The 286,682-nt window shown below is 45.7% G+C and overlaps 7 protein-coding genes and 1 long non-coding RNA gene across 11 annotated transcripts; 6 read left to right on the plus strand and 2 right to left on the minus strand.

The window, feature by feature from the left end:
* Positions 1-5,822: 5,822 nt before the first annotated feature.
* On the minus strand, positions 5,823-53,891 carry DZANK1 (double zinc ribbon and ankyrin repeat domains 1). Its single transcript, XM_052650911.1, has 21 exons — positions 53,831-53,891; positions 53,034-53,150; positions 49,750-49,903; positions 42,731-42,845; positions 41,219-41,315; positions 40,001-40,119; positions 39,081-39,166; positions 35,826-35,943; positions 33,009-33,122; positions 31,060-31,155; positions 28,712-28,876; positions 26,697-26,904; positions 24,338-24,441; positions 22,195-22,269; positions 20,452-20,548; positions 19,459-19,559; positions 17,335-17,415; positions 16,538-16,665; positions 7,716-7,766; positions 7,055-7,129; positions 5,823-6,631 (listed from the first exon to the last, which is right to left on the minus strand). The coding sequence occupies exons 1-21, from the start codon at positions 53,889-53,891 to the stop codon at positions 6,508-6,510; spliced, it is 2,286 nt and encodes a 761-aa protein (XP_052506871.1). The 3' UTR covers positions 5,823-6,507.
* A 1,886-nt stretch (positions 53,892-55,777) lies between these two features.
* POLR3F (RNA polymerase III subunit F) lies at positions 55,778-68,256 on the plus strand. Of its 2 annotated transcripts, XM_052650806.1 has the most exons (10): positions 55,778-55,928; positions 57,228-57,345; positions 62,367-62,434; positions 62,785-62,805; positions 62,933-63,000; positions 64,316-64,428; positions 64,805-64,948; positions 65,159-65,266; positions 66,149-66,340; positions 67,482-68,256. In XM_052650806.1, the coding sequence occupies exons 1-10, from the start codon at positions 55,867-55,869 to the stop codon at positions 67,557-67,559; spliced, it is 972 nt and encodes a 323-aa protein (XP_052506766.1). In that variant the 5' UTR covers positions 55,778-55,866; the 3' UTR covers positions 67,560-68,256. The 2 variants fall into 2 exon arrangements, with proteins under 2 accessions (XP_052506766.1, XP_052506767.1); XM_052650807.1 differs by lacking the exon at positions 62,785-62,805.
* A 3,211-nt stretch (positions 68,257-71,467) lies between these two features.
* Positions 71,468-76,358, minus strand: RBBP9 (RB binding protein 9, serine hydrolase). The gene is made up of 5 exons (XM_052651220.1): positions 76,260-76,358; positions 74,951-74,993; positions 74,104-74,209; positions 72,178-72,263; positions 71,468-71,817 (listed from the first exon to the last, which is right to left on the minus strand). Exons 1-5 carry the CDS (start codon positions 76,356-76,358, stop codon positions 71,591-71,593), a joined length of 561 nt encoding a protein of 186 aa, XP_052507180.1. The 3' UTR covers positions 71,468-71,590.
* A 5,322-nt stretch (positions 76,359-81,680) lies between these two features.
* SEC23B (SEC23 homolog B, COPII coat complex component) lies at positions 81,681-115,623 on the plus strand. Of its 3 annotated transcripts, none has more exons than XM_052650559.1 (20): positions 81,681-81,741; positions 83,561-83,796; positions 85,027-85,084; positions 90,385-90,471; positions 91,149-91,385; positions 91,512-91,597; positions 92,613-92,757; positions 93,191-93,349; positions 93,674-93,789; positions 95,731-95,854; positions 96,634-96,714; positions 101,380-101,469; positions 102,449-102,555; positions 104,441-104,594; positions 106,963-107,040; positions 108,114-108,275; positions 109,115-109,201; positions 110,426-110,581; positions 110,956-111,021; positions 115,367-115,623. In XM_052650559.1, exons 2-20 carry the CDS (start codon positions 83,576-83,578, stop codon positions 115,454-115,456), a joined length of 2,304 nt encoding a protein of 767 aa, XP_052506519.1. In that variant the 5' UTR covers positions 81,681-81,741; positions 83,561-83,575; the 3' UTR covers positions 115,457-115,623. The 3 variants fall into 3 exon arrangements, with proteins under 3 accessions (XP_052506519.1, XP_052506518.1, XP_052506520.1); XM_052650558.1 differs by having other exon boundaries at positions 81,699-81,741; positions 83,573-83,796; XM_052650560.1 differs by having other exon boundaries at positions 81,712-81,759; positions 83,573-83,796.
* A 1,709-nt stretch (positions 115,624-117,332) lies between these two features.
* SMIM26 (small integral membrane protein 26) lies at positions 117,333-118,925 on the plus strand. The gene is made up of 2 exons (XM_052651207.1): positions 117,333-117,494; positions 118,607-118,925. The coding sequence occupies exons 1-2, from the start codon at positions 117,377-117,379 to the stop codon at positions 118,771-118,773; spliced, it is 285 nt and encodes a 94-aa protein (XP_052507167.1). The 5' UTR covers positions 117,333-117,376; the 3' UTR covers positions 118,774-118,925.
* A 4,230-nt stretch (positions 118,926-123,155) lies between these two features.
* DTD1 (D-aminoacyl-tRNA deacylase 1) lies at positions 123,156-198,751 on the plus strand. The gene is made up of 6 exons (XM_052650999.1): positions 123,156-123,250; positions 127,769-127,859; positions 129,731-129,966; positions 137,039-137,145; positions 187,964-188,131; positions 198,205-198,751. Exons 1-5 carry the CDS (start codon positions 123,208-123,210, stop codon positions 188,114-188,116), a joined length of 630 nt encoding a protein of 209 aa, XP_052506959.1. The 5' UTR covers positions 123,156-123,207; the 3' UTR covers positions 188,117-188,131; positions 198,205-198,751.
* A 26,023-nt stretch (positions 198,752-224,774) lies between these two features.
* On the plus strand, positions 224,775-225,245 carry SCP2D1 (SCP2 sterol binding domain containing 1). The gene has a single exon (XM_052651369.1). The coding sequence runs from the start codon at positions 224,775-224,777 to the stop codon at positions 225,243-225,245; it is 471 nt and encodes a 156-aa protein (XP_052507329.1).
* A 25,806-nt stretch (positions 225,246-251,051) lies between these two features.
* On the plus strand, positions 251,052-252,279 carry LOC128058013 (uncharacterized). Its single transcript, XR_008200385.1, has 3 exons — positions 251,052-251,147; positions 251,811-251,939; positions 252,130-252,279. It is a non-coding gene; the product is annotated as an uncharacterized LOC128058013 (long non-coding RNA).
* Positions 252,280-286,682: the final 34,403 nt, after the last annotated feature.

Raw genomic sequence — 286,682 nt, forward strand, 5'->3', positions numbered from 1 at the left:
GACTCTCCTAAATCATTCTGTGAGACCAGTATTACCCTACTAGCAAAACCTGACAGAGACAACACAAGAAAACTACAGACCCTAACCCCTATGGATATAGAGGGAGAAACCGTCGACACAGTATTAGCAGCCAAATCCAGCAGCATATGAAAAGGATTTTCACACTGTGACTGAGTGGTTTCCTGCCTCAACATAGCAAAATAGCAAAAAAAATCAATACATCATGTTAATAGAATAAAAGGGGGGGGGGGAAGCAAACACATTCCATTTATATGAAATACCCAGGATAAGCCACAGCAAAGAGACAGAAGGCACGATAGTGGCTGCCAGAGACTAAGAGAAGAGGAAATGGGGATGACTGTTCCCCATTAACAATAAAGGACTGCCCTTGTGGGTAATAAAAATGTTGTGGAACTCGATGGTAATGATGGCTGCAGAACATTGGCAATGTTAAAAACCTTTGAACTGTATACTTTAAAAATGGTCAAAATGGTAAAGTTTATATTACCTGAATCTTACCTCAGTTAAAACTTTTAAATCTTACCCACTCAAATCTTGTCACTGGACGAAAAATAAAAGCCTGGGGCCACAGAAATATCTGGGACTTAAGAATTGCTGACATAAGATAAGACACAAGACACACTCAGTAAAACCCTAAACTGGCAGCGACAGCATTTCAATTGTTAAAAAAAATTAAGTTTTCCAACGCAAATTCTTTGTCATACTTGGAAGCAACTCAAATGAATGAGAGAAATGGTTCTGAGAAACCAGAGGCTTTGCTCTATTTTTAGATCAGAGCCTATTGTTTGGGATTGCTAAATCCTCTGAGTGTCTATTTATTAATCTGTTAAGTGTGGAAGCAAACATTTCAGAAGCAGGTGTAGCTACCCTGCTGGCCAGCCAGACTGAGTGCCCGGCTCTATAATGTCAGTTTGGGGAGAAGAAAGAAAGGAAAATGTAGTATTCTGATCTCTGCTCTCGAGCTGCGTACAGTATTATAGAGAAGAACTCAGTCCTTATGGAATACCAGGACAGTCCACAGTGAAAGGCCGTGTCTGTGCCCCTGTGACTCAGTGCTCCCGATCAGCCAGAGGGGCTTTGCACAGAGGAGAGGTGTAGCCGGGGATGTTCTCATCAAAGATGGGGAACTGCCTGTAGGATCAAGGAATGATGACAAGGACCTAGAAAGTCAGAGGAGAGAAAGCCGAACCCAGGAAAAATCGGAGGGAGAATTTTTAGGTATGAAAACAACAGCTATAGATTCCACAGAAGAGAGACTCCTGTGGCTGGACTTTAGGAGGTGTATTAGGGAAGTAAGATAAATTGTTACAAATGGTCAGGTCAAATCCTCAGTTCAGTTCAGTCGCTCAGTCGTGTCTGACTCTTTACAACCCCATGAATCGCAGCATGCCAGGCCTCCCTGTCCATCACCAACTCCCGGAGTTCACTCAAATTCACGTCGATTGAGTCAGTGATGCCATCCAGCCATCTCATCCTCTGTCGTCACCTTCTCCTCCTGCCCCCAATCCCTCCCAGCATCAGAGTCTTTTCCAATGAGTCAACTGTTCGCATGAGGTGGAGTTTCAGCTTTAGCATCATTCCTTCCAAAGAAATGCCAGGGCTGATCTCCTTTAGAATGGACTGGTTGGATCTCCTTGAAGTCCAAGGGACTCTCAAGAGTCTTCTCCAACACCACAGTTAAAAAGCATCAGTTCTTCGGTGCTCAGCCTTCTTCACAGTCCAACTCTCACATCCATACATGACCACAGGAAAAAGCATAGCCTTGACTAGACGGACGTTAGTTGGCAAAGTAATGTCTCTGCTTTTCAATATGCTATCTAGGTTGGTCATAACTTTTCTTCCAAGGAGTAAGCATCTTTTAATTTCATGGCTGCAGTCACCATCTGCAGTGATTTTGGAGCCCCAGAAAATAAAGTCTGACACTGTTTGCACTGTTTCCCCATCTATTTCCCATGAAGTGATGGGACCAGATGCCATGATCTTAGTTTTCTGAATGTTGAGCTTTAAGCCAACTTTTTCATCTCCTCTTTCACTTTCATCAAGAGGCTTTTTAGTTCCTCTTCACTTTCTGCCATATGGGTGGTGTCATCTGCATAGCTAGGTTATTGATATTTCTTCTGGCAATCTTGATTCCAGCTTGTGTTTCTTCCAGTCCAGCGTTTCTCATGATGTACTCTGCATATACGTTAAATCAGCAGGGTGACAATATACAGCCTTGACATACTCCTTTTCCTATTTGGAACCAGTCTGTTGTTCCATGTCCAGTTCTAACTGTTGCTTCCTGACCTGCAGACAGATTTCTCAAGAGGCAGGTCAGGTGGTCTGCTATTCCCATCTCTTTCAGAATTTTCCACAGATGTAGACAGACGTAGCTGACTCCAAGACCCTGGAAAACAGTTCGGGCCAACGGTTTGTCTAGATTCCGAGCCACTTGGAGGAAAAGCAGATCTTAAAACAACCTTGATTAGTGCTGGCAGGTGAGGTCGATTTGACTCATCACCCATGGTATCACTGCCCCATGCCAGGGACTGGAAGGAGGTACCAGAATCTCATGCCTGCAGATGTTTGGTCTCTGGGGAGATGGGCATGTGACTGGGGAGAACTGGCTGGACAGGTCATCTCTGTAGAGGGAGGGGCAGACGGGCTGGGGTTGGAGCCTACCAACCTGGAGCTGAGGAGTCAGGCAACGCTCTGGGGCCCTGGTGGGATCTCAGAGCAGAACCAGAGAAGAGGCTGTGGTGATGGCTAAGGCCACTGGTCCAGGAGACCCGGGGAACTCAGGAAGGGCATTTGGGTTTCTCTCGAGGACAGTTGTGGGTGCCAGAGTTGTGGGGGAGGCCAGGCCTGAGCAAGAGCAGGGCCAGGAGTTGGGTAGCAGGGTTGGGACCACAGGGCAGGCATCATGCCAGCCGGTGGGTGTGGGTGACCTGGGCACAGAGGGAGTGGGGGGCCCACGGGGTATGTACTGGGGTTGCCCTGGCGAACGGTGACAGAGAGCCAAGCAAAGTGACTTGGAAGCCCATCAGTGCTGAAGCCAAAGACCCCAGAAAAGGGATAAGACAGGAGTGAAAAGAGCAGATTCAAGGACTGGTCCTCAGCGCCCCCAGAGACCGAGCACGGGTATCTGCACAGAGCAGCAAGGGAGGCCACCCTGGTCACAGGACTGCGGCCTGAGGGCACCCTGACAGAGATAGGGACTCCTGGGGCCTCCCTGCAGCTGGGGGTGGCTGGAGAGGCTGCAGGGAGGAGACCCCAGCCCTGCTGGGCCACTGGCAACCCTCAGGCAGGAGGAACCTTGTCTCCAGGCCCGTTGGGTGGGAGGGCCCGAGGGGAGACAGGCCCCCTACAGCCCCTGCCCTCCCTGGCTTGTGGGCGACAGCATGTGCTGGGCCCTAGGCTCTGTGCTTGGAGTCGTGGGCCTCACCTTTCAGAACTGGAACCAAGTGCTTATTGACAGAAGTCACTGGCCAAGTTCAGTTCCCAACAGTGCAGCCTTCAGCTCCAGGAGGCCACCATCAGCCCCACCACGTGCAGTTTGCTTCTTCAAAACCACAGGAGACTCAGCTGTTTCAGGTCTCTGCCCTTGAAACACTGTTTTAAAGGGCTCCACTGATTAGGTTAGACCCACCTGGGACAACCTCTTTTGATTAAGTCAATTAATTGCTCTTGTTATTTTTAAATGACATCACAGGCTCTTGTCACCTCTGCCACATAAGATAGTCCAGTCTCAGGAGCAACACCCCTTGGTATTCCCAAACACGTGACTCACTGGGCATCACCTTGGCCCAGCCTGTCTCGCCTGGTCCCTGGCATGTTGTACCCCCATTTGAGAAAGAAAAAGAGTGAAAACGGGGCTGAATATCAAAGAAAAAGGACAGTGGACTAAAGCAGTGCATGAGCCAAGAGTTCTCCAGAGAAACAGAGCCGATGGGATAGACGTACACTATAATAGGGAGAGATTTATTACAGGAACTGGCTAGCGCTCCTCGTGAAGGCTGAGAATCCTCACCTCCTGATGTCTGCAGCTGGGACTCAGGAAAGCTGGCCACCTGGTTCCAGTTTGAGTGCAGAGGCCAGAGAACCAGGAGCATGGGTGGTGTCGGCCTAGTCTGAGGGCAGGATAAGGGGTCCCAGCTCAGGAGCCAGGCAGGGGGCGTGAGTGCTTCCCTCCTCCACCTGGTTGTCCAACCCCTACCCCGTCCACCTGTGTGATGTCATCACGGCAGGAGCAGGGACAGGTGGGCGCACCTAGGAGGCTAGGGAGGCGGGGAGGGCGTAGGGCTTGGAAAGAAGCCTGGGGTCCCCTGTCCTGTGATGAGGAAGTTGTCCAAGGCCTGAGAGCACTGGGGGACGAGCGGGTAGTAAATTTAATTTCTTCAACATGAGCCAAATCCGGATCTGTTTGTTGTATAAATGTCCACTTAAAATAGCTAAGAAAATGGCCAGGGAAAGAGCTAACAGCTAACTCTGAATACTTCGCTGACATGCTTTCTATATTAATCTATACAGTAAGTATCCGTTTTAGGCAACCTTGGTGGAAAAGGAAGGAAAGTGTTTTTTCGAGCTTGCTGAGGACAGAGCCTCCTTCAGACCACCTCCCACTGACTCACCTGGATTCATTCTGTGTACTTACTCCCCACATGGCCCCTCAAAGTCCTTACCTCTTTCTTCTTTTAAATTAATTTATTTTAATTGGAGGCTAATTACAACAGTGTAGTGGTTTTTGCCATACATTGACATGAATCAGCCATGGGTGTACATGTGTCTGCCATCCTGAACCAACCTCCCACCTCTCCTGATGGTCCTGCCTCTCACACCCTGGGGAGCTGAGCACAGCGGGAGCCATGGGAACGGAGGTGGGTGCTCCTGGGGCAGGGGATCCAATCAACAGCTGAGCCTGGCTTCACCCTCAGGGACCTTCCCTTGAGGGGACGCGTCGGCTGCCCGCCTTGTGGGGAAGTCACTAGAGCAGCCCGGGAGGTGGCGGCTGGGGGCAGTGGGGTGGGGGTGTGGGTAGGTGGGTGTGTGTGCATGGCCACCGGGGTGCCCCTTTCCCCGCCCCACCTCGTCCTCTCACAGGGGTTGGTCCCCAGTGAACACCCACCCTCCTCTGCCCCAAAGTGTCTCAGTACCCACTTCTAGAGGGCCTCGCCCTGAACAGGCTCCACTGTGAGGGGCCCCGGCTGTCCTGAAAGATGTGAGGGGAAGGGAGACGGGTCGGGGGTTCACTTGACTCCCCTGTCCGCTGCGCCCTTTATGTGGCCACTGGGCCTCTGACCTCGGAGCCAGGGTCGCTGCCGTTCAAGCCTACAACCCCACTGGGGCTCCTGTCTGACTCTTCACCCGTCCCCTGTGGACAGGTGTCCACCCTGGGAAATGAAGTGCAGGCGGCAATGCCAGCAGCCACCCTGACAGGGTCTATACCTTATGGTCATGAATTAATTATTCTAAGTTAACGAATATCCTATTTTCAGAGGTTCACAGAAACAATTCTGAGACTCCGTGATGGCACGTTAGCACATTAGCACGAAGACTGAGACGATAATCTGAAAAAAGGAATGAATCAAAGTTTCACATCCCTGTAACTGGTTTATTTGAAGCTGACCTGTCAAACAGAGAACAAGCCATAACAATGTGAATATCGATGAGTTCAGCTTCATAGGGAAAGACTCTAATAAGCTCAATCTTTATGCACTAATTGGAACCAATTTACTAGATATATTAAGCAAATAACATGCAGAGCAGTATGTGGTTTCCCGCTATTTGTCTTAGAAGAAGGGACAGAATATAGGTGTGTTACTTTCACTTAACGTTTGCATGTACTCTACACGAACACATACATATATGACATACACTTGCTTATATAATCCTATGCTACTTTTGGAAACACACAACTGACACGGAGGTCACTGGTGGTCTGAGGAGGGATGTGAGTGGTCTTGGGGCAGGGATGAGAGGGAGACTTCACTACACGATTTTACACTTCTTTGCTTAGAACCATATGCAATTATTGGGAAAGACTGAAGGCAAAAGGAGAAGGGGGTGGCAGAGGATGAGATGGTGAGATAGCATCACCGACTCAAGGGACGCGAATCTGAGTAAACTCCGGGAGAGAGTGAAGGACGGAGGAACCTGGCATGCTACAGTCCACTGGGTCACAAAGAGTTGGACACGACTTGAAGACTGAACAACAGCAGTATGCAATTACTGTGTACTGAGAAATAAATTAAGATTCAAGAGCAAATTCAAAGACAAGCAGCAACACACCACTAGTGTATACTACGTTCATCAGGATCCAGGGCGTTTGGGGAAATACTCAGGGAGTGTGGGCATGGGTGGTTTACACTGTCACATAATTTTTTAAAATGTTATGAGTGGCTCTCAAGCTCAATTTCCAAACCTCGAATATGCATTTGGAAGGAAGCGAACACAGCCACAGCCAGAGCTGGGTGGCTTCTCTGAAAGATGCCCATGGGGCCCTCGGGCTTAGCGTTCATCCAGGCCAAGCTTAGCAGCAAAGAGCGAGGTGACAGGCTCATCCCCAGTTTCCAGGGCCAGGTCGTACGCTGTCTGGCCTCTCGCGTTCTTCTTCTGGACACTGGCGTTGCATCTGTGAAGGAAAATGGGGGTGAGCTGATGGATTCCAGTCCCTGAGCCTCAGGGCCTGACTTCTCCCTGCTGCTGAGGCTCCTGGGCCCCCATCTCAAACTTCCCCCGAGAGGCCACCATGACCCAGCCCTCAAGGGCGGCTCTACCCTGAGCACTTCTGACGGGCTCTGTGATCTCACACATCCAATGCCAGTCCCGACAGAGGGTTCCCACAGCCTCCACAACCCACAACCAGGTGGATTTAAGGGGGGAAGCATTTTCATTGTGTTTTGAAAAGCTCTTAGTGCCTTGGGAGCCGTGGTGGGATGGTGGCCCCCATTCACTGGGTCAGCTGTTTGGGCACCAGAACCCCCTGAAATCCTCATAGACCAACAGGGGAATCACCGTGGCAGTTGGAGTGTCCCCCAGAGGCCAAGGAACGTACCCCAGTAAGGCAGCGATGCACTCCCTTCCTGCCCGGCCAAGCAGAGTTGCTTCATGAAGAGCTGTATTTTGGAGCCTGTTTGGGTGGGAAAAAATCCCTGGCTAAATCCTTGGTTAGCATCCTCAAGAGACTGGAGGGGGGCAGGCACAACGGGGCCTTGGTTTCACCCATGACCTACTTAACTAACCCAGGAAAATCTCTTGACTCTCCCCTTTCTGCTCCTTTCCTTGGAAGATTAGCAGGATAAGCTTTGATATCAGAGAGAAAGTTTTCTAGTGAGAAATCCCACAAGGATCTGGTTTGTAGTCAATTTATACTAATAAACACTATGTTGGTATATTTTCTGCAAGAGTTCATGGAATGTGTGGGACATGGTCTCACCCTTGGCTTGAATCCTGGCGACTGTCTTATGACAATACCTTTCAGGGCTGAGGCTCCTATTCTTGTGTGGGGACAATGACCTTGGCTTCAGTGAGTGTGGCTTGTGTGATATGAAAACAAACACCAGCCTTAGAGCCCTGAGGGCAGGCCTGAGAGGTCAGACAGCATATTTTGCCATGTGCCAGACTCTCTCTCCACGTTGCCTGGTCAGCGTGGCCCAGTGAGGGAGCAGTGGCTGTCACAGTGGAGGAAGGGGTGGTACCTGCATTCCAGAACTCACGAAAGGCTCCTGATCAGAGGTGGCAGGAGTGATGGAAGGTGGGAGTCATGGCTGGAGACAGAAATGAGATGAGCAGCTGAAGGTCTGCATTCTCCTGGCCCCTGGTCCTTCCCTCGACACCACCACCCCGTCCCCTGCACGTGCAGATGTATCTGCAGCCATAAATGTATCCCAGTGGAGAAAAAGTGTGGTGGCCTCATTTCTGAAGACGATACATGAAGCCTCTGGTGAGAACCAGGTCAGCAACTCCCATGCCCAGAGGGAAGCCTTCCACTTGTCCCAGCCTGAAAGTAGCTTCACAGACTCGCTAAGCCCCCCGTCATTTGATAAGCTCCTGCTATATACACAGAATTCCCACCCACCTAGCCCATTTCCCATTCGCAAACCTGAATGGATGATAAAGGATTGTGCACATCTGAGAAAAACTGGCAGCATCAAAGAGAAAAAAGCCGAGACACAGAAACATGAGAAATTTAAAATGACTGAAGACGACATAAGACAAAACAGAGGCTGTGAAGAAGCAGCAATCAGAACCAAAAGGCACTCTTAGAAAGTAAACTTCCAGATGTTCAAGTTGGATTTAGAAAAGGCAGTGGAACCAGAGATCAAACTGCCAACACCCACTGGGTCATAGGAAAAAGCAAGAGAGTTCCAAAAAAACATCTACTTCTGCTCTATTGACTATGCCAAAGCCTTTCACTGTGTGGATCACAACAAACTGTGGAAAATTCTTAAAGAGATGGGAATACCAGACCACCTTACCTGCCTCCTGAGAAATCTGTATGCAGGTCAAGAGGCAACAGTTAGAACTGGACATGGAACAACAGCTGCTGCTGCTGCTAAGTCACTTCAGTCGTGTCTGACTCTGTGCAACCCCACAGACAGCAGCCCACCAGGCTCCCCCGCCCCTGGGATTCTCCAGGCAAGAACACTGGGGTGGGTTGCCATTTCCTTCTTCAATGCATGAAATGAAAAGTGAAAGTGAAGTCGCGCAGTCGTGTCCAACTCTCAGTGGACTGCAGCCCACCAGGCTCCTCCGTCCATGGGATTTTCCAGGCAAGAGTACTGCAGTGGGTTGCCATTGCCTTCTCCTGGAACAACAGACTGGTTCCAAATAGGGAAAGGAGTATCTCAGGGTTGTACACTGTCACCCTGCTTATTAAACTGATATGCAGAGTATATCATGCGAAATGCTGGGCTGGATGAAGCACAAGCTGGAATCAAGATTGCTGGGAGAAATATCAATAACCTCAGATATGCAGATGACACCACCCTTATGCAGAAAACAAAGAAGAACTAAAGAGCCTCCTGATCAAAGTGAAAGAGGAGAGTAAAAATGATAAAAAGTGAAAATATTAAAACTCAACATTCAGAAAATGAAGATCACGGCATCTGGTCCAATCACTTCATGGCAAATAGATGGGAAACAATGGAAACACTGACAGACTTTATTTTCCTGGGCTCCAAAATCACTGCAGACAGTGACTGCAGCCATGAAATTAAAAGACGCTTACTCCTTGGAAGAAAAGCTATGACCCACCTAGATAGCATATTAAAAAGCAGAGACATTACTTTGCCAACATAAGTTCATCCAGTCAAAGTTATGGTTTTTCCAGTAGTCATGTATGGATGTAAGAGTTGGACCATAAAGAAAGCTGACCACCAAAGAATTAATTCTTTTGAACTATGGTGTTGGAGAAGACTCTTGAGAGTCCCTTGGACTGCATGGAGAGCCACCCAATCAATCCTAAAGGAAATAAGTCCTGAATATTCATGAGAAGAACTGATGCTGAAGCTGAAATCCAATACTTTGGTCACCTGATATGAAGAACTGACTTATTAGAAAAGACTGTGATGCTGAGAAAGATTGAAGGCAGGAGAAGACAGGGATGCCAGAGGATGAGATGATTGGATGGCATCACTGACTGGACGGACATGAGTTTGAGCAAACTCTGAGAGTTGGTTATGGACTGGGAAGCCTGGCATGCTACAGTCCATGGGGTCACAAAGAATTGGACACAACTGAGTGACTGAACTGAACTGAACTGAGAAAGTAAAGAAGCTAACTGTTGAAATAAAGAGTAGTTAGCAAGAGAGCCAAGAAAAGCTCTTTAAACAGAGAGAAAAGGGGAGATGAAAAATATGGGGAAAGAAATTTAAAAAGACAGATAGAGGGGGTCAATTCAAGAGGCCCACCATTAACTCATAAGAATTTGAGAGAGACATTAGAAAAAATAGAAGAAACTTCCCCTGAAAAGACACATGATTTTTCAGACTGAAAGGGCCACCTGGATCAGTGAACAACAGTACATCAAAAAAAATACTCATGTGAAATCTCAGAACAACAGTGACAAATGCTTCCAGGAGGAACCAAGAGCTCACAAATAAGGAAGAATTGGCTGTAGCATTTGCATGGGCTATGCTGGATGCTAGAAATCATCAGAACAAGGCTTACTAAGACGTGAGGAAAAGTCATTTTGAAGACAGAAATTAATATCAAAATACCAATTAATATCAAGATATTAGTCAAGAGTGAAGACAAAAGAAAGTCATTCTTGACATTCAAGGACTCAAAAGCTTTTTCTACATACCCTTTCTGAAGAGGTTACCTAAGCCCACACTCCAGACTGACAAGGGTCAAAACCAAGAAATAAGAAAGAGTGAAGAGTAACTCCAGGTGGATTCCAGTGGAAGGAAATGCCATGGTGACCACCGTGCCGCAGGGCCAGAGAGCTGTCGGGCCAAACCGGACTAATGAGTCTGTATACTCTAAGAAGACAGCCTCTTAAGAGGAAAAGCACTGAACAAGTAAGGAACCAGGTAAGACGACAGATGTGGTGAATGTGTGTTCTCTTTCAAATCAGGAAAAAAGCAAAGGCAACCAGAAAGTCCAGGGGAATCAAAGATACACAAAACATGAACAACTTAGTCATGGATTGCGGAAAAAAACAAGAAAGAAATGTGGCCTGATTTTGAATAATTTATGGTGTGTAAGAAGAATCCATTTGACATTTCTGGTAAGAAAATTTTACTTTCACTGGCCTAAGTGGTGGTGTTTTCTTGAACCAACAAACAATAAAATTAATCAGAATATAGCAATGAATGATACTTATGGAGCTATTATAATGCAATTACTCTTCATACTTTTCAACCATTGGAATCACTCTATGGATGAAGAATGGACATCTTAGTTATGTTAACACAAGTAAACATAACTGTGATTCGTGTTGTAAAGAAGTAATCATTGACTACCAGAAGTTGTGGGATGGAAGGGGAAGGAAAGACAGAGGTGAAGGTATAGAGCACTTATACATACTTGTACACACTTCTCAGTACACACAGGTCAGTCAAGTGATATCACTGAAAGATGATAATCAATGTAGAGGAGTTCAGGAATATCATTGTTATTTTCACAGTAATTAGTAAAGAACCAAAAACAGTAACAGAATGATCAAAACGTGATGGTGGGGTCAGCAAGTGTAATCACCATTTATCACAGCAGGAATCAACAGATGCTATCTGAGCGTGCTAGATCAGGAATGACCCGTTTAAGTGTACTGTTTAGTGACAGAGATATAGCTGACTCCCAGGAGAACTTTAAAATATTTACACTAGTTGTCCTTGAAGACAGAACTGCGGATGAAGAGGTGAAGGTAGCGGAGGCCTGCCAAGTTCTTTCACAGGATGTGGTTTTCTTCAGGAATGTCCACATCTTATTCTGATACAATTGAAAAGTTACTTGGTGTGTATGGATTGTTTTCAGCCATCATACACAGTTTAAGAAATCTTTCTGCCAGCCCAGTCATAAATAAGACAATGTCACTAGGACGGGTCCAGAAATGATGAAACTGGTAAACAAACCTCCCACGCCGCTCTGTACCTGAAGCAAGCCTGTCCCAGACTAACTGTGGCAGCCTCTGCTCTGGCCCTGGGGGATGGTGCGGGGGCCTCTCCTGACCACACCACGCTCGACTCTCTTACCTGGCTTTATTTTCCTTTCAGCACTTAGCATTCTCTGCAATGACTCATTCATCTGCTTACTTGTTTATTGTCCGTCTCCTCCACTACACTCTGAGCTCTATGAGAGAGGGGTCTGTCTCCATCACTGCTGTATGTCCACTGCCTAGAATGCTGACCAGCACACAGTAGGTGCTCAGAACCCACTAGTGAAATGAATACACCAATGGAGAGAATGAACAGACAAACTTGGGGAAGGACTGTTGCCTCCTAGACCCACATGACTGGCAAGAATTGCAGGTAAACATGTCTATGAACCTCTGCCTCCAACAGTGGGTACGGGGAAGCCCCTGCCTGATTCTGGCTCCAGAGTTGGAACTGTCCAGGTGATAAGACTTTCCATTTTCCAGAAAGTGAGAAACTTAGCACTTTCAACTGGTTTTTGCTGCAGCAGAACTCTCAGCACCAAGCCACCCCAGTGGTTTCAGGTCTCATCTAATTTTAGATCTTAGCATTCATGTGTGTTCCATTCCGCCAGCTTACCTGGCCAAGGACCCTGGTCCAGGGAAATCGGTGCTGTGATTGGCTAGTTCCTCCTCATCTTTCTCCAGAGGCAGGAAGTGAGAATGGTTGTGTGCCTTACACCTGAATTCCCATGGCTTTCCAAAGATCTGCCTTTGGTTTGAGGCATACAGTAGCTCCTGGCAACTAAGATTTGGGGATCAGCCTTCATATCGCTGGTGGTGGTGGTGGTGATATTATTATTCATTTGAGCAGATCAACATCACTGACCTGTGAGGCATGGGGAAAATCCCATGTCAAACAGCGCTGTGAGGCCATCTCCTTACTGAGGGCCACGCTGGGCCATCTCTTAACATCTCGGTGTTTGTAAGAATGGGCTTTGATCCCTGCTACTCAGATGGTGGCACCTGGACCATTGGCCTCTGCTGAGAGCTTGTTAGAGATGCAGGATCTCACCCCCGGCCACACCCAGATCCACTGAATGTGCATTTTAACAAGGTTCTTGGGTGATTCATACACGTTACAATATAAGAAGCACTTCTGAAGTTCATCTTCTTAGAGCTTGGGGCATTAAAAAAATATACCTGCCCTTTCCTTAATGTGAAAATGTGGAGCTGGGAGGGCTTGGCGACATCTCTTAACAGCAACAGAAGAATTCAGAACTGAGACCCAGTCCTAATACCTCTCTGGCCTATTCTCCCTGGACCCTCTCATCCCCATCTCATGCTCTGTCCATCACTGAGCAGTTGACACTTTCCGCTCAAATCCTGACAACCCACCTTGTCATTACCACAGCGTCGTGACTGCTACCGCTAGACGCCAATCACTGGGCTCCTCTCGGGCACCTCAAAACACTCCTTTCATCCTCCACTAACTCTATGACGTGAGCACAATCACCCCCATTTGACAGGTGAGGAGAATACGCTCACTTTCTCCACATTTTGCTCTCTCCTGCCTCCAAACAGTTCCGTCACCACAGAAGGCTCCCTCTTCCCCTTCCCCCCACCGTTAGCAAAATCCCCAGGGGTCACCTTCACAGTGTGTTTCTCATGAGGTCTTTCAGGTCACATCGCCTGGGCTCTAAGACACTTGAATTCTTTGTCTGCTCCGCACACGTGTGGGTGCCTCCTGGTGCCCTTAAAGGTGCCAGGGCCAGCAGGTCACGTGTGACACAGTCCTCGCTCCTCTCTCGGGGGGCTGAGGCCACCCAGTCACACATTCAGGGTGAGGGGTGTACAGCATGCCGGGGGCCTGACCACGGAGGTCTCGGTCACACCGGCCTCCTCCTCGTCCTTCATCCTCCCGCCTCCCTGGTGGTAGAAGGCTTATCTGTCACTTCACACCCTTGGGTTCTGGGGGGCTTCATCACACATTTCCCATTTGAACTTATTTAGTCACAGGGTCAGAGCATCTCCCAAGTAGACTCCTGACCTCCTGCCTTCAGAGCTCTCCCCAGACTGAGAGCAGAGGGTGTTCAGTTTACTGAATGAAGGTGGTGTGGGGGTGAGGGGGGCTGGGTTGCTGATGGGTACATCTTCCAGGTTAGTAATTGATATTTCCTGTGTAAGCACAGTTCATTTGGGAAAATGATAAATCTTCATTGTATACTCTGCTCCTCAGACTGACTCCAACACAGCGAGGGCATAAGATGGAACACACCCTCGTGTCAGAACATCAAGTTGTGAGTTTGTTCCTCTGAGTAGCCTGTCATCGTCTTATCAGACCTTCCAGAACACGGTTGTGCACAGCAAGTACACCACGGTACTCTGTGAATTTGTATCATAAAGACACTTTTCTACCAATGCAGAGCAATGCAAACTGTTTACCCCGATCTAGGTGTCTCGGTGAATGAAGGTACACTCTCTGTGCGTAAACCCTGAATTATCTAACAATACATCTCCACGGTGAACCTCTAAGTACACTGATAGCTGCATTTGCCTCACCTGTCTCCTGGGGCAGAGCTCAGAGGCACGAAGTTTGAAACTGTTCACAGTTTGAAATTGTGAAGAAGCCCAGCTCCTGCCCCAAAGCAAACCACTTCTCCATGTCCCTCTCCTCGCGAGGCCTTCCATCTGTGCTTCTGAAGTTTGCTTGCTAAGAGGTATCAGCTTTAGTGGAGGATGTGTATTACTCCTTGGCCATCCACTTTCTCTCCAGGAAATGGTGAAGGACAGGGAAGCCTGGTGTGCTGCAGTCCATGGAGTCGCAAAAAGTTGGACACGACTGAGCGACTGAACAAGATCCCCATTCTGCTGAGTATGAGTTTATTCTGATAAGAAAGACACAAACTGGGGAGCCAGAAATCCTAGGGAGGGGCTTTCTACTGCCTGCCAGGGTGCTTAACAGAGGTTACTTCTGTAGAGACCACCTGGGTGACCTCTCTCCATCAGCTCCCCAGCTCGGGGTGGGAAAGAGCATGTGAGTCCTTGTTTTCAAAGGGCCCCTTCTATAAGAAAGTCTGATCTCCGAGGGGCTTATGCTTAAGATCTCAGCAGAGCCTTGAGCTCATGTCCTGGATCCAGCTGAGAGATGGAGGGCAGGAGGACTCAGGCCCAAACATTTTGAACTAGCAAATACTAACCAGTCTTAGCAGAATTGGCTCTCAGTGGAAAAATCTGCTTTCCGAACCCCATCCTACATGACCCATAAACTGTTAACAGTAACCAAGACAACACAGGGGGAAGTGTAAAAGGGCTGTTACACACACTCAGCCAGACCATACAGCCCCATGCTAGACTTAGTAGAAACACAAGGAGGTCACCCATGGGTGAGATGTCAGTTTACAGAATGACAATAAAGCAAGAATTGGAACTGAGGACACCAAACAGAAACAGGTCATCTGTTCCATGTCCAGAGTAGTTTTATCCTCTTAGTTGGACTCTTCATAAAGCCAGGACTCATCACACTTAAGCATCGATTCAAAACATGCTTGAGAGATTTTTGTAAATCTCTCAAAACACAAACATTATTCTTAGATGCAATTTAAAAATCCTTGTCTTGGACAACTGTAGTGGTACAGTGGATAAGAATCTGCCTGCCAATGTAGGGGACACAGGCTGGAGAAGATCCCACATGCCGCGGGGCAACTAAGCCGTGTGCCACAACTACTGAGCTCCCGTGCCTAGAGCCTGTGCTCCCCAACAAGAGAGCCCGCCACATGAGGAGCCCACGCACCGCAACGAAGAGTAACTCCCACTCGCCACAACTACAGAAAGCCTGCACAGCAACAAAGACTCACTGCAACCCCCAGAAAAAGTCCTTGTCAGAATTATACAAATATAAAGTACACCTTAACACAAAACAAGGTGGCATTATTTCTATTAATAATGATAATGTAAGTTAGGTAAATGACAAAACTTACAAGGTATGATGCATGAGAGCAATAAGAAAACCTGAGAAGGTAAATTCCAGGCATCAAATGCATTCACCCACATCCCAAACATTCTGCTATAAAGTGAAACTAAAAAGGGGTCCTGTCTACTGACATGGGGTCCTACTGGGCAGAAACCTTTGAAAACATACATAGAAAAATTGAGGGATTTTGAATAAAAATGCTAGAGGACATTTTGAAACAGAGGAAGACAGAAGTGAAGCTATTGAATTTTCATCCTCTGTGCTCCTTGCCATCCTCAGAGGCACAGTTCATAGACGGACCCCACCTGGTCTCAGCAACAGCGAGGGAGGCCGAGTGGCTGACCTGCGATCAGGGCAGTGGGATATGAGCTGTTAACAGCGAGGCCCTGGACTCAAAACACCATCCACCCCAGTTTCCAAAGTGATTCGCAAGTGAACAGAGTCACTAGGCCGGGCGGCTCGAGAGGCAGGTAAGTAACCATTCCATGTCTCCGAGTGTCTCTGTGTCCTGCTTCTTGGCTGGGGACACCGAGGCACCAGGAGATGAGGTGGTCAACTCAGCTTCCTCCCAGTGTTGTTAGTATCTGGAGATGCCAGGACAAGGTTTTCTTTCTGCAGTAACTTCACGGGTACATTTCCACACGGAACACTCTTACCATTTCAGATCATGACAAAAACAGGGCTTAGCACCCAAGGACTAAGGATTTGTGGCCCCACAGATATAAATAAATTCATGAGCTAACAAACTGGATCATCATGTATAAAAGCCACTGAAAGATGATCCAATGATCTGTTTAAAAACCTTTGTTTTCCCCAGATTGGGAAAGCAGACAACAGTCAAGTCTCTCATTCAGGCCAGAATGGGTTGAAATGGTCCTTAAGTGATTCAGGTTGAATGGGGTGGGCGTGTAGACTGACAGTGGAGCCCCGCCAGGCCCTGGCTGGCTGCGACCTCACCCAGCGCTCTCCCCTCCTCGCGTCTCACTTACGGGCCCCACTGCTGGTCCACGTCCGCGCCTCTCTGCACGAGGACCGGGATGGCTTCGTGGTGTTGGTTCATGGCCGCCAGGCTCAGGACAGGCCGGTCTTGGCTGTCACTGCAGTTGGGGTCGGCTCCCTGCCGCGTGGGGAAAGGGACAATCTCGCACAAGAGCCTGCGTTCCGTGGCACCCCCTCGCCCTCCTAGTAGCAAGTCCCTGGTGGAAGTAAACTGCTTGACTCAGGAGAGAGGAGAAGCAGGCAGCCCAGGACCAGCTCTGAAGACAGAGCTGTCAGGTCACATGGGTGATGGACTCGAGTTCCTGTCTCCCCCGCCCCCCACCCAGCAGGAGCCCCCAGAGGGACCACTCTGCTTCTTCAGGAGACAGGAAGCTCGCACAGGGTCACAGACCATGGGTTCTCTTCCCAGGCCTGCAAGTTATTTGGGTTCCTGTGAACTCTTCGGCCTATTTTTTTTGCTGTAAAAATTAGCAACAGGTAACACTGTGAAGTGTGTGTTCTTTTTAAATGTGGATAATTTTTTTAAAGACTTTATTGAATTCATTACAATATTACTCTTGTTTTACATTTTGGATTTTGGGTCACAGGCATGTGGGATCTTAGCTCCTCCAGCAGGGATGGAACCTGCACCCCCTGCACTGGAACACAAAGTCTTAACCACTGGACCACCCGGGAAGTCCCTACTGTGCAGGTTTTGACTAGCCACTGGGCCCACTGCCTGGACAGTTTCTGATTAATCGGCTCTGTGAGTGTGCCCGAGATGGGGCGGAAGACTGGCTGTCCTCACCTCATCCAGCAGCTGCTCCATCACAGATGCTCTTCCCTCCCCTGCAGGTCCGACCTCCTTCAGCAGAAGTCTGTCTTCAGGCTGCAGGAGCACAGAAGCTGGTCATTTGTGCGGCCGCAGAGTATTTTTACTGGCAAGTCCCACTGGCCCTGCTCAACCCTCAGGTCAAATGTCTCCTCTTTGGGTTACATTCTGGGCCCCAAAGACAGGTAAGCGTGAGCATGTGTGTGTGCGTGCGTGTTTGTGATGCGTATGTGTAGGGGTGTGTATGTGTATGCGTGCATATGCAGGCGTGAGTGGTGTGTATGTGGTGTGTAGGAGGCGTGCATGTGTGGTATGTATGATCCCCAACGGCCAGCAGCAGAAGTAAACACACCTAAAGTAAGCCTGGCTGGTCTCTGATGTCTTGCCTGGGGGAAGGACTCCACACAGACACTCATTTGTGCTACTAAGGACAGGGAGGCAATGAGAAACCTCACAGAAAAACCCCAGAAACCCCACATTGGTTTTATTATCAGTGTTCCTAGGAAAAGCAACCAGGTGAACCCTGAAGTTGACTCTGCATGGTTTATGTAGTGTCCGTTGCTCAGTTGGGTCTGACTCTTTGCTACTCCTTGGACTGTGGCCTGCCAGGCTCCTCTGTCCGTGGGATTCCCCAGGTAAGAATACTGGAGTGGGTTGCCATTTCCTTCTCCAGGGGAACTCCCAGGGATCAAACCCGGGTCTCCTACATTGCAGGCTGACTCTTTACCATGTGAGCTTATGCTTTATAAGGTGTTTGAAATCAGCCTGAATGTGAGCTCCTGCCTGCAGAGAACCCTGGGTGCTGAAGCGTGAGCTGGAGGGGTCCGAGGCTTGAAGTGACTAAGGATGGAGGAAGAACCGACACTGTCCATATCCACCTGCATCTTAGGCGGGGACCCTGACTCTGGGCTCGTGGCTAAGCACCTCTGTCCCCCTAGCCACAGCCAGAGACGTCCAGCCAAAGGGCAGGATGGTGGGTGAGCAAGGGCACCCATGTCTCTTTCTCTCTCCACAGCTCCCCTTTAAACTATTCAGGGCCTGTATTTGTGAAAAACTATACTCGAACAGCTGTGGGAAACCTGGAAAAGGTACTGTCCGTGGATCAGAAATGGTAAGGAATTCCAGAGGGAGAAAATAGATGGAATCAGATGGATCAGGAATCGAAGCCAAGAAGAAAAGCAAGTGTGGACCCCACTTGTGTAAGTGGGTTCTCCCCAGGGAGCCCAGAGGGAGGGCGGGCACTGGGTGTGGCTGAATCCACAGTCCATTAATAAAGGGCTTCAGTGTGAATGTGGGGATGGCTAGCGCCCCCGTCTTCAGAGCAGAAGGGTATCGTAGGGTGGAGGTTTCTGCTGCTGCTTAAACCCGATGCTCTTTTCCAGATGGTTCCTGATTTGCCTAACAGAGGCTTCTACTGGGAACATGGGGTCCAAGAAAGTGAAGGGTAGAGCCCAGGCCTCTATGATGGACACAGGAAGGGGTTAGAGGGCCAGGAAGGAATGGAAAACACCACAGCACTCACACCACCACACTGCCCACCAGGGGAGAAACCTTCCCAGGCCAGCCACTTCAGGAACCCTCTGCCGACAGGGACCTTGGGCCCACACCTAGCCAGGCACCCAGGCTGGGCTCCTGTGCTGATCAAACCAGCCCTTCATTTGTCAACATGACCTGACAACTAAGGGTCAGCATGTGTTTAAGACAAACCAAAAAAAGAGAGAGAGAGAAAGATAAGCACATGGAATTGACTCTAGAGAAAAAAGAGAGGTGGTTCAGGAAACTGGAGAGAACTGTAAAATAATTTCAGTGAATAATCTTGAGCGGTTTCATAGGGTTTTACCCCCATAAGGTGGAAACATAGTGTAAAAAAAAAAGCAAACCGAAAATGAAAAAGTATTCTTCCATTAAAAAAAATCTCAAAATGGGGTGGGAGGAGGTAGGGAGGTGACGTGTATACCTATGGCTGATTCATGTTGATGTATGGCAGAAACCACCACAACGCTGGAAAGCAACTATCCTCCCATTAAAAATGAATAAATCTGTAAAAATCTCAAAACGAAACACTAGACGTACAGGCTGAAGCATCAAGAGCACACGTACCGAAAGCTGCTGCTTCTTCTCTTGAAAGGGTTTGGTCTTGAAATTCTTGGTCCTGGTGACTTTCTCCTCGGTGTCAGGAGCACCCTGGCTGTAGTCACTCACTGGAATGACAGGAGTCCAGGACCGAGTGACGCCCCCTTGCCACTCTCTTGTGTAAGAGCCACTCTCCCTCCCCGCGTGCCCCCTTGGAAGTCAGGAGGAGGAAAAGGCTTTTATAGAAATTTCTATTTGATGAAACCTGGCAGAAAGGACTCTTGGGGCTGGCCCTCTCAGTCGAGAACTAGAGGATGGATGAGAAGGAGGGGAAAAAAAGCTACAGTTTTCAGACCCCAAACTGTACCCCCTGCCCCAATCTATCTGCAAAGGTCTCACACTTGACTTCCGGGAGGCCAGACGAGGTAACACGACCTGAAGGTGAAAGTGCTGGCCAGGTATGGCTGGCCAGGTAATGGTTAGCACTTCTCTGCCATCCTTGTGGAGTCACTGTGTGGTTTTTGGTCCACCGTCCTTTTTCATTTTTATTAAAAATGTTTTTTTGATGGGCACCATTTTTAAAGTCTTTGTTGAATTTGTTACTACACTGTGGCTTCTGTTCTATGCTTTGGTTTTCTGGCTTCAAGGCACATAGGATCTTAGCTTCTCAACCAGGGATCAAACCCGTACCTCCTGCACTGGAAAAAGTCGTAACTACCGGGACCACCAGGGAAGTCTCCTGGTTTTTCTTTTTTTTATTATTATTTTTCTTCCAGTTTTGTTGAGATGTAATTGACATAGAGCACTGCCTAACTTTCAGGTGTGCAGCATGAAGACTTATGCCACAAAATAGTGATCACAAGAAGCTTGGTGAACAATGTCATCTCATACAGAAACAAAACTAAAGAGGTAGGAAAAAATACAGTTCCTCGTGATGAGAACTCATAGCATTTGTTCTCTTAACAATGTCCATATTTAATGGGGCAACGTTTTAAAGTTCCCAGAGAGGAGACAACTCACCCAAGCTGGACCCGCTGCCGAATAGCCCGTTCCCACCCTCAGTGATGCTGCTCAGGAAGTGGTCGCTGAAATTCATCGCCTTGTTCAGGTAAAAGTTCTGGCCAATGGAAAAAAATCATGCACAGTGAACAGCGCCACGTCCCAGCAGAAAGAACGGTCTCCCTGCTTACCTGCCCTTCTCTCTGTTAATGACGGATGGTCAAGCCTGAAGCCTGGCCATCCTGGACATCTCTCTGACCTCACCGTGATGCTTTGTCCATTCTGCCTCTTAAACGACGCCTTGGTCTGGCCCCTGCTCTCTCACCAGGAACATGGCAACAGCCTCCAAATGGGTTCCTGCCAGCCCACCGTCCCGCAGCTGCCCCAGCCCCTCTATACAATGTGTATGTAACTGTGCCCCCCCAAGTCTTGGAATTAGGTGGGCCTGATGGGCAGGCTCAGGCTGCAGAGCTTGAATCCTGGTGCTGTCACTTACTACCTTAGGAACCCTGAGCCTCAGTGTCCTCATCTATCAAGTGGAAATATGACCAGAAGGTAAAATGAGGTTACGTGGATGTCTATAAAACCAGGATGGGCGGGACAAAGGCCAGATCTGGAATTCCAATCCACCTGACCACTCACACAGCATGGCATCCTGCCCACCCCACCATGGGCCACCCACTACTTTCTGAGCACAGAACAACAGGCTAAGAAGAAACATACTGTGAACCTGGGGACACTTTTCCCACTTCTACATGATGGACAACACATTGTAGATATGCTTGGTGGCTGCCCAGTTCCCCTAAACCAGTCAGCTACCATCCCAGCTGCTACGTTGGCTGCTAACAACTCATGGCTGATCCCTGTCCCCAGCTGCCCTCAGTAGGTGGGTGCTGACTTGCCCTAGTGGTTATGCTCCTCCCCCCACCTCAACTGGGGACAAAGGTGGTGTGATTCACATGCCAGGGGTCCTGGTGGATTAGGCTAGAGCCCTTGTCATTCAGCCTTCCACCACCCCGAGCCGCCCAAGCCTACCTCCTGCATCCCTCAGTCCCATTCTCCTGAAGCACATCCCAGCCTAAGTTCTGGTGCAGCCACACAACAGAAATCACAGCATTTAGCACTTTCCTTGGTTTCAGAGCATGTTCACATGCATTTTCCCATGGGATCCTGCTCCCAGCCTCCCTGTGACTTAGGCATGGCCTAGGCATCTATCCTGCCAGGTCACACCCATGGGCAAGTTCCCCCTTCTTTTCCTTGCCTTCTTCACTCACCTTCTCAATCCATTCATTGTTCTTTTTGTATACTGTAACTTCTTGTCAAATGAAACTAAAGCTGCCGCATCCGTCAATTAGTGTTGGTCACACACAGGCTCTGTGACAATGTTCCAGTTACCACATAAGAGGGCAGGGCAAGGGATATATGGCCACAAAGTTTGGCTTATTTTTATAGGCAAAGAGGTCAAAGTACATATAGCAAACACGTGTCAGCCTTTCACCTAGACTTCAGTGAGTGTAAATAACCAGAGAACTAAAGGACCAATAGGGTGATAATTCCTGTTCTCATGACATTTTTATGTGCCTGAAAGCTGGATTCTCTGAGGTTTAGCTCAGTTACTTATCTAATTCTATGAAATTGCTAGGCTACAGTTATTGGAAACTGTTCCTTTCTGTGGATTATGTAGAAGCATTTCAATAAGTTATAAGCTACCCTTTTCTAGGTCAGTCAGTTCTCAAATGAATAACTTTTGACAGTTTTACTCACCTTGTTGGAGACTTGAATATAATTCAGCCTAATGCTGACTTCATAGCCATCCTCATGAACAGTAGCAGAGATGAGCTTGTAAAAAAAGTAAGAGAGAGAATTCACAACCAGGAGTGTGGGACTCAAGGCCCTGAGGCCAAAAAACTCTGAGATACCAAACTGTACATGTAATCAATTATTTCATTAATGAAAAAGAAAGCAGGAATAGAGAAACAAAACACCCAATGAAACAGAACACAAAGAGCAAATGGCAGACACAAATGCATACTCACCTATAATTCCATTAATCATACACCAACTAAATAAGCCAAAGAGTCAAGCCTGCCAGATTTGGTTAAGAAAGCAAGACTCAAATTTATACTCTCTGCAGGAGACAAACTTTAATTAAGTCACATGGCTGCAAGTCATCAACTAGGAAAAGGTAACCTGGGGTGGGGGTGGGGTGGGGCAGGTCCTTGGCAATCAAGGACCAGATATTCAGGTGAGCTGCTGTCTCTGTAAGTGCCAGAAGGAATTTAGATCAGTGGGGCTCAGCAAATGCTTTAAAGATCAGACACTGAATATTTTAGGTTTTGTGGGCCACAGGGTCCTTGCCATTGTAGCACAAAAGCAGCTACAGACAATAAGTAAATGAATGAGTGAGTGCAGCTGTGATCCAATAAAACATGATTTACAAAACTGGTAACAGGCCAGATTCACCCCACGGGTCATAGCCCACAGACCCCTAGACTGAGCCAAAGAATTCACAAACCACCAGAATGGATTATAAAAAAAAAATTAGCAATACTTGACAATGACACAGTTTCAATGTTGGCCTAACCTGGTGGCAGAGGAGTAGGCTGGACTAACTTTTAAAGGTTCTTCTGACCCTCATGACGGAGGAAAAGGTCTTCTCATAGATGTGTCTTTATAATAGCAGTACCCTTGAGATCGGACAGACCTGCTTCAAATCCTGATCCCCTGAGACTCAGAGTGTAGTCCCGGGAAGATTACCAAGCTCCCTGAGCCAGTTTTCCTGGATGTCAAATAAGGCTTGTTCTGATTAGCTACTGCAGCATAAAATCCCCTAAATTTAGTGGCATTCAATAACCACCATTTTATCATGTTCATGGATTCCAAAGGACATGGCATGGACAGCTTGCCTTGCTCCATGCCTAGGGCCTTAGCTGGAAGGACTGGAGTGGCAAGAGGTGGCTCCATGCTCAGGGGCTGGGATGCCCAGGGTCTCGTCAGTCATCTGCCTGGCTCCATACAAGGCAGGACCACGCGAGGACTTGCTTCTGCTGGGACTGCAGACGGAGCCCCCGTGTGTGGCCACTCGGCGTGGGTTGGGCTTCTCACAGTGGGGTGGCCAGGCTCCATGGGAGAGTGCTGGCGGTTAGCGTGCCATTACCCAAGCAGGGGAAGGCTTGCATGACCACGCCTTGGGAGGCCCAGGCATCACTTCCGCCATAGTCTGTTAGACAATCACAAGCCCACCCAGATTCAAGGTGAGGGGACGCAGACTCCATCCTCTGAAGGGCAGACTCTCAAAGAATCTGTGGGCACGTTTTCAGAACTGCCACCAGGTGAGGCTACCCACTGTAGGTACGTTGAGAGGACTAGGGGTGGAGGACCTGATGCAGGCACTGAGCGCAGATTTCCTGGTAACTCTTATGACCACAAGGGCAAGTGGAAAGGGATGGGATTTAGCGCCAATGTGGCTATACTACACTATTCTTTCATTACAGTCTAACCCTCCATTCCCTTCTTTAGGGGATCTTCCCGACCCAGGGATCGAACCCAGGTCTCCTGCACTGTGCGCAGATTCTTTACCATCTAAGCTACAAGGGAAGTCCCACACACAACCCTACAGTCAGGTGTAATGGTTCTGACTCAGAATCCCACAGCCTGCGGTATCTAGAAGCATGAGACGCTCACAATGTCCCATCTTCAGTCAGGTGCCCGGACCCTGGGACAAGACTCAGGCAGCAAGTGATTGAGGGAGGCAGAGCTGTGGGGAGGACAGTGAGGAGGCGTGGAAAGCAGGGAAGGAGAAGGAAAAGGAGCAAGCCAAGTGCAGTTTCAGGACAGTCATTGGGGGCAGCCTCAGCACGATTCCACGGGACGGTCGGTGTGGAAGTTCGGCTCAGAGTCCACCCACCTTTCCCATCCTGGGTTCTGCAATCAAGGCTCGGAATTCAGGGTTGTTCTGAGCATAAGACCGGAGGTGCGCAGAGATGTGGTCCACCTGCTTTCTCCAGTATCCTGAGGAGGAGAGAAGACCGAGCACACGGATGATTCCTCCAAGGTGAAAGCAGAGAAGGACCAGCACGCCATGCGTTTTCAGAGAGCTGGCTTCACTTGGCCGAACTCTGTGATGGTTTTTACTTACTGAACCTCGACTATGTACTGGAGTAAGTTCCGTTTTTTTGTTCCTGGTTAATTTTTTTTTTTTTTTTGCACATGATTAATCATAGAATGGGCTTCCCTGGTGGTTTAGGCAGTAAAAGAATTCGCCTGCAATGCAGGAGAACTAGGTTTGATCCCTGGGTCAAGAAGATACCCTGGAGAAAGGACTGGCTACCCATTCCAGTATTCTTGCTTGGAGAATCCCATGGACAGGGAAGCCTGGCGGGCTACAGTCCATGGGGTTGCAAAGAGTCGGACACGATAGGCAACTAAGAACAATCATAGAATACTATAGAATTCCAGTGGAACATTTTGATTGCCATATCTGGGGTCTTTTTATTTTATTTATTTTTTTGGCTGTGCCGGGAGGCATGGGGAACCTTAGTTTCCCGACCAGGAATCAAACCTGTGGCCTGCATTGAGAGTGTGGAGTCTTAGCCACTGGACCACCAGGGAAATCCTAAGGGAGTCTTTTACTCTTTTAAAATTAAGCATATTGAGAAACAACTTATTATTAAAAATACACCTATTTAAAAGGTTCAGTCTGAGTCTTGGCAAGTATATACGCCCCGTCAATATGCAAAGTATTTCTGAAAAGCTTCCTTTTGCCTCTTTCCAGTCGGCACAGGGTTTACAATAATTCTAACTCATTGTCACCGCTTAAGACTTGAGAGATCTCACATGTGTCTGTTCTCTTGTCCCCAGGTGGGTGACACATGGCAGCTCTAGGCCTGCCCTTCTGCATCAGCTCAGCTGCCTAGGCCCAAGGGGCAGCTGCTGCTCTGGATGGGGCAGGGCCTTCCAGCTGGCCACAGCTCCCACAGGAGGGGATGTTAAGGCCTAAGGATAACAGTGAATGATGTGGTAGAAAGCAAGTAAGAGGAGCCTAGAGACAGGAGTTAAACCACAGGCTGGCCATCTTACCAAAGAGAAGCACAGAAATAAACAGCTAACCAAGACAAGCTCTCTTGAAGTCTGAAAAAATCTCACACACTGACCTCAAAAACTATCCATGTTAAAAAAAAAACCCTCACATTTAGCTGGATCAATCTGTAGAGCAGTTTGCACCCCTAGAGCATTGTGGAAGTAATAAAGCAATCAGCCAGCAGTATGTGGAACTTCAAGGCTGGAGGTGGTCAGGGAAAGAGACCTCGCCAAAGCCACACAACTCAAATGTCCACTATTGATGAACAAACACAACAGACTATCACTCAGCTTAAAAAGGGGATGAAGTATTGAAACATGCTGCATGGACAAACTTGGAAACATTATAGGAAGTGAAAGACTGATGCTGAAGCTCTAATACTGTGGCCACCTGATGCCAAGAGCCAACTCATTAGAAAAGACCCTGATGCTGGGAAAGACTGAAGGCAGGAGGAGAAGGGGGCGACAAAGGATGAGACAGTTGGATGGCATCACCGACTCAATGGACATGAGTTAGAGCAAGCTTGGGGAGATGGTGAAGGACAGGGAAGCCTGGCATGCTGCAGTCCATGGGGTTGCAGAGTCGGACACGACTGAGCGACCGAACAACAAAAGTGAAAGAAGCTGGTCACAAAAGACATCATATGCTTCCGTTCATACATCCAGAGCAAGCCGATCCATAAAGACAGAAACAGACGAGCGGTGACTACGCCCTTGCGGGTGGTGGTGTAGAGGGTGGTGCTTACAGGATACGCGGTTTACCTCTGAGGAGATGAAAATGTTCTGGAAAAGGAGAGGAAGAGCGGCGATGGTCGTACAGTACTGCTCAAGTACTAAAAACTGCCGAATTGGACCCTCTAAAATGGGGAGGATGGGGACAGTCATGTCAGGTGAACTTTACCACACTAAAAAGAGCTGATGGCAGACAGCAACAGCGATGCAGACTCCCAACATTTGTATCTTAGTATACAAAGTCTTATGCGCTTTCATTTACAAACTAGATAATGGGGTTAGGGGTCAAAACACGCTAAATGTTTAAGGAAGTGTTATCACTCATTCAGACCAAAATTACTTGGAAACAGAAAAATAAAGGCACTTCCTGTGTATAAAAAATAAATCCCAAGGAAGAAAAGGAAATTCTCTTTCGTTGAGAGTGTGGGTGCCCTGCAGAGAAGTGTTTGTCTCACCTCTCCCCGGGCTGACAGCTGTGAGGAGAGGCTTGTGGTCACTTGTCTTCTCCTGTCTCTGCTTCTGGGAAGCCACCTCCAGCTCCTTTTTCGCCAGGAGGGTCCCCGATGGGTAGAACAGGCCGGTGGTCTGTGTGCCCACATCCCTCTTAGGTCCAGCGTCAGGCCTGGGCAGAGGAACATTTAGGGGCTGCCAGACAGGTCGAGGCTATGTGAGCAAGACAGGAAACGTTAAAAAAATTATAACATAAATTAATTCATTTTCCATTTTACTCACAGAAAACAGTCCTAATCAGAAGCAAGAGTAACTCCAAAACACTACTTTGAACTAAAAAATAGTTTCCAGGTCTTGCCTCATCTTCCCTGCTTGTTTTGCCCAGCAATGCCCAGCCTGATCTGTGAAGCCAGCCCCACCCCTGGTCACTGACTGTCCCGCTGCCTGAGGCCTGGAAGAAATCCATCCTCTCAACTCTAAATCCAGTGGACCACCGACACTCAGCTACTGGGCACCAGCATTTTCTCTGAGATACTCTCCGTCCTCTGGGCCTGGGGCACTGAGAGGACCCTCATGTAATGTTGTATATGTTGCACACTGCACAAGAGCACTGCATCTAAAGGGGTGATATTCACGTGGTGGATGCTGTATGTTTGCATATTAGGACAATTTTTCTGGTAGATGGAAGAAAATGTCCAACAAAACTAGTAAATTACAATCAATTTCCAACAGGTGGCAGTCAAGTGCCTTAAGGAAAAAACGTGTCTCATTTGCACAAACATGCCACCCGGGTTATTGGCAGTCGTGGTATCTGTGTTTTAATCTGGGTTAAGAAGGCATGGTGGCTCAGACAGTAAAAGAATCTGCCTGCAATGCAGGAGACATAACAGAACTCGGGTTCAGTCCCTGGGTCAGAAAGATCTCCTGGAGAAGGGCATGACCACCCACTCCAGTATTCTTGCTTGGCAAAGTCCATGGACAGAGAAGCCTGGTGGGCTACAATGGGGTCGCAAAGAGTTGGACATGACTGAAACGACTGACAACTTAGGACTCAGACTTAAAAAGGCATGAACTCCCTAAAAATGGATGCAAAGTTGCTGAGTGCATGTGTATTCTCTCTACAAATGACCGATCTTCACAAATTCTTCTGATGAAAGGAAGAATCTAAAGAGGAGAACAGACTTGAAAAGTCTTTCTGTAGTTTAGACAAATCCATAAATGGCTAACATGAAGCTGGTTAGAGATTAAATCCTTCTGAAAATAGTCTTGGGAGATTTTCCTCAAATATGCCCAGTTATTATAAGTGGCAAAAACAATTTTATGCACCCCAGTGTAAGTTTTCCAGAATACAAAAGAGCAGGGGGAAATTTCTTGGTGTGCTACATAAGAAATTCAAGAGAAAAAAATACATTTTATCCCATGTATTTTAAATCTCCCTAATGACATCTATTAGGGCTTCCCAAGTGGTGCTAGTGGTAAAGAACCCGCCTGCTAATGCAGGAGACGTGAGAGATGTGGGTTCAGTCCATGGGTCGGGAAGATCCCCTGGAGGAGGGCATGGCAACCCATTTCTTTATTCTTGCCTGGAGAATCCCATGGACAGAGGAGCCTGGAGGGCTACAGTCCACAGGGTCGCCAAGAGCTGGACATGAATGAAGCAACTGAGCATGCGTGCAATGACATCTATTGCCTTGCATATGTGGTTAGGCCTCAACTTGGTGTAGATAAATGCATATCTATGAATATCTGCCTGATATGAATATCTCTTACTAGGATATCTATGAATACCACATCTATTCATATAGATATGAATATATATAAATGCATATCTTTGAATCCCAAAGCAATCTGTGTTGAAAACATAAACTGGTTGAACTTATTTGTACACCTAGTTAAAGTCCACGAGAAGGGTCTAAGTGTTTTGGCTCTCGTCCCCTGGGCTGGCTCACAGGGTCGGGTACACAAATTCAGAGTTAAAACCCCGTCCCGGGACCAGGTCTTACTAGCGTGGAGGCCTCACCTCAGCAAACAGGCCAAGTTCTCCAGCAGCTGGAGCCAGGCTGCTCTCCATGTAGGGTCGTGCCAAGGACCTCACATAAAGGCCACAGGAGCCACAGAAGCGAGCAGATGGGTGATTGCTGGCCCCACATTTAAAGCAAACTGAGTAGCAAGTCGGAACGCTAGGCTAGAGGACAGAAAATACTTTCAAATTTTCAAGAATATTAGAGACACAGTCTTCCCATACAGCTTATACCCATCCCATACAACTGCAGCCATCAAAAGAAGAAAGGCTGATACTCTCTTGACTCTGCAGTTCTACCTTCTAGAATTTATCCTGCAGATGAACAAATACATTAAGAAGTATATTCAAGACCATTCCCTGCAGGATTGTGGATTCAGAGGAAGTAACTGGAAACGGCTTAAATGTCCAGCACCAGGGGATGGCCTGAACCTAGCACAGTACACAGAGACAGTGTAATGTTATGAAGTCATGGAGAAAATGAGAAGGTTACTAACAGGATAAATTGCCAGGTGCAAGGCACCGGGTCAGTGTTCATATTAAACTACAGTTAATTAGTCATGCCTCCGATGGCTGAAAGCAGACCTCAGAAGCTGAGTGCCAGTGGTGACTTCTCGGGTAGGAGCCAAGGGACCAGGATGAGGAGAGACTAGCCCTTCACACGAAACCTCCTACACTATTTACACGAGACACTCCCACAAATAATTGAGTGTTTTATTAAAAAGGTAAGCAGATAATTCATAGAAAAACACCAAGAGTCAATACATGAGTGAAAAGGTTTAACCTCAAAGAAATGCAAATGAAATAGCAATGAGAGACCGTTGAGAGAACTAATGGTCTCTGTCTCCAGATTCTTAAGCAAGCAGGCTGTTGTTGTTGAGTTGCTAAGTCGTGCTGACTCTTTTGAGACCCTATAGACTGTAGCCTCCCAGGCTTCTCTGTCCATGGGACTTCCCAGGCAAGAATACTGGAGTGGGTCATCATTTCCTTCTCCAGGGGATCTTCCTGACCCAGGGATCAAACCCATATCTCCTGCTTGACAGGCAGATTCTTTACCACTGAGCCACCAGGGAAGCCCAACTAACCGGGGGCTGAGACCCAAGTCCTAAGAAGTGATTTCTGGCTGGGTATGGAGGAGGAGGCACCTGGCCTGGAGTGGCTGTGAGGCACAAAGAAGCTGTTTTAAACACCCCCACAATGGCTCCACACCAATCACCAGGCAAGCGTCCTCTGCCCACTCGTGGACAGGTGGACATGGACCCACACAGGCAGGTCTACACAGTGTCCTCCCAAATCCAGAAGGGAAGAGAGCCCTGAACCACTGCAAACCCTGGAAATAAGGTATTTCTGCTCAAGTAAAACTACGATAGCCTCGCCAATGAATAAATTAGAACAAAGAGCACACACACATTCCTTTACGGAAAGTCAATGAGATGAGAACAACCCCCCGAAACAGTCAGAGAGCTGTATTTTACAACAGCCTCAAGGAAGCAGGAATTTTCTTCTAAATTGGCTGGAAAATGCTGACTTCTCTGTGGGATTATTAGGCCAGGGCGAGTCACTTGGAAGTCATCATTTCATACACATGAAATAGATCATCTACACAGAACCTAATCACTGGACTTGAATTGTACCTCAATTCCTTCATTTTAAACACTCAAGATAAGCTGGCGGGAAACCCAAGCAATGGTGCCCACCACTTGCTAAACTTCAAAAAAGAGCAGGCACACAGTGGAACTGAGTCTTTTTTGGATTAAAGCCTCACTTCACTGAAGTGCTGAAAATGCACTTATTTTTGCTTAAAATAACACAGTCGTTTTCAGCACTTGTGCTTTTCAGCTTGCTTTCCTAGGACAAGAAATTTGGAATTTGGCAACGTGGTACAAAATCAGTACGTATACATTTTGCTTACTGATAGGCTATAATCGAAGGGAACCTGAAGTGTTTTACTGAAATAAAGCTTAAAATTTTTCTTAAAGAAATTAATTTTAAACAAAAACCAAAACAGACATGCCTGCCTGTGAGTGACACATGAATGACTCCTGGCCGTTGGGGCCCCACCGGCAGCGCCAGCTTCCACACAAAGCCACTACATGAAATTCTAAGAAACTGCCGACTTGACGGAATCCTCCTGGAGACGGTGAAGACAGTTGTGTGTTGGTGAGCGTGCAGTGTCCTCTCCACACACAGAAATGCTGCTTTCAGTGTACCGTAAGTCACTTGTGGTCTCTCCCCTCTCCTCCCCAACAAACTTCCTCCCCCCATCTCTGCAGACTATATTTCTCATCATCAACAATGAACGTTTATCAACCTCTGAGATACAGGACAGGTGTGTGCGGTCAACCCACCTCTTGTGGCGAGGACGGCAGGGTCCCCTCGCAGGAGACGCAGTATCTCAGCTGAGCCGGGTTCCCGGTGCCGCAGTCACGGCAGATCACTCTCTCCTTGAAAACAGGGAAAGAGACCTGTGTGTTTCCACGGTGCTTCTCTAATCTCTTCAGAGAAACACGTTCATTCTTCCTCCCATTCATCTGAGTAGTGTAGTAATGCCAGGACAAAAAGGGTGTTAATAACGTGGAGTAATATGAGAGGCATCTACCACCGTGAAGCAGTCAGATATCCTGATGATTTCAACTTCTAAAACTTATCTTTTGAATTAACTTACATGGAACACAAGTTTGAATACACACAGACACACCATGCAAAAAAGGAAGCCATATGCTGTGTTAATTTAAAGTGGCATCTGTAGGTTGGTTCAAGTTTTAGGTTATATTTCAAGGCATGACACTTTGAAAGCCAGGATTGAGAAGTTTCATATCTACTTAATCATGCTTTTTTAAAAAATCCCTTTCTCTTATTCAGTACTTTAAGTCCAATAAATCAAAGTACTTCCCCCTGCCACAAGAAAAGAAATAAGTGTTGCTATGAGAAAACAGCTGTGCAAAGAAATCACCAAGCAATCTTTCCAGTCCATTAGCCTGGAGACCCTATACTAACACCAGACCCTGAAACTGGATTGGTTTAGAAATTATTACAACAGAAACAGTGCCCGGCAAATGAACAGTTTTAAAAGAAGCAGACCCTGAAATGAAAAACAAAAAAATCTGAAAAAGAGTATTCATCTGGACTTAGGAAGGCAAACTGACTTTTTCACATTGCTTCTGTGTGAGTGGTTTTGTTTTTTTTCCAGTGTTGAAACTGTACTCCTGGGTAGGCTCTCCATCTCTGGCTTCAACAGGAAGACCCAAGACAACAGGAAGACCCAAGACAAGCAAAAGATTGTATGTTTACAAGTAATCTAGTTCTATATGAATTTGGATTTGCTCTGTAGTTTCTCACTTAGAATTCGAAAAGTGAAAAGACTGTCTTAGAAAATGAATGGTAAGTTCAATCTTCTGAGTCAGAAAGCTGGAGATAAGTTGTAATACACACACACACACAAACAAACACGAAAACAGAAAAGATGGTTAACATAGCCTAGGTAGTGCGGCCATGACCCACAGCAAGTGGTGTCTTAGTTCTCTGACCAGGGAGTGAACCTGTGCCCCCTGCAATGGAAGCTCAGAGTCTTAACAGCTGGACCACCAGGGAAGTCCCTGAGGTGTTACAGTTCTCACTGTACATTAAGGGCACTTAATAAGGGCACTTCCCTTATTGCTGAAGTTTTTTGTTCTTTTATCCCCAAAATTATCTATATTAAACCTATTTCATCCTGTAGTGAACTTTACTTGAGGTCAAATAAAAACGAGGTGAGTGGGACTGTAAATTCAAAAATGGAGAAAAGATATGGTTGTAGGTTCAGTGATTCTACCCCTAAAATGTTCCTGGCATGATGCCATTTGTCTAACAAGATGTTTTTGAAGTTCGACATGATACTTCACTTTTTTACCCTTGTGACAGCTTGTAATCCTCCTTTTCTAGGTGATAGAGACCCATAACCAAACAAAGCAAACACAAACACCAAGTGACTTTAAGGACAAGATTATAAGTCAACATGAATGACAATGTTCAATTTAAAAATATACGGAGTAAAAACCTGTGTGAGCTGCAGTGCAATTTCTCCTCCAAACCCATGTCTGGGGAAACACATTTCTATGGATCTTTCCTGATGTTTAGATCCTGTTGGCAAGTTCAACTCTTGGGCGGATGCCCTTCCAAAAACAAGAGTGGGTTTTGTTCATGGGTATTAGCTCATCAACTGTTTGCCAATGTCATTAGCTGAAGAAAGACGTTTAACTGCTCAAACACTGATTTATATGGATTTCACTCACACTGTCACAGATTCACGTTTAATTACCTTCAGGCGGAAGCTGGCCTGTGGCTGCAGCTGTGGTGCCAGGGGAGCCTCACAGACCACACAGATGGGTGTGTTCAGGGGCACCACGTTCTCACACTCTGTGCACAAGCCCATCTGCATGAAGAAGGAGGCCAGGTTGGTCTTCAGATGCAAAACGTGAAGGCACAAATTGATCTTAGAACGTAAGGTTTAATTTACTTTTGTAAAAAATTTCTTTTAAATAATTGGCATTTTTACTCATTTCTTATTAAGGTAAAAAGATATCTATTGTAGAAAAGAGAGGTGTAAAGAAAAGAAAAATAAATAAATAGCTTACAGTGGAGTAAGGAAATTGACAAATCTTTTCTATAATACATTAAAAGGCAATTATAAAGTTGGATAAAACTGTTAAAAAAAAATAACCATTTCAGATTCTGAAAGCCAACCAAAGACAGAGGATGAACTGAAAAGCAATGAACCTTGGGTGAGGACCCCACACGTCTGCTGGGTCTTGCCTGGGCTGTTCCTTGTCCTCCTCCAGCTCCGTCAGAGCAGGGTGGGCTGTGAACACCAGCAGCTTTGTGGCTGCTGGTGGCCAGGGCTCACAGGATCTGGAGCTCAGTCAAGATGACGCGCTCAGTGGCCAGCCAACAGGGAGGACCATGGCTGCACCAACCTGAGATCACGGTCCTGTTTTGAGCGACTGATGAACCAGCAAGTAATCAGGGACTTAACAGGGAGTTCTAGAAGGAGGGAAATTTCTGTGTATTGCTAGATTTAAGTTAAACTGTTCTGAAACAGACTGTGAGAAGTTAAGGAGTCTGCTGTATTCCCTAGAGCTCTATTTAGTAAGTGTTAGTTGCTCAGTCGTGCCCGACTCTTTGTGACCCCATGGACTGCAGCCCACCAGGCTCTATTAGAAAATAACTTAAAAAACTCAACTTTTAAAAATAGCAAAAAAAAAAAAAAATCAACACAGGAAACATAGGAATTAAAAAGGTGGTGGTGAATCCTGAGAAGAGTCTCCCTTCAAGGCCACTGCCCCAGGTGAGGTATTATATACTTCAAGGAAAGGAGGGCCAGCCTCCTCAGGAGGGCCAGCTTCTCCACCAGCACGAAGCTCAGAGAAATGCAGGGAATCAAGGTCATGCATTTCAATCTGGGTCCAAGCCAGCACCTCCATTCCGAGTCTCAGGATCCTTTCTGTCCCACTGCAATCCCCAACTTTCACAAAGAAATGTGTTGATAAGGTGAACTCAGTTGATGCTGTAACTCATCAACAAATACAACTCAATTCTGTGTATGCTTTCAGCAGGACGATGCAGGGTGGCTCTGGAGCTGAGAGGAACCCCTCTGCACGTCTCTAACGAGACCCTGAGCGTCTTAGGTCAGGGACCCTAGGAGCAGAGTCCACCCCTTTAAGTCCCTGAAGCCCAGCTGAGAGCAGGACATGGTAAGAACTCAATACTTCAGATTATGAAGCTGTTTATACATTAGGGCATGTTAATAAATGTCATTTACAGGCAGTATAGATGTTCCAAAGCTCATCATTTTGAATATTTATAATCCCTGATAACCTTTTCTCCCTGTAACAACAGAGAAAGTTTTGAAAAATTTGTTTTCAGACCAGTAAAAAAACAACTTTGACACTGCACCAACAAATATGTAAGCAGGGAAAATTCAAACCAATGAGACCTGTTCATATTTTATTTGCTATACCACCTTCTTTAAGGAGTTCAAAATATATCATGGGAGTAGAGTAAATTAAATTAACTTCTACAGCATCTCCCTTTAGTACCTAGCCTCTTGCTTGAAGGCGTAACTCAATTCTAAAACTCTGGACTTTGAATTCATTGAATAATGACTTTTTCCTAGTGACTATCTTTTTATTTTTGGTGAATACTACCAAATGCTTAAATTTATTTTTAACTGTAGGATAATGGCTTTACAATATTGTATTGGTTTCTGCCATACATCAACATGAACTGGTCACAGGTATACTTATGCCCCCTCCATCCTGAACCTCCTTCCCACCTCCCACCCTGTCACTATCCTTTTTAAATGGTCATTTTTCAGTAAACTTCCCACATCCTTCTGCATCATTTTGTAAACCTGAATCCAAAAGAACCCCAAAGTATCAAGTGCATAAGAGATGAACACATTTAGGTAAAGGTTTTGATTTTTAGTAAGTCAAGTATGTTTCCTAACTAACTACAAACCCTTATGGTTTTTTTTTCGGCTGAGCTGTGCAGCTTGCAGGATCTTAGTTTCCCGACCAGGCCTCAAATCTGGGCCATGGAGGTAAAAGCACCCGGCCCAACCACTGGACTTCCAGGGAATTCCGTAACTTACTGCACACTTAGTGGTAGGATAATATCAGTTATTATCTACGGTCAGCTAAAACTTTCAAATGTAGACATACTGATCGATCTATAGCTGATATAAACAGCTTCTTTGGACAGAATGGTGTATTTTACAGATATACAGACCTGTAATTAGTACTTGTGGTCATTTATTTGTAGAATATATTTCCATATTGTCCCCTGGTTATGAACAGAAATATCATATGAGTAGGAAACATGTATTTATCCATAAGTAAACCACTGAAATCAAAAGATGTCAGTCTTTTTCTGAGCCTATGCTTCTTCGAGGCCACACAAAAGGAATGGCACTGCAAACGTGTTTCTGATTCCTAAATAGGAGTCTGGATAGAACAAGAATCATTTGCCAATAATTTTTTCAACAACTATCTGTGGTTCCTGTGTGCCAGGTGCTATGCTGCTGCAAATACAGACCAGATCGACCAGTGGAAGAAGCTTCAAGGATTCTGCTACTCACCTGAGCTCCTTCTGGGGGCGGCAGACGGCAGCCGAAGATGGGAGGCACAGAGGAGCCACATTCCAGACAGTAACGAGCAAAGGGGTCCGACGGGCGGGCCACCAGGCAGCGGGCACACCTACGACACAAGAGGCCCCTGAGCGGCCCTGTGCTGAGCAGCGCACGACATCGACAAGCATTTGAACATTCTTAAAAAACAAAACAGGAAGCAGAAGGCTCTCAAAGGCAGTGGAACAAGTTTAAGACGGGAGGTGCTTCTCTAAGCATTTTTATCACAAAGTCCCACAAGGCTGGGACCACGGTGCCCTTCACCTGGAGGCCAGGCGCCTCTTGCTTCCGGGCACAGCACCAGTTTGATCAGCAGCCTCGACCCCACTTCCGAGTGGGGCCCTGGCTCCTCCTGGCACCTGGGCTTTGACATGTGTGAGGGTGAGCCCTGCGAATTCCAGTAATGTCCATGGTGCACTTTTCTGACTCTGACCTGGCCCTGGAGAGTCCTGTCAGGTAAGCCCTGCCTGCACCTTCACTCACCTGCGTGGAGTCCGAGGTTCTGCCCCAACACCGTCTGCCCACTCCAAGGTGGCTGCGTCGTCCTTCAGCCCTCACCCGCCTACCTGGCTGTGAAAGGATTCCTGGACCTGGTTCCCTTGTCAGTCACCCTGTTGCCGCCAAGCATTTCCAGGCAGGTCGGGCCCGACCCTGTGACCTAGCTGAACCGCGCAGCATCTACGATATCTGCATACTGTGCACTGGGTTGCTCGGTTGCCTGCACCAGTCTCTACCGGGGCCTCTCAACAGTCAGCAGCCTTTGTAGCTGTGTTCACTTGGGGAAAGGATGGTCTTTTCAGCAATGGCGCTGGGCAAACCGGGTTCCATTTGGGATGATGAATAAGTTCTGGAAATGGGATGGCGCTGACGGTGGCCCAACACTGTGAATGTCCTTAATGTCATTGAATTGTACACTTAGAAATTGTTAAAATGGTAAATTTTACTGTATTTTTACCACAGTATAAGTATAAAGGACTATAAAAAATTGATATTGAATAAAAGTAATAATGTATTATGAGGTTCATAATACTTGTAGGAGTAAAATAAATGATCATGCTAGCACAAGGCTGCAATTATCCAGTTACTGGAAGTTCTTAGACTATATATGAAGTGGTCTAACATCACTTGAAGACAGACTGTGATAAGCTAAAAATATGGAGGATAAACCCTAAGGCAACCACTAAAAGAAAACTTATAGCTAATACGCCAACAAAGGATACAAAATAAAATGAAATCATAAAACATACCCAATTAATCCAAAAGCAAGCCAAAAAAGGGGGGGCAACAAAGAATAGGTAAGACAAACAGAAAACAAATAGCATGACAGCTGACTGAAATTCAAACATATGAATTATCAGAACAAATATAAATACGCTCAGCACCACATGCAGAGATTGTTCTATTTTCTAAATGCAAGACCTAACTACATGCTGTTTAAAAGAAACCTTCTTTAACTGGAGAAACACAAATAGGTTAAAAAGAAAAGGATGAAAATAAGATGCACCATGCAAATACTAATCAAAAGAAAGCAGTAATGCTGATTTAATACCAGACAAATATGATTTCTATGCAAAGACTATTATCAGGGTTAATAAAAGGTTATTTCACAGGAGGAGGGATACACTGGGAGATTGAGATTGATGTATATGCACTACTATATTCAAAAGTAGATAACTAATAAGAACCTATTGGACAGCACAGGGAACTCTACTCAATACTCTGTAATGACCTATATGGGAACAGAATCTGAAAAAGCGTGGATACATGTATGTGTATAGCTGATTCACCTTGCTGTACACCTGAAAGTAACACAATGCTGTAAATCAACCATACTCCAATAAAATTTTTTTTAAAAAGCTTATTTTGTAAGGATAAAGGGGTCAATTCAGCAATAGAACACAGGAATCCAAAAGGCTTATATATTGAACAACAGAGCTTCAAAGTACATGAAACAAAGAACTGAAAGCAATACAAGGACAAGTAGACAAACTCATAATTATAGTCATAGATTTCAGTATAATTTCCTCAATAACTGATAAAACCACAGACAAAACCAATAAAGACAGAGGAGACACTATAGCACCGTATTAGTTTCAAGTGTACAACATAACAATCAATAATTGTGGATACTGCAAAATGATCACCACAGTGTTAGCACCGGTCACCACACAGTTACAGAATCTTTTTCCTTATGTTGAGAACTTCTTACATTTACTCTCTTAGCAACTTTCAGTACGCAGTATGGTGTCATTAACTATCTTCACCACTTACATCCCCAGGACTTATTCATTTTACGAGTGAAAGTTTATATCTTTTGATCACCTTTATCCAGGTCACACACTCTACCAATCCCAAGGGAAATGCAAATTAAAACCACTACCCCCACCTTACCAGAATGGCCAAAAATAAAAATAACAATGTTGGTGAAGATGTAGGGAAACTGGAGCTCCCATCCATCATATACTACTGGTGGGAGTGCAAAATGGTACAGCCTCTTAGGAAAACATATGGACAGTTTTCTTAAAAAGTTAAACATATGCCTACCATATGAGCCAGCCACCCCACTCCTAGTTAGTTAGCTAAGGGGAATTAAAGTATATATGCACAGGATGACATGTATACAAATGTTCATAGCAGCTTTTTCTGTGACAGCCAAAACCTAAAAGCAATCTGGATGTACATCCAATAGGAAACAGGATAAACAAACTGTGATGTATCCATACGATGGAACACTACTTGGCATTGAAAAGAAACGTCCAATGCATGCATACAAAATGGGTGAGCCTCCAAGTCATCAAGTGGAGTGAAAGAAGCCTGGCCAAGGAGAAAATACTGAATTGTTCCATATATATATATGGGATCAAATGCAAGCTAAGCTACAATGACAACAAGCAGACCAACAATGGGGCAGGTCACAGGGGAGGGTTTTAAAAAGGTGCAAAGCAGGAAACTCTTGGAGGTGGTGGATTTTTTCATTTTCTCGATTGGGGTGATAGTCTTGAGATTATATGTATATATATGTATATATAATTGTACTCTTTAAGTGCCATTTATTGTATGTCATTTGCGCCTTTAAATTTTGTAAAAATTTAATTAAAAAAACAAAAAAGTTGGGGAAAATACCATTGCTATGACCCATCTTCAAATTATTTTTGACCATGTTGTGTCTCAGCAGTACTTAGACAGTAGAGAGAAAGCAATACATACTTGAGAAAGTCCGTCTCCCTGTGAATCCTCATGATCTCTGTGCTTGTCAAGCTCTTCTGGCCAGTTATGTGTGCAAACCCAGGGAACTAAAATGAAGAACATATATAAAATCATGGCAAAATTCTAACCAGTTATATGTGCAAACCCAGCGAACTAAAATGAAGAACATATATAAAATCACGGTAAAAGCTCTGGTAAGGTAAATTACATAGAGTTCATCTCAGTGCTTTGTCCCACCATATGCAGCAGGCATCGTTTTTCCCACCATGCTCTAGCCACACCAGCCTCCTGGTGATCCTCACTGAGCTGAACTTGAGGTTACTCGACCAAGATCTTTGCAGGGCTGGTTTCTGTTCATCTTGAAGGTTCAATTAAAATGTCACCTTTTTGAGGGGGCCTTCTCTTATCTCCCTGAATTAGGAGACTGTTCTTCCTACCTGGTCATTCTCTATCCCAGGGGTTCTCAAGTTTGGGTGTTTATCAGAAGAAAGGCCAATTAGAACAGATGATGGGGCCCACCCTAAAGACCCTGAGGCCGCAGGTCTGGGGGGGTGCAGTGGGGGTGGGTGGGTGTCTGCGTTTCTGATGAGCTCCCAGGTGACGCTGATGCTCCTGGTTTGGGGACCACAATTGGTAAACCATGGCTCTATCCCATTACCCAGGTCTATCTTTTTCATGACAAATCACTATTCTCAACTATTTTTTCCAGTATTCACACGTTTATATCTGCCTGCCCCCATCCCCAACAAAACGTGAGCACCATGAGTACAGGGGCCTTTTTTGTCCAACTAGGTATCTCGGCTCTGGGACAGTGCCTGACCCAGGGTGAAAAGGCAGGGACATTTTCTTAAAGTATGTTGCAGGAAGCATTAGAAACACAGTTGATCTTTAGCACCCAAAAGAGTTTCCTTAGCAGTTACCTGGGGCTGCTGGGGGGCTGGTCTAGAGCCCAATTCATCACGGAAAGTTGGGGCTTCCCGCGGACTCTCTGAGAAGCGAAGGTCTTTCAATGTTTTAGGGTCACTTCTTTCACCCATGTCTACAATTACATCAAAAGCATCATTCTGTGAATATCTGAAATCATATGTGCTTTCATGCAAATGTGTCTTCATAGTTAGAAACCTTTTAATAAGGGGCCACTGTTGTCACATTCTCTAATGTAGTAACTACGCAGAGAAGCTCCCACTCAGTTGAATTCATGGCAATAAAGAAAAAAGTAGGCCCAGACTGAGAAAATGAAAATCTGCCCTGCCACATTCCCCAGCATTCTGCATCAGGCTGGGAGAATGGATAAATCCAGTTGAAAGGTCAGCAGGAAATATTGTGTGCCCCAAGGATACACTGCAGCTGTCACACATCCTAACAGTTCCCACTCTGAGTGACCACTGCTTCTTACTGACCAAGAAACCCTGCTCTCTAAATTCAGATTATCAGAAAACTTTGCTGTTTGAAATCGTATCAGTAAGAATGAAACATCCAACTCTTGCCTGGAAGACCCAGGTCACTGTGACATAGGGTTGTTGTTCACTTGCTCAGTCATGCCTGGCTCTTTGTGACCCCACGGACGGCAGCACACCAGGCTCTCCTGTCCTTCACTGTCTCCTAAAGTTTTCTCAGACTCGTGTCTATTGAGTTGGTGATGCTATCCAACCACAGAGAAGCAGCCTCAATGTCCAACCCGGTGCAGAGCTTCAGAGAAAGGTCTCTGGGCACTACCTTCCACATGTATCTTTGTTGTTTCCAAGGAAACAGAACCCTGGTCCCCTTCTCAGGTCCATATCTCATGGCGACCATTTCCCACTGATCTCTGCTTTGCTTACCTATCAGAACTCTTCTTTCATTTAAATTTTATCCAAACCCCACCTTCCCCCAGCAACTGTTGTCTGTACTTTAGTTGATGAGATCGCCATGGTTCCTCTACCACGTGGTCTCCCGTGTTGCAATGAATAGATAAATCTGACTCTGCCGGATAGCTTGACTCTCCCTCATGTAGCCAGGATGGCATTAAAAGTCAAATGAGATCTTACTGTACTGTCCTGGTGTTTCTTAGTCAACCCCTCGGAAGACAAGAACACAAGCCCTGAACCTGTCTGGTGGTTCAGTATACTAACTCGTATCTTCATCCTGTCACTTCATACCTGGAAACTTTCCAAGGTTAACATTCCAACCCAGTTTACTTTCAGGATTCTTATATTTCTTCCTTCCTTTTGATTCAACAAATCCATTTTTCAGTTCCTAGGAGGGAAGAGACTATGTATCAGTCACTTGACTCTGCCTGTTTAGATATGAAAATTAAAAGTTCCATAGTAGAGATGGCGACACAGCCTGCACTTCTTTACTAGAAAGGGGTCACAGTCGTTTTCACCAAGTGACCTTTGTCTCGCTGTCTCTGGACGCACACACAGCTTTGACTCTGGGCTGCCTGCCTGGCAGCACGCCTGCTTGGGATGCCCCTTCCATGTCAAGTGGCCAAGACTGGAGGCAGGTGACAGCTCACACAGGTAGGACGTCACACTCGAGGGAGACACAGTGACAACGGAGGGACCACCAGACTCCAGGGGCAAAGGCAGGGTGGGGTCAGACCCAGACAGATCTGCTGTCCACTGTCCTCCCACACTTGGCCCCGAAACACAGACATGCTTCTGTTCTCAGGGTCAGTCCCTCATGCTTGGCTGAAGCCTGAACACCTGCTGGTACATGTTGGCTCAACCCCTGCTGGCTGCCCCCCGGTCAGTGTAGACCCCTGGTCACAAGTGGGCCCCATGCCATGCCTGCATCCACCGCTCTGGTCCCACGGCCTCTTTGCTGCCCTCTGGTTGATTGTTAGGCTGAAGGGACTCCCCCCCAAAACTTCCCATCACCCCAACGAGAGTCTGAGACTTTCTGTTTAATTGCCTCACCGTGGGCTGGCCCACCCTCTGACCCTGGGATCCATCCCACTGATACCCAGAACCCAAGGTCTAGAGTTTCGAATGTCCTTTCTAGACGGGTGTAGTTCATTCTCTAAAGAGGTGAGGCTTTGTATCTGGAGATGAAGCTTTCAACATAACTGAAGGCCACGCCCACTGAGGGCTCCTACTAGCCCGATACTTCTTTTCAGCAAATGCCTCCACCCTCTCCTACCTGTCCCCATGCAGGACATGGAGTATGGCAGAATTGCTCTCTGCTGCCTGGGAGCTTACAGTACATGGGGGAGACAGACAAGGAGCACAGTAATCACGTGGTCAAAGCACTTGATGAAAGAAGGCCTAGGAGCTAGGGGAGCAGAGACAGAACCCAGCATGCACAGAGTTTGAGCTGGAACGTAAACACGGGAGTCACAAAGCAGGAAAGGATGACTGAGGACAGACACTGGCTCTGAGAGGCCAGGCTGAGGGTTTCTGCTTTCTTCCACAGGGTAAGAGGAGAAGACACAGGAGCCTAGATAGAGATGCCAGTGAGGAGTCTCCAACGGGCAGGGTGGAGGACTGGCCAAAAGGTGGGAAACCAGCAAAGATGCTGTGCAGTGGTTGAGAGTGACCCCAACGGTAAGGACCTGAAAATGGGTTACAGACTGACTCTGGGGGTAAATGAAGGGGAAGATGTCACCACTGAGGAAAGGGACCAGGGATGTGGTGACGATCCAAATGCATCACAGTGTCAGTACTTGCCTGCTTCGGAGGGTCCTTGAGAGCATTTTCCACAGTGTCTTCTGGAGAGACTGGATCTGGTGGAACAGAGTCCACCTGAAACACCTTTGTGACAATGGCGCTCTCTCTGCAGTCTCTGAAAATTGTTCCAGACAGGGGAAGTTTGCGTGTCACACAGAGGTTCAAAGACAGGGTGTCCGGCAACTAAGATGACTCTAGAATGAATTTACTATATTGCTATTTTAAACTGGAGACCAATATATTACCATTTCTATGGTCTTAACCTTGAGCCTGGTGGGCTGCTGTCTATGGGGTGGCACAGAGTCGGACACGACTGAAGCGACTTAGCAGCAGCAGCAGCAGCAGCAACCTTACTCTTATTCAGTTATCTCTTGCTATGTAACAAGCCACTGCAAAACATTATGTCTTAGAACACAAAGGTGTGGGTTTGCCAGCTCGTGTAGCTGCAGTCAGGTGTCAGCTTGGGCCGGAGTCAAGTGAAAGTACAACTCAGTCAGATGTCCAAAATGGTTTCTCCCCTCAGGTTCTAAGTCTGGCCTGGGACAGCTGGGGACTTGCCAGTCATCTCTCTCCTTCCCTTTCTATCTCCCTTTCCAGGTGGTGAACTTGGGGTTCCTCATAGTAGTAGATCTCAGGTAGGTCAGAGACTTCCTACAAGGTGGCTGGCTTCTCCCAGCATTTATGTTCCAACAGACCAGAGCAGATACTGCAAGGCTTCTTGTGGTCTGGCCTTAGCGTCATGTCTGGAGCATTTTCTTGGTCAAAGTTAAGTTGTAGGGCCAGCCCAGATTCAGAAGGAGGGGATACTGTTGGAGGCATGGCTCACTGGGGGGCCATTTGGAGGACCATCTACCACATTCACCATAAAGATGTCATACCTTAATCCTGAAACTATTCTGAAGCAAAGAATGAGGTTACCTGTATATCATTCATTCCACCGAAGTTATGGGAATTTTCCTTATCCCAACTGTGGGTAGCATAATATATACTTCCCTGGGAGATTTTAACTGTTATTCCTCAAATACTAGTCAGTTTTCAATTTATTCATAGTATTTCACAATTAATCTTGTTCCTCCATGATGCAATAGAAGTCCCATGAGAAACCAACTGAGAGGCGGCCAGAAGTAAATTCTGGAGGCGATTTCCCCTCAGCACCAGCAGCTCATCTATACTCTTTATTTTTCTAAACAGTTTTACTGAGATATAATGTACATGACATAAAATGCACTTGCTCTAGGAATATAATTTGATGATACTCCATACATTTACACAACTGTGCAACCACCACCACAGTCCAATGTTACAACAACCTGTTTCTAGTTACTCCTCACTTCCACCTCCTACACCAGGCAACCACTGATCTGCTTCCTGTCTTCACAGTTTTGCCTTTTCTGTGCTGTGTGCTTAGTTGCTCAGTCGTGTCCGACTCTTTGCGACCCCATGGACTGTAGCCCTCCAGGCTCCTCTATCCACGGGATTCTCCAGGCAAGAGTACTGGAGTGGGTTGCCATGCTGATAAATGTAATCCTACAAATACAGTCTCACATGTCTGGCTGCCTTTACTTGTCTTTTTCTTTTTTTTTTTCTGAGGTTCACCCAGGTAGTTGCATGTGTCAGCAATTCATTCATCTTTATTCTTGAGTAGCATTCCATTTCACGATGTACCACAGTTTGTTTATCCATTCCCCAGTGGATAGTCATTTGGATTTTGCTAGTTTGGAGGTTACAATACTTAATACTGTTATGAGTATTCACGTATGAGTCTTTATAGTATGAGCCCCTGAGGTTGGGTTTTCTCTTGTTTGTAATGAGGCATCTGACTTAGGCTTTGCTGAGACATCCACTTCAAAGATGGTGCTCTTCAGTAAACACTTCACCCGCCACAGGACCAGATGAAGATCCAGCCACTGTGCCCCCATGGAAGCCCGTTTATTTTAGAGATCTTGGTTGGTTTCTATGACTGACCAATTGGGCAATTTTTTCTCTTCCCACTGTAAGTTCTTGCTCATACATTTAAAATTCACCAATGAAGACTGAGCCCATGGAACTCCTCAGCCCCCCGCCCTCAGCCCTAATAAAAGCAGACCCTTGGCCTGTGATTTGTCCCTTCTTCTCTCCCCATGCCCCCATCTCTTTGTACTTGTGACCTCACTGGGTGCCACATAATCCCCAGGACTTGTAGGTAATAAACTTCTTCTCTTTCCAAGTTCCCTGATGATTACTGCTGAGGGCCTCTTGGAATTGTAATAAGAACAAGGGCTGGTCCAGCCATATATGTGGACAGATACACTGGAGCAGAACCACTGGGTCAGATGGTCAGTGAGTTTAACTTTTTAGAAACTGTGACCTGTGGTTGTTCCATTTACATCCCCACTGGCATCATTTGAGGGTTCCAGTTTCTCCACACACTCACTGATGCTTGACACTGTTGGCCTGTTTTGATCACCTGTACTCTTGAATATGTTCTCTGTAGGTATTTGCTTGAGGTGTGTCCCTGGTGTATTGGGATACAGGCTTGATTGTTGTAATGCAGAATCAAAACAACAGTGGCTTAAACAGAGTCATTTCAGTTCAGTCGTTCAGTCGTGTCCGACTATTTGCAACCCCATGAATCGCAGCACGCCAGGCCTCCCTGTCCATCACCATCTCCTGGAGTTCACTCAAACTCACGTCCATTGAGTCGGTGATGCCATCCAGCCATCTCATCCTCTATCATCCCCTTCTCTTCCTGCCCCCAATCCCTCCCAGCATCAGAGTCTTTTCCAATGGGTCAACTCTTCACATGAGGTGGCCAAAGTACTGGAGTTTCAGCTTTAGCATCAGTCCTTCCAAAGAACACCCAGGACTGATCTCTTTTAGAATGGACTGGTTGGATCTCCTTGCAGTCCAAGGGACTCTCAAGAGTCTCCTCCAACATTACAGTTCAAAAGCATCAATTCTTCGGTGCTCAGCTTTCTTCACAGTCCAACTCTCACCTCTGTACATAACCACTGGAAAAACCATAGCAATGGGCTATAACCCACCCACAGCTGTGCAGGAGAGCCATGGTGCCCGGGGCCTAGGGTTGACTTTCTACCCTGTTGCCCCATCATATCTAGGACATGACACGTCCTTGTGACCCAATGTTGCTGACCACCACAGTCACATTCCAGCTGGCAGGAACCACGGCCTGCCTCCTCCCACAGGGCACAATCTAGAAACTGGCACGTCACTTTCACGTGCATTCACTGGCCACACCCCATGCATTCACGGGCCTCTTGCTAGCTTCAAGGAGGACTGAAAACACATGCGTGTCCTGCTAAAAATCCCAGGCTCTAGTTTTAAAAAAAATAAACTTTACTTATTTTTAAAATAATTTTGTTTTGTTTTCATTGTGCTGAGTCTTCGCTGCTTCCCAGGCTGCCTCTGGTTGTGGTGAGCGGGGGCTACTCTCTAGTTGCAGTGAGCGGGCTTCTCATTTCGGTGGCTTCTCTTGTTGTGTGTGGGCTTCAGTAGTTGTGGTTCCCGGGCTCTAGATCACAGGCTCAATAGTTGTGGCGCATGGGGTTAGTTGCTCCCCAGCATGTGGAACCTTCCTGGACCAGGGATCGAAACCATGTCTCCTACACTGGTAGGTGGATTCTTTACTACTGAGCCACCAGGGAAGCTTCTGTGGTTCTTGAAGAAGGCAACACAGATTTTGGGAGCAGCCTGCAGCCTCTGCCACATCCTTGTGACCACACTTTGGTGTATTTGTCTGGTATGTTTAACTCTCACTCTCACTAATTTGCACTGAAACCTCACAGCTAGAACATAAGGGATTCTGCTTGATCTGCCCAGGAACTTAATACTCTTCTATCTCAAGTTGGTGTCTGCCTTCAGTGCCCTTTATCTGCTTCGCTCATTGATTTTCCTATTGGCCTTTGATGTGTTTTTATCTGTTTTATTATTTCTTTTGCAATTTCTCAGATTTCTTACATGTTGATTTTTTTACATTTCTTAAAATTCTTGAAACTTTAAGCATCCCCAAACACTTGAAATTCTTTGGTTAAGTAAACATTCAGAAATGAATAGACATCAGTTCCAAAACAGTTGAGAAATGTTTGCTGTGCTGTGCTCAGTTGCTTAGTCGTTTCTGACTCTTTGTGACCCCATGGACTGTAGCCCACCAGGCTCCTCTGTCCATGGGATTCTCTAGGCAAGAATACTGGAGTGGGTCACCATGCCCTCCTCCAGGGTATCTTCCCAACCCAGAGATCGAACACACGGCTGCTGCATTGCAGGCAGATTCTTTCCTGTCTGAGCCACCAGGGAAGCCCTAAGAAATGTTTACCATTAAGCCATGTCAAAGTCTTAAGCCACACTTTTAGAAGGAGAAAACAATTCTCAGAAATATACAACTGGTCTAAACAGCCAGTACCTATCAGTGAGTGACAGTATTTAAGAAATAACATGATCAGTGCATGTTCACTGGCTGGAGAGACTTATGGGCGGCTAACCTTTGGAGAAGCATGTGTTTTGCTGTTCTTAATAACAAACCAAATTTACAGATACAGGGATCTGGATGCAGATATAGAAAGTCTTCTAGATGAACTGCTTGTTTAACTCAGTCACCTCAGCATCCATCTCATCTGGATGCTCATCATCATTGGCTCATGGCCTGTTATCCGAGATACAGTGTCCTCCGAACAAGATAACTTCCTCCCATCACAAACATCTCCATCCAGGGACCATTTGAATCCTGAAGAATGGTCAGGTTTATGGCCTGGCTGGCTCTGAGCAGAAGCCTGGTTCCCAGTCACTTGCGGATCACTGCCCTTTTCTATCTCTGTGTATTTTGCAAAATTATTTACTTATTCATTTTGGCTATGCAGGGTCTTTGTTGCTGTGTGCAGGGTTTCTCTCGGAGAAGGCGATGGCACCCCGCTCCAGTACTCTTGCCTGGAAAATCCCATGGACGGAGGAGCCTGGTAGGCTGCAGTCCATGGGGTCGCAAAGAGTCGGACACGACTGAGCGACCTCCCTCTCACGTTTCACTTTCATGCATTGGAGAAGGAAATGGCGACCCACTCCAGTGTTCTTGCCTGGAGAATCCCGGGACAGGGGAGCCTGGTGGGCTGCCGTCTATGGGGCTGCACAGAGTCGAACACGACTGAAGCGCCTTAGCAGCAGCAGCAGCAGCAGGGTTTCTCTAGTTGTAGCAAGCGGGAGCTACTTTTCATTGTGGTGCATGGGCTTCTTATTGCAGTGGCTTCTCTTATTGTAGAGCACAGGCTTAGTTACTCTGCAGCATCTCTGAAGGTTCTTCTTGGACCAGGGATCAAACCTGTGTCCCCTGCATTGGCAGGAGGATTCTTAACCCCTGGATTACCAGGGAAGTCCTCTGGGTATTTTTGCAAGTTTCACAATACTAGTGTGCCATCTTACATCCTAATTTTTTTCACTGACTATATCACAAATATTTTCTTAAATCATTCAAAACTTCATGACCACAGGTTTTCCTCTTAATATGTTAAAGACCTTACATTGTTAACAGTCTTATCTAAAGCCCTTTTTCTCCTTATTACGAAACTAATGGCCTGAAAAACCTAGAGACAGAGACTTGAACAAAGTTGCATGATTTCCATAAAGAACTATTTTATCACAATTAGATACAAGCACTAACTTTCAAAATTTTTTTGTATAGGTACTTTTCCTAAGCTGAGCACATCTGAAATACTAACAGCATTTCAGAGCAGAGTGGGCACAGAACAAGATGGTGAGATGCATAAACAATGTCCTTATTCTTCGGACTCTGATGGAAGCTCTGTTAGCTCCTTTGAACTACAAAGTCATTGATCTTGACTTCATTTTACTGTCACCTTGCAGCATGATGCACCAGAGTAATCAGCTTAGTAGTTTTCAATAACTGGGATGACTTGTTTCAGTAGAAATGGGTTGGCAAGTAGGAAAAGCCACAGATCCCAATTTTTAATAAAGAATAATCATGTGTCAGGGAGTTGTTCTGTTTTCATTTTGTTATTTTAAAAAATTGTTTTTTAATGCCAAGCAATCATCTTCACTGTAGAATTTGTAGCTTAAAAGGCCATGCAGTAGTTTAGCCAGCAGGGGGAGTCTGGAGTCTGATTTAAATTACCTGGGCCAGCCCCAGTATTAGTCTTCCAGAAATGTGGCCAAACCTGTTTTGTGGCACAAAATAATTCCTCTATCACAGACTAATCTGCAACGCATTTGAGGATCTTTTTTCTCTACAACCCACGGTGAAGTTTACCAAATTAAGTGGTATTTCTATACATGAAACTGAAAAAAATTGTTGACTAGGAAAGAAAGGACAAAGAAAGAATGAATTAGCTAACGCCTAACAAATCAAAATGATGGTAGCTTTGAAGGGCAATAAAGTCAGTACAAAATCAGATGGAGAACCATGGTGGTCATAGGCCACATCCTGGGGAATAAAAGAACCATCCACTTAAAGTAGCATTTTCCTCAAGACGAATCTCTTCGGAGGTCCCAAACCCTGAAAAGGCTCTTCCTTCGGAGAAGGAAATGGCAACCCACTCCAGTACTCTTGCCTGGAAAATCCCATAGATGGAGGAGCCTGGCAGGCTACAGTCCATGGGGCAGCAAACAAAGAGTCGGACATGACTGAGCGATTTCACTTTCACTTTCCCAAAATCCCAGTGTGGATTTCAGACTAAAAACAGTATTAATATACACAGCACTTCACTGAACTATACCTTTTTACCCATATGATCATCTCTATGTCCATCCATGTGGCTGCAAATCAAGAATCTGTTTTAAACAAATAATTGTTTATATGTTCTATCCATAAAACTTTTCCTCATGTTAATCAGTATGTAAATATGTGTATTTTACAGTATAACTCAGTAAAAGACAAACACAAAGGTTACAGACATATGCTGAAATTAAGATAACTTTTTCTTTAGTGTCTTTATAATCCAGCACCGATTCTCATTGAAATGAGTAAAGTTAAAACATAATAAATATAAATCATCCCAGTCATTATGCTCTTGACTTACTTAGTGACTGCGATAGCTTTAACTTGTATTTTTCCATCAGGCAGGGTAATAGGCTTCGTATACTTAAAGGTAGTGTTTTCACCATAACCAATTTTCTTTTGGAATTCAGGTTTGCTGCCATCCAGGGTATAATATATGTTGACTTCCGGGGTGTCTGAAAAACCCAAAACAGGATATCTAGAATTAATACTAAAGTAGCAACTCCCTGAAGAATGCCTAGGGATCAGTTATTTAATGAGATTTTAAAAATATGTATACTGTAGAAGTGAATAACAATAACTAACAAGTTTTTTTTTGTGCCAGGCACTGTGAATTAACTAATTTTATCAGTACAACCTTATGAGATAGGTCCTATTTTATACCCACATTATAGATGAGGGAACTGAGTCCCAGAGAGGTTAAGAAATCTGGTAAATAACAGCAGAATTTTGATCTGACTTCTGGGAAGTTGGATCTGTTGACCAGGCTCATTTCTTTTTAAAACAGGAGGGATTAAAAAAATTTTTTTTTAATTTATTCATTTGACTGTGGTGGGTCTTAGTTGCTCACAGGCCATGCTCTTGAACCACGATGGCATTTTACCTCTCTGACAGAGCACTGATACAAACCAAGCAGGGGTGAATTTTAAAACCAGAGTGTCTACTTAGAAAGCAGAAGCTAATTTTTCATTTTTGAGCACTGCTTAAAATGGTTTTGTTATATTTTATTTGGACTTGGTAAATGATTCGTGCACTTCTTGGGAAAATTAATAAAGGTACTAAGGTAATAAAGGTAAAGATAATAAATTCAGATAATCCAAGATCCAAAAGGTCAAACAAGGATATACAATGAAAACTTTTCCTCCAAGCTCCCTGCCCTCATCAGCTGCCCAAAGGCAACCAATAATATCAACTGTCCTTCCAATGTATGTATGTAGTTTACATCCATACAAGCATATACGTACATATTTTTTAATCTCCCCCTCTCTGTACATACAAATGGCATATCATGCCCTGTTTCACACTCTTTTTCTCTTCATTTAACATTGTATCTTGTATATTGTCCTATATCGCTCCTTTAAAAAGCACCCCATTCTTCTTTATAGCTGCACTGCATTCTATTCCAATGGATGAATCACTGGCCAACAGCCAATCCCTACAGATGAACATATAAACTGTCTTCTTTTCCTTTTCTTTCTTTTTTACTTTTGCTATTGCAAACACTGTAATGAATAACCCTGCAAAGAGTTTCTTTCATATCTGCAAAATATGTAGAACTAGTACTGTTGTTGAGTCAAAAGCTATGCGAATTTGTAATTTTGGTTAATGTTGCCAAACTTCCCTCCACGGACATTGAAACAATTCACCCTGCTACCAGCAGGGAATAGAAATGCATGTTAACCCACCATCTCAGCCACACCGTGTGTGATCATTTTTTTCTTTTATTTTGCTGATATTTCATTTCTATTTCCCAGGTTTAAGAAAAAGCATCTCATAGCTTTAACTCACATTTCTTATATTTTGAGTAAGATTCACCCACTCATTCAACAAGTATTTACCAAATGCCTATTACATGCCAGACACTGTTTCAGACACTGGGAATACATCAGTGACCAAAGTCCCTCCTCTCATAGAGCTTCCATTTAAAAAAAAACACACACACAAACAGGAAACGACTACATAGAATTTGTTAAGTGGTGATTAAGTGCAAGGGAGTAAATAAAGCAGAGGATAAGCTCTGCCTAGCAACCAAGTGAAGGGTGAATAGGAGCATATTCTCATACGTTTAAAACACACATATTTCCTTTCCTATAAAATGTCTTTTCACATCCTTTGTCCATTTTTCCTATTGGGATATTATTACTTTTGGCAATGAATTGCAGAATCTTTCATTTATTAGACATTTCAGATATTATAGAAGTTGGATACCCTGTCATCATTTGTCAATCATCACCCTACTTCTGAGGGTTACGAGCACATATATTAAGACTTGAATTTTGGTTTGAGGAATTTTAAAAATAATCTTAGCTTTTAAGATAAAGGAAGACACAGTATAATATGTATATTCTTAGTTGGACCTCTCAGTCTAGGAAGCCCAGGTGTCACGTCATCGGTACATATAGTTTGTATGCACATTAGTTATTCAAATATGTAACTGGAGTCTCAGAGTCTATTTTTTAATTGAGTCTAATTTTTCAATTAAAAAAAATTGAAATCTATTTTTTTATAATGTTGTACTATTTTCAAGTGTACAACAAAGTGATTCAGCTATACATATGTATATAGTTTTTTCTTTTTCAGATTCTTTTCCATTATAGGCTATTACAGCATATTGAATATAATTTCCTGTGTTATATAACAGGTTCTTGTTGTTTATCTATTTTATATATAGTACTGTGTACCTGTTTATCCCAAACTCTGAATTTATCTCCTCCTACTCTCTTTGGTAACCATAAGTTTGTTTTCTATGTCTGTGAATCTATTTCTGTTTTGTAAGTAAGATCATTTGTACCATTTTTTATAGATTCAAAATATATGTGATATCATATGATATTTGTCCTTTTCTGACTTACTTCACTTAATATAATCATCTCTTAGGTCCATCCATGTGGGGCAAATCAAGAGTCTGTTTTAAACAAGTAATAGAACAAGATACGTTATATCTATAAAACTTTTCCTTCTCTTTGTTTATTACATATGTAAATGAGCGTGTGTGTGTTTCTGGCATGAAAAAGAAACACATTCACTGCGTTATTTCAGCAGAAATAGCTATATTTTGGCATCACCATGTGCCAGAACCTGTGTGTCTCACATCACATATCATTAATCCTCATGATGACTCTAATCTATAGATAATATTATCACTCTCTCACAGTCTAGAGGCTGAGACTAAGAAAGGCTGAGGAATGTACTGAAGATCACTAGATGTTTTCAAAGCCAGGATTCTTCACTCTCCAACCTGTCTGACTGGGAAGCCTGTGTTAGCAGGTCAAACTGATATCCCAGAAAAACACTGAGAATGCTGGGAAAGTCTGGGGAAGCAATGGGACATCCTAACCTGGCTAAAGTAAGTCACGGCGTTGCTGAAAATTTTTCCAACACAAATGGAAGGTTGGCAAGAGCCAGCTGTTGTAACCTATATAAATACCACTCTAGAAACCAACATTGTTTCATATTTTCAAAGTTTTACAGTCATCCCAAGATCCTGATTATAGAAAGGATGCAAAGAGGGTAAATCAACAACTAGATGAATATAGAGAACATGGCAGGGTTATTTGAAACACTTTCAGTACATTTGATTCTTACCTGATTTCATTTCCAAAAGCGTATTGTTATCAATTTCATGGTTGGCTTTTCCGGGCTGAGGCACCCGCAGGGGTATGATTTGAGGGACACACACTGAACCAGCTGTCATTTTCCCTCCTTACATTAAAAAAAAAAAGTGGATGAAAATAAATTCCAAGGGACACCTATATGTGAACAGACACTGAAGAGAAGTATCTCATTCAAATATAGTAAGACTAGTAAAAACTAAAGAGAATGTTGTTCCTCTACCATCTACAAATATCATTTTTCTTTTTTGGGAGACTCCTTTCAGTTCTTTTGTCTTTTTTAAAATTGAAGTATAGTTGATTTACACCGTCATGTGTAATATAAATATAATTAAAAATTTTTTTTTGATGTGGACCGTTTTTAAAAGTCTTTATTGAATTTGTAACAACATTGCTTCTATTTTATGTTTTTTGGCTGTAAGGCATGTGGGATCTTAGCTCCCCGACCAGGGAATGAGCCGGCACCCTCTGCACTGGAAGGCAAAGTCTTAACCAATGGACCACCAGGGAAGTCCCCAAATACCATTTTTAATGGAAATAATTATTGTCTCTGCTGTATTCTTGCTGTTGAGATCCTGTGTGGGCTTTTGATTACCTGAGTATTTACCTCACTTTGGGGGGGGGGAAAGCAGGAGTGTATGGGATGAGGGAATAAAATTTAAAGTGAGCACAATTAAATGCACATGTCAGAGCAGAGATCATCACTGATGACCAGACCTAAGCAACCCCTGGATCATTAGCAGTCTGTCCTGGCTCTGTTTAGTGTACCACCTCTCTTGGCTTCAGGGAAGACAGCACACAAGAGGAACAGAGGTAACTTTGTATGTAGCATGAAATGTTCATTTAGAGCCAGCTTCCTTGGGAAAGCTCCATGTTCAAAGTCCTGCAGTTGTCATCAATGGTTCGTGCCTGTGAAAGCTGCAAAAGAAACTTTAGAAAATGACAGAGGGTCACGCCTCAGCCAGAAGAAAGCTGGCATGGATATAAACAGTGAGGAACGAACACAGAAGTCTCTCACTCCATCTACTGTATTTATAAGTGATTAAGTACAAGTATAGAAGTCTTAGTGATCTTTTTCTTGGGGATGGGAGGATTCATAATTATTAATACACCAAGGATTGGGGGGGGCAGGAACCCACACCTTAAAACAGTCTCCCATTCCATCTACTGTATTTATAAGTAATTAAGTACAAGCATGGAGGTCTTAGTGATTTTTTCCTTGGGTGTGGGAGTGTTCATAAAGGATTTAGGGGGGGAAATCCGACGCCTTAAAACCCATTTACATCTTGGATGGTCTGTTCAAATTTCAATGATAATGGATGCATAGGTTTTACTCAGTTAAAAATCTACATTGAAACTCAATTTTTACAGAGTACTTCTTGTACCCTCCCCTATTATTTACAATTTTCCAAATACTTACATAATCTTATTTATCAATTTGCGATTGGGCATTTATTATTTTCTTTTCAGTTTTGGATTTTATTCTAAACAATGCTGCCTTGGAAATCCCCTGACGGTGCAGTGGTTAGGATTTGATGCTTTCACTGCAGGGGCTCTAGTTCAGTCTCTGGTGGGGGTATCAAGTTACTGCAAGCCACGCATGACATGACGCCAAAAAAATTTTTTAATAAATAAATAAATAATAAATAAATAAAACTGCCCAGAATGTCTCTGTGGTTTGAGGTTTGTCACAGACTATAACCCAAAGGTGGGATGGCTAAATTTAAGGGGTGAATTTAATGCCTGGTTGGATAGTTCCAGGTCGGAGGCTAAGAATTTAAATTGCAGATACATATACGGATAGAGCGACAGCCCCTGCAAAAGGGCTCTGGAGCGTGCCCATCCTCACATTTTCATTTACGTGAGAGGCAGTTAAAATTTAAAAGTGGTTAAAAATTAGTTCAAAATAAAAACGTCTGGGGGGTGGGGGGTGGGGGGAATAATTCCTGCGGCGACTAGGCGATGTCCTTGAAAGGCTGACAGTGCGTAGGAAACTGGGCCCCGAGCGAAGGGGATCCATCCGCAGACCGATCCGCTAGGCCCGACTGCGTCAACAGCATCCCCCACCCCGCCATCCCTCCATCCAGACTGCCCCTCACCGCCCGGTTCCGGAACCCCGTCTGGTCCCCGTCTCCGTCCTTCAGGTGCAGCCAAGGACACCGCCACGACTCGGCTGAACGAAGGATGCCCTTCTCTTCCGCTCCCTCCCCCAGCCACCAGGACCCGATCGGGACCCCTTGGGTACCTCCGCAGCCCCCACCGAGGCAGCCCACCGCTCACCGCCCTTGGTCCTCTCCTTCACTGCGGCGGTACGGGTTACCAAGACGCTGCGAGCCGCGCCCCGCCCACCGGGAGCTGGGCAGGTGATTGGCAGGAACCCGCTTCCTAGCAACTAGCTCCGCCCCTGCGGTTGGCCCGGAGACAGGCGGCCGCAGAGCGCTCCTTTCTTCAGGCCTAAGCGTAGGCGTCCGAGAACTTGCCTTCACAGAGGTTGGAAAGCGCTACAAGGTGGCCTCCCAACTCAAAATGAGAACCAGGCTCGTTCGTACAACAGTCGATGATTTTCTGGAAATACCAGAACGAAATACCAGAATGAAAATGTCAGAACGGCGCGCGCGAGCGTGAAGCGGCGCAGGCGCCTCTTGGCCACCTCTAGGCGACCGGCAAGGAAGGACCGCCTGCGACCTGAGGAAGAAAGTCCCTTGCGCCGGCCGAACGCTGTCTTCACCCGTGTCCGGCTTCTCTCGGCTCGCAGTCCGGCCGCCGGGAGGGGTCTCTTCCCCCAAGGTCCCGGCACCTGCGCCCTCATGGCCGAGGTGAAGGTGAAGGTGCAGCCGCCTGACGCGGATCCGGTGGAAATCGAAAACAGGTAAATCGGGGAGTGAGGCTTGTTCCCCGCCTCTGGAGGCCCCCTTTCTCCCGGACCCTTCTCCCGTCTCCGGAAGACTGCACTCTTAAGAAGTTCAGAGCGAGTCGGACAGTTGACGAGATTGTGTGGCCGGCCTTTCCCTGGGTCTGTCAGGGAAGCTGTCTACTCAGCTTTCCTTAAAGTGGTCCACGCCCAGAGTGAAGACTTGGCGTTTCCCCCCGGAAAAGTGTTAGTCGCTTGGTCGTGTCAGACTCCTTGCGACTCGATGGGGTACTGGTGCAAACACGTTCTGATCCAGGATCGTCCTTGTTACCAAGGAACTCCCGTGACGGAAGGTTTAACCAGACTTAGGGTGCAGTTTTCGATTATGAAGTAACAGACACCAAACAGTTTGAACGCGATATTTAAGTGAAGGTTTTAGGGCACCCAACGCATCTTACGCTTACCCAAAGCATCTCCCAAAGCATCTCCAATACTTTGGCGACCTGATGCGAAGAACTGACTCTTTTGAAAAGATCCTGAAGCTGGGAAAGACTGAGGGCGTGAGGAGAAGGGGACGACGAGGATGAGTTGGTTGGATGGCGTCACCGACTTAATGAACGTGAATTAGAGTAAACTCCGGGAGTTGGTGATGGACAGGGAGCTCTGGCGTGCTGCAGTCCATGGGGTCGCGAAGACTCGGACACGACTGAGCGGCTGAACGAACTGAACTGAAGCATCTTAAAATTTTATATTCTCTACCGTGCACTGCAGTGTTTAGGTTACCGCAGAATTTATAAAGACCCCAGCTTTCTTAAACTGTTACTAGTAACACACATGATGATCCTGTGACAAGGTGAAACTTGAGGTTTATTTTTGTTTGTTAGGGATAATTCCAAAAACAGGTCCCAGTTGTGGTGAATTGTCCTAAAAACACTTTGACTTCCCTCCAGAAGTGTTTGATCTGCCTCCTGCTTACAGACTTATGGCTACCCAAGGCACTGTCTCTTCACTTTGTTATACTTGTTGCATCTGAGAGAATTGAAGCCTCAGCTTTAATGTGTTTTTCTGTTTTCATTTGACTTTTGTCCTAATTTAAAGTTCATATGAATAATCTTAAATACAATAAAAATGCAAACGTGTACTTCAAAAGCATCTTCCTCATTTTTAACGTGCTTTCATTCAGAACCATTGTAGAAACCCAGATTATCTGTCAAATGTGAAAAAAGGCACACTTCTAGACTGTTCTGCCTGTATTTTTCCCCTACTGCCTCTTGAACTAGGTAAAAACATGAATATCATTAATTCTTTTGTTCCTAGGATTATAGAATTATGTCACCAGTTCCCTCATGGAATCACAGACCAAGTAATTCAGAATGAAATGCCGCATATAGAAGCCCAACAGCGGGCAGTGGCCATCAATAGACTGTTGTCCATGGTAAGGTGAATCCAACTAGTTCACGTAATTATTTATATGTTGTGATTGTCATTACTTTATGTTATGTAGAATGAAACCATTCTCAAAAGTGTGGTAGGTTGTGACTGATAAGACTTCAAACCAGGAAACAGCTCAGACTGCCTAAACTAAGGAAAGAAGTAATATGCATTTTTACAAGACAAATAATTGTGTTTTAACTCATATTTAGTAATTTGTCACTAAGGTACATACTGGCACACGTACATGTAGGCATAATCTGTTCCCACCTTGTTTGCTTCTTGCTGCTAGTAAAGGCAAATATATAGTAAAGGCTTTGGATCAAATACATAAACTAGTATGAAGATTAAAAGTCACAAATGGAAAAATCAACTATAACTACAATAAACATGTAAACTTAGGGATAAACATGTGATGATCGGGAAGAAATAGACAATTTCTGCAGACCAGATTGTAATTGTCTGATTACTAATTCAATTTTCGTAGTAAAATTAAATTATTAATCAAAGCCTCCCAGCAAAGAAAAGTCCAAGACTGGATAGCTTCAAAGGGTAGTTCTACCAAACATATAAAGAAGAGCAAACACCTATCCTTATGAAACCATTCCAGAAATTTGAAAAGGAGGAAACACTCCCAAATTCATTCTACAAGGCCATGATTACTCTGATACCAAAATCAGACAAAGGTATTAGTAAAAAGAGAAAATCAGAAGCCAGTGTCTCTGATGCATATACATGTAGAAATCTTTAACAAAATATTAGCGAACCACATTCAACGATATACAAAAAGAATCATATACCATGATCAAATGGAATTTATTATAAGAATGCAAAAATGGTTCAGTATGCACAAATCAATCAGTATAATACACCACATTAAAAGGAAGCTTAAAAGTCACATGATCATCTCAACAGATGCAGAAAAGACATTTGACAAAATTCAACATCCATTCATGATAAAAACTTATCAGAGCTGGTATAGAGAGAACATACTTCAACATAATAAAGACTGTTTCTGGCAAACCCACAGAGAAAATCATCTTCAGTGGCAAAAAGATGAAAACCTGTCCTCTAAAATCTGGAAGACTGGAATTCCCTGGTAGTTCAGTAGTCAGGACTTGGCACTTTCACTGCCAGGAGCCAGGTTCAGTCTCTGGTTGGAGAACTAAGAGCCCACAAGCTGTGAGGCATGGCCAAAGGGAAAGAAAAAATTGAAATCAGGAGGAAGATTAAGAGGCCCACTCTCACCACTTCTATTTAGCATAGTATTGGAAGTCCTAGCCACTGCAGTCAGATATGAAAAAGAAAGCATACAAACGGGAAGAAGTGAAACTATCCTTACTTGCAGATGGCTGATACTATATAAAGAAAATGCTAAAGTCTCAATCAAAAAAGCTATTAGAACTGATAAGTGAATGCAGTAAAGTTGCAGGATCAAGGTTAATATATAGAAATCTGTTGCTTTCCTATACACTAATAACGAACTATCAAGAAGAGGAAGCTAGAAAACAGTCTCTTTTAAAAGTAACATAAAAGGAGTAAAACAGCTAGGGACAAACTGGTGAAAGACCTAACTTTGAAAATTATAAAACACTGATGAAGGAAATTGAAAATACTACAAAGTAATAGAAAGATACCCAATGGTCATGGACTGAAGGATTTAATATTGTTAAAATGTCCATATGACCCAAAGCAATCTACAGATCTAATGCAATCCCTATAAAAATGCCCAGGACACTTTTTACTGAACTAGAACAAATAATACAAAAATGCCTGTGAAACAGAAAAGAGTCCAGATAGCCACAACAATCTTAAGAAAAAGAAAAAAGCTGGAGGTATCATGCTCCCTAACTTCAGACCATACTACAGTATGGTTCTGGCATAAAAAGAGACATATAGATCAGTGGAGCAGAACAGAAAGCCCAGATATAAACCCATCCACTTATGGTCAGTTAATCTAAGACAAAGGAGGAAACAATGCACAATGGGGAAAAGAGTCTCTTCAACAAGTAGTGCTGGGCAAAATGGATAACCACATGTAAAAAAATGAAACTAGGACATTTTCTCACACCATATCAAACTCCAAGATGGATTAAAGGCCTAACAGTGAGATCAGAAACTGTAAAACTAGAAGAAAACATAGGCAGAACACGCTCTGACAGAAACTGTAGCAGTATTTTTAGAGAAATGCAAATCAAAACAATAAGGTCGACACCTGTCAGAGTGGCTATCATGAAAAAGACCACAGACAACAAATATTGGTGGCAATGTGGAGTAAAGGGAATCCTTGTACACTGTAGGTGGTGAGATGTAAATTGGTACCACCACTATGGAAAGCAGTATGGAGGTTCCTCAAAAATACTAAAAATAGAACTACCATACAATCCAGCAGTTCTACTCCTGGCTATATATATCAAAGAAAACAAAAAGACTAATTCAGAAAGGTCTATGCACCCAAATGTTCCCTGGTGGCACAGTGGGTAAAGCGTCTATCTGCCGTGTGGGAGACCCTGGTTGGATACCTGGGTCGGGAAGTTGCCCTGGAGAAGGAAGTGGCAACCCACTCCAGTACTCTTGCCTGGAAAATTTCATGGACAGAGGAGCCTGGTAGGCTACAGTCCATGGGATTGCAAAGAGTTGCACACGACTGAGCAACTTCACTTCTCAAATGTTCATGGAAACATTATTTACAATAACCAAACGTGGAAGCAACCTAACTGTCCCATCAACAGATGAGTGGATAAAGAAGATGTGGCATACATATACAGTCAAGAGATATACACACACACATATACATACAATGAAATACTGCTGCTGCTGCTAAGTCGCTTCAGTCGTGTCCGACTCTGTGCGATCCCTTAGATGGCAGCCCACCAGGCTCCCCCATCCCTGGGATTCTCCAGGCAAGAACACTGGAGTGGGTTGCCATTTCCTTCTCCACAATGAAATACTACTCAACTGTAAAAAAAAAGAATGAAATTTGCCATTTGCAATAGCATTGATGGACCTGGAGGAGGGTATTAGTGAAATAAGTCAGAAAGACAAATAGTATATGTTATCATTTATGTGTGGAATCTAAAAAATAAACGAATATGTTAATAACAAAACAGCCTCACAGATACAGAGAACAAATTAGTGGTTACCAGTTGGGAGAGGGAAGTGGGGAGGGACATGAGGTGAAACAAGATGTGTTGTGCAACACAGGGAATATAGCCAACATGTTATAATAACTTTAAGTGGAGTACAGTTTATAAAAACTGGAGATCACTATGTTGTACACCCAAAACTAATATAACATTACTTCAATTAAAAAAAAAAAGCAGTGCACCAGATTGCTGAACGCTGTTGTAACCGAAAGTGAAAGAGTGTTGTGATTTCTAGTTGCTTCACCGTGGTGAAGGTCTTCAGCTTCTGGAAGCATAGAGCAAGTGTGGTGATAAATGTTTTTGTCCTCAGATTCCACTTTCAGCCTTTTTCTGTCTGGAAATTAGCCTCATCAGTCACCTGTTGCCAGTCCTGCAGTGGGCAGTGGTAAAGCTACTCAAGAATTTTAAGCAAGGGAGTAACTGTTAATAAATCACTAGTGTTGCTGATTTTAGCTCTTAAAGTGAAAGTGAAAGTGAAGTCACTCAGTCGTGTCCGACTCTTTGCGACCCCGTGGACTGTAGCCCACCAGGCTCCTCCGTCCATGGGATTCTCCAGGCAAGAGTACTGGAGTGGGTTGCCTTAAACTATCCTCACATTCATTCCCGTTTTCACTCTTCCTACCCCTGCATGTGTTCAGGCTCTTGGCTTCTACTTGAACTGTTGGGTGCATCTTAATGGCCTTCCTCGCTGTGTGTGCCTCAGAGCAACCTGCTCTGTCTTAAAGGCAGTTCTCACCAAGTTACTCTCCCACCAGAAGCCCTTCTCTCAGCTCTGGAGATTGAAGTCCAGACTCCAGGGTTTACCACTCTGAGCCCCTGCCTTCCCCACCGACCTCATCTCCCTGCACCACCTGCCTCACTAGTTTTCACAGGGAACAGCTTGTTTCTCAGTTCCCTGGCACGTCACGCTGTTTTGTGTCTCAGGCCTTTGCTCATGCTGTCTTCCCTGCTTAGAAGGCCCTTCCTCCTTTCCCCATACACTGACTCCTCATCCTAAGACTCAACTCCAGGCAGCACCCCTGAACCCACAGGCTGGGCCAAAGCAGATTTCCTGGGAGCCCATCCCCCCCTTCACTTGGCTCTGTCCTCACGCCACCCCGATGGTATTGAAATCAGCTGTGGAGTTCTCTGTTGGAATTCATGTCTGTCCTCCCCACTCCAAACATGTTCCCAGGACAGGTGTTCATTAAACGTTGACAAACTAAATTAAACAACTAAATGAAACTTCCAAATTGGGCTTTGTGATTCAATTTTTTCCAGTTAGGGGGCTGGGGGAGGGAGGGAAAGGACTGCTGTTCACCCATATACCAACCTGATTCCAAGTTACGGGTCTGCCCAGCCTTGACTCATGGGAACCTCTCTCAGTGATGCTTCCCTGAACTGCCAGGAGCCCAGTGGTACAGCCATCGGTATTCTCACAAGTTTAGACTCAAGGAAATGCAAGAGCATGGAATCATTGTGTCAAAATATTTTTGCATGAATAGCCTTTATCTGAACTTTTTAAAGATGTTGTATTTTATTATGTTTATATTTACTCAGTTTACTTGAATATGAATTTTTATTATTCTAAAGCTGCTTGTTTAAAATTCTTATGCATTGATCTTATAACCAGGCTAGGATCTAACATGTAGGAAATTGTTGCATATTAATATTTGAGGAAATGGTGATATAAAGAGCTAAGTTTAAAAAATATACATATCACATGTGATATGTAGGGAAAATCTTAAGTACTCAAGGGAGGAACTGACAATTATACAAGGTAGGATATTTTAGTCTGTGTAAAATATTGAAGAGTGTATTAATGCTTCCCATTGGATTTGATATGTCTCCAAAATAGTTCACTGCTATTTTCTTTCTTTAAAAAAAAACAAAACTTTAGGGTCAATTGGATCTCTTAAGGAGCAATACAGGACTTCTGTATAGAATAAAGGATTCTCAGAATGCTGGGTAAGCACCTGATTTTTTATTTTTAATATTGTAAAAGTAATACATGGTTGAGTGGGAAAGGCCAGTACAGAATTGCATCATGTAAACCTGGTCCTGCAAATCATCTCACCTCCCACAGGAGTTCCATTTCCCAGAGATAGTGACTCTAAATAATTTGGTATATATCCTTCCTTATAGGTATATATAAATATATATAGATGATTATATATTTATATACCATATATTTATATATAATCTCTTTTCTTTCTTTTTTTTTTAAACAAATTTGGATCATGCTATCCATACTGTTTTGCAACTTGTTTTTTTTCACTTACTGTATCTTGGACATCTTTTCATTCTGGTACATACAGCCCTGTCTCATTCTTTTTAAGGTAAGCCCTTCTTTTGGTAAATAAGTCAATGTGATGACTTGTCTACTCATTCCTTTAAGTGATCGTGTAGATTATTAGATTAGCCTGTACTTCTTTGCCTTTTTAATTCTTCTTTATTCCCCTGCAGTAAAATGAAAGGATCAGATAACCAAGAAAAACTAGTGTATCAGATTATAGAGGATGCAGGAAATAAAGGTAAGTTTTAGAGGAACAAGCAGAAAAAACATTGTCTCTCGGACCAGATATTAGGGATGGAGACCCTGGCTTCCCAGGGTGTAGAGCAGTCAGTTCAGTGTGCTGCCCTTTGTGTTCAGAGGAGAAGAAAATATAACACACATACCCACACACACATATATATATATATTTATAATGTACATATGTTTGAAGGATACCCAAGAGTGAGGCTGTTGTTGCCTCAAGGGAGGCAGGAACTAGATGGCCATGGGCAGAGATGGAAAGAAACTTCTGAATTCTGAACCATGTACATGTATTATCTGAAGCAAATAAATTAAAACTGAAGGTTTTTTTTTTTATCCTCACTTTCTAAATTTTGGAAGCCTTCGTTTCTTCCTCTTATCTATAAATTGTGGATTGTGACATCTCTTTGGTTTTTGTGGGAAACCATGGGACACCTAGTGCCCCATGGCAGTGTCTGATGTAGCTCCTTCCACAGCTGTTTAGTTCCTCTCCTGTCGCCCTCAAAGAGCGGGATCTTAATTGCTGTTATTACAATTTAAGACCTGTTTGAGTCATTGATATTAGCTTCAGCAATTATGATGTAACCTAAAATTGTACAATTTTTATATGTGTTAGGAAGTTAAATTACATTTAAAAAATAAATATGAAGACAGCATTCTCTATTTAAAACAAAATCTTCCTATCTTATGCCTTTTTGTTGGGAAGAAAATACAGCAAAATATTTTTACATAAATTCCCTTTATACATATAATACTTATTTCCTTCTTTGAAAGAAAAATTGTAGCTTTCTGCACAGGTTCTTAGTGACTGTAAGAACTATAATCTTTCTGTTTTCCAAGTATAGTGAACATACATACACATAGATGCTCTCATAAAGGTTTTTTTTTTTTAAATTGCTCTCCATTGAGGATGGCAACTGACCCTGACCCAAACTTAAGTTTGTTTTTCACAGTATACGATCTAAAGTGAAATTTATAGAAAAAAGAGGCTGGAATGTAGGAGGGCACGGAAAGGCCAATGTATGTTAATTCAATGACATCAAGATTTTTCTTCCTTTAGAAAAATGTCCTTTATCATATGATTTTTAAAAGATGCCATGCTAGCATTCCAAGAAATTTCCAGTTAGAAAATGGAACATACAGCTTTTTTGCATATTTTGGTTACTTTATCTGAGATTCTTACCTGTGCATAATTTTTCCTATAGCAGTGCTCCAGGATTATATACATATTCTGCTAGATTTACAATGAGATATAAGCAATGGGAAAAGAAACACAGATCCTATAGTGTTAAACTTACTTTACTTTCTTACAGGAATATGGAGCAGAGATATCCGATACAAAAGCAACTTGCCATTAACAGAAATTAACAAAATTCTAAAGAATTTGGAAAGTAAAAAGCTTATCAAAGCCGTTAAGTCTGTGGCAGTGAGTAACAGTCTGTTTTCTTCTCGTGAATGTTCACTGTACGTATATTGCTCCAAGGATATTTCAGGTGTTTATCATTCTTTCGGCTATGTCATGATTTAAAACAAGTGATTAAAAAGACATTTTTAAAATTGTAGCTCATATTGGACCATTTGGAGATGCTGCTTTAGTCCATTAGCCGTAACTGATGTTCTCTGATAATGTCAGGTGTTAATAGGCGAAGCCAACATAAGGCGACTTGGTATGCTGTCCTGTAGTCACAGTAAATCCCACACTGGTGTGAAATACAAAGCTTTGGGGTTTTTGAGTCTTAGTTTTGGAAGACTGCTTTGTTACCTTTTAACCATCTGCTGTGTGTGTGGTTTTTTCCCCCTAGGCCTCAAAAAAGAAGGTGTATATGCTCTATAACCTGCAGCCAGACCGCTCTGTGACAGGTGGGGCCTGGTACAGTGACCAGGATTTTGAATCTGAATTTGTGGAGGTGCTTAACCAACAGTGTTTTAAATTCCTACAAACCAAGGTGAGCCATAACTGAGGAAACATCCCTCCCAGTGGTTTTTTTTTAAGTTTTTTCATAAGGAATGTTTAATAATACATATTGTATCTTATAGGAATTGAAAATAGTGAAATTGGTCCTTTTTCCGAAACAAAATAGGTCCTGTTGTTGATTATCCTCTATAGAAATTGTGTTCAGAAGGTATTCATGAAATTTGTATTTCTACCCTTATAGGCAGAAACCGCACGAGAAAGCAAACAGAATCCAATGATACAAAGAAATAGTTCATTTGCTTCATCACATGAAGTGTGGAAGTATATCTGCGAATTGGGAATCAGTAAGGTCAGAGCCCAGTCTCTAATTTTCATCTTATTTTTAAAAACTTTTGCTTCATCGCAGGGATATGGTTTACACTGTATGCTAAACACATCTGGCCCAGACCCTCTTCTCAGGTGATACCTGTGTACATTCTACACAACCTGCAAAATGTAGAACCCACTGTCCTAAGCCAGGCAGGCAAAGGCAGTCCTTGCCATCAGGCACTTTTTGAATTGAATGTTCTTGAGCATGGGCTCCAGGGTGGAAACCTGGCCATGCATTTCACTACCAGATGCAAAAGTCTGTTCTGACAAGTTCTTGACTCTCCTGGGGACATTTCAACATATGTGCCAAACATCCATTATTAGTATCGGTTGTCATTTATTGGTAGTTTTCTACTTATGAGATGTAAATGGCACTGTCGGCACATTCTTTCGAAGATCTGTACATATGGACACTGTGCTTACTTGCCCCTCACCATCAGAGAAGATGCTGAAGTGGCTGCATGGACAAGTCATTTTCATTTCTGCTCTCCAGTTCTCTCTTTTATTTAAAAAAAAAAAAAACACAGGAATTTGGACAATTTGCTGTCTAAAGTACCTTTTTGCTTAAGCATTTTTATAAATCTCCATCAGATCTTGCTAAAGAAATGTGACAAGTCTAGATCCTCCTTAGGAGGGTGAAGACATCAGCAGGTGTCAAGCTCAGCAGTGAGCTCAGAGCTCTATCCCTGGGATCTGAGTGGTCTACTCTCACTCTGGCTGTTGTTCAACTTATTTGTGCTTTCAGTTACTGTAGCATAATCCTTCCCCACTTCATCAAGAATTGTGACCTTTTACTGTTATCAACACCCTCCAGAAGGATGACTCCTTGTTTTGAGTCCTTTCTAACATACTGCTTTTGTAGGTGGAGCTGTCCATGGAGGACATAGAGACCATCTTGAACACACTCATTTATGATGGGAAAGTAGAGATGACAATCATTGCTGCCAAAGAGGGCACTGTTGGCAGTGTGGACGGACACATGAAACTCTACCGGGCGGTCAGTCCCATCATCCCACCCACAGGCTTGGTCCGGGCGCCCTGCGGACTCTGCCCAGTGAGTTAAAACGGCTTCTCTTTCTACTTAACTGCCTGCGACTGCAGATGCCACGTAACTTAACGTACCAGCAAGAGCTGCTGAAACCACCATGTAACCTTGATGACAGACCTTTAATGAGCATGTCATCACCTTATATTCTTCTCTATAATAACCACCTTAAGGAAATTGGTTTTCTGCTCTTGATCCCAAAATGCCCAATTCTTTTCTTAACCTTTTATTTTTTACTGGGGTATAGCCGATTAACCATGTGATAGTTTTAGATGCACAGCAGAGTGATTCAGCCATACTTATACATGTATCTATTCTCCCCCAAACTCCCCTCCCATCCAGGCTGCCACATACATTGAGCATACATTGAGAGTTCCCTGCAAAATGCAGTTTTTGCTGACGGCTAACCATTTCACCTAAGTAGGGAGGGTAATGGGGTTTGGTGAGAACCTGCTGTGGGCCAGACATGTTTTTGAAAATGTCTGTGGTCTCATAATCCTCCTGCACCCTTGGAGCTACTGGTATTAGTTAGTGTGAGGGGACTTAGGGCAAGGAAGACTGAGAGCATTGAGCTGAGACTTGACCACCAGGCCTCACTCCCGGAGGTGACCTGTTCTCCCTTGCAGCACGCCACGCTCGTCATTTGTTCATTCCCACTTGTGCTGCAGGCTCTGTCCGGGCTCTCGTGGTGCGTATATTCTCGGATTGCCTGTCTGCTTTCTGTTGTCTACAGCTCATGCCCTGGTTTCAACTCCCAGAAAAAAGGCTACTCTGTTGGGAATTCTATTTAGCACTTTCACAAGAAGGAAGGTGACTAAATATGAAACACTTGATTAGTCAAGATTAAGTCATTCATGTGTACAGATCTCTGATCCTGGACCGTTGCCTGCCTTCTGCCCAGTGGACAGGTAGACTAGTCAGCTTAATGCTGTGGCAAACAGTATCCGTCTCACTCCATGATCAGAGCAGGTCCTCTTCAGGACCTAACCTTTCACTTCGAAAGTTTTGTTTTTAATATTGCTTTAAATAAATGCTTGAAATATTGGATATTTTGTTAGTATTTTTAGTTGTAGTTGATATTTAAGACATTACCTATAATATACTAATTTTAAAACTTGAGTTTTAATGTAACCTTTTTTCTTTCCTAAAGGTTTTCGATGACTGCCATGAAGGTGGTGAGATTTCACCATCTAACTGTATTTACATGACAGAATGGCTCGAATTTTAATAGAAAGCCATGAATTTTGCTGACGTTTTGCAAATGAAGTTACTTCGGAAGTAAATAATTTAATTCATGATGGAACATCACACTCCCTTGAAAGCATTCAAGGTACAGACTTGCTGCTACAGAAAAATATTTTTTTTAATCTATGAAGACTAAATTTATATTGAAAGTGTAGTCAGCAGGGTATGAAACAGATAATAAGGTTAGTGGAGAAATCCATTCTTCAGTAAGTAAAATACTCAGAACCTCTTGGAAGACCACCTGTTGGAACTTTCGAGATTTCTGATGATTCACAAGAAAAGAAGCCAGCAAGTCAGTATTCGTCAAGGACTGTGATAATGGCCAGAACTTTAAAATGCCTGTTTTAAAGGTGTTTATCACGGTCTTCTTTGGGAATTTTTTACATATGGCTCAGTGTCACCATTTCTGTTTTCTCCATGGTTTCATTGAGGACGCAGACTTGGAGCATGAGGTGGGAGACAGTAGAGCATCCCTTTCCACACACTACTGATGCCTTTTTATGTCAGAAATATTCTTTCCGAGGATGACATTGGTGTACTTACCTCAAACCCAAATGGTGACGGTTGTCAAGGTCATGTTTTCAGTGCATAAATGTTCATTGTTCTCATCCTAAAGGGAATATCTTCCCTGGCTCTTCGTTGTTAAAGTCTGTGGCTCAATTGTATTATTTGCTAGAATTTTCCCCTAGATTCTTATTTAACTAAAATTAAAACTAAAAATAATCCATTGCCTTCCATTCCTTTTGTCGGGGAGGGAGTATCATTCTTCTTTCCTTATCCTATCTTCAATTTGTTTCCATATTGTCTTAAATATCATGGTATAACAGGTCTAAACTAAGCAAGAAGTTGTTATAACTGTCCTCAGTTTCAGTAGCACTTTCAGTCCCAATCCTCAGCTGAATAGAAAACAATGGGTCACCTGATGTTTTGTTGCACAGAATTCAGCTATAGGGCTTTTTAGAATCTCAGCTGTCATACTTTCACTTTGTAGCGCCACTTAAAGGTTTCTGTGTCCAGGTCAAAAGCCAGGGGCCAAGGGAAAGGAAAGTTACTACTGGGGCCTGGTTTCAAACCCCAGTTTGGAGAACCATCACAAGGATTATTTTGAGATAAATAGTAAAATAAAACTCAGTAACCAATTTGTAAGAACCATGTAAATTCTATGGTGAGCTCTATAGAATTAGCATTTGATGACACTGGTGTTTGAAACAAAGATCATTTCAGTTATTGGGTATGTGTAAGATTCAGAAGGGTCTGAGAGCCCAAAACTACAGAGGGCTTCTGTTCCCCCGAGAGTGGACTGGTAAGATGAGTATCTGCCTTCCTGGGACCTGGCCTGTCAGAGTCAGAAGTGGAAAGAAAACCAGTTTGTGTTTTAAATACTGATTTTTTTTTTTCTTTTTAAATACAGATTTTGTACTATTATCTTGAGGGCCAGAGATTGTTTAAAGTTGACAGTCTGTGGCTAAACCAGAAGTATTCCTTGCCTACCAGACTAAAGAGTCCCTTTAAACTTTTTCCCCTTATCCTGTTTTTCATTCTATATTAAGAAGGAAAGAGGTGATTTAAAAATACAGCACCTCTGATGTTGGTTACATGGATATTTACAGGAATAAGTTCTGACCAGAACAAACTGTGGGGCTCTAGGCTCACAACGACACCACAAAGTCCAACCGGACGTGAAGTCCTACTCCTCACAGCTGATCTCTGTTTAGTGTATGACATTTTGCTCACCTGAAAACAGATGTTCCCTGGAGTCTGTCAAGGCCCGTCTCTGGTTTATACTGATCTGTACATACAGAGTCAAACAGAGAATCATGAAAGGCCACGATCTGATAGTTTTAATGAATACTTCATGTGGGATTCTGTCATGTGACTTCTCTGATCTCAGTTTGGTGATAAGTAAGTTTTATGGGGCAGTAATTTTTATCGTGATTAACTAAGCAAACCAATCAAAAGTAACTCAGTGGAGTCACTTCGACTGTGGTGGTGGGTGAGGGAAGAATGTATCACGTGCTCTAGCATAGTGCTGTCCAGGAGAACCTTCTCTCAGGATGGAGATGCTCTGTATCTTTGTCCAGCAAGGCAGCCGCTGGTCACCCATGATGGCAGAGCACCTGCACTGTGGCGTCCATGAATGAAGAACTGCACCTTGTCCTGCTGGCTCCCCGTGGCTACTGGCTGCCATGCTGAGTGGCACAACTGGACTGCCACATGGCTCTAAACTCAAGTTACTTTTACAGGAATGAAGAATAGCGAAGTTAATGATTTCTCAATTGTATGTATTTGTTTTTTTCTACAGAGAAAGAGTACAACATAGTACTATGGACTGTTATTTGTATAAGTTTTTACTTTTAAGAAAGGACTGCAGAAAACAAGAAATAGCATACATAGAACAATTACTACTGCCAAATAATTCAAACAGAGTCAAACTTTGATTACAGGCTTGGCCATATCAGTGCTAAACAACCTCTCTCAAGAGAATTATTCAACTGATTTATCTACTTTGCTTTTCACTAACTCATCATTTATTTTTACTTATAAAAGACACATTCAGCGCAGCAAACTCAGAACTTCCCTGGCTGTAGGAAGTAAACAAGAGATGTACACCATACCATACCTACCAATTTTCCCAGCCCCCCAAGGTTGTTACTGCTGAAAGCTTAGATTTGTCTCCTGACTTTTTAAAAGCACATTTAGAAATCAAGACTCTTCAGCTTCAAATGACACCTCTGAATCTTCAGGAGGTATAAATAGTGGGAATTCACATTACTGAAGCAAATGTCTGGTGTGAATTTACTGGAAAGTGTTTGAGGCAAATCTTAGGGATCATCATAGCCAAAAAACATTGGAAAATGAGAAAGGGTTTTTTGAGGGAGTGTGATTAGAAGGAAAATTATGGAATGATGCTAAAAGAGATCTCAAGGCCCATGGAGACTGAAAGGTGGAGCACTCTACAGAGCAAAACTTGAGGCATGGAAAGATCATTTTTTAAAATATTTAACAGAATCCAAATTGTTCCCATGACTTTGTCCTTTAACATGATGTCTGTTTCTCAGGCTTTACAGAGAAAAATTTACAGCACCTGGCTAAGTGAATACCTAAGGCAGAGGTCACACAGGGATGGCCTGGACTTCATGTCTCACAGTGTTTGTAAATTTATTTACACTGTAGTTGCCAACTAACATAACCCGTATGTCTGTGGACTGAACATAATTCATGTACATATGGATTATATATATACACACACACAATAGTCCCTAAATTTAAAACCCACTATATAAATTTGTTTTTCTTGAAAAATCAGAAAGATTGGCAATATCTTGGCAAATTCCCACATGGCGACCCACAGGGCCCAGGAGTTCTCCCTGCTCGTTGCCCGGGTGCCCTCAGAGGTCTGGCCTGATCCTCGCCGATCCAGTTGACCTTTCTCATGTTTACCACCTGCCCCTGCACGCCCCGGCCTCCACCTCCTTGTGTGTCCCTCTTGACATGTTTGAGGATGAGGGGTCAGGTGTCAAAGGGGAAGGACTTGGTCTGGGTTAACATCTGGGGTCAGCTCCCAACTGAAGAGCGTTCAGAGCTCTTCACCAACACTCTGGACCTTTAGTCATGTTTTCTTTCCCCGAAAATCGCAAAGTTCTATGTCAGAGAGCAGTGTAGCTTCTTCAACGTAACATGAAACCTGTTTTAATCTGAACTGGGGGGTCAGGAAACCTACGTTCTGTTTCTGCCTTACTCACTTTGGACAGGTAAGGGTGGTTAAGTTGTCCCCTGTCCGTTACCAAGTGGGAAAAGGAATATTTTAGGTCATAGCAATTTGAGGAGATGTAGATTCTGTTGAGAACGAAAATGCTGTTTAAAAATTGAAACTTGTTTTTTTAGGCATTTGGGGCCTTAATTGGATCTGTTTTATGTGTCAGTATTCATGTGATAACAGAGATCATTGACTATTAATAATCTGATAGTTGCCCTCCTCTCATGTTGTTACGCAGATAGCAGGAACCATCCTGTCTACGCTGGTACTTTCAGCATGGACCGGACTACACTAACCAGTTCATGAAACTCTGTGTTCTGGAAATGGCCGCGGTCAGTGAATTTGTACAATTTGGCTTCCAGCCTGTTGGCCACTTCTTGTTGTTCCTTCCAAGGAAGGAAAGGGTCATCGGTGGAGCCAAACTGCACAACGTGAGGGCAGTTGGCTTTGATCTTCTCCCACTGCCAGGGCCGGCTGAAGTAGCCTGTGAGAAAAGCACCGAGCCTCTCAGCGCCGTGGACCATTTCCACCCTAGCTGCTCTAGTGAGGAATACAGCAGGGACCTGAAGAATCCGAACCCCACTGTGAGTCTGCTGATCTGTAGGGCTTGATACCGTGGCTACTGGTGAAGAGGGAGGGTGTGGTTCGGGGGCTCAGTTCTAGATTGTGGATCACAAGCTGGTCCACCGCTCTAAGTGCCTACCTTATATCTAAAGATGGGTGGTGGGTATTTCTCATGTGTGATTAGATGTCTTGTTAGCCTGTCAGAAGACAGTGCTGTTTTATCATGGAGCCCCTTGACTACAGGAGGGGCTCTCCCCAGGGTCTCTGCCTTCAGACTTACCGCTGGCACGCTCGTTCGCATCCCCCAGGTCAGATGTGTACGCAGCCACTAACACGATAGCATACACCTGGTGTGTCTCGGCGTACCTGGAGAGACAGGAATGACGTAGCTTAAGTCTAGTGTTAAATGTAATTCCCAGAAAGGCAGTAAGCCACCCACAGTCACTTGACTCAGCTTACAGAAAGCACGTGGTGCAGGCTGCTGAGCTTGGTATGAAAAAGAGCAAACTGCAGAAGAACTAGGAGCCCAGCAGGCAATTGCCTCACCTGGGCTACCTGAGCTTCTACTCAGTTCTCAAAGTAGTGCAGGCCTCGCCTGGAATAAGCATAACAAGTGTAATCGTTCATCTCGATGTGTGGGTGCATCCACCTTCAGCCCGAACTGGCTTTACCTGGTTGGTTAACACACACAGATTCCGTGGCTCGGCCCCAGAGCATCTGATTCAGAGGACTGAGAGCGAGGCCCAGGAATCAGCACTCTAAGGCATGACAACCTCCCCAGCCCAGGTGATGGGTGTGGGTGGTCTGTGTCCTACTGCAGAACCTTGCCTCTTGCACGATGCTCCACTCTGTGCTGTTAACCGTTTGCATTGTGTCACAGCTGTCCCCACCCCCCCACCCCCCGAGCAGGTCTGGGCCTTCTTGCTGTTTCTGGCCCTGTTCCCTCAAACAGTGCCCGGCAAGCAGACACTCAGCTGACTGTGTAGACAGTTCCCTCACTGGGCAGAGACTGGGCTCAGGAAGGGGCTCCTGCCTTTAAAAGAAGGCACGTGGTTATGAGCAGTGGCCTGAGAAAAATTCAGCTGGCCTTGAGTTGGTACAAATTTTGGCGTAAAGTGATTTCTTTATTTTCCAGACAACCCCTTGCAGCTTGTGAACACTATGACTGTACCATGATTCTGCAGGTCCACATCAGAAAGCATTCTCGTAGCTTCAACAGGTGTGGCTCACAGGTTATGGAACCTGGCAAGATTTCTCTGACAAACAATTCATGTGACATCCTGAGAGACTGAGTGGGACAAGAGGCCACACAAAACAATAATCCTTTGTCATCCAGCCTCACAAATAAGGAGGAAACCCAACCCTAACAGGCTATTCAGCCAGCTCTGTCCTTACCCTAGGCCTTAGAAGCCAGCAGGGATGTGCCCGTGAACCCCGAGGGCTGGGGGTGGGGGTGGTTAACAGCCTCCACCCTTCCACAGGGATTTATTGAGCACCTACCATATGCCAGATATTCCTCCAGGCACTGGGGTTTCAGTGTCAGAATAACAAAGTCCCACCTAATGAAGTTTACATTTGAGTGGCAGGAGACAGACAAGAAATGAATAGGATGTCAGATGATAAAAAAGTGCTATAGATAATAAGGGGCATCACAGATATAAAGTGGGTAAGATTCAGTGAGGTGAGGTTGCTGTTTCACAGGGAGTGATTCCAGAAGGCCTCACTGGAAGGTGACGTGGAGCAGAGACTTAGGAGAGGAGAAGGCCACGCAGGTTGTCTTGGGACTAAGTCCAGGTAGGACGGTGGCCAGCACGGGCCTAAGGAAGGCGCGTGCTCAGAGTGTTCAAGGACTGCGGTGAGGTCTATAAGCCAGGCTGGGGGCAGCTAGGGGGAGATGGCAGAGATGACATGGGTGGTGGTGGTGTTGAAGGCCAAGACGTTCTGGGAGGGTCGGGAGCTGCTGGGGTTTGGAGGCACTCATGTTTTAAAAGGATCACTGTATCTGTGTCTGAGTGGATTAAATTTCTTTTTAATCCACTAACCAAACCAGGAAGGAATTAGGACAGATCATGTTACCACTTCTGGGGGCAGCACTGTTTCCTCTGCAGTGGAAACTTAAGACATGCACCAGCTATTTCCCAGGCAAGCATGGCTGGAGTCCATGGCAGGGGCAGGGGAAGGGGTTGACATTCAACAAGGACCGAACCTCATGGCCGCGATGGCCCCGGAGCTGTGGCCAATGATGATGGTCTCCTCGTTACAGTGCAGCTCCGTCTCCATGAAAGGCAGCCAGATGCTCTCTCGTGCTGTGACTGAGGTTCAGGGGAAAGGAAGAGTCTGTCACTCAACAGGGGCAGTCTTAGTTCAATCCTGCCCACCCTTCTAACACAGGGTTGCTCCGTAAACTGCAGGACCCCAAGAGGGGATGAGGCTGTTTTCACGGAGTCAAAGTTTTCCGTGTTGCTGTTGGAAAGACTCAAATCTGTAGTTTGGGTAAATAATTTTGTTTTTATTTTTTTTTTTTACCATGTTCTTGTAAGGAAATACTAAAGAAAAAATACACCTCTGAAGTTTTAATGTAAACTTTCCAACTAAAAAACAGAAATCCTCTTGACAATATTGTCTCTTAAGTTGACGTCCACATATACTCTTTCTTTCCAAGAAGGAAATTCCCGAGACAAGTCACAGACATGCTCAGAACAAAAGTGGCAAGGTTACATTTTCTAATATTAGGATCTCATAGAGATGCTATAACTTTTGTCACATCTCTGCCTCAAATGAAAAACCCATGAATTCTGCCTGAAAATATTTGACTTATAGAAGGGAAAATCAAGTTGCTTACAAAGTTGAAAATTAAAGTTTACTAACCCTGGGTGCTCTTCTTGCTCCTCCTAGAACTTTCTATCACATCTTTTGGTTTGTAGCCTCCTCCCCCCAAATACTTGCCATCATTCATCCTGAGGTATGTATTCCCTTCAGCTTCTCTACCAGAAAATGGCAAGATCAAAACCCAACAAGAGGAGGCTTTTTAAAGATAGATTTAAAAAACTTACTTGGGTCAGGCATATTTTTAGACAAACACTGGAAACCAGGTATCTACAATATGAGGGGGAAAGAAAAACTATTATAAGGAGCTTAATTACAACTAGTAATGGCTAATAAGAAATGAGACACCTGATATGAGCTTTATCAGTTCAATAAGTATTTGCTTCTATTATGAAATGAAGTGGGTTAAGTGCTATAGGATTAAATATGAACAAACAGTCCCTCCTCATGAACTGCCACCTGTCAGTAGTTCTCCATCCAGCCAGCTCTGCAGCTGTCTATATGTGCATCTACAGATCTCCATTTATCACCACCGGTGTATATGTAGACAGAGGGCTCCGGACAAACTCACCTGAAGCCAATATGACTATGCTCCAGGGAATAGGTAAGATGTGGCCCACAAAGCTGGTACAGAGAGTGGGAGATCCCATCCTCCTGGACAGCTTTTCTAGCTCCATCGTGGCTCTCAGCCATAAGCCTGAGATTTTATTCTAGACCTGCTCTAGGGGCTGGCAACTCAGGAAACAGTCATTGCCTAATTACGGAAGAGGGTTTTAAAAAAAATTCAGCCTTCAGAAGACAACACACAGATGCCATTGTTATAAAACTCACAAGCCAAATTTACCAAGGTATTGTTTAAAGCATACATATGGAGGTTGAAAAGCACATTTTTTTCCGAGTGGAGTAAATTTAAAAACAGGCTTCCCTGGTGGCCCAGACGGTAAAGCGTCAGCCTACAATGTCGGAGACCTGGGTTCTATCCCTGGGTGGGGAAGATCCCCTGGAGAAGGAAATGGCAACCCACTCCAGCACGCTTGCCTGGAATATTCCATGGATGGAGGAATGGACTAAAGTCCGTGGGATCGCAAAGAGTCGGATACGACTGAACAACTTCACTGGTTCACTGGTTCAGAGGGCAGGGAAATGGGATGGAGGGACATACAGATGGCTCTGAAGGTATTGGGAAGGCTCTAGATTTCAGCTTGGTGACAGGACTCTCCGGTATTGATTACATCGTGCTTCAGGATGAACACACGTGTTACGTACATCCTTTGTATATATCAACATTATGAATTAAAATATTTAAAAGTCTGAAGCAGAGAGCAGAGGAGACGGGGAGCTGGCGTTCTCTAGTTTCTAGAGGTGAACCTAGGACTCTAGCCTCAGAGAAGCCCTCCAGCCTGCTTCACCAGCCAAATTTCCAGCCCTCCTTGCAGAATCTAAGACAGGGTGGCAGGGCTTTGCACGAAGGGGTGGGAGCGGGGCGCCCTGCGACGCCAGGCCGACCCTCCCAGCGCAGCTCGGGGCGGCTCCTACCTGCTCCAGCTCCCTCTTCACCCAGCCGTACCACCCGTGGGTGGCCACATCCTCGCCCCCATTCCCCGGAATGATCACCGCCTTGCAGGGAGCAGCCATGTGTGCAGCAGACCTGTGGTGCTCAGGGGAGCCTGATCAACCGGGAAGCCTGATCAACCGGGGAGCCTGATCAACCGGGGAGCCTGATCAACCGGGGAGCCTGCCCCGTGGGATTCTGGGAATTGTAGTTCCGCGGTGGCAAGCGCATATCCCTGTGAGCCGCTGGTCCACTTGCTCCACTGGAAGCGCCGCAAATCTTGTGGGGATCCAGCAGATGTAAACCACTAGCGCTCCCATCCCCCCAACCCCCCTTATTTGGAACAGAGTGTGGTATCCCGAGAATGTGTTATCTCTTACCTAAAATTACTAATATTTCTATAAAAAATGTGTTTTAATTTCCTAAAAGCAGAAGGCAACCCGTTTTATTAGTTGAGGATTCCTGATTTCAAAATGGTTCTTAGTAGAATAGTCAGTATCAGCCAATAACAGTCAATAGCAGCAGGGGAATGGGCGGAGGGGGGGGGGGTGGGCAGAATTAGGACTCAAAGCCTAGTTATTAAAAAAAAATGCTTTGCTGAAACCCTTTGGGGAGTTCTGGGTTTTCGAGGGGGGGAGGGCATGAGCCACTCATTACCTTGTATGGCCTTCAATAAAACTTTCTCTACTCTGGGCTCTGATGTTTAGATATTGTCTGGCCTAAGTGTGTTTCAAGCACATTAACTTGTGTTCACTAGCCTGTCTAGGGGCCTGTCTATCCAAAACACTTAATGTTTCATCCTGGGTTTTGTACTGAATTCTTCTCAGGGTGTATTGTAGATCAGAGGCTGCAGTGGCTCATGACTGATCCCTGTAGAAATGGATAGCAGACAACATTCTTTGTTTTACATTCTGTTCATGTCTGTGTCTTCATGGCTGTAACCAAGAAAGGTCTGGGGACACCCTTGGTGTTTCAGTGGATAAGAACCCACCTGACAATGCACAGGACATGGGCTCAATCCCTGGCTCAAGAAGATTCCATGTGGCGCGGAGCAATGAGCCAATGCACCAAAACTACTGAGCCTGTGCTCTGGAATCCGCCAGCCGCAACTACTGAAGCCCATGCGCTTAGAGCCTGTGCTCTGCAACGAGAAGCCACTGCAACTGAGAAGCCTGTGCCCCACAACTAGAGAACAGCCCACATTCACTGCAACTAGAGAAAGCCCAGGCACAGCATGAAGACCCAGGCACAGCATGAAGACCCAGTGCACCCGAAAATGAAAGAAAGAAATAAATATTTTGAAAAAGAAAGGTCTTCAACTTTTGTTGTGAGTGAAATGGTTTACTAACTTTAGAGACAAATCAGCCTACTACATTTCTTCAAGGAGCTTTGTTCTCATTGGCTTACATAGGGGAATAGAATTTGCCTCCCTCAAATATGTCTCTTGGTGTATTAATTATTTTAAGCTGGTTATTTTCTAAGAAACAGCAGACTTGGAAAAAACTATTAGCCAGTAGGAATTATCCTCTTGTAAGAAACATTTATATTTGTAAGAAGCATCTCCATTTGTAGGTTGTCTCCCTCCTTGTACTAGGAAGAGGATGACCACATCTCTAGAAAGTTATGAATGAAGAAGGCAGTGAGTTTAATCTGCCCAACCACATTGCCCTTATTTACTGTGTGACGTCTGATAACTCACTCCACACTCTCAATATCCTCTTTAGTCTTTAGTTGAGAGTTCCAGAAAAACATCTATTTCTGCTTTCTTGACTATGCCAAAGCCTTTGACTGTGTGGATCACAATAAACTGTGGAAAATTCTGAAAGAGATGGGAATACCAGACCACCTAACCTGCCTCTTGAGAAACTTGTATGTAGGTCAGGAAGCAACAGTTAGCACTGGACATGGAACAACAGACTGGTTCCAAATAGGAAAAGGAGTACATCAAGAATGTATATTATCACCCTGCTTATTTAACTTATATGCAGAGTACATCATGAAAAATGCTGAGCTGGAGGAAGCACAGCTGGAATCAAGATTGCCAGGAGAAATATCAATAACCTCAGATATGCAGATGACACCACTCTTATGGCAGAAAGTGAGGAAGAACTAAAGAGCCTCTTGATGAAAGTGAAAGAGTAGAGTGGAAAAGTTGGCTTAAAACTCAACATTCAGAAAACTAAGATCATGGCATTTGGTTCCATCATTTCATGGCAAATAGATGGGGAAACAGTGGAAACAGTGTCAGACTTTATATTTTTGGGCTCCAAAATCACTGCAGATGGTGACTGCAGCCGGGAAATTACAGGACGCTTACTCCTTGCAAGGAAAGTTATGACCAACACAGATAGCAATTAAAAAGCAGAGACATTACTCTGTCAACAAAGGTCCATCTAGTCAAGGCTATGGTTTTTCCAGTGGTCATATATGGATGTGAGAGTTGGACTGTAAAGAAAGCTGAGCGCTGAAGAATTGATGCTTTTGAACTGTGGTGTTGGAGAAGACTCTTGAGAGTCCCTTGGACTGCAAGGAGATCCAACCAGTCCATCCTGGGGGAGATCAGTCCTGGGTGTTCATTGGTAGGACTGATATTGAAGCTGAAACTCCAATACTTTGGCCACCTGATGTGAAGAGCTGACTCATTTGAAAAGACCTTGATGCTGGGAAAGATTGAGGGCAGGAGAAGGGGACGACAGAGGATGAGATGGCTGCATGGCATCACCAACTCAATGGCCATGGGTTTGGGTGGACTCTGGGAGTTGGTAATGGACAGGGAGGCCTGGCGTGCTGCGGTTCATGGGGTCGCAAAGAGTCAGACATGACTGAGCGACTGAAAAGAACTGAACTGAGGATGGTTTTTAAGGTGAGGGTTTCAAACATTTTGATAAGTTACTTAGTTAACCTGGTCTTTCCCCTGTGTATATGTTATTAAATTTTTGTTTCATTTTCTCCTGCTAATGTCTCATGTTGATTTAATTTTTCAGCCAGCCAGAAGAACCTAGAAGAACAGAGGAAATTTTCTTCCTTCCCACACTTATCAAGATAACTACACCATCACATAAATCAACTATTCCTAAAATTCACTATTCCTAAAGTAAGGAAATTCCTAAAATAAATAAATTTCTAATACTTAAAATATGATAGATTGAAAAAAAATCCTTCTTACAGAAATTTCTAGTACTAGGAATCCAGGTTCAAATAACTCAAGAAAATTTTTGGCAAATGATAGTCTTCCAATGTTTGGTTGAAAAAAAAAACAGCTGTGTCTTTCTGTAAAAGAGAAGAATAAACCTGACTCAATACTGGATTTGTTTCTTTTACTTTAAACTTTGTATTCTACTGCTTTTGCTTCAAGTTAATCACTAAAGGGATTTCGTCTATAAGCTTAAAGTGTCCATAATGATCCAGTTTAGGAACTCTGCCTCCCATGCTTGTGTGTTAAGCTAAAATACCTTTCTTTAGTTCACAGGAAACATCCTGACCAGACCCACCTGTGAATGGGTGCAGGAAAGAAGAAATCAACACATCCCCTCCTCAATCTGGTGGGAACCAGTCTTCTTGCTCTGCTGGCTCTCAGATTAAAGTTGCTATTCTTTGCCCCAACAAAGTAGTCTCCTGATTTATTAGCCTGTTGTGTGGGCAAGCAGCATGAGCTTGGACATGGTAAAATTTTTGCACTGTGAAATATAACACAAATGTGTATTACCTTAATTGTGTCTCCTTACTCAGAGAATAATTGATTTGAACATCCTAAAGTTACACCAGTTTAATTACTTAAAAAAAAAAACCCTAACATTACTCTTACATAATGGTTTAGAAACATGAAAATTGTAAATTTGTTCAATAAAACTGAACCATTATTCAACTTTTTTTTTCCTGCAAGTAACTTTAGAGAGTTCTGACAAATTAGATTACTACATCTCTTAAAGGAGCTTTGTTCTCATTGGCTTACCTAGGGGAATAGAATTTGCGTTATCTTGTGGGAGCTAAGTTCCCCAACCAGCGACTGAATCCAGGCCCTCTGCAGTGAGCTCATGGGAGTCCTAACCATTAGATGGTGAGGGAATTCCTGAAAATTTTTCATATTAACAGTAACTTCACAGTACATCAACTTGAAACTTATTTCTATGATCTGTTGGTCATTTCTTTGTGCTAATATTAACTTGGTGTTGGAGAAGATTGTTGAGAGTCCCTTGGACTGCAAGGATATCCAACCAGTCCACCCTAAAGGAGATCGGTCCTGCGTGTTCACTGGAAGGACTATGTTGAAGCTGAAACTCCCAATACTTTGGCCACCTGATGCAAAGAACTGACTCATTTGAAAAGACCCTGATGCTGGGAAAGATTGAAGGCGGGAGGAGAAGGGGACGACAGAGGATGAGATGGTTGGATGGCATCACTAACTCAATGGACATTAGTTTGGGTAAACTCTGGGAGTTCGTGATGGACAGGAAGCCTGGCGTGCTGCAGTCCATGGGGTCGCAAAGAGTCGGACACGACTGAGCGACTGAAACGAACTGAACTGAACTAACTTGAGCTAATTAACTCTTGGACGCCTTGCTATGATCTAAGAATAGTTTTAAAGTTATATAATTTTGCTTATTCTTATATGCTACACAGAGGCGGTATCTCTGAATTAGATTAACAAACGCGCTCCGTTTTGCCACTTAGAGGGGGTAAAACGGTAGTAGTGGTTGTAGAAAGTTGCGTCCTAACCGTTAGGAGTTTCGTTAATCTCTTAAAATGCTTGACTACGACAGCTCCCAATTATTCACCTTCTCGTGGAAGGATAACAGGGATAGACAAGAACTGTTTACTAATGCCAGGCCCCGCAGAGAGCCTCAATGCACCTGCGCAAACCAGAACAGGAACACCCACAAGACAAAGAACACCCGTAATTATACATCTGTTCAACGACTGGACTGCGCGCACGCACCCCACGCTCCCTTAGCTCCGCCCCCTCATGCGTGCCGACACCTCCTTCCGTCCAACTTCGGTTTCCTCTGCGAGGAGCCCCGCCCTCTTCCGGGACCAGACGTCATCATTCTCGCTTCCCGGTAACTAAGGTGATGAGGGGGACTTCCCACTGAAGGGAGCGGGCGTCTTATTGGACGGCGGCGAGCTCCTGAGGCGCCCCAGTTGCGCCTAGAAAACAGTTCTGTAGGCGCCTGTGTTCCGTGCGGTAGAAGGGTTTAGAGTTGAACGTGGAAAAACGTGTATTCTGAGGAACTGTGATTTTGAGGCGTGAAGCGCATCTGGCTTGCCCTGTTTCAATATGGCGGCGTAGCCTGTCTGAATGTCTTCCTTCCTCTCTCCCGCCCCCAGGCTTTGTTTGATTGGCTAGCGGACGGCGCCGTAGAGTGACGCACAAGGGTGCTGACCAATCGGCTTAGAGCTGAGGTGGACTTGGTGGTTGGAGCCGGAGCCCGGCTTTTAGCAGCTGTGGTTGCGGAAGGCTGCGGCCAGGTGAGCTCCCTGGGCCAGGTGAGCGGGCAGGACAGGTGATGGGAGGCCTAGAGCTGGGATAAGAGTCTCTGCTGAGGGCGGGTGGGTTACTCCTGGGGCGAGGCCTTTTCCCAGCAGGCGGAGGAACTGAGGGGATCGGTGACCCAAGGGTTTGTTGAGAGTGGCGCGGTCCCCGCCAGCTGGGGCGGTGTGCCTGCTTTTGGCGCAGAATCCCTCGGACTCGAGGGAGGGGGCCCAGAAGGATCCAACGTCCATTTTAAAGTTGAGAAACTCGAGAATTAGTTTAAATGATTTACGCTTCGTAACGGAGTCGGAGCTAAGAACCCAGGTCTTCGGACTCCTTGCTTAGGATGAATGGTACAGATTTTTTTTTTTTACAGATACATATACAGGATCTTAATGCACTGTTGGCTCATGCACACAGTTTTGCATGTAGTTTCAAAGGATTTATTGACCTTGTGAAGTTCCTTGTTGGCTGTGAGCCCAGAGTTAACAATCCATGCTGTTGAGTGAGGGGAAGAGAGGCAGTAGGAAATGGACAGTGCAGGTTTTAATATGTAGATGCCTGGGGACATAGGACGGAGATATAGTACCTATTAGTAAGGAAATGTTTTGAGAAGGAAAATGGTCACTAAATGAAAGCTGCTGAGGTGCTTGCTGAGAGTGCTTTCATTCCCACCTAAATTACCTTTTGCTGCCCAGGAAGCTGTGGAAGTGTTTCTGTGTATATAGTGCCTCAGTTTCCCACTTTCGCCAGACATAACATATGCCTCAGGGGTTTAATTGGAACAGACATTTGGAATTTCTATGATCAATGTTGTGTGTAGCAGAGTAATCGGTTCATTCACATTTATAAGCTGTATATTGTTTTCTTTGTCCGAGTTATTAACAGTATGGTACATCTTAAAATAATTGGAGACAGTCATTATTTAGCATTGCATAAGTGAGCACTAGAGGCCACTTATGTAATAGATACCTTAATTTGCCTTTTTTCCCATTTGTTGAGTTTTTTGTTCCCTTGAATCCTACCTAATAGCTGAACTGTACGTTAGCCTAGATTTTAGTTATGTAAACAGGATGTATAGAGCACTCAGGGGAATTGGCATTATCTGGGTTTGGAAAATGTACTTAATCTGAATGGCTGTTAAAGTTGGAATCTTTCAAGGCATGAGCATAAGTGACTGTGGTGAGAGGATAGGTGCTGGTGAGGTGTGTATGTAGTGTAGTAGTCCACTGGCCTTTAATTCCGGTGATCCCAAGAAGTACTTTGGGTAAGCACTGGGGGCTGTTCACTCCATGAATAGCATTTGAGCATCAGTATCTAGGTCTTTTCTTTGTAGTTAATAATGGAAAGAGGGAAAAGGGCACAAAACCAAGATCGCTTGGAATGTAAATTTTAATACAAGTTTTACTGAAATAGAATCAGGAGGAAAGGGGGTCAGGGAGGAAGGTAGCCAGCTTCTGAAACAGGGCTTGAACACGGGGTTGAAATCTGCTTGGCTGAAGTGATAATGTGCTGTTTGAGGAGATTTAAATGACTCTTACTCAACTGCATGCAGCTTAGAGATGAACAAGTGATTTTAAACCTCCCGCCCCTTTTATTTTTTTTAAGTGCTAGAAACGGGGATTTGAGAAAGGAAAAGGAAAGTAGCCATAAAGTTAACTGACCCTTGGGGGTCAGAGAGAAGTGAGACGTTGACATCCTCCAGTGACAAGTTCTTCTAGACTTAAGTGTTTAAAGAATGTTGCGTTAGGTCATCATCTTTTTTTTTTGAAGTTCAGTTGGGAATTTCACATACAATTAAGGGTTTATCTGTAGTTTTTTTTTTAGACAATGGCCACATACCTGGAGTTCATTCAGCAGAATGAAGAACGTGATGGTGTGCGTTTTAGTTGGAATGTGTGGCCTTCCAGCAGACTCGAGGCTACAAGAATGGTTGTTCCCCTTGCTTGTCTTCTCACTCCTTTAAAAGAACGTCCAGACCTGCCTCCCGTACAGTATGAACCAGTGCTCTGCAGCAGGCCAACTTGCAAAGCCATTCTCAATCCACTTTGGTATGAACTCTTTTAAAAACCAGTAAAAACGATAACTGCAATAAATTCCGACATTTACATGATTCTCATAAAAGTGATTCATTTGGGCAAGATGTCAGATCTGAGATGAGTAGCGAATAGTGAGATACTTAGGTAATGAGTGCTTTTGGGAATCCCTCTGGCCTGATAACTCCAAATAGAATTAGAACTTACAGGGTGACGTGGAAGGAAAGGATTGGTTGTTGTTTTTCCCTTCTGGTTTGCAGTTTATTTTTGGTTTAACCGTTCATTTTATTGGTGTCTTTAAAGCTTTTTCCAGAAAAATCCAAATGCTTTAGACAGTTCTGTCACACCTACCTGGTATGGTGATCCCATATGGCAGGAAGAAATAACAGACAGAAGAAATTTGAGCTCTTAAAAGATATTATTGTTAAGTGTAACTTTTTTTTGCACCTGGAATAGTGACCTGTGATCACTCTTGTAAATGTGGGCACTCTTTGAAAGAATTTGTAAACAAATGAAGAGTGTCATAAATACTCTTTAAAGGATAAAATTTTTATATAAGGGAACTTTTTTTTACTTCATTCTCCTTGCTTTTACTTGATGTGCCCATGTTTAAGATGCTGCTGCTCTTTTAAAATAATAGCCCCTGATATTAATTTTCTAAACTTAGAAAGCAGGGGGCAAGCAACAAATTTTAGCAAGTGTATCAACCCAGAAGCATTCCTATCCAACTTCTTCAAGTGAACTAAGTGTGGTTCAAATCTGAGGAGTGTTTCCTGTGTGACATGTACTTTTTAGTACTAAAATTTAGTAGTTTCACATATCTGAAAAGTAAAAATGTTAGGAAAATCATAAAGACTGTCTAGATAACGGGGCCATAGAAAGTAGTGAATAAATTTTATAGCTCATGAACTTCTAAATATTATCTAGGAAGTCAGAAAAGAGAAAAAAGGGTTTAGTAGCCATTCACTGTTGCTCCTTGAAGGAGCCTTTTTGTGTCCTTAGCCAGAACTCGAGCTGCAGAGAAGGTGTTGAGTGCCTTCATCCACTGATGCACCCACATAGGAACACACATCTCAGAGATTAACTGAACTTGAAGTTTACATGTAAATGTCTTCTAGCTTAAAACACGTTATTGACCAGAGACGTATTAATGCCAGAGGTGTTTGTTTCTACAAAAATCCCCCGCTCAGTACTGTGTTAAAAATGAAAATAATACCTGGATGTAATATTTTATCTTTCTCACAGTCAGGTTGATTATCGAGCAAAGCTTTGGGCCTGTAATTTCTGTTTCCAGAGAAATCAGGTATGTGAATATAATTATTTTAAAAGTATTCCCTGTGTTTCAGTTTGTTGTCCTACAGTGAAAAAATTGAGGTGAATTTGGGTCTCCCCTGGTAATATTGAACATTGAACATCCGTGATTTTTCTTTTAAATGGTCTTTCCGTTTCTTTATTTGAGTCTTTGTCGTTTGCTGTGGAGAGGACATAGAATTCCCTTCTCTTTTTTTCTAAGTACGCTCTCTGTAAGCATTTGTTACCTTGGAAAACAGATGAGGTGTTTATATTACATTTGACTTCAATTTATTTTAATTGGATACTGGATTTTCATTTTCTGACCCTTCTAACTTTTAGGGTAAAATATCAGTATTTATCTTATTTTGATTTAAGCATTTTTAAGCTGTTGAGCTAAGAGCTCCCAAATGATGAGAGAGAATTCTCTTTGACACGAACTGTGCCTATGAAGAAAATACTCTAAAAGTGGATTATGATAAGTATTGCACAGTTCTGTGTGCATTTACTAAAAATCACTGAATTGTGCATTTAAAATGAGTGAATTTTATGGTATATAAACCATACCTTGGTAAAGCAGTTAGCAAATAATTGATTATGCTCATCATAATATGTACTGTTCTAGTAGATTTTAAGATACTAATAATTTACTTATTCTTAAATTGATCATAATCGTGAGTCTCATGCTCAGTGCACACTGAGTCCAGTGATAAAGGACCAGCCTGCAGTTGATAACTGAGTATAAGCTTGAGAATTAGAAGCAGGTACCATTCAGTAATTTTTTAAAAAAATTCATTTATTTTGGCCATGCCGGGTCTTAGCTGAGGCACATGAGAGCTTCATTGCAACATTCAGAATCTTTAATTGCAGCATGTGGGATCTAGTTCCCTGACCAGGGATCAAACCCAGGCCTCCTGCGTTGGAAGCATGGAGTCTTAGCCACTGGATCACCAGGGAAGTCCCACCATTCAGGGTTCCATGGGCGATTCAGAAGTTTATGCAAGTCTTAAAAACATTCCTACACCCTATTACACTCAGAATTGATGTCCGTTTAATTTTATTAATTGTGAAAATTCTTCTGGATCAAAAAGACAGTCTCAAGAGAGTAAAAGCCAGCTCATACAGTGGGTGAAAGTATTTGCAAATCGTATGTCTAACGGATTAATGTGTAGAATATTTAAGAACTCGTAATAGTCAACAACAGGGAAGCCCAATTCAGAAATGTCCAAAGGACTTGAAGAGATAATTTCTCCAAAGATGATAGATGGATGGCCAATAAGCACATAAAAAGGTGCTCATGGTCACTAATCATTAGTGATGTTTACCAAATGATGAAGCATTCCCACCTCTGGATATATATCCAAAAGAATGGAAAACAGGGTCTTGTAGATACACGCTCCTGTTCAGTTCTGTTTAGTTCAGTTCAGTCGCTCAGTCGTGTCTGACTCTTTGCGACCCCGTGAATCGCAGCACGCCAGGCCTCCCTGCCCATCACCAACTCCTGGAGTTCACTCAAACTCACGGCCATCGAGTCGGTGATGCCATGCAGCCATCTCATCCTCTGTCGTCCCCTTCTCCTCCTGCCCCCAACCCCTCCCAGATCAGAGTCTTTTCCAATCAGTCAACTCTTTGCATGAGGTGGCCAAAGTATTGGAGTTTCAGCTTTAGCATCATTCCTTCCAAAGAAATCCCCAGGCTGGTCTCCTTCAGAATGGACTGGTTGGATCTCCTTGCAGTCCAAGGGACTCTCAAGAGTCTTCTCCAACACCACAGTTCAAAAGCATCAATTCTTCGGCTCTCAACCTTCTTCACAGTCCAACTCTCACATCCATACATGACCACTGGAAAAACCATAGCCTTGACTAGACGGACCTTAGTTGGCAAAGTAATGTCTCTACTTTTGAATATGCTATCTAGGTTGGTCATAACTTTTCTTCCAAGGAGTAAGCGTCTTTTAATTTCATGGCTGCAGTCACCATCTGCAGTGATTTTGGAGCCCAAAAAATAAAGTCTGACACTGTTTCCACTGTTTCCCCATCTATTTCCCGTGAAGTGATGGGACTGGATGACATGATCTTTGTTTTCTGAATGTTGAGCTTTAAGCCAACTTTTTCACTCCTCTTTCACTTTCATCAATAGGCTTTTTAGTTCCTCTTCGCTTTCTGCCTTAAGAGTAGTATCATCTGCATATCTGAGGTTATTGATATTTCTCCTGGCAATCTTGATTCCAGCTTGTGTTTCTTCCAGTCCAGCGTTTCTCATGATGTACTCTGCATATAAGTTAAATAAGCAGGGTGACAATATACAGCCTTGACATACTCCTTTTCCTATTTGGAACCAGTCTGTTGTTCCATGTCCAGTTCTAACTGTTGCTTGCTGACCTGCATACAGATTTCTCAAGAGGCAGGTCAGGTGGTCTGGTATTCCTATCTCTTTCAGAATTTTCCACAGTTTATTGTGATCCACACAGTCAAAGGGTTTGGCATAGTCAAGAAAGCAGAAATAGATGTTTTTCTGGAACTCTTGCTTTTTCCATGATCCAGCGGATGTTGGCAATTTGATCTCTGGTTCCTCTGCCTTTTCTAAAACCAGCTTGAACATCTGGAAGTTCATGGTTCACGTATTGCTGAAGCCTGGCTTGGAGAATTTTGAGCATTACTTTACTAGCATGTGAGATGAGTGCAATTGTGCGGTAGTTTGAGCATTCTTTGGCATTGCCTTTCTTTGGGATTGGAATGAAAACTGACCTTTTCCAGTCCTGTGGCCACTGCTGAGTTTTCGAAATTTGCTGGCATATTGAGTGCAGCACTTTGACAGCATCATCTTTCAGGATTTGAAACAGCTCAACTGGAATTCTATCACCTCCACTAGCTTTGTTCCTAGCGATGCTTTCCAAGGCCCACTTGACTTCACATTCCAGGATGTCTGGCTGGATGAGTGATCACACCATTGTGATTATCTGGGTTGTGAAGCCGTTTTTTGTACAGTTCTTCTGTGTATTCTTGCCACCTCTTAATATCTTCTGCTTCTGTTAGGTCCAGACCATTTCTGTCCTTTATCGAGCCCATCTTTGCATGAAATGTTCCCTTGGTATCTCTAATTTTCTTGAAGAGATCTCTAGTCTTTCCCATTCTGTTGTTTTCCTCTATTTCTTTGCATTGATCACTGAAGAAGGCTTTCTTATCTCTTCTTGCTATTCTTTGGAACCCTGCATTCAGATGCTTATATCTTTCCTTTTCTCCTTGGCTTTTTGCGTCTCTTCTTTTCACAGCTATTTGTAAGGCCTCCCCAGACAGCCATTTTGCTTTTATTGCATTTCTTTTCCATGGGGATGGTCTTGATCCCTGTCTCCTGTACAGTGTCCCGAACCTCATTCCATAGTATCAGGCACTCTGTCTATCAGATCTAGTCCCTTAAATCTATTTCTCACTTCCAGTGTATAATCATAAGGGATTTGATTTAGGTCATACCTGAATGGTCAAGTGGTTTTCCCTACTTTCTTCAATTTAAGTCTGAATTTGGTAATAAGGAGTTCATGATCTGAGCCACAGTCAGCTCCTGGTCTTGTTTTTATTGACTGTATAGAGCTTCTCCATCTTTGGCTACAAAGAATATAAGCAATCTGATTTTGGTGTTGACCATCTGGTGATGTCCATGTGTAGAGTCTGCTCTTGTGTTGTTGAAAGAAGGTGTTTGCTATGACCAGTGCATTTTCTTGGCAAAACTTGATTAGTCTTTGCCCTGCTTCATTCGGCATTGCAAGGCCAAATTTGCCTGTTACTCGAGGTATTTCTTGACTTACTACTTTTGCACTCCAATCCCCTATAATGAAAAGGACATCTTTTTTGAGTCATAGCAGTATTATTCACAGTAGCCAAACGTTTCACCTGACGTCGGTATCTGCTGCCAGATGAATGGGTGAGCAAGTGTCCTGTATTCAGTGAAATAGTAATCAGCCTTAAGATGCAAGGATGTCTGACTTAACGCTACAATGTAGTTGAGCTTTACTGATATTACTGAGTGAAATAAGCCAGTCCTAAAAAGCCAAACCCTGGGATTTCTTTGGAAGGAATGATGCTAAAGCTGAAGCTTCAGTACTTTGGCCACCTCATGTGAAGAGTTGACTCATTGGAAAAGACTCTGATGCTGGGAGGGATTGGGGGCAGAAGGAGAAGGGGACGACAGAGGATGAGATGGCTGGATGGCATCACTGACTCGATGGACGTGAGTCTGAGTGAACTCCGTGAGATGGTGATGGACAGGGAGGCCTGGCGTGCTGCGATTCATGGGGTTGCAAAGAATCGGACACGACTGAGCCACTGAACTGAACTGAAAAAGACAAACATATATGATCCCCCTTAAATGAGGTACTTGAAATAATGGAGAGGTGGGTGCCAGCGGCTGGATGGGGATGAAGTGGAGATTGTTTAACAGGTTCAGAGTTTCAGTTTTACAAGATGAGAAAAGTTCTGGGGATCGATGTTGGAGGTGGTTGCACAATGTTATAAGTGTATTTAAGACCTCTGAACCGGACACTCAAAAAGATGGTAAAATTGGTATGTACGGCATCATACCTCAATTTTTAACTTGGGGGGAAAGGAAAAGCAACATATAAGCTACGAATCTAAAATGTTTTCAGAGAAAAAAGAAGACACCTATAACATTATGTCACCAAAAGGCAGGTGGCAAAATTGTGCATACAAGATGATCTCAGCTGTGCTTAAGAACAAGTGTGGAAGCCGAGATGTTGACAGAGGCTGCCTCCAAGTGGTGGGAGTGTGTGTGGGTTTGTGTGTGATGGGGGAGTTGTTTCTTTTTTCTTATATTTTTCTTGTTCAGTCGCTCAGTCATGTACAGCTTTTGCAACCCTGTGGGCTGTAGCCTGCCAGGCTCCTCTGTCCATGAAATTTCTTGTACTTGCCAGGTTTTCTACAGTGAACATGTATTACTTTATTGATCACAGCTAGAAGAATAAATCTAAATAAAAGCTTTAGATTCCACATAGATAATTGATAAGACAGCTAAAATCTCAGCCCTTCATTTATAGGCAACAATTAGGAAACGGTTTTTAGTAGTGTGTGTTTTAATCATTTAGAAGTTATAACATATCCGAAAACTGCATTTAAAATAAAGTTCCTGTGTGATGTAGGGCAGTGTTAATAGATTTTTGTATTTTAGTAACATGTTCTAGGTTTTACACTTTCAGAATAAATACGTGGTCATCAAACTGTTACTATTTTTATGAATGGAAGATAAGAGACATAGTGTAACTGTCTGCCCTCATGAAACATTGCTCTGTCTTGTTCTCTCCAGTTTCCTCCAGCTTACGCAGGCATATCTGAGGTGAACCAGCCTGCTGAATTGATGCCCCAGTTTTCTACAATTGAGTACGTGATACAGGTAATTGTCACGTATTTAGGGAGCAGTGTTAAGTATTGAGTTTCTTCTGAAATACTCTCTCTTCTGTGTCTCTTGCCCATATGGACGATTTACAGCTGCAAGGCCCGCGGGATCCGTGACTGCTCAGTCTGTGGGCACAGACGTGTCCCTGGCCCTTGGTTCTGGCTTTTCCTCTGGCTGGAGCTCTCTCCCTGTATCTGCATTGCTCCCTCCCTCCCGTCCAGCTTTTTGCTCACATGTTATTTCTTTGTTTTTTTCTTTTGAAATCCAAAATGTTACTTTCTTAATAAGACTGCCCTAGCCTCCCAGTTACCGTTGGAGCTCCATCCCCACCCCGCCCCACCTGCACAATCCCGCCCCTCTTCTCAGTTCTCGAGAGTTAGCTCCTCAGGCAGATAGGGATCTCTGGCCTTTTGGTCTGCTGATGTATGGCAGGACCTAGAGCAAGGCCTGGCATTCAAAACGGGGGATAAATTGTTGGATACTAATAGTCTGCATCCAGTTGGTTTTGATAAAACCTGCCTTTTAATGAGGTAAGTAGAAGTTTGTTTTGATGTTGTTATCCCTGACAAGTGTAAATAAAGAGTTGTTATTTAATACATACCTGTTTTGTTTTAAAAAGAGCAGGTCACATCTGTCTGTACACTAACTGTTATGCCATTTTTCTCCACATCCAGCGAGGTGCCCCATCCCCTCTGATCTTCCTGTATGTGGTAGACACGTGTCTGGAGGATGATGACCTCCAAGCACTCAAGGAGTCCCTGCAGATGTCCCTGAGCCTACTCCCTCCGGACGCGCTGGTGGGTTTGATCACGTTTGGGAGGATGGTACAGGTTCATGAACTCAGCTGCGAGGGCATCTCCAAGAGTTACGTCTTCCGGGGTACGAAGGACCTTACTGCCAAGCAGATCCAGGTCAGTGTGCAGCTTGTCCTCAGGCAGGAGCAGGGATAGTTCTTAAAGTTTCATTAAGGAAAAGGAAAAAAATAGGAGCCATTCTCTTGTCGTGTTACGAGAAATGCATCTTTTTGGTTTGTGTAGGACATGCTGGGCCTGACCAAGCCTACGATGCCCGTGCAGCCAGTGCGCCCGGCTCAGCCGCAGGAGCGCCCGTCTGTGTCCACCAGGTGAGCCTGGCCCCTTGGGTGGGGAGTGAGGGGGGTGCGGCGAGAGGGCTTTGTATTTTATTTTTAAAGAGGAAAAAAGATTAAGCCTAATCAATATTTAATGTTTAATAATAAGCTAAATACATCAGTGTATGTTTAAAATTTATAATCTATATAAATATATACATACACGTATATGCTGGGGCAGTTTTGCTCAGGATGCTTTTCCTTTTAGAGTTGTATCACCATAGAGGTTTTGAGAGCACTGGGCACAGTCTTTCCCCTCTCCTTAGACACATGGCTGTTGTCCTTTTTTTCTTTTTTTTAATTTTGGCAGCACTGCAGCTTTCGGGACTTTGGTTCCCCAACCAGGAATTGAACCTGGGCCGCAACAGTGAAAGCCCATAATCCTAACCACTAGGCCACTAGGGAACTCCCCCCATTTTGTAAAGCTGGGGACACTGGAAAGGCTTCTGTTGAGTGTCCTGAGACAAACCTGAGTCTGGGCACTTAATTCACGTGGCCTGCTGCACTCCTAGAATGGCCAAGGGCTGGGTTAACAGTCGGTCAACATAAGGTGATGGTTACAGCCTCTTCTCTAAGAAACTGGTGTTTCCCTGATGACTCCAAGTGTTTAAGAGAAACATTGAGAGAGTCTTCAGAACGATCAATGAAGGTTGTCCCTGCTTGTGAACGTTACGTGAACTGAGTTCCTGTTAGGCATGTCTTTAGGATTGTTGTTTTTTTTTTGGCCACTTAAACTTTAATTAAACTGATTTGCTCCTGTTTTAAATTGATTTTCTTTCCACACTACATGTGCAAATTGTTACATGTTAGGCTTTAAGAGATTGTCCTGTATAAAATTGCTTTGAGTTTTTTGTGTTTGTAGTTAGAGACAACTTTGAAGAAAAAAAAAACCTGCAAGTTTTTTCTGCTCTCATACGCGTTTTAAAGAGCAGTAGCTATGTGTTGCGTAGGCCGAGGACGAGAGTACTTTATTAACTCAGACTTGACATGTCCATTCAAAATCATGCAGGTTTCTGCAGCCCATTCACAAGATTGACATGAACCTCACTGATCTCCTTGGGGAACTACAGAGGGACCCGTGGCCTGTACCTCAGGGAAAGAGGCCTTTGCGATCCACTGGTGTTGCCTTGTCCATTGCTGTAGGCCTGTTGGAGGTAACTCAGAATTTACTGCCCCACCCCCAAACCTTGCAAGCTTGATGGCAGAAGGTGTGTTCCTTTGCCTTGTCTGAAAAATCAGCTGTGACCCCAATCAGCTGGCTGTGTTAGTTTATCAGAACGTACTTCAGTGATGATTATTGTCCACACTGAAGGAGCCCTCAGTGTTTTGAAAATTATAGAAAGTTTCCTTGAGAAACACAAGACCATTAGGGCAGTGGGATCACAGTAAATTAATAGAAGCTCTCCAGAGCCTCAGCCTGGAAGTGAGAAGCTGCTTGTCCGTAGTGTTGTCTGCTCTTTGCTGCAGTGTCTTCAGTGTTCACGACAGTTCATGACAGCCGAGGGAGTGTGTGTTTGCAGCATCTATGTGGGAAGTATGCTTGGGGCGGGCTGTGTGTCTCTAACATGCTGCCACTCACTGTCACAGGGCACTTTTCCAAACACGGGAGCCAGGATCATGCTGTTCACTGGGGGACCCCCCACCCAGGGACCTGGCATGGTGGTTGGAGATGAATTAAAGGTTCCTATTCGTTCCTGGCATGACATTGAGAAAGACAATGCCCGCTTCATGAAAAAGGCAACCAAGGTAGGTGCTCCTGGCCATGGGCTGTAAGTGTAGTCACCCGGGGCGGGGCTTCGGCTGCTCAGGAGCAACCTCTGCTCTGCGCAGGCCATGCTCTGTGGCAGGCGAGCTGCTTTTGCTGAGATGACCTGCCAGATCTCACTGACGTTAAATATCTGCCCAGTTCTGAGACCTTGGTTAGAGTGGATGTGATCAAACAGGGGACATGGGGACAGTTTCGTTTATGACATCCATATAAAAAAAGTGTAGCTTCCAATCTCGAAATACTTTGAGGATACCAAATGGTGATGTCCCTGTTCCATGAAGATGGTTTTTCTCTCTCTGCAGCACTATGAGATGCTTGCAAACCGCACTGCTGCAAACGGTCACTGCATTGATATTTACGCCTGTGCCCTTGATCAGACTGGACTCCTGGAGATGAAGTGTTGTCCAAATCTTACTGGGTATGTGGACAGTGAGCCCCTGAGTAAAGTGAGAGTGGTGGTTCTAAGGGAAGAGAAATGAGGGGTGGAACCATGAGGAGGGCCCAGGCTGGCTCACAGGAGCATTCGTTCGGCTCCGGGCTGCGGTTTCTGGGCCGGGGAGGTTGGTGCACCTCTCAGAGGAAGAAGCTATGATCGGAAGGAGGTCAGGCTTCCCTAGGAACCTGTCGTTTCAGAGGAACTTCATTTCTTAGAGTTGTTCAGACACCTAGGCAAGATGGCAAGCATGAAATGTGTGGCCTTTAGCATTTCCTTGTGAGAAGGGTAGGGAATAGGTCTGAATGCCAGAGAAACTAGGAGCCCTTCCCCTGGCCTAGCAGCCACACTTCTGACAGCCTGGAGGGTGCAGTGAGGGGTGGGTTGAGAGCACAAGTCCTCACCTTGGGTGGATGGCATTGTGGAGGCATGGTCTTCAAAGCAGGATGAGGCCCAACCAGCTGCCTCAGGGCTCCATGGGCCTGATTAGAAATGTGCACACTTGGGCTTCACCCCAGACCTCCTGAATCAGAGGCTGAGGCTCCAGCCTGGCGGTCGATTTTAACAAACTCTCTGGGGATTTTGGTGAGATCCACAGACGTGCAGTGCTGGTCTGAAACTGCTGCACGTCAAGTCACCCACAAACATTAAAAGCTACTCTTGGTTTGAGTCCTGTTCCTAAAGTCGGATTTAATTAGCACAGGGCATGGCCTGGGCATCAGTGTATTTAAAATTGCTGAGCGTTTCTGATGTGCAGGGTTTGAGAACCCCTGCATGTTCCAAGTGTGGCTGAGCACATGCAGCTGATGATTGTATCATTTTTGTTTTAAGTTTTTAATTGAAGTAATTAAGATTCACAAGGAATTGCAAACATAGTACAAAGAGATCTGTCCGTACTTTTCATCCAGCAATTCCCAATGGTTCAGTTCAGCTGCTCAGTCGTGTCCACTCTTTGTGACACCATGGACTGTAGCAGCCAGGCCTTCCTGTCCATCACGAACTCTGGAGTTCACCCAAACTCATGTCGATTGAGTTGGTGATGCCATCCAACCATCTCATCCTCTGTCATCCCCTTCTCCTCCTGCCCCCAATCCCTCCCAGCATCAGGGTCTTTTCCAATGAGTCAGTTCTTTGCATCAGGTGGCCAAAGTATTGGAGTTTCAGCTTCAACATCAGTCCTTCCAATGAATACGCAGGACTGATCTCCTTTAGAATGGACTGGTTGGATCTCCTTGTAGTCCAAGGGACTCTCAAGAGTCTTCTCCAACTCCACAGTTCAAAAGCATCAATTTTTTGGCACTCAGCTTTCTTTATAGTCCAACTCTCACATCCATACATGACTACTGGAAAAGCCATAGCCTTGACTAGATGGACCTTTGTTGGCAAAGTAATGTCTCTGCTTTTTAATATGCTATCTAGGTTGGTCATAACTTTTCTTCCAAGGAGTAAGCGTCTTTTAATTTCATGGCTGCAGTCACCATCTGCAGTGATTTGGGAGCTCAGTGGTGGCATCTTACATAAATACAGCACAATGTCACAACTGGGAAACTTGACTTAGTCTATACAGTTAACTCCATTATGGACTGGACTTGGCTCTCACCAGTGTTTACATGCACTCATTTTTAAAATCTCTAGTTCTGTGAGGTATTTGTCATCTCTTGTAGGTTTATATAACTGTCATAGTGATCAAGATACAAGCGTTGTTCTAAATAATTCTGTTTCATGTTTTAAAAATAGTGTCTTTCCTGAGTACAGCTTGAACTGGCTGTTACCATTAGCAAGCAGTATATTGTCAGTAGCACCTTTATAGACAGGCTTGCTTTTTACTTTCTTCTCTAAATTAATTGTTTGTCAATACCCAGGAAGCCTCTGAATGGCTTTCAGTCATCCTCAAGGTTCACTTTCTTTTTCCTTTTTTCTTCCTAGAGGCTACATGGTGATGGGAGATTCTTTCAACACTTCTCTCTTCAAGCAGACATTCCAAAGAATTTTCAGTAAAGATTTTAATGGCAATTTCCGAATGGCCTTTGGTGCTACTTTGGAAGTAAAGGTACAATAGATTTCTAAAGATTTAAGGGAAGAATAGTGTTCCAGCTTATTTAGTAGTTGGCCTTGGAGAAACCTCACCCCGCAGGACATGGGCACTTAAAGATATGAAGTTCCCAGCAAAATAATCCCACTATGCCTGGTCGCTTTGCGTCTCAAGAATGAACTGTGTATTTATCAGTGTTTGAAACACAGAGTTGTCTGCTCTCCCTGCAGGTTCTGCTCTGCCCTAGGACAGCAGGCCATAGATTACGGGTGGTAGGCTGAGCACCCACTCAACCCCTGATTCGTGCATAACACCTGCCTGCAGACCAACCAGAGTGCTCTTAAATAGGGCGGCATCATGAGTATGGCCTTTTATTTTCCATGCAGGGACTGTAGACCTATACCCTTGATCGTGAGTCACTGAGAAAAGAGTCAAAGTGACCATTAGAAAATACGATGGTAAATATTATTTTGCAAATTGGCGATAATGAGTAAATCATCTGGGTTAAACTTCAAACAACATCATCAAATATTTGAGGTTTATTTAAATAGATGAAGAATGGACTTTGCTGAAATGAATTCAGATTTAAAAATCCGAGTATGTTGGCCTTGTTATTAATGTTCCGTTCAGTTCACAGAAGCCATGGAGAACCGTGTACCAGCTTTTGTGTACTAGAATCCCTGTAGGGTTTTCTCTGGGTGAAGTGATAGCCCTCCCGTTTCTTCCTCTAAGTTTTAGTTGTATCCTTTGTAAGAGGGTGGTTCTTAACTGTTTGCTCTTCTATAATTCTGTCTCAGACCTCAAGGGAGCTGAAGGTTGCAGGAGCCATCGGACCCTGTGTGTCTCTGAATGTGAAAGGACCGTGTGTGTCAGAAAACGTAAGAAAAACTTCATCACCTTTCCCTCCTCTGTCCCAGATTTGACCGCTTAGATGGGTTGAAGCTGGATGACCTTTTGTTGTGTCACCTGTTGGCTTGTGTCTGTGCAGAGGGGTGGAGGGGTAGTGTCATCTCTGTCTTTCCGTCCATCCATTTAAATGGTCAGAGAGGAGAGAGCTGAGGCTCGCAGAGGTTCAGTGTCCCGCTCAGGGTCAGAGCTGACATAGGAGCCAGGCCCAGGTCCCCCTTACTTGCTACTCCTGCTTGGGTGGTCACGCCAGAGAACCACCAGGTGTTCCATTCCATGGAGCACAGCCCTTTAGAGATAAACTCATGTGCTTATTGCCCTTGGAAGGGCTGCCTTTGTCTCATTTCTCAGAGACCATTCGAGTGGGCTGGGCGGTGGGTAACACTATGCGTGCAGACGTCGAGTGTGCGGAAACAGGGTTCAGCCCTTACCAGGTGGGGAGGTGGTCTTGCTGGTGGCCCGCTTCCTCTTCTCACACTTCAGCTACCAAGGGTGTGCCAGCGGTCCAGTGAGGCCTGTCCAGGCTGGCTCTGGGCAGGGTGATGATGCTTATGCCCTTCCCCACCGTCATCTTCAACTTGAGGGTGGACGGGAAGGCTGGGTGTGGACTGAGGGAGGGTGGTCAGAACAAGGTACTTCATGGATCCAGGACTCAGCGTCTCTGCTGGGGAATAAAGGAAATGGGGGGACCTGCTGTATAGCACTATCGGGAGGATTTAGTGAGCAGCCCAGGGCAAGCACCGGGGATGCCCACACTAGATTTCACCCTTCACATCAGAGTTCTGTCCTCAGCAATGAATGTTTCACTAGTGACTACCTAGAGCGAGTTTGAAGTTGCCAGAGGCAAGATAATTTGCGAGAATTTTCCTGTAACCCTCTGGGAGAGGTGGGTTGCTGCCCCAAGCGCCTCTGATGAGTCCCTCATCATCCCCAAGTACTAAGGGACTTGTATCCCTGTTTCTCAATGGGGCCTTGGGAGGCTTCCTTGTTCCTAAATATTCCCCATAGGCTTAGAATCTGCCTCAGAAGATGTTGTCGATTAGTTCAGGCTGATGAGCTGCTCTGGGGTCCGGCAGGGATCAGCCACGACACTTGTTGATGGGGATGGAGGAGACAACGGCGAGGGAAGTACAGTTTTCAGACGCACTGGGAAGTTTGAGAAGAGTGTAATGAATCCTGTTTCCCCACCATTTAGGGTCATCAATCCTGGACATTTTGTCAGGATTATCTCTCTGTCCTCTCGTTGGCGACGTTTAAGTTACCTTTCTGATATCCTCTATTTGCCATATTCGCTATCCTATTTTGCCTTTGAAAACACATTGCAGATGTCTTGAGTCCATGTTTCAGTGTACAGCTTCTGAAGACAAGGCTATTCTCAAGTCTGGGAAAGCAGTTTCCTGATACCGTCTAACACACGGTCACGTTCTTTCCCTGCTGTCTCTCCAAGTGCCCTTGCGGCTGTTTTTCCCTCTAACCAGCATTGCATCTGGGATTATGTAGCCTCAGTCTTCTAAGGTCTAGAATGGACTTCCTGTCATCTTATTTATGCTGTCTAGCTTGTTTTGTTTGACGACGTCTGTTGAAGAGACGGAGCCAAGTGGCAGCATCTTCTGTCCTTGAGTGTCACTAGGTTTCCGTGTGTCTGTTTTCTCATTTGACTTGTTTTCTGTCGTAAATTTGCTGTGAAGTGGAGGCTGGACGGATGATTCGATGCAGTGAAACTCTTTTGGGCCCACACTTCCTGAGTGATCTGTGTGCCTGCAGCTGAGCTGTGGGGAGGCGATACTGCTCATGCCTCAGGTACAGGGGCCGTTTCCTTTTTGCCTCAGCAGGAAACCTGTAGAATGAGATGAAAGCACAACACGAGTGTCTTGTTTGCCAGCAGCCCTTCCTCTGATGGCATGAGGTTATCCTTCCATAACCCTGCGTTTCAGTGCATTTGAATCTCAATAAAATGGTGACTCCTAGTTCCATCTTTCCATTTTCTTCTGATCAAGGCAGGGTAAATGCTTGCTTAAGGAGTTTGTGTATTAGTGAGACGTCCTTGTGGGGCTCTGGATGGTTTGTGACCACGCTTGGTGGCGGGTGCTGTAGGGGAGGAACAAAAATTGTCCTTTTTCCTCTGCCCATGTCAGTTTCATTGTTCGGGACCTGACAAAATAAGAGCTTAACAACAGGCAAACAAGCAAGTTTGTTAATGTGTGCATCGCACATATACACAGCACGTACGTGCCTAGTGATGGGTAACTGCAAGGGGTGGTTAGAACTTGGGAGTATGTTGCTTCTTAACAGAAGAGCAGTAAATCTGTAGAAGAGAGACAACACGAGGAAAGGGACTTTGGATCCTGAGGAGTGGCAGATGGAGGAAACGTAGATAGATGGGGAAACTCATGAGAAAGGAGGGTTTTTTAAGCACAAGTCATACACATTCTTCCACGCCACCTCTGGGCTGATGAGCATGTAGCATGTCCTTGGTTGTTACTTCAGAAGCTCCTGCCGCCTTGGCAGGAGGATGGAGAGTTTTTTTATGTCTGCTTTTAAAAAATGGCCTTCAGTTTAATCCTTAGGCCAGCGTGGCATGTTTTGGGTGACAGTATTCTGAACCATGTGGACCTGAAACTTGAATGAGTTTCACGTATTAAAAATGGAGTTGGACAGTGTGCAGAGAGATTGGAGAGAAGGGTTAACAAGTCCAGAAAAGGAGGTGGGCAGGCCCCTGTTACTTCCTCGCCCTCATTCCTGGGGGCGGCCTCACTGCCCAGCAGGAGTTAAAGGGAAGGCAAACACCCAGACCTCCGTCCATCTCGCAGTCTTTTCAGGAAAGTCTCATGAAGCACAAGGAGCTGTGGCCTGATTTCACTGTGACTGTTCCCTCTCCTGCCTGAGCGTCACCTTCCTCAGATGCTGGTTCTGTTCCCTGGGGACACAAGCTCCTGGCTCAGCTCCATAGAGACTAGACTGATGTCAGCTGTCCTCAGCTGACCCCATATACCGCGGGTGGATTCAGAGAAATGTGAGAGGTGTCATGACTCTCTCAATGCGCAGTTGTGTTGCTCTCCAAGGATGGTTTTCCGTATTCTAATGAGGTCTTGAATGTATGTCTCAGACCCTGGTTCATGGTTCTAGGTGTATGATACCTGTAGCTTTTCTTCTCGATGTTATGCTTAAACCTGTGATACCCTTCACACTTTAGTGAACTTCTTATCACTGGGGAGCTGTTCAGCTGTTCAACATAAAGTAGCCTTCACACATCTAAAGTCTCAGTTCTCTTACCAAGGATTTATACTTAGCTTTTGCATAAAGGAATTGGGTTAAGGATTAATATTTGACAGCTCAAGTACTGTAATTATTTATTAGTCTAGTAACAATGGGTGAAGCACACAAATCTTTCAAGCTAAGCAGGTGGTTCTTTTCTCTTCTAGTATTTACTTCTCTGTCCCTGACTTGATCCTCTCAGTTGAGGTCAGTGTTCTGCCCTATGTGTGTCTGTGTAGAGATACATCTCAGTGATGTAATGAAAACTGATCAGAGTGCCCGTTTGAAAAGCCTGATTTTAAAGCACTGTAATAGGTGTTATGGCAGAAAGTGAAGAGGAACTAAAAAGCCTCTTGATGAAAGTGAAAGAGGAGAGTGAAAAAGTTGGCTTAAAGCTCAACATTCAGAAAACAAAGATCATGGCATCTGGCCCCATCACTTCATGGGAAATAGATGGGGAAACAGTAGAAACGGTGTCAGACTTTCTTTTTTTGGGCTCCAAAATCACTGCAGATGGTGATTGCAGCCATGAAATTAAAAGATACTTACTCTTTGGAAGAAAAGTTATGACCAACCTAGATAGCATATTGAAAAGCAGAGACATTACTTTGCTGACTAAGATCCGTCTAGTCAAGGCTATGGTTTTTCCAGTGGTCATGTATGGATGCGGAGTTGGACTGTGAAGAAAGTTGAGCGCTGAAGAATTGATGCTTTTGAACTGTGGTGTTGGAGAAGACTCTTGAGAGTCCCTTGGACTACAAGGAGATCCAACCAGTCCATTCTAAAGGAGATAGCCCTGGGATTTCTTTGGAAGGAATGATGCTAAAGCTGAAGCTCCAGTACTTTGTCCACCTCATGTGAAGAGTTGACTGATTGGAAAAGACTCTGATCTGGGAGGGACTGGGGGCAGGAGGAGAAGGGGACAACAGGGGATGAGATGGCTGGATGGCATCACCGACTCGATGGACGTGAGTCTGAGTGAACTCTGGGAGTTGGTGATGGACAGGGAGGCCTGGCGTACTGCGATTCGTGGGGTTGCAGAGTTGGACACAACTGAGCGACTGAACTAAATAGGTGTTAAACTTTATTTTGGCTTGTAATTTTACTTTTTTAGTGAAATTTAGATTTTCTTTATTTTTTGGCTGTGCTGCGCAGATGTGGGATCTTAGTTCCTTGACCTGGGATTTGAACTTGTGCTCCCCTGCAGTGGAAGCTCAGAGTTCCTAGCCACTGGACTGCCAGGGAATGCCCGAAATTCAGGCTTTCGTTTTGAGTGAGATAATCTAAGGGGCCTGTCCTTCTCAGAGTCAGTACCTGTCATTAGCAGTTAATCACTGGAGTATCTTGTCTTAATTCTTTTTAATTCCTCTTCTTACCCCTAGGAGCTTGGTGTCGGTGGCACGAGCCAGTGGAAAAGCTGTGGCCTGGATCCCACGACGACGTTCGGCATCTACTTTGAAGTAGTCAACCAGGTGGGCTGGATTTCTTCGTGAATAGTCATGTCTCTGCATTGTGTTTTCTGATTTATTACAGACCAGTGGCCTTTGGTTTCTCTCTCCAGAAGCTGATGCTACTTTGGGCTTGTGTTGGGCCTGATAACATTCTGGCATCATCTTTTTTATTTTTTCTGGGGTTTGGTCAGAGTCAGACAGGAGATTGCCCTTGTCACTTTATTGAACTGATAAGGTCATCAGAAGAGGACTGGCTTTTATCAGCCATCATAATGTTTGTGAATTTCTGAGTGTGTCAGTTTTTCTCCAGGATTTTACTGTTTTAAACTCAGACATACAGAAGAATGAGTAGAATGGTACAGTGGATATCCCAGTAGCCACCACTGAGGTTCTGTAATTAGCATCATGTCTAGCCTTCCCTCAATTCTTTCTGTTTGGCTGGACTTTGAAGCAGGTTGCAGTCATCAGTGTCTTTCCTCCCTGAACCCCTCAGCATGCATATCATTAAGTCGTGTTCAGTGTTTATTTGAATATGGTTCTCTTGTTGGTTTTTTTTTTTTTGATCCCTGGGTCGGGAAGATACCCCAGAGGAGGGAATGGCAACCCACTCCAGTATTCTTCTAATTTTCATCTTTAGTTAATTTTTTAAAAAATTTATTCATTTGTAATTGAAGGATGATTGCTTTACAGTATTGGTTTTTACCATACATCAACATGAATCAGCCATAGGTTTACCCATGTCACCTCCCACTTAAACATCCCTCCCACCTCCCCCGACATCCCACCCCTGTAAGTTGTCAATGAGCCCCAGCTGGTTCTCTGTTTTTGAGATAAGAATTATAAAAAGTGAAAAGCCCTGATCTTAAGTGTCACATTGAACATGCCTTGAGAACCTTGCTGTCACCATGGTGTTGGTCTTAGGACGCACCTACAGCCTCTGTGACTGCTTGTGTGGGGTCCTGCACTGACAGTCACAGGGTGTTGGCCTCTTGCCCTGCAGCACAACGCCCCGATCCCGCAAGGAGGCCGAGGTGCCATCCAGTTCGTCACGCACTACCAGCACTCGAGCACCCAGCGGCGCATCCGTGTGACCACCGTTGCCCGCAAGTGAGCACCCCAGCTTCCTCTCTGCTGAGCCCTTGGTCTTTGCTGTGGAGGGAATCTAGTATCTAGTTGTTCATCTCTGCGATCCACTGATTGTATGGTCCTTACCAGCCCTTGCTGGCTCATCTGATCAGAGCAGGGTGGGGATGTGGGTGGGGGAGGAGGGGGCAGGGGAGGAGGCAGCATTTCAGCTCACTCAGCTTAGAAGATGTTCATTTAGTAGGGATAAGTTCTTTAAAAATGATTTTTCATTATTTTATTTATCAAATAAGGGACCCATAAGCATACCGTCCTTGTAAAAGATTCAAACAGCACATAGTTATGTAAAGAGTGGGTCTCCCTGCCTCCCCTGAGGTGAAGTACAATTACCGTGCTGGCTTCACTGTCCACAATCCCATTTCTGGGCAGTCATGTACCACGTGTGTGCATTATATACGTGATGGCTTTTGTGTTGGTGCGCATAAGCTTCTCTCATTAATGTGTCAAGGACATCTTTCTTGTCAGTACATAAAGGCCTCAACCTTTATGTTTTGTTTTGAAAAAAAAAAAAAAGCTCTTTTGAAGTAGTTGGTAAAGAATCTGCCTGCAGTGCAAGAGACCTGGGTTAAGTCCCTGTGTTGGGAAGATCCCCTGGAGGAGGGCAGGGCAGCCCACTCCGATATTCTAGCCTAGAGAATCCCGTGGACAGAAGAGCCTGGTGGGCTGCAGTCCATGGGGTGGCAAAGAGTCAGACACGACTGAGTGACCAAGCGCACATTACATTCAGGTGTACAGCATGGTGGTCTCCTGTTTTAATAGGTTGTAATCCGTTTAAAGTTATTATAGAATGTTGGCTCTAGTGCCTCTGCTGTACAGTACGTCCTTGTAGCCAGTTTATTTTATACACAGTAGATTTTACCTCTTATGCTCCTCCCTTCTTCCCTGTCCTGGCTGGTAACCGCTAGCTTGTTCTCTATTTGTGAATCTGTTTGTTTTGGTATATTCATTTGTTTCATTTTTTCGATTCCACATGTAAGTGAAAATGTTAAGTATTTAGTATTTGTCTTTCTCTGTCTGACTTGTCTCAGTAAGCATAGCACCCTCTAGGTCCATTCATGTGTGTGTGTGTAAAAACAGAGCATGTGTGAGTGTGAGAGCCGGCCCTCACCCTCTCTAGGTCCATTCGTGTGTGTGTGTGTGTGTGTGTGTAAAAACAGAGCATGTGTGAGTGTGAGAGCCAGCCCTCACCCTCTCTAGGTCCATCGTGTGTGTGTGTGTGTGTGTGTGTGTGTGTGTAAAAACAGCGTGTGTGTGAGAGCCGGCCCTTACCCTCTCTAGGTCCATTCGTGTGTGTGTGTGTGTGTGTTTGTGTGTGTGTGTGTGTGTGTGTAAAAACAGAGATTAAGAAGAGGTGCGTGTGTGAATGTGAGAGCCGGCCCTCACCCTCTCTAGGTCCATCGTGTGTGTGTGTGTGTGTGTGTGTGTGTGTAAAAACAGCGTGTGTGAGTGTGAGAGCCGGCCCTTACCCTCTCTAGGTCCATTCGTGTGTGTGTGTGTGTGTGTATGTGTGTAAAAACAGCGTGTGTGAGTGTGAGAGCCGGCCCTTACCCTCTCTAGGTCCATTCGTGTGTGTGTGTGTGTTTGTGTGTGTGTGTGTGTGTGTAAAAACAGAGATTAAGAAGAGGTGCGTGTGTGAGTGTGAGAGCCGGCCCTCACCCTCTCTAGGTCCATCGTGTGTGTGTGTGTGTGTGTAAAAACAGCGTGTGTGAGTGTGAGAGCCGGCCCTTACCCTCTCTAGGTCCATTCGTGTGTGTGTGTGTGTGTGTGTGTGTGTGTGTAAAAACAGAGATTAAGAAGAGGTACGTGTGTGAGTGTGAGAGCCGGCCCTCACCCTGGGATGTCCGGTCAGTTGGGCAGACGTGCAGAGCCAGCTGAAGCACATCGAAGCGGCATTTGACCAGGAGGCGGCGGCGGTGCTGATGGCGCGGCTAGGGGTGTTCCGAGCCGAGTCAGAGGAGGGGCCAGACGTGCTCCGGTGGCTGGACCGACAGCTCATCCGGCTGGTGAGTTGGGGGCAGTGGCACTGAGTTTGGTCTTGGTCTCAGTTCTACTTTTGAGAAAAGAAAACTGTCATTCAAACCTATTATTTTATATATTCCGTAAACAAGAGTTTTATCAGTTGCTTACCTCATACCAAGCATTGGTGGTTCTCAGAAGGGTGTAAACAAAGCGTCAAATACGCATGTTCTCCAGGGCTCACCTTACAAGTGGGAAGAGGCTCCACACACAGGCTGTTTACATGATGGTGTAGACCTGAGTGTGTTGAGGGTTGATTCAGGAGTCCCTGTGAATGCTGGGCTTCTGCATTTTCCCTCCAGACCTTGGATGGTTTGGGGGGAGCTGGGGTGCAGCACTGCCAGCCTGTGGGCACAGTGTGTGGTCAGTGTGTGTGGGGACCTGCAGAGGCCGCGGTCACAGGTGCCTGAGTGCAGTGCAGGAGCAGCCGTGCAGGTTGTTCGCGCGGTGCCCTGGTTGTGGAGTCAGAGAGGGGAAGGGGCAGGTGTGGTACTGGAGCAGAGGTGTGTCAGCAGCGTGACGCTTGTGTTCACACCACCTGTCACCGTGTAAGATCCACCAGAGGTTGAAAGGGCTGCTGTTGGGGAGGCCCATGGAGGATTTTTCTGGCTCCAGGGGGTGGAGGCTGGGATGGTGGCGGTACGGTTGGAGGGGAGAGGAAGTTTGGAATCAGGATATATGCTGAGAGGAGGATTGATCGAACCTGGTCAAGCTATCTGTGGACTCAAAAAAGAAAATCAACGCAGAGTCAGATTTTAAGTGTGGGTAATTGCAAGAATGATGGAGTGCTGGAAAAGGGGAAAGGAGAGCAACTTAAAGGTGGAGAAAAGGAATCTCCTTTTTTTTTTTTAATGTAATAGTTTATTTTGAGTGTGAACTTGCAAAGCATGTCCAAGGAAAGCGCCCCCCTGTAGTCAGGAGAGGTCCTGAAGGAGCTCAGGTCAGAGATCAGCACTGCATCTGGAGGAGGGACATGGGTGACACTGGCCTGGCCGTCAAGCTGTTTGTAGACAAGGAGGTGAGGATGGGAGGTGAGGAAGGGGGTGGAGGAGCCCGCCGCAGTCAGGGGGAGGGAGGGGGCCGGGCCGTCAGAAGAGGCAGAGGAGGATCAGTTGCTCGATGATGGCCTTCAGGAAATTACTGCTCTAGTGGCTGGCTGACAGGAGAAATTGAAGAGGCTGGGGGTCCCCTGGCTCATGGCAGGAGAGGATTTATGATGGTGAGGTCTGTGCGAGAATGTGATGCAGAGAGACTCGTTGCCAGAGATGAGCTTTCTCCAAACGGTGGGCAGTCGGATCCTTTGGTGAACAGAGGGTGTGTGAAAGAAGGGGGTGTGAGAGAAGGACATCAGAATGAAAGAGAAAATGTTGAGGTCCTTTAATGGACCAGAACCTGGTGGTCCGGAGTCGACCGATAAGAAAGTAAAGGAGAGAGAAAGAGGCTGATATTCCTTGGTGTATGCAGAAAGCCAATAAAGTCCCTGGCATGGGGCTTGCTCTGTTCACGGAGGCCTCAGGCGCCCTCTTGATGAGGTGAAGGCTTAGAGCGCCTTCTCGAGAGGGTCTTAGAAACCTGGGCAGGAAAGTGAACTCAGAGAGCCTCTGCGCTCCAGGGGATCAGCCTGAAAGATAGAGAGAGAGAGAGAAAGCAAGGCACGAGGACCAAAGCTCTGATGGAGCAGAGGTGTTTTATTCAACATTGTGTAGGTATTTATACTGTCTTACAAGATAGCTATTTTCAGCAGAGATGAAATCAAAATTTACAAGTTATCAAGGAAACATGAGGTCATCCATATGAAAGAGAGACGGTTGTAAATAATCGCTTTTACCATATGGCTCATAAAAAGGAAGAGGGTACTTATCACCATATAGAAAAACTAACGAAGGAAATTCCTGGATTCCTCAGCCCCTGGGAGAGGCTTACCTCTTCTCTTAATTCCTGAATATTCAGGAATTAAGGAAAAGAGGATTCCTGACAGATCCAAAACTGCGCACAGGAAGCCTCCTGTTAAATGCTTCCTGACAAGAAAACATTCATAAATTTGCCTGTGAGAGGACAGCAGAGTGGTAGAGAGATGGGATGTTAGGTTATCTCGGTCCTGGAGGTTTTCCTATGGAAGAGTCGCCTGGGATGCCTCTTTTAGCCCCTTCCAGCCAGCACTGCATGGGAGCTGTTAGGACGTGGGGCTCCGGCCCCTCCCAGATCGCCTCCCCTCCTACACACAGGTGTTGAGTGTTGAGTGCAGTGCTGGGCTGAGCAGGAAGGGGTGGAGGTGAGGGTGGGGCGTGGCCCTCTTTCCAGGAGTTTTCAGGTAATGCTCACTTTGTTGTTTTTTTTCCTGTTTTCTCTTACCAGTGTCAGAAGTTTGGACAGTATAACAAAGAAGACCCCATGTCATTTAGGTTATCAGATTCCTTCTCTTTATATCCTCAGGTAAGTAATACATGTTGTTAAAATAACAAAAGAAGAAGAACGTCATATAAATAAAGCTCACTGCTCTCAGGGTAAAGTGAAGACTCGATGTGTTTGGAGGCTTCATCTGTAGGTGATGAAGGTTGTTTGGGTCAAGGTCAGATGGTGCCAGAGCCCCTTGGGAGACACAGGGGACACCCAGAGAGCAGGTGCACAGACTCTGGGGAGAAGGCAGAACAGGCCCCTTGCTGTGAGGCCATGGCATGATCTCTGATTCACGGTTTGCTGAGGGCCAGGCGCCTATTTCACTTGGTGGCTGGGAGCCAGCCCTGTAGCCAGGCCTGGGGTGTGCGGGTCGGGCCCTTCACAGAGCAGCTTCCCCAGAACAGGAGGCAAACTCAACATTTTCCTCCTTCCCTCAGGGATGCCTTAGTGAGGAAGTAGTAGGAAGAAGCAGACTTTCATTTTTAAGGGAACTTGTTAGGACTTTGTTACACAAACGGGTATTACCTTATCAGATACTTGATTTGGTGAGTTGACCTAGATTTCAGTCTTTAGCTTGTGTAGCCTGGACTCTACGGCTGCACAGAGGCTCGAGAGCCCAGCTCACTGGACGGGCTGGCTGGGTGGTTGTGACGTGTGTCCGTCTGGCCTATGTGCAAGCCATCGAGGCTAGAAGGAGGCCCACAAGAAGACCAAGCTTCTCCACCTTGGCCCTTCCATGTGGAAACTTTGACTTCCCTGGAGAACCCCCTCTTTTTTAGAAATGTTTATTTCTAATTGTAGTGAAAACCCCACAGCATATGGTTGACCCTCTCACCCATTTTTAAGTGTGCAGTTTGGTAATGTTGAGCATGTTCCATTGTTGAGCAGCGAATCTCGGCCACTTTCACCTCAGTAAAGAATGGTCATCTTTCAGCTCTCCCCTCCCTATTCCCTGGTCATGGGCTGCCATCCCAGCCTCAGCTCACCGTGCCTGTAGGCCTTGGTCCTGATTGCTGGTTCTCCTGTCTCCGGGTGGTGGCAGTTCTGCTCTCTGGGGGTCTAGGAAGGTGACAGTTGTGTGCTTTGTTCTTTTTTCTTTGTAAATGCAGTTCATGTTCCATCTTAGAAGGTCTCCATTCCTTCAAGTCTTCAACAACAGCCCTGACGAGTCTTCATACTATCGGCACCACTTTGCCCGGCAGGACCTCACCCAGTCCCTCATCATGATCCAGCCCATCCTGTATTCCTACTCCTTCCACGGGCCCCCAGAGGTAAGGGCCCTGGGCACTAGGAATCACCTGATATGGAGTGCTTTTAGTCTAGCAAGTTCACTCTTAGAGCGAAACTATAAGAAAGAAATCTTTGAATCTTTATAGTAATTTAGCAGCATTTCTGAGTAAAAAACATGCATAGGAAAAAGTCACAGTATGCATAAAATTAGAAAGCAGTCCAAATGTTCAGTAGTAGGGAAGTTAAGTAATCAGAAATATTCACAAAGTTTATGTAACAGAATAAAGTAAATCCTTAATGTTAGATTAAAGATGATTTTTAAAAAGCCACCAGGAATGAAAACTATAAAAAAAATAAACCACAATGTCAATATTTGTTGTTCTTTAGTAGAAATTTTCAGATTTCCCTTAATGAGTTTAAGTATATTTTTTTATTGAAATAAAAGTCATAATCAAATATATTTTTAAATGAACTTTAAAACTGGTATTAAAGGATGTTCTTTTTCACATAGGCATTGTAGTTCTCTGTCATCTACCACAGTAGATTTGTGAGAAGTATGTCTGATAGAATTTATTTCTAGCACAAAACAAAATTTGGAATTATTTCTGGTTCCTAGAGCAGAAGATTAACATTCATCTTGTTTCCTAGTTGATGAGAGATTATTTAAATCTCTTTCTTGTACAAAGTTGAAACCTAGAGCTGCCCAGTCGGAGCAGAAAGTGGGGACTTGACATGAAGAGGGAGTGAACCTCCCTGCAGTGTATATTCGGCCCTGCAGCTGCCCGAAGGGAGTCGGGGAGGCTGGCCCTGGGTGGGGGGCTGGCAGGTGGCCATGTGGGCACCAAGGGGGGACCCACGCCGTTCTCTCACTGTGTTGCAGCCTGTGCTCCTGGATAGCAGCAGCATTCTTGCTGACAGAATTCTGCTCATGGACACTTTCTTCCAAATTGTCATTTATCTTGGTGAGGTAAGACCTTGGTTATGGTATTTGTATACTTAGTAATTTCAATATTACTTGCTATAAGTAAATCTGAAATGGTCCTTTTACATTAAAAAAAATTTTTATACAATTTTTAAAGGTTACTTTTTTCACGTTAAGTACATCCTTGAGCTCTATCCTGCCCCTTCTCCTCCCACCAGTAACCGCTAGCTTGTTCCCTAGATCTTTGTGTCTGTTTCTCTTTCATTATATTCACTAATTTGTTGTATTTTTCAGATTCCACATATAAGTGAGCTGATCCAGTATTTATCTTTCTCTGTCTGACTTATTTTACTAGCATAATGCCCTCCAAGTCTATCCACGTTGTTGCAAATGACAAAATTTTGTTCTTTTTTTAGGGCTGAGTAGTATCCTATTGTGTATATATCCCATGTTTTCTTTATCCATTCATCTGTTGATGGACACTTCGGTTGCTTCCATGTCTGGGCAGTTGTGAGAAGTGTGCTGTGAAGATTGGGGGGCACATATCTTTTTGAATTAGTGTTTTTGTTCTTTCAGATAGATGCCCAGAAGTGATCATATGTGATAGCTCTGTCTTTAGCTTTCTGAGAAACCTCCATAGTTTTTTTTAGGTGGTCCTTTAAAATCACTATGATTTATTGCTTTCTGAGTTGTCAGGCAAAATCAGTTATTCATACTGTCCTTTCGGAGTTGCATTAGAGTCACTAGTAAACACCACCAAGTTTGGGACTAGAGTGTTTATCTGAGATAACATGGCCCAGTGAACCTTATGCCAGGTCTGTGGTTCCCAAGGATGGCTGTGGATGGTGTTCATTTCTTTCTCAGAGAGGTTTGTGCCCTAAGGAAAGGAGGGATTCCTCAAAAGAAAATCCTCTATGTTCAAGGATGTTTTCTTTTTTTCTATTATATATTGATACATTCTTTACCTTCAGTTCATTTCTTTTTAACAACTGACTTGACTCTGGTGTCTGTACATTAGAAGCGATTTCAAATGTCCTTTAAGGAAGAAATTGTTTTCTAATATTAACAGATGTTTTATAACCTGAGACTTTTTTCAGATGGTGGTATCCTGGTCAGATCCACTTCGCTCCCCTCTGCAGCTCATCTTTCCTGACTTAAGACCTTGTCACTAGAAACAGGTCCCGGGTGGAGTGTTAGAATGTCAGGGCCATCTGAAGACTGTTATTACAGCATCTCCACAACAAGTTGTGATTTGTCTGTTTGCTGCAGACCATAGCCCAGTGGCGGAAGGCAGGCTACCAGGACATGCCCGAGTATGAAAACTTCAAGCACCTCCTGCAGGCGCCCCTGGACGATGCACAGGAGATCCTGCAGGCGCGGTTCCCGATGCCGCGGTACATCCACACAGAGCACGGGGGCAGCCAGGTGAGCCAGCTCGGCCCGCTGCTCCGCTGGCCTCGTGCACAATGCCTCCTGAAGGCTCTAAGTCCACACAGCCTGGTCAGTATTTCACGTGGTGACTAAAATCAACAGGCAGGTCAGCTTCCAAATACGACTTCTTTCTAAATGAGTGGTCAGCATATGCTGGTGTGGAAAGGAGAGAATTCCCAGAGTAAAATACACCTCGTGTTTCAGGAGCCCAGTGAATGGAGACCCTTTGGGCATAAACTGAACAAACGGGTTCCCATGTGGTAAAAAAACTTCTAATTTAACCAAAAAAAAAAGTAAAGACCTTTTTTTCCTGTTAAACTAATATTAATGCCATTTTTAATCTTTAAATCTACTTTTTCTTTTTTAAGGCTCGATTTCTTTTGTCCAAAGTGAATCCATCTCAGACACACAATAACCTGTATGCTTGGGGACAGGTGAGTAACTGTCAGGAATTTGAGGAGGGGCCAGGCTACTTTTTTTAAATGTTGCTTTTAAATTCTACAAATTGGAGGATTCCCTTGCAGTACAGTGGTTAGGACTCAGCGCTTTCACTGCCAGGGCCCAGGGTTTGAGCCCTGCCCTAGAACTAAGATCCTGCAAGCCACATGGTGTGACCAAAAAAAAAAAAAAGAAACCCCAAAGTGAGAAAAAAAAAATGCTACAAATTGTATCCTTTTTGGCCCAGAGATAGTAATTTGGGTGTTTTGCTGGGAAGAAAACTTTGAATAATATAGAAATTTTCTGTTACCAACATTTTCAGTTTATAAGGTTTCAGTTACCTGAGAAAGTGGTCAGAAATAATAATTCATGACTTTTGATTACACACCATTCTGAGTAGCCTGGTGAAGCCTCACACCTTCCTGTTGCCTCTCACCCGTGTTCTCTCGGTCTGGTGTATCCACGCTGTCCACGCCACCTGCCTGTCAACACCTGTATAGGAAAACTTTAGTATATGCAGAGTTCCATTCTAGCCATGTGTGGTGTCAGGCACTAGAGTCTTGGAACTTGTCCACTGTGGATAAGGGGGCGACTAGAGTCTACTGTGTAGGCTAGGGGCAGGGAGACATGTGGATCCCCTTCTGGAGTGCACAGTGGAAGTGCACAGTGGAGTTCGATGGGTTCAGGCCAAAGGACCGGATGCTGAACTGTGACCTCCATGTGCTCCCCTCAGAGACACGCAGCGTCTCCCCAAGCCCTCCGCTTCCTGCTCTGTCTCCTCTCTGCTTCTGCTCACCACTCCTCCTCCCTCCTCTTCACTTCTCAGCTCCAGCTTCCTTCTTTATCTGATTATTCCCAGCATTTATATCTCCCTCAAATGAGTCTTATTTTTCATTGTACATTCTTAGAGCATTCTTGGGGGTGGCAATTTTAAAAATTTATATGCAGTTGTAAGATATAACAGAGAGATCCCCTATACCTTAACCCAGTTCCCCCAGTGGTAACATCTTGCAGAGCTATAACTATCATAACCAGGATATGGACATTGATGAGGTCAAGATATGCATTTCCATCTCCACAGGGGTCTCTTGTGTTGCATTTTATAGTGACACTCACATTCCTCCCGCCTCCACCCTTTCCCTGACACCTGGCAGCTCTTCTCCTGGTTTCCATTTCTGTAATTTTCTCATGAAAAAGGTTCCACAGGGAACTGTATTCAACATCCTGTAATAAACCATGATGGAAAAGAGTGTGAAAAAGCTTATATTTACACATGTATATGTAGCTGAATCACTTTGCTGTATAGCAGAACCTTTTGCAAATCAGTGAACATGTAGGAAACCACATGGCACATAATCTTGGGGGACTGGCCTTTCTCCCCTCGGCGTGCTTATCTAGAGATCCAGGTTGTTGAATGCGTGGATAATTTGCTCCTTTATTGGTTGAGTAGTGTTCCATGGTGTAGACATACTGCAGTTTATCATTCACCCATGAAGGACAGCTGTGGTGTTCACAGTTTCCGGCCATTAGGAATAAAGCTGCTGTAAACATTCTTGTACAAGTTTCTTGAACATAAGTCTTCATTTCTCTGTGATAAATGCCTAGGAGTTCATTAGTTGAGTTGGCTGATAGTTACACAGTTTTTAAAGAAACTGCCATACTCTTTTTCAGAGTGACTGTCTCCTTCTATATCCCCAGCTGCGGTGTATGAAGTGTTGTTTCCCTATCCTTGTCTGCATATGGTGTTCTCATTATTCTTATTTTAGCTGTCCTGACAGATGTGAGTGGTATAACATTGTGGTTTTGATTTACATTTTCCTAATAGCTAGTGATGTTGGACATCTTTTTTGGTGCTTTCTCATCTTTGTGTCTTCAGTGAAGTCTGTGTCTTTTGTCTATGTTTTAATGGGATTTTTTTTTTAAACGATTGAGTTTTGAGAGTTAGTTTTATATTCTTGATGCTAATCTTCTGTCAGATTCATGGTTTGCATATGTTTTCTCTCACTTCTGGTTTGTGTATACATTGTCTTCACAAGGTCTTTGCAAAGCAAAAGTTATTTCTATGAAGTGTACTTTTTTTTAATGGATTGTGTTTTTGATGTCAAGAAATCTTTGTCTTACCCTAGATTCCAAATATCTCCTGTGACTTCTTTTACTTTAAATTTGCGTTTCAGTCTGTGATCCATTTTGAGTTAATTTTTGTATGAGATGTGAGGCTTAGGTTTATTTTTTGTTGACGGGTGTCCGATTGCTCCAGTACCATTACTTGAAAAGGCTACCTTTCTTCCATTGATTGCTTTTGCATATTTGTCAGAGATTATTTGGGCATATTTGTGTGAGTCCACTTCAGGGGCTTCTGTTCTGTCCTGTTGAAATATATTTCTGTCTCTCTACTAACACTATACAGTCTTGGTTATTGTAGCTGAATAGTAAATTTTGCAATCAGGTAGACTGGTTTCTGTTACTTTCTTTTCAAAACTGCCTTAACTATTCTGATTTCTTTGCATTTCCATATGAGTTGTACAATAATCTTGTATCTATTTTTAAAAAATCTTGCTGGAAGTTTGATAAGAATTGCATTGAACCTCTCTGTCAATTTGGGTAGAGTTGGCACCTTTATTGAGCTTTCCTATCTGTGAACTCAGTACATCTCTCCATTTATTAAGTCTGTTTTTATTTCTTTCATCAGTTTTTCTTTTTTTCTTGAGTGACTCTCAGTGATACTGTATTTTTAATTTCAGTATCCAGTTGTTCATTGCTAGTACAGGTCTTTAACTTACAGTGGGATTACATCTGAATAAATGCATCATAAGTTGAAAATGCATTTAATACACCTAACCTGCCAAACATCATAGCTTAGTCTGGTCTACCTTAAATATGCTCAGAGCACTTATATCAGCCTATAGTGAGGCAAAACCATCTAATACAAAACATATTTTATAATAACACAAAACGTATTGAGTATTGCATGTAACTTATTAAATACTGAACTGAAAGTGAAAAGCAGGAGCGAGTGTCTGGGTCAGAATGGTTGTAAGTGTCTTGGTTGTTCACCCATGTGATTAGTGTGGCTGACTGGGACCTGCCCAGCATCACAGGAAACTGGGGCTGTGTATCACTAGCCTGGAAAGAGACCAAAACTCAAGATGTAAAATGTGGTGTATGATTTCTACTGAATGAGTATTGCTTTTATGCCATCATAAAATCAAAGAATCATAAATCAGCAAGCATAACATAAAGTTATTTTTGTAGACTTCTGTCCTGTGACCTTCCTGAGTCACTTACTACCTTTGAGGGTTTTTTGGTAGATTCCTTGGGATTTTTTACAGACTTCTCCAAGTAGGAGCAGTGTATTTCTTCCATTCCAATTCGAAACCTGTTACTTCCTTTTCTTGTCCTCTTATCTGTTTTCTGGGTCATTGATTTCTGCTCTAGTCTTTATTTTCTTCTGCTTGCTGTGGGTTTATATCTTTCATTTTCTGGGTTCTTGGGGGTAGGAGTTTAGATTATTGATTTGAGACTTTTCGCTTCTTCAGTGTATGCATTTAGTGCTTCGGAATCCCTTTGCAGCTCCACTTTTGCTGTGTCCCACAAGTTTTGATTGTTGTATTCTTGTGTTCATTCAGTTTGATACATTTTCTAAAATTTCCTTTGAGAGTTCTTTTTTGTATTTTGGATTATAAGTGTTGTTTAGTTTCCAGAGATTTTCTTTTTGTCCTTAGTTATTGATTTTATTTTGATTCCATTGTGGTTAAACAATATACTTCGCATTATTTCAGTTTTTAAAAAATTTGATAGTTTGTTTTATGGCCTAGGATATGGTCTGTTTGGCCTGTATGTTCCATGGTCACTTGATTGGGTATTCTGCTGTTGGATAGATTTATAGATTGTTCTATAAATGTCAGCTAGGTCCTGTTAGTTGATGGTGATGTTGAATTCTTATATACCCCTGCTGATTATCTGTATAGTTCTATAAGTTTTTGAGAGAAGATGTTAATGTTTCTTACTCCTAATGGTGAGTTTGTTGCTCTTTTGAATTCTGTCATGCGGGAGCCAGCCCTGGAGGAGTCCTGAGAATTACACAGAGGATGAAGTAAGAGAGCATGTGCTCAGAACTGTGTAGTGGCAGGGATGGCCAGATCTTAGTGGATCAGGGAGGGTTTTGTGAGGAAACTATGCTTCACTTGAAAAAATTAGCTCGGTAGGGGATGGGCATGGGTGGCAGGAGTATTCTTGGCAGAGGGACAGCACTTCTAGTTTCCTGAGGGGAAAATCCCTAATTCATGAATTCTAACCAGCTTTTAAGATACCTGCCAGTAAACCCTTGTCGTTTCATTTCAGGAAACGGGAGCGCCCATCCTCACTGATGACGTTAGCCTGCAGGTGTTCATGGACCATCTGAAGAAGCTGGCTGTCTCCAGTGCTTGTTGAGCTAAGGATATAGGCAGGAAATGGAAGAAAACACTGTCACTTTGTGTTCACAGTTGTTTATAAAGGCTTAACATTCCTCTTACTTGGCCAGTGGATTTTAATAAATAATCAAAGGAAGTGTTAGTAACTCTTTAGATTTTAATTTATTTGTATTCCTTATCTGTGCCCTTTTCTTACTCCATAAAATTATAAGTTCATAAACATTTTGGTATTGGTAGTTTATATGCTTTTTGTATCCTAACTTTTAGAGTCTGTATAAAATCAGAGCTAATGTATTTTGGCAACTTGCTTACATGAAAATCATAATGATCAGAAAGGAAATAAATCTGGATGAAGAAAACACTGGTTAAAATAATGCTAATACATATTTGATTTCTGAAGTCTCTGTAAGTATTATGTTTTATGTAAATTCTCCAACAAGTAATTCCTGAACTTAATCTTCATTTACTGTCCAAATATTAACAGATAAGGAAACGTTAAGAGATAATGTGCAGCTGTTGAGGCCGAGTGGTCTGGAGTGGCACTGTCCCTCCCTCACCTGAGATATAGAGAACACATTGGTGGTTACCAGTGGAGGAGGGATGGGGAAGGGTGAAATGGATTAAGGGGGGTCTGTTGTGCTGTGATGGAGGGACACTAGGGATTGTGGTAGTGAAGTCACTGCAGTGCATACAGAACTTGAATTATAGTGAACATGTGAAACATGTTACAAACCAGCGTTACCTCAATTACAAAAATTCTAGCTGTTTTACCCAGTGGAGCTCATTCTTGTTTTGAGGTTATGTCCTCTTTTACATAGGCCCCCAATGGCTAAGATGGTAAACAATCTGCTTGGGCTGCAGGAGACCTGGGTTTGATCCCTGGGTCCAGAAGATCCCCTGGAGGAGGGCATGGCAACCCACTCCGGTATTCTTGCCTGGAGAATCCCATGGACAGAAGAGCCTACAGGGCTACACAGTCCATGAGGTCGCAGAGAGTTGGAGATGACTGAGCAACTAACACACAATTGCTATGACAGCTGTCATCCAGTAATTTCTTTTGTTGGACTCCTCTGTTAGTTTCCAGGAGTAATAAGGACCTAATCTATAGTACAGGAAACTCTACTCGATACTCTGTAATGACCTATATGGGAAAGAATCTAAAAAAGAGGATCTATGTATATGTAAACTGATTAACTTTGCTCTACACCTGAAACTTTACACCACTGTAAATCAACTATATAACGATAAAAATAAGTGCCGGGGATTTCCTTGGCAGTCCAGTAATTAAGGCTCTGCTTCCAGTGCAGGGGTCTTGGGTTCATCCCTGGTCAGGACACAAGCTAAGGGGTCCAAAAAACAAAAACCCCAAAACAAGTGCCACCTGAAGCTTTTGTAAGGCATGCCGTTACAATTATGCAAGCTCCAATACTTTGGCCACTTGATGCAAAGAACTGACTCATTGGAAAAGACCCTGATGCTGGGAAAGATTGAAGGCAGGAGAAGGGGACGACAGAGGATGAGATGGTTGGATGGTATCACCGAATGGATGGAGGAGTCTGGGCAAGGTCCAGAAGTTGGTGATGGACAGGGAAGCCTGGTGCGCTGCTGTCCATGGGGTCGCAAAGAGTCGGATACGACTGAGCGACTGAACTGAGCTGAACTGAGAGGTCTGCTTGAGAGAAGCTGTCATAGGCCCCCGTCACGTGGAAGGCAAGTTCGTGGGTTCCAGGGAAAAAGACGGAAGCCCTCGACCCCAGCCCAACACCTGAGTTCTTTCCGGGCGGGACGTCCGTACTACACGCCCCAGGATGCATCGGGGGCCAGCGCCGGAAGCGGCTTCCCAGAGCGGCTCTTCATTGGAGGCGGCGGCGGTGACGCGCAGACCGGAAGGCCTGCTCTCACCCGAGACTCGGAGGAGTGTGGTCTACGCGGCGGTGTCATGCGGCCGGCGCAAGCCCTTAGTTGGTACCGGCGGATGTCAGTAGTTTACGGACTGGGCGCCTGGACCCTGCTGGGCTCCTTGATTTTTTTGAGTCAGAAAAAGAGCAAGCCGCCAGGTACGGCTCTCGGGCAGGACCTCCGCAGACGCGCGGCCTTCCGTGGCCCGTGTCCGGGCGGTTAGCGGAAGTGGCTTCGCGGTGCCGCTTCCCCGGGTTTATTCTACGGAGCACTGGGGCGACTGTTTATCGTTATCATGGAACCAGGCAGGAAAGGCCTTTTAGAGCCTTTTCCCCCGACCTTACTGAGTTATTGAACGAGGCCGTCCCTATTCTCAGAATTTGAAGAATCTGCGAGGTTCCCGGTGAAATGTCAAAAGACACTAGAAGGTAGTTTAAAGTGGCGATGCTCCTATAGCATCAACGCTGCTCCCATTCAGCGAGCAAACGATTTCAGGACTTGAACCTGCTGGAGTATTGAAATTTTCCCAATAGATTCCCTACCAAAGAGGAAATCCTCCAGCTTTCAGAAATGGGCTGTAAATCTAGTTTCCTCCAGAGTAGGGGTTGCCTGGGGCTGAAGGCTAGAGTTGGTGGGGAGCGACTGCTAAAAAAAATCAGGGTGTGGGTGTGTGTGTGTGTTCTAAACTTTATTTGGTGCTGATTGCACAGATCTGAAAAGACTAAAAACTACGGAATTATATATCTTAAGTGAGTTAAATGTGTATATGAAAAATATATTTCAGTAAAGCTTTTTATGTAAAAACTGTGCTGATGATTTCGTTTGGTGTTGAAAATTACCAGTGGCCTGAAAGTATACATGTCCAGTATTGAGCGTTTTAAAACAATTATCTCTGTAGTGGTCATTTGAAAACAAAACAAAACATTTATTTATTGACTTCGGGTGTCTTGGTTGTGGCATGTGGGATCTAGTTCCCTGATTAGGGATTGAAATGGGACCCCTTGCATTAGGAACTCCGCGTCTTAGCGTCTGGACTACCAGGGAAGTCCCTTATAGTGGTCATTTAAAAAAAAATTATTTAAAAAATTACTTTTGACAGACGATGGGTGTCAGGAATCTGATGGGATGGTGTAATTCTTAGCTTATTTAGTTTTCAAGACTCTACTAATAATTCTAATGACTGCTGTATAGTTAGAAGTTAATGATACTTTAATAAAAAAAGATTAAAAAGTTAATGATGCAGATGTTCCTTTTTTTTTTCTTTTTTAAGGTGATAAAGTAGAACAAAAGGATGCCTCAAGAAACGAACTATTTGAGCCCCCAAAAGGCTTTTATGTGGAAACGATTGTCACATATAGAGAAGATTTTGTTCCAGTTACTGCCAGGATCATCAACTATTTGAAATCATGGACTGGTGGCCCTGGACCAAAATCATGATTGACTGCCGAACTCTGAAAACAGAATTTTGGTTCAGCATATACATTTGAGAGATACCTTGATTTCCACTTTCCACTTGTGAAAAGTGAATACATTTAAGTTTGCTGTAAAATAAAAAATAGGCAATAAATAGCCCCTTGAAGAAAAGTAAATTGCATATTCAGCGGGTGTCCTTCTGTATTCACAGGAGTGAAAGATTGAAGTGAAATATATTGAACTTTGTAAACTTGGTTTTCTGCAATTAGGCGATGTAACTTTATACTTCTTTCATATTGCTGTCAAACAGAGCTTTTGTGGTCCCTTTAAGATTAGGTTTGGGAAACCTCCATGTTTAGTTAGGGACTTGGAGCAGCCCTTCGTGTACTATGTGGGTGCTTGATAAGTGTATTATGAATTGGGACGTAACTCCTGGATTCAGTAGACTCCATCTGTTCTTTAGTAGCAGCACAGATACCCTCATCCTTTCAGCTGATGTGGATTAAACCCCAGCAGTGGCTACTAGTATTCTAGAGATGGGGGTACGAACTGAGGGCATCAGGGTCCCTGCCCTCTAGTGCTGCAGGGTTCTCTCCACTGGTCTCCGTTGGTTGCAAGTGACAAACCCACGCAAATGCACCTAAATCAGAAGGAGATGTATATGAAATACATGTATGGACGTGGAATTCCCTGGCAGTCCAATGGTTAGGACTTGGAACTTTCACTGCTGGGGGTCCGGGTTCTGTTGTTGGTTGGGGAACCAAGATCCTGTCTGCTGTGTGGTGCCAAAAATGGAAAAGAAAAGCTCTGTTTAACTTGGAAAAGTATCTCAGATTTTCTTTTCCTTGACGTTTTTGAAGGATTCCTCTAGTTACTCTGTAGTTGTTGTTGTTCAGTCACTCGGTCGTGTTGGACTCTGTGACCCCATGGAGGATGGCATGCCAGTCTTCCCTGTCCTTCACCATCTCCCGGAGCTTTCTCAAACTCATGTCCACTGAGTCAGTAATGCCCTCCAGCCATCTCATCCTCTGTCATCCCCTTCTGCCTTCAATCTGCATTCTGTAGAATGCTCCTTGATTTAGGTTTGATCTTGCTTCATGATTGGATTCAGATTATGTGTATCTGGCAGACAATATCACAAAAGTGATACCATGTCTTTCCTCAGTGCAGTATCAGAAGTGTATGATGTTTGTCTTACTACCGGTGATACTATTTTTGGCAACTTCAGTTCAGTTCAGTTGCTCAGTCATGTCCGACTCTGCGACCCCATGAATTGCAGTGTGCCAGGCCTCCCTGTCCATCACCAACTCCTGGAGTTCACTCAGACTCATGTCCATTGAGTCAGTGATGCCATCCAGCCATCTCATTCTCTGTCGTCCCCTTCTCCTCCTGCTCCCAATCCCTCCCAGCGTCAGAGTCTTTTCCAGTGAGTCAGCTCTTCGCATGAGGTGGCCAGAGTACTGGAGTTTCAGCTTTAGCGTCATTCCTTCCAAAGAACACCCAGGACTGATCTCCTTCAGAATGGATTGGTTGGATCTCTTGCAGTCCAAGGGACTCTCAAGAGTCTTTTCCAGCACCACAGTTCAAAAGCATCAATTCTTCAGCACTCAGCTTTCTTCACAGTCCAACTCTCACATCCATACATGACTACTGGAAAAACCATAGCCTTGACTAGATGGACCTTTGTTGGCAAAGTAGTGTCTGCTTTTGAATATGCTATCTAGGTTGGTCATAACTTTTCTTCCAAGGAGCAAGCGTTTTTTTAATTTCATGGCTGCAGTCACCATCTGCAGTGATTTTGGAGCCCAAAAAGATACAGTCTGCCACTGTTCCCACTGTTTCCCCATAGTATTTAACATTCCAGTTTACTATTTTGTAGTCTTTTCTGGCCAAATGACTGTTCCTTGTTCTCTATTTGAAACTTTCTCTTGTAGAGGAGGAAAAAGTTTTCCTCATTCTCTTCAGGTCTGAAAAAGTAAGGTGAAGGTGAAGTCGCTCAGTCGTGTCCGACTCTTTGTGACCCCGTGGACTGTAACCTACTAGGTTTCTCCATCCATGGGATTCTCCAGGCAAGAATACTGGAGTGGATTGCCATTTCCTTCTCCAGGGGATCTTCCCGACCCAGGGATCGAACCCGGGTCTCCCCCATTGGAGGCAGACGCTTTAACCTCTGAGCCACCAAGGAAGCAGTGATAGACAAATGAACTGGAGAAAAACATACAAATTTATATAGTTTTCAGCTACCCACTCCAGTACTCTTGCCTGGAGAATTCCTTGGACAGAGGAGGCTGGCATGCTACAGTCCATGGGGTTGCAAAGAGTCAGATGACTGAGCAACTTTCACTTCACTTACATGACATGAGAGTCTTGATAAGGAGATGAAGACCTAAAGAAGCATGCCTGTGGTTTGTGTGTGTGTGTGTGTGTGTGTGTGTGTGTGTGTGTGTGTGTTTTTGTCATTAGGTTTGATGAGGCATGAAGAATCATGGAGGAACATGACAGGTTAAGGAATATGAGGTAGGAAGTAAACGGGGAAACTGCAAAGCTTGTTGGTTAAGATTCTTCTTGGTGAGCTTTTGTCTTTGGAAATAAGACTTCTCCTTTCCTCCTGGTATAGAGGGGGTATCTCTCACATGAGAGTTTGTGACTTGTTTCAGGAGAGAAGGGTTGGGGTGATACAGGCTGAAACCTGGGACCTTTGACCTGAGTGCTTGCACCTGGACAGATGTTAACTCCAGCAACAGCATTCAAAGAAACTATAAGGGACCACAAATAACAGCACCCATGCACAGTCACAGTGGGGCAGAAATGAATGTGGATGTGTGCTTAGTAGTCAAGTCATGTCTGACTCTTGGGATCCCATGGACTGTAGCCTGACAGGCTTCTCTGTCCATAGAATTTCCCAGGCAAGTATACTGGAGTTCAGAGAAGGCAATGGCAACCCACTCCAGTACTCTTGCCTGGAAAACCCCATGGATGGAGGAGCCTGGTAGGCTGCAGTCCATGGGGTCTTGAAGAGTCAGACATGACTGAGTGACTTCACTTTCACTTTTCACTTTCATGCATTGGAGAAGGAAGTGGCAACCCACTCCAGTGTTCTTGCCTGGAGAATCCCAGGGACAGCAGAGCCTGGTGGGCTGCCATCTATGGGGTCACACAGAGTCGGACACGATTGAAGCAACTTAGCAGTAGCAGCAGCATACTGGAGTTGGTGCCATTTCCTTCTCCAGGGGATTTTCCCTGACCCAGGGATGGAACCCGAGTCTCCTGCATTGGCAGCCGAATTCTTTACCACTGAGCCACCTGGGAAGCCCACAATTATGAAAACTAATATACAAAAAGACCATAAACTAGCTGCCATTTCTGAGGTGCTCAGCACAAAAGCAGGGCAGGGCAGACCCGAGTTTTGTTCAGGAATATCAGGAACCCCATTCCTGTGTACCCACCAGCACTATCAGACTGAAGAAGACACACTCAGAGGAGTTTTTTTTTTTTAAATCTGTGACAATGATTGTTAGGGTAATATTTGTACAGTCCTTTGCAGCTTTCCAAGCACTTTTACACAGTGTATTTTATTCAAACCTTCTAATAATCCTGTGAGAGAGGCCAAATAGGATTAGAGAAGGAATTAGAATTACAGAATCATGTATCTCTGCAGGAAACAGGTAGGTCAAATGAGTACTTAAACAGTTTGTTGTTGTTGTACTGCTCAGTTGTGTCCGACTCTGCGATCTCACGGACTGCAGCACACCAGGCTTCCGTCCTTCACCATCTCCCAGAGCTTATTCAAACTCATGTCCGTTGAGTCGGTGATGCCATCCAACCATCTCCTCTGTTGCTCTGTTTTCCTCCTGCCTTCAATGTTTCCCAGCATCAGGGTCTTTTCTAAGGAGCTGGCTCTTCGCATCAGGTGGCAAAGTATTGGAGCTTCAGCATCCGTCCTTCTAACGAATGTTCAGGGTTGATTTCCTTTAGGATTGACCTAAACAGTTAGATGGCTATTTTAGGCAGCAGATCTTCTGTCTGGTTTCTGAGGAGCTGCAGAGGCAGGAGGACAAGGGAAAAGGAATTTGGGAGGATCTGGGGTCAGAGGGGTGGGAAAACGGCAGGAGGAACACGGTTAGGATTAGGAATCAGGACAAAGCTGGGATGCAGGGATGACTGGCGGGATGTGAGCAGAAACAGCACCTGTGAGTCTGCCTAGGAGTGGGCGCCGGGAAAAGGGTGGAGTCTGGGCGGGGCTCAGCTCTGGGTGGGCAAGAACGGGGAGTGGCGGGGCCCACCGCGGGGCGGGGCTACACGGAGGGCGGGACCAACCTGCGATGGGCGAGGCCGGCGAGGCCGCGCCGGGGCGCGTTTCCGGGTGTCCCCGGCAGAGGGCGCCGGCCGCCGCGCCGCCCGCGGAGTCCCCGAGGCCGGAAGCCGCCCGGCGCCGCCCCGCTCGCCGCAGCCGCCGCCATGAAGGCCGTGGTGCAGCGCGTCACCCGGGCCAGCGTCACAGGTCAGTCGGGCGGGGCCGGGAGGAGCCGCCCTGACCCCGCGCCCGGCCGCCCTTGCCAAGGGTTCTCCCGGGCGCCGCCCCCGGGCGATCCCAGCCCCGCGGCCCCGAGCCCCCCCACCGCCCCTCCGTTCCCCGGCCCGCGGCGCTCTGCAAGGGCCGCCGGGTCTCCGCTGAGGGACGCGGAGACCGTCGTCTTCAGCGGCGCTTGCTTTTGTTCGGAGCGCGGACGGCCGCGCTCCCGGGCGTCCCCCGGCCCGCCCTTCCGCGGGGTGTTGCTGGACTGCGCGTGGGGGGGCGTCTCCGGAGCGCGCAGCTCCTCCCCAGCCGCTCCCCTCGGCGTTTGTGCCTTTCTCTACCCCCCCACCCCCCCGGGTTTTCTCCGTGTCCCGGTCTTCCTGGAGCTGGACGCCCCGCGAGGTGCGCGCTCCTGACAGGTGTTCGCAGGGGCTGGTTCTGAGCGTGTCCGCCCCCGTGACCCGGAGAGACCCTGGAGCATCAGGAGGTGTTTCTTTCCGCCAGTCTCTCGTGGACCGAGCCACGCAGCCCTGTCTGTCTCTTGGTCACTTGTGGTCTAGTGTGGACATCAGGGGGCCAGATGACTAGTGGGTACAAGGGAATTGTTTCAAAACTCAGACAAGATCATAAAGATATTAACATTTATTTATTTTCTGGAGTGACTGACTACATTGTCTTCTAGTCTTTCCTATTCTTATTGGCAGAATTCTAGTATTGTTTCCCTTTAGGCACTTGTAGATAACCCTACCCTCAAGCCAGTGTATACCAAACGCGTGTTTTTGTGTCCAAGAAACTAGCTTTAAGAACAAAACAGCAAACTCCCCTAAGAAACCATCAAACTCGGTAAAACCATATATTTAGATCTGAGATTCTACTTTTCAGAACATGATTTCTAAGGTGTTTTGGTAACTGGTTTGCGATATGGTCCTGGAGTAACGGGGTGGATAGTATAACTCTGGGGTTTATTGCCTTTTTTTTTTTTTTTTTTTGAGAAGAATTTTGCAGTCTGCTCAATGTGATCGTCATGAGCAGTGAGCAGACTTTGCAGAATGTTAGGTTTTGGTCCTAACCAACAACTCTCCATTGTGCCAATCTGATTAAAAACATGATTCTGGGAGATAAACTGCATAGTTTGAATGATTTTAGTTTACTATTTAAATTATATGCTTTGGGTTAAAAACAACATAGAAACCATCCTGCATATTAAAAAAAAAAAGAAAAAACAGGGAAGAGTGCTAACTGTGGTTAGGAGTTAATAAGATGGAGTTCTCTCACAGTGCTGGAGGAGGCTTTGGTTAGCCAGGCCTTCTACTTGAATTACAACAGAGAGATTTTCTCATTCCTTTAGGATGTGACTGGCTCCACTGCCATGTGGCCTTTCGTGAGTGGCATTTTATTTCAAAGGCTCTAAAATGTCACTTCCGATTTTATGAGTGACAGAGTAGAATATTAGGAGTCACATTATGTAGTAGCCTCCTTTATGAACATGGTCGGGCACATTGATGCCTTAGCATGGTTATTGTGATCATCTAATTTTAAAAGCTTTAAAATGACGGAACATTTCAGACATATTCATATGTTTACATGGATGGAACAGTACAGTAACCCCCATGTCTATCACTCAGCTTTTTCTTTAATTTTTATTGGAGTATAGTTAATTTACAATGGTGTGTTTCAGGTGCATAGCAAAGTGAATCAGTTACACATATACATACATACCTCTTTTTTAGATTCGTCACTCAGCTTTATGAGCTGAAATCCGAATAGATTCATAGAATGTTGGAAAGAGATTGGTTGGGTTTGAATGGATTAATTAGGTGCTGAATTCTTCTCAAAGAAGAGGTCTTGTGCCAACATACATGGCATCAAATAAACTAAATTTATTTTAGCTTACTTATAAAATAAATAAATTTATATTTATACAAAATAAATTTATATTGACTAAATATCTCAGGTCTTTCCTAGCCCTGTGTTTTTTCCCTTAGAAATCCATTTGTCTGTAATAAAACATCCCTAGGGAAGGACATAACTTCTCCAAAAGGAGAGAGTCATTTCAAGGCTTTGGTGCATAATTTATTAGGACAGTACCACATTATGAAAATGTTGAAACTCTTCACATAGTGATTTGAAACACTTCAAATAGTGATTGTACTTCTGAGGCTCTATCTAAGAAGTTGATTCTAATTATAGGAAAAGCTTTAAATTATAGAAGAACCAGCAGAGCGCAGAGGGCTCGTAGGGCAGTGACACTGCTCTGTATGATAGTGTCATGGTGGATACATGTCATTATACATTTGTTCAAACCCATAGACTGCACAGCACCAAGAGTGACCCTTGATGTAAACTGTGGACTTTGAATGATGACGTGTCCATGGAGGTTCATTGTTTGGAACAAATGTACCATCTGATGAGGGACGGTGGTGGTGGGGCGACTGTCTGGGGGCAGGGAAACCTCTGTACCTTCTGTTCAGTTTTGCTATGAACCTAACACTATGCTATACAGGAAAGTCTGTTAAAAAAAAAGGACTTTAGTGTACAAAAATTTTCACCATGGTGTTATTTATTGAGGTAAGAACTTGAAAGCAAGCCATTTATCTGGCCAAATAGGATGGTTAGTCCGTCCATGGATAGAATGCAGCTGTTTAACAACTAAAAGATGTTTAGGAAAAGCTCATAACGTGAAAACATGCCCATGTGCTGTTAAAAGATGAGGCACAAAAATTTATATACAATATTATTCGGTAGTTGAGAACAAATATGGAGTAAAATCTATGAGTAGAGGAAATCTTTAAAGGAAATCAGTCAGTAACATACTGAAGTGCTTCTCTGGGTGTTCTGTGTTCTTTTCTTTCCTGTTTTTAAAAAATTTTTCTATAATGCATATGGCATTACTTTAATGGTGGACATAGTTCAATAATCATTTTTTCAGTTTTAAAAATATACTCTGGGGAAAATTTTAAAAATATTGATACTGTAGGAAAATAACATGGATTTAATTAAAGAACAAATAGAGCCAAAGTTTTCTAAAGCCATACAAACAGGCAAACAACCCTGAGTGTTTACTGCTTATGTCAGGATAGATGATTTTGGTTTCATATTTTGAGTCAGTGGTTTGTCACTCATAGTCCATTATTAAAAAAAAGCACAGAAGAAAATATTAAAATGTATTTTTTAAGCATAAAAATAGGAGACGTTAAGCTGTAAAAAGAGTTTAAGGAATAAGTTGAGGCATGTACTTTCCTGGTTTCTGACTGTCAGATGGTCCCTTGTCAGATGCCTGCAGGAATGAGGGGTTTCTCATTCTTTCCTGAGCTTGCAGGATGTGGGACATGGCACAGTATGTGATGCCTTGTCAGGAACATTTATGGATATTATTATCCAGCAGAAGCAGACAGACAGCAAAAACATGGCAGAGTTGACCCTTCTCTGGATTGGAACACTAGGTCAGTACAGAATAAACTAACCAAACATCAATAATCTAATGAGCTTCAGTAACGAGTTGGCCCCAAAATTGAAAATTATGAAGATAAACATCTGGAATACGGCTTTAGTCTGACCCCTGGAATAGTGCCTCTTTCTTAAGTAGTGCGCCGCCGCTGATGAAATGGTACTGTGGTGTACTTGTTGTTTAGTCCCTACGTCGTATGTGACTCGTGCCACCCTGTAGACTGTCGTCTGCCCAGCTTCTCTGTCCATGGGATTTCCCAGGCGAAAACCCTGGAGTGGGCTGCCATTTCCTTCTCCTGGGGATCTTCCTAGCCAAGGGATGGAACCTGCATCTCCTGCATTGGCAGGTGGATTCTTTACCACTGAGCCACCAGGGAAGCCCAGAGTGTACAGTTGACTCTAAATACACGCAAATATTTGAAATAGAAATCTGTGCACAGAGAATTTTCTTTTTTATGGGTAGGGTGCATCATTCAAAGAGATTTGGAGGTTATTGGCTTATAATGCAACATTAGTACTAAACTGGGAAATCATAGAAGTTTGCTGACTTGAAGCTTAACTTTTAAGCTGTATTTTTTATGTATATTTCTCTTTTCTGCAGTTAGTAGAGGAATCATTTATTTTCTATGACGTAAATGTTTTTGCACTCTGTATTGTGTTACCCAGTTTGCTGATTTTCAAGAAAAGCAAGTACTTCCTTTCTGAGAACTAACAGAGCTAAGCTGGATTCTCTGGGAGGAGAGCTCCGTTGTTACAGATGGGCAGACTCAGAGAAAATTTCAGGTGTCTCACTCATGGTAACACAAATGAACATGAGGCCTGAAAATCGTGTGCCACAGTTGCTCACTTCACACCTCATTCATTCCAGATGTAAAATCAGAATGGGCAGCTGTGATCATCATACTGAGTTAATGTAAGCTCTTATATGTTTCAGTACCTAGGGCCTTTGCCAGAGAAGTTACAAGTGCAGTGTTTGAGTTTTCCTGTGGATACTCAAACGCGCTTCATGGCACCTGTCTTGTTCTGAATCTCTTTTCCCTTTTGTTGCCTTGCCAGTTGGAGGAGAGCAGATAAGCGCCATTGGACGGGGCATCTGTGTGTTGCTGGGTATTTCCTTGGAAGATACGCAGAAGGAACTGGAGCACATGTAAGAGGCATCTTATCTTAGATTCCACATCACTGCTGTTCTGGTGGGACACGTGCTGGTTGTCCAGCTAGCTGGCTAGTTTTTTATATAATATGTACACACAGACATATACATGTATGTATATATAGGTACTTCCCTGTTGGTCCAGTGGCTGAGACTTCGTGCTCTCCATGCAGGGGGCCCCAGGTTCAATCCCTGGTCAGGGAACTAGATCTCACATGCTGCAACTGAAGATCTTCCATATGCCAAAAAGAAGATTGAAGATCCTGTGACGTCAGTGGCGGGCTGGCGCACAGCTCAGCCTCTGTCCCTGTGTGCTCTTGCAGCCTCTAGCCGTTCTCCTAATGCAAACACCGAGCCTGTTTTCTTATGAATAGTTTATGTTTCCAGTTTGAGATGCACTGTCTGGGCCCCGTTACTCATGTCAGAAATGCTCAGTTGTTCACTGGACACATGAGGATCTGCATGACAGTTACCTGCTGTCATGCACATGTGTGTAGCACAAAGCCTGACTCCAGACTAGAACCTGGGCCACCTGACCTGGAAGCCAGTGCTCTCTCTTCTGAGGTGGGAGCTTTGTCACTGTTGTTGCCTGACTGGCCTGTCCTCATGTTTCCTCTCCCCAGCACCACCTGGCACACTTTCTTCCGAAGCTTGGATCTGTTTTCTCTCTGCCCTTTGGTGCCCAGAGCAAAGGTGCAGCAGTGCCCAGTAGTCCCTTTTGTGTTAGGTTGAAAACTAGACTTGGAACCGAATTCCTGCTAAGGTATTACTGACTGGCAAGGACCATTCAGTACCACTTCACGAATGTCGGTGTTTCCATAGCTGTCCCTTAGATACACAGGAGGCGGGGGTGGTGTAGTGGCTAAAAGCTGGGGCCTGGGAGCTAGTATGTAACTTGGTGGTTCAGAGAGAGGACTCGACAGAAGGTGGACCTCGGCCATGGAGAAGGGGCCATGGACATGTGCCCTGCAGAGGGTGCCTACAAAAGTGGTGGCGAGTGAGCATTTGTAGAGGCTCTGAACATGTCTTCAGCATCATGCACACAGGTGGGTTCAGAGGGTGAATTGCAGCTTTCATGGAGGTAGTTGTTTGTTATTTGTCTCAAGTCTGACCTTATAGATGTTAGCCAGTCTTCTTCCTTGCTGAGATGGGTGTCCTTTGTCATCCCCACATACAGGGAAAGCCATGTGGCTATAAGGAGCCTGTGACATGGTTGTCAGAATGTCTCTCCCCAGATCTTCCTGCATTTCTGCACTGACCATGAGTTTTCTCCAGGGTATTTGCTGAATTGTTAAAAAGGGTCATCATTTACCCCTGTGTAAAGATTGAATTCTCTAGAAAATAGAACTGAGCTCATGTTTTGATACAACCCCAGCTTGAAGGAACAGATAGTGAAGAAGGGCTCATCATCTCAGCTCCGGTTCCTACTGGAAGCTGCTGTGAATTAGAGGGGCTGATAAAAGAAAATAAAGGACTGTTATTATCCCATTACTGAAGGGCTCAGACAGTAAAGAGTTTGCCCACAATGCGGAGGCCCAGGTTAGATTCTTGGGTGGGGAAGAACCCCTGGAGAAGGAAATGGCAACCCACTCCAGTATTCTTGCCTGGGAAATCCCATGGACAGAGGAGCCTAGCGGGCTACAGTCCACGGGGTCCAGAAGAGTCTGACACAACTTAGTGACCAGCACTTTCACTTTTTACTGATGAGGCGCAGGGAGGAAAGGAACTTGCCCGAGGTCATCCGTCCTGTAGGCGATGGAGCCAGCACAGTGTCCCCCGTCTGCAGAGCACCGGTGACATTTTAGGGGCATGGGTGTGTCTGGGGTCTTGCGGTTCTCTAGGTAGCTCTCACCCGGCTTTTCCCCCAGGGTCCGGAAGATCTTAAACCTGCGTGTGTTTGAGGATGAAAGTGGGAAACACTGGTCGAAGAGCGTGATGGACAAGCAGTACGAGGTGCTGTGCGTCAGCCAGTTCACCCTGCAGTGTGTCCTCAAGGGGAACAAGCCCGACTTCCACCTGGCCATGCCTGCAGAGCAGGCTGAGTCCTTCTACCAGGGCTTCTTGGAGCAGCTGCGCAAGGCCTACAGGCCGGAGCTCATCAAAGGTAGGTGGGGTTCCCCAGGGAACAGGGTGGGGCAGTGTCTCCAGGACATTTTCCAGCAGGGGACCAACAGTCTGCAGATGGAACATTTCCTTTCCAGAAAGTTCGCTGTTTATGTTTATTCTTTATTTTTTTGTAATTGGGGTATAATTGCTGTATAATGTGTTCGTTTCTGCTTTACAACAGTGTACCAGCTATATGTATACATATGTGGCTTCCCAGGTGGTTCAGTGGGTAGAACCTACCTGCCAGTGCAGGAGACGTAAGAGATGCGGGCTCAGTCCCTGGGTGGGGAAGATCCTCTGGAGGAGGAAATGGCAACCCACTCCAGTACTCTTGACTAGAGAATCCCGTGGACAGAGGAGCCTGGTGGGCTACAGTCCATGGGATTGCACAGTCGGGCCTGACTGAAGTGACTTAGCACGCACACATACATATATCCCCTCCCTCTTGGACCTCCCTCCCACCCTACTCCATCCCACCCATCTAGGTCGTCACAGAGCCCTGAGCTGAGCTCCGTTGTGCTGTGTAATAGTTTATTATTTTGTTGAAACTACACTGGAGCCGCTACCCCTGCCGCTGCCATGTGTGTCCTCTGAAGGCCACGTGGTGCCGCTCACCCTTCTCCGTGCTTCTGTCCACGTTTGAGGTGTGTCGCGGCGCAGCAGCGCACAGGATGCGGGGCGCTTTGTTCTGGTTGTTCAGCCTGCCTGATGAGAGGGATGCAGCTGCCGGCCGCAGAGGGAGTCGCATGTCCTCTTAAATTTCTAGCGGCCATACTAAAAACAGGAAAAAGAAACAAGCGAAACTAGCGCGCAGGACAGCCCCGGGGTTCTGATTTGACCCCGCAGTCAGTGGTCAGTGTAGAGAGTTCCTGATGAGCTCTCCCTTCCCTGCCTTGTACTGAAGCTTTCCTGCTCACAGCGCACCTCGATCCAGGCCCACCCATTTCCAGCACCCACTGGCCGCGTGTGGCTCTCTGCTGGCGTGTGAACAGTGTAGACTCAGCTTCTGGTTGTGGGAGATGCCAGCCAAGCTTCATCGACCAAGAGGGAGCCTAGAAAATGCCCGAGAAGAGTGGGCCTGGTCTGTAGAGAACTGTGAATCCAACATGCTGAATTTTCTTCTGAGGGCCATTCGCCTCTAGTCTGTTTTCATGTTTCAGGGGACGAGTTGCATGTAGACCATCCTAGTGTGCCTTTTGCTTCAGCCACTGGGAAAGCTTATTTAGCCTCCTTTGGTGATGAACCTCAGGGTGGGACCGTAGGATGACCACTTCTGTGTCTGATCAACCACAACTGTGTCTGCTGCTGCTGTCAGCCTCCTGTAGACATTCAGCTGTTGTCACCAGTTAATTCTGTAGTTTTTCCTATTCTTTAACTTTCTCTCTCTGGGTTAAACAAATCCAGGTCCCTTTTTTATTGGGCCTGTTTTCAACCATAAGTGATAAACGTCACGACCTGACTCTCCAGTTCTGTAGCAGAACCCCACCTCAAGGGCCGTCAGCTCCTCAGATCGGTTGTGTTCAGAGGAGTTTTGTCCCAGCTCCTCACTGGTATTTCTTTTAATTTAAATTTTCCTCTTACGTGAAGTGTGCATTTGCCAAAAGGACAGATGGGTTCCATGTGATCAGGACCCTCCCACCTTAAGTCAAGTCTTGCCCTTTGCTTGGGTTCTGGTAGAGAAGGAATACACGTACCTCATCTGGGAACATCCCAGTTTAGAATTCCATGGACAAGTCTGGTTGTGGATGTCCACTGGGGTCCTCTGTCTGACATGGCTTTGCTACAAACAAGGTTCTTCCCCCAATTAGCAGTTCAGTGCTTTGAATAATGATGTTTCTTTGCTGAGTCAGGGATTAACTGCTGCCAGCATTGTGTCATCTGCCTGCCGTGTAGAATCATCCCATTTCTGAGTAACCTCAGATGTGTTTGAGGCTGCACCAAGTTCCTTAGAAGGATGAGCACCAGGAATATCACAGAAGCACGGGAGAGAGCCCTTTCTGTGGGCCATGAGTGATGGTTGTCAGGGAACGCGTGGGTGAAAACAAGGCCACTTTCATCTAAGCCCTTCAACACGAGTGTTCCATGTACCGTTAAGTGCTTTGTGTTCCTGAAAACAGCTCTTACTTTCTGAAAAGATGTGTATTTTGTCCAGGTCATTATGTGAAGTGCCTGAAGCAGTGTACTGTAAACACTATAATTTTATAATGGATCAGAATTTAAGCTTATGGGATATGATGCATCAGATCATTTTGATGAAAAGCCAACATGGATGATGCCAGGGGTTTTAATCAGAATTTATTTTCAGCTCCTTTGGGCTTTCAGAGGCCCTGCAGTTATCTCCCATGCCTCGCTTGCTCTTCTGTAGTGGAACAAAGTGGAGGGAATGTTTTACACGCTCACTGTTGTTGGGTTAATTTTGAGATTCTGGCTTTCACCATCAACGTGGAAAGTCCTCTGTGAGCTGAAGGAACATGAACTGCTGAATACATTTTCTTTCTTGAAAGATTTTCAGGGTCTTCAGTGACTTTAAGACAATGTAGTTTAATTTGAAAATTAAAAAATTTAACGCTGATGCCAAGAAATTAAAAAGAAATGTCCAGTTCTTTTGAGATGTAATTGACCTGTAACACTGTTAGGTTTAGTGACTTAACGTATGTATGTGCTGTGAATTGACCACAAGTTGACATCCATCCCCTCCCAGGTTGCATGTCTGCATCCCTAAGAGCTAAGTGCCCAAAACACACCAATTTCTTCTAAGTTGCCTAATATCCTTTCCCCACGTAAAATACCCTGTCCTTCTAACCCTCCTGGCTTCATGTGGCATGGTCTCAGGTCCCCAGTACATCAGGAAACACGCTGCTTTTGCCCCTCGCTCCTTCGCTCTTTGTTCTCAAGATGCGTGTAGTGCTCTCATTTCCTGTGCCTTGACGGTTTGGATGTGCCCTCCTCCTCCCTGTTTTGTGCCTAGCTCAGGCCTCTCTTTAAGTGCTGTGTTTGGTACCAGTGTTTCATCTTTAGCTTTTAGGCGTGATTGTGCTGTCATTCTGTTTTAAGCTAATGGATCAATGGACTTGTTTACAATGTGATATTTTCTACTAAATCCAGTATTTTCAAGTTAAAAACAAACAAAAAAAGACTATCTTCATCACGGTTTTGCAGGTCAGGAATCTTGGAAGGGCTTGGCTGGGCACTTGTCCCAGACCCAGATCAGCCTGAGGGGTTTCTTGACTCAGATGATAAAGAATCATCCTGCAATGCAGGAGACCTGGGTTCGATCCCTGAGTTGGGAAGAGTCCCTGGAGGAGGGCCTGACAACCTACTCCAGTATTCTTGCCTGGAGAATCCCATGCGGCGGGCTGCAGTCCATGGGGTCACAAAGATTTGGACATGACTGGGTAGCTAACACAGGGGCTGCCCTGCCTTCATGGTGGAAACCCATGGCAGGGTCTACGCTGCCAGGTGGCGGCCACGGTGCTGGCTGGGGCTGGGGCTGGGGATCTGCTTCTGGGACGGCCTCTGTTCATCTTGTTTCTGTGCCCCGCCTCATCTGATTCCCCTGGGCTCCCACGTTGCTTGGCTTCTCCCAGCCCAGCTGTATTGGAGTAGCTGGATTTCTACAGTGGTGCCTGGCTTCCCCGACCAGAAGGGGATGCTTCAGGGAGCAGGAAGTGGAAGCGCCAGCCCCACAGACAGGCCTGGAAAGTGGCCTGTGTCATGCCCCACGTGCTGTTGGTCAGGGCAGTTACTCAGCCGCCCAGATTCTGGGGGAAGAGTGGAGACCCGCCTGCGGTGGAAGAAACGTCAGAGTCTGTGACTATCTTTCATCCTCCGCAGTTCACACCTCTGCTGTTCTCAGAGGGTTTTTCTCATCCTCTGCCTTCCCTTCAAATACTTGCTTTGGGGGAGAAACCCAGTGCACAAATCCTTAGTCCTCCCCTCTCTTGCAGAATGAGCCTGAGGCTGAGGGCGCTTCATGGACACCCCCAACCTGAGTGGGCTTCGCCGGATGCTGAGTTCTCATGTGGTGCCCTGCAGCCCCACCCCACCTCCCACCCAGGAGCCTCCATCCTTCAGCTGAAAGCTAAAAGTACCGCGTAGCGGGTGTCCTTAACCATTCTCAGAGTTGAGTGCTGAGCATGTGTTGCTTTTATAATTAGGAAACAAAAATAAATGTGATACCAGAATGGAACAGTTGAAAAGAGGGATCTCCACTCTCCAGCATCTTGTTCCCACTCTTAGCCGTTTTGTGCTCAGTCCAGGAAAGCGCTTACCTGTCAGCTTTGTTCAGCAAATCAGAAGCCTCCATGGGATTAAAAAGAGCTACGTGTGTATTCCCTGCAGGTCTGATCCGTGGTGGGTGGCAGAGAGCTAGAGGAATGTGGAAGGTTGTTTAAGGAGTGCAGGAGACTTCTGACTGCCCTCCACCCCCCATCCTGACCCATATTCCCTCTGGGCATTTCCCAGCCCTGACAAGTTCATCTTGCAGAGAAAGTGCCCAATGGAGGAAGGCCACATCAAGTCTTTCCTTCGTGGTTAGGGTTTAATTTTTTATGGGTTTTCTTAATTTTCTTCTCTTTTTACTATTAATACTTAAAACATTTTCATCACATGAGTAGACTTTCAGTGGAAGCCTGTATTACGTACTTGGGCCAGTGCTACGATGCCAGAGGCATTACTGTTCATGTAAATCTAGGAATTCTCGATGGGGGAATCACATCTTTGTTGAGATCTGAATCTGTAGACCCCGAGTCCATGAAGTTTTTTAAACTATTCCTGCTTCCCCTGCTGAAAGATTCAAACTTTTCCTTTCATGCTCAGTCATTTCCTGTCTTTGGATGGTGACCAGGGTGAAAGGAGTTTCTTTCCACCTATACCTGTGTCTTATTTTTTTAAAATTGCCTTTAGGGACTTTCCTAGTGGTCAAGTGGCTAAGACTCTGAGCTCCCAATGCAGGGGGCCCGAGTTCGATCCCAGGTCAGGGAGCTAGATCTCATGTGCTGCCACTGAGAGTTCATATGCCACTACTAAGGATCTTCCGTGATGTGAGGAAGATGAAAGAGCCTGCGTGCTGTAACTAAGCCCTGGTGCAGCCAAATGAATGCATACATACACACATAGATATACATATAAAAAAAAGAGTGACCAGGTTTCCTGCATGCTGATTTGCCGGGCCCTGAGCCAGTGCCCTGCCTGTACTCACATGCACGCTCCTTGTGGTGGCTGGTCATCCTGAAAGACACCAGGCCACAGAGAGGCAGGGTGTGGCTTCCTGGTGGAGGTCGGCAGGCTGTCAGGCGTTGACATCGGGGCGTGGGCAGCAGCCTTTGTCGGTATGTGGAGCGCTGTGGTTTGTGGCTGGTAGGGCCCTTGGACCCTGCGGGCTTGGCCCCGGTGGGGAGTGTTCCTACTGGAAACATGTGGGACTTATATTTCAGAGCAACCTGATTATATCACCACTGGAGCCCAGATGTAGTTTTGTAGATAAGTTCCTGCCTTTTGACATTATTATTATTTTTAATGTTTTTATTTTTCCTAACCATTGTAATTTTTCTTGGGGGCTTTACTCTGTGAGCTGGACTGGGAAAAAAAAATTACCATTTTAAGACTTCTTGAAACATGTCTTTGGATTTATTGTCCGTATCAGTGGAAAGGCGCACAATAGTTCTGTTCTTAACTGAAGAAAAACAGGCAAAGAAAATAAATTTCTTGCTACTTAGAATGATAAACGGGGTGAAGCATATGCTGTATATCTTGGCAACAGAAATTCAAGGTCGGAAATAATTCCTTTCCTCCTGAGCCTGCCTTCAGCTTCCCTGAGGAGAGCAGCGGCTGAAAGTTGCTCCTAATTGTAGCCATAATTTTTAGCCTGCAATTAAACACATGATTTCCTCCCCAGCTGATGTCTTTTTAGCTTTCCTGACAGGGGTAGCACAAAAGCTCTGTGGATCTGAACGGCCACTTTAATCTAAGTGGAGGCCACAGGAAGCCACCGTCATCCGAGCACGACTGGCTGCCCAGTGGGAACTAGAGCCATGTCGCCTCTAAAAATCGGGGGCAGCGTGGCCTCTCTTGGTCGCCTGCACCGCTGCCCGAGCCTGTTCTTCCGGGACCTCCATGAAGTCACGGATCATTGGAGGGGCCCCTTGCTGCTGCGGTGGCTTTGGTGTCCGGGGGCCCTGGGGCTGAGCCACTCTGGAGGGGGGAGCCCCAAGGGGCTCCTGGACTGCCTTCTCCTTGGCCTGTCCCCCAGAGGTTGTCCGTCCTGTGAAGAGTGCTCCATGTGAAGCGAGGGCTCCTCCCCAGGGGACTGTGGGGCCCACCGGAGTGAAGAACCAAGCAGGTGTCCCTTCTCCACGTCTTGAGAGCCCGTCTGAGCTGCAGTGCACCGTGACCCCCAGGGGTGGGCCGGCAGTCATGGTCCCTCAGGCCGAGATGTGGAGAGCAGGCCGTGACTGCGCACGGGAGCACTCCCCTGCTCCTGCAGCTTGCATCTCAACCTCGGTCCTCTCGCTGGTCTCCCTGTGTCACAGGAGAGATGCGGAGGCCTCAGAGCTGGCTGGGGCCCTGAATCCCGTGGCCTTTCAAGTCCTGTGCCCTGTGGCGCCTCCTCCAGGGGGCCCCTCTCACTCCTCCATCTTCTAAGGAGGGGCTGGGGACCTCGCACCCTTCTCTGGCCTCCAGGGTCAGGATTCTCAAGGTCAAACAGTGCTTTCATCAGCCCCCTGTGCCCATCTGCCCCCCGACGAGACCCCAGGACATGGCTGTCTGCCCCAAAGTGGAATTTCCAGAGTTGTGGTGTTGGTTCAACTTGAACTTGACCAAATTCTTTGCCCTCCAAAGTGTTGATACACTTCATGTCCTCATGGCTTCACAGTCCTGTTAATGCATGATTTCCCCAGCCCACCCGCTTGCCAGGGCTGCAGGGCTGCAGGGCTGCAGGGCACACAGGGCCCCTGTGCTATGTGTGGTCTTGTGTCTCCCTTATTCCGGGGCTGGCCGGCCCTGCTCCCAGGTTTCCGATTGTGCTGATTGCAGAGAGCCTCTTGTGATGGCTGCCATTGCTCTTACAGATGGCAAGTTCGGTGCCTACATGCAAGTTCACATTCAGAACGACGGGCCTGTCACCATAGAACTGGAGTCTCCAGCCCCTGGTGCTGCTGCCTCCGATCCAAAGCAGGTAAGCTCAGAACCAGGGACGCCTTCTCGCTTTGACTTAGTTCTGGAGCTTGTCTCAGTCTGGGGTGGAGACAGCTCTTCACTGCAGGAACCTAGGGTTTTGTTTTCCTACATCCTTTCCCAAGGACACACCTATTGTCCTGCATCTCCTCTGTGCTATGGCCTGGCCACCTCCTGACTCAGAATCCGTGGCACTGCCCAGTCCCTCCTCCGGGCAGCTCCGGGGTGGTGCTGTGGCACCTGCTGGCCACTGGGTGGCAGCAGCGGAGCGGCATAGCTCCCCTTGCCCGCAGCTCCGGTGCCCAAGTGTGGAATGTGTGTGGAGTGGGTTTATCCCAGGTGTGGGTACATGTGCTACCGGAGGTTCTTTCTGAATCCTGTTTCCTAAAGCAACGTCTGACCTGGATTTGCTGCCAACTCTGTCAGCCTTCAGAAAAAAATTTAATTCAAAGAGAAAAAGGGAATCTGGGCTAGCCCTTGTGTGCTGTGGGCTTCTGGTAGGTCCTTAGTGCTTCTGAAGGCTGTGATTAACGCATCCACTTAGTGACCTTTGAGAGGCAGGTGAGCAGGAGGCGTGAGAGCTCGGGAGATAGTTCCATCTTCCTCCCCTCCTTCTAGGACGCCATGAAGGGAAGGCTGTGGGGGCTTGGGGGAGCATTATATAAACCTGAAGCTCTGTGCCCTGTTCGGAGTCACCATTTCTAAGGGGAACAGAGCCTTTCTTTCTTGTTACTGATTTTCAGTAGGCAGGTATGCTCAGTACCTGCTAGCCTTAATCCAAGCTGCTGGTTCTCAGCCTCTGACATGCAGCAAAGTAACGGGAGAAATCAGCATTCCCACTGCCTGGCTGCACCCAGACCAATGACACAGATTCTCTGGGGTGGGGTCAGTGGAGGTTCTGGTCTGAAGCCACAGCTGGAACCACGAGTGTGAGCTGCAGAGGGAGGGACCCGTGCCCTAGCCTGTACCTTGATGGGGTCTGTTACCTTGGACATCTAAGGGCTGGCCAGATCACCTGCAGACAAAATACCGGACTCCTTGCTCAAAAAGCAGGAAAAAGTGCCTGTAAAGTTACTACAAAGGTCCACGTATGGATGTGAGAGTTGGATCATAAAGAAAGCTGAGTGCCAAAGAGCTGATGCTTTTGAACTATGGTGTTGGAGAAGACTCTTGAGAGTCCCTTGGACTTCAAGGAGATCCAACCAGTCCATCCTAAAGGAAATTAGTCCTGAATATTCATTGGAAGTACTGATGCTGAAGCTGAAGCTCTAATACTTTGGCCACCTGATGTGAAGAACTGACTCCTTGGAAAAGACCCTGAATCTGGGAAAGATTGAAGGCGAAAGGAGAAGGAGATGACAGATGGTGAGGTGGTTGGATGGCATCACCGACTCAATGGACACGAGTTTGAGTAAGCTCTGGGAGTTGGTGGTGGACAGGGAAGTTCAGCATGCTATAGTCCATGGGGTCGCAGAGTCGGACATGACTGAGTGACTGAACTGAGCTGAAAGTTACTACAATGTAAAGCTTTTCCCTTTCATCCATGGTCTCTGGACTTACCATGCTTTTTATTTGCTGTTTAATACCATTCTAACCAAAGACAAATTAAAAATTTATATTATTGACATGAAGTTATCATTTCTCTTTATACTGTCCAAACCATTAAAAAAAATATTTTGTTGAGGTATAGTTGATTTACAAGTATGGTTAATTTCTGGTGTACGGCATCGTGATTCAACTTGACGTATATATATTGTTTTCCATTCTCTTTTCCATTATGGTTTGTCATAGGATATTGAGTATAGTTCCTGTGCTATACAGTAGGACCTTGTTGTTTCCTCATTCTGTATATCATAGTTTGCATCTGCTGACCCCAGACTCCTCCTCCATCCCTCCTCCACTTCCCTCCCCCTTGGCAACCACAGGTCTGTTCTCTGTGTCTGTGAGACTGTCTGTTTTGTAGGCAAGTTCATTTGTGTCATATTTTAGATTCCACGTGAGGGATAGTATATGGCATTTGTCTCTCTCTCTCCCTGACTTCCTTCACTTAGTATGATGATCTCCAGGCCCATTCATGTTGCTACAGATGACATGATTTCCATTCTTTTTTATGGCTGAGTAATACTCCATCACACACACACACACACACACACACACACACACACACACACACACACACCAGTTCTTTATCCATTCCTCTGTCAATGGACATTTACACACACACACACACACACACACACACACACCAGTTCTTTATCCATTCCTCTGTCAGTGGACATTTACACACACACACACACACACACACACACACACACCAGTTCTTTATCCATTCCTCTGTCAATGGACAGTTACACACACACACACACACACACACACACCCACACACCCACACACCAGTTCTTTATCCATTCCTCTGTCAGTGGACATTTAGGTTGCTTCCAGGTCTTGGCTATTGTGAATATTCAGTGCTGCTGTGAGCATTGGGGTGAATTATCTTTTTGAATTACAGTTTTCTCCAGATGCATGCCCCAGAGTAAGGCTGCTGGATTGTGTGGTAACTCTATTTTTCGTTTTCTGAGGAACCTTCACACTATTCTCCATAATGGCTGTACCAACTTATATTCCCAACAACAGTGTAGGAGGATTCCCTATTCTCCACACCCTCTCCAGCATTTATTGTTGATTTTTTGAGGTGGCCATTCTGATTGGTGTGAGGTGATACCTCCCTGGACTTTTCATTTGCATTTCTCTAATAATTAGCAATGCTGAGCATCTTTTCATGTGTCTGTTGCCTCATGGAGCATACTTGGCCTTCCTAGATATAAAATGTAATATTACAATGTCACAGTAATGAAAACAGATGGTGCTGGCCGAGCAAGAGAGAAACCGATCACCGAGGAGATGAGAGGCCTGGAAGGGAGCCTGATTATTGATGAGAAGTTTGGTTTGTAATAAAGTTGGTGTTTCAGATCAGGTCAAGAAGTGGGTTCTCATCAAAGGTGTTATGAGAACTGGCTGGTTAGTTTTAAAAATTGAACGCAGTGGAGATCTGTGAACTTACGTGGAAAACACAGCAGCTGTGCTGTTATATGAAACAAACACATCTCCAAAGAATACATGCAATGTGATTCCAGTTATATAAACCTAAGACTGTCGGTTGGTATGTAACTCACTGATCTGTCTCCCACTCTCTGGATCTGCTGTCTCTAATACATTCTGGTACAGAGAAGGTTTATCTGTTTTTAAAAAATTGAGGGACTTCTCTGCTGGTCCAAGGATTAAGAATCCATTTTGTGATGCAGGGGACATGGGTTTGATCCCTGGTCGGGGAACCAAGATCCCACGTGCTGTGGAACAGGTGCGTGCTAAGTTGCTTCAGTTGTGTCCAGTTCTTTGAGATCTGTGAACTGTAGCCCTCCAGGCTCCTCTCTCCATGGGTTCTCCAGGCAGGAATACTGGAGTGGGTTGCCATGCCCTCCTCCAGGGATCCTCCTGACAGGGATTAAACCCACGTCTCTTGTGTCTCCTGCATTGGCACATTCTTCACCACCTGGGAAGATCAGTTTGACTTATAAGGGGCTTCTAATAATGTGAGAGGTAATCAGCTCCAAAGCCAAATAGTCTGCTTGTTTACAGGTTGGCCAGACCTGGATTCATAAACTTTTAATGTGCCTTCTCTCTGTGCCTAGTAGCTCTGCTCTTCTTTCTAGATGTTTCTTTAAAGGGAGTGTTGAACTATATATAAAATAAGACAACTAATGAGAACCTGCTGTATAACACAGGGTGCTCTACTCAATACTCTATAACGGCCTGGATGGGAAAAGAATCTAAAAAAAGAGAGAGTGGGCATATGTGTATGTATAACTGATTCACTTTGATGTACACTTGAAAGTAACACAACTTGGTAAATCAACTATATACCAGTACAAATTGGAAGAAAAAAATGTGTTGAGAATGTTGTTTTTCTTTTTTTTTTGAAATGTGTAATCTAAAAGTAAACCTCACTTTGGAAAAATGAAATTATTCCACCTGAAGGAGGATTATGGTACATAGCAGATTATCATTGTTAATAGAAACACAGTTGAGAACTAACAGTTTCTGAGCTTTGTATCCATGTTGTGGACCCTCAAGCACCACAAGAGGCAGGAAGCTCGATTCTCTCCCTGACCTGTTGAAGGTCATGGGATGTGGCTCCTAAGTAAGCGAACTGGGTTCCAGCAGAAGACAGTCTTCAGGTCATCCTGTCTCAGGTTTCTTCTGACGCAACTTCCTTAACTACCGTCTTTCTGATCTATAACATATCTGTTCAAAGAAGTGAAGCCTCAACACCTCTCAGATCAGTGGGTGGAGCTTGGTCCTCCAGGAGTCAGCTGATCTAGAAATAGGTTCATGTCCTTGCCATTGACCTTCAGTTCACTTGTAATTGCTCTGAGGTTTACAGGTCTGTGTGTTCTTGTTTTCCCTGAGCGTTGGATGGTGTTGACCAGAATCCCTTGGTACAGGCTTGCGAAGCCATCCTTCAGAGCTTACTCATCCTGTTGTATTTTTCCAGGTTCTGGGAATCACTGGCCTGTCTCCAGAGCCTTTGTATGTCACAGTTAGAAACATGGTCTGTGTTTGACAGGTGGGAAACAATTTTGTTGAGTAAAAGGTTAGATTCATAAAGGAGACATATGAAAATAAGAGTGTCTTACAATGTTAACCTCCTTTTTTGACCATTAATAGATAGTAACAGTGTCTTTTTGTTAAGGTTACATTATCTTTATCTATTTTATTGATAGAGGTATGATTGATATATGTTGTTAGTTTCAGGTATACAACATAGCAATTTGACGTTTAGATACATTACTGAATGATCACCATGATAATTCTAGTAACCACCTGTCACCATACAAAATTACAGTATTATTGACTGTATTCCCTACTCTGTGTACTATATTCCTGTGACTTAGTTATTTTGTAAATGGGAATTTGTTCCTTGGTCTTCTTCATTTCCTTTTCCCACCTCCCTCCCTTTCTGGCAACTACCTATTTGTTCTCTGTATCTACGATCTTTTTCTGTTTTGCTTTGTTTGTTTTTTAGAGTTCACATATAAGTTAAATCATGTGGTATTTGTCTTTCTCTGCCTGACTTATTTCACTTAGCATGATAACATCTAGATCCATTCATGTTGTTGCAAATGGCAAGATTTCATTCTTTTTTTTTACGGCTGATTAATATCCCATTGTGTATTTATAGCCACATCGTCTTTATTCATTCATATATTGATGGGCACTTAGGTTGCTCCCATATCTTGCCTGTTGTGAATGATGCTGCAGTGAACATAGAGGTGCATACATCTCTTTCAATTAGTGTTTTGTTTTCTTTGGTTATATATCCTGAAGTGAAATTGCTGGATCTTATCGTAGTTCTATTAATTTTTTGAGACATCTCCAAACTATTTTACATAGTGACTGCACCAGTTTACATCCCCACCAACAGTGCATGAGGGCTTCCTTTTAGCCACACTCACATGGTCAGTTCATCTCTGACAGAGGAAGCAGGAATATAAAGTGGGGAAAGTCTCTTCAATGAATGACATTAGGAAGACTGGACAGTTCAGTTCAGTTCAGTCCAGTCGCTCAGTTGTGTCTGACTCTTTGCGACCCCGTGAATCGCAGCACGCCAGGCCTCCCTGTCCATCACCAACTCCCGAAGTTCACTCAGAGTCACGTCCATCGAGTCGGTGATGCCATCCGGCCATCTCATCCTCTGTCCTCTTTTCCTCCTGCCCCCAGTCCCTCCCAGCATCAGAGTCTTTTCCAGTGAGTCACCTCTTCCCATGAGGTGGCCCCAGTACTGGAGCTTCAGCTTTAGCATCATTCCTTCCAAAGAACACCCAGGGCTGATCTCCTTCAGAATGGACTGGTTGGATCTCCTTGCAGTCCAAGGGACTCTCAAGAGTCTTCTCCAATACCACAGTTCAAAAGCATCAATTCTTCGGCGCTCAGCTTTCTTCACAGTCCAACTCTCACATCCATACATGACTACTGAAAAAACCATAGCCTTGACTAGACAGACCTTTGTGGGTAAAGTAATGTCTGTGCTTTTGAATATGCTATCTAGGTTGGTAATAACTTTTCTTCCAAGGAGTAAACGTCTTTTAATTTCATGGCTGCAGTCACCATCTGCAGTGATTTTGGAGCCCCCCAAAATAAAGTCTGACACTGTTTCCCCATCTATTTGCCATGAAGTGATGGGACCAGATGCCATGATCTTCGTTTTCTGAATGTTGAGCTTTAAGCCAACTTTTTCACTCTCCTCTTTCACTTTCATCAAGAGGCTTTTTAGTTCCTCTTCACTTTCTGCCGTAAGGGTGGTGTCACCTGCATATCTGAGGTTATTGATATTTCTCCCGGCAATCTTGATTCCAGCTTGTGCTTCTTCCAGTCCAGCGTTTCTCATGATGTACTCTGCATATAAGTTAAATAAGCAGGGTGACAGTATACAGCCTTGACGTACTCCTTTTCTTATTTGGAACCAGTCTACAGCTACATGTAAAAGAATGAAATTAGCCCATTTTCTTATACCAAAATATTTTTTTATACCAAATATTCTTTATACCAAGGAATGAAACTAGTCCATTTTCTTATACCAAAATATTACTTTTTCTTATACAAAAATAAACTCAAATGGGTTAAAAACTTAATCATAAACCATAAAAGTAGAAGAAAATAGGCAGAACATACATTGACATTGATCTTAGCAATATATTTTTGGATCTGTCTCCTCAGGCAAGGGCAACAAAAGCAAAAATAAGCAAATTGGACTGTATTAAACCTGAAAGCTTTTGCATGGTGAAGGAAGCTGTCAGCAAAATGAAAAGGCCACCTGCTGAACGGGAGAAGAATTTGCAAATGACATCTGATAAGGGGTTAATATCCAGATTCTGTACAGAAATTATGCAACTCAGTATCTACGAAACAGTTGATTAAAAAGTGGGCAGAGGACCTAAACTGACACTTCTCCAAAGAAGGTATCCAGATGGCCAATAGACATAATAAAAGATGCTCCACACCACTAGTCATCAGGGAAATGCAAATTATAACCACAGTGAGACATCACTTCACACCTGTCAGAATGACTGTCATCTAAAGGCAGATAACTAGCTTTGGCACTTACTAGTTTAAAAGCTACGTTACTAGTTTAATTATGAGATGGGATATGAATAAATGTTTATGGACCATACTTCCATATTTTGACTTTAATTTGTAATTTAAAGTTATTTCAAAGCATGTTTTTGGTCATTAATTTGTTTCACTATATTTTGATATTCCACTTAAATTTAATTTCAGTAACAACAGAACAGGAACTGAGTCTTAGGGTCTACAGCATAGTCTAGAAAATGTGGATCCATTGGGAATGCTTCTTTCTCAATATTTTGTTTTTTCAAGCCAGGTCATGCACTGTCAAGTTAATCTCGATCCAGACTGCTTCCATCACCATTGAATTGACATGAGTGCTTTAGTGAACTAATCAGTTAATCGCAGCCCATTCCAGCCACTGATACAAATGCTTGAGAAGTTGCTTTATCTGCCTGGGTTAGTGGTCTTGCGTCTTTCAGTGAGCATAGTCTTTTCTGTTTATCGCAAAGGTTAGTCAGTTTTAATTATGGCAATTTTTCTGAAATTTACATTTTTAAAGTTTTATGCCATAGAAAACTTTGAGCTCACATAATAGGGTAGTGTGACAAATCGCCATGTGCTTGGCCTCCTACATCAGTGGGCTATCACCCATCACAGAGAATTCACACCTTACGGTGTCCCTGTGCGTGGCCCGCTGTGGGCAGTGCTGATTGAAGGTCTAGCTGGAGAGCCATTTGGGCAGAGCACACATCTTGAGGGAGAGGGTGGGGACCACAGAGAAAAGGTCATTGAGTGGCTGTATTCTTTCCTTGTTTGAAGAGCATTTAGTTAAAAAAATTTTTTTTCCCTAATACAAATGGGCAGTGTGTTAGTATACACGCTCGTATGTAAAGTTTTTCCTGCTTGTGTGAGTGTTTCTGTAGGACAATGGAGGAAACGTGTATGTACGAGAGCAGCTTTGCATATTTTCATCTTCCCCATAAACATAACCTGCTACATTTTAGAACTTCCTTGTTCTTTTTTTTGAAGTTCTAGGTTAATTATTCTCTGAATGGAAGTATGTTTATTGGGACTGTCTTAAGAAATGATAGGGACTTCCAGGGTGGTCCAGTGGCTACGACTCCATGCTCCCTATGCAGGGGGCCCAGGTTTGATTTCTGGTCAGAAAACTAGAGAGCTGCATACTAAAGAGCCTGCATATGGTAACTAAGACCCAGCCAAATAAGTAAATAGAAGAAATGCTGTCTGCCACAGGAGACACTCAGAAATCTCCGTAGCTTCACACAATAAAAGTTACTGGCACCAAAGCACAGACTAGGTTGGTAGGGGTCTACTCCATTTGCTGACTCAGGGACCCAGGCTTCCCCAGCTTATAACACTGGCCTGCTGTGCAGGAGGGGAGAGGGATGGAGACCCCTTATCAGCAGTTGCTGGTCACCTCTGCTCACGTGTCTCTTGGGACCACTCACTTTGTGGGCGTGCACTCGGATGTTGGGTGAGCACCATAACTGTGCCTATCCTCCAGCCCTCAAGGAAGGGGACCTTGTATATTTGACCACCCTTAAGCTCCAGCTCCCTGTTTGCCTGTCCAAACACTTAAAGTCTTCACCACCAGCCCCTGCACTTAAGGGAAAGGAGGTTTGAAATCAAGCCTAGGCTTTCCTTGTGTCTCAGGTCACTCCTTAACTTTGGCCCTTCAAGCTGGGTCCTGTGTAAAGAGAGAGAATTAAACAAACTATCTTTTAAATTGAAGTATAGTTGACTTACAATGTCGTTTTGATTTCTGCTGTACAGCAGAACCTTGTTGTCCATCGATTCTATATATAATAGTTTACGTCGGCTAATCCCAAACTCCCACTCCATCCCTCCCTCACCTCTGTCTCCCTTGGCAGCCATAAGTCTATTCTGTGTCTGGGAGTCTGTTTTGTAGATAAGTTCGTTTGGGTCCTGTTTTAGATTCCACATGTAAGTGATACATGATATTTGTCTTTCTTTGTCTGGCTTACTTCATTTGGTATGATCATCTCTAGGTCCATCCATATTGCTGCGTTATTTCATTCTTTTTTATGGCTGAGCAGTATTCCATTGCTATTGATAACTAAATTTCTGATAATGAAATGCTTGTCGTGCTTTGTGTCTTTGCGCACCTGTATGCAATGACATCTCAGGTTAGATAGGAATAGAGGTCCCATTTTACCCCGTCCCCCTTTTTTGGTTCTTGTTGTTGTTCACTCTTTAAGTCATGTCCAGCTCTTTGTGACCCCATGGACTGCAGCACACCAGGTTTCTTTCCTTGTCCTTCACTATTCGCAGAGTTTGCTCAAACTCATGTCCATTGGGTCAGTGATGCCATCCAACCACCTCATCCTCTGTTGCCCCCTTCTCCTCCTGCCTTCAGTCTTTCCCAGCATCAGGGTCTTTTCCAATGAGTTGGCTCTTTGCATCAGATGGACAAAATATTGGAGCTTCAGCTTCAGCATCAGTCCTTCCAGTGAATATTTAGGGTTGATTTTCTTTAGGATTGACTGGTTTGATCTCCTTCCAAGGGACTCTCAAAAGTCTTCCCCAGGACTGCAATTCAAAAGCATCAGTTCTTTGGTGCTCAGCCTTCTTTATGGTCCAAGTCTCACATCTGTACAGTAATGCATCCAACTACTGGAAAAACCACGGCTTTGACTAGATGGACCTTTGTCAGCAAATTGATGTCTCTGCCTTTTAGTATGCTGTCTAGGTTGGTCATAGCTTTTCTTCCAAGGAGCAAGTGTCTTTTAATTTCATGGTTGCAGTCACTATTGGCAGTGATTTTGGAGCCCCAAGAAAATAAAATCTAGCCACTGCTTCCATTTTTTCCCATCTATTTGCCATGAAGTGATGGGACCAGATGCCATGATATTACTTTTTTGAATGTTGAGTTTTAAGCCAACTTTTTCAGTCTCCTCTTTCACCCCCATCAAGAAGCTCTTTAGTTCCTCTTCACTTTCTGCTGTTAGAGTAGTATCATCTGCATATCTGAGATTGTTGGTATTTCTCTCAGCAATCTTGATTCCAGCCTGTGATTCATGCCCTTTTTTGGTTCTACTTTCCCTTTAAACAGATGTAAAACAACTTTCTGGTCACTACTTTCTTGTCACATGGCCAAACTGATACAGCTGCTTCAGATAGTACACTGTGGCTCATGGAGGCTAAATTACTGATAAATTAACTTTCTTTTTATGGCTCTTATTTCAAAATCATTTTTATTGCTTTCAGTATGTGCCAGGAATGGGGAATAAAGGTCCAGGGCTAAGGAGAGGGGTCCTGCCTTGATAAGAACGATGTGTCTCTGGCTTTGCCCAGTGGTCTGGCCCTCCCAGTTCCCTGGCCCTTTGTCATCCTGCTTGGGTCAGAAGGGCAGTGCTAACCCCTCTGAGTAGTGGCTTTTCCTTTGACAAGGTCTTAATAGGGCTGGCGTCCCGAAGACATCTTGTTTTCATGATCCAATTTGGGAGAAAAGTTTCCCAGAAAGTGTTTGACAGTAATTGACTAAGTATCTTGAACTATGCTCCTTTCAAAATGGATTGTGCATGTAATTTAGTAAATCAAAATATTTATTTTTTAAAAAACATTTCAGAACAGCATTGCTTCTGTGATCCGAGCTCATTTTCTGTTTGTTCTTTTTCAATTAAAAATACTGTGAGTTATTTAAGACAAATAAGAGGAGTAAGACAGGAGACACTGGTACATCCACTTCCCAGCATAAGAAAGCATTCTCCTTACTTGGAGACTCTTGCAGATGTTCCAGTGAAGAGGGGGGACTGGCCATCTTAAAGCCCTTCGTGCCAGCGTCTTCTGATTGAAAATGGGTAGCTGGGCCCAGCTACCTGCTGCTTCTCCTACTACCCCCTCGAGGGGAAATCCACCAACCCAGGTCAAGTCTGCGGTGATGCAGTGCCAGGGGAGCAGACTCAGAAAATGATTTCCTGCGATTTTTCTGTAGATGAATTTTAGTACTTAACACAAGGTTTATAGGGGCTTCCCAGGTGGCGCTTGTGAAGAACTCGCCTGCCAGTGCAGGAGACTTAAGATACATGGGTTCAGTCCCTGGGTTGGGAAGATCCCGTGGAGAAGGGCATGGCAACCCATTCCAGTATTCTTGTCTGGAGACTCCCGTGGAGAGAGGAGCCTGGTGGGCTACACTCCATGGGGTAGCAAAGAGTTGGGTGAGAGTGAAGCGACTTGATGTGCATGCATGCGAGGTTTACATGGTGATCTTCTCCCTCTTTTGCCAAGGCTATGGCGATGCTGGCGCTCGGTAAGCCAGTGAAGCAGTGCAGGGTCTAGATCTGGCCCCTTTCCCCCACCTGCTTCGCCACCCCTCCTCCACCTGTCTTTACGTCTGTCCATCCATTCACCCATCTATCCATATTCATCCACCCATCCACCTTAGCATTTGACAAGGTACAAACAGTAAGGCTCAACCTTTGCTGCTTTCCTTTGCAAAGGTTACTTTGTAGTCTGAAATCTAAAAATGAAATGAAAGTCAATTTTCATACTCTTTTCAATAACTTTGAAATATCTCTACAAAAGAATGCATTTGGCCTATAGGGTTTCTTTTTATAGTCTCTTACATGTTCCTTGCAAAAATGTATCTGTTCAGACTTTTTATTTTGAAGTGATCTTAGAACTTGAAAAGAAGTTACCACAATGGTAATAAGTTTCTTTCTCTAGCCTCTCCTGTATTCAGATCTTACATGAGCACAGCATAGTTATCAAAAGTAAGGAATTAACATGGGTACAATATGATGAACTAATCTTGAACTCTAAAGGGAATTTCTCTAGTTTTCCCACTTTTATGTGCTGGGGTCTTCTCTGAGATCCAGGTTTTATCAGTCATGTGTCTTTGGTTTCCTCCAATCTGGACACTGCCTCAGTCATATTTGTATTTATATGTTCATGTTGTATTTTTGAAAATGTATATATCTGAGTTGGTAGAAATTCTTTGAACATATTTTGTTTACAGTCTCAGGATGGCTGGGGCCAAGGAGGGGCCGGCCTGCTTCTCCTTCTGGACGTTCATGCTCAGGTCGATCCAGGCCAGACCCCAGAAAGCCCCGATCTCACTTTTGAGGCTTGTGCCCAGGAAACCACCCTTCCTCTGGGTAGTGGACTGCTTCTAGTGTGGTCTTCCCTAGGGCTCTGGTTCTCTAGGAACATCCCGGACCGAGGCTGTGGAGCATGTGCACAAAGGTGCTCTGTATTTACACACTGGGCTCGCTGTTGGGTACAAATCTGTGCTGGTGGTGGGTGGATGGCAGAGAGGAGGAAGGGCAGTGTTCATTCTAGAGTTTTCTATAAAAGTGAGTTACCTGAAGTCAGAAAGAGAAAAATGAATATCACATATTAACACCTGTATGTGGAATCTAGAAAAATGGTATGTGCATGCTAAGTCACTTCGGTCATGTCCGACCCCATGGATGGTAGCCTGCTTGGTTCCTCTGTCCCTGGGATTCTGCAGGCAAGAATCCTGAAGTGGGTAGCCATTCCTTTCTCAAGGGGATCTTCCCGACTCAGGGATCAAACACACCGTGTCTCTTAGGTCTCCTGCATTGTCAGGAGGATTCTTTACAACTAGCACCATCTGGGAAGCCCAGAAAAATGATATAGATGGGCTTATCTGCAAAGCAAAAGTAGAGACACAGATGTAGAGAACAAGTATGGACAGCAGGGGGGGAAAGGAGAGGGATGAATAGGGAGACTGAGATAACATATGCACACTATTGATGCTATGTATGAAATAGATAGCTAATGACAACCTACTGTGTAGCACAGGGAACTCTGCTCTGTGGTGACCTGAATGGGAAGGAAATCCAAAAAAGAGGGGATATATGTATATATATAGCTGATTCACTTTGCTGGACAGCGGAAACTAATATAATATTATAAAGCAACTATACTCTGATAAAAATCAATAAAAAAGAAAAAGGGAGTTTCCTGGACTCTGGAGGTGTGCCCAGCTTTTTGTGTATTCAAGTGAAGCATCGCAGTATGTGTGTGCATGTGCTTATGAGATGGACACAGAGCCACACACACGCAGAGAGATAGACATCAAGAGGCCAGGGCTTACCCAGCATGCAGGCTTCTCTGAGTTATAGGACCCGCAGCATTAATCCTGAGACGGTCCCAGCAAACTTTGAAGGATGTGCCCAAGGCAGAAAGTCTTCAAAATTCTCCAGCAAAACACAGGGAGGAAGTTGACAAGACTCATAAAGTGCCAGTAATCTTAATTTTTAAAAGTTTTTTTAAAAATAAGAATTTCTTTAGAAAGGGACATGAGCCAGTGGCAGAAGATGATGACCAGAAACGTAACTCCAAGGCTCTTGGGTCACACCAGCCCCACTACTGTCTGCCTCAGGTTTGTCCTTTGACGTTTGCTAGGACCATCCTAGGGTTATTGCTGCAGGTCCTTTCATTCTGTTACATCTGATTTTTTTTTTTTTAAGTAAAACTTTTGTTTTGGGGTAGTTTTCGCTCCAAGGAGAGAGCTCCTGGATACCTCCTACCTACCTGTCTCATCGTTCACCCTCCTGCATTTCCATAGCTCATCTGTCAAAACTAGAAACTGACATGCGTGCCTGACTGTGGACCAGACTCCAGACTTTGTTTGGATCTACCTGTCTTCATTCACCCCTTCTTTCCATCCCAGGATCCCATTCAGGGTCCCCATAGCCTTTCCTTGTCTGGGACAGTTTCTCCATCTTTCTCATTTTTAACAAAGGGGAGCAGCAGCAATTCCATGATCCTGACCTGACAGTCCTGAGATACCCTGCAGAATGTCCCCACGCCTGGGTTTGTCCCACTATGTGTCTTGCAATTAGACCGGGATTATGATCTTTGTAGGGGCTTTCCAGGTGACTCAGTGGTAAAGAATCTACCTGTAATGCAGGAGACGCAGGAGACCTGGGTTGTATCCCTGGGTTGGGAAGATCCCCTGGAGAAGAGCATAGCGACCCACTCCAGTATTCTAGCCTGGAAAATCCCATGGACAGAGGAGCCTGGCAGGCTATAGTCCATGGGTCACAAAGAGTTGGACATGACTGAAATGACTTAGCTTGCATGCATGGGCTTTTAAAATGAGCACACAGGGTGGAGGGCCCTTTGTGTCTCATCATGTAGGGGGACGTGTGACATCTACAGGACATGAGCCGCGGCCCCCTGGTTGGTGATGTTTGGCTGGATCTCTCTGCTGCAGGGTCACTTATTTTCCCTACTCTGTTCTTAGAAGTGAACCCCTAAGTGCAGCCCACCTTGAAGAGGTTCGGGGAAGAGTAAACTCCATCTCCTAGAGCAGAAACATCCACATGGATTATTTGTAGGGTTGCAGGACACCCCAGATGACTTTGATTTTTAGATAAACAATGAGTAGTTTTGTGATGTCAGTATGTGCCTTGTGATAGATATCTGAACTTCATATTTAATTGGGTGTCCTGTATCTTATTAAGTCTGGCAACCCTAATGATTTGGAATTCTTCTATAAGAAAAATTGGTCTCTTCTTCCCGACATCTGATTTTAATTCGACTCTACCATCCTCCTAGTATCCTTTTCTTCCCACTTTGTGTCATCCTTTAGCACAGTTTGATGTATTTCAGTGAGATTACAATTTGTCTACTTAATTTTTTTTTAAAACATAGTTTTGTTTGCTTTAGAAGATGAATTAGCATGAGTGTGTATATATGTATGTTTAATCAAAGGATTTTTCTCATTGCGTGCGTGCTCAGTCGCTTTGTCCGACTCTCTATGACCCCACCATGCTCCTCTGCCCATGGGATTTTTCCAGCAAGAATACTGGAGTGGGTCGCTATGCTCTCCTCCAGGGGATCTTCCCAACCCAGGGATACAACCCAGGTCTCCTGCGTCTCCTGCATTGCAGGGCGGATTCTTTACTCCTGAGAGACCAGGGAAGCCCATTTTTCTCATTACATGAGCAAGAAAGCACGATAGTTTTCAGCCCCTATAAATGAAACCCAGAGCTGAGGGAAAGGAACTTTGTGCTGAATGTGCAGGTGTAGATCGTGGGTGGGGCAGGGCGGCAGCAGCAGGCCCATGGATCCCCCTGGCCTTGACCGGGCTAGGTGGGTATGGCAGCCTCAACTCCCGACCTGCGGTAGGTGTGAGGGAGCGCTCACCAAGAGAATGTGGACATGAAGAGGCCTAGGGCAGTGGGGAGGCCCAAGACATCTGGGTAGTCTTACCATGAAAAGAAGACCAGATCTCTGGTTTCCTGGAAGTTGCCTTGTCCACCAGCTGGTGTTGTGGCTCTGCGTTTTGTTCTCTGCAGCTGGTACCCAGAAAGGCTGGGGTGGCTTCTCGTCAGCAGCAGGTGTTCCTGGACACAGCAGGAACTGTGATGCTCAAAGGTGGTCCAGGGGCCCGGGAGGGCCTCCCCAGAGCGAGGTCCCTGAGGGGCAGGCAGAGGGGAGGTGCTGGGCTCAGTGAGCAGGGTGTGGCCCTCACCTGCTGCAGTTGCCTTCCTAGGTCATTGGAAAGGATGCACGTGAAAGGATACAGGTGCCCCTTTAAGGTGAATGCCTCTCCCGCATGTAGTAGGAGCTTTAGCAAACATTTGTCCAAGGAATAAGGGCATCACTGTTTGCCCTGCCAGATGTTCGGCTCATCCTCAGTAACTGTGACAGAGATCCATCGTTTGTCCCTACACTGACCTGTCTTCTGTGTTCAAAATGCCAGCCGGTTGTCTTTGCTTCAAATCAGTTTTCTTGCCCAATGGGGTCTGACTCTGCCAGGTTTCCACAGAAAGCCTCCAGCAGTCCTGGGGCTCTGGTGCCCTTTAACCCAAGTGCCCTCTCCTTTCCCCATAAGGTAGGGGCTGCCTGTGCCTCTGCTTCTGGAGGGGTCTTCTTGCCCCCATCTCCTTGCTGCCTCATCTCTGGCACCCGCACAGTCACTGTCCCACCCTCGGCAGGCTGGGATTGCTTGCACGACCCGAGTAAGAAGTCCTCATAGGTGCGAAACTGCCACGGCAACTTACTAGAATATTGCACAGTGTGACAGGTAACACCTTTAGTCTGAGGCTGCCAGTCATTATTTTTTTTTTTAATATTTATTTGGCTGCACCAGGTCTTAGCTGTGGGACTTGGGATCTTTGATCTTCATTGTGGTATGCGGGATATTTAGTTGCAGCATGTGGGATCTAATTCCCTGACCAGGAATCGAGCCTGGGCCCCCTGCATTGGGAGCACAGAGTCTTAGCCACTGGACCACCCAGGAAGTCCCAGCCAATTCTTGCTTCATAAAGAAACAAGGAGCATCGTGTTCCACATAGCTCCTTGAAGATGTTACATGTGCTTGTGTTTGGCTCTTGTAATCCTGTTGAATCGAACAACATATGTTTGTCCATGTGTTTACGTTTTCTCAGATAACAGATGTCTGTAGGACAAGATTTTATTATCTATTTTTGAATTATGTTTTGAAACGTAAAAAGCACATTTTGGGATCTTGTTGTAGCCAGCATCGTTCCATGGTACCTGACTGTACGTGCTGTTCTAGCAAGCTGTTCCAAGTCTTGGATTTTCTTGAGTTTCTGTTTATGAGATGCCAGCATGTTAAATACACAAATGGTAAACAGTGAGGTCAGTTCGTAACAGCTTTGAGGAAGAGCAGGCAGTTATGTTTTCGTTGAGGACTTTGGTGTGAGCGTGTCAGCCCTGAAGCGTGACGGCCACACTCTGCGTTGTTCAGAGGTGGGGGACGCCGGGGGCCCCGTTGTTGGGTCACCTTGACCCTCACCTGTCGCAGGGCCTGTCCTGTGTGTGGCCCAGCAGAGAGCTGGTGGCGGCCACTGCTCCGGCTGTCGTGGTCAGTGTCGCGGAAGCTGAGCCTTCCCCTGATTGTTATAAACTATGACTCTGGGTGGGTGCTCTTCTGGGTCTGGAGCTGCTGAGCGGAGCAAGCTGCAGAGTTCTCATTTTCACGTGGACCACGAGCTCTTCTGAGCCACTCACTGCTCTTTTAGGAGGAAACTTAAATAGCTTCTTTCACTTGCCCTTTCCCGGATTTTTCTGGCTCTCTTTTTGATAGTTGAATGTGAGGTTACCAGAAGGTTTTCTTTTCAGCTTTACTGTGATTGAATTGACCATTTTTGCAGCTGCAGCTCTTGGATGTTTGTTTCCCTTGGTTCTGGCTGGTGAACCTTTCAGAGGTGGCGAGGGTCTCCCTAGGAGAGGGGTCTCTGCAGCATGCAACCCCTGATGTGTCTTGGCTCGAGCCTCTAGCCATCAGGAAAGGCGACACCATGGACCGCTTGATTGCAGACTTAGTGGGGGACCCCTTGGTAGGCATATGATTGCATCCCCAAGGCCATCTGACACCCAGACGGGCCACTGTGTGGTGTGGGGACCAGGTAGGGGCAAGTCTTTGGGGGGCTTAGCACTATATCTGCGAGAAGTGGTGGGGAGGACTGTGCCCGAGACCACCTCCAAGGAGCCCTGGGCCGGAAGCTCTGAACTCAGGTGTCGGTGGGCAGGGTCGCTGGTGCTGTCGCCCCTTGCAGGCCAGCAGCTCCCTCTGACCTTTGAGCCCAGGCCTCACAGAGGCCAGACGGTCTTGCTCAGAAGCTCTGGTGCCTCTCTGGCTACAGTCCTTTTCCTGGTCATGGTCAGCATCTGTCACTGACTGGGCCCTGGGGACCTGCCCGCCTTCCTTGGCCTCCTGCTTCTCACCGGTAACCAGGGCCCGTTCCCCAGCATCTCAGTTATAATGGAACAGCACGAGTGGCCAGCGTGTGACCACACTCTCCCTTGCCCGGGTGACCCGTTCTCCCTGTTGTCTGCTTAGGCCGCCATGAGTCGGGGGTGTCCATGTGCTCCTGATGATGCTTGTGACGGGGCCCAGCACTGCAGAGTCTGGGCTGGATGCGATGACAGCCTCACAGACGTGGACACCAGAGATCCTTGTCTTTCCATGGTTAGCCTTCTTCCAGACGTCTCCACAGTGTAGACACACTGGAACCCGCAGAACCCGGGCGACGCTTTCCTTGGTGGGAGGAAGGGAGGCGGGATGGAGAGGCTGCCCCTTCACAGACGTCCTTGGGCTGGGGGCGCCTCTCTTCTCGAGTATTTCATTCTGAGACTTTGGTCTCTACAGTTTAAATATTATTCTCACATTTACTTTCATGGCCTATTTAATTGAGAACACTTGATGAAAAACGTTTACAACATAGCAGTTGTTAAGAATCTAGGGTCATGGAGAGGTTTTACTTGATCCTTGTGATGAACGAAGAATACCCTGTCGAAGGCCTCCCTTCTGTCGTTTCCCAAGGCCGTTGCCCGTCTCGATCAGTGTGGAATAGCATCATGTTTTTGGCTGATCGCACTCTGAGTTATGCTCCTCTCAAAGCCTTGACTGCATCCGAGAGGCTGAAGCCTGAGCAAGCTGAACCCCTCACTCCTGAGCTGTTCATGGCACAAAGCATTAAAAACAGCACCAGCGTGGTCATCTGTTCTATTTTTTATTGACTCTGTCATCACTTTAATTGGTTGTTGTTAGAACAGATGTTTTAGTAGGAAGATTTTGGCATGACTTTTTGCTTATTTAATTTCTGATGACTTGCAGGACATTTATTTCTACATTAAAACAAAAGGGGGGGGCAGTGGGAGCAGAGCAGCCCTTCCTAGCAGACCTGGTCCTAGAGAGTAACAGGGTTGCCAAGTAGGCTTTGCTGAGGAGGAGGTTTGCCTGGAGGAAGCATGCACTTGAAGAGCTTTGCCAGTAGGCATGACCCTTTCAACTTACAGTCAGCAGGACACTCCAGAGCTTTCCCAATGCCAAACCACCTTGCAGGATGGCTTCTAAGCATTGGAAGCCAAGCTGCCACTGTTTTAACATTGGCAAAATTAGAAAGAAAATAGTCATCCTATTTAGAAAGCATATGAGCCAGTTATGCTTTTGCAACTTTGGTACCTTTGTATAAAGTCCTGACTTCAGACTTGGGTGTGAGCTTGGTTCACATGCCACAGCTAAAATAATCAGTGATCATTTGTGGTTCTTTGAATTTGGGCGTTCATAGAAAAGCTTACCAATGCTAACTTTGGGAAAAAAAAGATTTGCTTCTGTGTTTGGGCCCAAGTAAACTTCCTAAATTGCTATTTGATAGCAGTGTTTGTAAAATAATATTATAACTCTGTATTGTAAAGAATTTTAGGTTCAGAAAAAGCCTCTGAGTATACAAGGATTCTTTTAAAGGTTTGCTATTCTTTTAGACTATATGAGTCATCTTCCCTCCCCTTAAAAACTTTTGGGTTGGTGGGGGAGCTCCGTTGGTTAAACTTAGAATGTAAGCATCACATTGTCAGCGGAAGTGGTCGTGGTGAATCCTGTAGTCTGTAATCCTTCTGGTTAATCGATACATGGGCCGACTGGGGTGTGTCATTACAATCATACAGAAAACACCTGTTGTGAGAGGACAGACAGGTGCTGATCAGCCCATCCTCAGGGTTCCTCGGTGTAGACGCTTCTTGCTTCTGAGCCAAGAAGTGAGCATCCTCTGCTACCAGCGGGTCCTGTCTGAAGCTTCTCACTATCACGAGCACTGAGCATGATGCTTGTCGAGTGTGTGGTCGCTGCTCAGCAGCTGCTTGTCTGATGAGCGACTAGACAGAGAGCGTACAAGTCACCAGATGTCATGTGTCCACAGGGAGCGCCACCTGCTGTCTACGGTGCTGTCATCACCTGTGAGTGTTAACCGGTAGCCACCACGCAGGTTAATCTGTCCAGGATATTCAAGTCCTAAACTGGAATTGAACCTTAGTGTGATTTTTGTTTTTATGTGATGTTTTAAACCATTTGAGGTCAGTGGATCAACTTTTTTTTTTTTTTTGTATTCACCTAAGTACCTTATGGTTAATAAAATGTCAAACATTTTCCACTGTGAAAAATGCTACAAATCAATGCTATGTGGTAGAAAATGTCTATGAGTCATATTTTATTTTGTGCTTGTTACTCATTTTCACATGTTATTGGGGGAAGAAGTGGGAGGGACTTAATTCTTTGCGGGTTCCGACTCTTATGTAATCAAAAGGGAAGGATCTAGAGGTCTTAACTTCTTGTCAAGTTTCCGAGTCTAACTCTGCAGAATAACGTCTGTCCCAGTTGATGAGGAGGGTGAGAGTACAGTTCCTCTGAAATGCCATCACTCCTCTGTCTCAGAACTTTAGCTCTTTAAAATCTGGGTCACGTCTGAATCGACCCTTAGAAGCCTCACTTCTCAGGGCAGGAGAAGCAGCATTTCCAGCTTGCGTCCAGGGAGGTCAGTACAGGGGGCTTTGATGGCTGAGTGGACCAGAGTGTTTTTCAGCCAAGGGTCCTGCTAAACTGCCTGGCAACACTTATCTGATCATTTTTCTCCATTAAAAAAAAATCTATCCAAGATGAAATAAAACCTTACATGGAGATATTTTTCTGTTTAGACTTCACAATGAAAACATTTTGCTATATTCTATTCTGATACTAACCATTACAGAGTCCCTTTTTCTAAAATATTGGTAGTAAAGGGGAGAAGATGCCTAGTTTCTCTGCTTTTTAAAAAAAATGAATTGCTTTCTTTATGTTTTTTTTTTTTTTTAATATTTATTTGGCTGCACCAGGTCTTAACTGCAGCATGTGGAATCTATATCCCTGACCAGGAATTGAATCCAAGCCCCCTGCCCTGGAGCTCGAAGTCTTAGCCACTGGACCACCAGGGAAGTCCCTTTAGTTTCTCTTCCGAAGTCACCAAATTAAATTTCTCAGGTTTGCTTTTTTCCTGTATTTGCATTGCTCAATTTCTGTTTTTCTCCATGGATTTATATCAGAGGTACTTCTTTCCTACTTTGGTGATTTCTTTTTCTTTTTTTTTGCCGATTTGATGATATACACGGAAACTGTTGCACTGTTCTGAGCAATAATAATTTTATTGACTTGGAAGCCTGAGTTGTCTCAACTTCCAGTGGTTGTTTGCATTGCAGTGTTTAAAGTAATGGTCAACCCTGAGATCCTTACCAAAAGTTTATGACAGAAAGAAAAAAAAAGGAAAGAGTAGGGCAGGGAGTGGAAAAAATGCTGTTTAAATTACAAACTGCTTGTGCTTGTAGCATTTACATAGAGAGGGCAGTTAACCCAAGTCACTTAAAAAATGGTCATAACATTGAGAGTTAAAGATAATCTTACTTGTAGAAGAACTTGGAGCAGAAATCAAAAAGTCCAGATGAGCGAACAGTTCACATAAGGAGTTGTTGGATGGCAGGCACGATTTTGAGTGTTACATTGTGGAAGCTGGTTGGAGCTGCTGGGGGCTGGGCCTGCAGTCTGGGGCCACATGTGTGATATTGATTGATTCAGAGCCCAAGTTGATTCAGAGCTCTCTTTGTTGATAAGCTCAGATGCTGTCTCCTCGGGGGGCAGGGTTGGTGTCCCCTCCTCTACTGTCCCATTTAGAGTGTTCACCAAGCACTGTTGGAAGCTGGCTGGCCTCCCAGGTCACTGGTGGAGCCCTGGACCCTGGTGGCAGAAAAAAGTCCCCACCCCTGTTCCCAGGGACACTCCTTGCAGCCATGTGGGTGATGGCCCCCCTGCCCCTACGAAGTGAAGCCTGCCTGGATCACGGGGGTCATGCTTTGAGCCAGACCATCTGTGTTCGCTATCTAGTGCTGTGCAGAGAACTACCCCAAACTCAGCGGCTTGACACAGCAATAGACATTTTTCACACCATTTCTGTGGGTCAGGAATTTGGACCGTGGAGCTGGATGGTTCTGCCAGGGAGGGAACTCTGGTTAGGTTGCAGCCACTGTGTCGGCAGGGCCCATCTCCTGCATAGCCCTTGGGGTTGGCAAGCTGGCGCTGGCTGTTAGGCAGAGGCCTCACATGGACAGGGTTGCTCAGATGTCCTCCCAGCATGACAGCCGGCTTCCCTAGAGCCCTGGCCTTTGAAGTCACATGCTGTCATCTCTGTGGTGTCCTGTGGTTACACTGGTTAGCCCTGTGCAGTGTGGCTGCACGAGGTCACAAGGTCCTAGGGAATCTTGAAGGCTGGCCTTCCCACCATCCCAAGTGTCCCTTCCAGTCGGTAAGATCCATCCCGTCTTCCCATCGTGAGCTTAAACAGGATGTTTCCTGAGTGTGGTACCACATAGTGAATCATGTCCTGGGAGCTTGCAGGGCGGCTGCTCAGATGTAACAGAGGACAGGTTTGTCCTTGCTGAGTGCATGGTAGGAGCATTTTATTCAAACATTCTTCTTTTGAAATCAGTGATGATACTCAATCTTACCTTTTCAAAGAAGAAAATAAAATCACCTTTTAATTCTCCCTTCCATGGGAACCTGGCATTGTGGCTCAGATGGTAAAGAATCCACCTACAACGCAGGATACCTGGGTTCGATCCCTGGGTTGGGAAGATCCCCTGGAGATCTGGAAACCGCAACCCACTCCAGCTTTCTTGACTAGAGAATTCCATGGACATAGGAGCCTGGCAGGCTACAGTCCATGGGGTTGCAAAGAGTCGGACACGACTGAGTGACTTTTACTACACTCACTTCATAGCACAAAAGTACTGTCAGTCTGTTTTCTGGGTCATACTTCCCCTCATTCCTCTGTAGGGCATGTATACCCCCTCTATATCTGCATATAAATTTACCAAATAGGATCGCAGTGCACTGTTTCATAACCTAATTTTTCCTGATGATACAGACATTTTTGCATATCTCCATCTTTTCAACCTCAGTTTTAATGAGTGCCTCCTGTTTTCACCATGAGAGGTAGCCGAATCTGTTTAGCTAACTGCCTCTTGCTGGGCATTTAAGTTATATCCTAGCCTGTCCTCTCAGGGGCAGTGCTGGGGAGGTGCATCGTGTCCTCAATCTTGCTCTGTACCTGGCTTGATTCTTGGCGTAAGTTCCCAGACCTGTAGCCTCTGGACACACGGTCAGGGTATGCTGCTTTTATCGAGAGGCTCCTCCTCAGGTCATTAGCAGGTGCTGTTTCTCTAGCATTGGGCTCTGCATATCAGTGTGGATTTTTGCCAATTCAATAGATTAAAAAGTGGAAAAAGACAGAAATTTTGTTTGTTTGGAGTACGCCTCACTGAAACAAAAAAAGTTGATTAATTCCTAATTGCCCTAAAAAATTGGGCAGGTGACCTTGATGGTCAAGTAAATATTTTCTTCTTGGGAGCTTCTGCTTTCTTTGCCTGAGTTCAAGAATTTTACAGCCTTTCACAACCCTCGTGCACTTAAATGTTTGAGGCCTCAGTGTGCTATTCTGTGAACCTAAAGAAAACATGCACAGCTCTTTTCCCAAGAGGGAATTGGGCTGCCTTTTTTGTGAACGGAGCCCTGACTTCCAGACCTGTTGCTGAAGAGTCCTTGTTGTCTCTGCAGTGCTGATGACTTAGGGAACATTTCAGTGACGAGTGGTTCCTGGTTTATTTTACTGTTGGGTTTTGTTTTTCTCTGTAGAACTGTTTTCTGTCATCCAGGATACTGAACATGGGATTGGGGGAGGGTAGCTGAGACTGGCTAAGGGTCCCCATTATTCACCTGGTGCTCTGGTGTCATCTGGAAGTACCCACCCAAGGTGATGCTGCTGAGCGGGGCGTGGGGTGCACTGTGCCCGAGATGTTCCTCCAGCACCACTAATGAAGACGTTATACTAAGTATCAGAACCTCCCACAGACGCCTGTCTCAGAGGAACCTGAGGGGAGGGTGGAAAACTGGGGGCTGAGTCTGGTGGAGGAGCAGATCCTGAACACCCTCTTATTCTCCTCTTTCCTTGATTTTGCTAGGCTGTTATCCAAATCCATCCACAGACAAGGGCACAGCTCAGGAGTGTCTGCTCTGCCAAAGTCTTCAGCAGTGATTTGAGAACTAAAATTAATTCTTTTTAAGAATTAAACTTCTGCTCTCCATATAGGATGCGCGAGTGTGAGCTTCTCCTACAGTGTCCTTGGTGAGGGGGCGGGTGGGTTCTACAACCCTGCATCCTGATGCTCCCATCTCATGGGTTGTAAGTGATGAGTGCAGGTTTTCCCCAGATTTTTGAAATGCTATGAGAGCCTTTCGAGTGGAAGTATGAAAGAAAGGCACAGAAAAGACTTTGAAACCAAGAGGCACTCAGAACCCCGATGTCAGTGCGGCGATCAAGACGGGACGGCAGAGACGGCAGTGGTGAGAGACGGCCTGTCGGTGGCGGAAGACTCTGGAGTCTGCGGCTGCAGGCGGGAGGGGTCCAGGAACGGCCTGGAGCCCCACCTCGGCAGGAGGTAGAGCTGACTGAGAGGTCTCCAGGTGCTGGGTGGGCTGTTAACACCTCCACTCACCTCTAACTTTACTGCCCAGAAATTGTTCTTTGTTTGGAACATGATTCTTCTAGGTGAACCCGCTGCCTACTTGTGACCACGTCTCACTAGAGATGAGGTATCTTTGGAGTTCTGATGCTTGCTCTTTTCTTCACACTCTCTTCAAGGAATTTATATTTTGAGACTTGATTACACCTGAGGCCATAGTTTACCTGTGATCTGCTGTAAAAGGGGATCTGAAAAGTATGTGAGAAATAAGCTCTCAGAATTTGCAGTGAATGTTCTCTTTATCCTTGATGTGGAGATGAACTGGTTCCCACCCTGGGAGACAGCATTTTACCTTTTCGGTGTCATACTCATTTTCTGTCTTGACCTCCCTGTGTCCTGCCCCTCCATCTCGTCATCCCTGCTGTCCCCTGCTCACTCCGGGGGGCCCCATAGAGAGCTGATTTCATTTCTTTTTGTGTACTTTGCACTTGGAGTCAGTAAGCTCTTCCAGACACAGATCGTCTCCTTGCCTTTCTGTCCTTTGACTTCTTAGGACTGCTCCTTTCGCTGTGTTCAGCTCTACCATATGTTAGGATGGCCTATGAGGGATGGGGGGAAAGCTGGCAAGACCCCAGGCTTTATGTCACGGGCGCTTCTTCAGTGTTAAAGAAATGTCCAGTTGGCTCTCAGAGTTAAACCCATAAAGCTGCTGCTGCTGCTGCTGCTGCTAAGTCGCTTCACCCATAATGAGCACTCCCTTATGAAGTCAATCCAGGAGTGAGCTGGGGGCCCTATTCCTCCACTTTTGAGTCCAGAAAGCTTCCTTGATTTACATTTTCTTTGATTGCTTTGAAAAGGCCTGTTGGCCTGACAACAGTTGCTATGGCGATGGTACTTGCAGTTAATGCTGCTGGGCAGGTGCCGCTTTGTCCCCTGTGTGGAACAGGCTCCATTACACAGCGCGTGACAGTGAGTCACCCCTCCCGTTCTCCGCTCTCCAACGATGCTCTGGAGCCACGTGATGTACATCCCAGCTGAGGCAATGATTGTAATTGGCCTCTCCAGTCTGTAATTTTCTAGGGAGTCTGAAACTCGAAGCCCCCCCTTTTCTTTTTTAAAAAAGAACAGATATTAAAGATGAAATTTTAAATGATTACTCTCTGATTTATATGTGATACCAACCATCTGATGGACAGGACGGAAGATGGATAAACCACTGCCGGGAACTGACCTAATCAACCTGGCCGTGACAATTCTCAGATTCTTTCTGGCGGGTGATAATCAGCTCCAGGATATTTGAGGTGGGTGAGCGTTAGTTATTCCACCCCATAACCCCTCTGCAAGATGAGATGGGAACAGCCATCAGACGAGAGCCTCCACGGGATTGATTATAGAGAGACCTGGTAACAAGCAGACACGAGGAACTGTTAACCTGTAGGGTCTGCATGGGACCCTGGATCTGTGTCCTGTCAGAGTACACAGCCTTGCCCACAGGCGCAGGAACCTGGGACAGGTTCCCACGCATGGAAGCTGTGCAGTAGGTGGACTTCTGCATTCTGTTTATGTTGCTGATACCGTGGCCACCCCATATTTCATGAAGGCCACTCATGTCACTGGTGAGAACCCATGATGCGGATGAACAAATCACTGATTTGCCCCTGAAGGCCTACTTCTGACATCCATAGCATATGGCCCGTTGCCAGGGTGTGGTTAATGAAGCCCCTGGCGCCCTGCGTCTGAGCGTGAGTCCTGCTTAGAATGCTGGCTGCCCCCCCCTGCACTGTCGATTTCTGACGGGCCATGTGACCAAGGCCTCAGGGCTTGGGGAGACAGCAGAGCCACTGGCAGCTACTTTCTGCAGCAGAGACAAGGCTCTTTCACTAGGCCACCTGGAGCAGGTGGAAGCCCATCCTTCAAGGGGTCAAGTGCAGAATCAGTTCAGAGTGGATGATGGATAAATTTAGGAGGCATCATCTTTTTTGCAGGGGGGCCATGCTGCATGGCTTGTGGACTCTTAGTTCCCTGACCAGGGATCAATTCTGGGCCCTGGCAGTGAAACCATTGGCCCTCCAGGGAATTTCCAGAAGCATCGTCTTAAAATATTTGGTCCCTGAATCAGTGAGTTGACTGCAAGGACAATTTTCTGTACTATGAAAGTTCATTATCCCTAAAACCACCATAAGTAGGCTTCTGTTTTATTGGGTTCATAATAGTTTTTAACCATTCTTTCTGTGAAGCTGACAGATGGCCAGCAGCAAGCAGTAACCATTCTCTACTCTATCTCAGTGGTTTTTTTGTTATTATTATTTTTTTTTTTTGAGTTTGTCTGGCAAGTGTTTAGCAGTTAAGTGGTTCCAAGTACTGACTTGCACACCTGACAGAGGAGCCTCCTGAGGGGGATGGGAGTTGATTATCCCTGGGTCAGATACCAGCTGGACATGCTGATCTGTCTGTCAGTTTCGAGCATCTTATCAGCAGTCAGATTCATTTACACCGGTTTTCTTGCAAGTCGTGGAATTATTCTAAGCATTGCAATGCAGCAGTCAGGCAAGACCCTTCACAGATGCTTCTCCGACCCCGTGCCATCTACCTGAGCCTCATTAATTGGCTTGTATTGCATGTGTTGCTCAGGTTTACCCCACTGAGAATTTTATGAGTTCCATAAAGAGGGTATCTGTTTTAAGAGGAAGGTGTTTTACTGGAAAGTTTTTCAATTTAGAGATGAAGCATCACTACCTAGAGGAGAATAAGGACCGGAATCAGCAGGGCTTCTTCTCAGAAGCCATGCACACAGGAAGAGAGTAGAGGATGGCATTTCAGGTGGTGAAGAAGACCCCCACCAGTCGAGAATTCGGTATTCAGTGAAGTTACCTGGCAAAGGCACAGGAGAAGTAGAGACTTTCTCAGACCAACAAAAAGAGACTTCATCTCAAGCAGGCCTGTCTGGCAGGGAATGTTGAAAGAAGTTCCTCAGGGTAGAAGGAAAATGATGCAGGTCAGAAACTCGGATCTCCATAAAGAAGAGTATGGGAGAAGGAATACATCAAGACAGAATGCATTTTTAGTTTTGTTAAAATTCATCCGAAAGTTAACTGTGTGTTTCAGTCTGTCACAGACATGCTGCCCTGGGTGAGGCTGGCTTGGGGAAGTGGGAGCTGAAGGGGCGGCCGAGCCACCAGGGATGGGAGGGAGGAATTGGGATGCCCTTCGCAGGACCTGCACCCCAGGTGTTGACACTGCAGTGTTGTTTGAAGAGGGACTTAAGTTAGTTACAAAGTGCGTGCTGTAAGCTCTAGGGTAGTCATGGAAAAGCAGTGTAGCTGATCCACTGAGAGAGTGAGCATGCAGTCTTGGAGAGCGTTCACCTCCTCCTGTGGGGAGGGAGACAGAGCAGCAGCGGCCGGGAGGGGAGGACTGCATGAGAAATCAAAAACACAGAACTGTCTGAAAGCTTTACAGACTGTCTCGGGATTTGAAATTAGAAACAGTGTGCATTTTTAATATCCTTCTAGGAAAAGGTCCGTAGCCCATCAATGTTTAATGCCCAGATTATCATAGAGAGCTGAGCAGTTCTCTGTGGCTTCCAGTTTGGTCTGGAAGAAGTTCTATTTTAGAACTGTCTTTGGGACATGATCCTGCTGTGGAACGAGAGCCCTGAAGTCCTTGCTTTTCTCTGCCCTGTGAACAGATGCATTTGATACAAGAAAAGTGCCCTGGGTTATCTACCCCCTTGTATACATGCCATTTTCAAGGGCTATATGCCATTTGGTAATTACAGATTCTTTTACTAGTTTTCTTTCTAGATTTTTTGTAGAATTAGCTGTAGGCTTTCTTTAAGGTGGTTCTCTTATAGACAGAGAAAGGGAGTAGAACTCACATCATCCCCCCGCCCTTTTTTAACATCATGTGAGCAGTGATGCAGCTGAGATGGTCGTCAGCTTGTGGTTGAGTTACCCTGTATCACCAGGGAGATTTAGTAGGACAACAGGGTGTGGGGAGGCCCGGGGGTGGGGGGACAGGGAGGCGTCTTTTATCCCTGTATTATTTAGAACTACCATGCACGTTGACAGTAAAAGCCAGGGTGTCTTTTCCATTTTATTATTGTTTTCACGCATCTGGACCCACACCGTCCAGTAGAATCTTCTGTGATGTTGGAAGCGTGTGGCATCCACATTGTATCCGGCAGCCACTGTGACTGTGAGCACCTCAGATGTGGTCAGTGTGAGTGTGGAACTTGATGTTTAATTTCACTGAGTTTAGATTTAAAGGGATCTCAAAACAGGGGCTCTATAACAACTTAGAAGGGTGAGACGGGAGGGAGGTTCAGGAGGAAGGGGACACGTGTACCTGTGGTTGATTCATGTTGATGTTTGGCAGAAACCAACAAAATTCTGTAAAGCAGTTATCCTTCAATTAAAAAAAAATGAATTAAGGAAAAAAAAAAACAACAGCCCCATGTGGCTGGTGGTCACTGTCTTAGATAGCGCAGGGTGGGTGAGGCCTCCTGTTGCCTGCGCCCTCAGCCCCGCTGCCTGGAGACCCTCGCGCCAGCCAGCTCTCAGGCCGCCCCTCACCTTTCAGTGTCGGCACCACGACTAGAGGTAGATGTCAGATGAAGCGCTGTGACAGATGGGAGCGCCTCGCTGGCAGCGCAAGGAGCAGTGCCAAGCGTGTAAAAGAGCGTACTCTTACTGGATGCCTAGTGTATACCAAAGATGGCGTGCACTGCATCCCAGCTCTGCCCCTTTCCTGGGTTTATTCCTCACTTGGGGTGCACGTTGGCCAGCCCCAGGGTTGAACGGAGATCCCCTCTCCACGTGTGATTACGAAGGGACATGATGCCACAGACAGAGGATTGGTATTTGCAGATTAGAGGTAGCAAAGTGGTTTCTGCCCTCTTAGGGGCTAGTCTCTGGCCTGTGGTAAGTTGATATTTATGTCAGCCACTCTCTGCATCTTTGCTTCCTCTGGCTGTTTCTAGTGGGAGTCCCATGTGTCTGGGGCACTTGGGGCATTGAGGACTTGTGGAGGAGAAAGGGGTCGCCTCCTCTGCCTGTATCACAGAGCTGACTGGTTTCGCCAGGGCTAGGACTAGCCCGACTTGTGAAAGTGTTAGTCACTCAGTCGTGTCTGACCCTTTGCGACCCTTTGGACTGTAGCCCACCAGGCTCCTCTGTCCATGGGATTCTCCAGGCAAGAATACTGGTAGATAGGATCACTTAGGTAGGAGGGCTGGTGTTCTGACAGCCATTGATATGGTTGTCCCTGATGCCAGGGGCCTAAAGGACATCCTGGAAGCAGGGCCATCAGGCCGGAAGAGAACTGTCACTTGGAACTGGGGTCGTAGCAGCTGATACACCAGGCTAGGAGTTCCGCTTCCCTTAATAAAACCTGCCTGGTCTTCCTGCCAAATAGTATGGAGCCGCCCATGATTTAATCAGCATTCCTCCTTAAAATACCTCATACTTGGAACTCGCTTAATTTGACATTTGCTGCTTTTACATTTGAACGTTTCCTGGAAATGTGACAGGGATGTAGAGTCAGCTTTTCTGCTTTTAATTGGTACCTGAGTAACCATGACTCCAATTGTTGATAATTGGTAAATTTGGTAACAGAATTATTCTTTGCTTTCCTTTTTTTTGCTTTTGTTTTTGACTTTCTGTGCCTCTTCCTTGGGGTGGTTGAGGGGGTAGGAAGGGAGGGACTGTTTGTTCCCAAGACTCACTCATATCAGTGAAGAGAAAGTGATCAGTTTTCTATCGGCTTTTGTCCCCAAACCGTGTCGTCATCACTAGTTGTGCTTATTTGAATCATTTAGGTTCTCCTCTTGCTCCTGAACTAAGTGCCTGAAGGTACCACCTTCACACCCACTGCATGCTTAGTCAGCATGGTGTCCACATGGGGAGCAGGCTGGTACAGGGTGATGTGGGAGCAGAGGTGTGGGGCATGGTCGGGAAGGCAGGGGCCTGTGTTATTACAGGATGGGGTAGACTCAGCTGACCGTTGGGCAGGCACCAGCCAAAGCTATTCATGAAGATTAAATAAAAACACGTTCCTTCTTTATGACTCAGAAGTATTTCATTGTATTACTGATATATACACACCACATCTTCCTTATCCATTCATCTGATGACAGGCACTTGGGTTGTTTCCGTATCTTGGCAGTTGTTAATGATGCCCTGATGGACAGTGAGGGGCGGGGTTGCAGGTTTCTTGTTGAGTTAGTTTTTCATATTCTTTGGTCAAGGTGGTGGCTTCCCTGGTGGCTCAGAACGTAAAGGATCCGCCTGCAATGCAGGAAACCTGGGTTTGATCCCTGGATTGGGAAGATCCCCTGGAGGAGGGCATGGCAACCCACTCCAGTATTCTTGCCTGGAGAATCCGCATGGATGGAGGAGACTGGCGGGCTGCATTCCATGGGGTCACAAAGAGACACAACTGAGCGACTGGGCACATACAGACTCGTTGGGCAAATGATCAGAAGTGGGATGATGGCTGGAAGATACGTTAGTTCTACTCTTAGTTTTTTGAGATGCCTGCTTAACTGTTTTCCTGGTGGTGGTGAGTATGCTGTAAGGTGTGGAGAAGTAGACATAGAATTAAAATCTTGTATACATGAAACATACAAAGTTATAAACCGATGTTACTTCAGTTAAAAAAAATTAAATGAAGATGATAGTGCAGAAACATATTTTTCCCTTAGCTAGCCCTGCCGGCCACATTTCAGGCACTCAGTGGCCACATGTGTCTCCTGGCTGCTGCTGTCAGTGCAGACCAGGACATCTCTGTCACAGAGCAAGTCCTAGTGGACAGGGCCGGGCAGGACGTTTTGGTGATGAGCTTGATTTGTCCAGCCGCCAGGTATTGCAGAATATCTCTTTCTCAGGCTGTTCTGACCGCAGGGACACCACGGGGAGCAGGGAAGGCCTGGCACTCACGGAACCACCATCACAGTGGGGACGTAGCACGAGAAGCTGAGACAGAAATCCCCATGTGATACATGTCAGGCCTTCTCTGCCCACTGCCACTGGGGGCCACGGGTCTGTCCCTCAGGTCAGCAGGAAGAGAGATGGTTAAGCAGCATGTTTTACAGAAGGGGAGTGCAGAGCAGCTCAGCCCCACACATCCTGTCATCAGTCTCTTACGCTCTCTGAGCCGCATTTTCTTCCGTTTGAGTAGAGAGGCTTTTAGTCCCTGTCCTACAGAGCAGCAGTGAGGATGCAGAGACAAGAGCTGCTTGTGCAGCTTGTACAGCTCAGCACTCAGCATTAGATGGAGACTCTGTTACTCTCATCTCTTCCATCACAGAGATGGTTTAGATGCTTGAAAAGCAACTTCAGCTGGAGGCAGCGGGAGGGAGGCCTCTTCCAGGAACAGGAGCAGTGGCCTCCCCCGAGCACCCACGAGGGATGCCGCAGAGCCCAGGGGACGCTCCCAGCGCGCCCCTGGTGTACAGGGAGCGCTCAGCAGACCTGTTCTGCCCGTGCTTTTACGGATCTGCTGTATACCGAGACTCTGTTGGCTTCTGTGTAAATAGCACACCTCTACTCATGAGCCTCTGTTAGAATTCTCCAGGTGAACTGTGGTGGGTGTCAGGTCCGGCCCCTGCAATGCATTTCCCTCAGCTCAGGCCTGCGAGTGTTTGAGCGAGTCAGGTCACCTGCTGGGACAGCCCTGTCTTGGGGGGAGGGGACGACAGCCTCTTGCCAGGTCAGACAGGATAGCCAGCTGACACCTGTGGTCTCTATGTCTTTGTCGCAGATCTCCTCTGGTCTCCCCCACCCTTCTGGTCACGCTGACCCCAGGTGCCTGCCCTCGATGGGAGGGTCCCGTGTGGGTGATTGAAATGCAGGTCACTGAGGACATTCATAAGAGTGAACAGCCCTGTCTTGGTGGGGTCTAGAAAAGAGTTACTTACTGTGCTCCTAGGTAACTGCTTTTTTCTTTGCTTGTCATTAAAAAAAAAAAAAAAGAAACACCTGGGAAACTAGAGGAAAGTCTTATAACCAAAGTAGAGCAAATCTCTAAGAAATGATTAAACAACATTACATTGAAACATTGAATACAGAAAACTATTTTACTCCTCTTAATAGAGCGATTTTAATTTCTCATTTGTAGTCTTTTTCAGATAGTCACATAACCTTTATTTTGGTGTAACCACCACATACTTCTTCTAATTAAAACTGTTCTTAAATATCTTCATTGAGGGTGATTCATTTTTATGTTTATCATTTTTGTGTTTATATACTAGTTGTTAAATCACTCTAAGTTCCTAACTCTCCTTTATGGTTGGACATCTAGATTGTCTTACATTTTTTCACAGTTGTAAGTAACACCAAAGTGAACATCTTTATTCTAATAATGCTTTTTTTACGTAAGAGAAATTGTAAGAAATGAATGTGAACACATTTATGGCTCGTATGTATAAGCAAGTCAGTGAAACTTCATCAGAGCACACATGGAATTTTACTGTTCTGTTGGGCTTTTCTAGCATTTGCTCATATATTTGTTTTTAACAATAATCACACAGTTCAGCGTGACATCCTCGGAAGAGAGTACCTGGTGACAGGTGCCGTGAAAGAAGTGCCTGATGCTGTAGTGGTGAGAAAGCTGCTTCTGCTTTCCTATAATTTTTATTTTTAATTGATTTGTTTTTGACCGTGCTGGGTCTTTGTTGCCGCGCAGACTCGTCTCTAGTTTCCGAAACGGGGGACTGCTCTCTAGTTGCAGTGCACAGCCTTCCCATTTACCCTGGCTTCTCTTATTGGGAAGCAAAGGCTCTAGGGCACGTGGGCTTCAGTAGTTGCTACGCACGGGCTTGGTGTGTGGGGCTCCCGGGCTCTAGAGCACAAGTTCAGTAGTTGTGGCCCACAGACTTCGTTGCTGCACAGTCTGTGGGATCTTCCTGGATCAGGGATCAAACCCTTGTGTCCTGCACTGGTAGGCAGGTTCTTTACCACTGAGCCAGCTGGGAAAGCCCTTCCATGGTGTGTTATGGAACGTTCCTAACAAAGGTCAGTACATGAGTAAAGCACCAGTTAATCTATTGGCTGCTTCATTCGTTAACTCAGTGATGCACAGGGTACCAGGTTTTCTCATCAGGGACTGTGAGCCCCAGAGAGTTATTGTCCCAAGGGTGTGCAGGGGGTTGTCCCCTGCCTGATGCCTCACACGCAAGACAGCACTCAGTGTCTGCCTGTGGCCAGAGGGGACGATGTCACCAACAATCTTGGCCTAATGAATCCGTGAGAAATTCCCTGATCAGGAGCGCATAGCATTTAAAAACAATGCAAATGGCCTTCCCTAAATAGATCAGTCCCTGATCATTCATCCTGTCTTTGCTAGATTCTGGCGATGTTCTTTGAGCTTTTTAGGCTTTTACAGTGATAGAGTTTTTGCTCTTAAGACTTTAGGCTTTTCCTTCATCATGTGTGGTCAGCCGAAGGTTGGAGCAAAAGAGCCGGGGGCTGCCCGTGTGAGCTGAGTGCTCTCAGGAAGGCCTTCTGGCGTGGAGGGTCCTGGGGAGCCGCTAGGATGGCACCCCTTGGGACTCAGGCCGGCACACAGGTCACGTAGGAGTTAGCACTTGCCTAACCTCAGCGCCCTAGACGCAGCAGTCTGGTTTTCTTTGGTAAGGATCTGCCGAGTGGGTGATGTTCTGGGCGCTTGTTTTGGTCTCAGCTCCTAAGTAATCATCTGTAAGTCCTGCAGATTGCTGATTTGTGCATCTGTCAGATGAAACGCGTCGAGTGCACGGATGATTCCGAGAAGGAACAAAACTCACTCCATAGTCGATTTAAAGGACCTTTTAGAGTCGTTTGTTTTGCATACCACTAATGCAGTGTGATGCCCGAGGTCCATTTTAAAGCCCCGTTATGTAACCTTATCATTGCTATAGGAGGCGTTTCTCTATAATCATTTTAATCTGTTGCATAATAAATGTTTAAAGAACCTCTTCTTCAGCTTCTGTGCCAAAGGATTTTTAGAGTAAGTGTCTCCTTGTATGTTCTTCAAAAACAGAACAGAGAGGTGAAGCAGAAGTGCCCAGAGAAGAGACCCTTTCATTGGTCTTTTGAGCCAAGACAGAGGGAAGGGCTGACCATCTTTTCACAGAAGAAAGGCTTGGTCTCCATTCTGGGGCCTCTGAGTCTCCCCATCTGTGTAGAACGTCCCCCCTTACCCCCATAACAAGCTCCCCTTCCTTAATTTTAATTTTCTTGGCAATTCAGCCCCTCACATGGATGCCATTACCTATCTCCTGTTATAAATTCCGCTTTCCCTGCTTTCCAGATGAGGCAGATGTTGAATCCAGAGTGAATTAGGGAAGTTGGCTCATTTAGCAGCTTTGGATGAAGACCCGAGGCCAACTGGAGGAGCCAAACTAGTGTCAATACTGAGGTCGTAGAGCCGGTGGCTACCCCGGGCCACACCGTGTCCTTGGGGCCACCCAGCTGCCAGTGACTGGCAGCAGGACGGTCTTAGATGTCTCTGCATCGGGGGTGCTGAAGGGAATTGCACTGTTCCGAGGATGGGGATCGGAGGCAAAGCTGTCACTATTTCTGCTGGAGGACAGATGGGGTCTGGAATAAGTCAGGAAAGGAAATTGTCAGTAAAATGCTTTAAAGAACTGGCAAACTGATGTCCTTGTCAGCACATGTCTTTGCCATGTCCCTAAGGTTTTCCTCATTGTCACTGGTGGTTCCTGTTCCCAGTACTAGTTTTTGTCCCTGAGCTCGAGGACTTGGCCCCAGCCTGGAGCAGGCTCGGCCTCAGCTGCCCACCGTGATCTAGAGGCCTCTTCCTGGATCCACCCCAACCTCACCCTTCATGCTTCTTGAGTTTCTTTTTCATTTGCTCTGATGTCCATCTTCAAGTCACCTTTTTTTTTCCCTAAGAAGAACGTTTGGAAAGTAAATGTTCTTAGAACTGTCTGTCTTGTCCTTACAGTTGACGGTTGGTTTGGATGAACACAGAGGTGTAGGTTCAAAATCCTTCAGGATTCTCGAGGCTTTTCTCCTGCCTCTGGGGATGCTTGCAGATTGGTCCCATTTTCATCCCTTTCTTGGTAGCTTTCTTGTTTCCTCCCGGGATCCTGTGGGGACCTTTTTCTTTGGTGTCCTGCAGTTCCATTAAGATGTGTCCAGTTTGCCTCTTGCTTATTAGTAGTCCAGGAGTCCCTAAATCTCAGTGCTCTAGCTTGCCCTTAGCTCTGGGAAGTTTTTTCCTCCTGTTACTATTTTATTGTCGCTGTTGTTGACTTTCACCCGTTTATTTTTCTGTTCTCTCTTTCTGGAAAGCCTAGAGGTCACTTTATAGTTATTATAGATTGCTCCTCTGTCTTAAACTTTTTCAGTGTTTTCTGTGTCTTTTTCTGTTATTTTTCTCCCTGGGACAGTGATTAAACTCTTACCTTCCAGCCCTTGTACTGAATTTTAAGTTCTGTTAGTCATGTTTTAAGTATCCATGAACTCTCTTTGTTGTTGTTGTTCTGCCCCAGCTAGTGTTTTCATTTCATTTTCTTTCTTTGTTTTTAGGGGTATTATGTCTTTTTCTTTTTTTCAGTTTTGTTGAGATACAGTTGACATACAGTATTGTATAAGTTTAAAGTATACACCGTAATGATGTGACTTACATACATCATGAAATGATGACCATATTAAGTTTAGGAAGCATCTGTCATCTCATATAGATGCAAAATTAAATCAATAGGAAAAATTGTTTTCCTGCTGACGAGAACTCTTAGATTTAACTCTCTGAACAGCTTTCATATACAACATACAGCAGTGTTAACTGTATTCATGTTGTACATTACATCCCGTTGCTTATTCATCCTATAACTAGAGGTTTGTGCCATTTGGCTGCCTTCATGCAATCCCTCCCAGCACCTTTCCCCTGTGGTGACCACAGATCTGATCCCTTTTTCTTTGGGTTTGCTTTTGAAGCATAATTTGACCTATAGTACAGTGTTAGTTGGGGCTTCCCACGTGGCTCAGCAGTAAAGAATCTGCCTGCAGTGCTGGAGACGCAAGAGACATGGGTTTGATCCCTGAGACAGGAAGATCCCCTGGAGGAGGGCATGACAACCCATCCAGTATTCCTCCCTGGAGAATTCCATGGACAGAGAAGCCTGGGGGCCTACAGTCCATGGGGTCGCAAAGAATCGGACACAACTGAAGTGACTGAGCATGCGTGCACAATGTTAGTTCCTGTTACACAACAGGATGACTGGATATTTCTGTATGTTTCAAAATTGTCACATTTAGTTACCATTGGTCACCATGCAGGGTATTATATGATTCTTGACTATATTCTCCCTCATAACTCATTTATTTTGTAGCTGGAAGTCTGTGCCACTTAATCCTCCTTTCTTTCCTCCCCCAACCCTCTGGCAGCCACCTGTTGGTTCTCTCTATCTATAACTCTGTTTTGTAATGTTTGTTCATTTATGGTTTTTTTAGATTCCACATAGAATTGAAATCAAACAGATTATGCCTTTCTCTGTCTGATTTATTTCACTTAGCCTAATACTTTATAGGTTTATACCATGTTGTTGCAAGATTTCATCCTTTTTTAAGGCTGAATAATATTTAATTATATATACATATAATATATATATACACGCACACACACACAATGAAAATGTGATATATACATATCACATTTTCTTTATCCATTCATCTATGAGTGGATACCTAGGTTATTTTTGAATCTTGGCTATTATAAATAATGCTGCAATGGATATAGGGTTGCATATATTTTTCCTAATTATCTTTTTTGTTTTCTTCAGATAAATACCCAGGAGTAGAATTTCTAGATCATATGGTAATTCTATTTTTAATTTTTCGAGGCCTCTCCATACTGTTTTCCATAGTGACTGCACCAATCAATTCACATTCTCTCCAACAGTGTAAGAGGTTTTTCATTTTTCCACATCCTTGCCAACAATTATCTGTGTTCTTTTTGATGACAGCCATTCTGACAGGTGTGAAGTGGTATCTCCTTGTGGTTTTGATTCGTGGAGGGGGTAGAGGGCTTAGTAGTATTGTCTTTTTAATGCCCTCTGAAAATACTGATTGGGTTTTTAAGTGTTCGTTTCTGTTCACAGAGTTATCTCTGCTCAGAGTCAGCGGTCCTGCTTAGTCTACCTGGTCCTCCTCTCTTGAGCTGTGGGTGCTCCCCCAGGTGTCTGGATGCTCTTGGCTGGCTGGCTGTGCCTAGGGATGCTGACCCAAGTCAGTTAATTAGGTGGTTGGTGGGTGGGTAGTCAGTTTACAGGAAGGTCAGTTTGGTCTCCAGTGCTTCTGTTCCCTGGATCGGAGGCCGGTGGGGCACACAGCCTATGCACATACGTGGGCAGGAACCTCAGAGAAACAGTGCAGGACCCCTCATCAACTCAGGTTTTGAAAAGGTCTGAGCAAGAGGTGGGAAAGGGTGCTTAACCAAGGGGCAAATTGGAGAAAGCAACTTTCTCCTGTAACATAAACTGAGATTTCACAGCAATTCTGAGAACAGTATTTTTGTTGTTGTTTGCTTGTATTTGTTTTAAAAAGTTATTTTTATTTCTCAACCATTTCTCACACCAAGGACATCTTGCAGTGTCTGGATACCATTTCGGTTTTAACAGGTAGTGGGAGAGGGAGAAAGTGCTGCTAGCTTCTCGTGAGTAGCGGCCTGGGATGCGCTAAACACCCTGAGACCCACAGAGCATCCCACACAACAAAGGGTTAGCGCTAGTTAGTGCTAGTCACTCAGTTGCGTCTGATTCTTGGCGACCACATGGACTGTAGCCCGCCAGGCTCTTCTGTCCATGGAATTCTCCAGGCAAGAATACTGGGCAGAGTGGGCTGCCATGCCCTCCTCCAGGGGATCTTCCCAGTCCAGGGGTCGAACCCACGTTTCTTGTGTCTCTTGCATTGGCAGGTGAGTTCTTTACCACTAGCATCACCTGGGAAGCTCTTTTAATTGGTGAAGAGATGGGAAGTCTATTAAATAGGTTTTGATTCCCGCAGCCGTAAATATTCCATAGCAACGCCTCAGAGTCAGTCTATACAGAAAGTCTTGTAATGGATTGAAAGCCTCTTTTTTGTGGACGTTTAGATTGCTCCACAGTTTTTACTGCTGTAAAAACCAATTCATTGAACACCCTTTTGTATGTATCGTTGTGTACTAAGCCACTTATTTTCCACAAGATAAATTTTAAGAGGTGAAATTATTGGGTCAATATGTGGAGACACTTGCTGTGGGTTGCCAGATTGCACCCCTAACGTCCAAACTAACTCTCCATCAGCATCATGTAATGTTCCTTTTCTTAAACCCTCATGAAGGCTGAGTATTATCATTGTTTAATCCTTGTCAACTTGGTGGATTCTAAATTGCATCTGATGGTTTTATTTGTATCAGTTTAATTGCTAGTGAAGTTGAGCTCTTTCTCATAAGCTTATTAGGCATTGGCATTTCTTCCTATGTAAAAAATTGCCTAGGAACATGAATTTCAGATCCTGATTGATTCATTTCTTGTTTACATTTCTATTTTCTTTTTCACTGATTAGTTTTGGGACTTGCATAACTCAATTTTAGGCTACATTACTTAATATAATTTCCTTTATTCGTCTCTCAAGAGGCTGGAGTTCTATGAGTAAGTTATTTATGCATTTATTTTTTAAGGATGGGAATGGCCATGATACATTCTGAAGACTTGCAAGTTTGGGGACACCCTGGTGACTGGGGATGTTTGGGTCGTCATCTGTTGCCTTCAGGTTCTATAGGTGTCTTCCAGTGGCTGGTTGGCCTTCCTCCCTTACCCACATGTCCGTCTGTCGTCATGTAGCCATCCTTTCATTCATGGGATACCCAGGTCACTAATGCTTTACTGCTGCCTCTCTGCTGGCATTTAGTCATGTGGAAGAGAAGGTGACGCTCTCCGTGTGGATTTCTCTAAATTTCCCTGACGGCTGGTCCTTCCAGGATACACTTGAGCCCATGGGATGTCTTTCTGTAATGTCTTTACTTATTGCTTTCTCAGTATCTGCTCTGATCTCGCCTTTTCTCCCTTCCTACGCGTGACTTCCAAGTTTCTGCTGTCTTTGCTTATCATCTTTTCCTCTGTGTATTAGGATTACACAAATTGATTTTCCTGAGTCATTAATTTCTTTCCGTAGTATTGGATCTGTGGTTAACTATATCCAGTGTATGAGTTTTCTTTCTTAAATTTTAAATTGCCTATTCAAGTAATTATGTGCATAATTAAAAATACTTAACACATAAAGGTTTGTAATAAAAATACCCTTTTTTGGCCTGTTTTCCCTCATCCTTGTTCTCTTCCCCACAAGCAAGGACCTCTAACATACTTTAAGCTGTTTCCTTGGGTCCTTTCCCTCTTTATCCCTAAATAATAAACTTTTACCATTTCTTGATGTACTAAGTTCTGACATTATTTATCTCACATTACTGTAGAGGAGGAACCCGCTCTGTTCACATCCCCCATCTTTCCAGTGTTGTGACATCATTTTAATTGAATCAGTAAATGGTTTTATGTTGCCATGACCCCGTGACTGTGGTCACCCCAGGGCCCAAGTTATATCCTATGTTTTTTTTTTCTCTTGTTCAGTCTTTTGCTTTTCTGGGCGTGTGTACTTATCTTTTCTTCTTGAGATCCTGCTGAAAGCACTGTGTTTTCTCCTCCTGCTCCCAGACCTCTGTTTCTAAGCATTCTCTCTCTCTCTAGGCCCTTTCTGAAAAATCCCATGGATGGCGGAGCCTGGTAGGCTGCAGTCCACAGGGTCACGAAGAGTTGGACATGACTGAGCGACTTCACTTTCACTTTTCACTTTTATGCATTGGAGAAGGAAATGGCAAGCCACTCCAGTATTCTTGCCTGCATAATCCCAGGGACGGGGGAGCCTGGTGGGCTGCCGTCTATGGGGTCGCATAGAGTTGGACACGACTGAAGCAACTTAGCAGCAGCAGCAGCAGGCCCTTTCTGGGAGCCCCTCTGGAGCCCTCGCACCCCCCACCCCCCACCCCCCATGTGGACAGGTAAACCCCTGGCTTTGACCTCTCTGTGGGTCATGTGCGCTGTTTTTCTGCGGCCCATGTCTTCCTCTTTTCTGGATTATTACGTTGCTCCAGATCTCCTCTGCTGGCATTTGTGCAACATGTGAGACCAAGTGGGGCAGAGGAAAGGTTCCCCCCTCCCCCTTTTTAAGAGTCTTGCAAATTGAAGAAACATTTTGAATCATTTAAAGAGCACTGTTAGTTTCAAATGCTCATGAAGAGTTTTCTGTTACCAATTATGCGCTGGAATACCAACACTGAAATGGTTTTAGTGTCTCCTTAAACTTTGCTCCCCAGTGATTAACCAGACACGTGCTGACAGTGAGCTCAGTATCAACTCCAGCCCGAGATAGATGTTGACTAAACTAGGCGCCTGTTATTTCTGCCTCCGAACAGCAGTGGCCCAGAGAGGTTAGCTGTCGCCCGTCACTCTGGAGATTTTCCAGTGAAGGAAGGGCCCAGGGCACAGGCGTGAGGAGGGCTGTTGGGTCCTTTTCTCCAGTGGGGTGGGGAGGGGGTGGTCAACATAACCAAACTCTTGGATGCTGAAACGCATCGTTTACCATGTCTGTGGGCGACCAGTCTTCAGAGCATTCACCTGTGTGATGAGATGTCACAGGACTGTAAACCGCATCCCTCAAGCCCCTTGAATGGGGGGACCCTCGTCTCCCCTGTGGCCCCCCAGTATCCCAGGTGCCGACTGGTGGAGAATGCGGGGTAACACCGGCCAGTGACACAGGGAGTGCGCACATGAGAACCTGGCTCATCTCAGAGCATCTGAAGTGCTCTGGTGTGGGTGCCCCTGGAGTGAGAGGCTTCGGTTCAGGTAGTTAACTTGGATAGTCTTCCCAGGGGGCACAGGGAGGGTGGACACCAGATGGGGAGGTGGAGCTAGCGTGTGACCCCTGGGCACCCCCTGGGGGGCCGAGGTCACCTCCAGAGGTGCTCACCTTGGGACCATCTGTGCTCCAGCCAGGCCTGTGGGCGTCTTCACGATGAAGGTGCAGATGTTCCAGCAGGAGGTCAGAAGTCGTGGGCTGGCGGGCAGCTGTCCTAACCCTGCAGGGACCCCAACAGCCTCCACTGCGAGGATAGAGAAGCCCACGCCTGGGCTGGCGGGCAGCTGTCCTAACCCTGCAGGGACCCCAACAGCCTCCACTGCGAGGATAGAGAAGCCCACGCCTGGGCTGGCCTCCATCCCACTATGGCCCGAAACAAACCACCCGGTGTGTCGCATCGCCCACAGGGAAGGCTGGGTGGGTGGGGGGACAGGCAGCTGAGTAGGAATAAGGCGGAGACAGCAAGCACCCCACCCTCACCCACCACTCTGCATGCCTAAGAGGGTTTTTGTAAACAAGGGGGAAATTAGAAAATGAAATTAGCTTGCACGATTTCAGATGGGAACGGATACCTCCTTGCCTGACTTCTCCCCGCGCCCCCACCTCCCCGCTTTTTTTAATTCCCACGAAAACCTCAAGCAGAGTTAATAATGTATGAAAATTAGGTACCATGTGTGTACTTTGCTTTGTTATGTTTTTATTAAGCAGCCAGTTGATTTAAAAATAACAGCGCAACAGCTGACATAATGGCAGACGGCTTGGCGTGTATGGCAACATCCTCTTTGAATGTTGTCAGATTTTCCATTACACAAGGACACTTAAAAAAAAGAGGCTTTCAGAATTATCACATAATAGGAAATTATCTCAAGTTACAGTTTGATAAAACAAATTGCCCAACACAAATTCCAGTTTTTAAAGATGGCTCGGTCAGTTAGAACTAGTCCACAGAAGTCGGTTTCTACAGATTGTTTAAAATCCCACCGCAGACTCACGCTTCTGTCTTCCTGGAGTTTCTCTAGGCTACTGGGGTTTGGCCTACCCCCCCCCCCCTTTTTTTTTTTTTTACCTTCTCTTCTGTCCCCTTCCTGTCCTCTGCCCTCCGGCCTGTTTAGGCAGCAGGAGAAGTCACAGGTCGTGGGCCCAGAGGTTTCTAGGACCGCAGCAGGTGCCCCGCCTCTGAGGGTTCCGCGGGCTGGCTCGGGGCTTCGGGCTGAGGTCGGTGCCCTCTCCCAGGTTTCCAGCACCAGCCTGTGTCATTTCTTGAGGGATCCCTGCCCATGGTGGAGGGGCTGCAGGCTTCTTTGGTCACTGCAGGGACCGGTGGGCTTTCCTGCACCTCTGTGGTGGGGCTGGATGGCTGCCTCCTGTGTGTGTGTGTGTGTGTGTGTGTGTGTGTGTGTGTGTGATTGCTCCGTGGTGGGGCTGGATGGCTGCCTCCTGTGGGTGTGGGTGTGGTTGTGTGTGTGTGGGTGTGGGTGTGGGTGTGGGTGTGTGTGGTTGTGGGTGTGGGTGTGTGATTGCACCTGACCCCAGGAGGCTCACCATCGGTGGAGCATTGCTCTGCTCCACAGCGCATCTTCCTTACTGTCTCGGGTGTGTTAATTAGCCAGCAAACAGTCGTCTGGTGTCAGTGCATTTGGTGGATCTCCAGGGTGAGAGAGTGGTCAGCAGGCTGGTTTCAGTGAGTTTGCACAGTCAAGGCATCTTTCCTGATGCAGGAGTTGGTAGATCCAGGAAAGATGGCGAGCTTGTGGAGGGAAGGTTCTAGAGCTGTTGAGAAGGACTCATGGGCTGCTGGGTGTGGGGCATTTTGTCTCTTAGCTCCTGTCCTTACTTCCGAGGGGCATGCCAGCCGTGTCCCCTCCTCGGCAGCTTCCTGGCGTTGCCTGCTTATGCCTCCTGACATCAGCAGGTGTGGGCCAGCGTCTGTGGAGCCATCGTTACCTCGTGGTGTTTTAAAACGTAATTGCAGAGGAGACATTTGATCTCGATGACTTGCACCATAAGACTTTCTTGGAATCTTTGCAAGGGGTGGGTTGGAGCAGAACTTTTCCATCTACACCACGGTCTATAAAAATCCTAGTAACTGATTTCATGGGGCTTGAGCTTTTCTTTTGTTATTTCCTTCACTCTCTGATTAGATTCTGCTCATGTGTAGGACAGAACAATCTGACAGGAAATAACCAACATTAAAATATCTCAAGGACAAGACTGTACCTGGCACCACCCTCGTAAGGACAGCACAGGGTTGGCTGCCCCAGCGCTAGGGCTGACCTCAGAAGCTCCTGTCCAGGTGAGCTTTGGCTCCTAAGGAGCCAGGTCGACAGGAAGCTCGGCTGGGAGTCCGGAGGCCTGGCGCTTTCCCCAGCCTGGCCATGGCCTTGAGCTTGCTCTCTCAACTGACTCCACCCCTCCGTAGTGCTCAAAATCAGTCTGGGAATAAGATGACCTGCTCTTGACTTCTCAGAATGCTCAAGGTGACAAATTGGTTGTCACCATCTAAGGGGCCGTTCCCTGGTGTGAAGACAGACTTTTAAGGGAGGAAATTAACATTTCAGGTTACACTCGTGGGCCCTTTGAGGAAGGAGGTGCTCCTTTTAGTCGGCTGTTGTCTTAAAAGTGAAGAAAAGACCTGAAATGGTTTTTGTGGGATTTGTGAGAACATACAGAAACACTTAGAAGTTGTAATTATTCACACCTTTTTGCGAAATCGTGTTGGAAGCAAGTCTGAGGCACCGTCTTGCTCCAGAAGGGACCTTCCGTCAGGGGTTCCTGGGTACCTGTTATGTTCAGAAATGTCTTGTAAAGAAATCACTTTTCTCGGTCCCCTCCAACACGGCTGCTCGCGCCTGTCAGCTGGGTGGTAGGGCGTTCCCGAGAGAGGCGGGCGTGTGGTGGTAGCAGCAGACACACGTCTCTGTGTCCCCTCTCACACCCTTCCAGCCTGGACGGGTGTCCCCAGCTGCAGAGCCACGCCTTCCGCTCAGCTTCCCCAGAAAGAGCAGAATCTCAAGGCGGCTGGAATTCTGACTGCACGGACCACGGTGCGAGTCCTGGAGCGGCTGGTGTCTGCAGCAGCCTGGGGGTGCTCCTTCATCTCGTGTTTTATGTCACCGTCCACTGGATTGTTCCACAGGCTGAAGGGATCCGCCTTTAAAGATGTTCCAGCAGCGAGTGGTGGACCGCCCACCACCATGGCTGTCTCCATCTCTGGTGACTCGGGGCTCCCACATGCCCCAGCCCTCCAGTCAGCTGGCAGAGGTCTCCACCTCTGTCTTGGGTGATGGTTACCCCAGCAGCATCTTGTCCCACCTCTGATCCCAGCCAGGGGATGTCCTAAGTCCTGACCATGCTTTGCTCTCCCTCTCTCGGCCTCTCCTGGCTCAGCCTTGACTTCCCTTGGCCTCTCGCTCCTCAGCCTCATCCTCTGTAGCCCTTGACCTTCTGGTTCAGTCGCCTCATGCTGGGGGGGCCTGCACCCTCCCCTGTGAATGTCCTGTAGTGAAGATGAATACAGAGGCGGTGCTGCCCGGAGTGGGCACACCTTCCCCTCCCTCCAGGGACTCCCGCCCCACCCTCAGCTCTGCTTCCATCCAGCCTTCCCCGAACTTGAGGGCCTGTACCCCACCAGCCCACCACACACTGGCCGCCCCGCATTCCCTGGTGCTGGCTGCCTCTGGGGCTGCCCCTTGCTCATGGCCCCCATTTATCAGTGGACAGGCTGGAGCCACACTTGCCTCCCTCACCCTGGCCCACCTCTCCTACTGCTGCTGATGGGCCTTCAGGCCTCTCCCGAGGTCAGTACCAGTGACCTCGAAGTGCTCCTCCAGGTCCTCGTGCTCTGGAGGCTTCCCCATCCTGCTTCCTCTTAGCCTAGTATCCAGTTCACTCACCTTAGGTTTGGTCCTTCCGATTTTTCAGCCACAGGTAGAAACATCCAGTCACACTGAGGTCCTGCAGTGGCTTTTTGCTGAACCACTAAGGAGCAGAATCTGGGTCAGGGCTGGTTTTGTTTTCATTTGTCAAAAGGAAATGGCCCCAAGGTCCCTGTGTGTCTCCATCTGCGAGGCTGAGTGCAGAGGAGGGTAGCCGCTTGGCCTGCCATGAGCTTCGGGCAGGATGCTCGGGTCGCCAGTGCTGTAAGCTTCTCCACTTCAAAACGGGTTGGTAATAGTTCCTTTCATGCGCACCCAGGGCTGAGAATAGGACCAGGCTGGAGTGGGGATCGCCAATTGTTTGTGTGGTGGACATTCGGCCCAGAAAGCCAGGGCTATGTCTGGTTCTCCCCTATGTTCCTGGTACCTTGGACAGGGCGTGACTTGTAGCCAGTGCTCATAAATTTCTGAACTGAAGCTTATAAATTAAGCAAGAAGGCCGCCTGACTCGCTGGAGAGAATGTAGAGTTTGGTGTCTAGAGGCCTGGGGTGTGGTCCTGTGTCTGCCTCTTGCATCCTGTGGACGACCCCTGAGCAAGCCTCACCCCCTGAAGGTCCATTTCTCCTTTACTTCGACGGGTGTGTGATGAGATGGTTTGCTGTCAGTTGGTCGTGCTCCAGCCGTTCCCACATGTAGCTGAAACAGTGAGGAACTTAGTGATCCCTGCCCCCCTCCAAGAGGACGGCTGATTCCTCTGGCTTGGCCCTGCCCCTGCCCCTCCTCAGGGCTTCTGTGTCCCCCAGACGCCCACTCCTCATTCTGAGTACTGCCTCCATTCTGCGAAGTCTCATGCACTTGTGTTTATTTGGGAGCAGAATGGTCCTCTGAAGCCCCCTGCAGCTCCCTTCAGTCCTCGTGACTGTGGCTCAGGCCCGTGTGACAGCAGGCTCAGGGCCACTTCTGAGTAGAGGGAAGGGGAGGGACTGGATGGTGACTGTAGCTCAGCCACCAGTGTGGTTTCTCCAGGGGATGCTGATAAGGACACACCTGTTAGTGGGCTGTTCAGAGCAATTGGGATCAACTGGGCAGAGGTGCAAAGCCAGGAGCCTACCTTTGCCTATACGCATGCTTGAAAACAGAATGTGACTGCCCTGGTAGAGCTTAGGGAGCTTGTCCCCTATGGTGTGGCCGCAGTCTCTACCCTGCCCTGATGTCTCATGTGTGGTCACTTCACTCATTCTCTTGCCTGGTGCCTCAGATCATGATCACGTTTGCGGGCCCTGTGATGAAGCATTGTGACCTTTGTGTTCAACCAGCTTATTTGTATGTGAGGCACTTAGAGCATGATCATCTTGATTAAAAAGAAAGCTTTCTTTTGTCAGTGGATTTAAGTGGTTTGGGTTTCTTTGCTACCGAGATGTGGCGTAAGAGGAATGGGCCGACCTCGGGACGGTTACCTGGCCCCTGGGGGTGTCTTGGAAGGTTTGGGTTTCACTTTGAGACACTAGAGCCTGTATGGTTTGCAAACCGCTTTGCAGTATGGACCCTCTCAGATGACTGAAAAAAAAAAAAAGCAAACAGGGCTTCCCCGATGGCCCAGTGGTTAAGAATCCACCTGCCAATGCAAGAGACGCAGGTTTCATCCCTGGTCTGAGAAGATCCCACATGCCACGGGGCAGCTAAGCCAATGCACCGCAACTGCTGAGCCCATGAGCTGCAGCTGCTGCAGCGTGCATGCCTGGAGCCTGTGCTCTGCAGCAAGGGAAGCCACTGTACACAGCCAAGAGTCCCCCTCACCTCAACCAGAGAACCCCCACCAGAAACGAAGATCCAGCACAGCCAAAAATAAAATAGAAAATCTTTAAAAATGAAAAAACACAGAAAAAAAAGCAAAAGCCCTCCATCGCGCTGTTGTAGGTTGTGTCCCCACAGACTGTCGTGGTTTATATTTTCCTTGACATTTGTGTCCTGATTAACTTGAAAGCCATGGCGTGCTACGGGAGTCTGTAACGCAGCACCCTTTTCTTCTTTTTCTTTCTCATTTGTTTCCTCCAAAAGAAAAAAAAATCCACTGCTTTCTTGCCTTGAGATGTAAATTCCACATTCTGGCTGCATTGGATTCCAAGTTTTTCCAAGAAAAGGCTTAAATTTATTAGGTTAGTTCACAATGTTCTTACAGAGAACTTTTACTCTGAGGCATGGAGCCATGTGTGGTCGGGGTTGTTTTAAAATAAATAATGAAAGAGTCAGCATCACATCCTTTACAGAAAGTCGGGCTGTGCCTGTTGCTTCAGTAATTGTCACACGTGATCCACAAGCTTGGTCCAGGGCGGCGGGCACAGGGCTAGGGTGGAAGGTCAAGCGGATGCTCCCGCATTTTTGCTCGGCGTCGATGGCACCCCTGGGTCAGTGCAGAATTGAATGGGTGATGTGGGGTCCTGAGGACCCTTAGGAAGCCTGCTTCTACTGGGAATTGTTCCCTGTCATCCGGCCAAGATCTGGTTTCTCCACAGTGTTAAAGAGTGGGAGGCAGATAACAGGATCACAAACAAGCCTTTGTATATAATGGACTCTCAGCATCGCAGAGCCTTGGCCTGCTTGTGTCACAGGAGATGGCCGCATTGTTTTATGTTTACCACCAAAGAGGGGAACCAAAACCAAGAGGTCCTCTTTGGGGAATAGAAATCATGCTTTCTCAGAGGCTAGCTTGGAACATATTCACAGTTATATAGGTATGTATAAGTATCCATCTGCCTGCAGACATGTATATGTAGAACACACACGTGCCAACGTGCATACAGACACTGATGTGAATATAAACTGCTGGCAGAAGCTTATCACAGTTCACTGCTGAATGTTGATTTCTGGATGTTTGGATTCCATAACCTATGGACATGAAAAATAAGAAAGGAAGGGGGTCCCATATGGATTGCCAACATCATGTTTTCTAAGGTCGTTAAACATTTTTTTGGTGGTGGATGGTAATTAGACTTACTATGATGATCATTTTGCATTATATACAAATACAGAATCACATTGTACACCTGAAACTGATATAATGTTATATGTCAATTCTGTCTCAGTAAAAATTATTTTAGTTGTAAGATACACACAACATAAAATTTAACATCCTGCCCATTTTAAAGTGTATAGTTCAGTATGGTTATATACATTCATATTGTGCATCCAAGATCATTTTACAGGAAAAAGAACTAGACAGATGGGCCCCATTTCCTGTCCTAATCATTTCATAGAGGAAAGAGCGCCAAAAGAGAAACAAGGAAGGAAGGCTGGCATCTTGTGTGTGTATGCGTGTGTGCACATGCCTAGTTAGTCAGTTGTGTTTGACTTTTCTGACCCTCTGGACTGTAGCCCACCAGGCTCCCTATGTCCATGGAATTTTCCAGGCAAGAATACTGGAATGGGTTGCCTTTTCCTTCTCCAGGGGATCTTCCTGACCTAGGGATCAAACCCATGTCTCCTTCATTGGCAGGCCGATTCTTTACCCATTGAGCCTCTGGGGAAGCCCAGATGGCATCTTGATGAAGGATGTTCCTCCCGCATCTGTGGTAGAAAAGCACAGAGAAAAAAATAATCATTTATGGAAACATAGTGCAGAGGGACAGAGGGCAAGGAGCTATGTGTAGCCTTTACTCAGGTGTGTAAAATGCTAACCTTCTTGTTTTGGCATTATACCTAAAACTAATATAATGTCTGCAAATTATATCTTAATAATAATAAAAAATACTTGCTTGTGTCTTCTCTGCCTGAAACCATCCTGCTTACAGCATCTGTCCTTGAGCTGTTTGTTACCAGGCCACGGCAGGTCATAGAGCTCGGGCTGGAGGAGCTCAGCGTGGCTTCTAAGCACATAGCTCAGTGGTGGTATTTCTTCACAGTTAGACTTTGCAGACGAAGGAAGCCATGTGTTCATTTATGTCCTTGCATGAATCTTATCAGTCCTGGTCTGAGTGCCAGTAGCAAGCATTTCATGTCTCGCAGTGGTCAGCAGCCCTATTCTAGAGCTGGTTTTGTTTTTATAGAAGTTAAGCCAACGATTACAGTCGGAGCCTGTATGTATTCATTCTACTGTGATACCACGCTCTACTCTTTCTCCCCAGAGTTAACTAGTGAACTGACTTTGGTTTGTACTCTCCAAGCCCCTCTTACATCTGCTGAAATCCTGTCATTAAGGCTTCTGAAACTGACATTGGTTTGTATTGACTATAAACTGGGTTTAAAGACTTATCTGTGTTGATCTGTGTCCATCTGCTCTAGAGGATCACTCTATATGACTGTGCCACGTTCTAATTATCTGTCTTCCTGTTGGTGGACATCTGGGTTGTTTCTAGGTTCTTGCTGATACATTAATGCCACAGTGCACATGCCAGGGAGCCTTTCCTGTGCACACGAGAGGGAGTTTATCCCAGGGAGCTTTCTGGGAAGAGTCACCAGGTCAAAGGGGAAGAGAAGCCTTTGTTCACAAAATTGAATTCCCTGCTCAACCAACCTGGCTATTTACTGCAGTTGTTCAGGCACCTGGAGTGGGAGTAGGGGGAGAGAGAATATTAAGTCAACCAGTACTAAATTTGGTTTTCTGGACCAAATTGAAAGCTGCTGATTGTTGATCTGTCTAAAGGTTTAGCTCAGAGTCTAAGAATAGTAAAGCAAGTATCTGGCAGGTTGCTTACAGTGACTTTTCTTCATGTCTCTGGGCTTGGGGCAGAGACCAGTGGGGAGCAGCCAGCCCTTCAGGTTCCCCCTTTTCCATGTGAACAGCAAAACGTTTGCAGACTTGGCCTGGGAAGCTGTGAACCTGGGTGTTGCCGTCTGTCGGGCTTTGTCACAGATGGCTCTTCTGGTCCAAGAAAATCCTCTGGCCACAGCTTGGTCCATCTCCTCAGATGAGTTTCTCTCAGCACGCCTTTCTGGAGTGCTGGTCGTTGCTCAAGAGTTTCAGCAGATCTGTTTTCCCACTGTCTGGTTGTGGTCTCTGAACAAGCTGGGGAGGCACCCAGAAGGGCAGAAGTGGCCTCGGGTGGCCTCAGGTGGCCTGGGGGACATGTGCAAGGGCCCCGTGGCAGCATCTCTAGGTAGCCGCCATGCAGCCTGCTGCGAACAACAGGGCCTGCACCACGGATGAGTCTCAGGACAAACTGGGAGCCAAGGGGATGTCTACATGCTTTGTGTCACAGCTTCTCTTACCTTCAGCAAATAGGAGAGTGAGCTTATCTAAAGAGCTTATCACTCTTTAACAATCTGCCTATGAGAAAAAGCTATAGAGCCATGAAAGAAAAAAATAGCTAAACTGTAAACTAGACTAAAAGCCTTTCCTGCTCAGCCTGTCAGAGCAGCCTATGAGTGGACCCTTCCCACACACCTCGGGACAGGCTGAGCTGTGGGGAGGGTCTGACGGAGATCACACACCTGATGCATCTGGTGTCAGATGGATGGACAGTGGCTATGGGATCTGGTGTGTCAGAGCCAATGCGATACCCCGCATTATCAGATAGAAATCATTGCCCGTGGTTGCTGCGTGTGAGGTCATTGGTGTTTTGGACATACAGGTATGAGTTTACATTTGTAAAATAATTCTTTCTTTCTTTTTTTAATAACCAGCTGTCAAAGCTTGAAAAGCAGCAGCAGAGGAAAGAAAAAACCAGAGCCAAAGGGCCTTCTGAGTCAAGCAAAGAGAGAAGCGCTCCCCGCAAGGAAGACCGCAGTGCCAGCAGTGGGGCCGAGGGGGACGTGTCCTCGGAGCGGGAGCCATAGGTGGGCTGGACGCAGGTAGGCTGGCCTCCTCGGGCTGCGTGGTCTTCTTATGTGGGGGCACTGGTCAAGGATGGAGGATGGGATAGCTTGGGGCAGTTTGCTTTATGGACGTTCGCTTGTGGTCGCCTTAAATCCTGCTGCCCTCCAGGATGGAGAGAAGAGCTGAGATGCACCCACATCAGCTGACCGCTGCGGTTCTTAATGCTACTAGAGTGTTCCAGACTTGAGCTCCCACTTCCACACTTTCCTCTTGGGAGCTTTCTGTGTGGGGGAGTTGCAGCCAGCACCCTGTGCAGCCTCTCACCTGTCGTCCTTCACTGCACCCTCCTGGCACTGCCCGCTCATGTTCCAGGGAGTTCCCTGTAGCTTTGGGTCCAACTCCCTGCCTAAAGGTCATGGGCTCGATGTCCCTGCTGCCTGATGGCCCTTGGCTCAGCTTGATTCCCTGTGAACACGTCACTTGCCAGCATTCACTGGTGCAGGGAGAAGCATGGGAACCGTCTGGCCACGTCAGCCAGCACACTGGCATGGGGGTGTGGAGGGATGCGAGCCAGACTCCAGGGAATGAGGGGTTGAGGGGCAGGACCTTGAGGGGCTGGTGGAAATGGGGCAAAGGGGGCAAAGAGGAGAGCAGGTGTGTGTGTTGGGGCGGCCTGGACAGGTGGGCAGAGGCTAGAGAGCAGGCACATCGGCTGCTATTGGATGCTTGTCTGAGGCAGGGGCCAGAACAGTCCAGGCCATGCTGAGTCTGGGGGGTGGGTCTGAGCCACCTGGGTTCTGTCCTGGTGCCCCAAGGGGGCTCTGAGAGCTGTCAGGTGCACAAGGGACACAGGTTCCAGTTTAGAAAGGTGACCCAGCAGCCCTAGGGAGCGGGCTGGAGGTGACAGGCCAGTGGGGAGGCAGCCACAGAATGCACGGGATCAAGGGCTGGGTGTGCGGTTCAGAGCCTTTGGCCTGTAAACTGTGGTGCAGATCAAGTCCGCCTGTGGGTTCACCCTGCAGATGCCACATAGTGAGAGAACACCTGGGACATGGCTTCTGCCTCTGGAGTGGGGTGCCTGGGGTCTGCCTGTGGAATGTCCGTTAGGATGCCCGCTGCCAGCACAGAGACAGTGAGCTGAGCCCACAGGTGTGGCCAGGCACTGTGGAGCTGGCTCGCAGACAGGCAGGACGGGGATCTCGGAAGAGGTGGGGCTTGCTAAGCCATGTTGTAAGGGGCCATGTGGGATGGTCAGTTCTGTAGGTCCTGTTGACTTGGCCCAGGCTCCATGTTTTGTCGGAGTGTCACTCTGGGGGGAGCCCAGCCATGTCCACTGATCTGGGCTCACATGTGTCACACACTCATGTGAACATGAAGCCAAAGTTGGAAGGGAGTCCCTTCATGCTCGGCCTCATTTGTCAGCATCACAAACCCCACCTTGTTCTGGATCTTGATGCTCTGACCTAAAGCCACTGGTTTTTATTCATGAACTGAACCAGCTGGTATGAGTTTCGTTGTTGTTCAGTCACTCAGTCGTGTCCAACTCTGCGACCCCTATGGACTGCAGCATGCCAGGCTTCCCTGTCCTTCACTATCTCCTGGAGCTTGCTCAAACTCATGTCCATTGGTGATGGACATGGTTGGTGATGACATCCAACCATCTCATCCTCTGTCATCCCCTTCTCCTCCTGCCTTCACTGTTTCCCAGCATCAGGGTCTTCTCCAATGAGTCAGTTCTTCACATCAGGTGGCCAAAGTATTGGAGCTTCAGCTTCAGCATCAGTCCTTCCAGTGAATATTCAGAGTTGATTTCCTTTAGGATTGATTGGTTTGATCTCTTGCCGTCCAAGGGACTCTCAAGAGTTTTCTCCAGCCCCACAGTTCAAAAGCACCAGTTCTTCAGCGCTCAGTCTGCTTTATGGTACTCTCATATCCGTACATGACCACTGGAAAAACCATAGCTTTGACTGTACAGACCTTTGTTGGCAAAGTAATGTCTCTGCTTTTTAATATGCTGTCTAGGTTTGTCATAGCTTTTCTTCTTTAAAAAACACATATCAAGGAGCAAGTGTTTTTTAATTTCATGGCTGCAGTCACCATCTGCAGTGAGTTTGAAGCCCAAGAAAATAAAATCTAGACACTGCTTCCACTTTTTCCCCTTCTATTTGCCACGAAGTGATGGGACCGGATGCTATGTCTTTGTTATTTGAATACTGCGTTTTAAGCCACCCTTTCACTGTCCTCAGAAGAGAGTCTTCTGAACCTGAAATTTGGTGTATAAGTAATGTTTGGTATTCATGAGCACACAGTAACCTTTTATGTGGCATATATGTGTAAAACTTCCATTCCCACATCTTCCAAGACCTGATGAGGACTTGATCATCATTGATATGGTCAGTTTTGTTGTCAGAAATACCGCTACCACCTCTGACTTACAGACCGTCCAGAAATCCTAAATCTGGGGATGACGGCCACATAGAGGCAGTGTGCAGGGCGGCTCTTGAAGTTAGTTTTCTGATTATGCTAATTAAGTGAGTCCAGCCGTGACTCAGAACTTCCATCAGGTTCTTACCTGCATCCTACCAGTTTCCGTGTGACAGTGAGTAAGTTATGTCATTTCTGCTTCCTTGGTTTTTCTTCTGTGAACTAGTGAGTGGAGTTCAGTGATGGTGGAAAAGGCAGGCAGGCACGAGCCACCACACCCAGCGGACGGGGTGGATGGGGACCCCGTGTGGATAAGACTGCTGCGCAGGGTGCCTCTAGGTCCCCTTGGCAAGATGTGGCCCCCAAGACGTGGCAGAGCCGCTGAGGGGCCGTCTCGCCTGCCCTGGGAAGGTGCATAGGAGCTGCATTGGGTCCCCTGGGCCAACCGTGGATCTCAGTGGAGGGGAGGGGAGCCCCAGAGGCTGAGTGGTCAGCTGCGTCCAGGCAGCGAGGTGTCTCACGGCCTCAGCCCTTGACGAGCACTGACAGGCCTTGCAGGTCTCAGCTGTGACTTCCGTCAAGTGTCTGGGTGAGCCTTGAGGGATCTGTGGTGCTAGAGACCAAGGTGTAGCCAGGTTGGCCAGGGTCCCTCAGGACCGCGTGTGGGGCCCAGATGCTGGCACGGTAGGAGACAGACTCACTGAGCCTTGAGGATCCAGCTGCTGCTGCGCATGGGATGGAGGCTCTTGAGGCAGTGTAGACGGGTCCATGAAGATGTTGAAGCCACATTTATATGAATATAACTGCGGCCGCTGGGTTTTGGGCCAGGAGCCTGAAGTGAAACCTCCTTTCCTGACCATTTAAGATGGGTGTCCGGCTGCAGTTACTGACACCGGAGATGGTGGCAGAGACCCTGTGGCTGGTGCAGGTGTGAATTGAGGGGGGTCCTCTGAGACACCCACACCAGGCGAAGACCAGGGGGCGCTTCCAGATTTGTAGACCCTACAGGGGTCTCCACAGGTCTATTGGGGGTTTGCTGCCTGTGGACCTGTGCTGCCCTTCTGCTGAAACGTGTCATCCCAGCCGCTCCTCCCAGAGCTACCACCCAGTGTCCAGAAGTCTGTAAGAGCTATAGCTGACAGGTGGTGACAGATGGAAGGTGACCTTGCCATCTACCTTACTCTACAGGAAAACAGTCCCCCTATCTCCCCACAATGAGGGGAGCTGTGGTTTTCATTTGATGTGGGTTTCATTTACTTTTCTTTAAAAACAAGTACCCTCAGGAGCATCACAGGCCTGAAGGGGAGCAGCTCTGAATTTCTGAGGCTTGAGAGAGAAAGAAAAGGCAAGAGAAGATAGAGTGAGAGGCTGCAGGATCTTGGGCAAGTGTTTCTTTGAAAATGAGCCCAAACCCCCTTGGTTCAGAGGACATTCCCAGGGTGTCACCATCTCTCTGTTATACAGCAGATGTTCCTTCTCTTACCAGATGGACACGAAACTGCTAAAATCAGCTCCTCTTTTGTCCTCTGTCCTGTTTCTCAAGCTCCTCACTGTGCTGGGAGGATCCAAGGTTTCCTGTGAGGCCACAGCTTAGTTACCCTCTTTCTGGCCCATGGCTAAAGGCATCAGGGCTGCTGCCCATGAAAAAGAGTGTGGTTTCCACTTGGAACCACAGGCTGCAGTGTTCCCTCATTTGAGCATCGACCCAGCTGCCACTGGGAGGGTGTGAGAGAGGTACTCCCTACCAACACCCGCATCTCTGTCCTGAGGTTTCAGCCCTTGAAACCAGACAAGGAAAGTGTTTTGAATGCTGCCATCCGTGTGCTTTTCCAACTTAACCTTTGTCTGCATAGTGAGACGAGTCCTGGCAGAGCACATTTCTTTCTAAGGGGCTAGAGCAGTTGTGTGTGTGTGTGTGTTTGTGTATATGCTCTGTAGAAGGCTATCTCGTCACTTTTTGCTGCTGTTTCCCTGGTGAAGGTGGGATCTCTCATTCCTGAATGTTACTTTGCTTCCCTGTGTCAGTATTCTTGTCGCTTTTTCCATCCCTGTGCTGGTGTTGCACGGTATAAGACACTCTGTGCCTGCCATAGTGTTTTTATTTTATTTTATTTTTACTTTAAACAACCTTTTTCCAGTCGTTTCCCTAGAGTTTGCAGTCTACATTTTTCACTAATCTGAGCCCATCCTCAAACAGCCTGGCCACCTTATTTGCGTGGGTGCCTCATGGAAACGGCTCCCAGACCCTGGCGATGCTGTGCACTCATGTCACCTTCCATGTGTTCCACAGCCCAGTGCATTGTTACCTATTCAGTTCAGTTCAGTCGCTCAGTCATGTCCGACTCTTTGCGACCCCACGAATTACAGCACGCCAGGCCTCCCTGTCCATCACCAACTCCCAGAGTTCACTCAGACTCACGTCCATCGAGTCAGTTGTTACCTGTTATTGTCTTTTAAATACTTTTTTTTTTAGATGAACCAAGAATAAGAAAAAGAACAGATCTGGGGACTTCTCTGGTAGCCCGCTGGGTAGGGCTCTGTGCTCCCACTGCATGGGGCATGGGCTCCATCCCTGGTCAGGGGATACACTTCCTTTCATTATGTGAATCCAGGTTTCTGACCTGTGTCATGCTCCTTCTGCCTGAGAACTTCCATGAGTGTTTCTTGTGGATCAAACCAAGCCTTCGTTTCCCTTTCACTTTTGAAGGATAGTTTTGTTGGTATAGAATTCTAGATTGGTGGTGGTTTTCTTGCTTGAACATTTTAGGTGTCTCATTCCACTCTCTCCTTGCTAGCATAGTCTCTCCTGAGAAGTCCTGTGTAACTCACAGCCTTGTTCTGCTGCAAGTAACATGTGCCTCTCCTCCCACTCCACCCACAGCTTCTTTCAAGGTTTTCTCTTCGTTTTTTGCAGTTTACTTATGATCTGCCCCAGTGTGGTTCTTGATGGGTATGCTGAGCTTCCTGGGTCTATGATTTGGTGTCTGGGCTGTTCCTGGCCATCATTACTTCTCTGCTCTTTCCACCTTCTCCTCCTGGAATTTGGTTTTGTGTATGTTACCCCTTGTGCAGTTTCCCCAAGGTTCTTGGACAGTTAGTTTTTTCCCCCTACTCCTTTCTCGCTCTCTTGGCAGTTCAGTTTGGAAGTCTGTGTTGACCTTCTTCAAGCCCACTGACTTCTCCTGGGGCTGATGAGCCCACAGGAAGCCCTCTTCCTTTCCTTTTGATCCTTTCTGGAGCTTTTCTGTCTCTCTGCATACCTTACCTGTCTTCTCTTGAGTGTTGTCTACTCTTCCCAGTAGAGCCCTTAACATATTAATCGTAGTTACTTTTCCTTATCTGACAATTCCAGCATCTTGTTTTAAATATCTAAGCCTCATTCTGATGATTGCTTTGGATTTCCTGAACTTCTGGAATCTATAAATGCATGTCTTTCAATACATCTGGGAAGTTTTAAGGAGTGTGTCTTCCAGCGTTATTTTCTGCCCTGTTTTCTCTCCTCTTGCTGGGAGGAGGTTATTGGTCCCAAACCACAAGTGTTGTTTTGGCCTTTGTTATACAGGATGCAGATATTATACAGGAGCAGGCATATTATGTCACTTTACTGGCAGGGGGTTGGATTTACTTCCTTCCCAGGCTTGCACTTTAGTTGCCTTCTTTATTAGAAACAAATCGGTAAGACTCTGACCATAATAATGATTCTGCTTATTGCTCAAGTGCAGAGCTAAGCTTACTGATAACCTGGAGTGTGCTAATATAGTCGACACTACTTTCCTGTGGATAATTAAATGCAAATTAATTAAAATTAAAAAAAGTTTAATTTCCTTAGTCACAGTAGCCACATTTCAAGTGCTTAGTGGCTACGTGCAGCTGGTGGCTGCCATGCTGCACAGAGTCGATAGACAACAGTCTGTCACTGCACAAAGTTCTTTTGGGTGGCACTAGCTTAGAGGGATCAAACTAAGGTTTTTGAGATCGTCATCTGAGCCACTGTGGGTGTGGTTAAACATGAACAAGTATGCATTAGAAATACGTGGGGTAGAATTTAAGGCAAAAAATAAAAACTAACTGCTGTCAGGGTTTGTTCCTTCCATGATCAGATGACATCAGTTTTATTTTTCCCCTGCTTGGCTTATTAGTTGACACCAAGCTTTCCTTTCTCGGTTAGAAATGACACCATTGTCCCTATGTTCTCAGTGCCAAGCCAGGACCCACAGAACTCATGCACAGGAAGAATGTCTGCTCTGAGAGCGTGCCACAGGCCTTACTGGAGTCCCTAACATGCTAGACAGGCTGCATGAATCCTTCATTGATAACACTGACCTCCCAGTAGCTTATGTTTTTCATGGAACAGTCTGCTTTTTCTGTGTCAGTGAGCTCATGTTAGTTTCCAGCCATGACCAGAACTAAATAAAAATAAATGAAACTAGGTTCTTTTGACAGTGGTTTGGAGAGCAGGTCTGTGGTGTGTATGTTCTGACTCTGGCATGCATATCTTCTGGTTGCTGAAAAGGCTTAAAACCAGAAACAGATCAGCTGGAAGTCAGCATCTTGGAGAGACTCAGGTTTTATACAGGCTGTTGAAGGAGCCCTTGCTCCTGACCCTGAACTCTCTCCCACCCCCTAGCGTTTGAAGGCAGTGAAGAAGAACCACCCCAGCAACTTCTTTCATAAGGTCTTGAAATAGTGGTGCCAAGTTATTAGACACTTCTTAATGCTTTTATGTTTTCTCTAAGCAGAAAATTCTATGGCTTCTAAGTTTACAAAGTTGGAGACATACTGTAGGTATAATGTGACCTGTGTTTACCATCAAGCAGAATATCATGAGCACTTTCTGGATCATTTATTCTTGTGTAGGAAACCATATCATTTTCATCTGCACATTGGATGCTTGAAGCATAAATTTATTATCACAGTTCATTAAAATGTAAAATATTTAATGGTAGTAAATGTAAAATAATAATGTATTCAAACAGGATCCCAAAGCTCATTTTAGGTTCAAAAACAAAGGTTTTAATCTATGCCAAGAAGGTGGAGTTCCCCAAAGATGGGACATGGAAACTAGTTTCAGGATTTTAGTTACTAGTATTGCAGGTGAGAAAAGAGGTCCTGGAAGGCCCAGGCTTTTAAGTTTGGGTTAATATCTTGATTGAAATATAGGAGCAAGTGGGTTACTTTTCTTGACTATAAAATAGAAATATGGTCTCTGGGAATTAAGTTATGTATTACCTTTGTGGTTTTTCAGATATTGGTTACGATGTAGTGCAGAACTGTGGCAGGTGGGTTTCAGAGCACGAGGGTAGACCTGGAGGAAATTTTGATTCCTCTTGTGTGTCCAGATAGACCTAAAGAACTTGGACAAGCTGTAGTTCAAACAAGCCTTCCCCATGTGGGCCTGTGAACTTCAGTGTCAAGCTGGGCTCTGGAATGGAAGGCTGATAATTCCATTGAGACATCTGCTCATAATATGACCCTTTCCTAAGAGTGTGACCTGTGTTGAGTACATCTGCTGGAAGCATGTTCACAGATGTGGCATCTCCATGTGTAAACTACTGTACTTTTGCTTTTACTGAAGTTCATCCAATTAATTTAGATCTGAGGGGATAGAAACTGCTCTGTTAAGTCTGGGATTTAGTTAAACTTGGATGACAAATGAAGAAGCAACAGTCAGAACTGGACATGGAACAACAGACTGGTTCCAAATCGGGAAAGGAGTACATCAAGGCTGTATATTGTCACCTTGCTTATTTAACTTCTATGCAGAATACATCATGAGAAATGCCAGGCTGGATGAAGCACACGCTGGAATCAAGATTGCCAGGAGAAATATCAGTAACCTCAGATACACAGATGACACCACCCTTATGGCAGAAAGTGAAGAACTAAAGAACCTCTTGATGAAAGTGAGAGGAGAGTGAAAAAGTTGGCTTAAAACTCAACATTCAGAAAACTAAGATTATGGCATCCAGTCCCATCAGTTCATGGCAAATAGATGGGAAAACAATGGAAACAGTGAGAGACTTTGTTTTTTGGGGCTCCAGAATCACTGCAGATGGTGACTGCAGCCATGAAATTAAAAGACACTTGCTCCTTGGAAGAAAAGCTATGATCAACCTAAGCAGTATATTGAAAAGCAGAGACATTACTTTGCCAACAAAGGTCCATCTAGTCAAAGCTATAGTTTTTCCAGGAGTCATGTATAGATGTGAGAGTTGGACTATGAAGAAAACTTTATAAAGTCTTTGGTGCTTTATAAAGAGCACCGAAGAATTGATGCTTTTGAACTGTGGCGCTGGAGAAGACTCTTAAGAGTCCCTTGGACTGCAAGGAGATCCAGCCAGTCAATCTTAAAGGAAATCAGTCCTGAATATTCATTGGAAGGATTGATGCTGAAGCTGAAACTCCAATACTTTGGCCACCTGATGCAAAGAACTGACTCATTTGAAAGACCGTGATGCTGGGAGGGATTGAAGGCAGGAGGAGAGGGGACAACAGAGGCTGAAATGGCTGGATGACATCATCGACTCAATGGACATGAGTTTGAGCAAGCTCCAGGAGTTGGTGAGGGACAGGGAGGCCTGGAGTGCTACAGTCCATGGGGTCGCAAAGAGTTAGGCACGACTGAGCGACTGAACTGAACTAAACTGGATGACAAATGCTTGCCATATCAGTCTTGGCATGACCATCTGGCTTTTGTTGTAGGCTCTGAATTGCAAAAGGAAATTCTAAGAATTGCCAAGGAAGACACTTGGGCATTCTATACTAAAGAACCTACCCTCCTTTGAGCAATGTAAAAAATATCCCAAGAACAAGCATTTAGTTTGTACCCTGTTCCTATGCTTTCTTTAGGCTCCCAATCCCTCTGCCTCCCTCATTGTTAAAAGTATTTGGAAATGAGCCTTGTATTTTTTTCAAGAGATTTGTCCATTTTATCCATGTCTAATTTGTGGGCATAAAGTCGCGCTACATCCTTTTTATTCTTTTAATGTCTGTAAATGTTCTGCTGTTGCCTCTTTGATTCCTGATACTCATAACTTGTTTCTTCTCTTTTTTTCTTCATAAGTCTAGCAAGAAGTATATTAGTTTTATTCATCTTTTTAAAAAATTTTCTCTTTTGCTTTTCTGTTTGAAATTTCATTACTTCCTGCTCTTGTTATTCCCCTTCTCCTGCTTGTTTTGGGTTTACTTTGCTTTTATTCTTTTAATTCCTTAAGATGGAAACTCCAATTATTGACTTGAAAGCTTTATTTTCTAATGTAATAAGCATTTGATACTACGAATTTTCCTCTAATCACTGCTATAGATGAATATCACAAATTTTTATTGTTGTATTTTCACTCACTTTCAAATGTTTTCTGATTTGCCATGTGACTTCCCTTGGATACAAAGACCATTCAGAAGTATGTTGTTTAATTCCCAGATACTTGGTTGGTGTCTTTTTGAGCTCTAAGGATGAAGTTCTGATAAATTGGCATCTCTTTGGTGAGAGGTATTAGGATTGATATGTGACAACACGCCCATTTCTCACAGTAAGGTGAAAAAAAACACTATCATTCTCTTGTTGTATAAACTTGAAAGGATATCTCCAGCTGTTTTTGTTATGCTTGGTCATGTATTTTAATATGATTTGAAAGCAAATTTTGGGACCTTTCTGAGTAATATGTCTTATCTTTGTTCTTTTTAGTGCATTATCATTGGGCAGAACTGGATCCTGAAAAATTCATGAAAGATGCTAGGCACCTATACTACTTTAAAGACTTGGACCTGAATCCTGAAAAGGAAGATGGAAATAAGAAACTGGGAACCTACAAAAACACACACAAAAAACCCACCAAAGGAGCGTTACCATTTTTTGTTGCTGCTGTGGCTTAATAGAGGAGATGGGTGCTGCCAGGGTGGGGAAGATGCCCCATGCACAGGGCAGCAAGGAACACACCCAAGGGTCCCCTCAGGAAGGCCACGTTGGTTCCTCTGATTCTTGGCTTGCTTTTGGAACAGGCTGGCCCAACATCACTTGTCATCGAGTCCTTTCACTCTGTGGTGTATTTCTGAGTGTCCATGATGGGTCCCAAATGCGGTCACACTGTCCATGTTTTTCCCAACACTGGCTAGGCCAGGGCTCATGTTAGGGTGTAAAGAGAACAGTCGTCCATGATAATACATTATGTGAGACCTTTGCATCTTACAAATTTTCTCTTTTTTTCTAAAAAGAAATAAACTCCAAAGCTCAACAAACCACTTTATTCTTAGCCAAATTCTGCTATGTTTCTTCTTAAGGATTGTGTTTATAGAAATATGACATGTCTGACCCTTCTGCATATACATACATGTCTTTTCAGATAACCCTTTTGTAGGGGGCCTTCCCTCAGGGTCCACACAGGCTTCTGCTTCTATGGTGAGAGCCTGTCTGTAGTGATTTATAGTTGGTGCCATTTTCCTTGGACACTAAGTAGCAGGAAAGGGTAATGTGCCTGTGAAGGAAATCCTCTTCAGGAAGGCCAGGTGACTGACACCATGTGCATGCTGCTCTGTATCTGGTTTATCCACCTCTGGGATGTAGCAGGGGGAAGCCCCACCACGCCAGACCACACAGATGACCTTTTCCCAGGAGCCACATGGCTGTCTGGGCGTACAAGTCCCCATAGCAATGTGAAGGAAGAACCATGTCTGGTAAAGTGTTTCTCAGTTAAGTTTGATCTAGTGGTACAACAATAGTGATCATTTTTAGACATTATATGATATCAATAGTAATATATTATCATACATAATATACATTTATATAGCATATCTGTAATATACTAATGCTTATATAGTTACCCTCTCTTGAAATACTTCTTGCCTAAGTATAGAAGAGACATCCTTATTTGGCATTTTGGTGATGCTGAAACTTTTCTAAAAGCTCATGGCACCTGGTATTCCCAGGCAATCTCCCATCCAAGTCCTAACCAAGCCCGACTCTGCTTAGCTTCTGAGATCAGATGAGATGAGTTGCATTTAGGATAAGGCCATAGATGGGTAATGCTGACACTCTGTGACTTTATAATAATTTCTCAGCTCCTGTACTCTGATCCAGTTGTCTGCTTCAAATAAGAACATAGCTGGAAAATATGAGGGGGGAAAAAAGCTCAGATCACATCTCCTCTGTACATTCAAGTACTTGGAACACAGAGTTGGAAAGGGGCTTGCTGAATTGCTTTATTCTGACCCAATGCAGATTGTTCAGTATCCAGATGGTCCATTTGAATCTGCATTGGTGTAAACCTCTTGGTTTGAAATCCTGGTGACCCAGATGCAGTTTGTGGTCATTCCTCCAGCCCACAGGCATTGAGGTCCAGGAAACTGTCCTGTTTCTCTTGTCTAAGTCGGCTTTTACAGAGTGAATCTCCAGTTTTGTAGACTCGGTTGTAGGGCAGTGGACCTGCTGAACAGATCTGTCAGGGGTTTCCTGCCATAGCATTTGATCACCAGCAGCTCATGCTGAGTGAAGAGCTGCAGCCTGTATGTACAGACAGAAGAGCCTGTGTGCCTGACATATAGATGGTGATGAAACACGAGGCTCATTGCTCACAACCCAGTTCCCGGATCCCACCTCAGAGGAGCTCAGACAAACCTGAGTGTGAGCAGTAGCATGTGGTCAAGTCGATGAAGGATCTGAAAACCATAAAGGGAGATGAGCCGAAGGGGCAAAAACCAAGACTCTGAATATCTGAGGATGTGAAAGAGATGCTGAGTCAGAAACAAAAGTGGAACAAGGGTTTTAAGTGTCATTAACACAGATGCTGCCTTGATGGATGCAGCCACACCATGCAACGGAGGGTGGCGATGCTGGGAGCCTAGAGCAGAAGTTCTGAGCCTGCTTGTGTGGGGGAAGAGCTTTGTTTGTTTTCATCACAGTCCAGGACCAGAGTATGTGCTCCAGTCCCTTATGTAAGATGATGTGGGACAGTCGGTCCTCTGCGCAGTGGTCATCCTCAGATATGGAGAGCCAACTGTGTTTTTAAACATCTCCCCTCCCTCACAGTGTGCAGGGAAGATGGTAGATGTCAGAAAATGTTTGCTGCTTTTGTAGCATCAGGTGGAAGAGTGCTTTTCCATCATCTTGGAAGGTCGCTTTCAACTCCAAGCAGCAGCAGAGGTGCGTGTACACACTTAATGGCTAGCTGGAGGGTCAGGTCTGACCGCAAGGCAAGGTTAGGATGGAGACATGAAAGCTCAGGAAGAAACCCCACGACATCCTCAACTGCCTCAGAGACGCTGTTCCTCCCTGCCTTCCCCAGGCGCCTACTCTCCTGCTGAAGGTCATTTCCAACTCTTACTGTGAGACAAGTGGCTAAAATTAGATTCTGGGGGCAGCTCTGCTTACAGAGTGTAAAACCCAGTCTTCATGTCCCTCCCAACCTGTCCGACTCCTCCTTGCTGCTTATTTATCAAACTCGCTGTTTATTGTCCACTAAAGCATGGTTTGACTGAGGATGGGAGAGAATCGTACCATGTACGGCTTTCCTGAGAGGTCTTGGCAAACTGTGGGCCTGGGACTTTAAACAGAGCGCTGCCTGGTGCCACCGGGTAGCAGGGGCCATTTAATCTTGCCTTCCGTGATTTACTTTATAGGAGACAGACCTCTTCTGGTGACACAAACACAGACCAAATACAGATACTTCCTGAGTGGAGGTGGGCGCCGAGCACCAGAGAGAGCAGAGAAGCCACGCCAAGGTCACGCAGCAGCTCACTTCAAGTCTGTTGAGATCAGGCCATCCCTGCCCAGAGGCCTTGGTCTCTCCCGTGGGCAGAGCTGCACTTGTTCTCAAGGGCACAGCAGGCACCCTGTGCGTTGGAAGCTACTTTCCTGCAGTGGCCGCATCTCTTCTGTGGCTCGCACCAGCCCGCAGGCAACTAAAGCCCCACGTTTGTCCTGTGTGACCAGAGTCTGGCCAGTGGAAGGTACCCAGTGAAGAACTTAATCGTGTTCCTGTTGGGCTCAGGCCTCTTGGGCTTCCGTGTCATCCTGGCTCCTCCTCCAGCTCCGTGTTATCCTCAGATGAGGTTTTCTGTCTTTATCCAGGTCCTGGCTAAACATGCTGCACAGCGCAGAGTCGGCACCCGGTTAGGGATCTTAGCAGGTCAATAGATGCATCCGTCATGTTCTCACTCACCCCACTATCCTTCTCCCCGTGTCACCACTCTTGCCAAAGTCAAGCAACTCTGTTTTCAGAGTAATTTGGTGATTAATCCCTTGATTCTGTCGAACAGTATTAGTGCAGCATCACTGTGTTACAGCATGACCGATTCAATGGACATGAACTTGGGCAAACTCCAGGAGATGGTGATGGACAGGGAGGCCTGGTGTGCTGCCATCCATGGAGTCGCAAAGCAACTGAACAACAACTGTGTTACTTGTGAACCCATGCTGACTTCCGACCAGTGCTGTGCTGTTCCACAGGCCCTCAACATAACTTTTCATCGTCATCCGATCTAGAATGTTTTCAGATGATAGTGTTTATCTTCATTTATTTCACTCGTAACCCCCTCAGGTTTCATCTGTGTTGCTAATGACGGGATCTTCTCCTTTCTCTTGGCTGAATAATATTTCATTGTGTGTACTGACCGCATCTTCTTCATCCATTCATCCATTGACAGGCACTTACATCGTTCCCTTATCTTGGACATAAGGGAATAAGGCTGCAGTGGATATGGGAGTGTGAGTTTATTTTCCAGATACTGGTTTTGTTTCCTTCAGATATATGCCCAGGAGTGGAATTGCTGGATCATGTGGTACCTGTATTATTTAATTTTTTGAGGCACCCCCGGGCTGTTTTCCACAGTGGCTGTACCAATTTACGTTCCCATCAATGTTGTACTAGGGTTCCCATTTCTTCATACCTTCACAGACACTGGAAATCTCTTTCCTTTTTAAAAACAGCCATCCTAACAGATGGGAAGTGAAATCTCGTAGTTCTGATTTCCTTGAAGATTAGTGGTGGTGGGTACTTTTTCGTGTACCTGTTGATCTTCTGTATATCTTCCTTGGAAAAATTTGTCTATTTAGTTTCTTTGCCCATTTGTAAATCAAGTTCCTTTTTTATTGTTTGCTATTGAGTTGTATAGGTTCTTTACCTATTTTGAATATTAATCCCTTACCAGGTCTATGGTTTGCAGATATTTCCTTTTATTACATGGCTTTCCTTTACATTCTGCAGATTGTTTGCTTTGCTCTGCGGAAGCTTTCTAGTTTTTTAGTTCCTCTTGTTTGTGTTTTTGTTGCCTGCACTTTTGCTGTCATATCTAAGAAATCACTGCAAAGAACAATGCCATGGGGTTTCTTACCTATATTTTCTTCTAGGAATATTATGATATGAGCTGTTATATTTAAGTCTTTAATCCTTCTTGAGTTAATTTTTGTGAGTGGTGTAGAAGAGGGGTCTGATGTCTTTTTTCTGCATGTGTTTATCCAGTTTTCCCCACACCGTTTGTGGAAGAGGCTGTCCTTCCCCCATTGCATATTCTTGGCTCCCATGTCAAATATTAGTGGAACATATTTTATAAGCACAGACATAAATTAGGTTTATTTCTGGGCTCTCAGTTCTCTTCCATTGGTCTCTGTGTCTGTTTTTATGCCAGTACCATACCAGTCTGATTACTTTATAATATAGTTTGAAATCAGGAAGAATGAAGCTTCCAGCTTTGTTCTTTCTGAAGATTGCTTTGACTGTTTGGGGTCTTTTGTGGTTCCATATCAACTTTAGGATTGTTTTTCCTATTTCTATGAAAAATGCCAATGGAATTTTGCATTTAATATATGGATGGTTTTGGGTAGTATGGACATTTTAAGAATATGAATTCTTTCAGTCCATGAACATGGGCTTTTCATCCAGTTACTTGTGTCGTCCTTAATTTCTTCCATTGTGTCTTATAGTTTTCAATGTATAGGTCTTTTACCTACTTTTGTTAAATTTATTCCTAGGTATTTATTGTTTTGATGTCATTGTATATGGGGTTGTCTTCTTAATTTTTCTTTCTGATAGTTTAAGTGTATAGAAAGGCAACTGATTTTTGTATATAGACTTTTTATTCTAAAACTTTACTGGATTTGTTTATTAGTTCTAAGAATTTTTTTTTGTATAGTATTTAGGATTTTCTGTATATAAGATCACATCATCTACTGAGATGTTTTCCTCTGAAGTCTTGAAACCTTCAAAGTCATCCATAAGTGTTGGAATTAACTTCTTCCAAACTCCTGTTAATGTTGGTATTTTGACCTCTTCCCCTGAGTCATGAATTCCTCAATAGATCTTGAGTGGTGAATCCTTTCTAGAAGGTTTTCAATTGACATTGTCCAGATCTATGAGAGATTCACTCTATGTGGCAGCTATGGCCTATGGAATGTATTTGTTAAAAAAAGTAACACTTGAAAGTAGAAACGACACCTTGCTCCATGGGTTACAGAATGGATACGGCCGGTGTTCACAAGCATGACTGCAACATGCATCATGTCCATCTCTATCAGAGCTCTTGGTGACCAGGTACGTTGTGAATGAACAGGAATATTTTGAAAGGAATCTTTTTTCTGAGCAGCAGCTCTCAATAGTGAGCTGAAAACATGCAATGAATTTCTCCTCTAGACATTAAAGTGCTGGCTGGCATCTTCTAACCCAAGGCTGTTCCATCTCATTGGCAACCTGCTGTCCAGTGTAGCCGCCTTCAGTCATCATCTCGGCTAAGTCTTCTGTGTGGCTTGTTGCAGCTTTTCTGTCAGCACTTGCTGCTCTGCCTTGTACTTCTCTCGTGGAGACGGCTTCATTCCTTAAACCTCATGAACCCATCTCTGCTAGCCTCGCACATTCCTTCGTTTCTTCTGCAGCTTCCTCACCTCTCGTAGTCTTCCCAGAATGGAAGAGAGGCAAGGCCTGGCTCTAGAGGAGGCTTTGCCTTGAGGCAGTGTTCTGGCTGATTGGATCTTCTGACCAGACCACTTTGACATTTTCTCCATTGGCACCAAGGCTGTTTCTTCTCATTTGTGGGCTCCCTGCTTCCTTGTAGCTCAGCTGCTAAAGAATCTGCCTGCATTGCAGGAGACCTGGGTTCGATCCCTGGATTGGGAAGATCCCCTGGAGAAGGGAACAGCCACCCACTCCAGTATTCTGGCCTGGAGAATTCCATGGACTGTATAGTCCATAGGGTTGCAAAGAGTTGGACACGACTGGGCAACTTTCACTTTTCACTTCACTTTCACTGCTTCCTGGGACCTTTGGCAAATGCCCAGTTGGCCAGTAGCTTTGTCTCTGCCCTGTTCACTGCCTCCGTCCGCTGTCACTGCCAAACTGGTCCCACCTGGATGACCGCTTCAACAGGCTGCCTGTTTCTCCGGCTCACCTCCTCCAGTGAGCCACAGCGTAGCAGCCTCAGGGTCCCAGGAGGTTGCCGGGCCTCTTAAGGCCTAGACTCAGAAATCACACACCATCACACCCGCCATATTCTAATGGTCAAAGTAAGTCAGAAGGCCAGCCCAGATCCAGGTGGTGTGGAGACATAGACTTCAAGGATGGAGTCTTGATGGGAGGGGCAGCAGTGTCCCATTGCAAAGGGACACATGTTCACTGGTGGCCATCATCACGGTGACCTGCCAAATCCCACCATTTGCCGAGTGAGGGTCAACAAGCACATGCCTCACCAGGAGAAAACTGGGACTCTTTCTCCTGCAGCACTTACACATGAACAATAAAAATAGACACTAGTTAACTTGAACCTAACAAACATTAGAATGGCATTAGGAAGCTCACAGACTTGATGGAAGCATTTTTCATTGAGACCTCAAAAGTGATAGGAAGGGGCTTCCCTGGTGGTCTAGTTGTTGAGAGTTGGCCTGCCAACGCAGGGGTCATGGGTTCCATCCCAGTTCAGGAAGGATCCCACATGCCGCAGAGCAAGTAAGCCCTGTGCACCGCAGGCACTGAGCCAGTGCTCTAGAGCCTGTGAGCCAGAATTACTGAGCCCCCACGCCGCAGCTGCTGAAGCCCATGTGCCTAGAGCCTGAGTTCTGCAACGAGAGAAGCCACTGCAATGAGAAGCCCACACCACAGCGAAGAGTAGTCCCCCTCTTCCCGCAAGTAGAGGAAGGCTGCACACAGCAACAGAGACCCAGCACAACCGAAAAGGAAAGAAAAACAAAGTGATAGAGGGCAGCCCTGAGGATCCTGGGAGGGACCTTTGTAGGGAACGGCCTCTGGGATAACTTCGTCTGATTTGGGGGTAAGGTGGGAGGTGAGTCTTTGTGTCATTTGGCTCACGATTCAGATTCCTTGAGAGTGTGACACAGCATAAGGAATGTGGTCAATAACACTGCCATAACTTTGTGAGGGCAGGTGGTTACTAAGCCTAACGTGGGAATCACTTCATGGTGTTTGGTTGTGTCAAGTCATAACGTAGGACATCTGAAACCAACCTTATATTGTATGTCAACTCTGTCTCATTAAAAACAATTCCGGTTCCTTGGGGAGCTGACTTGGGATGTCTTCCCACTGCTCAGGTTGGTAAGGGTGGGCAGGGCACTTTTACTGATGGGACCTTGTGGAGTGGGGGTGGCAGGGTGTCCCAGAGGAAAAGTGAGGTGCTGTTTGAACACCAGGGAGGTGCCTACTGACTTCTGATCACCCCCCGAGGGAGTGTATGTGGACCCTTTGAGCCTGACTGTGACTTATGTCAGAACATCATCAATTTATTATTTTATCTCACTGCCTCTGCTTCCCCCCAACCCACAGTGAAAACAGTCATTAAAAAGCCTTTTTCCTCTTCTTCATGCAAAATGCAACTTTAGTTTAACCTGTCTCTCACTGGACTTAACTTTGTAAATGAAAGTGTTCCCAGAGGTCCTCTCACTCGCTCTGTTTGTTAGCATCCTTTCTGAGACATTTAGGCCCTGTCCTGAAGGTGACTCCTCTATTGTTTCCAGCCTTCCTTGTGAATTTTCCACCCAGATCCCCTGGACTCGATCTGCTCTCCCTCCCCAAATACCTGTAGCAGGTACCACCCTCAGATACACACACTCACCATCACTGTCAGTCCCCTGGCTCATGTCTTCCTGTGCTGTGGATTGTGGGAAGCTGAAAGGGCCTTTTCTGAGACTCCCATGCAGCTGGGGAGCCACGCTTGGCTGAATTGCTCCAAGCAGACCCATCCACGCGAGACAAGATGGCACGTGGATGCTGCTTCTGGGGTGGCATGGGATCTTCCACTATCCAGACCTCCAAAATCACAGACTGTGTATGGTGACAGCACTAGGGTTTCTGCTGGAACATTCCTGTGGGGAGGTGGGACATGTCTCCCGGCTCCATCACTCTTGGCCATGTAAGCACCCGAGCTTCCTACCCCCTTGGGTGTTTTGTGCGTCAGCTAATAGAATAAACCTTGTCTGCTTAAACTTGTTGCAGTGGATTCTCTTGTCTGCAAGTAAGAACCCTGCGTGATATAAACGCTCACTAGCTCCCCCAGTAGTTGTGAAAGTCACTCAGTTGTGTCTGACTCTTTGCAACTCCATGAACTATACAGTCCTTGGAATTCTCCAGGCCAGAATACTGGAGTGGGTAGCCTTTCCCTTCTCCAGGGGATCTTCCCAACCCAGGGATCAAACCCAGGTCTCCCTCAATGCAGGCAGATTCTTTACCATCTAAACCACAAGGGAAGCCTAAGAATACTGAAGTGGATAGCCTATCCCTTCTCCAGCGGACCTTCCCGACCCAGGAATTGAACCAGGGTCAGCTGGATTGCAGGCACATTCTTTACCAACTGAGCTATGAGGGAAGCCCCAGTGCTGTAGTGTAAATGTTGAACAACAGACTCTTTGTCCCCAACAGCAGCAAAACCTGATATTTCATACTTCCACCAGCAGTGTACGAGAATTCCAACTGCTTTGTCTTCCTACTGATTTTGTCAGCACTAGTTTTGTCAGCACTTTATTGAGGTTGGTAAAAGAAGGGATATAGTTTTCAGACAATCCAATATCATAACATGACTTTGGGTGGGGACAGGATATTAACACATACACACACGTTTTTATAAACCTTGACACTGCAGTTTTTAAAAAGTTGTTTCTTAGGTCTTTGGAGTCCAACTCATTTTTAAAAAAATTTTTATTGGAGTATAGTTGATTTACAATTTTGTATTAGTTTCAGGTATGGAGGAAGACGTGGCAACCCACTCCAGTATTCTTGCTTAGAGAATTCCATGGACAGAGGAGCCTGGCAGGCTACAGTCCATGGGGTCGCAAAGAGTTGGTTGGACACGACTGAGCAAATTTTACTTCACTCACTTCACTTCAGGTGTATAGCACAGTGAATCAGTTAGATAGATATCCACTCTTTTTTAGAGTCTTTCCCCATATAGACCATTGCAGAGTATTGAGCAGAATTCCCTGTGCTATATGATAGGTCCTTACTAATTACCTATTTTACATATATAGTAGTTTACATGTGTCAACCCCCAATCTCCCAATTTATCTCTCCCTAGCTCCTCATTTTTTGAACCTGTTTGGTCACAGATTAAGAATTTAGGGAAATCTTCAAGGTATTGTTTGATTTGAGCTAGAAAAACCTCTCCAAATTTGGGCATAGCTCCCTGGTTGGTCTGTCTTCTTTTTGAAAAGGAAGAGCCGTCTCATCGCTTTTCCATGTCCCCAGTCGCCCTATGAATGTGGGAGGAGACTGTGAATCGAGGGGCTCAGGTATGGCAGGTCAAGCATGACCGATGTGTAATTCAGTTGTCATTTCCATGTTGAATCAGGAAGCACATTCAGAAACGAGAGGCATATGGTCAGCAGCCAATTAACAGCCTTGGTGGAATTCTGAGCAGCTCAGGAAATGGTGTGAATTGAAACCATGGCCCGCTCCGTCTGTCCGCGAGCCGCACTGTTCCCTCCACCGCACTCCAGTGCTCTCCCTGACTCCCTGAGTCCGAGAGAGGAGTCAGCTGCTGCGGCCAGAATCTGACCTCAGTACTGGCTGCAGTTTTTCATCCGCAGGGACTTTTCTTGTTTCACCATCCAAGGCCACATTCTCAGCACATGATACCAAATGACCAGAGAAGTCCTAGTTTTTGATGTCAGGGTTTTTAATGAAGACACTCGGGCCCGATGTTGTATTGTTTGCTGGTGTATGTGCATGTGTGGCGGGGACAGGGGAGATTGAAGGCCGGGTGGGCGGTGAAGGAGGTAGACGGGTGGTGAGTCACTCATTCCAGATAACTGATTAAATCACCTCCGGGTAGTCCATCATGTCCACCGTTTTCTGCTGCCTTTTCTCCCTTCCTTGGTGCTGATGACCAGACCCTTTAAGATCCGGTGACCAGAGCAGACGGGCACCTGCTGGTCCGCTCAGGTCCAAGCAGCTCATGCTCTGCCTCTTTAGTCATCGACCTAGGAATTGCATTCATTACCTTGTGCCCTACTCTGGAAGCTTCCAGAAATAGGAATTTTACTGTCAAACCTCAGTGGAGGGAGTCCGTTCTCCTAATAGTAAGGAGAAAACAAAAACAGCACATAATGGGGCCTGAAAAGTGTGTCCTTGTAAAATGTCAGACCCAGCCTGTCATCTGGGTTTAACTTACTTTCATCTGGTTCTGCCTAACTTGCCCAACTACAGGCATGACTATACTCACTCCTGGATTCCATGGCAGCTGTTTTGTCTGTGTTTTCTCATTTGTGTCTGTGATTCTAACGTGGCAGATTCAATTCCCCTTTATTCTCCTCCCCACTCAACAGTTGACTCAGTATATCAGTTAGGTTTTGCTGTGTAACAGGCCATCTAAAAATGGTGTGGCTTAGAATAACACATGTTATCTTTAATTGACTTTATTTTTTTAGAGCAGTTTTAGGTCCATAGCAAAACTGAGTAGAAAGTGGAGAGAGTTCCCATATTCTCCTGGCCTTACACATGCATAGCCTCCAATACCATTAATATATCTCATCAAGGTGGGACATTTGTTAAAATCAGTGAACCTGTGTTGAGACATCATTATCACCCAAAAGCTACAGTTTACATAAGGACTGACTCTTGGTGGTGTACATCCAGTGGGTTTTGACAAGTGATGACCTGTAAGAATTCCATGGACAGAGGAGCCTGGAGGGCTACAGTCCATGGAGTCACAAGAGTCAGACACGTCTGAGCAACTAAACCATCATCATCATCCATCGATATGGGGCTTCCTTCGTAGCTCAGATGGTAGAGAATCTGCCTGCAATACGGGGACACAGGTTCAATCCTTGGGTCAGGGAGACTCCCTGGAGAAGGGAATGGCTACCCATGCCAGTATTCTTGCCTAGAGAATTCTGTAGACAGAGGAGCCTGCTGGGCTACAGTCCATGGGATCACAAAGAGTCAAACATCACTGAGTGACCAACACTGCTACTACTATGACTCTCCACGGATAGAGTATCATACAAAATGGTCATACTGCCCTAAAAATCCTCTGGGCTCCACCTGTTCATTCCTCGCTACCCTCAAACCCCTGACATGCACTGATCTTTTTCTCTGTGTCCATAATTTTGCCTTTTCTAGAATGTCATATAGTTGGACTCACAGTATGTAGCTTTTTCAGATTAGCTTCTTAGCAACATGCTTTGAAGTTTCCCCATGTCTTTTCATGGCTTGATAGTTCATTTCTTTTTAGTGCTTAATAGTATTCCATTGTGTGAATGTACCATAGTTCATTTTTAACCCACTGAGGTACATCTTGTTTGCTACAAGTTTTGGCAATCATGCATAACATTGCTATCAATATCCTTGCGTGGGTTTTTGTGTGGATATAGTTTTCAGTTCATTTGAGTAAATACCAAGGAGCACAATAGCCGGATCCTATGGTAAGTGTGTGTTTAGTTTTATAAGAAACTGCCAAACTGTCTTCCAAAGTGGCTGCACCATTTTGCATGCCCCCAGCAGGGGATGAGAGTGCCTGTTGCTCCACTTCCTCTCCAGCATTAGGTGTTGTCAGTGTTGTGGATTTCAGCTGTTCTAATCGGTTGTATACTGGTAACACATTTTTCATTTCTCAAGGTTCTGTGGATTGTTTAGGTGGTTCTTCTCACATGGGCTTCTTGGCTGGGGCTGGGTGATCTAGGCATCTCAGTTTTATTTCTGGGGCCTTGGTCCATGTGGCCTCTCATCCTCCAGCAGTCGTCTTCAGACAGTGGTGGAATATATCCAATAATCAGAGGGCATGGCTAATGGTGCAGCACTTTTTAAGCTCCTGCTTGTCTTAAGTTTGCTGCATCCCACTATCTAAAGCAAGTCATTTGGCCAGACCCAGACCAAAGGGATGGGGAGATGGATGTCACTTCTTGATGGAAGGAGCTGAAAAATATCATGACCACCCCCCCTGCAATTTTTTCCATCTTTGGTAACCAGTGACTGGGACATCTAACTCAGCAATGGGATAACCTCTGATATTACATTCAAAATCTCTAAATCTCCAGTTTAGGAGTCACCCAGAAAAGCAATTTCTTGTTAATGCAGGGAAATCTTAGAGGAAGGAGATTAGATAATCACATTCTTCTTTTCTAATTACCCAGTTGGTTTTGTTCCAAAGGGGCATCACCATCTCCTCGGATCCATTAGGAACTCCCAGCCTCTGGTCTTAATGCTTCGTAAAAGAAGAACAATACATTTATTCTTATCTTCACCTTCTTAACTGCTGAGGAAGATGTTGTTGAGGTTTAAGGGGTGATCATTAGTCATGTGTCTTCCTCTTCCATCTTTGGAATCAGTTGAGAAATAGATGTAAGCCATGGGAATTGGAGGTCAGAGTAGCACCTTTGTTGCTGGCAGCCCTGGACCAGAGAACATGGTTTATGCTACAGTCAGCCAAGGCTCCCTGCTTCTTCCTCCAGGACTTGGGGTGCCCATGAGCAATGGTACTTGGGTCTGCAGAGCAGGTCCACTGGCTTGGCCAGAAGAAAAGAGAATCGTTGCCTCTCACGTTTCAGGTCATGGCAGTCAAGATAAGGGGATCAAAGCAGGGCCTGGGAGCCTGGAGAGGAGGGGTCACCCAGGCTCTGTGTGGTCGTGATTCCAGCTTCCCCTTCAGTACCAGTCAGCCATAGCTTTCCCCAGGGGAGGAGTAGGGAGGGAGAGAGTGGAAGGTTGGGTGGACGCTTTCCTCCAATACTTTCTGTTCTGATTTGTGGACACTTTTTCTGTGTGCGTATGTATTTAAAACCTCTCATTGAAGTGTAATATACCTCTAGAGAAGAGCACACATCATAAATGTATGGTTCAATACATTTTCCCAAATTAAAAACACTCAGATCAGAATTAGAAAGTTACTAGCTCTCTAGAAGCTATATGAACTCCTTTTGGCAGGGGAAGGGGGAGGGTCTGGCTTCTTTTGTTCAAAACGATGACTGTGAATTTCACGGTGTTGTGTATAGATGTAGATTGTTAATTCTCATTGCTGTTTAGTTTCCTGTAATTTATCCATTCTACTGTTGATGGGCATATGGGTGGTTACCACATTTGGCTGATTAAAGTCATTCTAATATGTGTCTTTTAAGAAAAAATGTAGATATTTCTGTTTGGTATATCCCTGGAAATATTGTCTGGGACCCAGCAATTCCACTTGTACAGATATATCCAAAAAAAAACAAAAACAACCTACCCATTTTAGATACTGAAACCTCTTTCCCAGAGTAGAACTCTTTGGCGTTCTTGTTGGCAGCATTATGAGAGTTCCAGAGGCCCTTGTCCTTCCTCCTAATACTTTGGAAAAGGCCAATGTTCCTGTTCTATGGATGAGGGTGAAATACCCAGAGAGGGAGGAAATGAGTTCCCCTATAATTGAATACAGAAAAAAAGTTTTAAATAATTTTTTAAAAATTTAAAGTGCATGAGCCTTTCTTAATTTTTGAATGCATTTCAAAATAAGTTGCAGACTATGAACAGATGGGGTCTTTTCAGGGCAACACCACCCTGCAAGCAGGAGAGTGATTTATGACCTAACTTTAGAAACTGGAGATACTCTCAAAGTCTCACCCATCTGGGAGGAGGAAGGGTTTGGGCGGACAAAAAGTTCCTGCACAGAAACTGTGATAAAATACCCACTAGTGGCTGTTGCGATGGAGTGAGAGTGTTTAACCTTTCAGCCATGCCAACAACATGCTCCTTCTTTTGAAAATAGGGTGCAGAGTGTTAGCAAGTGAAGAAGAGTGACCAGTCATCATGCAGTCTGACTCATCTCCTTTGCAGCAGAGACGAGAGAAGGGAGTCTCTTGGCTCCATTGATTCTGGCTCTCGTCTGACTTCTCAGGGGGAAGGACCACATTCTCTAATGAGGGGTTCCAGATACTGGAGACACCTGAAGATCAGGAGAAAACATGCTGACAGCTCTCTCCTTCGAGAAGTCTGCCTCCCTCCTGCACTCCTTGGGGGCACTTTATATGCATTGCGCAGCAGCAGGGCTTATTATCTTTTTGCAACCGGTAGAAAAGTGAGGCAGGGAGGCTCAAAAGACTCACTGGGGGCTATCAGGGAGCCAGATGTTCAGCTGGAAATAGAAACCGAGAGCTCTGGGAAATCAGACAGCCTGAGTGGGTTTAATCTTAATCTCTGGACCCTTCTGTGACTTTTTAGACAGTAAGACTTTCTTTGAAAGAGTTTTTTCCCCCCTAAGGACAGGGCTGCCGGCTCTCCTCCAGGATGTTGTAAAAAGGTGACATTTAACAGTGGAAATTGAAACCCTAATTGACTTCTCCTGCAGCAGAAAAAGAAGTGCCCCGTGTTCTGTCTCTTGGCCCGATGTTTATAATTGTCCCCTCGGGGTTCTACCTTGAGGGGAGCTGAAGAGGCAAAATAGAACAGTTCACTGGAATTGGTGTGGTTACACGCTTGAGATTTGCTTCTCCTGTGCAGTGGAAGCTGTGGAGGGGGCCATTCAAGAAGACAGAGGCTCCACGTCACTAGACCCTGATTGAAGCTGCCCCAGAATCTTTTGCAGTGATAAATAAAGAAGTGAGTTCTCCATTTCCAGAGCCAGGTGAATGAAGGGCTGGGATTATTTGGCTTATGTTGTTACTTCCTTTGGCTAGTGGAATTTTAACAGAAATGTGAGCAAAGTCTTGGCACGTACTTGTGCAGGAGGTCTTGCCTTCCTGTATTGTGGTCTTCATAGTGAGAAGAACCTGCCCCTGGGAGCCTGCTGATCAAGCAGAATGAGAGACACAGGGCCTGGAGCCTAGGCCAGTGGGCCCCCACCGGACTGGCCAATCCCTAAACTCTCTGAAGCCATGTAAGCAAGAAATAATTGCTTATTACTGTGAGCCTCTGAGATGTGATGGTTTATTATGCAGCATTTTATGTTATAGATGACTGATAACAAGGCTGCCAAATAGAGAATAAGTAGAGATTCTTCATGTGCTATGGACAAAATTTGTGTGTGTTCAACTTGGAATTGTCACATAACCAGCACTTAGTAACTGAGAGGAACTGAGTTCAACAGGGTGATTGTATTTCATATGTTTAAAAAGAATGGTGTGAACCATACTATGTATTCTGAATGTCTGGCCTGCCTTCTAAATCACTGTAACTTTTATGAATCCTTTTCTAATAGCCTTTTCCCCATCTTTTCATCAGTCAGTTTGTTGACATCTACCTATAATTCAGTACTAGGCTATTCATGGACACTCATATACTCCCCACCTAGATTCTATAGTTAACTTATGCTGTATTTGTTTTGTTACATGTCTGTCTATCCATCTGTCAATCCTCTTATCTTTTAATGCATTTCAAAACAAGTTGCAAGCATGAGTATACATCACTCCATGGAGAATTTTGACAGATGCATATACCTATCACCCCTGAGTTTCTTTATGCCACTTCCCAGTTAATCTCACCCTCACACCTCAGAGTAAAGACTCTTTCGATTTTTCTTCCATTACAGATTAGTTTTGCCAGTTTTAGAACTTCGTGTTCGTTGTTGTTCAGTCACTAAGTCCTGTCCGACTCTTTGCGACCCCATGGACTGCAGCACGCCAGGCTTCTCTGTTCTTCACTGCCTCCCAGAGTTGTCTCAGACTCATGTCCATTGAGTCAGTGATTCTGTCTAATCATCTCGTCCTCTGCCACCCCCTTCTCCTAAAGGGAATTATATATTATGCAGTCTTTTGGCATAACATTTTTGATATTCATTCCTGTTGTGTCTATCAGTAAAGGTCCTCCTTGGAGGCTGAACAACACACTGCTGAATAACCAACAAATCACAGAAGAAATCAAAAAGAAATCAAAATATGCACAGAAATGAATGAAAATGAAAACACAACAACCCAAAACCTGTGGGACACTGTAAAAGCAGTGCTAAGGGGAAGGTTCATAGCAATACAGGCATACCTCAAGAAACAAGAAAAAAGTCAAACAAATAACCTAACTCTACACCTAAAGCAACTATAAAAGGAAGAAATTAAGAGTCCCAGGGTTCGTAAAAGGAAAGAAGTCTTAAAAATTAGGGCAGAAATAAATGCAAAAGAAACAAAATAGACTATAGCAAAAATCAACAAAGCCAAAAGCTGGTTCTTTGAAAGGATAAATAAAATTGACAAACCATTAGCCAGACTCATCAAGAAACAAAGGGAGAAAAATCAAATCAATAAAATTAGAAATGAAATTGGAGAGATCACAACTGACAACATAGAAATACAAAGGATCATAAGAGCCTACTATCAGCAATTATATGCCAATAAAATGGACAACTTGGAAGAAATGGACAAATTCTTAGAAAAGTACAACTTCCCAAAACTGAACCAGAAAGAAATAGAAAATCTTAACAGACCCATCACAAGCACAAAAATTGAAACCATAATCCGAAATCTTCCAGGAAACAAAAGCCCAGGTCCAGATGGCTTCACAGCTGAATTCTACCAAAAATTTAGAGAAGAGCTAACACCTATCCTACTCAAACTCTTCCAAAAACTTGCAGGGGAAAGTAAACTTCCAAACTCATTCTATGAGGCCACCATCACCCTAATAATAAAACCTGACAAAGATGCCACAAAAAAGAGAAAACTACAGGCCAATATCACTGATGAACATAGATGCAAAAATCCTTAACAAAATTCTAGCAATCAGAATCCAACAACACATTAAAAAGATCATACACCATGAAGTGGGCTTTACCCCAGGGATGCAAGGATTCTTCAGTATCCGCAAATCAATCAATGTAATACACCACATTAACAAATTGAAAAATAAAAGCCATATGATCATCTCAATAGATGCAGAGAAAGCCTTTGACAAAATTCAACATCCATTTGTGATAAAAACTCTCCAGAAAGCAGGAATAGAAGGAACATACCTCAACATAATAAAAGCTATATATGACAAACCCACAGGAAACATTATCCTCAATGGTGAAAAATTGAAAGCATTTCCCCTAAAGTCAGGAACAGGACAAGGGTGCCCACTTTCACCACTACTATTCAACATAGTTTTGGAAGTTTTGGCCACAGCAATCAGAGCAAAAAAAGAAAAGGAATCCATTCTGAAGGAGATCAGCCCTGGGATTTCTTTGGAAGGAATGATGCTAAAACTGAAACTCCAGTACTTTGGCCACCTCATGCAAAGAGTTGACTCATTAGAAAAGACTCTGATGCTGGGAGGGATTGGGGGCAGGAGGAGAAGGGGGCGACAGAGGATGAGATGGCTTGATGGCATCACTGACTTGATGGACTTGAGTCTGAGTGAACTCTGGGAGTTGGTGATGGACAGGGAGACCTGGCATGCTGCAGTTCATGGGATTGCAAAGAGTTGGACACAACTGAGCGACTGAACTGAACTGAACTGAAATGAAAAGAAGTAAAACTCTCACTGTTTGCAGATGACATATCCTCTACATAGAAAACCCTAAAGACTCCGCCAGAAAATTACTAGAGCTCATCAATGAATATAGTAAAGTTGCAGGATATAAAATCAACACTCAGAAATCCCTTGCATTCCTATACACTAATAATGAGAAAATAGAAAGAGAAATTAAGGAAACAATTCCATTCACCATTGCAACGAAAACAATAAAATACTTAGGAATATATCTACCTAAAGAAACTAAAGACCTATATATAGAAAACTATAAAACACTGGTGAAAGAAATCAGAGGACACAAATAGATGGAGAAATGTACCATGTTCATGGATTGGAAGAATCAATATAGTGAAAATGAGTACATTACCCAAAGCAATCTATAGATTCAATGCAATCCCTATCAAGCTACCTACCAATGGTATTTTTCACAGAGCTAGAACAAATAATTTCACAATTTGTAGGGAAATACAGAAAACCTCGAATAGCCAAAGCAATCTTGAGAAAGAAGAATGGAATAGGAGGAATCAACCTGCCAGACTTCAGGCTCTACTACAAAGCCACAGTCATCAAGACAGTATGGTACTGGCACAAAGACAGAAATATAGATCAATGGAACAAAATAGAAAGCCCAGAGATAAATCCACACACCTATGGACACCTTATCTTTGACAAAGGAGGCAAGAATATACAATGGAGAAAAGACAATCTCTTTAACAAGTGGTGCTGGGAAAACTGGTCAATCACTTGTAAAAGAACGAAACTAGAACACTTTCTAACACCATACACAAAAATAAACTCAAAATGGGTTGAAGATCTAAATGTAAGACCAGAAACTATAAAACTCCTAGAGGAGAACATAGGCAAAACACTCTCCGACATAAATCACAGCAGGATCCTCTATGACCCACCTCCCAGAATATTGGGAATAAAAGCAAAAATAAACAAATGGGACCTAATTAAAATTAAAAGCTCTACACAACAAAGGAAACTATAAGCAAGGTGAAAAGACAGCCTTCAGAATGGGAGAAAATAATAGCAAATGAAGCAACTGACAAACAACTAATCTCAAAAATATACAAGCAACTGCTGCAGCTCAATTCCAGAAAAATAAATGACCCTATAAAAAAATGGGCCAAAGAACTAAACAGACATTTCTCCAAAGAAGACATACAGATGGCTAACAAACACATGAAAAGATGCTCAACATCACTCATTATCAGAGAAATGCAAATCAAAACCACAGTGAGGCACCACTTCATGCCAGTCAGAATGGCTGCTATCCAAAAGTCTACAAGCAATAAATGCTGGAGAGGGTGTGGAGAAAAGGGAACCCTCTTACACTGTTGGTGGGAATGCAAACTAGTACAGCCACTCTGGAGAACAGTGTGGAGATTCCTTAAAAAACTGGAAATAGAACTGCCTTATGACCCAGCAATCCCACTACTGGTCATACACACTGAGGAAACCAGAATTGAAAGAGACACGTGTACCCCAATGTTAATCACAGCACTGTTTATAATAGCCAGAACATGGAAGCAACCTAGATGTCCATCAGCAGACGAATGGATGAGAAAGCTGTGGTACATATACACAAAGGAGTATTACTCAGCCATTAAAAAGAATACATTTGTATCAGTTCTAATGAGGTGAATGAAACTGGAGCCGATTATACAGAGTGAAGTAAGCCAGAAAGAAAAACACTAATACAGTATACTAACGCATATATATGGAATTTAGAAAGATGGTAACAATAACCCTGTATGCGAGACAGCAAAAGAGACACAGATGTATAGAACAGTCTTTTGGACTCTGTGGGAGAGGGAGAGGGTGGGATGATTTGGGAGAATGTCATTGAAATGTGTATAATATCATATATGAAACGAATCACCAGTCCAGGTTCGATGCAGGATACAGGATGCTTGGGGCTGGTGCACTGGGATGACTCAGAGGGATAGTATGGGGAGGGAGGTGGGAGGGGGGTTCAGGATGGGGAACACGTGTACACCCATGGTGGATTCATGTTGATGTATGGCAAAACCAATACAATATTGTAAAGTAATTCGCCTCCAATTAAAATAAATAAATTTATATTAAAAAAATAAAAAACCATCTAAACAAAAAAAATTTCAAGATCTTTACAGGCTCTCTTTACCATCAGCATTCGGGCTTCTGTGATGTGTCCACAGTTACAGTGACCACAGTTAAATAACACACTGTACCAAAAACATCCTTCTGAGATAGGCACAGCTCCTGCTTGTCTGGCAGAGATCTTGTTCTTTGGTTTGCACCCCCGGCCCTCTCCTGGCTCAGGGTTGATGAATCTTTCAAAACAGCCGGGGGAACTTATCAGAATTTGTTCCATAGGCACAGTGCTCTTGACATACTGAGTTCAGTAGGACCTAGGGGCTGACCCAGCTCTTGCGACTGACTGCATCAGACTTTTCTCCAGGGTGGTCGTCAGGGTTTCCAAACCGTGTGTCAGAGGGAGTGGCTGGGGACATGGCAAGTTGTCCTTACTTTGCTTTGTTCTGCTCTGGTGGGGTGACCAGAGTCCACAGCAGTGAGTGGGAAAGAAGGAAAGAAAATGAGAATAAAATGCCACTTCCTCCACCATAGCTAAATGCCAGTGCTCAGCCTGTTGGGCCATTTTATCCTTAGAGTTAGTTTGAGGCTTTTTTGTTTTTCAAACTTTAAACCTTTCATTTTGTATTGGGGTATAGCCAAATAACAATGTTGTGATAGTTCCAGGTAAACAGTGAAGGGACTCAGCCATCCATGTACATGTATCTCATCTCCCCCAAAACCCCACTCCCATCCAGGCTGGCATGTACCATTGATCAGAGTTCCCTGTGCTACACGATAGGTCCTTGTTGGTTATCCATTGTAAATATAGCAGTGTGTACATGACTTGTTTCTAAAAATCAAAGCACTCGATGTGGCTCCAGCTTTGCTCCTGAACAACTTAGTGGAGCTGGAACTATGTTTTCCAGAATTCCCATCCCCGCAGACTTCCAGGGTGAGCATGGGGTACTGACCTCCCCTGAGCCTTGGAAGGCAGAAATGACACAATGTGGAGTCTTTCTACTGGGAGAAAAGGTGGGTGCGGCTACCCAGGCGCTATACACCTGTAGGGAGCATCTGGGGTCCGCTGGCTCGCCTGGTCGGTCACTTCGTGGGCTTCCTCATCTTCCCACTGCTTCCCTGACCTCTGGGCTGGGCTGCCGCTCAGCTACCCTCAGGCCCTGCCCAGACGCAAGCAGCGGCTGCAGGGAAACTATGTAGCCAGCTCCTTCCCCCACATGAGGAAGGTCGCATCCCTCTAACATGTCCCTGGCCTGTGTCATTCTTACCCCTGCCTCTCAGCGGACTCCTGAGTGGACACCTACCTCAAAGGATGAGTGCCATTCACTCTTAGTTCCTCCTTTTGTTTCTCTAGCACCTCTATCGGGTTCCATGCTCCTCTAGGCAACCCTGAAGTTAGGGAAAGGTGGCTGAGTCTGGCCTCAAGGGCGACTCTGAACCTCTGGACTAAAAAAAAGAGAAAAGCACAACCTAAAAATTGAGAACCATAAGCTGGGAAGACAGCCTCTCAGATGGCTCTGAGGGACAGCTTTGAAAAGGAGCCAGGATATACAGTCGTTCTGTGTGTGTGCTCAGTCCTGTTCGACTCTTTGCAGCCCAGCTATAGCCCGCCAGGCTCCTCTGTCCATAGGATTCTCCAGGCAAGAATACTGGAGTGCATAGCCACTCCCTTCTCCAGGGGATCTTCCTGACCCAGAGATCGAACCTGCGTCTCCCGCATTGCAGGCAGATTCTTTACCGTCTGAGCTACCAGGGAAGTCCAAAAAAGTTAGTCGCTCAGTCGTGTCTGACTCTTTGTGACCCCATAGACTGGGGTCCACGAGGCTCCCCTGTCCCTGGAATTCTTCAGGCAAGAATACTGAAGTGGGTAGCCATTCTCTTCTCCAGGGGGATCTTCCCAACATAGGGATCGAACCTGGGTCTCCTGCACTGCAGGGAGATTCTTTACTGGCTGAGCCACCGGGAAGGAAACAAAAACAAAACCCAACAGTGGAACATCAGAATGTTACTGTTCATTAAGAAAACATGATGCCTCAAGTTAATGACTTTAGCTGCTTTTCTGTGTTTGGGAAGATGGGAGAGTCTGGGTTCACTGAAATCATTGCTTTGGTCTGCACCCCAGCTATCTAGGGCCAATATCGTGCTTTTTCTCCATCCTGAATCCCCTCAGAAGCACACACTGAGAGGTGGCTGAGGGCTTGATGTCCACAATACCTTTGGTTTACTGATCTGGCAGGTGACATTTTTCAGCCATAGACAGAAGCTGATCCTGCCAAGGGTGATGAGCATGGTCCTGGCCATGAGACAGGCATGAAGTTGCCGAAGGACTTGGGGAGAATAGGCCCTTCTGGTAAAGAGTACATGTAGGAGAAGGTGGCTCTTTTTTTTTTTTTTTTTTGTTCTACTGAATGATGCCCCAAAGTGTTTCCTCCACAAGGGTCACTGGCTTTAGAAGAACATCTAGCAGGATAATGTAAGGAGGGACCTTGGGTCTTTGAAGACTCACTGACCTGCTTGAGGAACCAACCCTGGAGTGGCCAGCTCCTCCTGCTTGTCTTGGACTTGCTGGCTTTAGCACTGAAGGTCCTATCTTCTGGGAAACCCCTCAGTCGGAAAACCGCAGTCCAGAGCTGTGCCCCGTGGTTGGTCCCTCTAGCCCCACCTCAGGACTTCTTTAATGGGAGATAACAGTTCTCTTCATGGGAAGGGAGACTGTCCAGTTGAAGGGTTGAAGCCTGTAGAGTTGTGGCTGTTCTTGGTGCTCATAGCTGAAAGCATCCTGAATGATAGGCAGTAAAAGAACTCACCTTTTGTTTGTGAAAGTGAAGTGAAAAGTGAAAGTGAAAGTCACTCAGTTGTGTCCGACTCTTTGTGACCCTGTGGACTAGAGAGTCCATGGAATTCTCCAGGCCAGAATACTGGAGTGGGTAGCCTTTCCCTTCTTCAGGAGATCTTCCCAATCCATGGATCGAACCCAGATCTCTCACATTGTAGGTGGATTCTTTACCAGCTGAGCCTTGGTTTGTGACAGTGGTCATAAAGAGGTATTCTGAAAACATTTTGAGTGATGTCAGGAACATCAGAAAAATGCACCACTTTTCTTAGAAACTTTATCTGTTATTCACAATCAGTTTTATTTATTTATGGGCAGGCATATTTTACACATTTTATCTAATTTAAAAATTTACCACTTGGGCATGCATATAACATATGGAAAGATAAATAACTGTTTTACTTTAACTATTTGCCTGTCTTCAACCCTGTCTTCAGCTGTGTCTTGAAATAGGAATGCCCTTACACTGGCCAGTGATGCCTTTTGGGAGGGATGATCTCTGTTCTATATATAAAAAAATCTAAGTTACTAGGACTTTACAAATATATTTATACATGAGTTTGGTATAGTGCAGTAACTCTTTTTCCAGTGAGAAACGCTTTCAGGGCTTGGCATTGTCTTCCCATGGGTGTGATGGATTAATATCATTATTGATCTTTGCCCTTTTCTGTGTGCACACATGTCTTAGCTTGGGCTGCTGTCATAAAAATACCATGAACTGTGAGGCTTATAAACAACAGAAGTTTATTTCTCATGGTTCTTCAGGCTGGAGTCCCAGACTAGGGTGCCAGCCTCTTGGGAGAGCTCTGCTCCAGGTTATGGACTGTGGACTTCTCGCCGTATCCTCAAGTTATGGAGGAGAGAGGGGACACAAGTTCTGCTGCGACTCTTATTAGGGCATTAACCACACTCATGAGGGCTTCCCGCTTATGACCTCATCTAGTCCTAATCACATCTCACTTCCTAAACCATCACATGGTGGGCTTAGTGTTTCAGCCGGTGAATTTGGAGATTATACAGACTTCTTTATCGATTAATCTGTCAGTGGATGTTCAGGTTACTTCCATGTCTTCATACGACCAGGGATCAAACTCTGGTCTCCTGCACTGCAGGGAGATTCTTTACCATCTGAGCCACCAGGGAAGCATGGCACCCCACTCCATTATTCTCACCTGGAGAATCCCATGGACAGAGGAGCCTGGCCAGTTGCAGTCCATGGAGTCACACAGAGTTGGACATGACTGAAGCAACTTAACACATGTCTTGGCTATTGTAAACAGTGCTGCAGTGGACATTGGGTGAATATATCTTTTCAGTTAGAGGTTTCATCTTTTCTGGATATATGCTGAAGGGCACATTATATGATAGATCTATTTTTAGTTTTTTAGGGGAACTATACTGTTTTCCACAGTGGCTGCACCAGTTTACATTCCCACCAACACTGTAGGAGACTTCTTTTCCCCACACCTTTGCCAGTACTTATTATTGTTGTGTAGTCCCTAAGTCGTGTCCAACTCTTTTGTGACCCCATGGACTATAGCCCACCAGGCTCGTCTGTCCATGGGATTTCTCAGGCTGAGAACACTAGAGTGGGTTGTCACTTCCTTCTTCAGGGGATCTTCCTGACTCAGGGATCGAACTCAAGTCTCCTGCTTGGCAGGTGGATTCTTTACCACTGAGCCACCTGGGAAGCCTGATAGTAGAAATATCCTCCTCTAAAAGATAGGAACTCATGGATAGGTATGCATGGACTGTGAAACTGTATTCTCCGACATGCTGAGGCAGGAATGGCAGCCCTGTTGGGGACCCATCTGAACAGTTCAGAAGGGACAACCCATCCTTGAGGAAAATCAGGCATGGTGGACTTGTGGCTCAGTTGTCCATTGACTGTTCCCAGCAAGCTTACTGGGGCAGTCCATCCTCTTCATTTTAAACTCTTAATGTATTAGTTGCATACTTGGTGGCCTCAGGGGAAAGACTTGGTTTTGTAGCCCATTGGATTTTTTTTAACTGCTCCATGTTAACAATACCAGCTCATCCATCAGGTACCAAAGAAAATGTACTGAAAACTTTTGTACTTTCTGAATTCCTCCCAGAGAGAAAAGAGCTGCCAGCAACTCCCTACCAGCTTCACTTACATTTAAGAACCCCATGGTGGGGAAAGAAGTGCCCACCTGGCCAGAGCTCCCAATGACCCAATCTGGGACAAACTGAGTGAGAAAATAAATAATCATCATAACAGATGATAAGAATAAAACAATATCCATGAGTCCATATTGGGATAAATAAATGATTGAACAGGTAAAAAAAAATGGGGGAAAGCTCATCCTTCCAGCAGAATTCCAGTCTTTAAATCTAAAAGGAGTGATGGGCATTTCACACACATCACACCAGTGGGCCAGGGATGGTGGCAGACAGGAGTGGGCTGGAGTGTGATACGAAACAGGGTACTTGCAGAGTCTCAAAGTATCATCTTCCACAAGACACTTATTCATTACAAAGGGAGAAGCAGTAACTCTGCAGGGAGCTTCCCATCACCCGGTGACGCCACCTTAACCACGGAATCAAGGTCAGCATCACCGTGGTGGGACATCCTGGCACCATAGACCTCGATAGGATGCACGGTGAAGGCACAAGATCCCTGCGGTGGCATTCCTGCCCAAGCCTTCAACCTCATCATGAGAAGGCATCAGGCAGACCCAAAATGGGCTCTGAAGTCCGTCTCCCTCTGTTTAAACCTGGCTGCCCTACGACTCACTGGGTGGCTTTGGAAAGTCACTTCACTTCTACTTGCCTCAGCTTCCTCATCTGTAAAATGAGGATTGTACCAGTACCCACCTCAGACAGTTATATGGAGAGTTAAGTGTGTTGATAAAATACATACGCCGTGCCTACAGCGGTGTTGTGGCTCAGAGTGAGGGCTGTGATAGTGTCTGCAGTTATCCTGTGAGACCAGCAGTGTCTTCTGCCGACCTCAGGGATATTTGTTTCTCTCCTTTTCCCCCTCTCACTCTGCTTCTGGAAGCTTCCGGTGCATGCCCTGGTGCTGAGCCCTCCTCCACCAGCTGTTTTGTTCTAACAGTTTTCCCCACTCCCCAGTAGGTAGTTGAAGCACCTGTCTCTGGACCTTAAGGATCTCTACTTTTGAAAGAATCAGAATGAGTGCCCTCTCAGTTAGGGCTGTTGAAAAGACAGAGCTCATGTCACCAGAGAGCCTTCTGCGGGCCAGTTTCCTTTATTCCCAGCCCGGGGTCCAGACCTTTCTGGGCTGGGCTTGTGGGACCTTGTGGTTTAGGGGAGCAGCGGTGTGGATCTGTGTCACAATGACCTGGCCAAGCCCTAACCCCATGTCACATGTTTAGCAGCCGTTCGGCCAATGAGGCTGGCACACACACACAGCCTGAGTCCCCACTTGGCCTTGCCTTTGATGTCACAATCTGACCTTGTGGATATAAACCTGGCCGCAGCTGCTCACACACCAGTCGGCAAGGTCAGGAGGACCAGTGCAGTAGGATGTGGAAGAGAATTGACCATCAGCTCAAGATCAAGGCTGGGGATGGGCCGCAGGCAGGCCAGTTCAAGGAACTGGGTCCTGGTCGGGAACCTGCCGTGCCACACCCTCTCTCACTGTCGGAATTCCAGACCGTCCCAGTGTTTGAGGACATCAGCCAGCACGTCAAAGAAGTGGGGGACCAGCTGGTGAAGAAAGTCAATGCCATCTTCCAGCTGGACATCACCAAAGATGGGAAGACTGTCCACCAGTGGACCATTGATCTGAAGAACGGCTCTGGGGACACGTATCTAGGACCTGCCAGGCTCCCAGCAGACACCATCTTCACCATCCCCGAGCCTGTCTTCATGGAGTTGATTTTGGGCAAAATGAACCCTCAGAAGGCTTTCCTTGCCGGCAAGCTCAAAGTGAGTGGCAAAGTTCTACTTGGCCAGAAGCTGGAGAGAGTTTTCAAGGACTGGGCTAAGTGGTAAGCCTGCCGAAATATCAGGAAAATGAGCAGACCTTCTCTCCAATTATGTCAAGCAGCAATCATGCTTAAGCTGAAGATTAAAACAAAAAGTATTCAATATTTTTACTCAAATTCTTCCTATTCAAGTTTGATTAATGTTCCTGCTGATGTGTTAATTTGGAGCGAGGGTTCTAGAGCAGTAAAGAGAGTTGCAGTGTATCACCTAAAATCTTTGTCTTTTTCTTTCCTTAGAATTATTTATGACATAATATGCTAGGGTGAAAGCCCCAGGTAGACACACAGGTGGTTTTGACAGCTGGGTTTAAATGCTTCAGTGATTGAGTTCCTGGAACTTTCATTTTGTTTGGAGTCTGGTCTTTGGGGAAGAAGTGATGACCAGTTGGCAGCCTGGCTCTTTGAAGAGATGTTAACACAGGGTTGCAGTGTTCTAAAAGGGTGAACTCCTGGTGGCTCAGACGGTAAAGAATCTGCCTGCAGTGCAGGAGTCCCAAGTTTGATCCCTGGGTTGGGAAGATCCTTTGGAGAAGGGAATGGCTACCCACTCCAGTATTCTTGCCTGGAGAATCCCATGGACAGAGGAGCCTGGTGGGCTACAGTCCATGGGTCAGTGGAGAGTTGGGTACGACTCACGCTTTCACTTTCTTTCCACAGCTGTGGGGATGGAATGAGGCCATGGAGGGGGTGTGCCCCTGATGTAACACGACTTCTGATGGATTTAATTCCAGTAGAGTCGAAGGGCTTAAAAAATGTTCTAGGCTGCTGGTTCTTACATTGGAATGTGCATCCGATTACCTGGAAGCCCACATGGCTGGGCTCCACTCAGAGTTTCAACTCTGTAGGTCTGGATGGGGGGCAGGAATGTGCATTTCTAGCCCAACTCCCAGGTGATGCTGGTGGGACTGCCCTTGCAGAACCCCTGCTGTGGTCCCTGCACAGCTTTCAGTGAAGATCACCACTGATCTGTTCTAGACCTGTGAGATGCTCCAGCACATCGAGGGTCTCCCACAGACAGATTACACAGCCCTCTCGTGGGCCATTTGTGGCGTCAGGAGCTTGTGCACTGAGCATTTCACAAAATCAGAGGTGATGCCGGGAGATATTCCCTTCTGGGAACCCCCTCTACACATGGAACGAAGCAGCTGCAGCCCGATGAGGCCTCCCTGTGGGTCATTAGTTCCTCGTGACCAGTGTGCATCTTATCTTGTAGGTTAAATACATACAGTGTGGACCCTCCAAAAGCCACCCAGGAGCTTCGTGGAAATGGCCATCCTTAAACACATGCCTGCCAAACAATCCAGCTAGTCCTTCCCTAGGTATTTTCCCAAGAGAAAAGCGTACACACAAGTATAAAAATTTGTACGTGAATGTTCATGGCAGTGTATTTGGGATTGTCCCAGACTATAAATAAACTGAATGTCCATCAACAATTGACAGATCGCGGGATGTTCTACCCTGGAATACTACTCAGCAATAAATGGGGTTGAATTTTCATTGCGGGCACAACCACATGATGAATGTTAGAACTGTGCAGAGTGAGCAAGGCCAGAGAAAACCAAGTATGTACCTATGGTCTACTCATGTGACATAGTAGGAATGTAAACTGTAGTGGCAGAAAGGTCAGTGGTTGCCAGGAGACAGGGATGGGTGGGGAGTGGGGAGGAAACTTGGGGTGGTGGATGCATTGATTGTCCCGGGGGTGGTGACGGTTTCACAGGCATTATGTTTTTCATAGATTGGATTGTGTACTTACATACACATAGGCGGTTTACTATGTGTCAGGAAAACTCAATGGACTGTAGCCCGCCAGGTTCCTCCATCCATGGGATTCTCCAGGCAAGAATATTAGAGTGGGTTGCCATTTCCTTCTCCAGGAGACCTTCCTCACCCAGGGATCGAACCCGGGTCTCCTGCACTGCAGGCAGACTCATTACCGTCTGAGCCACCAGGGAAGCCCTATAAACTCAATAGCACTGTCTTAATAGCCTGCTGCCCTCCATTCAAAATGAAGTTTTTATTTTTTAATTGAAGGATAATTGCTTCACACAAAATGAAGTTTTTATAAAGAGAATTTAAGACTCAAGCCTCCCCTGGGCACGAGTCATCCTCTGACCTCATCGTGTGTCTGTTTTCCTCACTGACCTGTGGCGCCTGCGCAGGTTTCCGAAGTTCTCCATGTTGGAACAAGGCAGAGAAAGAGCTCATTGCTGTCAGAATCTCATCTCAGAGGGGAGTGAAGAGACCCTTGGCTGAGTTGACTCTCAGCTCTGTGGTCAGGAGTCGCTGATGGTTTGGGAGTGGGGCGTGGAGCATCCTGGCTCACCTGGGCCACTCAGCGGATAAGGAGGTAAATGGTGTGGTGTTGCTGCCAGCACCCCTGCCTGGGGTCACGGTGGGCATCTCAGAGTCTTTGGATGATATGAGAGACCACTGATACCAGCGCTTACCGCGCCTAGTCCAGGCACTGCTGTTTGAGCTGCCTTTACGAATGTCAGGTGTTTGGGGGGCTGCTGTTAGGGACACGACTGGCCTGAGCCTGTCCCCTGATGGTCCTGCTCATACCTCTGGGGATTGGCCCTGAGATGAATTTGCTTAGAAAAGGGGTAGGTGGTCTGGAGGGGTGTGAGGGAGGGAGGGAAGGGTTACAGAGGGGTCCTGCCTGGACTGACATCTGGCCACAGGGAAGCCCACCCCATGGATTGGCTAGAGACCTCTGACCCAGCATCACTTGGGGCAGAAACGTGGCTCAAACCAGGCTGAGTACTTTCTCAGGAAATCGGGGCTGGGAAGCTGAGACCCCGAGCTACCAGGGGTGAGGGGCCAGGATCCAAAAGGCTGGGCTGCCAGAAGGGTGGCTGCCATGGTGAGTGCTAGACAGGACAGCCAAGCCTTGAGTGAGGAGGGGGCTGGTTCACTGGCGAGGGGCGAAGAGTCCAGGCCTCGGGAATGCACAGCAAACCCCTGTGCCATCAAAAGAGCAAAGTCTCGCAATGCCAGGAGGCCAAGTGGAGTGGCTGGACAGACTCAGATTTTGGAACTGGAAGTGTAGTTTTGAGACAGAGTCACCAGCTCATGTCTGGGGGCTCCCCGTTCTGGCCTCAGTGGCGGCCTCTGGAAAAAGGCCCATTGCCCTTAAGATGTCTGGTTGTCAGGGGCTGGGAGTGGGTCCCCCACAGGGCACTGGGGCTAGGGTCTTCTGTGAGTGTGAGTCCCTCCTCTTCTGCATGGTAGGAAGGACTGGGTCCCCACGGCCTCCTGGAAAGGCCCCCACTTGGGTGCTCTTCTGCCTGACCTCTCACACTTGGTGGATACCCCAGAAGCTCACCTCTGGCTCAAGACAGTTCTCATTTGCTTGTTCTGCTCAAGGTTGGCCAGCACAGTGTTTTTAAAATTGCAATGAGAATATTTCATGTAAAAATTGAGTTTCTGGATTCTCTTGAAGAGTTGGGTCATTTGGTCACACTGGGCCCTGTTCCTGCCAGGCTGGGGGGATGGGGGCCTCGCTGGGCCTTCCAGGCAGGCAGGGCCCCACCCTGTGCTCTGCCTCCTGGACCTTTGGGCTGTGTTGGTGGCCCCCCTGCTGTCGAGCCTAGGTGGTCATTTTCTCCGGGGGGCCTGCTTTGCTGGGGCCCATGAGTACCTGCCTTCAGGCCCCAGCTCCCTGGGGCATTGGTCACCTCAGTGGAGTGTCCCTATGTGGACTCACACGCACGCTCAGCTCACCACAGACTCAGCAACTGCCAACAGCACTGTTCACACTTGCACAGCGTCTGCAGGTCAGAAGTGGGGTCAGGGCTCACTGGGTTCCCCACTTCCATCTCACAGGCCTGAAGTGACGGTGTTGGCCGGACGGGGCTCTCATCTGGGGGCCCGGGAAAGGGTCAGTTCTATTCCTCATGGTGGTAGCACCGAGGTCCTGTACCCTCATTGGTTGTCAGCCAGGCCAGCTCTCTCAGCTCCTGGAAGCCAGCCACCTTCCTGGTCACCAGGCCCCTCCCTCTGCAAAGCCTGCAGCAGTACGAGGAGGCCTTCTCAGGCTTCAGTGTGCTCTCTGAACCCTTCTGCCTTCATCTCTGCCTCTGGGTTGAAAGGATTCGGGTGATTACCACCCAGGTAACCCAGGAGAATCTTCTTTCTTCATGTCAACCCATCGGTAACCTTAATGACACCTGCGGAGTCCCTTTGGCTGTGTAAGGTAGTGCCATGTGGACTGAACCATTAGGCCCATTCCACCAGGATTCACATGCGCTGTCTCTCTCCACCATGTGAGGACGCAGCAGGAAGGTGCCACCCGCAAACCAGGAAGAGCGTTCTCAGCAGAGCCTGACTGTGTGACCCCTAACCTCAGCCGTCCAGGCTCGAGAACTGGAGGAGTAAGTGTCTGCTGTTAGGACACTCCATCTGCGGTGCTTTGTTGCAGCAGCTCTGGCTGAGACAGGCTGGGTACTTGTGGGTGTGATCTATCATCAGAGCCATGGTTCTGGGCTGTGGGGAGTAGCGTCTTCTTGGAGACCAGAGTTCTGCCTGCCCCCGAACCCATCATCTAAGTCCTACCCTCAACTCCTCCAGGAAGCTGCCCCCATTCAGCCGTCATCTTCCCAAGGTTCTGTGGCCTCCCTTTTCTTCCAGCCCTGTGTGCTGGGTGTGGGTGGGCGTTATCCTGTCTGGGTCTCACTTCCACACCGCTATTTAGATGTTCAGTTTGTGGTACCCCCTCGGTCAGAGGCCTCAGCCTGGATGACAGGTTACAGGGCTCTGCTGCACAGCCCCCAGCACCACCCCAAAGGTGGGAATCAGTCAGGGCCTCCCTGCTGTCACTTGATCTCATTTTCTTAGTGCCCAGTACCCATTGTACATACGAAAATTGCTTGTTGAATGAATAAATGAGCTCCTTAATATTTTTTTGAAAAACAACACATAAGAAAAAAAAATCCAAATAGTACAGAGGAACATGGAGGAAATTCAGTTTTCCATCCCTCTCCTGGCCCCATTCTTCTGTTTTTATACCCAGAGGCCGCTGCAGTTACCAGCTTCTGTGTGTTCTTCCAGATGGGCACACACCCCAGTGGGCATAGGCCACTTCTCACCTCCTTGTTTCTGCAGGAATGACCACCAATCTCAGATGCTCTTTTCTGCCTTGCATTTGAACTTATTCCGTAAGGTCTCACATAGATCTCTTCTCCGAAGAATGCCCTCCTGAACGGTCAAAGGTTATACTTGATCTACCCAACTGAAACTTTTCTCATAGTTGCCTGTGTCCTTCAGGGAGGTCCTGACGATGGACTGCTTTACAAGTGAAGGAGGTGAAATGGACCCCTCTAACTTGAAACCAGTCAATCTTAAAGAAAATCAACCCTGAATATTCACTGGAAGGACCGATGCTGAAGCTCTAATGCTTTGGCCCCCTGATGTGATGAGCCAACTCATTGGAAAAGACCCTGATGCTGGGAAAGATGGAGGGCAGGAGGAGAAGGGGACGGCAGAGGATGAGATGGTTGGGTGGCATCACTGCCTCAATGGACACGACTTTGAACAAGCTTCAGGAGATGGTGAAGGATAGGGAAGACTGGCATTTTGCAGTCCATGGTGTTGCAAAGAGTCAGACACGACTAAACTACTGAACAACAAAAGCCTTGAGGGGGATTTATTGCCCCTCGAGTGTGAGGGGTCCTGTCGTGGTCCCACCAGTCGGGATGTTGGGATGTGAGCCTGGGAAGGACAGCAGGTGGTGCAGGGTTTGCATCTGAGCAGGTCCCCTCTGAGCTCAACCCAAGAGGAGTTCAGGGAGATGCCAGGGACTCAGCTTGAGGACGTCACACCAAGGACAGGGGCTGCAAAGGGGCTGCTCCTGGGACAATGGTGCTGACTCCCAGGCACAGTAGGTTGCAGACATCGAAGGAAGCCCTCAGGCGGCTACAGTCAGCTAGAGAAGATGGGGGAGGCAGTCATGCGAGACCCAGAGATTGGAGCACAGTGGGGGCTGACTCCCAGGCACCCCACCTGGGAGCTCTGATCCTTGGGGGCAGCAGGACCCAAGGGTGAGAGCCTGGACCCTGGGGCCGGGACACCTGGGGCAGGGTCTTGCCCTGGCCATTTCCTGACTATGGGACAGCACATCGCTGTTCTTTATTATTTTAAAATACACCTCTTACTGGAGAAATCTGCAAACCATAAGTATGCAGCTCCACAGATTTTCTCAAATGGAACAAACCTTTGTAGCCAGTACATGACTTGAGAAACAGGAAGTGTCAGTACCTCAGGAGCCCCCCTCAGGCCCTTTCTGTTCCTCCCTCCTCGAGGGTGCCCGCTGTTCTGACTTCTGACATCATGCTGATGCCAGCTTGTGTATTTCAGGTAAACGGCTTTTTCACTCAAGCATCTCCTTCCTCCTCCTGTGTCTGAGCCCCAGGCATGCTTGTGGGACGCTGGGATTCACACACATTCCTGCTGAGCAATGTCCATGGTATTCGAGTTGTGTCCAGTTGAGGGCAGTTTCCACCAGGGATGCTGTGAACCTTGTGCATCTTTGTGACCAGAAGTCCCTTTCCACCACTTAGCGTGTGTTAGCGTCTCGCCCACATTTACAGTGACAGCCATGGTGTGGCATCTGGCACCCAGTAGGTGCTTAGCAAGGCGTGTTTGCAGGGTGAATCATGAATCGGGATGCCAGGCAGGGCCAGGGTGGGGATGCAGCCCATGTTGGAGTCAGGCGTCTGGTTAGCCTGGTGTTGGATCTGCTCCATTTGCTTATAGCTCACCTGCTGGCTTTCAGAAGGAAACTGACGATGGGAAGGAGTCGAGTCCCTCGAGAGTCCCCACAGCAGATGTTGGAGATGTGCTTTTCCTTTTCTTTGGAGGAAAAATTCTTCCAGACCTGTGACTCGGATAATCCCATGAAACATCTATGACCCCCTAAAAATATCTGCTTCGTGCCATTTTGTGGAGCACAATATTTATACAGCCTGCAGTGTAATTAAATGGATGTTTGGTTACCTCTCAAGAACAGCTGTAGGCTCCCCAAGCCCAGGATGGGGTTTGCAGGTGCCCGTGAAGCCGGGTGGGCAGGGGACCCTGACTTTTGGTGGGGGTGGGACATGGAGGGGCTACAGTGGTGCAGCCAGGGAGGAGTCGGGGAAGATGCTGGGATGCACGGCTGCTTGGCCTGCTGGACCGTTGGATGGCAGGTATTTCCACATTTCCATCTGGCAACCCCTGGACCATTTCCTACTGAGGAGAGATTTTCCCTTAAAGAACTAAGCAAAAGGTGCTTTGCCCCTAAGTGGCTCTTTTGGCTGTTTTGTAGCCTGAGGAGGTTAAATGCTATTAATGGTTGATGTTTTCTGGAGATGTTCATGCTTGTTTCCAGGGAACGACATATATTAATCAAGATTTTAGCCAGTGAGGGGAGGGGCTGCGTTTTTTCTCTTACTTTTCACCAATAAAGAGTGTGGCTGAAAATTTTTTTTGATGAAAGGGTCCCCTAGCTTTTAAGCTGAGCAAGTTTATTTTCGTCCTCAGAGGTTTCCACAACAGGATCAAAGCCTGGTAGAGGCTGTGAGCTCAAAACTACTGTGCAGCCTGAGTGAAAGCGTTAGTCGCTCGGTTATGTCTGACCCTTTGAGACCCCATGGACTGTAGCCCACCAGGCTCCTCTGTCCATGGGATCCTCCAGGCAAGAATACTGGAGTGGGTAGCCGTTCCCTTCTCCAGGGGACCTTCCCAACCCAGGGATTGAACCCGGGTCTCCTGCATTGCAGACTCTACCATCTGAGCTAACAGGGAAGCCTGAGGACTCTCTTCAAACATGGGTGTCTCTCTGGAAGTGGGTCTGAAGCACAGGCACGTTGTGGGGTGGGATTCTGGGGGACTTTGAGGAGGAGTTTGAAGTTAGGAAGGCAGTCCAGGGACAGTCCCTCTCCCCTGACTGCCCTTTCCTTTGGAATCCGGCTCTTTGCGTGAGGAAGAGGGATGCCCGTTTTAAACATGTATCCATTCATCTGAGCACAGCACCACATACCCATTCATCAAAGGTCCTCACCATATCCAGGAGCTCCTTCTCTGTATCTTAAGTTACCAAGGGCCCATTTTCAACCTCACTAGCACCTGCAGTGTCACAAATTACCACCAACCGCCCCTACGATTCTGCCTCCAAGAGAAATTTCTGATAATGAAAAACCAGTAAGAGCTCATGTGCTTTTTTCCTGATCTAAGCCTGGCAGAGGGTGAGTTGGGAAGTTTTTCTGAGGACCTTGAACTTTTCACAAAGATGTTTACCTGGTTGATGAGATCTTTTCATCTCACCTTGGGGGTGGGGATAGTTTACCGATCTTGCTGCACCCCTGAGAAAGAATAGCATATAACACTGGCCGCCAGAGCCCTTGCTGACCTAGAGGTCGTCAGGCCCATGAGGGCCATACAGTGCACCAGGTGGGGAACAATGCTGTCCCCAAGGCAGATCTGCAGTGAAATTACCAGATAAATTCTAATGACAGGGGTAGATGGGACCATATGATTAATTGTTTAATAGAGTTTATAAAAATTTACAATAAAACCCATCAATTATGGAAAAGTAAAAGTTCCAGTAGGTTGCAGATGAAAATCCTGTAGTTTTAAAAAAACAGAGATTAGTGGAAGCTTTTAAAAGTGTATGAATGTGCCACAGATTGGGAGAAAATATTTGCAAATTATGTGACTGACAAGGGATTAGTCTCCAAAATTTACAAACAGCTCACGAGGCTTAATAGCATCAGAACAAATGATCCAATAAAAAAATGGGCAGTAGACCTAAACAGATATTTCTCCAAAGAAGACATACAGATAGATAGCCAAGAGGCATGTGAAAAGATGTTCAGCATCGCTAATTATTAGAAAAATCAAATCAAAAGTACAATGAGATATTGACTCACACCAGTCAAAATGGCTATCATCAAAAAATCCACAAATGATAAATGCTGGAGAGGATGTGCAGAGAAGGAACCCCTCCTACACTGTTAGTGGGAATGTAAATGGTGTAGCCACTATGGAGAACAGTATGGAGTTTCCTTAAGAAACAAAAAATAGAGTTACCGTATGACCCTGCAAGCTGATCAAGCTGGAATCAAGATTGCGGGGAGAAATATCAATAACCTTAGATATGCAGATGACACCACCCTTATGGCAGAAAGTGAAGAAGAACTAAAGAGCCTTTTGATGAAAGTGAAAGAGGAGAGTGAAAAAGTTGGCTTAAAACTCAACATTCAGGAAACTAAGATCATGGCATCCAGTCCCATCACTTTATGGCAAATAGATGGGGAAACAGTGGAAATAGTGGCTGACTTGATTTTTTTGGGCTCCAAGATCACTGCAGATGGTGATTGCAGCCATGAAATTAAAAGATGCTTACTCCTTGGCAGGAAAGTTACCCACCTAGATAGCATATTAAAAAGCAGAAACATTATTTTGCCAACAAATGTCTGTCTAGTCAAAGCTATGGTTTTTCCATTAGTCATGTATGGATGTGAGAGTTGGACTATAAAGAAGGCTGAGCACCAAAGAATTGATGCTTTTGAACTGTGGTGTTGGAGAAGACTCTTGAGAGTCCCTTGGGCCACAAGGAGATCCAACCAGTCCATCCTCAAGAAGATCAGTCTCGAGTGTTCATTGGAAGGACTGATGTTGAAGCTGAAACTCCAATACTTTGGCCACCTGATGCAAAGAACTGACTCGTTTGAAGACACCCTGATGCTGGGAAAGATTGAAGGCAGGAGGAGAAGGGGATGACAGAGGATGAGATGGTTGGATGGCATCATCGACTCAATGGACATGAGTCTGAGTAAACTCCAGGAGTTGGTGATGGATAGGGAGGCCTAGTGTGCTGTGGTTCATGGGGTCACAAAGAGTCAGACACGACTGAGCAACTGAACTGATGAGCCTGCAATCCCTCTCCTGGGCACATATCCAGAGAAAAACATGGCCTGAAAGGATACATACAGCCCAGTGTTCATTACAGCACTGTTTACAATAGCCAGGACGTGGAAGCAACCTAAATGTCCAAGGACAGAGGAAAGGATAAAGAAGATGTGGTACACATATGCAGTTGAATATTACTCAGCCAGTAAAAAGGAAGGGGAAGGGTAGTTAGAGAGTTAGGGACGGACAGGTACACATTGCTGCACTTAAAATGGTTAGCCAACAAGGACCTACTGTATAGCAAAGAGAACTCTGCTCAATATTATGTGGCAGCCTGGATGGGAGGGGAGTTTGGGAGAGAATGGATACATGTGTATGTATGGCTGAGTCTCTTTGCTATCCACCTGAAACTATCACAACATTGCTAATCAACTGTATGCCAATATAAAATAAAAAGTTTTAAAAGAAGAAAAAATAAAATACTTAACTAAAAATAAATAAAAAGTATATGAATATGGATCCAGCTGGGTGTTGTGTTCTCCAGGAAGTAGGTGCAGACCTGGCAAGGTCTGAACCAACCCCTCTGACCATCTGAGGAGAAATGTCTAGGCCCAACGTTGCTCCATTCTTGGTTGGATGTGAACTCAGCTTGACCTGAGCAGTCAAAGCTGGAGGCTGTAAGCAGGGCCCAGGGCTAGATGAAAATGTGGCCTCTTGGTTCAAAGTTACTAAGAAATTAGAGCTGGTGACAGCAGGGCATTTGGCCAAGTGTGGGGCCTTCTGAGAATGGGCTGAGCCACGGAGTGGGTCACATGGCCGTGAAGACAGTCCTGGCTCAGCCGACCACACTGCTCACTCTTGCATGTGTCCTTTCTTGAAGGGGATCTGAGCAGTTCACCCCACGTCTGCTGCAGGTCACAGGAATAGATCACTCTGTCCCCAGCTCTAAAGCACTTGCCCTCACTCAGGATGAACTTAGGAACTGGTACTTCTGATGGAACATGGCTAGAGAAGAGGCAGATATTGTTCCCGGAAGTGCTGTTTTCTTCAGCTTGTGGAGGAAGGAACTGACAGAAGCAGGCCAGTGCCCACTGCAGGAGAGACGAGGCCATCGTTCGCTCTGGCTGCTGCATGGATCTCCACCGCACCCCCACCTTCTCAGTCAGAGAGTCCTCATGGCTGGTCCTCCTGGAGGCTGTGGGCTGCCGTGGATGTAAAAGACCGTGGGCTGGGGACTTCAGTGGCAGAAATTTCTCACGGTTCTGGAAGCTGGAAACTGAGATGGGGTTCAGCCTGGTCAGGTTTTGGTAAGAGGCCTCTTCCTGGCTTGTAGATAGCTGTCGTCTTACCGTGTCGTCAACCTGGCAGAGAGAGAGAGAGACAGACAGAGAGAGAAAGAGAGACAGGCAGACAGAGACAGAGAGAGGCAGAGAGCAGCCTCTCTGACATCTCTTCTAACAAGGGCTCTAATCCCACTGTGAGGGCCCCACCCTCAGGACCTGATGACCTCCTGTCTCCAAATACCATCAGGTCAGGGATTAGGATTTCAATATACGAATTTTCAGGGTGTGGCTTGAAGCAGCCCACCAGTGGGCTTGTGGTTTTCCCTAAAGTTCTGCCATCCCACTCCCACCCTCCACAGCCAGCTGCTCAGAGGTGAACCTCTGGGGGATCTGAGCCTGTTTCTCAGAAATACACCTCTAGTCGCCACCTTTGTTTTACGGACTCAGGTGCAGGGAAGTCTGGTAGCTTCTCTAAGGCCACACAGCCTGGTGCTAGAACCCGATTTTCTTAACCTGCAGCCAAGAAAGATGGAGCTGCACAGAGCTGGGGCCCTAGTCGCTCCTGCTTATTCGTCAGGTAGGGGCAGTGAGAGACCCCAGCTGACTGCCCTCTCTTTTGCAGCAGGGATTGCCCAATGTTTCAGCCTCCCCCATCCCCCAGCCCCGCTGCTGGTGAGGCCACAGCCACCGGTTCCTTTTGAGAGGAGAAAGGGGCTTGAGTTTTCCAGGCAAATAAAATTCCATATTCCACCTTAAGAAGCCTCCACAGTATGAACGTGCACAGGAAATGCACGTGGCTTAAACTGCTCCTGTAGCAAAGGGAATGCTAGCAAGTGGCAACAGTGATTAGAAACACAAGCATCAGACTGCAGGAAACTGCCCTAAAATAGCAGCCTCCTCCGACCCCCTGATGGGAGATCAGCGTGTAAGGAGTGGGGAAGTCAGTGATGCCCTGTTCCCCTTCTGCTGGCAGAGCAGAGTCTCTCCTTCCCCTTCTGTGTGAGCAGGGAACAGCCAGACCCAAAGCTGGGGGAATTCACATCCCAGGGCCCTGCTATTTAGGGGCTCTGGGCTGGCCTGTGGGTGTCCACCCCAGATACCAGCCTCAGAAGACCCATGGTGCACAGGGGTGAGTGCCAGGCCAAGGGGGTTTCATTTCTAAGCATCTCGTGATGGTGGAAAGAGACAGAAGACATGAATTCTATTTCTGAATCTTCCATGAACTGGGTGACTTTGGGCAAGTCACATCCCCCTGGAAGTGTTCCCTCATCCATACTGTTACTGCTGCTAAGTCACTTTAGTCGTGTCTGACTCTGTGCGACCCCATAGACGGCAGCCCACTAGGCTCCTCTGTCCCTGGGATTCTCCAGGCCAGAACAGTGGAGTGGGTTGCCGTTTCCTTCTCCAATGTGTGAAAGTGAAAAGTGAAAGGGAAGTTGCTCAGTCATGCCCGACTCTTAGCGACCCCAGGGACTGCAGCTCACCAGGCTCCTCTGTCCATGGGATTTTCCAGGCAAGAGTACCGGAGTGGGGTGCCATTGCCATAAAAGGTTACTTATTGGCTCATTTCTTCTCTCCAGAACCCCCGCTACCCCCCACCCCCCACCCCGCAAAATCTATTAAGCACTTACTGTGCATCTGGCCCAAGGATAGGCTCCAGGGACTAGAGACAAGTAAGTCAGGGCTGTGAACTTCAGGAGCGTGTACAGGCTGCATCACTACCGCAGTTCCTCATCCTGCTCGATGTCTAATCCACCCACTTGGCATTTGATCTCGCAGCCCCTCTCACTAAACAGGTGAGGAAAGAATCTATTTTCTCAATCCTCGATAAAATTATCAAATAGAACGTGGTGGAAATGACAGGGTGCCAATTCTGAGCGTGCCCTGGCACATTTCCTTCCTGCCCTCTGTTACTGTCATGAAAGGGCACACCCCCTGATTCCAGGAGGAAGATGAGATGCACAGAGCAGAACCGTGACAGGTACAGTTCACCCAGACCAGCCGACCCCCAGTTAACTCAGACATAGACGCCAACCAAGCCAAGGTCAGCAGAGCCTCCACTCCAGCCCAGACCAGCCTGTTCCCAGCTGACCTGTTTGGTTCACGGCATTGTTGTGGCCATAGTCAGCTGCTCAGAGCTCTCAGGCAAACAGGCATTTCAACACAGTGGGATGAATACTTGGAAGACAGGGACTGATGAGGAGGTGGAGTGGGTTGGGTAAGTACAGAGAAAGGCATTTAGCTCCACCTGGGACTCAGAGAATGGTCAAAGAGGAGACAAACCCTTCACTAAGCCCTGGAGGTGAGTAGAATGCAGACGGAGTGGACCAGATGGAGGATCAAAAACTGGTTGCTTGAATACAAGGTGAAGGTGAAGGTGAAGTTGCTCAGTCGTGTCCAACTCTTTGCGACCCCATGGACTGTAACCTACCGGGCTTTTCCGTTCATGGGATTCTCCAGGCAAGAATACTGGAGTGGATTGCCATTTCCTTCTCCAGGGGACCTTCCTGACCCAGGGATCGAACCCGGGTCTCCCGCATTGGAGGCAGAAGCTTTAACCTCTGAGCCACCAGGGAAGCCTGCTTGAATACAAGTTACAGTTAATTTCCTTTGACCTGCATAGTATTTTGGAATTTTTCAAATTAGCTGCTAACATTTAAAAATGGGATTAAAATTCAAATTTTACCATTCAAAAAAACTCTGGAAAACCTGGTGATACTGGGTCTGCTTTCTCGCTTGGCAAAAACGTCTTGGAGGTAAGTAAGCAGTGGCTGCCTCTTTAGAAAGGATGTCCTCTCCATTCCCTGTGGTCCCTTGTCATCCCACCTCACTCACTCCGAGACTTCCTACTCCCACAGACCTGAGCCTTCACCTCCTGGACCAGGCAGTCTTCCTGGTTCAGGGATTGGAGGCAGGAGAAGAGGATGACAGAGTTGGGTAGGTGGTGGGTTGAGTGGATGACAGACAGGTTGGGTGGCATCACCGACTCGATGGACATGAGTTGAGCAAACTCTGGGAGATGGTGAAGGACAGGGAAGCCTGACATGCTGCAGTCCATGGGGTCGCAAAGAGTCAGACATGACCAAGTGACTGAAGAAGTGATGGTTCAATTTTGCTTATTCCCTTGACTGTCCAGTCGCGGTTGTCCTATCTATCTTTCTTCTCCCCGGGGCTATATTTTTTTGTTTCCAGGATTTTGAATCAGTCTTTTTAATGTGCATTTGTTCTTTTTTGTATCAATAAAAAAATTAAAATGTTAATTTGAGGTAATTGTAGATTCACCTGCAGTTTTAAGAAATAACACAGAGATAGCTCATGTGCCCTTTGTCTGATTTCCCCCCATGAGAACACCTTGCAAAATTATGATCCAATATTACAATCAGGATACTGATACCAGTGGAACCCACCCACCCCTCTGGTTTAGATTTCCCAGTTTTTCTTGTCCTCAATTCTGTGTGTATTTAGTTCTGTGCAATTTTATCACATGTATAGACTTGTGAACCCACCAGCCCACTTATGATACAGAGCATTTCCACCACCACAAAGATCTCTTGCGTTTCCCTGTTACAGAAATTCCCATTGCTCCCCTATGCCCTTGCCCCCCATCGCCTACAAATCCTTAACTCTTGGTAAACACTAGTCTGGTCTCCACTTTTATAATGAAATTGCACAGTATGTAACCTTTGGGACTGACTTTTTTTTCCACTCAGTATAATTTTCTGGAGATTTGTCCAAACTGGTATGTGTATCAATTGTTTATTCTTTTTTATTGTAAGCATGTTCCAAGGTGTAGATATATCACAGTTTGCACACCTGCGGAAGGACCCCTGGGATATTTCTAAATTTTGGCTCTTATGAATAAAGCTTCTATGAACATTCACACACAGAGTTTTGTACGAACATTAATTTTCATATCTCTGGGATAAATGCCTGAGAGTACGCTTTCTGGATCATTGGGTTGTGGATCATTGTGTTTGGTTTTCTAAGGAGCTATCAAACTATTTCCCAGTTTGGATGTATCATTTCACCTTCCTGCCAGCAACGCGTGGGTGATCCAGGTTCCCCATGTCATCGCCAGAACTTGGTTTTGTCACTCTTTTACTTTCGCTATTCTGATGGTTTTGCAGTGGTAGCTCACCATGGTTTTGATTCACCTTCCCTGTTGGCTAAGACGTGGGGCATCTTTTCATCATGTGCTTTCAAAACTTGATTCCATCTGTATGTCCTCTTTGGTGAACTGTCTGCTTTTAAGGGAGGAGGTAGCTTGATTCAGCTCCTGGAATCAAACTGGTTGAAGTCTCCCTACATTCATTGGCCCTAAAAGCCATAATCCCAGGCAGCTGGAGGCACTTTCTTTTCAGGGAGCCTGCAGGGAAGCCCCGCCCTAGCTCCTGTCTTTAAGCAGTGAACCTGGTGTCTCCTGTCAGGATAACTTTGTCCCCTTTGGAACACCTTTATTCCAATGACCCTGGCCAGAATGTTCAGACTGTGCCTGGCTAACTTCACCCTGAAAACATTCCCTCTGTTATCTGAGGCTCTCTGATTCTTCACTGCATGGCCCCGAGTCTTTGTTTTTCAGGAGAACATTGATGTCAGCTCAGCCTTCTGCTGATGTGTGTTGTATGAGTTCTGTGCCTGACAGCACTTGGGGTGATGGATGGCAGGATGGAGGAGGCTCTGTACAGAGGGCAGGAGTTAGGAGGGGTCCTGTGAGTGGACACGGTAGGGACCCTGTCTGTATCCTCTCAGCCCACCTCACGGGACCCCTACAGAACTTCTTTTTTGTTTTTTAACTTTTTAAAATGGCTTCCCTAGTGGCTCAGACGGAGTAGGCAATGGCACCCCACTCCAGTACTCTTGCCTGGAAAATCCCATGGATGGAGAAGCCTGGCAGGCTGCAGTCCACGGGGTCACTGAGGGTCGGATATGACTGAGTGACTTCACTTTGACTTTTCACTTTCTGGCATTGGAGAAGGAAATGGCAACCCACTCCAGTGTTCTTGCCTGGAGAATCCCAGGGACGGGGGAGCCTGGTGGGCTGCCGTCTATGGGGTCGCACAGAGTCGGACACGACTGAAGTGACTTAGCAGCTTAGCAGCAGTGGCTCAGATGGTAAAGAATCGCCTGCAATGCCAGACACCAGGGTTCGAACCCTGGGTTGGGAAGATCTCCCCTGGAGAAGGGAACAGCAACCCACTCCAGTACTCTTGCCTGGAGAATCCTATGGACAGAGGAGCCTGGCAGGCTACAATCCATGGTTTGCAAAGAGTCAGACGTGCCTGGGTGACTAACACTTTCACGTCTATGTATTTATTTATTTTTATTGTTTGGCAATACTGCACAGCATGTGAGATCTTAGTTCCCTGACCAGGGACTGAACCAGCACCCCTGCAATGGAAGCGTGGAGTCCTAATCATTGAACCACCGGGGAAGTCCCAGACATGAGTCTTTGAAAGCTGTCCCAGTGATTAAAGATCCAAAACTGCTCCAAAGTACGTTTTTCTCCAAGCCAGAATGTTAAGGCTGTGGGGACTCAGAGGTGATTGACCCCACATGGCTTTGGACCTCTGAATCTGGCTGTCATTGGACTATCTGGGTAGCTGGCATCAGCCAGCATGGTGGACAAGCAAGACTAGTCTTGAAGGGCTTTGCAAACAGTAGCACATCAGCCTTAGCCAGTTATGACCCTCCATATTTTGACCTAATGGCTCAACTTTGGAATCTTATGAGTGTAGCTCTGCCACATGAAGTAATTTCACATTTCATTCAATCCCTCCCATAATGATCTTATGAGGGGGGATGTAAAACCCACTTCAGTTCAGCTCAGTTCAGTTGCTCAGTCGTGTCCAACTCTTTGCGACCCCATGGACCGCAGCACACCAGGCCTCCCTGTCCTTCACCATCTCCTGGAGCTTACTCAAACTCATGTCCATCGAGTTGGTGATACCATCCAACCATCTCATCCTCTGTCCCCTTCTCCTCCTGCCCTCAATCTTTCCCAGCATCAGGGTCTTTTCAAATGAGTCAGTTCTTTGCATCAGGTGGCCAAAGTATTAGAGTTTAAGCTTTAGCATCAGTCCTTCCAATGAATATTCAGGACTGATTTCCTTTAGGATGGACTGGGCGGATCCCCTTGCAGTCCAAGGGACTCTCAAGAGTCTTCTCCAACACCACAGTTCAAAAGCATCAATTCTTCGGTGCTCAGCTTTCTTTATAGTCCAACTCTCACATCCATACATGACCACTGGAAAAGCCATAGCTTAGATGGACCTTTGTTGGCCAAGTAATGTCTCTGCTTTTTAATATGCTATCTGGGTTGGTCATAGCTTTTCTTCTAAGGAGCAAGCATCTTTTAATTTCATGGCTGAAGTCACCATCTGCAGTGATTTTGGAGCCCAAGAAAATAAAGTCTCTCTCTAAGTGGGTTGGTAAAACCCACTTAGCAACTGGAAAACCAACCATTCACAGTCTAGTGGCACTGTGCCCAAATTGAGGTCCTACGACTACAGTTTCTTCCTCAACTCCTCATGTCTCCTTGTGTTTGTGCTGTTTGAGGATGCTGTGGTGGGCATTCCTCACTGACCTTTTGGGGGACCTGTACTCTCCAATCTCTGGGGCTGACGATAGATGTCCAGTCTGTCCTAATTATCCGAGGATTCTGTACCTCGAATTTGCCTATTTGCTACAATAGGTTTGTGGTCCCAGAAGTCAGTACTCACCCACGTTTGTGGCCATTCGAGGGCATGTGTGGAGCAGCCCCTCCTGGCTGAGGGCCGACGAGGCCACGCCCTGCCTGCTTGTTTTAGCTCTTAGACTGTAAACACTGCCCTTCTCACTGTGTGTTCAGTGCCACGCCTCTTGGGTTTTGTTGGTAATTTCAGTGCCTTGGGCTGAAGTGCTGTCTGTCTTCCTAAGCTCAGGAGGCTGTGCTGTGTCTTGTGGAGAAAACACGTGTGTCAGATGAGCTTCTTTGGGGTGTGAGTGATCACGCTGTGGGCTGTGAGTTCAAGGCTAATGAGTCAAGTGTATGTGTCGGATAAGGTGTCCTGAGATAGAAACACACACAGCCCCAGGTTATGTGTTGATTGGCTGGTGGCATTGTTGGGACCAGAGGCTCATGGGAACCTAAGCATGTATTTTCCCCCAGAGCAGGGATGCAGGATTCATGATGTCAGTGTTTGTCATGACCTTGAAGGATGACAGTTCAACTTCAACATTTTGCTATATTCATTATACCACCAGGGGACTTTTATTTTTTTAATTAAAACTTTTTATCAGTGGATTATAATTGCTTTACAGTGTTGTGTTGGTTTCTGCCGTACAATGAAGTGAATCAGCCATACGTACACATATTTCCCCACCCTCTTGACCTTCCCTCCCCATCCCCCACCATCCCACCCCCTCGGCCATCACAGGGCCCTGAACTGAGCTCCCTGGGCTATACAGCAGCTTCCCACTAGCTCTCTGTTTTACACGTGATATTTCCGTGCATGCATGCTAAGTCGCTTCGGTTGTGTTTGACTCTTTGTCCAGGCAAGAATACTGGAGTGGGTGGCATGCCCTTCTCCAGGGGATCTTCCCGACCCAGGGATTGACCCCACATCTCTTATGTCTCCTGCACTGGCAGCTGGGTTCTTTACCGCTAGCGCCACCTGGGAAGCCTGATAGTTAGTGTACATGTGTCAGCGCTGATCTCTGGTTCATCCCTCCTCCCCACCCCGCTGTGCCCACACATCCGTTCTCTGTGTCTGCATCTCTGTTCCTGCCCTGCAAATAGGTTCGGCAGTACCATTTTTCTAGATTCCGTGTATATGCATTAAAACTCCCTTTGCTCAGTCTACACCCAGACCTGAGAGGTGTGAATTAGCCTCCCTGGCAGGGATACCCAGTGATGGTGGACTTAAGAGCCAGTGTCCACTGTCACTGATTAAAACACAAGGAGGGGCGACAGGACCATCCCAAGCTCATGTGACAGCTGTAAGTAGTTGCTCATTTCATCTAAATGTTTTCTTTTGTGTTCTTTTTATTCAATACTTTCCTCTTTGTCTTTATATATGCTCTCTGCATGTAAACAGATAGAGTCAATGGGAAACAAGGGTTGCTTACCTGGAAGGCAGATGACAAGAACCACCCACCGCCCCAGCAATCTGCAGCTCTCGTGCCATCTAGGGCCTGGGTGTGAGGATGAAAGCAAACAGGTGCTTGGTCAACACAAATAAAGAAGGACCTAGGGGCTGCCCTGAATCTCTCAGCACCTGTGATCTTGAGCAAAGGCAGGGGAATCAGCACTCTGAACGGCACTGCTGCTGGAAACCAAGGCAAGGATTGATTCCCAAATGCAGAGAAGCAGCTCCTTGTCACAGGGAAACCTGTGTCTCCTCCTCTCAAGGTAGTCTGCACAGACTTAGCCAAGATCAAGTGCCCTGTCCATAGAGGATTAGCTCTAGTGTTGAAATTATTATAATCCTTTGGGTTAAACGGTGAGTCTCTGAAACCCACCTCTCAGTAACCAAGACAGTCAAGAGCTGCCGAAAGCACCTACTCTACCTGGGCCTCTGTCACCAGCTTCCCAGCCTGGAGGCAAATACCTGGATGTGTGAAGTTATCTGTGATCCCCGTGTACTTGCCTCCGGGGCAGGAAGCTCCATCCAGTAGTACTCAGAGTTGAACTGGAAATTGCCAAAGGGGGTGTCTGAGTGGTTCTCAGACCATAGCAACACCATCACCAGGGAACTTGTTAGACACACCAAGATTCCGGCCCCACCCCAGTAGGGTTGCCAGATAACCTTCAGGATGCCCCAGTTAAATGAGTAGTTGTTCAATTGATCAGTCGCTCAGTCATGTCCGACTCTTTGCGACCCCATGGACTGCAGCACACCAGGCTTCTCTGTCCTTCACCACCTCCCAGAGTTTGCACAAACTCAGGTGTACCAAGTTAGTGATGCCACTCAACCATCTCATCCTCTGCTTCCCCCTTCTTCTGCCTTCAGTCTTTCTCAGCATTAGGGTCTTTCCCAATGAGTTGACTCATTGGAATAATAATGAAATTAAATGAGAACTTCAGATAAACAAGAATGACTATTTTAGTCTAAGTATGTCTCATGTGCTATTTGGGATTAAGTACTAAAGAAATGATTACTTAGCTCAAATTTAAATCTAAAGTCATGTATTTTTGTTAACAAACCTGGTAACCATACACCCAGGACCTATAGAATCTGAAACTCCAGGCTTGGGACCCAGCAAAGTATGTTTCAAGGAGCCTTCCAGGTGATTCTGATGCAGACTAAACAATCATCGCCCTAGTGTCTGCTTTCTGTCTTATCTAGTTGATCTAGGAAAGGATTACTTCTACTCCACTCCTATCTCAGTGCTTGGGTTTTACTAGCAAGAAATATCTCAAATCTAAGCCCAACTTGTGTCTCAGTTTGGAGCTGAATGACTCATTACCTATGTTCCTCTGTTTCACGTTGGACAGAGCCCTGACTTTAGAGTCTGAAGAACGGACCTTCTCTCTAGACACAGGCTAGTGCTTCAAGGTGCACAGGCCTGGTTTCTGGAGACTGTGCCCTTTGCAGTTTGCTGCTGCCTGGACCTCTGACCACACAGCTGGCAAGGCTGCCTACATTGGTGCCCTGTGATGAGTCTGGGGTGCACAGTTTTCTTCATCGTGGTCACAGCACAGTAGAGGGTGGGCTTTCTTACCTCTGGGAGCCCACCAGAGGCCTACCTTACCTGGATGAGCAAACAGGTAATATGCTGATGCCAGGCCAGGTTTCTTTCCCCTGCAGCAGCCGCCGCTTCACTATAGGAACCCACTATTACTGAAGATCTAGGCATCTTAGGTCCTGGGTAGCATAATTAGAGTCTGAGTAATGGTAAACCCACCTGCAATGCGGGAGACCTGGATGCAGTCCCTGGGTTGGGAAGATCGCTGGAGAAGGGGATGGCTACCCATCAGGATTCTTGCCTGGAGAATCCCATGGACAGAGGAGCCTGTCGGGCTATAGAGTCCATGGGGTCATAAAGAGTCAGATATGACTGAGCGACTAACACTTTCACTTTCACAGTGGTGATAACAGTAACAGTAACCAACATTCGTTGAGCACCTACTGTATGCCAAGCATCATGCTAAGTACATTACATATAACATCTTATTGAATTTTCATAATAACATTGTGAACTCAGGACTCTTTCCTTCATTTTAAGGTAAGGAAGCTGAGATTTAGCAAGGGCATATTATTTGCCCACAGTCTCAAAACTAGAAAATGGACGGATTAAGATTTGAACCCCCTTTTACACAACTCAGAGCTGTTACTTGAAACCATAATGTCCATCAATTTCCTTTCGGGACTCTGACATTAATGGAATGTCCCTGTGCTAAATACTGTGTGTACTGGCCCATACTGAGCTCATACTGTGTGTAGGCCCCGTGCCAAGTGCTGTGGAAATCAGAAGTGCCTGACAGTCCCTGCACTGGGGACATACGTGCTGGGGAGGGGGGGTTGGAATAAAATGTTTGAAATAATAACCAGTGTCTCTCCCCAGTGTATTTATCTTCTCTTCTGAGCCAGCCCTTTGTACTCTGAGAAGGACTTGGGCAGCAGAAAATACGAAACAAGAATCTCTCTTATTGGCTCATGAGTTTTGGGGGCTTAGATACTTTGGGGGATGGGAAGGACATCCAACATGGATAAAAGATTTAGGAAAACACTTCATAGGAGGAGAAGTGCCTTCCATTCTTCCCTTAGACACGGATTTTCAGAAGAGGGAGGGAGAGGAGTGGATCACAGAGGGTGAGGGTTCTTGGCCCTGCCTCTTGGGTCATGTCCTAGGAGGTGATGGAGCCTCTGTGTGGACTGTGAGAACAGGGTGGTCTTGGAGCCTGCTTCTAGGGAGAGGCCCAGAAAACCCCCAGGGTAGAAATGGCCCCATGAACATTTGGGCACACAGGCTTTGGAGGCCCAAATGGATTTTCCTACACACAGTTTCAGAGGGTGAACTTTTTTTTTTATAATTCACATTTTTTCTCTTTATTATTTATTTATTTTTCATTTTTTTTTACTTTACAATACTGTATTGGTTTTGCCATACATTGACATGAACTTTTATATATACCTAAAAAGGGCACCTGAAACAGCATCAAGAACTTGTAGATATAAAGGAGCAACTGATGGGGATAAGGGATGTCTCCATGGCAACATGCTCAGTTCAACGTTTACCTGAGTATCCTGCAAGTTGGAGAGACGACACCAAAGACCAGATAGCCCCCTCCCCAGTAATGGCACTGCTTTAACCCCCAAAACTTACATATGATATCCATGGGAAAGAAGTGACCCCAAATTGACTAAGGTAATGTTTTTGCTATCTATGCTGAATTGGGACTTAAAGTAGAAATTAAAGCAAGTCATAGAAAAATAGAAACAGTTATCTGTTCAATTGTGCCAGGGAAAATTGGGAAAGCTTTGGAATTGGTGAGAAAGATCACTGAATATCCTGTCTAGGGCCACCCTTCCTGGCTATCTCTGCCTTTTATTGTAGAGCTATCTTGCAGCTCTATAAGTTAAGCCAAACTATAGTAATTCAAATGATTCTTGTCCACAGAAATATAAATAAATTGTGTCTGATGGAGGTGTAATTAATTATTGCTCAGTGGGCATTGGCCAGTTTTGTACCTCTTTGAAAATTCATTTCAGGATTTATAGTGTGGGTGTTTTCTTGAATTCTCTTGTGAGCCAATTATAGTGCAAAGATCTAGATATGCCAATTGAAAGGGCGAGATTTTCAGTGGATCAAAAAACAAGACCCAACTATATGTTGCCTATAAGAAGTCCACTTTAAATATAAAGGTGTATAAAGACTGAAAGTAAAAAGACGGAGAAAGATATATCATGCCAATATTGATCAAAGAAAAGTGGGAGTAGCTACATTAACTTCAGACAGAGTAGACTTCAGAGCTTCTAGTGGTAAAGAACCCACCTGCCAATGTAGGAGACATAAGAGACGTGGGTTTGACCCCTGGGCTGGGAAGATCCTCTGGAGGAGGACATGGCAACCCACTCCAGTATTCTTGCCTGGAGAATCCCATGGGCAGAGGAGCCTGGTGGGCTCTGGTCCAAAGGATCGCAAATTGTCGACCAGGACTGAAACCACTTAGCACAGAGCACACACAGACTTCAGAGCATGGAAAATCATCAAGGATAAAGAAGTTTCCATAATAAAGAAGTAGTCAGTTCTCCAAGAGACACAGCAATGTTTAATGTTTGGGTTGGGTTAAGTCGCTCAGTCATGTCCTACTCTTTACAACCCTGGGGACTGTAACCTACCAGGCTCCTCTGTCCATGGGATTTTCCAGGCAAGAGTACTGGAGTGGGTTGCCATGCCCTTTCCAGGGGATCTTCCTGACCCAGGCAGGGACTGAAGCTGTCTCCCGCATTGCAGGCAGATGCTTTACTGTCTGAGCCACCAGGCAAGCCATGTATAAAAAGAGAGTATCAAACTACATGAAGCAATAACTGATAGAACTGCAAGCAGGACTAGATGAATCCACTGTTACATGGAGTTTAGCACTCTCCATCAGAAATGGACAGATCTGTAAGGCAGAAAATCAGGGCATAGTTAGAACTCAATAGCAGCATCAGTGAACTGGATATAGTGCCCTCTGTGCGCCATTTTATTCAGCACCAGCAGAACATGTGTTCTTCTCAAGTTCTTGTGGAACAGTCATCAGCACAGACCACACTCTGGGGCGTAAAACACCCCTTAACAAATTTAAAGACTAGAAATCATACAGTGTGCAGTCTCAGACCACAGTGCCTTTAGGGTCAGATTTGCCTTTTAGAAGAATCTTTTTGGCCAGTGGAGATGGAGCATGGGAAGGACCCAGAGGCAGAGTGGCCAGGAAGAGGGGGCCAAGAAGGTCCTGGAGCCCTGGGGCGGGATGACAGGAGAGGATGCAGCCGTCTCGGCGGGGAGGGGAGCTCTGGAGATGGAGGTGTTGCAATGGCTTCACCCTTTAAAAACAACAGCAAGGGACTTCCCTGGTGGTCCAGCAGTTAAGAATCTGCCTGTCAATATAGGGGACACTGGTTTGATCCCTGGTCTGGGAAGATTCCACATGCCACAGAGCAACTCAGCCTGTGCACTACGACTCCTGTGCCCTTGCGTTGCAACTCCTGAAGCCCACGTGCTTTGAGTCCAGGCCCCACAACAAGAGAAGCCACTGGAATGAGAAGCCCGCACACCACAGCTAGAGAGTAGCCCCTGCTCACGGCAACTAGAGAAAGCCTGCACAGCAGCGAAGACCCAAGGCAGCCAAAAATAAGTCAGTCAAATAAAATGAACCACAGCAATGCCGTGAGGCGGTTCCTGTTTTTTCTTTTGACTGGAAACTTTTAACGCAACCTCAGATCTATAGAAAAGGTGTAAGAATATTTTTCCCTGCTATTTGAGCATGTTACAGACAGGATATCCCTCTGCCCCATTTTTCTTTAGACTCTAAAGTTTAGAGTATATTTCTCCAAAACAGCAGGAGACCTGGGTTTAATCCCTGGGTTGGGAAGATCCCCTGGAGAAGGGAAAGGCTACCCACTCCAATATTCTGGGCTAGAGAATTCCCTGGACTGTATTATACAGTCCATGGGGTTGCAAAGAGTCCAACACAACAGAGCGACTTTCACTTTCACTTTCTCCAAAACAAAAATATAGAATCACTACCTCATTATAAAAGTTGGGAAATTATACATTTATAAAATACTAGAATGTACATAGGCATCATTGCATTTCTGTCCTTTGTAGTAGAAAACAAAAATGCTGGTTCGGACACTGTAATCTGTTGTCAGTCCTTTAAACCTCTCGCAGTTGGGAACAGACTTCGGAAGTCTTGTCTTTCATCGCCTTGACGTTTCAGAAGCGCGAAGGCCAATTATGTTGTAGGATGTTTCCCATTCTGAGTATCTCTGATGTTTCCCCCGAGATGAAACTCGGGTTGTGCGTTCTTGGCAGGAACTTGCAGACGTGCGGGTGTGTTTTCTCAGGGCGCAACGCCGGGGAGCAGCGACGTAGATCTGTCCCTTTGCGAGAAGTTGACTTTGATCACTCGGGTACGGTGCTGTCTGCCAGGCTTCTTCACTATAAAGTGGCTATTTCCCTCATGTGTCTCGTGGGGATATGCTTTGAGACCAGGAAAACACTCTCCATTCCTCAGGCTTCCCCCTGAAAGGGTTATTTTTAACCCACACTTTTCAGATGCCGACACTGATGCTTGGAGAAATGCAGTGGCTTGCCCAGGTCAGGATGCTCAGCAAGAGCTCGAGTTGGAAGTCCTGACTCTAGATCTCACCTCTATGTCTTCTCTTCTCGTGACTGGACAGTGTCGGCTCCCAAAACCTCCTCTCGGGTACCAGAGGCTGCTGGCGCCTCAGCCATGTCCCCTCAGCCCACCTCTGGGTCCACCTGGGGGCTTCCAGAATGCTTTCTCACCCAGCTGCTAGCGGGGAGCTGAGCTGTATTGGTAGTCTTTTCAGCTTGGTGGTCTAAGGGCGGTAGATGTTTGAAATGACAGCCGTCCCCTGCCACCACCCCCTCACCAATCCTGCCTGCTTTCCCCAGGGCCAGTGTCCCATGAGGACCCAGAAGAGATGCAGGACTTTTCCCACCTGGCCTGGAAGTGACTCAGCATCTCTGCTGCCGTCTGTCTGCCTGTCTGTCCAAGACTTCTGGTCGACCAGAGTCCCTGGGTGAGGCCGGGGTGGGGGCACACTTCTCCCCACCTCTTGGGGTGCTGCTCTGGGAACCGAGTTGCCATGCTGTGAGGAAGCCCAGTGGCCTGGGGGTGGCCGGGGGAGAGGAGCCAAGGCCACTGACTGCACCTGGCTGAGCTTCCAGCTGGCAGGAGCCCTGCCTGGGAACCGTGGGAGTGAGTTGTATAACAGGGGGAGCCTCATCCCCACCCCCGCCCCTGCATGGAGCCGAGACAAGCTGTCCTGTGGCACCCTGTCCAGACTGCAGGTTTGTGAGCAACACAGTTGACTGGTGATTTTTATATATATATATATATATATATATATATATATATATGGGCTTCCCTGGTAGCTCGGCTGGTAAAGAATCTGCCTGCAATGCAGGAGACCCCGGTTCCATCCCTGGGTAGAGAAGATCCACTGGAGAAGGGATAGGCTACCCACCCCAGTATTCTGGCCTGGAGAATTCCATGGACTGTATAGTCCATGGGATCGCAAAGAGTCGGACATGACTGCATGACTTTCGCTTTCACATATATATGTGTGTGTGTTGTGTGTGTGTGTGTGTGTGTGTGTGTGTAATGTCGACCATTTTAAAATTCTTTATTGAATTTGTTACAACATGGCTTCTGTTTTACATTTTGGTTTTTTGGCCCCAAGGCATGTGGGATCATAGTTCTGCAACCATGGATCAAACCTGCAACCTCTTCAACCACCGCTAACCACCGGACGACCAGAGAATGCCCTTGACTGGTGGCTTTAAGTCACTGTTTCGCTGAGCAGCAGAAGGTAACCGGAGGTTTATGCCGAGAGAACCTCTTTCTGGGACTGGGCTCACCTGACAAGGCTCCCAGCTGCTCCCCTGGCCTGGGGTGTGTCAGGGACAGAGCACAAAGCTCTCTTGCAGCCGCTGGGTGAGGAGGGTTCACCTGGCGACGACTCACCCACCTTTCGCCATTCCTACCTGCTTCTCCCACAGGCTCTTTCTCCCTTGGAGCAGTGCTCAAAGGCTGGTGGAAAACACATTTGTCACAAAAACAACACTCTGCTCTCAGAGAAGATCCCACCTCCTCCAGTGTCCCAATGAGGAGCAAACAACTTAGATGGGCTCTAGGTCTTTCATAACCGGGCCTGGGTCGTGAGGCTCTTCTGCCAGCTTTCATGGATGGGGACCATGTTTTCCTGCATCCTGCCGTTCCTGGCCGTGAAGCCGCCCCTTGGGTATTCATTCCTCTGCAGGGGGTGTGTTGTTGACTCGTGTTGAGGGTGTGTTTCCAGGGCACAGTGATTTCTTTAGACCCCCTCCCAGAGGTGTCCCACACCCCAGAGGTGTCCACTATGACCCCACTTCTCAGGGCTGGTGGATCTGATTGGGGTGTGTGAGTTTGGGGCAGGGATGCCGAGCCCAGACTGTGTGAGTGTCTGTCTCTGAGGGTGGTGGGGATGGGGAGGTCCGATGGCTCACAGAGAAGATGAGCTGCACACACACAGAAAGAGACGCAGGGCTAAGAGTGAGAAGGAATCCTGCCTGGGTCCCCAGGGCTCCAGCCCTGCCGCCGTTGCTCAGGGCTCCCTGGACCCTGATGCCGGGCCTCCTGTGCCACTGATGCTGGAGTCCACTTCTGTCATTTCCCACCATGTTGTCATGCACAGAGCTGCTTTCCCAGAGTCGCTTTCCTTGGTTTGTGATGTAAAATGGGCCACAAGCCGTCATCTGGGACCAGCTTGCTCGTGTTTGCTGAGCCCATGGCTAGGTTTAGTCAGACAGAGATGAGCAGCACAGGGTCTGGCTCTGTGCTCCATCTTCCCAGTCCCCGTGAGTCTGTAGAGAGCTGCACTGTGGGAAGATCCTCCAACCCCTCAAAGGACAGGGTGCCATGGCAACAGTGAATGCCAGGTCCCGCATGTACCGAATTTCTATGCTTTTAGTTCCAAAGGAGAGAATTTAAAAAAGCCACCTAAATTGGCTTTCTCCCTTCAAAGGTTATGTTCTATTGAGGGAAAAATAAAAACAAAGTCACAGAATTCTCTTTTGCAAGGTACCTTTGCGGTCATAGTGACATTTAGAGTGCGTGGAGAGGTCCAAATAAAAACACAAAATGTGAATAAGACTCTGAACTGACTGGATGAGGACCAAGTAATGCTTTTATTTCAGATTCCATCAATGCCAAGGACAGAGGTTGACTGACAAACTAATTCATTCCTCAAGCAAGCAGTGATCGACTTCCTGCTCTGTCCTAGGAGCCCAGGTCAGACAGAAGGCTGGTGGAGTCTCTTCTTCCACCAGCAGCGTCAACAGAAATGCAGGTGCCCACTGGCTTTTGCTAGGAACTCAGAGAAGCAGAAGAAAGTGTGAGACACTGCTCACCCCCTCCAGGGCTTCATCATCCCAGTCGGCCATGAAAACGTACATAAAATAGTAATAAGCTGCAGCACAAAAACATATTCCAAATTCACATGGGTGGTGCAGATGAGACCTATCTCTGGGACTTCCTGTGGGCTGGGATGATCTGGGAAGGCTTCCTGGAGGAGGTGAGTTTTGCCTTGTCCCTTAAATGAGAGATTTTTGTTGGGCAGAGAGATGGAGGGAGGGTATTCCAAGGAGTGCATGTTGAAGGGGACCTAGTCTGTCCACGTTTCAGCAGCTTGCTTGACTGGCTCCTTGCCTGGGAAGCCAGGTTGGGTGTGGATTGTGGTGGCTCAGGGGCTGGACCTTACTCTTCAGGGAATGGGAAGCCATGACAAGGTTCAGAATCAAGAGTGACGCATGGGACAGTGGGCTCCGTAACGTTCAGCACACCGGGAGCTGACAGCACAGCCAGAGCCATGGCGAGGCCAGATGCCCCAGCCGGATGAGAAACCCTGGTACTCTCCTGAGGGGTAGAACCCTCTGTAAGTGATGTAACAATGAATGCTGGGGTGGAGAGTCTGAAATGACCTCTCCCCCTGGGTCTGCAGGGCACGGTTTTCTTCTGGGAGGCTGACTTTACTATTTGATGTGATGGGGTTCAGGACACGCTCCCCCAAAAGACTGCACCCTGACATATGGGCCCTCCCAAGGTGGAGGAATTAGAGAAATGGCAGAAGCAGGCAGTGTGCTCTGACCTTTCACCCCACCCCCCTTCCCTTCTTCCCTGAAATAGGTCAGAAAACTCCCGTGTGAGAGATGCCCACACTCTGCCAGGAGGAAGGCAGACATTTTTAGCACCAGAAAAGGGAAATTGGGAGTCAAGAAATCAGTGCGAACAAACCCCGTTGAGCTCACTCATCTTCCCACTTACTTCTTCACCGCATGCTGCCCCAGCCCAAACCTCTTGGTGTGGCCGATTCTTCACTGATGTGTTGATTCTTCTTCTACAAGGTGTGAAAGCTGCCTGCTCTGCTGCTCTGGTCACTTCTTCAGGTCTTCATTCTTTTGTGAAAGCTCCCATGTACATGTGAACATTCAAAAAATGTGTTTAAATGTGCCTGCTTTTCTCCTGTTGACTTGTCTTTGTCAGTTTAACTTTTGGACCCAGCCAGGGACCCTGTGAGAGTTGAGGAAAATGTTTTCCTCCTTTACAGACTCCAGTTCATTTGCAGAAACCCCAGTGACCACAGGCATGACCCAGAAGGCCCCAGTGACCACAGCCGTGACCTGGGAGGCTGCAGAAGAGCACGTGAATGGCCTGAGCCAGGCTACTATGGTGTTCGAAAAATGGTGCTGGGCTGCATCCGCCCACGGGGGAGACAAGAGTAGACGTGTTACGCAGAGGACTTGGGAAACTCAGCTGTCGAACCTTGCACATCTCGCGGTGTTGCAGGAGGGGTCAGTGCCCTGTGCGTCTGCCCTCCTGATCACTGTTCTGGGTGTGCTGGGGCCTGCCTGCTGCAAGTACCGGCAGCTCTCCACCAGAGGGCGCTCTCTGGTGGGCTTGGTTAGGGTGGGCAGGTGGAAGTTCGTGTCCCCTGGATGATGGCGTGTGATGGATACACACCTCACGTCCTCTCCCTTGTCCCAAAGACTGGACAGCTCTGTGCCCTGTTGCACTGTGTCTCCCTGACTGCTCGATGTGATGCCCACGGGGTGTCCTGATTCATCTCAGCTTTTTTTATTGGGTGCTTCCCTTCCTGGCCTGCTATCTCCCTTCCTGTAGTGGGACCAGCTTCCAAATAAACTACTTACACTCAAATTTTCACTTCAGGCTCAGTTTCTAGCGGATCCCAGCTGAAGTGAATGAATCAAAACCAGACACCCTAATATCCTGCAGGTCTACCTTTTCCGCTTACATCAGGCACATGGGGAGCCTGCTCTTGAAGTTGAGTCCACTCTGGGTCACTTGTCCAGGTGCGGCTGAGTTACCAGGTACGCCAGGTGTCCAGGTGGCTTGCTATGGGATGTCCCCCAAGTTTCTTGCCTGCTCCCGGCCACTACCTTCACTTTGAGCAGCTGTGTGGGTTGAAGAGGGTGCTGGCTGCCGTGTGACGTTTGGAGGTCAGGCCTGATCTAGGGATGGAATGTAGGTGGCAGCAAAACCTTGGTCATATCTGTTGGAATTTATCCTCTTTTCCTTACTGTGTTGGAGATCAATTTCAGGCTCACTGTGCCGGGGGTTTGAAAGTCTTTTTCTAGTCATGACACAGTCTTCAAAAAGCTAACATCCCCCTCCCTGAACACAGTAGTCTCCACAGCCACGTGGCTTCTGAACTGTTTCCACTGTCAAGTTTGAAAATTTAAAGCCAGCCATGGGATGATTCCAATCAAAGCAAATTAGGGAGGATTCTTCATTCTTACAAATCCATTTGTCTGAGCACAATACTGACACTTTTTGGTGCATGTGAGTAAAGGTAATGTGTTAGCTCCCTTGTTTTTTCTTAGTTTCTCTTTCTGAGCCTGACTCTTTCACAGCTCCTTAGAGAGAAGAGTCAACGGGATGGAATCATTCCTGCTAACTGATCCCCAAGTAGACAACTCAGACCAAGCCAGCAGATGGACCTAGAAAACAGCAGATGTGCATCAAAAAAGTCAGGCAATATATAATTTTGAATTTTTAAGATCAAAAGTGATTCTAAATAACCAGAAGTAAATTGTCCCTTGTGTAGCACAGTTGATTGCCAAAAGACCTTACAAGGACATTTTTCTCAGACAGTTTTTTATCCCAGTGATTAAAAAAAATTTTTTAATTTTATATTGGAGTGTAGCCAGTTAGATTAACAATGTTGTGATAGTTTCAGGTGGACAGCAAAAGGACTCAGCCAAACGTATACATGTATACACTGTCTCCTAAACTTCCCTCCCAGCCAGGCTGCCACATACCACTGAGCAGACTTTCCTATGCTCTAGGTGCTTGTTGGTTCTCCATTTTAAATATAGCACTGTGTACCTGTCCATCACAAACTCCCTAACTATCCCTTCCCCCACCCCCCTAAGTTCATTGTGAGTCTATTTCTGTTTTGTAAATAAGTTCATTTGTATCATTTCTTTTTAGATTTACCATATAAGGAATGCCATAGGCTATTTCTCCTTCTCTTGCTTACTTTACTCAATATGACAATCTATGGCACCCCACTCCAGTACTCTTGCCTGGGAAATCCCATGGACGGAGGAGCCTGGTAGGCTGCAGTCCAGGGGGTCGCGAAGAGCTGGACACGACTGAGCAACTTTGCTTTCACTTTTCACTTTCAAGCACTGGAGAAGGAAATGGCAACCCACTCCAGTATGCTTGCCTGGAGAATCCCAGGGATGGGAGCCTGGTGGGCTGCTGTCTATGGGGTCGCACAGAGTCAGACACGACTGACGTGACTTAGCAGCAGCAGGTCCAATTGTGTTGCTGCAAATGGCATGATTTCATTCTTTTTAATGGCTGAGTAATATTCCAATAATATTTAAAACTTCTCTGTGAGGTCCTAGTTGAGCTCAAGTCTCAACTTCTCTGAGCTTCTAAAATAGACTTTTATAACCTCAGCCACCAGCATGAAATCTTATCTCTTTTTACATTCTTTCTGGACCAATGTTGATTGAGAAGGTAACTTTGAGGACAGAACTTACAGCAGTGATGCAAATATCCAGCCCGTCTCTAAATAGCTTTCGTAATGGATCGGGGGGCTTGGGCAGCCTTTTTCATTCCAGAGACTCCAGTAGAGTCAGAAAATGTATCCGGTACCAGAAGTTCTTGATAACATGCTGAGAAGTGGCGCAAGTCTTTGATGAAGGGTGAAAATGACTTTTGTGGGAGTGTTACCAAGGATTCTTTCTTAACCAATGGAAATTGATAAGAGGCCAGACAGAAAATTCAGCAAAGATTTACTGGGTCCCTGCTGCAGCAGAAGGAAGTGAGAACAGGGTAACAGTTTCCTTGCTCGCTCCCTGAGCCAGGGCGGCAAGTTGGTTCCTTCCATAGAGTGAAGCTGGGGTTTACCCAGGGGTTGGGCCAGACGGGTGGCTTAGGTGGCTTGCCCACCCCCTTAGTGGCGTTGTGTTCAAGGGTCATGCACAATGCCTTGCTTTTCCTCCAGACTCTTCAAAAGTGGCAACTGGGGTTTTTTGGGTCTTTTTGTATTTTGTTGTTCTTAATTTGCCTCAACTGCAATATTGTTGTTGTTGTTCAGTTGCTCAGTCGTGTTCGACTCTTTGCAACCCCGTGAACTGCAGCACTCCAGGCTTCCCTGTCCTTTACCATCTCCTGGAACTTGTTCAAACTCATGTCCGTTGAGTCAGTGTTGCCATCCAACCATCTCATCCCCTGTCGTCCCCTACTCCTCCTGCTTTCAATCTTTCCCAGCATCAGGGTCTTTTCTAATGAGTCAGCTCGTCGCATTAGATGGCCAAAGTATTGAAAATTCAGCTTCAGCATCAGTCCTTCCAGTAAATATTCAGGACTGATTTCCTTTAGGACGGACTGGTTGGATCTCCTTGCAGTGCAACTACAATATGCGTGCAGTTATTTTTAGTCCCCCATAGTTTCTTCGTATTTTGTTGCTCAAGGAGATGTTCGTCCTGCAAGCACAGCAGCGAAGGGTCTCAGGTCCCGACTCCCAGCCTGTCTCAGGAGAAGAGGGGAAAGAGGGGACTGGATAAAAGTACCAGAATGAGTATATCTGTAAACCAGGACCCCTTTTGCACGAGATCTCTAGAGATTACAGAAAAGACATAAAACACATCCATTGCACATCTATAAAATTGCAAGTATTACCTATCATGGACCTGAAATTATGAGGAATGTGTGCAAGTCAGAAGGGAAATGAAATCTGATTGATAGTGGAGTTCAGTAACCAAACCCCATGCAGATGAGATTCTTTAAATGGTAGGGGCAGCTCAGGGGTGCTGCAGGAGGGCTCCAGGAGAGCTCCGAGCTTGAAGCTGAGGAGGCTGGAGAGAGGGATTCTTGGGGTCACCCGTCAAGGTGATTGATAGCATACTGCCAAGCAGCCAAGCACAGCAGGCAGGTGGGAGCAGAGAGTGTGGACTCAGGAAAGAGGGTGGGGTACCAGGTAGCTGCTGATATGATGGGCTGACAAGCTGCTGACACAACTGACATAGTATCTTGATATTTACCGGACACCTGTAGCGTCCCCATCAAAGCTGGAGACAAGACATACGTAGCAAAACTGGTACAACTGTTAAACATTGTACTAGACATCAACGCACTAAGAGAGGGAAAAATGAGATGATATGGTTACCCAGAAAAATCAGAGAAAATCAAGCGACAGATTATTAGAAGTAGGTAGATTTCTATATTGGGCTTCCCTGATGGCTCAGTGACAGGGAAACTGCATGCCAAGCAGGAGATGTGGGTTCCCTCCCTGGGTCGGGAACATCCCCTGGAGAAGGAATTGACAACCCGCTCCAGTATTTTTCCCTGGAAAATCCCATGGATAGAGGAGCCTGGTGATACAACTGAGCGACTAAACAACAGATGTCCATGAAGTGGTCTGGTATCAGAGCAACATAAAAAATCAAAAGATGTCTTTAACATTGGGAACAATAAATTAGAAAATGTAATACTAAATAAGATTCCATAGCCATAAAACTAAAAAATATCTAGTAATAAATATAACAGCATTCAAGATCTACCTGAAAAAATTACAAATTGTCAATAAATGTCATCAGTAGAGATTTGAGTAAGTGAAGAACCCTACCGTTTTTATACTATTTTTCTATTCTCACTAAATTAATCTGTAAATACATACAGGATTTTCAAAAAGCATATGATGAAGTGTATTATAGGGTTCTTGAATTATCGGCTATAAAATATTGATAAATCATGAAAAATATCATATGTATTATATACAATAAATTAGAAGCCAAATGTACAAGTAAGTATAAAAGCAAAAATATAGGAGAAAATATAGGAACATTTGTTAATAATCTTGAGATGGGAAAATTTTCTTAAGCAAGACAAAATGGGTAAGGAATAACTGATAGATCTTGATAGATGACATGAAAATTAAAATTGCAGTGGAGGTGTTAGCACAAAACCATTGAATTACAACAATGTAATGACCAGAAAATAGCTGTAACGTGGGGCGGTTAAATGATTAATACCATGTAAAGCACTCCAAAATGCAATCATGAAGACAAAACAGTGTTATGTAAAAATGAGTGTATCATAAAATTACTACATATTCGGAAGTGTGGACAAAATATTAGTACATTCCACGTTATTTCCCTATGCCTGGTCTTTTATATCCAATTGCGTGCCTGAGTTTTGTCCACTCTAAAAGGCTTGATACAAATGAGTACGTTAAGCAGTTTCTTTAGCTGGATGCCAGTCTCTTTTGGGTAAGATGCCTAGACTTTCCTCCATCCCTGCCTCCTTCCTCCCTAAGGTGCAGCTGAGAGTGTAGACGAAAGAGTGTCTTGTGTGACCTTGCGATGATGAGGACGCACAGAGGGTTTCCCTGTTGACGTCTGGATCCTCCATGACGTTGCCTTCATCCTCGTAATGATGCCTCTCCCGTGCCATGAGGCCAGTGCCCGAGGTTTCCATTCCCATTGGCCTCGAGCTTGGGTCTGCATCTGTCTCTCTCAGCTTGGGCAGCACCTGGGCTCTTTCTGACTAACCAGGCCCCACTGCTGTCCTTCCTATGTCCCCTTTCCCTGAGGTCTCCCTGTGTTCTCAAGCCACGTGCCCATCCAGTAAGTCTCACCCACAAGGAAGAGCTCATCACCTGTCTTCCTCACCCTCTGGCATGCTCCCCATCACCACCTGGAGAGGCTGCAGGGAACTCTGGGCTCCATCCCTGCCATGTGTGGAGTTGCTGAATAAAATGCAGGATGCTGGTCAAATTCAAGTTCCAGATAAACAATGAATAATACTTTTTTTAGTATGAGCATGTCCCAAATATTTCATATCTCAAAAATGTTATAGTGCAGCCTACAGCCAAATTTCAGAATCCTGTGAATGTTAAATTTCACCATAAAGATTTGTTTAGCAAAATTCAGCAGTGGGAAATGCTACTAGACAAACAACTGAGTTCATTTCTAAATCACAAGGAAAGAAAGAGATGGAGGAGAAACCTGTGCACTAAAAGAGACTAACTAGATGTATCCAATCATAATGTGTAGAATGTATTTGGAATCTGTGTGTTTTTTTGTCAATAAATATTTAAACTTCTGAAATGATTGGAAATCGAGAACAGTGGATATTTGCTATTATAAAATCATTGTTATCAATAGTTTTTTGACAAGGTCATGGTAGTGTGCTTATGTTTATTAAATGTTCTTATCTTTTAGAAAAAATTGTATATTTCATAGTTACACTAAAAATTCTTCACTGTTTATCTGAAATTCAGATGTAACTGGGCAGCCTGTAGTTTTGTTTCCTGAGTGTGTCACCACTGGCCATAAGGGAGCCCAGGTTCTCTTGGGAGATTTTAACTCAAGAGCTCCCTTCTTCTGCCTGGCACTTAGCCACCTTGAACTCTGGGTAGATTTGGCCATGCCCACTCCTGTTGAGGCCGAGGGTAAGCATGGGGCCGGCTCCTTCCACAGTCTGTGAGGGAGGCGAGGTTGAGGTTCTGCTATCTTTGGCTTTCTCTGAAGTGTATACACATATAGCCTCCACTCCTTTGACTCAAAGCACCTGAACTAGAAACACGTCTTTCTCTGCTGCGGCTGTCCTGCTTTCTCTTCCCCATCGCCAGGGTCTTCTCTTAGAGCCTCCAGACTCCTGAGGGCGGGAGATGAAGGAATTGAGAAAATCACCTTTTCTCTGCATGAAGCCTGGCTTTGGAGCTCGTTATTTTGTAGTAACTTTGGGCTTCCCAAGTGGCGCCAGTGATAAAGAACCCGCCGGCCAGTGCAGGAGATGTAAGAGACACGGGTTCAATCCCTGGGTCAGGGAGATCCCCTGGAGATGGAGATGGCAACCCATTCCAGTATTCTTGCCTGGAGAATCCCATGGACAAGAGGAGCCTGTTGGGCTACAGTCCATGGGGTGGCAATGAGTCGGACACGACTGAGCACCTTAGGACGTACACTCCCTCATGTTGTCATAACTTAAACATCACATAACAGCTTTCTTTAAAGATAAAGGAAAAATTGCTTGTAAGATTAGAACTTTGCCACAAAGAGAAGGCTGCAAATTTGATTGGAATGCAATGAGCGGCTCTTCTCTGGTGGGGCTCTGCGATCCCAATGCAGGGGGCCCGGGTTCAATTCCTGGTCAGGGAACTAGATCCCACATGCTGCAACTAAGACCCAACACGACTAACTAAATAAATAGATAGGTATTTTAATAAATTTTTTTAATGCAATGAGCAAAAATAACGATTTAAACACAATAAAACTCTTCCTTCCCCATCCCTACCCCCAAACTCTGAACTGGAATCAGGAAAGACAGTAGAAAGGTCAGACTCTGAGCATTAACTCCTGGTATCACCACTGTAGATAATCCTAAAACCCCTCCCTAGTCCCCAGCCCCAAAGGCAGCTGAGTTCTTTCTGCTGACTAGGGAAAGCTGGCTAAGGCATCATTTTCAAGACGTTACAAATGTGATGTACAAATACAAAATGAATGCACGTCCCAGATTTTATTTAGCTCATTAATTACTGAAGGAGTCAGTCAGTTGTTAGATTCAAGTCAGAATGTGAGTTACAGAGTTATATTCTCTTTGGGGCAAAATCTATTTGCATTGTTGTGGACAGGAACGGAGAACAGTGCTGCCAGCTGTCTTTAATTTAACTGCTGGCCCTACAGGTATGTAAAATAGCCTCATCAGTGGAGAGTCAATTAAAGGCACACATCTCTATAGAATCTGATCAGCCCTGGAAGATTCCCTAAGCAGCATCCAGATGCCAAAGAAGGGAGACCCGGGGATCACTTTTGCTTGTTCTCAAATTTGGGGCAATTTTTCCCCTGAACAATTATAATATTCTTCCCAAAATGTTCTACCTATTAAAATACTGAAATATAATAAGTTCAAAGAGGAAATATAAATGGCTAGTCAATATAAGACTAAATATTCAATCTCACCAGTATAGGCATGGGAAACCCATACTGAAACAAGGTAAGAATTTTTATGAGTTACTATCTAGGGTGAGGAAGCAAAGACACCATGCTCTGATGTTGGAAGTGTAAACTGGATATGTTTTCTTGAGTAAAAGTTGATTGTGTTGATTGAAATTTTAAATGCACCCTTCTTTGGCCCAGCCAGCTCACTAATCTATCTCCTAATGAAATATCCACAGACATGCAAATGACCGAACATGAAAGCATCATTAATTCATGTATCAACTATTCACGAAGTGCCTACTCTACGCCAAGCAGGATCCTATGGGGCCTTCTGGTGACTGGCTTCCACCTATATCCTCTGCTTTAGATCCTCTCTGAAGTACCCAGAGAACAGTATTTGATGCAAACTTCCTGAGTTGTTTTGAAGATGGAAAAATCCTTCCCTCCCCCAGTATGGATGATGTTAACTACTTGACCAAGAGTACATAGTCCCAGGCCTTCTGGGGCCTGAGGACCGATACTGTTAATCCCTGTGACCCCCACACTGCTGCTCACTGTCAGTGAATCAGAGAACTGTGTGCAAGCTGATCATAGACTCTGCTGCTCTCCTTCCTCACTTGGATTTTAAAAATGCTTTACCCAAACCCCTTCAGAGAGGTCAGGGCTTTTTAGGCATGAAAAACGGCCCTGCAGTAAACCTTTCTCTGCTCCAAATTCCAACAGTTCAGTTTATTTGGCCACACTGTGCTTTGGGACTTGAATTAACACATACTGTGTGCCAAGCTCAGAGAAGCTTGTGAGAAATCAGTGAACAACCAGGCAAAGATCCCTGCCCTCATGGATCTCAGGGGAATAGACAGGAGGAAATTAATATAAGGGCTATGTTAATTCTCTAGTATTTTAGATGGTAATTAGTATAAGGGAGCAGAAGGGAGGAAAAGGTTTTCTTTGACCCTCTTAGGGTCCTCGGCTGGATCTGAAAATTAAACAGACAAAGCTTAACAGGGCAGAGGCATTTAGATTTATTTAAAATACATGTTATATGGCACAGGACCCTCCATAAGGAAATGAGAACTGGAGGAAACAGGTACGAGTCTTTTGATTCTGGGTGTTTTGAAGAGACAAGTCATGGAGGAATCTGGTACGTTAAGGAGTAAGAAAGACCATGGCCCCACGTCCCCTCTCTCCACACCAGCCCTCCCCAACAGAACTGGGAAGCAGAGAGAACAAGAGCAAGGATGATAGAATCCAACTGGGAAGGCGGAGGCAGCTATTGTTCAGTCTGACTCTTTGTGACCCCATGGACTGCAGCATGCCAGGCTTCACTGTCCTTCACTGTCTCCCAGAGTTTGCTCAGATTCATGTCATTGAGTCAGTGATGCCATCCAACCATCTGATTATCTGTTACCCGCTTCTCCTTCCACCCTCAATCTTTCCCAGCATCAGGGTCTTATCCAATGAGTCAGCTCTTTGCATCAGGTGACCAAAGTATTGGAACTTCAGCTTCAGCATCATCCCTTCCAGTGAATACTCAGGGTTGATTTCCTTTAGGATTGACAGCTTTGATCTTGCTGTCCAAGGGACTCTCAAGAGTCTTCTACAGCACCACAATTTGAAAGCATCAATCCTTCGGTGCTTAGCCTTCTTTATGGTCCAATTCTCACATCCATACATGACTACTGGAAAAACCATAGCTTTGACTATATGGACCTTTGTTGGCAAAGTAATGTCTCTGTTTTTGAAAATGCTGTCTAAGTTTGTCATAGCTTTTCTCCCAAGGAGCAAGCATCTTTTAATTTCATGGCTGCAGTCACCATCTGCAGTGATTTTGGAGCTCAAGAAAATAAAAACTGAGCAGCAGAAAAACCTGGCTCACCCTAAGGGGTTGGGGTGGGTCAGAGGAAAGATATGGGAACCTGGACCCTGGATGGAAGTAGCATTTTCTCCTAATACCTCTTGATGGAAAGTGAGGCGAGGGTGATGTCAGATATTGGGGTTAGCCTTTAGGGTCCCCAGGGAAGTGCTAATTTTGACACATTGTGGAGGATGCAGCTGCTGATTGTCCCCCGAGGAGAACAACCCCGCATCATTCAGATACACGACCAATGCGGTGGGTTCAGTGTTTAACCCCCGGTTTGGGCACCAGCCCCTTGTGTCGCCTTGATCAAATCAGTCTGCTTTCCCCGGCTTCACTTTCCTTCTGGTGGTGAGACCAGGGAGCGGCATGGGTCCCTGTGTCTGTCTGTGGGCCTGCGCTCTCCTCCTGTCCCTGGGCAGCCTCACGCACTTCACTTCAGCCCACGTGTGGCACTGCCCCTTCCTTCCCCATGGTGACAGCTCTCTGGCATCTGTCTGTTCCTATGGTCCCTCTGGAAGGGTTCTTCCTGTTGACTCATGGCATCAGCTTCAGGGCATGAGACAGAGGAGGGTAAGCACCAGGATGCTCCCTGGTGGTGGGGAGAGGGCAAAACCCGAGGGAAAGAACATAGTGATGAACGTGTGGGCGGGGAGCCCATCCATGGGAGGGTAGGTACAACTGAACGGAGATGCTTCTTGTTTTCTCTGCCTGTTCCTCCAGGCACCTCCCCACCACAACTGTGCTGCTCAATTATCTTTGCTGATAGAGATTAATGGTAGTCACTCAGCTCCCCCGAATGAGTGAAAGGAGAAATTGCATGTGAGTCACCCAGGGTCTTTTTCCAAACCTTCCTGGAAACTAAACTGTGCTTTTTACGACCTCTGCGCTTTGCAGGGACGCTAATTTCCCCCGCTGGCCACCATTATGGTGCTTTATACAGAAGAGTAAAACCACAGGGCACATTAACCTCTGCTAATGACACAGTCAGACAGTGGTGCCGCCGTAAGCAGCGCGCTGATGAAACTCAGAAAAAGGAGACACAACCTTAGCTCTCTTATGACGCATGACCTCAGCTTTGCATGGCTCCCTGCCCCCAGGCCCCGTGGCCCATGCGACACTTTGGAGGGTCACAGACAAGGCCGGCTCCGTCCTTCACTCCTGAGGGTGGGAGAGGGGCTGTCACCCCCTGCCTGTGTGGAGCAGGAGGGGGCGTCTGGCCAGTTCTCACAGCCCCACGCTCCCCCTGCTCTGGCCCACACTGCCTCCCCTGGGTTATTGCAGTAGCTTTGGGGTCGGGTGCCTGTGTCTACAGCCCACCCACAGCAGCCAGAGGGACACTTTGACGACATCACGAGATCACATCACATCTCCTCAAAGCCACCCCTCCCTCTGTCCCAGGTGCCCCCACCTCACCCTGCCGTGCTAAGTCACTTCAGGGGTGTCTGAATCTTGGCGACCCTGTCGCTTCCATTGTGTCCGAGTCTGTGTGACCCTACGGACTGTAGCCTGCCGAGCTCCTCTGTCCCAGGGATTCTCCTGGCAAGGATACTGGAGTGGGTTGCCGTGCCCTCCTCCAGGGGATCTTCCCGACCCAGGGATTGAAACTGCGTTTCTTACAGCTCCTGCATTGGCGGGTGGATTCTTTACCCCTAACGCCACCTGGGAAGCCCGATTTGCATATAACTTATATGAATACATTATAGCTATGTCTTTAGATATATCATATATAATACTTATCACTATTTTTTGAACTTTCAATTTAATTGTATTTTTTTTAAGCTTTTTAATTTGTATTGGGGTATAGCTGATTATGGAGAAGGCAATGGCAACCCACTCCAGCTCTCTTGCCTGGAAAATCCCATGGGCGGAGGAGCCTGGTGGGCTGCAGTCCATGGGGTCGCAAAGAGTCGGACACGACTGAGCGACTTCACTTTCACTTTTCACTTTCATGCATTGGAGAAGGAAATGGCAACCCACTCCAGTATTCTTGCCTGGAGAATCCCAGGGATGGGGGAGCCTGGTGGGCTGCCATCTCTGGGGTCGCATAGAATCGGACACGACTGAAGCGACTTAGCAGCAGCAGCATAGCTGAATAACAGTGTTGTGCTATACCTATATATGTATCTATTCTTTTCCAAATTCTTTTCCCAATTAGGTTGTTACCTAATATTGAATAGAGTATTGAATATTGAATAGAGTTTCCTATGCTATTCCACAGGTCCTTGTTGGTTATCCATTTTCAATACAGCAATGTAAATTGTTAATCCCAAACTCCCTAACTATCTATCTCCTCCAATCCCCTTAACCATAAGTTTGTTCTCTAAATCTGCTAGTGTTTCTGTTTTGTAAATAAGTTCATTTCTACCATTTACTGTTAATCTCCCCCAAGTAAAATAAGCTTCATGAAGATGGGGCTTCCCAGGTGGCACCCACCTGCCAATGCAGGAGACACAAGAGACGTGGGTTTGATCCCTGGGTTGGGAAGATCCCCTGGAGGAGGGCATGGCAACCCACTTCAGTGTTCTTGCCTGAATAATCCCATGAGGGTTTATTCGTGGGATGTGGGCTGTGATCCATAGGGTTGCAAAGAGTCAGACATGACTGAAGCAACTTAGCACGCTTAAAGTGGGACTTTTTGCCTGTTTTGTTCTCTATTCCTTGCTTTATGTACTTTGCATGAGTGTTTCTCGCACTCGATGCCCGAGAATTACTGATGGAATCTCTCTAAAATGTAGATTCTAATTCGGTGGCTTTGGATGGGACCTGAGACAGCATCCCTGATAAGGTCAGGTGGCCCACCCCTGGAACGTGGGGCTGGAGTCCGCATGGGTCACAGCCTAGAGGCAAGGACACCATTTGTGCTCTTCCCAAAGCCAAGTTTAAAAGCCCAGGGCTTGGCTGATGGTAGCGAATCACAGGCACAAGCTTTCAGGTGCAGATTCTTGGCTGGAATGCAGCAGGTCAGCTGTGGAGCCCGGAGAATCTTGTTCTGTGTGGCTCTCCAGGTGCCCAGAGTTTGCATCCCGCTGGGTACCCGCTGCTGTAGAGAAATTAAGAATTTCCTGCATGTGTGAATGTGATGCTGATTTTGCCCAATTGTCGTCTGGTGAACACAAAATGAAAATTGATGTCTTGATTGAAAAATCAAAGAAATTCTCTCTTTTTCCTCCTTTGCATCATTTGGTTGGCCTCCAAAAGAATCTAATGGTTTCAACAGAAAAAAAAGGAAAATGTGTATAATCAACTCAGAATATCCCCATTTGTCACTTTAAAATTCCATTAGTGTTAGGAAAATAACACAAATGTGAGAAACAATTCATATCGTAAAAAGGTCTGTGATGGAAATGTAGTTTTTTCCTCCACCCTGGATTTCCAGTCTCATTTCTTGGAGGAAATTATTGTCAACTGTTTCTTGTGAACATTTACAGGAAATTTCTAAACACACACACTTTTTTTTTTTCTTGTTAAAAAAGGGAAATGTGACCAAAGCTCTTATCCCAGGTTGCTGTATGTCTTGTTAGCAGTGGCTGACTGGCTGTATTTACAGAGATGGCCGCAACACTGAAATGCCCTGAAACTGAGATGTGGGGATTCTGGTCCTTTCCTTTGAATCTGGACCGGCTTGTGACTTTGTTGGCAGTGACACCATGTGACCTTTTATTTATTTTTTTTAATTTGGCTGTGCTGGTTCTGTTGTTGTTGTTTCAATGAATGGACTCATTGCCGCACTCAGGTATCTCTAGCTGCGTCAAAGGAGCTTAATTTCTCCATGGTATGTGGGATCTTAGTTCCCTGACCAGGGGATCACCCGCGTCCTCTGCATCAGAAGAGGGATTCTTAACCCCTGGACCACCAGGGAGTCCCTGACACCATGTGACTTTGGAGGCTAGATCATAAAAAATGATGCAGCTTGAATCTGGTCCTCCTGGGATGCTTGCATATGGAACTCAGTCACCACGTTTTGGGACATAGAGGGACCACGTGCAGAAGCTGTGTTTAATTTATTTTGGCCAGCAGCCATAGTTGAAGTCCTAGCCAACAGCCAACCTCAACCTCCAGACATGTCTGGGAGTCAGAGTCAGATGATTTCAGCTCCCAGCCTCCAGCTACTCCAGCACGAGCAGAGATGGGCTGCAAAGAGATTGGAGATATTTCCTAATCCTCTTTAAAAGCTCCACAGGAGTAGTTGCAAGAGGATGGTATAAACTGAGTGTCCTCCCTAGGTGATCTTGAGCCAGTCACTTTGTATGTGTTACACTAGGCCAGGTAATGCTGCAAAACAAACAAGGCTTCTTACCACTTCCGTCCCCGATGTTCATTGTTCACTCGTGTTACAGTCCAGTGAACAGCACGTGGCCCTCTTCTGCATCGTAACTCAGGGATCCACTTAGCTTCAATCTTCTGGAGCCTCCTTGGAATCCTTGATCACATCCTCTTCATTTGCCTAGAGGGCCTGGGGGATGGTGCCGGAGATAATGAGATTCTATCCTTTCTGCCCACAATCCTACTGTCCAAGCAGCTGCCCCTTCCTAACCACAGAGGAGTCTGGGAGAGTTTGTCTCCTTGAGCGCTCAGGGAGAGCCGCCAGCCAGCTACAGCCACACATGGCCTCCATGTCCCCTCTGGGGATGAAGATGGTCACAATACCAACCTCAGAAGCTCAAAATGTACGAAGCAGTCTTGTCTCTAAGGGAGTTGACAGGTTCATACACATTTTAGGGATTATGGTGTTTCCCATCAGAGAAAGGTACCTGAGTTGGTGGACACTTACCAACATCATTCTGGGGTCCCCATGGACACAAGGCTGTGATAAACCATGGTCCCTCCCCGGGGCTATTCTGTATCTAACCACATCTAACCCTAATACCGACAATCACTTCTCCCCAGGGGGAAGAAGAATATATTACAAAGAGCAGCCCACCCATAGCCCACTGCCACGCTATTCAAAGTCAAAGAAAGGGGTGTCCGGAGCACAGCTGGTCCCTCACTGGGCAATGCTCAAGACGGGAATGAAGGAGAGATGTACTTGTTCTTTCTGTCTTCAGCTTCGTACAACGCTGGGGGTTACCGGGGCTCTGTTTTCGTAAGTAAGTAAGTAAGTAAGTGTTCGTCGCCCAGTCGTGCCCGACTCTTTGTGACCCCATGGATTGCAGCCCACCAGGCTCTTTTGTCCATGAGATTTTCCAGGCAAGGATACTGGAGTGGGTTGCCATTTCCTTCTCCAGGGGATCTTCCCGACCCGGGGATCGAACCCAGGTCTCCTGCACTGCAGGCAGATTCTTTACCGACTGAACTACAAGGGAAGCCCCTGTTTCCATAGCAGCATGCAGACTCCATATAAACAAGAAAAAGATTAAGTTAAAGGAGCTGCAAACAAAGAATGTCAGTTCTTTTGGAGCCTGGTTGTCCACAAGGCTTTCTCATCCATTTATTAAGTAAGATGCTTCAATCTGGGGAGCCCCAGTCTTTCCATCTGGATGACAGGCATAATGATACCTGAGCTGCTGAGCAGTAGTGGTGAGGATCCCTTAAGGCAGCGCTCTGGGAGGGAGGGAGGTTTGTAAACCATGTCAGCTGTACTAGGTCAGGGGGCCAGGGGTTCTTCTCCTGTTATTTATTGCTTAAGAAGCAAGGACAGTGTCCTTATTTTGCAGCTCCAAATAATCACAATGACTTTTTATTTTCTTTATAAAGGATGTTGTTTATTTGAATCATGGTGGGAAAAAGATAGGATGAGGAAGAATGCGTTGAGTTGGCACAAGTTAAATCTTTCTTATCTTTTACTCTTCTTCTCAAAGAAAAAAAAAATCCATGTTAGATATTAATTTAAATTTTACAACTTCCCGAAGTTGGATTAAAATTATTAGTCAATTTTTGTATGGTAGAAATTCAAAATCATAAGTTTTCATGAACCATTGTTTAACTTATAAATAGATCACTATTTATAAGATAGTGATCTTATAAATATATAAGATCTTATATATTATCTTAAGATATATATAAGAATATATACATCTTATATAAATATATATCTTATATAGACACATACATAGAACAAAATAGAAAATTTTATGCACAATTCACTTTCTTATTCTTTAATAAGTGGTTGATTAATAAACACATTAAATTTTACTATAGAATATAACCTCATTCACAATTTATAAATATTTCCCTTAATTCTTTTAATTACATGTTAAAATATATTTAATTTTTAAGCCTTTTTAAAAAAACTTTTTCTTTTATACTGAAGTATAGCCAATTAGATTAGCAGTGTTATGATAGTTTCAGGTGGACAGCGAAGGGACTTAGCCATATATATATAGATCTATCCATTCTCCCCTAAACTCCCCTCCCATCCAGTCTGCCACATAACATTGAGCAGAGTTCCCTGTGCTATACAGTAGGACTTTGTTGATTATCCATTTTAAATATAACTGTGTGTACATGTCCATCCCAAACTCCCCAACTATCCCTTCTCCCCGTCCTTCTTCCCAGCAACCTTAAGCTCATTCTCTAAGTCTGTGAGTCTGTTTCTGTTTTGTAAATAAGCTCATTTAGTTGCAATCATTTTTCTGATGATAAATTTTCTGTAGAAAACTTGGAAAATACAGGAAAGTCTAATTATAGCTTCTGTTTACTGAACAATTTCTGTCTCCAATGGGTTCAATCCTCTCTCCTGGGATGGGGAGTGAACCCAGCCCTCCTGCTTCCATCACCCATGACTGAGCCAGCCTATTAACGTTAAGGCAGTCTTCTTTGTCCGTCTGTTTCCAAAGCAAGCAGCTCAGCAATTTCACAGCATGTGTCTGAGTCTTCAAAATGTCCATTTCCTTTGACCCTATAAATTTCTTTCTAAGAATATTTCCTGAAGATATAATCCTAAACATGGCCCAGATTTATGGCCAAAATGCAAAGGTGGCTGCTGCAGGTATAAAACGTGAGAAGTTGAAAACGGAAATACCTGTCATTAAGCTAATGGTTGAGTAAATCATGGAGCATTCAGGCAGAAGAGTATCATGATTCCTAAGAATAATGTTTTATGTTATACTTTTAATGATATTGGAAGTTATTACATAAATATTCATTGGATGGTGATTGCTTTGTAGGGTTTTACCTCAACTGTACTCAAAACACCTAGAAAAATAACAGGAAAGAAACAGGCACAAAGGAACTGTATTGTGTCTGAATGGTAGCATTTAGATGGATGGTAGGCTTATTTCACCTTTCCTACCCCATCCCGACTACCATGCTCGCTTTTCCGTAATACTTTTAAAAGTTTGTACATGGCACAAGATTAGAAAAAATAAAGTAAAATACTGAACAAAAATGTCAATCTTTTTTTTTTAATCTTTAAAATTTTTTGGCCGTGCTGCATGTGGAATCTTGGTCCTCCAACCAGGGACCCAGCAATGAAAGCACAGCGAAGTCCCTGAATGAAAATTCCAAAGCTCTGCAAATTTCCTCTCACCCTGATGTTCCCTAGTTCAGCTTTGTCTCACTTGTTTACAATTTCATGTTGTACGTGTTGCAGTGAAAGAAAAAAAGAGGAATGAGTTTTTCCCTTTCTCTTTCCTGAGAACAAAGAAGATAAGAGAACAAGAGCAGGCCTGACCCTGCATGTCTATAACTGAGTTTGCTTTCCTGCCTTCTAACTCTGCAGGAGCAATACACTTCACACCTATTTTTCCTTTGACTCTATGCTAAATACATCCTGTACTGGTGTTTACCCTTACAGCACCTTGTAGTTACATATCAGAAAGAAGGCTGCAGAGCACTGAACTGCCAGACTCAATCGCTGAGTTACTGACATCAGTTTATGGCTGTCTTTGAAACCATGCAAGAGGAGGAAATCAAGATCCTACCACCTTTGTTCCTCATCACTGACTCCTGACTGTGAGACCCCTCATCTTATATAAGCCCCTAGATTCCTCATGGGGGTGGGCACAGTTCTTGAGGCATGAACCTACTGTATTCCCCTCTCTGCCTGCTAAGAATTAGTCACCTTTCTATTTCCTCCAAACTCTGTCTCCATACTTTTTACTCAACTTCAGTGGGCAAAGAAAGCCAAGATTTTGGCCAGCAACATAAGCCATAAGCGCTAGGTGAAATTCAGTCCAACAACATGTAAAAACTGGAGTCACCCACCCACCAAAGCCTTCATCTGTCAAGTGGAATCTTCAAAGGAACTGAGAGGTAAGTGGTTAAAATTCCCACCTTCAGACCCAGGTCAGAAAGCATACTCAAAAAAATTTTTTTATAATATTCATTATATCTTTTGTAAATAAGATTAAGAAGACCTAAAATCAGGGATCCAGCTTTAGCTGCAGCCTGAACTTCTGTGAAGAATCAGCTCAACTTAGAGGACCAATTTGCTGAGGATGTGTTGAAGTATCCTCACTGATGTGGAGAGATTTCACAGTCCGTGGTGAAACATGTGCATCTTCCTAAATGGAAAAATAAACCATTTATTTTAAAAATAAACCTGGGTTGTCCAAGGAGTGTATTTCCTGTTGTGGGGGGTGGGTAACTGGACCGCACAGCCCAGATCTTGTCCTCCCAAGAGGAACCTTCTTGAGGATTTCTCACCCATGTTCTGGCTTGAGCAGGGACATAGCCCTTCTCCTTAATTGTATATTTGAAAAAGTCTGACACTCAGCGAAACTTTCCTGAAGTCTTTTGGACAGTACAATGGAAATAGGTGCTGAAAGGAACCTAGATAATCGGGTCATGATGTATGGTTTCCTTTCAGCTTTGTCTGGTTTCGTTTATTCTTGGGGCGCTCTGCAGAAAATGCACTCCTCCCCTTAGGCCCCAGCTTGCTGTTATATCAGATCCTGGGTGGACAGTGGGAGGTCCATGGTTGAACTTTAGCAAGGTTCACTGATGCCCTAAAATTGCAACTGAATGTGCACCTGTGCATTTTCCTGGGAATGGAGTCTACAGCTTTTACAAGGTTCTCAAAGATGCATTTGTATCCCCAAGTGGTAGGTACAGCCTTAGCCCCTATAAGTGAGTCCCACACACTTGGATATCTCAGCTCCTCAAAGCCAAGAGATGAACAGCAAGAGTCCTATGGGTCCTCTCTCCAGTTTCCTTCCTGGATGACTGACCCCAAGAACAACCATGTTTTTGAAGGGGGCCAAACCTTACCAATAACCAATTCTGAACACAACTTCCGTAGAATTGGTACCCCAACATTTGGGATCGTGTTTATTCTAGAGCCAACCTTTGCCTGGCCCTTGACAAGGTCCCCTACAAACCAAAGTTCCTTATTTTCTGGCATAAAAACAGGAAAAATTTTGTTTAAAGCCCTCACATTTTTCTTCTTGGACTTGGGTTTGGGGAATGTTTAGCAGATTTTGTTTTTAGAGAACCCAGTGGGGAGAACTTTAACTGTTATGTTCTCAGAAGGTGAGAACAATTAATAATGTGGAAACAATACCACGTGTAATCCCAGGGAGGGCTGTGAATATAAAATAACACATTAGTTTAATTCTTCTGATGGGTGACTTGTCATCCATCAGCAGATGTGGCTTCATGTGTAACTGGCAAAACCACGTGGACACGTTTCCAAAGAGTCCATGTTGGGCTGGTAGGAGATCAGTGGCAAAATCACTGATTCGTACATGACCAGAGGTCATTAGTGATTGATGGGGGTCCTTGCAAACTGAAATGACAGTTTTGAGTCTCTGTGGAAAGAATGCTCCTCTTGGGATGGGGAGAATAGACTAAGGGTGCTGGCTTGGGTGCTAACCAGGTGTGTAAACTTTGTGAATTACCTGGTCTGTCTGGATGCTCACCTGGGTTCGTTTCTGTGGAATGAGGCTCTCTAAGGTCCAGTGCAGCTCTGATTTCTATGGATCTATTGACTGTACAAATTTCAGTGATTCTGAAAAATCCTGGGAGGGAACACATGACCTTAAATGTGGACAAAAAGAATGAGGGTTGAGGTTGAACTAAAACAGATTGAAAAGGTTGAAATATCTTTTGATATTGAATAAGGTTGAGAATCTTATTTCACTATCTGGGATGTTCAGACAGACAGTCCAAAATGTATCCAATGATTGCACAATTCCCCAACTGTCTTTGGCTCCATCAGGGCAAGCAAACGTGGCTAATCCCTAGAAATGAGAAGTACAATGATGTTTACTGATTAGGGTCACATTTTCACATTTACCACCACCCATTTACCCCAGTGCACATGTTCCTTGTGTTGTTGGAAGAGGGTGTCATACCATTCAGGTATGACCTAAATCAAAGCCCTTATGATTATACAGTGGAAGTGAGAAATAGATTTAAGGGACTAGATCTGATAGACAGAGTGCCTGATGAACTATGGAATGAGGTTCATGACATTGTACAGGAGACAGGGATCAAGACCATCCCCATGGAAAAGAAATGCAAAAAAGCAGAATGGCTGTCTGGGGAGGCCTTACAAATAGCTGTGAAAAGAAGAGAAGCGAAAAGCAAAGGAGAAAAGGAAAGATATAAGCATCTGAATGCAGAGTTCCAAAGAATAGCAAGAAGAGATAAGAAAGCCTTCTTCAGCAATCAATGCAAAGAAATAGAGGAAAAGAACAGAATGGGAAAGACTAGAGATCTCTTCAAGAAAATTAGAGATACCAAGGGAACATTTCACGCAAAGATGGGCTCGATAAAGGACAGAAATGGTATGAACCTAACAGAAGCAGAAGATATTAAGAAGAGGTGGCAAGAATACACAGAAGAACTGTACAAAAAAGATCTTCATGACCCAGATAATCACGATGGTGTGATCACTAATTTAGAGCCAGACATCTTGGAATGTGAAGTCAAGTGGGCCTTAGAAAGCATCACTAAGAACAAAGCTAGTGGAGGTGATGGAATTCCAGTTGAGCTATTTCAAATCCTGAAAGATGATGCTGTGTAAGTGCTGCACTCAATATGTCAACAAATCTGGAAGACTCAGCAGTGGCCACAGGACTGGAAAAGGTCAGTTTTCATTCAAATCCCAAAGAAAGGCAATGCCAAAGAATGCTCAAACTACCGCACAATTGCACTCATCTCACACACTAGTAAAGTAATGCTCAACATTCTCCAAGCCAGGCTTCAGCAATATGTGAACCGTGAACTTCCAGATGTTCAAGCTGGTTTTAGAAAAGGCAGAGGAACCAGAGATCAAATTGCCAACATTCGCTGGATCATGGAAAAAGCAAGAGAGTTCCAGAAAAACATCTATTTCTGCTTTCTTGACTACGCCAAAGCCCTTGACTGTGTGGATCACAATAAACTGGAAAATTCTTCAAGAGATGGGAATACCAGACCACCTGACCTGCCTCTTGAGAAATCTGTATGCAGGTCAGGAAGCAATAGTTAGAACTGGACATGGAAAAACAGACTGGTTCCAAATAGGAAAAGGAGTACGTCAAGGCTGTATATTGTCACCCTGTTTATTTAACTTCTATGCAGATTACATCATGAGAAACGCTGGACTGGAAGAAACACAAGCTGGAATCAAGATTGCCGGGAGAAATATCAATAACCTCAGATGTGCAGATGACACCACCCTTATGGCAGAAAGTGAAGAGGAACTGAAAAGCCTCTTGATGAAAGTGAAAGAGGAAAGTGAAAAAGTTGGCTTAAAGCTCAACATTCAGAAAATGAAGATCATGGCATTGAGTCCCATCACTTCATGGCAAATAGGTGGGGAAACAGTGGAAACAGTGTCAGACTTTATTTTGGGGGGCTCCAAAATCACTGCAGATGGTGACTGCAGCCATGAAATTAAAAGACGCTTACTCCTTGGAAGGAAAGTTATGACCAACCTAGATAGCATATTCAAAAGCAGAGACATTACTTTGCCGACTAAGGTCCGCCTAGTCAAGGCTATGCTTTTTCCAGTTGTCATGTATGGATGTGAGAGTTGGACTATGAAGAAGGCAGAGCACCGAAGAATTGATGCTTTTGAACTGTGGTGTTGGAGAAGACTCTTGAGAGTCCCTTGGACTGCAAGGAGATCCAACCAGTCCATTCTGAAGGAGATCAGCCCTGGGATTTCTTTGGAAGAAATGATGCTAAAGCTGAAGCTCCAGTACTTTGGCCACCTCAGGCAAGGAGTTGACTCATTGGAAAAGACTCTGATGCTGGGAGGGATTGGAGGCAGGAGGAGAAGGGGCCAACAGAGGATGAGATGGCTGGACGGCATTACTGACTCGATGGACGTGAGTTTGAGTGAACACCAGGGAGGCCTGGTGTGCTGCGATTCATGGGGTCGTAAAGGGTCGGACATGACTTAGTGACTGAACCGACAACTGACATGTTCCTTTATCACCACTGTGATCTGAAATGACAGTTACACATTAGATGTCTGTGGAATATATTTTAGGCTCACATTTCCAAGGAGGATTCAGAGTCATACCATGTCTGATGCAAAGACATGCACAGGGTCCCAAGCCAGGGAAATACTATGTTTCTAAACAACTCTAGACAAGGAATAATGGACATGCAGAGTGATCTCTACATGCAGACACTGGTCAGTAGCTTAAGCAACTTCCATGAATTTCTGCCAATGGCATGTCTGCTTCTCCCATTTCTCAGCTGATGATTTATTGTTGATCAAACCTGAAACAACCTTGGCCCAGCAATGATACAGTAAGAGCTGAATGTCTCCACCTACAACATCTACCAGCAAACTGAGGTTTGAGTTTTGGATATGTTTTTGATAGATGAAACTTACAGTGACCCCATTAAAACTTTGAACCAACAGAAGGCATCATTTTAAAGTATTTCATGTGGGGCCCAGGAGAGTCGAGTACTGTCTGAGGATACAATAACATCCAAGTAAAAATAAAACTCATATCATTTTCTCCCTCATGTATTGAATGTTTTGCTTAGGCCCAGCCAGCGACCTAGAAATTCATGGCTGGAAAAGGGATATTTCAAAATGTTTCTGAGTAAAATAATTTCTGGTAAATATTGTCTTCAAACACAACTATTCTGCTCAGCTTGACACAAATGCAAATCAGATATAGAAAGCCTGTCCTAAATGAGCTTAAAGGGGAGACAAGTTCATAAATAAACAGGACATCAGTGACATGGGAAGCAGCATTTGGGGAGCAGGAGCCTTGATGCAATGGTGGACACCACTCTAGTTCCTGCAGGACATGGCACAGGCAACCAGGCTCAGCTTGGATAGAAACCAGGTTGAAAGGGTAGCTTGGATTCCTAATGTTTTTAGCATCACAGGCTAGGACAACATTAAGTATGTATATATTCCACACGAACCTTTTAAAAGCTAAGGTGTTGTCCTATCGACTTAGAGCTCATAGAATTTTTGGCATCACAGGCTAGGACAACATTAAGCATATATGTATAGTCAACACGAATGTTTTTAAAGCTAACGTCTTGTCCCATAGACTTAAAGCTCTTGGGTTACTGGGGCCTCTGTTAGTTCCCAGGTTCCCAGGAGGCCAGATCCCAGATGGATTTTTTTTTGAAATTTTTGAGGTATTTATTGAATGCCTCCTGGGTAAAAGAGCTCTACAAGGTATTGCAAGAAATTCTAAGAAGAATCACTTTGGAGGATCTTGAAGTGTAGAAACAATTATAATTAACTGAAGAAAGATGCCAGGAAAGAGAGCATAGATGCTGAAGAGGCATTAGATGAACGTTAATCTCTGTTTCTGATAAAACTCTTTGAACTGGGAAGAGACATGTGGGTCCTTAATTTTGATAAAGATGATCATAGGGATATGTACTGTTTTGGGGTCATTCCATGACTATTTTATAATTGACTTAAGCAATTAACCTAACCTGTCCACTTGGCCACAGCTGCTGTTTAGGAATAAATAAGTGACTATCCATGGGGCCAGTGTGACATAAGGATATTTCTTCTGGCTCCTGGGAAAGCAGCTACCTATAGAGATGTTCTCTTTCTGTTTTATGTGAACAAGAAAACTTCAGCCCTGGGAGGCTTCTGACTGCTGCGATGGGCAGGAGAGGAAGCCTTGGACCTAAAATGAGACGATGATTGACTAGATCAAGGCTTGTCTAAGCTTGCGGGGGTGGGGGAGGGTCGGGGGGTGGGGGGGCTTCTAGTTTACTGTGTCAGCCAGTTGAAGTTTAGTTTTCTGTTACTGAAAACAGCTGAACGATTGCTTACTGATTAAAACATCAATCTTAAATTAAGAGAAAGCATCACATTTAATGGAGGAACATTGGAGACAGTCTCATTAAAGTCAGAAACAAGAAAAGATTGCCACGGTCCCAACCGTAATTCAATATTGTTTTACACGGCATTAGCTAAAGAAGAGGGACAGATAATGAGGAATAAGTTCTGGAAGGGAAGATTTACAGACGACATTATTATCGTTTACCCGTTGTGTCATTTTCTATTTGGGAAACTTAAAATGGTCAACCAGGAGGCTATTGTAAGAGACTACAGAAATTTGACCGGGGTTCTAATATAGGGGTGAAAAATCTGTAGTTCTCCTACATACAAGTTATAGTTATAAACTATGAAAAATGAGTTCACTCACAATTGCAATGAATCGTATGTGGAACCCAGGTTTTAAAATAAAAGCATTTAACAAAGGGAAGTCATTTCAGAAATATACTTGAATAATCTCCTATGTCAGTGGGAATGCAGCCCCACTCAGATGAAAATGGTATATTCGTTTTTGAAGCTCAGTGAGGCAGTGAATATCAAAAGCTTTAAGAGTTTCAAAACACTGTTTTCTAACCTTTGTTTGTCCTGAAATTTATCCCAAATAAGCCACTAAAGATTTGTTCAAAGATTTAGTTCTAAGGATGTTCACTAAAATGTCTTTTATAAATATAGGAAATAATAAAAAAATGTGGCAAAAAATGGATTCGATAAATGCGTATTTTCATACACAATGGGATGATTTACAATTATTGAAAACATGTTAGAAAAGAGGGTTTGTTGGTTTGGAAAGATATATACATGTATATATTTATTTTTCATATTTGTTTCCATTAGAGTTTATTACAAGATATTGAATATACTTCCCTGTGTTTTATAGTAGGTCCTTGTTGTTTATCTACTGGATAATAGGAGTGTATATCTGTTAATCCCAGTAATTTATCCCTCCCCCTTCCGACCTTGCCCCTTTGGTAACTGTAAGTTTGTTTTCTGTGTCTATGATTCAAGAGACGTAGGTTTAACTTAGCATGCACGCACGCATTCATGCGTACACAGGTGTAGGTAATATTTGCTTATCTAAAGAGAAAGGTCAAAGATTCTCACTGTCTGGGTTGCATCAAACTGGCACAGCTTTGGCCCCATCCTCTGTTGGTGGTGGTGATTGGCTACGTGAGCCCCTGAGGCAGGTGTGGATTAAACAGAATGGGACATCTAGGCTCCGGCAAAGGCGGTACCCTGTTTGGAGAGTGGGGTGGGCAGGGAGGAACAGGGCCGCCCTGGGCTGTTGGCTCTTACTTGAGGAGGAATCCATGATCTGAAGACGTTCTATTCCTTGTTTTTTTCCCCCAAATTTCAGGGACGGGCACCCCACCTGTCCTGCAGGGGAGGCTGTTGGTGAAGTCTTTGAGTCCCGTAAAGCATTGAATTGAATCTTCTGGGCCATTACTGACCCCGGTTTATGGAGAGCTGTTGAGCTGGTTACAGAAACAAGAAGAAGGCCTAAACATTCAGTTCATTCGCTCAGTTGTGTCTGACTCTTTGCGACCCCATGACTGCAGCACGCCAGGCCTTCCTGTCCATCACCAAGTCCTGGAGTTGACTCAGACTCATGTCCATTGAGTTGGTGATGCCATCCAACCATCTCATCCTCTGTTGTCCCCTTCTCCTCCTGCCTTCAATCTTTCCCAGCATTGGGGTCTTTTCAAATGAGTCAGTTCTTCGCATCAGGTGGCCAGAGTATTGAAGTTTCAGCTTCAGCATCAGTCCTTCCAATGAATATTCAGGACTGATTTCCTTTAGGATGGACATTAAACAAGACAAAACCAAAATAGAACAACAAAGCAACCAACCAACCTCCAACAGCCACCATCCCACCTTGCATTCCTCCCTCCCCCAAGTAATGTTAGCATATTGTGGGAAGGGGGCTTATGGGCGCCTGAACAGGACATGATCCCTGCTTTATGCACAGGTAATATGGCTAGAGGATCCTTCTGTTTTGGGTGCAAGGAACACTGTAAATAACCACCATCCCGTGAAGCTTTACAAAGAGCTCTCTGAGCACTGCATGTCATTTGTGAAGGGAAAAATGCCTGCTTTTAACTTCTGCCTTCTAATCTTCAGCTGACAGAAACCAGGAAACTGTTCAATTTCATATGTTTACTTCAAAACACCTCACCTTAGCCAAGTGGCTGATGGCTCTATTTTGCAAATGCAAGGCACCACCATCATGCCTGTGCTTCTTTTTTCTCCTGTATTAGCTGATGCTTCTGTCTAAAAGGCAGGCTTTCAACAAATTGCATCCTGATTGACTGACCTGCATTTCTGTGGGGAACTGAGCACTAAAGCTGAATGGATTTGACTAAAACTTACTTTGCTGGGGTTTTCAGTCTCTCTCAGAAGCAAGCCTGGGACATGTTCTATGATGAGGACTGAAGGATATTATTCAACAACAATGGTACAAGCCAGAGTCATGGTAAAGAGGGTTTAGGGGTAGACGAAAATGTGGGTTATCTGTCCCTAGTGTTCAGCTATTCAAGAAGACCCATAGGCCTCTTTCAGGAGCACCTGTTGAGACCCCACTTCTAGGTTCATTGAACCGCAGACTTCTGAACAATTAGAGCTGGGCTTTTGATGTCTTTTCACCTTGATATTTGCTTTGAATTCAAAACACACAGCCATTTCAACCTATCTAACCAAGGAGTCTGGTACCCAAAATGAGGTGTGGTACCTTGTACTTAGGTCATCATGATCCTCGATGGTGCTGGGGGTGAGATCAGACTCTGGTCAAGGCCATCATCACCACAGTGGATCCAGGTGACCCCTTGGATGCTAGCCCTCCCCTCTCCCAATCCAACAGGACTGTTTTCCCAAACCCTAGGATTGTCATGGTACTTTTCCCAATTGAAACACTTGAATGACCCCCTATTATTTTTTCTAAGACAACCTTTTAAATTTTATAACAGTTTTAAATTTACAGGGAAATTGCAAATGTAATACAAAGTTCCCAAGTACTCCAAACCAAGTTTACTTTTTTATTATTTACTACCAACATACTGTATTTGTCATGATAATAAACCAATACGTATATGTAGTTATTAACTAAACCGCATACTTTATTCGGATTTACTTAGTTTTAACCTATTATCCTTTGTCTATTCCAGGATCCCATCCAGGTCCCACAATACATTCATCATGTTTCCTTAGGCTTCTCTTGGCTGCAGTAGTTTCTCAGACTTCCCTGTTTTTGATGATCTTGACAGTCTTTTTTAAGAACATGTTTATGTGTTTATCTGTGTTGGGTCTTAGCTGTGGCCCCGGGGTCTTCATCGTGGAGCACGGGCTCTCTAGTTGTATCCTGTGGGCTTACTTTCTCCTCAGCTTGTGGGATCTTAGTTCTCTGGCCAGGGATGGAACCTGTATCGCCTGCACTCCAAGGTGGATTCTTAACCACTGGACTGCCAGGGCAATCCCTTGACAGTCTTGAGGAAAACTGACAAGGTTTTTTTTGAAAGATACACCTCTATTGGGATTTGTCTGGATTTTTTCCTCATAATTCTGCAATGTAAAGTTTATCAGTTTTGGCAAATGCATAGCCACATACCCACCGTTACACTGTCAGGCAGGTAGATAATGGACACACAAGGATGTGATGGATGGCATCACTGACTCAATGGACATGAATCTGAACAAACTCTGGGAGATAGTGAAGGATAGGGAAGCCTGGCGAAACACCTAAAAATGTGGACGTGGCTTTGGAATTGGGTGATGGGTAAAAGTTGAAAGGACCATGATAGAAGAGGTCAAGACTGTTGTTAGCAACATGGATGCGGCGACTCAGGAGGAAACAAGGAGCATGATGAAGAAAGCCAGTGTGGCCTGAAACATACCTCTACTGTCACAAACAGAGCAGCAGTTGTTACCGTTGTTTAGTCGCTAAGTCATGTCCAAGTCTTTTATGACCTCATGGATTGTAACCTGCCAGGCTTCTCTGTCCATGGGACTTTCCAGGCAAGAATACTGGACTGGGTTGCCATTTCCTTCTCCAGGGGATCTTCCTGACCCAGGGATTGAACCACATCTCCTGCCTTGGCAGGCAGGTTCTCTACTGCTGAGTCACTGGGAAAGCTGAGAACATTGGTGGGAAAATGAATATTCAAAGTCCTTCTGGTGAGGAAGGGACTCAGAAGGAAATGAGTAGCGTGTGATGGGATAGGGAGGAAAGGAGACCCATGTTACACAGTGGCAGAAAACTTAGCTGAGTTTTGTCTTATAGTTGTGTGGAAAACAGAATCTGTAAGGGATGAATTTGGATATTATCAATACCTTCATACCTTTGTCTTCTCTTTCTCTGGGCCTGTACCCTCATCCTGTACCTGTGTTGTCAATTCCTGCTTATTTTTCAAAGCGAGCTCAAATACCACCCTTTGGGAAGCCTTGTGTTGCTCCCCAGAAGTGGCCCCTTGATGAGTCCGTGGCCTGTCATGGACAGACAGTGCTGGTGGAGGACTCATCTTAAGGCATGCAAGCAGGCTTTGTCTGTGACCTGGCCTCAGCTGATCGCTTTCCAGAAGTGATTCCTTTATTTACGCTCGAGTACCTGATGTCTGTGCCTAACTCATGTCCGGGGACATGGTAGATGCTCAAAGCAGGTGTAATGAGTCCATTTTAAGGGGCATCATTTGGCAGACTGGGCTTCCCTTGTGGCTCAGCTGGTAAAGCATCCGCCTGCAATGTGGGAGACCTGGGTTCAATCCCTGGGTTGGGAAGATCCCCTGGAGAAGGGAAAGGCTACCCACTCCAGTAGTCTGGCCTGGAGAATTCCATGGACGGGGTTGCAAAGAGTTGGACACGACTGAGCGACTTTCACTTTCGCTTGGCAGATTGCCCCTTCTAGGCGGTACGATGAGCTTGTGGTGAGCAGATTAATCTGAGGTCTCCTGCAAACGACATTCCTGCTGTTCTCACAGTAACTCTGCCAGGAAAGTTCTGCGTGGCAGAATCTGTGTTCAAGACTCTGTCTGCTTTGCTCCAGGATGGGTGAGGAGGCAGCAGGGAGCGGCAGCAGGGAGCTGCAGCAGGGAGCTTCATCGGAAGCACGGGACAGGAGTCAGGTGCACCAGCCTGCAGCCCTGGCCTTGTCACCAGCTTATCCCTTATCTCTCTGAGCTTCAGGTTCTTTGCACAGCGAGGCCCTTGAACTTGAGAGTCTCCCCAGACACTCCCAACTTTGCTGTGCACTTGTTGCATTCTGTAGGAGTGTGGAAGCAAGGAGTCCCTCCTGGATTACCCAGGTGCCCAGGAGGCATGCAGAACTGTGAAGGATGGGGCAGCTGGATGAGGGGACCAGCCCTTATTGTGAGCAGGGAACTTGGTTCTTAGCAACGTCCCCTATACCTGGACTCTTGTTATCTGTTTGCTGGTTAAAAATGACACCAAACTTCATGGCTTCATGAAGTGAATTTGGTATTATTTGATATTATTTCTGGTGCTTTTGCAGGTTAGTTGGGCTTATCCGGGCAGGTCTGTTCTTGTGTAGTTGCTGTCAGAGGAGGCTGGGCTGCAGCTACTTGTGGACTTGATGGGGTGGGACATTCAAGATGCATTGCCCACACGGCTGGCAGGGCAGAGACTGTCACTGGAGCATGAATGTGTGGCCTCCGCGTGGCTTTGGCCTTTCACAGGATGGAAGCTGGGCTCCAAGTGGGAGTGACCGTAGAATGAGAGACAGAAGTTGCAGGACTTCTTCTTTTTTTTTAAGTTTTTATTTTATATTGGAGTATAGAACTAACCCCCAAAAGATGTCCTTTTCATTATAGGGGCTGGAATACAAAAGTAGGAAGTCAAGAAACACCTGGAGTAACAGGAAAATTTGGCCTTGGAGTATGGAATGAAGCAGGGCAAAGGCTAATAGAGTTTTGCCAAGAGAACGCACTGGTCATAAAAAACACTCTCTTCCAACAACACAAGGGAAGACTCTACACATGGACATCACCAGATGGTCAACACTGAAATCAGATTGATTATATTCTTTGCTGCCAAAGATGGAGAAGCTCTATACAGTCAGCAAAAACAGGACCAGGAGCTGACTGTGGCTCAGATCATGAGCTCCATATTGCCAAATTCAGACTTAAATTGAAGGAAGTGGGGAAAACCACTAGACCAGGTATGACCTAAATCAAATCCCTCACGATTATACAGTGGAAGTGAAAAATAGATTTAACGGACTAGATCTGATAGACAGAGTGCCTGATGAACTATGGAATGAGGTTCGTGACATTGTACAGGAGACAGGGATCAAGACCATCCCCATGGAAAAGAAATGCAAAAAAGCAGAATGGCTGTCTGGGGAGGCCTTACAAATAGCTGTGAAAAGAAGAGAAGCAAAAAGCAAAGGAGAAAAGGAAAGATATAAGCATCTGAATGCAGAGTTCCAAAGAATAGCAAAGAATAAGAAAGCCTTCTTCAGCAAGATCTCTGGCAAGATGTCTTAGGTTCAGAATTGTTAGAACATCATTTTTGCCCTATTCTTTTGGACAGCCAGTTACTAACGTCAGTCCCCCCCGTCTCTAGGCAGAAGCTTTGAGGAATTTGCCTCCTCTTCAATTCAGCCTGAGAATGTGCTAAGGATCATGGGGATGGAACATCTTTCAAGACTGGAGAAGCCCGGGTGATATAGCTGAACATGTCAGGATGCCTCGGAGAAGCTTTCCACAAGGCCAAGAGGGTTTTAGGAGAGTCAACTCTCATCCCGTCTTTAATCACAGCATCTCTCTGGGGTCAGATTCACATTTTTTAAAGGAGTTTCATGGCTTTTAAAGGTAACGTCGTGTCTGGGGTCCTGTGTTGGTCTCTAAGCTACACTGAGTGAGTTGCTCCCCTGGATGCTGAAGGCCGGTCCAGGGCCTGCAGCAGAAGACAGACTCTTGTCATGGCTCCACTGTATAGAAGGAGGGGCTTTCTTAGATGGAGGCTTCCCAGGAGCCTGGGCTGAACTCAGAGACAACGCTTCTCTTCCCATAAGAAAAAAACACACTTCAGACCTTCATTACATTTCTCCCTGGTCTACGTGTCTCTATGTCCGTATCCATTGCCAAAATGAAACACTGAAAGGAGAGCAGACTTGAGAATTCCCACGAGCCACATAAGCAGAACTGAATCTAGCTTATACTTGGGGTTACTTCTTGTAAACGTCTCTGATAATCATAAAAGAAACCTCAGTCACCTTCCTAAAAGGGTATGATAGAATCACTTTAAACCAATCCCCTGCCATCCGGAAGTCCCCGCCGTCATCACCCATCTTCGTAAATGGGTGTAAATATTCACCTCATTTTTCACTTTATAAACCATCCTGTAGCATCACATCTCTGAGCATCATATCAGCTTTAAATTTGAAAGCTCCCAGTTTGTAAACTTCCTACAGGTATAAGAAGCTCTAACTAGGGGTGTCTGTGTGTGTGTGTGTGTGTGTGTGTGTGTGTGTGTAGTTGTGTCTGACACTTTGCAACCCTGTGGACTATAGCCCGCCAGGCTCCTCTGTCCATGGAATTTTCCAGGCAAGAATACTAGAGCATGTTGCCATTTCTTCCTCCAGGGGATCTTCCTGACCCAGGGGTCACACCTGGGTCTCTTGTGGCTCCTGCATTGGTAGGTAGATTCTTTACTACTGGTGCCACCTGGGAAGCCCTCTAACTAGGTACTATTTCTAAATTCAGTGATTTTTAATTTTGCTCTTTCTGGATTTGAGGCACTGTTAACTCGGTTTTCCACTTGAAATCTGGTTCCACAGTTATGCCCTATAGCACGTGTCACAATTCAATCCTCTGCTGTTTCATGAACTTTAAAGGAAGTTGAGTTCTTTTTGGAAAAGCCTGAGGGCATCACCTTCCTGTGCTCTTAGCTGTCTTTTGTCCCATTAGACTGAACTCTCACTGAGAGTAGGACCTGGGTTTCCTCGTCCCTGAATCTCACTTGGTGCCTTATTTGCACACAGGTGGCTCTCAGTGGGGTTTAGCCTGGGGTGGCAGGAGTTGCAATGCTCTAAGCTGTCCCTTGGTTTTCTTGGGAATCCCCCATGAGTCTCTGAACACCCCTGAGTCC

This window comes from Budorcas taxicolor, chromosome 13 (assembly GCF_023091745.1).
Source record: "Budorcas taxicolor isolate Tak-1 chromosome 13, Takin1.1, whole genome shotgun sequence".
Taxonomy (NCBI): Eukaryota; Metazoa; Chordata; class Mammalia; order Artiodactyla; family Bovidae; genus Budorcas; species Budorcas taxicolor.

Excerpts from the sequence above, each read along its gene's own strand:
- RBBP9 (XM_052651220.1), bottom strand. The coding sequence starts at position 76,358 with ATGGCTGCTCCCTGCAAGGCGGTGATCATTCCGGGGAATGGGGGCGAG. Across the intron at positions 74,210-74,950 it reads TAAAAATATGCCTGACCCAA|TCACAGCACGAGAGAGCATC; the intron begins GTAAGTTTTTTA and ends CCTGAACCTCAG. Across the intron at positions 72,264-74,103 it reads GGGGCCATCGCGGCCATGAG|GTACGCCGAGACACACCAGG; the intron begins GTTCGGTCCTTG and ends CTGTCTCTCCAG.
- POLR3F (XM_052650806.1), top strand. The coding sequence starts at position 55,867 with ATGGCCGAGGTGAAGGTGAAGGTGCAGCCGCCTGACGCGGATCCGGTG. Across the intron at positions 62,806-62,932 it reads CCTGTCTCATTCTTTTTAAG|TAAAATGAAAGGATCAGATA; the intron begins GTAAGCCCTTCT and ends ATTCCCCTGCAG. Across the intron at positions 65,267-66,148 it reads GCGAATTGGGAATCAGTAAG|GTGGAGCTGTCCATGGAGGA; the intron begins GTCAGAGCCCAG and ends CTGCTTTTGTAG.
- DTD1 (XM_052650999.1), top strand. The coding sequence starts at position 123,208 with ATGAAGGCCGTGGTGCAGCGCGTCACCCGGGCCAGCGTCACAG. Across the intron at positions 123,251-127,768 it reads CACCCGGGCCAGCGTCACAG|TTGGAGGAGAGCAGATAAGC; the intron begins GTCAGTCGGGCG and ends TTGCCTTGCCAG. Across the intron at positions 137,146-187,963 it reads CTGCCTCCGATCCAAAGCAG|CTGTCAAAGCTTGAAAAGCA; the intron begins GTAAGCTCAGAA and ends TTTAATAACCAG.
- SMIM26 (XM_052651207.1), top strand. The coding sequence starts at position 117,377 with ATGCGGCCGGCGCAAGCCCTTAGTTGGTACCGGCGGATGTCAGTAGTT. Across the intron at positions 117,495-118,606 it reads GAAAAAGAGCAAGCCGCCAG|GTGATAAAGTAGAACAAAAG; the intron begins GTACGGCTCTCG and ends TTCTTTTTTAAG.
- DZANK1 (XM_052650911.1), bottom strand. The coding sequence starts at position 53,891 with ATGCTACATACAAAGTTACCTCTGTTCCTCTTGTGTGCTGTCTTCCCT. Across the intron at positions 39,167-40,000 it reads CAGCCCCCCAGCAGCCCCAG|TTCCCTGGGTTTGCACACAT; the intron begins GTAACTGCTAAG and ends TCTTCATTTTAG. Across the intron at positions 7,767-16,537 it reads GTGGACCAGCAGTGGGGCCC|CCATGACTCCCACCTTCCAT; the intron begins GTAAGTGAGACG and ends TTCTGTCTCCAG.
- SCP2D1 (XM_052651369.1), top strand. The coding sequence starts at position 224,775 with ATGTGGAAGAGAATTGACCATCAGCTCAAGATCAAGGCTGGGGATGGG.
- SEC23B (XM_052650559.1), top strand. The coding sequence starts at position 83,576 with ATGGCCACATACCTGGAGTTCATTCAGCAGAATGAAGAACGTGATGGT. Across the intron at positions 90,472-91,148 it reads CAATTGAGTACGTGATACAG|CGAGGTGCCCCATCCCCTCT; the intron begins GTAATTGTCACG and ends CTCCACATCCAG. Across the intron at positions 95,855-96,633 it reads GTGCTACTTTGGAAGTAAAG|ACCTCAAGGGAGCTGAAGGT; the intron begins GTACAATAGATT and ends ATTCTGTCTCAG.